The sequence below is a fragment of the Carassius carassius genome, chromosome 37 (genome assembly GCF_963082965.1).
Source record: "Carassius carassius chromosome 37, fCarCar2.1, whole genome shotgun sequence".
NCBI lineage: Eukaryota > Metazoa > Chordata > Actinopteri > Cypriniformes > Cyprinidae > Carassius > Carassius carassius.
In genome coordinates this window covers 6,695,061-6,901,203 of record NC_081791.1, presented here as the reverse complement: position 1 = coordinate 6,901,203, position 206,143 = coordinate 6,695,061, and the positions used below count along the sequence as shown (strand labels likewise).

Below are 206,143 nucleotides of genomic sequence, written 5' to 3'. Positions count from 1 at the left end.
AACGAATCACTCGATGTAACTGGATCTATTTGAACCAGTTCACCAAATCGAACTGAATCGTTTTAAACGGTTCACATCTCCAATACGCATTAATCCACAAATGACTTAAGCTGTTAACTTTTTTAATGTGGCTGACACTCCCTCTGAGTTCAAACAAACCAATATCCCGGAGTAATGCATGCACTCAAACAGTACACTGACTGAACTGGTGTGAAGAGAGAACTGAAGATGAACACCGAGTCGAGCCAGATAACGAACAATAGACTGACTCGTTCACGAGTTAAGAACCAGTTGCATTGGTTTTCGGATCACCAGTACTTCTCTCGGACAGTTCGATTCAATAAACCGGTTGAAGAAAACTGTTCACAGGTTCTTTTGCGCTCGACGCAATGGCGTCATTGGCGATGATTGCCCTTGATTTAAGCCTTTGGTTTACCTGCGCTCATAACATTAGCACAGAATCAGTTCAGAATCAATCACCAAAAGAATCAGTTCAGTTTAGGCGCTCTGTGTGTCGGTCTGCTTCACGCTGAATCACACATGCGCAGTATCATCAGCTCCTCGATTCTTCGTATCTGGCTCGGCTTGGTGTTCATCTTCAGTTCTCTCTTCACAGCAGTTCAGTCAGTGTACTGTTTGAGTAAATGAATTACTCCGGGATATTGGTTTGTTTTAACTCAGAGGGAGTGTCAGCCACATTAAAAAAGTTAACAGCTTAAGTAATTTGCGGATTAATGCGTATTAGAGATGCGAACTGTTTAAAACGATTCAGTTCGGTTTGGTGAACTGTTTCAAAAAGATCCAGTTGCAACGAATTATTCGTTCGCGAACCAGATAGGACAAACTGCAGTGTTTTAAAATCTCTCACAACAGACACGGAAGAGAAGACAATGCTGAATAAAATCGTAATTTTTTACGTTATGTTATTTGTGGAACAAAATGTATTTTCGATGCTTCAAAAATTCTAAATGACCCTCTGATGTCACATGGACTACTTTGAAGATGTTTTTCTTACCTTTTGGACATGGACAGTATACCGTACACACAGCTTCAATGGAGGGACTGAGAGCTTTCGGACTAAATCTAAAATATCTTAAACTCTGTTCAGAAGATGAATGGAGGTCTCACGGGTTTGGAACGACATGAGGGTGAGTCATTAATGACATAATTTTCATTTTTGGGTGAACTAACCCTTTAAGTATTATTTTGGGGGATTTTTACTTTACTCCACTACAATTTAAACTGACTACTTGTACTTTTACTTGATTACATTTCTGAAGAAAAAACTGTACTTTTTACTCCTTACAATTTTATTTCATCTTGAAAAGTACATAATATTTTTATTTTTTCTTATGCACATTAAATATGGTAAACAGAAGCTCAAACGTGTGGGCCTGACGTGAAAACTAATGATCATTGTTTTCATGCGTCAAACTACTTCGGTTATGACTTTCATCAGGTAAATGTCTGGCTTCAAAAGTTCACCATCAAATCTGAGGAGGCATATTGAGGTAGCAAAGTGGCGTTTTCCCGCCCAAAAAAGTTTATTCATTATTTGTTCTGTTTTGATAGAACCATTGGCTATGTAAAATATTATTGAGTGCAAATAAAATCAGTGATGACATCAAATGTTACAAATCACCAAAAAAGTGTTTAAATAAACATTATATGCTAAATTAATTGTAATTCATGTTTGGTGATGTTCTTACCAGGTGGTGGATAAGTTGTATTTACAATATGTCATTATATGAATCATTAAGTAGGAATTAGGACTGTCAGTGAATATTTTTTTTAATCTTAATAATTACATGCTTTTCTCATTAATTCATATAGTTAGTTACAAATAATTATTTTTCAATATTTGCTAAGAAAAGATGAATTGTGCTTTTAGACAGTGACGTTGAATAGACAACACAATTAAAGTGGCCTTAAAAAACGTTAACGTTGTATGTTTTAATTCTAGGACTCTCCTCATTAATTCAACACATTCTTGTATTCAGTCTGGAATATATTTCTAGCCTCTCCATCACATCTTGCTCTTTAAAGGGATGGTTTACCCAAAAATTTAAATTCTCTCACCATTTACTGAACCTCTGTCATCCCAGATGTTCATGACTTTCTTTCTTCACATGAACACACGCAAAGATTTTTAGTCCATATAATGCAAGGGGACAGGACCACTTCAGAAACCACACAAAGTGAACATGACGGTCAAGATTAATATATTGGTATTTGTATTTTTCATATGCCTCTCGTTTCACTTAAGAAGACATTCATTAACAGGGGTTGCATGAGTTACTGTCATATTCTCTTTTGTGTATAGTTTTTGAAGTGTCATTTTTGGATGTCCCATACACTTGCATTATATAAAGAGAAATTATAATTTTTTTTTCTAAAACTCTTAAATTGTGTTCATCTGATAAATGAAAGTCATATAGGATGGCATGAGGGTGGAAAGGATGGAGTTTCCTTTTAATCCCTTTCATTGTATTTTTTTTTTGTGTGTGTGTGTTCCACTATGTTTCATTTTAATTGTTGTTGTTGAACTAAATATACGTGTTTGACCTGTGCCATTGCATTTTTTTCGTTCTCTCCCTTTAACCATTCTTCTGTATTGTGTGTCAGAAAAAAAGTACTTCTACTTTTTTAATACTTGAGTGCAATTTAAAGTTGTACTTTTTTCTTTTTACTCAAGTATGATTTTGACCAGATACTTGTACTTTCACTTGAGTAACATTTTTGAGTACTTACACACCAGGGCCCGTATTCATAAAGATTCTATTTTCTAAGAATCCTCTCAGAAAGGAGTCTAGGAGTCTTAGCTTAAGAGCGATTCGGAACCGATCTGAGAGCAACTCTGAGTAAGGAAAAGACGAAAACTTTCATCTTAGTGAGGAGGCGGGGTTGACCCCGTTGCTATGTATGACACAATCTTTTGAAGACTGTGATTGGTTGGTTGTCCAAGCACTTTGAATTAACAAGCGTAATTTTTCCTATTTGACCGTTCTCTCTCTCTCTCTCTCTCTCTCTCTCTCTCTCTCTCTCTCTCTCTCACACACACACACACATACACACACACACACACACACACACACACACACACACACACACACATACACAAACACACACACACACACACACACACACACACATACACAAACACAAACACACACACACACACACACACACACAGGTATTTGATTGGCTTAGAATGATAAAAAATTGTTCCACTCTTTCCAATTACAGTGATTGCTGTCCTATTTAAGTGGCGGTTTGAATGTTGGTTTTAATGTAGCAAACATGGAATCAAAACCAAGAAGGGCAAGAAAGCCAAACTGGACAGAGGAACAGTGTTTACTGTTAGCCCAGTTAGTGGATGAACACAAGGCCATTCTTAAAGGAAAATTCGGGCCGGGTGTTACAGCAACCCTTATGAAAATTAACCATGGTTTTACTACAAATAAAACCAAAAAACCATGGTTACTATAGTTAAACCATGGTAACCACAAATTAACCATGGTTTTGCTATATTAACCATAGTTTATCCATGGTGTTTGAAGTAAATCTGTGGTTATACAAATGGTAGTCAACACGCCAAAAAACCATGGGTTACTACAGTTTTACTATAATAAAACCATGGTTATTTTTCGTAAAGCAGACATGGGAGCGTATAGCACAAACTATTAACGGTTCATTCCCCCTGCTTGTGCGCACCTATAAGCCTGCTATATTCATAAATGCAGTTTTTTTGAGCCTGCGAGGTGGGAACTGCGACACAATAAGATGTTCTGAAAGTGCTGTAATTGTTTGTGTGATCACTCTGCTTACAGAAGGTTGTGACAGACCCAAATCATCACTATTATTGCATTGTTGCATTTTCTCAGTTGCCAAATATCGTAATGTAGTGATTACTTTAATTTCTGGCGCTATGGCATTTCTGCGCTGTGTCGGAGATGTTAGCACTTCTCTAATAAGATCAGTCACAAACATGATCCCTGCACGATCTAATCTATAGCGTCTTATTAACTCACTGTCATCCATTGTCTGCAACACATTTCTTCTGCCTCTTCGTCTCTCTGCCATTTTTCGCCTCTGCTAAAGAAACTCTTAAGCCTCTTAAAAGTCCTCGTCTGTGCTCCTAACAAGTTTGACCTTAAGACCTCTTTTAAGGGTTGAGATGCTTTCTGAATTACTTTTTTCTTTACTAGGATTTTTTCTTTAATTTTAAGAGTAAACGCCCACATTTCTAAGAATTTTCTTAGAATTTTGTCACTAGGAGCTACTTTTTGCATTAAGATTCTTTATGAATACGGGCCCTGCACTTCAGTAGGACAAAGCTTTGCAAACTGCCTGACTTTTGTCTCTCTTTTTTGTCAATTTGAATGTAATTCAGTAGCATTAAAACCAAAGAAGCGTCACTGAAATGATGCAGCAACAAAAGCCCTGATGAAATCCATTTCACAAAGCTGCAGCCACGCTGGAAACTCTCCAGAGACTCTTTGCACATGGATGGGGTTTAATAATTTATACAGCACAGGTTATTCTACAGCCATATCTTCTTTCTCATGCTCAGGTCAGTCATTATAGTTTTCAGTGCTCTTTATACCCTGCAGATTCATCTTGTCCTGGCATAGTTTCAGACCTAACAGCCGAACTGTTGGTTGACTCTGGCTGAAGTGTTTAGCTCACTTGTTCTTTACAGGGTCGTATCAGGAGGCAGGACTGCTGGAATCGCTCAAGGTATGATGGGATCACTCCACGTCTTGCTTTAGCATGTCCGTTTGCTGTAATATTTGTTCTCATGTCCGTCTATGATTGTGTTTTGCATGCAGAATGAGTGGAGCTGTGGTTAGCGGGGTGAGGAGGTTGAGCACCATCTCGGAGCAGGACGGGGACGGGGATGGGGACGCTGAAGCAGAGCCCGTGTCCCTCGTGTCCTCAGAGGACAGTGGATCCAGTGCTTCGCTCTGCTCTCGTGGAAAACCCAGCGTCCAGAGCAGCACCTTCACCTCCTCTGAGTCCTGTCAACCTGATGCTGCAGGTACTGTCAGGAGGTTAAGAGAAGGTGTCCTTAAACCTGTTTCACTTTTAACTGCACTCTGCCTAATGCTGATTTATGTGTGTGTAAACAACTCTGCTTATGTTCTTACCACTTAATGATCATTTGATAAACTCATAAAGAAAAGAAATTGCTTAATCAATTAAAATCTGAAGATGAATAGATAAAACAATTCATGTAACCATATTCATATTAGTTATTAGTAACATTATGTAGTAATTTCATAAACACTGATATATAATAAAAATGTATAATATAGAAATAATTATGAAATAAAAAAATAAATACAAAAAATGTACAGGTGGACTCCACATATAATAGTTTTAAACTGTAATTCAATTATTATTTTATTATTATTTCAATTATTAGCACAAATAGACCAGGTACATGTACTATATGTAATGTATAAAATTGTTTTATCTATATCTATTTTCATTCATTCATTCATTAAGAAGAAATAGTCATTGCATTCAGCAAGGATCCAAAGAGACAATAAAGGCAACTGCATTTTTATAAAAGATTATGAGAAAGTAATAATAACGACTGCCGAAAAGTCTGATCTGCACTGCAGAAATAATTAGTTTTAAAAATGAATGAAATAGTAAACGGTTATTTTAAATTGCAGTAATATTGTACTGTATTTACAGCATGTTGATCGAATAAATGCAGAATATTAAATTGTATATTGTTGAAGTAAATCTCAAGTTAAAATGGTCCTCTGACATTTTAGTGTTTAAAAAGAAGAGTGGCATTATATATTCACTGAAAAAAACAAATAAATACGATCAGTAACTCATGATATGGTTAACTTGTTTTTACATTACTGATACTCATCTAAAGTCACATCTTATATGAGATTCAACTTAATTTTTCTGAAGTCAGTTTAGGAAATTACTTGCAAGGTCAATTTGATGAAAATTAAGGCAGCAACGTAGGTTTTTAGGTTGAAATAGTTGGATTGAATTTTACAGTGTTATTATACGTACATTGTTCTGTTTTCAGTTTTTGTTCATCTTGCAGAAACTACACAGCTGGAATGGCTTTTGTTGCTGTTCAAAAGTCCTTTCCTGTTAAAAACTGTTGTTTTAACACCCACTGAAGTATCGGTCACTCGCTCTTGTCCCGGACACACTTGTAAACACACTGACTTGATGTGCTTGCAGCTCTCACACAGAGAGAAGTGCACTTTAATGAGCACTAACACCAACAGATGCTAAAAGACTCCCGGAGTGACTGAGCTCAGAAAAGCCTTATGCAGCACAGATGCCCATAAACCTGTACTTTGAGATATATATGATATTCTATAATTCTCTCACTATTGTGTGCTCATCCTATGTAGCAGAACTCTATTTGGCTCGCTCTGTTTCTCTCTCTGTTAGGTTAGTTCACCAGGGGGATGGCTTTAGGTGAACACTTTATGTGCATTATGTGCTCCATTTCTGCTCCAGCAGCCCTTAATAAAATCACACACCTATAGAGAGTTCCTGTCTGTGAGGCCACACATGTGCCAAAATCACATGTGCCGATAAAAGGATGCATGGAGGTTCAATCATCTCTCATCCTGTCTGGAACGACTGATTGCTGCCAACTTCAGTGTAATTAGAGCAGCCTGCACTTAACTCGGTGCACGGATGTCTGCAAAAATAAATAACATAGTGTTGAGATAAAGATGACCAGCACTTCTGAAAGTACATGTGCAATGCTTGGTGCAATGCTTGGTGCAATGCTTGGTCCATATGGTGCACGTTTCTAAAAGACTCTGAGTAACAGTGTTTCATTGTCACTAAAGACATTTGTGATTTCATGCAGGAGAAACCAAAGTAAATGTCACTTCTGGTTTTAGGCAGCAAAATAAAGTTTATTAAAATGTTTATTAAAACTAATTGAATATGATCTTTTATAAGTATTCATGCAGCTATCAATGACAAAAAGTACTGTACTATGGTATCACCGTGCATTTTGGACATTTTTTTTTGTGCCTTGCTATAGCCACTGTACTTCTTTTTTTAAAGGCTCATTTCCATCAAATAAATTAGTAGTGTTTGCTAAAGCATTGTTTCATTATAATTGTCACTAAGGGACTGTTCTAGACCTTTCAGCGGGCTTCAGACCAGGCCCACAAAACAAATATAGGAAGCTACTAGATTTATTTAGACTTTGAAGATTTGGATTTTGACTTTCTCAGCCACGCAAGAAGCACCTAGCAAGCATTCCCTGGAAACACTCAAGCTTTGTGATTTGAGGTACTGCACAGTCAAGCAAGGCTCTGAAACATGTTTGCTTTGTTGATTTCTGTCTCTCCAGATGACTGCGCCTCCATCCTGCTGGCTTGCCTCTACTGCCGCTTCTGTGACGTCATGGCCATGCTTCCTGACACTTGTGAGCGAGCGTTTGGCCGCTGCTTTCCCTCTTACAAGTATTACAACACCTCGGATGAGCCGGCCGAAGGAAAAGACTGCTGCAGCTGTAAGGTGGATTTTGACTGTGATTTCATGAACTCCTGTCATGAGGCCAGTGAGCTGATAGAGCTGGCGATGGAGATATCTGAGGTCTGCTATCGCTGAGAGCCTCTCCACTGTCTGGAGATCAGAGGAGATCATCCAGGACTGAGATCGGTGCTTGAGTCCTGACTCCATATGGTGCACGTTTCTAAAAGACTCTGAGTTACAGTGTTTCATTGTCACTAAAGACATTTGTGATTTCATGCAGGAGAAACCAAAGTAAATGTCACTTCTGGTTTTAGGCAGCAAAATAAAGCATGTAACTGTGCATGTATCTTTTTTTCTTTTTTTTTTACTGAAACTTTTTATAAATAACAATATACACGTAGCATTTACTTAAAATATTAACATTAAAAATAATACTAATAATAAGAATAGGATAGGATAGGATAAGTAACCATACAAAATGAAACATAATAATTACATTTTAAAAAAGAAACTGTTAATAACTTACAAACTCGATTCCAAAAAAGTTGGGACACTGTACAAATTGTGAATAAAAACAGAATGCAATGATGTGGAAGGTCTTTGTCGTATCTTCCTCTTTATGATGCACCAAATGTTTTCTATGGGTGTAAGATCTGGATTGCAGGCTGGCCATTTCAGTACCCGGATCCTTCTTCTACGCAGCCATGATGTTGTAACTGATGCAGTATGTGGTCTGGCATTGTCATGTTGGAAAGGTCTTCCCTGAAAGAGACGATGTCTGCATGGGAGCATATGTTGTTCTAGAACTTGGATATACCTTTCTGCATTGATGGTGCCTTTCCAGATGTGTAAGCTGCCCATGTCACACGCACTCATGCAACCCCATACCATCAGAGATGCAGACTTCTGAACTGAGTGCTGATAACAACTTGGGTTGTCCTTGTCCTCTTTAGTCCGGATGACATGGCGTCCCAGTTTTCCAAAAAGAACTTCAAGTTTTGATTCGTCTGACCACAGAACAGTTTTCCACTTTGCCACAGTCCATGTTAAATGAGCGTTGGCCCAGAGAAAACCCCTGCGCTTCTGGATCATGTTTAGATATGGCTTCTTTTTTGACCTATAGAGTTTTAGCCAGCAACAGCAAATGGCACGGTGGATTGTGTTCACCGATAATGTTTTCTGGAAGTTTTCCTGAGCCCATGTTGTGATTTCCATTACAGTATCATTCCTGTATATGATGCAGTGCCGTCTAAGAGCCCGAAGATCACAGGCATCCAGTATGGTTTTTCGGCCTTGACCCTTACACACAGAGATTGTTCCAGATTCTCTGAATCTTTGGATGATATTATGCACTGAAGATGATGATAACTTCAAACTCTTTGCTATTTTTCTCTGAGAAACTCCTTTCTGATATTGCTCCACTATTTTTCGCCGCAGCATTGGGGGAATTAGTGATCCTCTGCCCATCTTGACTTCTGAGAGGCTCTTTTTATACCCAATCATGTTGCCAATTAACCTAATAAGTTACAAATTGGTCCTCCAGCTGTTCCTCATATGTACATTTACCTTTACCGGCTTCTTATTGCTACCTGTCCCAACTTTTTTGGACTGTGTAGCTCTCATGAAATCCAAAATGAGCCAATATTTGGCATGACATTTCAAAATGTCTCACTTTCAACATTTGATATGTTATCTTTATTCTATTGTGAATAAAATATAAGTTTATGAGATTTGTAAATTATTCCATTCCTTTTTTACTCACAATTTGTACAGTGTCCCAACTTTTTTGGAATCGGGTTTGTAAAATAAATTCCAATACAGTAATTACAAAAAGCCCCTGAAAACATTTCAAAGACCAAGAAAATATGTTTCGATTAGTGTTCAGGTCTGTTGGAAAATATCCAATTTCAGCAGTCATTTTCTCATATATATATATATATACTGTATATCCAATTCAGTCTCTGTGTCCATTCTGTCAAAGTAGGTTGGAGTTCACAGTTATCTTCCTAGCTGCTATTAATAATAAATGCAGTGAGCTATACTGAACTGATCGGGGGGAAACCATCAAGCAGAAAAAAATAATTGGTGCATTGGTAAATCATATCCTAAAACTGTACAAATCTCCCCTTTAACCCCCTGCCAATACACTTGTATTTTGGGGCACTCCTAATATATATATATATATTATATAGTCCCCCACCTGAGATCTTCATTTAATTTAAGGAAAGAACATGGTGAATATATGTGCAATAGAATTTATTTTGCATCCAAAGTAGAATTTTCTTACAAATTATGGCTTAGTTGATGCTCTCTTATTCTCTGATGTGACAGCTGAACTAAAATGTGAATGTCTGACTTATCTGTTGTGTAAAGCATGAAAAATGGCCAGTGTGGGTAAATTGAGCCAATGGCCACCTGTATGATACATAAGTGAATGTAACATAGTAAAAACCTTTAAATGTCTTTCTGCCTTATAAGATGTCTTGTGATGTGCACTTCATAAACCTCAAGTGTTACTGATCCAGTAGTCAGTGACATCTGGTCAAACAGATCGATTGATCCTGCATGAATAAAATAATCTGAAAATACACATATTTGTGTCCTTATTGTGCACGTCAATAACCCTGGTCGAACACTATCTGTTAGCATTCATATTCACTGACCAGTGAAAGTACAGTATGTGATTTGAGATTGCACTTTGAGGTAATAAATAAAGTCCATATTCTTAAGGTCTTTCATAAGAATGATGTTCAGTTATTTTCATTGTTTAATTACATTGTTTATATACAAATCCATCTATTCTCCAAACCACTTGTCCCATGTACTGTAGGGCCATGGGGATGATGTCCAGTCCAGTGCATAGTCCACACATCCATTCATTGTCCCAACCTGCAGAGGAAACCAGACACCACACCAACTCCTGGAGAACATGGGAACATTGAGTCGAAAGGCCTCCTGGCTGCCCATTGAGCAGTCACCATACAGATCATTTACTGTAACTCTATTTATAGTTTCCCTACAGTTCCACCCTCCACCGTCACCTCAGCAGTGGCTTCAGTTACGGTTATACGCTTGACACGAGTTGGCAACTTTTGCATTTCAACTTCAATATGTCTGATGCTTCAGAAATCAATGACGGAGCCAGTGATCATGTGACTGAATTCAGATTGGTGCATGCAGACTGTACGTGGAGCAGACAGACTGCAGACTGTCAGCGTGGCGAGGGACGACTGTCAGATGCCAGGATGTGAGTATATGATCAAGATTTACCACTCTGATGTCACTGTTTCAGGCTGGACATACTGGGATAAAACTTTTGCATTACAAAATGCAGTCAATAAAATACAATAAAAACAAATATTTTATTACTTTTATCATTCTGTAATCAGTTAACCTTGAAATCAAGAGTGAGTTGTTTACTTCATGTTGCAGTGCTTTTCTAATTTAAGAACTGATCTTACAGTTGGAAAGCATGAGGTCAAGTTCACAGTGTGTGTATTTTGGGTAAGTGGGGGAAAGTGTCTGTAGTCTTTAATAGACACTATTCTCTGATCTTAAAAAATGGTACTGGCATGGCACATTAATGTAGGCTATACACCACAATGTTACAAGGCATTTCAAGGTGTTACAAAAAAAAAAATGGCATGGCACCACTATGGTACTATTTGATAGAACAGGTATTACTATGGTACGTACATGTACAGTACCATTGTTTTGCCAGTCATTTTGGACATAAAAGAAATGGTACATTTAAAAAAAAAAAGAACAGAAGTAAAAATTCAAGAAACTGGCAAAACAGGAATATATGTCCAAACAAAAGGTATTACCCAAAATAAATCTGAATTTACCTTAGTACATTCCCCCCAAATCTGGCAAAGCAGCAAAAAAAAAGAAAAGAAAAAAAAAACGTCCCTTGTAAAAAAGACGTGCTTTATGTGCACTTGTAGTGTATTTCCAATCTTAAAAGTATATAAAAAAAACTGCACATGCAGATAATTTAATATTAATGAAATAAAAGGCCACTAAAATGTACATAAAGAGAGTTTCTTAACACACTTAAGTACACTTTTAAAAAGTGTATTTTTTATTTAAAATAATTTTGATAATGTAATAATACTTTTAAATGTGTTATGTAATATTAAATTTAAAGTTCATATACAAATGTTTAATTACAAATATATGTAAATGCCTGACATATACTGTATAATAAAGAGCAGCTGCTGAGCATTTACAGTGTACATACAGGCTAAGGTAACTACACAAGAATAAAAACAGGTTTAGGGTTAGTACCAAGTTATTACCCAGTTATTGTATTACTATAATAATTACAAAGTAGCTACATGTGAAAAAGGGCTTTAATTATTATTTCCATATGACTATTTTTTTTTTATAAATTAAGCTGAAATCTACTTCTTAGTGCTTTTGTTGGACATTCAGCTTCTCCTGAAATACTGAATAAAGTATGGTTAATTTGTCCCCACAGTTATGAATCTTCATCAGAAGATGGAGTCACATGGACAGTGGTCAGTCCTGTCGTCTTCTCCTATCGAGTCGTTCAGTGTGAGAGGCTTCTGGATGCAAGCAATGACACCTTACTGTTTGGCCATATCTCCACAGAGCTCCTGGCCCTTAAGAACAACAGTAAAGTAATGAAGCGATTCATTGTGATTGACGAGACTGTTAATGATCTGTACGGCTTCCAGGTGGCAGCATATTTCGAAGCGAGAGGCGTGATGTACAAGATCCTTCCCTTACCCACAACTGAGGAGAACAAATCCATGGCCCTGGTGACCAGAATCTTGGAGGAGGTCCATAAGTTTGGGATTGACCGCCGTACAGAGCCAATTATCGCTATCGGTGGCGGTGTGTGTCTGGATATCACAGGTCTCGCTGCATCCCTGTATCGCAGACGTACTCCGTACATCCGTGTCCCTACTACTCTGCTGGCTTACATTGATGCCAGTGTGGGGGCAAAGACTGGGGTCAATTTTGCCAACTGTAAAAATAAGCTAGGGTCATACATCCCACCCGTGGCAGCCTTCCTGGACAGGAGCTTCCTCTGCACTCTGCCACGCCGCCATATTTCTAATGGAATGGCCGAGATGCTGAAGGTACGTGTACTGCATGGATGGCAATACAATACTGGACACTTTCTCAAAAGATGTTCGCATTTTACACACCTGCATTGCATTTTTTGGTTCATGCACTGACTTGTAAAAAAATAAGTGCACTTAATTGAATTTAATGTGCACTAGTAGTGTACTTAAAATCTTAAAAGTATATTTTTTTTAAAAACTGTTCTTGCACATGATATTAATTTTCAAATTTAAAGTGTTTTTATATTCTCTAAATGTAGTCTTTTTGTTATATTCAGTAATTTTGGCCCAAATGTAATGCCATATCAATAATGCCAGAAATAAATAAAAAGATAAACAAACAAACAAATAAATAGGATTTTTAAAAAAGACTTTTAGGATTTTAAAAAGATTTTGAATAAATAATAATTATATTCAGCAAGAATGCATTCAGCTGATTAATGGTGACCGTTAAGACATTTATAGTGAAAGATACATTTGTAAAAGTGAGAGATTGAAACGAGAGCCAGAACTTTCTATTCATCAAACAGTCCTAAAAAAAAAAAAACACACAGTTTACACAAGCAGGACATAAACCGGAAAAACTATTTTCTTTTTAATAAACCAATTTATGAAGGATCATGTGACACTGAAGACAGCAGTAATGATGCAGAAAATTCAGCTTTGCATCACAGGAATAAACTACATTTTTGAGTATATTTTCATAAAAAGCTACTTTCACAATTTCACAATATTAGTTATTTCACTGCATTTGACTTATTTGAAAAACACTTAAAATTCTTGGCAAGCCCTGACTTTTGAGCATTATTGTGAAATCTAATTGAGGTCTTGTGTCACCAATGCTAGTGATCCCCTACAGATGGCGCTGATGAAACACAGAGGACTCTTTGAACTTTTGGAGAAGGATGGCAGACATTTGTTGGACTCCAGTTTCCAATCATCAGGGAGAATGGCAGAAAATATGCATGCAGACGCAGCGAGTGTGGCCACGAGATTGGCCATTGAAACCATGCTGGAGGAACTTGCCCCAAACCTGTGGGAGGACCATCTGGACCGGCTGGTGGACTTTGGCCACATCATCAGTCCAGAGCTTGAAATGGTTCTGCATACTCAAACCAAAACTGTGTGTCAGTCTTGAATTATTCTAATAACTCGAGTCACTCTTTTCTTTGATACAGAAAATACTTCCTGCGCTTCTGCATGGAGAGGCGGTGAACATTGACATGGCTTTCATGGTCTATGTGGCTCACGAAAGGGGCTTTCTGACAGAAGAGGAAAGAAGACGTATCATTGTGTGTATGCGGAGCCTAGATCTTCCTGTGTGGCATTCAGACTGCACTCTGAATTTAGTGCTGAAGTCCCTTGCTGAACGACTCAAGCACTCCGGAGGATTTCTGAGAATGCCTCTACCCACAGCACTGGGAAAAGCAAGTATGTGAACTATAAAAAGAAGAACTATACTTTTGCCCTCAAACATTAAAGGTAAAGTTTGGTGCAAATACACTGTTTTACACATTAGGAAATAGTGTTTTTGTAAAGAGTCATCTGAATGGTGTGTAATTAAATTAAGAATTGACTAATAATAGTTTTCTATAAAAAGTGTTTACCATCATACACCAATCCTTACACACATTGACTAACGCTCGAGTCTGTACGCTAGTAGTACAGTGTAGTTTAGTGATGCGAAGCACAGACTTTAGACAACAAAACACTTATTATCAGCTGAGACAACAGGAGACTAAAGTAAATAAAATAAATAAATAAATTAAAAATAAGCGTAAACATTGGTATGTTATACGCTGAAAAGATTTAAAGGGGTCATGAACCGAGAAATCTAAATTCCCTTGATCTTTTGACATATTAGAGGTCATTGTGCTGTAAAAACATGTAAGTTTCAGAAATCAAAACTTTCTCATTAGTCTAAAAAGATCTTATATTGAAGGCAGTCTGCCAAAACAACAGTGTTTGGAATGTTTTACTTTATGATGTAATATTATTAAAATGTTTCTAGATTCTCATTTTAATGGTTTATTCAAAAAGTATGTCTATTAAATGTTTTACTTCAATTCATTAATTTATTCACGTTAATAATAGTGGCCTAGTGTTTAATGCTTTTCAGAATATTTTCTGGGTTTTGTGTTTTATAATTCAATACAAATTTATTATCAAAAATTGTGGTAATCAAATTTGTGTAAAACTAATAATTGAACAATTTAATGTAATGATGTGACATTACAACAGCACCATGCTGAAACACCACAGCACTCATCTGCACAGAACACGCAGGCTTCCTATTAAATTAGCAGGTTTTTTTATTTATTATTTACAGATACTAGACCATATCACAATATGATTAAGTGTACTGACCTACCTTTGATTTATTTAATCCAAAATTTGCCAAGATTCAAAGTAGTAAGACGTAACGATCCCACATTTGCCTCAGCGAGTTTGAAGGGAGCTCTTGCATGATGAAGACGGACACAGCGAGTGTGCCGCCTGCCTCTGCAGTTCCCACTGCACTGCTGCGCTCGCTAATGGCTCTTTCTGCGAGAGCATGCGTCTCTCTCGTCTACACCCATGGGTCACCTGGTTTCTACAAGATGCAGACCGCCCCGCTTCAGAGGCATTGTTCAAACCTCTGTCCCGGACAACGAAGCTATTGTTATCCGGCAGGAGGTGCAAGCACTGCTTGCAAAAGGCACTGTGGAAATAGTGCCCCAGTGAACAGTGAGTCATGTTTTTTCAGTCGCTATTTCCTCATCCCAAAGAAAGACGGCGGGCTCAGACCAATTCTAGATCTCAGACATCTGAACAGCTCGCTTATGCACCGGTCGTTCAAGATGAAAGTGAAAGTCGTGACATTTGCCAAGTTTGGTATCCCATACTCGGAACTGGTGCTCTGCATTTAACCCATCCAAGTGCACACACACAGCAGTGAGAAGTGAACACACCGTGAACACACACCCGGAGCAGTGGGCAGCTAAATATCCAGCGCCCGGGGAGCAACTAGGGGTCAGTGCCTTGCTCAAGGGCACTTCAGCCATGAGTATTGAGGGTGGAAGAGAGCACTGTTCATTCACCCCCCCACCCACCACCTACAACTCCTGCCAGCACCGAGACTTGAACCAGTGACCTTCGGGTAACTAGTCCAAGTCTCTACAGCTGTCCCGGCAGATGATGACGTTCAAAAAGATTCTCGTGCATATTTCCCCCGAGGATTGGTTTTTACCATGGATTTGAAAGATTTCTTTCACATCCACATAGCCCCCCGTCACAGACCGTTCTTGAGATTTGCATTTAAGGGAGTGGCCTATCAGTATGCAGTCCCTCCATTTGGACTGTCCCTGGCCCCACGCACTTTTATGAAGTGCATAGACGCAGCTCTGTCCCCTCTCAGGCAGATGGGAATCCGCGCATTGAACTACTTCGATAATTGGCTTGTTCTAGCCAGATCAGAATGGGAACAGAACGCTCACAAAGAGCTGCTGCTCAGTCACTTAGAGTGCCTCAGGTTGGTCATCAACCCACACAAGAGCCAAGAAGGTTTATTTTTAAGAGTTTAGTCCTTCTTTAAGTGCTCAAGGGCACATTTTAGCAAACAACATAAGACTGTGACATACTGTATTTTGTTACATTTCCTTCAGTCTGTCTTTTTCATACCCCACAGGAATCTTCAATGACACAGAAGAGAGCATTGTGTGCAAAGCATTCAAGAAATGGTGTGATGAACAGTGTGAAACCACCGTGAAACCAGAATAACACCACAGGAAGTGTTGAGTCTGATTATATTCCTGAACCAAGAAAAACATCTGTGCTGCAAAATGAAGCACATCAAATCATGAATGAAAACCTCCAGAAATTGTGAAAACCACTCAGTTTTATTTCAATGTCTGTAACATTTTCATTCCCAATACATGACAAGCATTTAAAACCCAACAATGAAATGCTACTTTCCTCATAAAGCTCACGTAAAGAGTGAATGGTGACTTTCCCAATATGTTTAAAGTGGGCTGGCTTTCAGAACTGAATTCATAGGAAAATAATGCTTTATAAAGAAAATTAAACCAAAAAAAAAGAAAAATCAACTTTACAGGCTATCTTAAGTCCTTTCTTAAATAATGTTTGGTTAAGCTTCAAAAATATAATACAAAAGGATATTAACAAAACGAAAGCCATTTCTAGCCAAGACACTTCTATAAAATACAGACTGTGTTTGTTATTAAAAGATGTTTGGTTGAAGTTCCACAGAAGCCTGTTTTGAAGGCACCTTTCATTGATGTCACTGATACATATGCATTCATGTAGAAGCCTTGTGCTTTACCTGTTACCTGATTGTCTGAATTAATGCCAGTTTTGCTATAAATCCACAATATACATAACAGTTTTACTGCACATTTTGACTCCACTTGGAATTTGGCAACATTTTATAGTCAACAATGTGTAACAATACATTCTGAGGACAACTTTCAGTAGTTTCTGTCTATAGGAGAAAGAGTTTATGTAATACACTATTCTTGGAAGTTTTGTAGTGTTTTAAAACACTTCAGCTTTAAGCCAGAATACAATACAATCTTGATCAACCCCTAGGTTCAGAGGTCCTACTGAGAAATCATCCCCTCTACTTCACCCGAGGACCCAACCCGTTAGGTTCCACAGTCTAAGACTAAGTCTAAAATCACAGATATAGAATAGAACATTTCATTTAAAGAGATAGTTCACACAAAATTGAACATTAGGAACATCGTCTTCTCTCATGTAGCTCCAAACCCATGTACTGTACATTTTTACAAATTTAAGGTTTATTTTTTTTAGCAGTCCCTGTGGAAGCATGGGATAAAAAAATAAATAGATAATTGTGACTGTCTCACAATTCAGACCCCCCCAGAATTACAAAAAAAATAAAAAGTTTAAAAAGTTAAAGAAATATTTTTGACTTTGCGGCAGAAACAAACTGAAATACAAGTTGTAAACTCAGAATTGCATGATATAAACTCACAAAACTGAAAACGTCCAAATTGTAAGAATTAAAAGTTGAAATTATCGCATTGCGAAAAAAAAATGCAATTAACGTTTAGATTTTGAGACTTGCAATTACCTTTTTTATTTTTTAGTCTGAAAAAAATAAACATTATTGCGAGATGTACATTTGAAATGACAAGAAAAGTTATAGTTTGCATTTCTAACCATTTTTCAAAAAATTATGAGTTTATGTCTAACAGTTATGTTTCCTTTCTGATCTCAATAATTGCAAGAAAACTAGTTAAAATTGTGGGAAGTTAACTTGCAATTACGTTTTTAATAATAATTTTTTATTTTGTGGTGGAAACAGACATCCTAAGGTCCCAGTCCCCATTCACTTTCATTGTATGGAAAAAAGCAGCATGAATTTTCTGCTAAATATCTCTTTCTGTGTTCCACCATAGAAACAAAGTAATTTATGTTTGGAACAACATAAGGATGAGTGACTGATGACAAAAAAGTTTTGGGTGAACTATAGCTTTAAGTGACAGATTTGTAATGTAAGGCACTTTACAGTGGTCTGTCTTTGTAAGCTACGCTAAACTTTTACAACATCTTTCCATTACACACAGGTTGATTTTTGCATAGTTCTATGAAACAACACATAATAGTTGCATCTACATGATCAAAATAGTGGCACAAATTGGATGCTACTCAAGGCAAACATCAGTACATCTGAATTGAGCACAGTAGAAATATACAGTAACAGTACAGCTTATTATTATTACATAGTCAGTCATTTTCCACCATGTAAGAATTAAAAAACCCAAACAAGTGTTAGAATAAAATATAAAAAAAATTTTTTCCTGTCTTTTTTTTTCACCATATTATCATTCTTCCAGTGTTTTTACCATCAATATATAACATTTTTATAAATGTATATAAATATAAAAAAAAAAAATGAAAACCTGGGACAGTGTAATTAAAATGTATGGCATATTAAAACAGAAATTAATCAAATTTTTAGATTAAAAATGTTTTAAAGGTAATAAATTGGAATTTGAAGTTTGAATTATTATATGACTATTCCTTTAGTCATCAAATATGTGTCAAGAAATGATTTCACTTATGGATTATTTCAAGATATGCACTGTGAAATGTACTGTGTTAAAATGCATCCTCAGGGTATCTTAAGAAATGCATGAGGTGAAATACATTTGCATAACTATATAGGGACTGCATATAACAAGAAGAATTTAAAACTGAATATTGCTTATTGCTTGGCACATTCCACATGACATCTGGAAATCTGATGGATTTTCCAAATGATGTGTGCAAACTGTCCTTCCATATGTGCATTTCTTCAGCCTCTGGGTCTAAAGATTATTCCACAAATCCACTGCACTACCTGAAATTTTCCTGGACCAGAAACATTAATACTGAGAGAATATTGCCAATGATTAATAATTTAATGAAATAATTTAGGGTCAGCTGTTTCAGATCAGCCTCGTAGCAAACATTCTTTGTCCATCTATTAGTTGTGTGCGTTTCCATCTGAAAGATACGATTTGAAGAGCATTTTCTCAAAAGTTTCCTTAACATTCAACAGATATTTTCACAACATTTATGAATTATTTACGATTAATGTAGCTACGCTAAGGGAGCATTTCACCCAAAAATTAAACCTTCACCTTTTTCAATAAGAAAGCATATAAACTTTCATTTGCTTCCTTCATTCAAGTGCTTGTTTCACACATGCTCATATCAGCAGCTCATCAGTCCTCAATTGAACTGTTTCCTCAGTTCAGTGACTGCTGGAGGAACTGGAGCACTGAATCAGTTCATTCATCACAGGAGAAGATACCTGTACGCGCTGCTATTTCTTAATGTCGGAGTGACTGTTGGACATTTGAAAGTGAGTTTTGATTTAGTAACTTGTAAATCTGTGCTGCTTGAACCATGAACTGTTTTAGATGGTTCAGTCTGATTTGGTAAATAAATTCAACTAGTTCACTAAAAAGAATCAGTTCAATAGAATGATTCATTCACGAACCGACTTCACAGACCGATCGTTTAGCTTCATAAGACCTCAATATATCGTCAGGAGCCATGGGTATTAATTTTGTGCTGCCTGATATGCTTTTCCAACTTTCAAAGTGACGGTAGCCCTTGACTTGCATTTTATGAATCAGCAAGGACCACAATTTCCGCTAAAAATCGTCTTTACTGTTCTACTGAAGAACAAAGTCACCTACATCTTGTATGATCTGAGCAGACTTTCATTTTTGGGTGAACTATCTATTTAAACATCAACTGTCTGTCACTTAATATCTACACGTTAAATGGGAAGCATTATGCTTAAGTCATTCCTTTACAAGAGGTATATATCAAAAGAGAAATATTCTTCTAAACTGTGTGCAAACACACTACTGTACAACCAAAGAAATCACCTTTCAAGTGCACTTTTATATCATCCCTAATTTGATTAAGTTGTACTCTAATACACCTATGTGAAGTTACACAAATCAATCTTTTTATGACACTGACCTTGACTATTTTGATATTATTACAACCCAATGACATTTGGGAAGACGAAACTGGAATAAGTTTAAAATACAATAAAATAAAATGAGTGTAAACATAAAAATAATATTATTTTGCACTTGACAAAACAGGCTGTGCTTCTTCCTTAGCAGTCAATGGTTTTAGCGGAAAAACAGGACAATGACCAGCGGCCCTGAACAGCCAAACAAAGGTTTCCTTGCACTAGCAAACATGCTCGTTCTCCTCCATGTTCACACTGTCCTTACAGCTGCTTTCGTTCGAGGCTCCAGATGAGACGGAGGTGAGGAGTGGGTCGCTCGTTGCTACATATGGCAATGTGTCGTCCATCAGGATGTCGTCGAGTTTGGCGCCATGTGCCTTTGGGACAAAACCATAAGCATCGGTGGAATTGCTAGAGTCGTTAAAGGTGATTGTGCCGTCATTTAGGTCTAGGGTGCTGGAGCGGCCCATGTCAGGGCAAGACGGGTGTGCATGAGTGAACATCTCCTGGGTGCAGTCGCCCAGGACCGGCTCCTGTTTGATAGGCCGGGCTGCTAGTGTAGTCACGGCCAGTCCGTGAGCACGAGCCTGGATTTCCAGCTCCTGGATTAGATACAACAAAGCAATAACTGAAACATATACTGTAACTAAATTAATGAACCTACGAATGACCACTTTTCTAGATGTATCTATATTCAAACATACAATTTAAATCTAGAAAAATATAAAAAAATATAAATTAATAAAATGAGTAAACATTTGAAATATAAAAATATGGGCCAGTTTAACTATCAGCTTGCACCGGTGCAAACATTCTTTTAGCGTTACAAAAATACTGTCAGGATTTACTAAAGACGCACAGTGACTAATTAGTGCTGAAAAGGTGTGGACACAGTTATTGTAGGAGTTTCCCTTTAAGACGCAAAAGTTATGGTGGGACAGTATAAAATTAATCTCGCAACGCATTGTACTAACGTTTGCGTTCATCAAATTACTGGAATTTGCGCCATTATTTAATGCACAATACAAGCATGTCTTAAACTATTTTGCGCTTGAAACGGCTGCCATTATTGTTGCTATGAGGAGGCAACGCAGAGAGAGCGCATGGTAGAAGAGAGAGGATTTTTCCACACATATTCATTTATTTGGAAAGAACACATTATCCAAACATATCGTTCTCCAAGCCATGTTATTTTTTATTTGCTTCAGGCAATAAAAGACGACTTTTCCCTTGACTAGGAGTCACGCAATACCAGATCTATCAAAACTTTTGGCCTCCGGTTCTTTTCCACAAACTGTGGCTTCCATATTTCTTTATTGTTTATTCGCGACTACGTTCGTTTGAGCTGCACTTGGTATACTGCGCTGGTCGATATGTAAATGAGATGTTGAGTCTTTGTTAGTAAATCCCCCGCAGAAATTTCCACACCCATCAGCGTTGTTTTGGAATTAGCCCTGTTTAGTAAAACTGGCCCTTATTTAAATATTACCATTAAAATACAAACTATTACCTAAAGTGACCCTCAGTCCTAAATATGGTTAGAGAAAAAATTATTTGTTGTTACTAACCAAAAGCACTACATTATTTCAAGTTCAACCCCATAACAGAAAGTTTGGAATTCATATACTTATCTATTAAAGTAAAAAATAAAAATACCTGTATACCTGTAACATTTGAGAACATTTGTGCAGTTTTAATAAGCTAGTGTGCCTTTGGTGTCAGACATAACTGAAAGAATATGTTTTGGGTTGAGGGTCGTTGCAAAAAATGTCTTATATTGATGGCTAATAAAAATAGGCTAATAATCCTTGTACCTTTTTTTAAAATAATGATAAATAATTTATAATAAACAATGCAACATTTCATAATGAATTGAGACTTCAAATTCAAGGTGACTTAAGTGTTTTTAAAATCCTATATTATATATATATATAAAATTCTTAGAAGAAAACACTTTTTGAATATTTCTTTTCTAAAATATTTTGTTAGTTAGTCATTGAAATTTACCCTTGTGAAAAAGAAACACACTTAACTCTATTTAATATGCACTTAAGGTATAATTGACGGGGTCATATGACGTTGCTAAAAAGAAATTATGGTGTGTATTTGGTGTAATGCAATGTGTTTATGTGGTTTAAGGTTAAAAAAAACACATTATTTTCCACATACTGTACATTATTGTTTCTCCTCTATGCCCTGCCTTTCTGAAATGTGATTAAAAAAAAAAAAAAAAGTGTTATGCAAATCTTCCCACACAGTGATGTAGACATGTGGGGGTGTGTTTGAACGAGACATTTTAGGAGGGTGTGGACAAGTCTTAACTTTGATAAAGAATATCTCTTTGGATTTGAGACTTTAGTCTTTGCAACTTTACAGGTCTTCTTTATGCACCAAGAGCTTGTAATACTACAAAGAGAAAGGAAAAATTGAAATCGCATCATATGACCCCTTTAAAAAAATTCTGGTAGATAATTTAATATAAATGAAATAAATCACCACTTAAGTGTTTCTTAATAAACTTAAGTACACTGAATTTCTTATGTTAAACATAAAAGAAGATATTTTGACTTCAATAGTATGGGGGAAAATTATGAAAGTCAATGGCTTAACTGTTTGGTTACAAACGTTCTTCAAAATATCTTCTTATATTTTTTGTTTGCCCTCAAGTCTATTTTATAAATCTGGCCCTGTTCTGTCACTTTTGACTGAAAAACACTGACATTTTAAAATTAAAAAAATTGTAGCTTAATTGGAATGAGATTACTGTTGTTGCATTAGCTATGTGAACGCACAATAATGATCATGGACATGATTTCATTCTTAAAAGGCTGAAAACGAAAAAAAATGGCCATGCAATACAAATAAATTGTATAAATATTGCACAGTATCATAAAATCCCCTCAAAATTAAAAAAAAAAAAACCTGTAAAAGTGTTATTTTTTTAAAGACTTAAAGCTTATTTTTATCCATAATGCATGTGCTAAAGTTCACTCCTTTTTCATAAGGGTAATTTTGAAAAGCATACTATTTCTGTATGCCATTCCATTGTATGCTACAGCTGTATTTTATAGTTCCCTTTCAAGGGAACTTCGAAACTGCATCCTCTAGGGGACACTATGGGGAACACCTCGTCGTGATCCGTGTCTGAAGCATACATTGAAAAAACACCAACTTGTTGACCGGCTACAGCTTCTGACGTCACTACCGGCGTGACTATAAACAGGCACCGGGAGAACACGTAATTCACTTCTTCGTCTTCACTGACTGTTCTGTTTGAAGCAAGCATCTGAAAGAACTGGTAAGAGCGATCTTTCTCTGTATATCATGGCGACTACTAGCAACCGTTTAGACAATGTGTGCATCCGTTTCGGCGTTATTTGACACCCGATGACACACGCAATCTTTGCGTCATTTGTTTTGGGTGAAGAGCAAACAAGGAAAAAAAGCTCCGCTCTCGTTCATCTCTCTTTCAAAAAAAAGGAAAAAAGGCAGTCATCTGCTTCCCGCGGTTCAGGACCTGTCTCTGCTGAGGCACAGAGGAGAATGAGCTTATGAGAATACAGGTGGATCTGTTTGAATGTTTTAAAGAGGGATTTTCCCTTTCGCGCTCGTAATGGCGCCGAACGAGAGAGAGCCTCAGGAGGATGATATTATATCTTTAACACTATCTGATACTGAGGTTAGTGCTCTGCTGGGTTTTTACCCAGGAAAAGCAGGAGATATTTGAGGATGGTGAAGAAGCTGAGGCGGAGCCTTCTCAATTCTCCTGCCCTGCGTATGTAGAGCTGTTAGAGGTTATGGATCGCACCACGGCAAAGTTGGACTTGCCATGAAAATGCGCTAACAAGATGACGATGTAAGGCCATTAAAAAATTAATTAAAAAAAATAATAAAAAACCCTCGATGAGCGTTTTCTTTTGGACCATAGCCCTCCAGCTCAGGTGAGCCTTCCATTTCTGCATGATCTCCATACAGATATCAAAAATAAATGAAAGAGGCCGTTTTCTTCTGGCATCCCTCGGTTTCGGCATTGGAGTAAATCTGCCGACATCGAGGTGATGCGAGAAAGCGGCTATGAGGGGATGCCCCCTGTACAAAGAGCTAAAAAAAAATCCTTTCTGCGGGGGAGACATCCTCTCTTAAGCTCCCTCCTTGCCATCTTAGCCCCTTCGGAAATTCATCTGGCTTAGATGGCAAGGCATAAGCAGCAGCAGGTCAGGCTGTGGCTTTGTTACACGCGATGTTGGTGCTTCAAGCATATCAGGCTGATCTGCTAAGAGACCTGGATGGAGGCAAGGGCCTTTCTCCTGTTCAGGTAGCCACGCCACACCACGGACCTCTCCCCATGCTACCAAGTAGGCCGCCTCCGCCATGGGCGGGACTAGGGCGACCATGGTTACCACACTGTGGTAAGTTCACATGCTAGTATTCTGCGTTCTTTCTAAAATCCTATATGGTGAGGGCTTCACGCGGTTGCTTCTTGCCCTTTCTTAAGTTGGTAAAAGCCCCATTCATCTTGGGCGCCACTCCACCTATGTATCCTCGGATACCCATCTAAACAGGGTGTTGCTACTAGAGAACTGTTGAGACAGCTCTTTCAGCAAGCTTATGGGTGAGCTAGCGGTAGCCCCTGTTTGACAGGCAAGACGTCTAAACGTCCCAGGGGCAACTCCCGTGGAAATGGTAGAGTTGGTACTTAGTGCTCGCCATGATTCTGGCCTGCACTCCCCTCAGCATGGCGGCGTGGGTATACTGTTTCCCATAGCGCCCCCTAGAGGACGCAGTTCAAAGTTCCCTTGAAAGGGAACGTCTCAGGTTACGAATGTAACCATGGTTCCCTAAGTAGGGAACGAGACACTGCGTCCTCTAGCTCCCTGCCATGCTTCGGACGCAAGCTTCAGACGAAGTGAATGACGTGTTCTCCCGGTGCCTGTTTATAGTCGCGTCGGTAGTGACATCAGAGGCTGTAGCCGGCCAACAAGTTGGTGTTTTTTCAATGTATGCTTCAGACACGGATCACGACGAAGTGTTCCCCATAGCGGCCCCTAGAGGACGCAGTGTCTCGTTCCCTACTCAGGGAACCAAGGTTACATTCGTAACCTGAGACGTTATGTATTGATGTGTGAACTGACCTGTATCCTGAGCATCAGGTGGCGGTTGGCGTGTTCCAGCTTCTTCTGACGGTTCTCCAGCTCTTTGGCGCGCTGCTGCTCTCTCTGAAGTTTCCTGATGTAATCCACAGAGGCCTTCAGGATAGTGCCCTTGTTCCAGCGCATGTCCCTGAGCAACACACACAAGATGCTGACACCAGCACATCTGACAGACCCTCTATCAACAGCACTAGCCTCTGCCGTGATAACAGCACGTACTCATCTGCTTCATGTGTAAGTGTGTATTTACTGAACACTGGGGTGCTTACGGATCATTTGATTTAGGAATCAGAGTCCCCAGTTCTTTGATTCGATCGTTAATGTTGAATCTCCGTCGCCTCTCAACTGAAACAGATGGAAAATGCATCTTAATATTACACAGTTGTATTTATAAATTCACTCAAAAAAATCACATTTACAGTAATTTACTTACACTCAAAGTATGGGACAAAGACTGTAACTTAATTATGTCATTGTTACAAACTGAGGGACGAATGAAAATGGTTTTCTTTTGTAAAACAGAACAGTGAACAGTGTTTCAGGCTGCTACCCTACATACAAAAGCAAACTCACTTAAGTTATGGTTGTCCTTTTTTTGCCTTTCCTTTGCGAAAGCGCGAACTTCTGCCTCTGAAAAAGATAAAGGAGTGTGAGAAGAGAAACTGAAAGCAGGATGTTTATCTGCCATATGTTTTGGCACCCTTTAAATATCACTGCAGTTGTCTTTTATAGCACATTTTATCTCACCAAAATCCCTTTTCCACAAAATCTAGATCATTTTCTGTATAGATTATTACCTACAGTTTTTTTATGCGTAAATTACCGAGACACTATTAATTTCCAAGATGATGGCTGCCACTTACATACAACTTTACGAGGTCCCATGAAAAAAAAAAAAATGAAATGTTTATTCTGTAATAAAACCTACTATTTTATATACTACTTTTTAAAAATAGTAGGCAGCAAGTAGTGTACACTACATAGTATTATACAATGTGTTTTTTGCAGTAAGCTAGTATCTAATTATGAACATGACTGAACTTGAATGTAAAACAATTTTATATAACAATTTAACAATTCTATATAACATTCAAAAGTTTGATTTTACTAAGTTTTATATATATATATATATATATATATATATATATATATATATATATATATATATATTATTCAGCAAGTATGAAAGCTTGTTTCTCCCACTGAATAAAAAAAAAAAAATGTTGTTACAACTTATCTCACAATTTTATCTGTTTTTTTTCTAAGGAATTTAGAACTGCGTTATACAAAGTTGCAATTGTGAGTTATAAAATCAGAATTGTGAGCTTATTTTTCTCCCTTAGAATTTACAACTCTCAACGAGTTTATATCTCACATTTCTCAGAAAAAAGGTCAAGATATAAACTAAGAACTCAAATTAACATCTTACAATTCTGAATTTGTTTCTTGAAGTTCGAAAGAATTGCGAAAAAAAGTACAAATTGTGATACATAAACTCAAGAAGAAAAATCAACATTGATAATACTCAGAAACAATAATAATAATAATCAGAAATGTTTATTGAGCAGCAAATCAGCATATTAGAATGATTTCTGAAGGTTCATGTGACACTGAAGCATGTAAAATTTTTATATATAAACTAATGTGCCAGTATGGGTAAATCTAATCCATAAAACAATTGTAATCCATAGAATGATTATGTTTCTGTTTTTTTTAACAGACATGCAGACGAGGAGAGAAATCTTCGAACGTACCCACAGGAAACCCTTCAGGGCTTTGATAGCTCTCAAACTTGCTACAGGAGCTGGGCTTGTCCATGATGTGCATCATGGCTGGAGATGGAGTAACTATGTAGCATACGAGCATATGTTTTCAATCTCTCACTCATATCATCATTCACATGACATTTCTACTGACTTTAAAAGGTGAAACACATTTCAGTACATCGTCAAAAGGCCTGGAGGGTCTTAGACGCTAAAGACCGACATTAACTAATTCATATGACTCTTACCAGAGAATTCCCTTTTAATGTTGGGCAGGTTGGCAGGGCACGAGTTACTGATAGAGATTCCCGGAGGCGGCATGCCTGGGTTACTATACATGTCCAAGATGTTCGCTGACACAGGGATCTAGAAACACAAGATCATGTATATTACTGTCTCTTTTTTCGTTTTTTTTGGAGCTCACTGTGTGGAAAAGAGCAGCATGTGTGTTCTGCCTATGACATGAGAGTCAGTAAATGAAGACTATTCACTGTTCCTCTGCAGACAGCAGTCAGGCAGATATCAGATCAAGTGTTGACAGCTGAATCGCACGGGCTTCTACTACACTGACACCAGCCACAGCTCTGATTGTGTGAGATGACAGAAAGAGACAAAGTCTCACCAAGCTCACTGCTAATATAAAAATACACTCGAGTCACTGTAGTTCTTCAAACTTGTTGACAATGTTGGGGAAAGTTGCTTTTTAATGTAATGCACTGCAACATTGTGCTACTCCATAAAAAAGTAACTAATTGCATCATTATGGAAAGTAATGCATTATGTTAGTTTTGCTTTACTTTAGTCACCTGAGCTGCGCTTGCTTGTTTGTTTTTTAAAAAACAAATCCCTCAAAAGTTGTATTTTTGGCAACTGTAAAGGCCCTTTCATATCAAAAGTGAAATGAATAAGCCTCAAGCTGAAGGAAGTGTGTCTGCCTCTGCACTTATGCCCACTTTCTCTCAACATGGGGACAGGAGAGCTGTCAGTGAATAAATGGGAAAACAAAGTAACTTGTGTTACTTATACTTTATTGCCAAAAGTATTGGGATACCCCCTTCTAATGAACAGGTTTGACTACTTTAGTAATTTCCAAGAGTACAAATCTTAATGTTTAAGCATACAATGATATTCTAGGGAAGCAACAGTTTGGACAGGACCCTTTTCTAATCTAACATGACAATGCCTCTGTGTATAAGGCAAGATTCACAGACAAGTTATTGATTCAGTCAGTGTGGAAGAACTTAATTGGTCCCAGTCCTAATCCCAGTTGAACACCTCTGATGTGACTTAACATCCAGACTATATTATAACTGTTGCTATACAGTTAGAAACACAATTCCCTAGAATATCATTATATGCTTAAACATTAAGACTTGTACTCATGAAAATTACTAAAGTAGCGAAACCTGCTCATTAGAACTGGCTGTTCAAATACTTTTGGCAATATAGTGCATTTGAAAAAGTGACTCAGATATTTTCTTGCAAATTTAAAATGAATGCATTACATTACTATTTTTTTTTAAAAAGGTAATCTGATTATGTAACTTTGCTTGTAAAGCACTACACCCAACACTGCTTGTAGTTCTTAAAGGTCTTGATCAGGGTTTACTTAACTAAACAAAAATATGGTATTATAGTAACGTTTTTTTTTTTTGACTAACGATTTGCTTTTTTTGCAAGCAAAATAAAACAAATAACATAAAATAATAAATATTTCATTTCGGTAACCATTTTTTATAAACAAGTTTAACTGAATACATATTTTGTATTACATTACTTACAGTTGCAACCAAAATAAAATAAAATAAAACAATATATCTGTCACACCATCACTCTGTTTTGACTTTGGTTGCCTGTCTTGTTCATGATTTCCCCTTGATTGCCTTCGGTAGTTCACCTGTGTCTAGTTAATTTAGTCATTAGTTCCTCTTCCATTTGTATAAATTCCCTTCCTTTAGTTCTCTGAGCTGCCAGTTATTGTGTTGAATGTTACCCTGAGTGTGTGTGTGTGCGTGTGTGTGTGTGTGTGTGTGTGTGTGTGTGTGTGTGTGTGTGTGTGCGTGCGTGTACGTGTACATGTGTGTGAGTGAGAATACTTTCTTGTTCTTGTGGATTTAATATTTATCTGTTTGGATTATCTTCGTTGTGCACTTCTCATCTTGGCTCCATGCAGACTCTATTATATTAATTGTCTTTTTGCCAGAAAAATTTAATGAATACATAATTTCTTTATATTAGCACAGTTTTTTTAAGTAAGTTATATAAAATCTAATAAAATAATTAACATTTATTTTTATTACTTTTTTTTGCAAGTAAAATTAAATAATCACACATTATATTACCACAGTTTTTTCTTTTTTAGTTTTTGCAAGCAAAAAAAAAACAAAAAAAATAAAACAATATAAGACAAATAATATTATTAAGAATTCAAGTAACTAACTATCTAAAACTAAAAAACTACATTTTGCTGTGCTATTATGTAAACTCGTACTCTTTTTCTGTGGTCATTATATTATATTTGTGAAATAAACAAACACACTGAACCACACAAGAATAAATAAATACATAAATGTTAAATGCAAATATTTTATGAAATAAAATGGTTATATTTTAATATTTCATTATATGAACTGTTTTTATATAATTGTTTTTTTGTGAACTAATAATAAAAGATAAAAATAGAATATTATATAAAACATTTTTTTTATATAAAATTATATAAAATATTTCATTATATGAAATGTTATGCAAGAAAAATTAATTTTACTGTTAAACTGTCTTGTTTTTGTCTTTTTGAAAACAAATAAATTAAAAGTAATACTAATAAATAATGTAATTATATTACTATATAGGGCTCATAAAAGCATGAAATAGCGTGATTTATTTTTCTATGGTAGTCATTAGTCAATGGTTTGGAACTGTTCATGTGCTTCTGGTGACTTCAGCCAAGCAGCACTATCACACAACAAATATATAATTACAGTAGGAAGATATGCCTCCTTCCACATAACTCATATTAGTATTTACAAGAGCTGAAGGTGCAACAGAAGAGAATATAAGAGTGTATATACCGTGTTGGCCATCTGAAGTCCGGGGTCCAACGACAGTCCCATGATATCATCATTGTAGCTGGATTCCAAACTAATGATGTCGTCAATGACATCGTCCATCTGAGAAAAACCAAAAGCAAAAGATATCATCAGCTGTGAGAGCTCATCCCCTCAGCAACAGCATAACGCACTGTGAAGTTAATTAACCCTGGAAAAATGCAAGAGTTCAAATCAACCAATAGCTATGCTGAAACTCATCGGTTAATCTGACGCACATCCTAAAGAGCTGCATATTTCCTCTTAGACTCGGTCTAATCTATTAACACTTGTTTTAGCACATCTCTCTCTCACACACAGTGAGCAGTGACGCAATCCACACCAGCTGCTTCAGCGAGACGTTCACAGAGACACAAACACTTTTACTGATTAGCAGGTACTGAGCTCTAAAAGGACATCTTCAGAATGTCTCTACCTAGTTATACATCATTTACCGATGCGGCTGGATTTGTGGGAAATATGTCTGGCGTGCTCTTGGTGAATCTGTCAGGATCCTGTCGCCTCTGTCTAGTCTTGTTTATGGTGTTTATGTTTTGTTCTCTTCTTTGTGTTGGGCACATGCTTTCTGTTTTGATCATTTGCCATGTGCTCAGTATTACATCTTGGCTCATTTTTAGCCTCATGTCCTCCGCTTTATATTCTCCTTGTGTGTTTTGTCCTGGCCTGGTTTGTCTTCTCAGTCTAGTTCTAGCTCTAGTCTAGCTGGTATAAACCCTACCAGAGGGCCTTTTGGTTTGGCTGTTATATATTATATGTTTATGCCCAGGTTTGTGGCATATTTAGTTATTTTTATTTTCCATAAACATCACAAAATCAAGCACTTTCAACACTTCCAGTGCTCCTCCAGCACTTGGGTTCTGTCTTATACCCTGACAGAACCTTATATAGAGCATGTCTGGGTCATTTTTTAATTTTAAAGAAAATATTTAGAAACATCTTGGAATTGTGAATTGTGATCTTCAATGATTCATTACTTTTTACGGTCCAGTATATGTCAGTAATTTTTTTGTAATGAAAAATAAATAAATAAATACATTAGCATTCCATAAAAATAGGTCTTACTTATCTTAAATATTTAGCAAAATATATATTTCATTTATTTATTTTTTTTTTTTTTGGTTCACTTACTATTAAATGCTTTGATATTTCACTTTAATGGTTTCTAAAAAATAATGGCTCTATTAGTATAATTGCTGCAGATTTTCTAAAATTTGTACAAAGTTATTTGATATTTATATATGATATTTATAAATTGTATTTATTAGTGCTTAATCGTGATTAATTGCATTCAAAATAAACGTCTTTGTTTATATAATGTATGTGTATACTGTGTATATTTATTTTATTTATATATAAATACACACATGCATGTATATATTTAAGAAAGATATTTTTATATTTTAAATATATTTATATATAATATAAATTATATGAATATAAATATATACATGTAAATATTTTTTATGTATGCTGTATGTGTGTATTTATACATGCATAATAAATATACACAGTACATATACATTATGTAAACAAAAAAGTTTATTTTGGATGCGATTAATTGTATATCATATAATCATATAGTGGATTTATTTTTATAATATGTTTTAAACCTGTTGTACAATATGTTTTTACAATATGTTTTTTGTTGTTGTTTCTTTGTTTGTTTGTTTTAGAAAAAAAAACAGATTTTGGATAAATGTCCTCTTCATTGTTTCTATATTTGATCCCCAATGACCTGCTGTCAATGATTATATTAGCTGTTCACCAACTATGGTGAGTGCATTGTTATGGTTTGTGATATTTTTATGAATTCAATTTAAATAAACATTTAAATTTTAGGTTAACCTGATCAAGAAAAACAACATTTGGTCAGCCCAGACATGGCCTGCCACTGACATTTGGAGTCAAAATGAAGAAACTGTCAAACTATGTTCTGATAAAATACATAAACTGAAACCAACTGTAGTTTTTTGTGTACCCTCAATAGAATGACTCTAACATAGTAACAACATTAAAATAATGTATAACCCTCTGTATACATCTGGAAAATCATGAATCAATATAAATGCAATTTATAAATATAAGATATAAATAAATCTGATTAATACATATCAGTTATAAATATCAAATAACTTGTACAAAGGTATACAACAATTATACTGATGTAGCCATTGTTTATAGAAAGTGGAATCTGACAGTGTTTTGTCATTACCTCTTTCTCGCAGGTGGAGTTGAGGGTCAGTAAGGCCATGGGACTGTTGGGGGCGCTGTTGCCCGGCCCCGGAGGCATTCCCCCGTGGTCAGGGGCCTGGCTGGGACACGGCAAGCTCACGGCCTGCGAGCCGAGCTTTCCTCCCAGCGTGGTGCACAGATACGCCTTCACCTGCTGCCTCTGAGCCTGCTGGATGTGATACTTCGTGGGGTTTTCAAGATGCGTTTGAACCTTCAGACAGAGAGAGAGAGAGACGGACAGGAAATAATCACACATCACACATGATGAGGAAGTACCATGTAACACATTTAAGAATTCAAGTAACTAACTATTCTAATTCATTTTGCTGTGCTATTATGTAAACTCGTACTCTTTTCCTGTGGTCATTACATTATATTTGTGAAATAAAACAAACACACTGAACCACACAAGAATAAATAAATACATAAATCTAAGATCAGTACATTTTTGCACTTAAAAACGCATTAAAACTTTGTAAAAATAGACTTTATTTCCGTTAGGTAAAATATTTTATGAAATAAAATGGTTATATTTTAAATAGTAAATGGTCAAATATTGTATGAAATAATTTTTGGTTAATTCATCTATTGGTGCTGTTGTATAAATAGTTTTTTGTTCCGCTGTGAAATAAAACGGAACCACACCAAATTAATTAATTAATTTCATCTAAAAATTACAGACAACCAGAAAAGGGTAAATTGTCTAAAAATGTTGCAACTATTCACCCTTCACACCATGTAAACATAATAATTCACTATTTGTAATGAAATATTTATTTTTTAATAATCTATTTTATGATATTACTTAACAACAACAACAATAATAATTATAATTATTATTTATAGTAAAAAAGCCAATAACCTGAACCATTTTATCCCACTTCCAAGAATTCTGTAATCACTGTTCCTTCGTCAAATCAGTAATAATTACTGTAATTCCCCAAAATAGCCTCCCATTCTATTCATAGCTCAGTTATTCATCTCTTAAGTTCCTCCTCCACATGAGCCATGCAAACATAATGACCTTTACACTCAGAGGTCACGACTCAAACCACACATGACACACTTAACAAGTGTGTAGGACAAACAGGACAAGCCCTAGAGTACAGACTGCAGCTTTGGTATAGGTATTATACGACTTATAAAATATTATAATTATGTTTGATCACTTTACTGCTGTGAATGAAACCTCAACTATTAGATCAACTGAAGCGAGTATCTATTAAATTGATTTGAGCATTGAAGAATGCAGCTGGTTGTGCCTAAAAAGGGCTGAATAACGGATTAGCTTTGCCTGTTGGACAATTAACACAAGACACAACAAACACTACTGAACTTGTGCTGTTTAATGTCAAAATATGCCTTCATGGAGCAACTGTGACGTCAATGTGAGGTTGAAACAATGGAGTCTTTCTGTGGCTCATAGTGACTCCAGCAGCAAACATCTCCCACCTCTGTCTTGTCTCTGCCTGCCTCATTCAGATCTCAGCGCTGCAAACGTGAGAAAGACTGACGAAACACACGCGTGACCTCTCACAGCTCAACCGTCACTTTTCCAGCTGTTCTCTGAGGAACGATAAAGTATGCATGACTAAACCGAATGTGAACCTCATAACAACACTGCTCTGAAAACAGCCTCCAGTGTCTGTGCTAATATGAAGGAATTTCTGTCCGGATTTTTCACAGGTGTTTTACCTGCATTATCACTATTATCACCGACTATTACTGTACACTGTAATATAGCATGCTGTTGAGCTCGTCATTGTTTAACTAGTTGCTTAAAGGTGCAGTAGGAGATCTTGGAAACTGCTAACATTAGCCAGATAGCACTGAAAGCAAACGACACACCCTCCCTGCAATCATCGTCCAAAGCCACACCCCCTGAATGCATTTATGCTCACAGACCATATCATCATATCATATCGATCTCAACACAGTTCATTCACGAATCTCTCTTTTAACGAGTTGGTTATCTGAATCAGGTGTGTTAATAAGCGAGACATGCAAAATATGTGCACGAGCACTGGAATTGGAAACCGCTGGGCTACATCATGTGTCATAAACCCACAAGAAAACTTTAAAAGTACTACAATACCAGGAAGGAAGACTGGGTTGTTTATGTTTGTCTGCCATTCTAGCTCTGTCTGCAGAGCATGCGTGAACGCGCTAATGATGTACTCTGTCTGCAGAGCGTGCGTGAACGCGCTAATGATGTGCTCTGTCTGCAGAGCATGCGTGAACGCGCTAATGATGTGCTCTGTCTGCAGAGCGTGCGTGAACGCACTATTGATGTGCTCTGTCTGCAGAGCGTGCGTGAACGTGCTAATGATGTGCTCTGTCTGCAGAGCATGCGTGAACGCGCTATTGATGAGCTCTGTCTGCAGAGCGTGCGTGAACGCGCTAATGATGTGCTCTGTCTGCAGAGCATGCGTGAACGCGTTAATGATGTGCTCTGTCTGCAGAGCATGCGTGAACATGCTAATGATGTGCTCTGTCTGCAGAGCATGCGTGAACATGTTAATGATGTGCTCTGTCTGCAGAGCATGCGTGAACGCGCTAATGATGAGCTCTGTCTGCAGAGCGTGCGTGAACGCGCTAATGATGTGCTCTGTCCGCAGAGCATTTGGAACGCGCTAATGATGTGCTCTGTCTGCAGAGCGTGTGTGAACGCGCTAATGATGTACTCTGTCTGCAGAGCGTGCGTGAACGCGCTAATGATGTACTCTGTCTGCAGAGCGTGCGTGAACATGCTAATGATGTGCTCTGTCTGCAGAGCGTGCGTGAACGCGCTAATGATGTACTCTGTCTTCAGAGCGTGCGTGAACGCGCTAATGATGTACTCTGTCTGCAGAGCGTGCGTGAACGGGCTAATGATGTGCTCTGTCTGCAGAGCGTGTGTGAACGCACTAATGATGTGCTCTGTCTGCAGAGCGTGCGTGAACATGCTAATGATGTGCTCTGTCTGCAGAGCGTGCGTGAACGCGCTAATGATGTGCTCTGTCTGCAGAGCGTGTGTGAACGCGCTAATGATGTACTCTGTCTGCAGAGCGTGCGTGAACGCGCTAATGATGTACTCTGTCTGCAGAGCGTGCGTGAACGCGCTAATGATGTACTCTGTCTGCAGAGCGTGCGTGAACGCACTAATGATGTGCTCTGTCTGCAGAGCGTGCGTGAATGCACTAATGATGTGCTCTGTCTGCAGAGCGTGCGTGAACGCGCTAATGATGTACTCTGTCTGCAGAGCGTGCGTGAACGCGCTAATGATGTGCTCTGTCTGCAGAGCATGCGTGAACGCGCTAATGATGTACTCTGTCTGCAGAGCGTGCGTGAACGCGCTAATGATGTACTCTGTCTGCAGAGCGTGCGTGAACATGCTAATGATGTACTCTGTCTGCAGAGCGTGCGTGAACATGCTAATGATGTGCTCTGTCTGCAGAGCGTGCGTGAACGCGCTGATGATGTACTCTGTCTGCAGAGCGTGCGTGAACGGGCTAATGATGTGCTCTGTCTGCAGAGTGTGCGTGAACGCGCTGATGATGTGCTCTGTCTGCAGAGCGTGCGTGAACGTGCTAATGATGTACTCTGTCTGCAGAGCGTGCGTGAACGTGCTAATGATGTACTCTGTCTGCAGAGCGTGCGTGAACGCGCTAATGATGTGCTCTGTCTGCAGAGCATGCGTGAACGCGCTAATGATGAGCTCTGTCTGCAGAGCGTGCGTGAACGCGCTAATGATGTGCTCTGTCTGCAGAGCATGCGTGAACGCGCTAATGATGTGCTCTGTCTGCAGAGCGTGTGTGAACGCGCTAATGATGTACTCTGTGTGCAGAGCGTGCGTGAACGCACTAATGATGTGCTCTGTGTGCAGAGCGTGCGTGAACGCACTAATGATGTGCTCTGTCTGCAGAGCGTGTGTGAACGCGCTAATGATGTACTCTGTGTGCAGAGCGTGCGTGAACGCACTAATGATGTGCTCTGTCTGCAGAGCGTGCGTGAACGCGCTAATGATGTGCTCTGTCTGCAGAGCGTGCGTGAACGCGCTAATGATGTGCTCTGTCTGCAGAGCGTGCGTGAACGCGCTAATGATGTACTCTGTCTGCAGAGCATGCGTGAACGCGCAAGCAAAATTCACAGTACCGGCCTATGCAGTTAGTGAAGGCAAACCAGGCAAAACAAGGAAGACAGTAACAGTACAAGAAAAGGCAATGAGCAAAAAGTCTTTGGATAAACAAAGAAATAAAACGCGAGTTAATATCAGCGTGGCTTTCCAGAGATGGCGAGAACTGAGGGAACTCAAGGGGCTGAAAAGTGACTCCTTGATGGCTTTATTTCTGCTGGACAGTTAAATCTTTCTTTTTGTATTTTGATCATACATATTTTTTGTTTATTTTTTCATGAAGCATGTGTCATTAGCACACGTAGCTGCGTAATATAGCTAACATAACATTACTTAGCGAGCCGTAGTAGAGACGATAAATAATCTATAGGAGCCCAGAAGGGAGGGGGTGGAGTGAATGGAAATAATGAGCTGTCTTTAAAACAGTCGTGAGAGGTCTACAGACACTCGATTTTTATACTTTCTTTTTCAGAGTACTTACATTTTAATTATGTATTGATATATAAATAAAGTTTAAACAAATTTGGAAAAAAAGTTTTTCAGGAGGAGCTACGGAATTTAATCTCTTTCCTATATAATAACTTATATGCACCTCAGAACGAGCAGACGAAACACAATTAATGCGGTTATTGCTTTCGGAGGTGGATGTTGCTGTTTGGGAACGCAGTCGTTTAAAGGTCCTATGACATGAAAATTTTACTTTCTGAGGTTTTTAAACATTATAATGAGTTCCCCTAGCCTGTATATGGTCCCCAAGTTTCTAGAAATTTGAATCGGTGTAAATCGAGATATTGCTATCTTTCTCTGCCTTTGAGAAAACGGAAGCTCAAACGGGCTGATCTGGAATCTCCTCTTTGTGACGTTGTAAAGAGAATTGTTACCTCCCCCTTCTCTGCTTTGCCCGCCCAAATATTTACATATAATTAAGTCGCAATGTCAGCACAGGCGTTACAAACAGACTTTTATGATATGGATTCGACAGCACCGCCACAAACAGTGCGTAACAGTGTACATTAATGCCTGATCTGTGATCAGTGATTTCTGATGTGTAGTTAATCATTAAAGTTCACACAGACTTTCTTTTCTAAATCGTTTAATACTGTTTATGCATCACTGAATCAAGCCAGTGACTAAACGATCAACTTCACGTTGTTTCTCTTAGTAGCATGAAACAAATCTGTTATTTAAATTGTGATTTAACTACAGAGAGCGATCAAAGAACGCTCCCTTTTTTTTCGGAGCTGTCACACATCGCGAGTATATCTGCACTCATATCTGATCACTGCATTCACGCGATAAACAGACTCTGTCTACTCAATGCTCATCACTGCAGCCTTTTATGTGATGGGAAAAGATCGAAAAAATAATTTTTATCAACACTTCCACGATTCGTTAATCTCGACAGCTGTAGTATATATATATATATATATATATATATATATATATATATATATATATATATATATATATATATATATATATGAGAGGGTTCCACATGTAATACGCATTTCGAATGCAAAGATGTCAGCCAATCACAACAGTTGTCGTTTACTCGGAGTCTCACAGCAGACACTCCCCTTCAAACAGAGCATTCAAGCCAGAGGGCTAATATCAGGACATAAAAATGCTTTTTATTTCTAAATTTTAAATGTAAAAATCATACTAAGAATATAAGTACACCTAAGGAAACATTAAAAAGCATTTAAAGAAAAGGAAATAATCCATGACCTTTAACAGTTCTGGGAGGCAATTATACAGAAATACTTTGGTATAGCTTACTGAATACTTTTGATAACAACATTTCAGATGTTGTGACAAGATCGGTCGGCTGGTTTTTTTTTTTTTTTGACGAATTTGCCGTCACATAAAAGTCACATGACTTTTTTGATGTGCTTAGAAGAAAAATCCATTTCCATCTCCCATTATTACCATTAACCCTTTATTGCACAAGTCAAAAACCACCGCAAGTGAGCATAAAAAATGTTTTTGCAAATTAAGGCATTTTTATTTGAAATTCTGCATTTCCATTACTCCATTCTGATGCGATACTTCGAAATGTGCATAAAAGCAGGGTGATGGAAGTCCAGTTTATGACTTTTGCCTCAGTAAACTCCTAATTTGCTGCGTATTAATAGTTATTAATGTAGTTGTTAAAGGAATAGTTCACCCAAAAATTGTCAAGCAGAATAAGGCATTAATATGTGTTTTATAAGTACTAATAAACAGCTAATATGCTAGTAATATGCATGCTAGTTAATAGAGCTTTGGGTTTACCAAAAAGTGTTACTACAGTTTAAATATAGTAATTTATCAAGCAACAATTTAATGAAACTGTGAACTACAATGTAATAAATTATATTTTATAACATTTATTTATTTAATTTTATTTATTTATTTATTTTAAATTAATGTAGCACTTCTTGGGGCAGACCTTCCATCATCCTCTTGAAATAAGAGGGGTTTATTCTCAGCATGGCCTGAAGGGATAGACTTGAGTCAGAGGTTGAGGAAGTCAACTTTTAACCATAAAGCATAGAAACAATTCTACCCTAAGGCAAGAATTGAGCAGAGCAGATGTAAAATCAGTCCTTTAACAAAGGAAAAGTCAGTTATCCTTTACTTTCTATAAAAGTAGCAGATCTGACTTGTCTGCACATATTCAACTTTGCAAATACGCATTGAGAGGGGTCTCATCGGGTTTGGTGTCAATAGCTCTCACATGGTTTTCTTGTGTATTTGACGCCAAGCCTGGAGCGACACATCTTGATATGTAGTATTTTATTGTTTGCAATTTATTATTTTCTTTTCAGTTATAAACTTCTGCTAAGACTTCTGCTTGTCACGTAGCTATGCTCTGAGGAGGTGCATGACGCAGGAGTAATCCAATAACAGTCTTTTATTATAATCCACAAAGCAAACACAAGGAATCGAGGAGCTGGGGTAGGCCAAAATAATAACCGATCGGGACAGAACAGAAATGGGGAGATATACAAACATAAGAGAGAGACTAATGACAGAATAGAATGAACACAGGTGAACAGAATGAACTAATCAGGGCAACCAAGAAAAACTAGGTCACGAGGAGCAAAGCAAAACACAATGGAAACATAGAACAGGCAGACGTGTTACAGAAAAAGACAAAACCCAGTGTCATAACCCTGACACTGCTGAAATAGTGGTTAAGTTATGTACGACTTGAAGCTAAATAAATGATGTGTTTCCTGTTTGCACAAACTATATTCAAGTCAGTCGCATTGGATTATTTGCATACTGAAGTGCCAAATCTGAAGCTCAATAACAAACCGTTTCCTGCAGCTGAAAGTTTCTCAGACATGTTTTTGTTAAAGGACACGCTCATGCAGTCGAGAGGGCAAAAGGCATCTAACAAAGCTTGGCCTTCTTTGCCTCGTCTTTGCTTGTCTTGTGTGCTGGTCTTTGCCGCTGGCTAGATACTGTCACAAGAACATCCTCCTCAATCCTGAGACTGCATTGAGACACACTGTCTGGGGTTTAGATGATGCACTAGTGCAGCATTGAACTATCATGTCGCATGCGTATAAAAATGTTTTTGTTTAACATGGACAAGACTCTCATTGATTCGTATGTGTGCTCTAGGGGTTCTTACTAGTGCTGATAGATGATAAAACACAAAATCACACTTTATATAGTAGCAGTCAAAAGTTTGGATAATGAAGTTCTTTAAATGTTTTTAAAAGTCGTCTTTTAAGCTGACCGAGGCTGTATTTAATTTGATAAAAAATATTCTTAGAATTAAGAAAACTTATAATGTAACTTTAAAATGTAATTTATTCCTGTGATGCATCATAATTGATGAGCCTCATTCCTCCAGTCTTCAGTGTCACACGATCCTTCAGAAACCATTCTTATATGATGTTTTGCTGCTCAAGAAACCTTTCTGATTAATATCAGCATTGAAAACAGTTGTGTTGAGTCATATTTTTGTGGAAACTGTATGATACACTGATTGGTTCAAAAGTTAGATTTAAAAAAATGATTAATATTACTACACTTTTATTTTAAAAAGGACTGATCAAAAGTTAAAGTCAAGACGTGTATAATGTCAAATAAACTTTATATTCATCAAAGAGTATTGAAAAAAAAAAAATCACCATTTTCCACAAAAATATTAAGCACCAAAACACTGATAATAAGAATAATCCTATAACTGTGCAATGATTTCTGAAGGATTGTGTGAAATGTAAATAAATAAATCAATCCAGCTAGCAAGCAAGCCAGCCTTGGTGTGCATCGAAGATTTGTTTCAAAAACCTTTTAAAAAATCTTACTGCAAACATATGAAAAAGAGCATATCCACGGAGAAAAGTCCCAGAGTCCGTTTTCTGAAATGTTTTAAATGAGTTTCAAAAATAGTTAAATTTCAACTGTGTTTTTACTCTGTGTCTGCAAAAAAAAAAAAAAAAAAAATACCTTGGACATACTCAACACTATTTTCCTATTTAATACTGTAAGGCTGCTTTGACACAATCTGCATTGTTAAAAGTGCTTTATAAATAAAGGTGACTTTACCTTTATTTTCTTTTTTTGCAGCCTGCTCTTATTCATACAATACAAATAAATAGAGACTGAAGCTGTTGGGCTTTAAACATTGTAATAATTATCAAAGTACCATTAAAGTATCCACACTGACTTCTGTGCTGTAATATTCTCTAAGTTTTCTGAAAACATACTAAAGTGTTTAGTGAAGAGATAAAGAGATAAAAAATAAAGTCACTATTCACTGAAAATCTTCCTCTCCTCGTTACACTTTTCCTCAAGAGAAAGCACTACTGACGATGATGATATTATTAGAAGCAGATTTGGATTACAGCACAATGGCAACAGTTTCACAGACTAGTACAAACCAGATGTTTACGACCTCCTTTTCACTGAAGCTGTATAAGGCGGCGCCAAAAGTCAAATCCATAAGCTGTGTTGCTAAACATGTTTCTTGAGTTTTGATTTTATTTATTTGAAATTGTGAATAGGCAATGGTGAAATTGATCGGCTATGATCCTATATCCCACTTTTCCAACTTATTTTCCCCCTTCCCAGAGTTAAATATCCGCTGGAATGAAACAAGCGCTTCTCATTACAGGCATTCTTTGCTGAATTAGCGTTAGGTGTGTGCTAAGACTGTTCTTGCCTTTGTCTCGCTCCCAAACCTGATCCTGTACTTATTTCTGAAAAGATCAAAGGTCACTTGGCTATTTAGGGGCCAATCAGTCTTTAGACAAACTCATCTGAGCTTAATGTTTTCACTTTTCAAGTCCAGCGGCTCTGCCTGGTACACCTAAGCTAATTTCACATCGCTTTGTGAAGGGGGCGACTAAGCTAGTTAGAGACAGACAGTCTCAAAGCTTTCTTTTTTCTGCTTTCTTTTGATCGTTTGCTGTTTTATTCTCATAAAAAAGAGAGGAAAAGCTTTCATCTCCTCTTATATAACAGGAACTTGTAAAACTTCAAATCTGTCATTTAAAGATTTCAGTGGGATACCATTTAAAACAGAAATGTATCAAAGATCTTACATCAAATGTATCATCTTAGTTTACCCCGAACAGTCAAAGATTCGATGCTTTGATAGGAAGAGCCTGATTCGACTATCCATCCTTCAGTCGAATATTCTGGATTACAATCCGTCATCAAAGTGATACATTTAATTATTCTGACTGCTGTGAGAAAAGGCTATGGATCCTCACCAGTGTTGGGGAAAGTTACTTTTAAAAGTAATGCCTTACAATATTGCGTTACTCCCTAAAAAAGTAACTAAATACGTTACTTAGTTACTTTTTATGGAAAGTAATGTGTTACATTACTTTTGCGTTACTTTCACGTTACTTTTTAAATATGAGCAGGAGTTGATTGTTTTTAATATAAGAAGTTCTATTTATAGCAAATGTAAAAGCCCTTCCACACCAAAAAGTGTAATGAATAAACCTCAGGCTGAAGGAAAAGTAAATTCACGTCTGTTCAGTAGAACACAGGAGAAGAAGGTTCAACACTCTTCAGCAATAAAAAACAAAACAATGAAGCACAATTGTTTGTTTATCTAAAGTCATTTTTTGATTATTAGTATGGTTGAACTGGATCATTAAAGGTCAGCAGCAAAGACACTGTTAATAAAATGGGAATAGATACATTTGTGTTATTTAATATATTTATTTATTGCAGGTTTGCGTCATATTCTGAGTTTGCATTTCACTGTTTTGATTAATTTTGATGAATACTAAATCTGTTTTGTTTTTTGTTTTTTTGTGAGTGGGATGAATTAATGCACATTCAAAAACCTACCGTAAAATAGAAAACAATGTTATAAGCTAACCATTGTGAATCGGGCTAAAGTAAGGTGATAGTTTTGAACACTGGCTGGTTATGTACTTGCTCAAATATTGATTTTGGATCATTTTTAACCAAAAAAAGTTACGGACTACAGCTTTAAGTATTTAGTAGGGGTGGCACGGTTCAACTTTTTCACGGTTCAGTTTGTTTCATGGTTTTAGAGTCACGGTTTTTGGTACAGTTCGGTATGTGCTATGTTTATGGATACGCGTTATGAGTCATTTTCTCCTGATAACCCCGAAAAGAACTTAAATTACACTTTCAGTTTTATTCGTACAGATAAGAGCAATACATCAATCGAATCTGTAAAGGGTCTACTTTTTTTTGGATATAGACATGATAACAACAAAACGTGCACTTATAAAATAAAGATAACAAACAAGGTGCGCTGTCTGCCGCCTTTGTCTGGGCTGATCTTTATTTACAAACATGTCATTTAAATGAACTGTAACTCCGTGAATACTCAACGAAAATACATGAGAGAGATATCTATAGAAAGCTTGACATGTCTATTTTTAAACTAAACAAGTGCCGCCGAGAACAGATATTCTGTGATAAAGTAATCCATATGAAAACAACGCGATGTCTGTTTTTCATGTCTCCCTTCATTATATCTAATGTGACCACGCCCCCGCGCCGAACGCGCTATTCAGATTCAAACTGAAGCGCGCGGCTTGAATACGCCCATAACAGAAGAAAAAGCAGCGAGACTGTTCTTCAAGATTTTATTTTACTGTTTGCTTCGCGATGAGAGGAATATGACATAATTGACCCCAAAAAGATGTGATGTGGTTGAGGATTTGAGAAATGGATTTCCTCAGAAAAAAAAGAATGCAGCACTTTATTCAGCAGAGATCATAAACATGAGTAAGTCTCTTTTTATTTATTTATATACTTGTACTAGTTTTCACATAACGTGTAAACATTTTACTAGTTAGACTTTTTCCAAATACTTTTTCCAAACTATAATTCCTGACTAAATATATAGTCAAGTGAAACATTATGAAGTTTCAATAACAATATACAATACTACACCATTCAAAAGATTGATGTAAATAATATAAATGTAACAAATAAATGTAACTGTAACATTTAGAGTTACATTAACAATTTAACCCCCCCCCCCCCAAAAAAAAACCCCTGAAAAAATATTCTCAGCTCTTTTTTTGTAGAAAATAAGATTGTTAAAAGGATTTCTAGAGTAATGATGCAAAACAATTAGTTTGAAAGTCAGCTTTGATTGTTCCTGATAGACTGTTTAACTGCTCCCCCAAGTGGATATTAAAGTATGTTGTGGGATAATTAAATATATTCTAAATAAACTACAAACATAAAATTATATAGATTTATTTTGTCCTTACATTCTTTCTTGTAACTCTTCCCTCTCAGTGGCACAGATGACTGAATGGCTCATTATGCAGCTCATTATGCAGGCCTTTGTCTTCTCAGGTGTAAATCACAATGATATTCATGATAGTTGACACCTACTCGCGTATGACTTTTACCAACAAAAAGTGTCTTAGAAAATGTAAATCAATATATTGTTTTCTGTGAGTGAGTAAACAAGATGATTTTCACATAATTTAGAAAGAAAAATTCTAGGCTACAAGCTCCAGTTCTCAAAAATCCCGGGAACCATTGTTCTTTATGTGTTTTTTGCCTTATTCAAGTGTTTTAACATTTTTAGTTTTTCACTAACCACGCAATACCATTTTTTTTCTCAAAAACACAATCATGTACATACATGCTGCTCACATATTATTACAGCCCAGTTTGTGCTGATTACAGTGAGATTAGACTTTACCCATTTAGATATTTATAAGAAACTGAAAAAAGCACAAATGTCAGGGCATGACAAAACTTCTCCAGGCCCCAAAAATACCCTTAGACCTCATAGGGTTAATCTCTTAAACTGTCTCCTCTACTCATTTATGAATGAACATAAATCAAAAGGGAACACTTTTTTCAGAGACTTTAGGTTACAAAGTTACAAACTATGATATTATGCTTTCACAAACTTTAATAGGTACGATGAATACGCATTTCTTTCTTGTCTGTATTATATATATTGTTGCTAAAACCAAAACGCGGTGGTAAGATGAAGCAGGTGTTTGGATTGAAGACAGTGCGTTTTAATCGTTGACAGCCGTTCGATGACTTGAATGACCAGCACATCATCCATCAGCTTAGCATAAGTAACGAATGACTGAACATAAATACTACGTTAAGGTTACGGAGTACATGCCGTGCCTTTTTTATCCTTTGATATATCCCACACAAAATCAGACGCTAATGTATGTGTTGTTTTCAAACACAACTAAGGTGATTCGGCGAGGTTTCAACAGCAACAGCTGTGAGCCATTTATTTAAAACATTTCCCCTTTTATTAAACATTCATATTCCAACTTGATGCTCAGTTAATGTATACTGGAATTTAAAAATGTGTGTTTATAAAAAATCATGAATTACGCTATATCTATGTATAGTACATTTCACATGTCGAACAAAAACTGTTGTGTGAGAATGAAAAAAATGGGAGCATTAATTGCTTCATACATATCCCTAAGGTGTTTCAACATAATATGAACAAAATAGAAACTGCACAGAACAAGTTAATTAACATCAAGTCTGAGTATAGAGCCATGTTTCCCTAGAAGAAAATGTATGACTTTTCATTTCTACTCATAAAAAAGTGTCTAATTTAATAATTAAATTAAAATTTGGTTAATTTATAAAATACACCTAAGAAAAAATGAATAGTTAGAAAAGGAAGCTTTGAAGTGGCAATATATATGTAATATATAGACTAATAATTTAATTAAAATGATAATATTAGAAAGGAATCTAAAATTAGGCTTCACTTATAAAACACACCTAAGAAAAAAAACTTAATAGTTAAAAGCTTTAAAGTGGCAAAATACATAACAATTGAACTAAAATTAATTTAAAATTAGTATTAGCTTATAAAATACACCTAAGGAAAAAATTTGAATATAGAATATATAATTAAATGGAAAATACTACAGCAAATAGAAAAATCATAAAAGAAACGATAACAATGACTTGGAGGAAGGGGACTGTAAGGAAGAATAATGTTGTCCATGAACTTGGTGTCTGAACTTAAAATATAACCAGAGCATGTTAGTTATCTGGGACCTCAACATAGGTAAAAAGACCAGACACAAACTAGACAAATACTAAAAATATCTTAGTCTTAGTCATGCAATATCACTATTATCGAAAAATCTATACAGCTGAATATTCTAGCACCAAAATAAAACAACAATCAACTGTTTCAGACACAGCTGATAGCAAGGCACTTACTTGTCCTCGATAAATGACCAAATTTAACATAACGGCTCTTACCGAGTGACATTAGCAGCCAAAGTCCTTTGGGATGCGGCAGATTTAGCTGTAATTATCGCAGTCTGTGCACAATAGCACAGAAATCAGTAACAGTCTATAGTTCTGCAGACTAACAAGGAATCAAAGCTATGAAAACATTTTTGAATGTAGCTGAGCAAATAGGATTAAAGATGGCTAATTCCAAGAGGCTGGAGCACAGCATGCATTAAAGAGGAATTCTCTGGGGAAAGATAATCCCCATATGCGTTTTAACACACTTCACTGTCCCCTGCCCACCCCGCTCCCTCCCTCCCTCACAGACAGTATCATAATCAGACACGCTTCAGCTGATAAAGACTTAAGTACAAGTTGAATTGAGCAGTCAGCACCGAAGAACAAATGCATTATATGCTAATGTCGGCACAGCCAAAGCATGGAAAGCAGTGGAGAATGTCAGTGTAGAAAACATGGTCAACTGAGGCTTTGCTGTGAAATCTGCAGTTTTTCGATTTTACACGCTGTTACAAACCAATGCTTGTCAGAATTAATAATAAAATGCAAGTATGTTTTGTATTCACGGTGTCTCCACATGTGGCACTATAGCAAGCATTAACATAAACTGTCTTTCAGCTGAGAAGCCACTTCTATTGGTCTTCTAACGGTCACATGTCTTCAATGATACGAATTCACAAAGCAAGTTCACCAAACGTGAACTTCGGTATATATGCATCCTTTTCTTGTCTTCTGCATTCGATCATGTATTTGAATGGAAGTCAATGGAACTAATAAGTGTAGTATGAGCGGATCTTTAAACAGGACAGCACACCTAACCAACCTTTCACCAGTTTTCGTCCTTTTAGTACCATAATATTTGTCCATTCATTCAACTGTAACAGTAGTATTATTTTACAATTTGTTTTGAGCAGTAACCATGCAGTTATTATTTTGTGATGCTGGATAAGATTCCGTTCAACTTTATTTCAATTTATAAGATCTTGATTTTATTCACATTTAATTCCATTTCCCCAATTTTGTCAAGATTCAGTCAAGATCTTGGTTCACATTTAATTTGATTATAAAACATTTGGGAATATTTCAATTATAATTGTTCTATACATGCTGTATTTCTTTGATTCACACACACACACACACACACACATACACACACAAAAAAATAACCTTTCAGTTATAAAATAAAAAAAAACATTTCAGTTATAAAGTTTGGGCAATTTTGCTTAAATATGAAAAACAATATGTTCTGTAATGATGCACAACATAGGGCAGTGTTCGCAGTCACGCTGTATGTTTGTTTTTGCATGCGGCCTGTGAGGAAAACTCAAAAGAAAGGCATTTTTACTGTATAAAATGATTGTCGTTTTAATGGTAAGCCAATATAATTATCTGATAAAAACCTTCTATAGGTTAGTACTCCCATTAGCCTGTGGAAAAGACAAATGTGATTAATATTTCAGTATGTTGGTGCTTAAATTCTTTCAGTTAACAACATGTTCAAATTCTGTGTTACCTTCAGCACTTCCATGGGCACCTGGGTGGCACCGGGCTGGCCGGCGGGGATGCTGACGTTGATGGCGGGGCTCTGGGTGACGGAGGGCTGTGTGTACGCTGTGCTCTGTCGTCTCTGCTGCTCTCTCCGCTCCTGCTCTTGGAGCTGCTCGCGCATCAGCTGCTGGCGTAGCAAGATACGAGAGGTCACGGCCGACGAACCCAGCGGGGGCTTGGAGGAGCCATGCTGCTGCTCAGATGGATTACTGTAGTCAGACAGAGACACAGAGAAAGAGAGAGCGTTTACTCAGGGAAGAAAGTGGGGCTCTGTAGAGGGACAGTGTTTGGTACACTAGGTGCTGGATAATTGAATTATTCTGAGATCCTGGTAGTGGTTCATTAGGAAGCATAATGAGTTTGAACACAGGGATAGAGTTAGATTGGAAACATGGAAGCTACTTGGACAAACTGACAGCAATGCTAAGCTAAGACAAGCATCACTACTATACGGTGAGGAGTTTGAATAATTGAATAATTGGAACCACAGTTAATACATTATAACACTTATCAATTCATTGTAACACTGGGCATTTAAAACTTGGTTGCAATTGTTTACGACAAGATATAATGTTTTAAAAAGCACATTATGAATAGTTATAATGCATTATACCCTTCAATTACCCTTTGTATTGCATTATACATAAAGGTTTTAAGTAAAGCGTTACCAAATATATTAACTGTACGTGTAATATTGAATAACACTACGATTAAACTTACAATCCTATACTTTACATGTGTATGTTAGTCAACAGATCATAATAGGTGTACTTCTTTAAAACATGACAAAAGATTGTTAAAACATAATGGTTTAAAATAATGGTTTGTATTTATTACAAAGTTGACTATTTAAAAGTGTACTTAAGTGTGTTACGAAAAGGTCATAAAATTGAACTTTCTTTAAGTACACTTAAGTGGCCTTATAATTAATCATTTACAAGAACAATATTTTCAGAAATGTATTTCTAAGATTTGAAGTTCACAACTAGTGCACACACTCAATACATTTCTTGCTAATATTTTAGCAAGGTTCGTAATCACCCATGGCATCCTATAGAATCATGTCAGCATATTTTCATAGGCAAACACGGCCGATGTTTTCTTAAAAAAAAATATATATATATATATATATATTCTATCCATGGTAGACAATACAAGAATCGATGGAGAAAAGATTAGTAGATGGAATTAGGAAATTAAATAAATTTGTACCACAGCTCCAAAACCTTTTTTTTATATTATTTTTTATTTTACAGATGTTTTGCCTGTCCTTGTTAATGTGCGGTGTGTAGCTGATGTGTGTAGAGTAATTACAGAACTGGGACGGACCTTTCTGACGCTAATTCAATGTGACAAATCGTAACAACGATTCAAGCAAATCTTAGCCTTATATGACTAAAAAAGCTACATCTAAAGATGAAAACCCAAATAATGCAACAAAACCGGGCTTCCTCAACATCAGCTGATGTTTTGAGTTTTGCGGCTGTTTATGTTTTCCTTCTACCCCAGTTTTCCTCCCACTATTTCGCCATCCTTTTCTTCTACAGCAACGCAAAGATCCCAGTTCCAGTTGACAAACGCAGAGAAACTTACACAACGTTTCCTCATGCACTTTCAGTTCTCTTCATCATTCAATAGAGGAACTGCTCGCTCCAAACGCTGTGCGTTTTTCCGACCAGAAACCCAGACGATGTGCCGGTGCAGAAGCTGTCGAAATGAGGCCCTCTCTAGCCGCTGATCCTTTTGATGCGCCCTCCGTCGAGCAGCAAGCCAATCCAGCTGTGCAGTAATCGCTCTAATTAGCCTGTCTGGCTCTGTCAAACACTAGTCCACAGCACTTGCTTAGCATTGTGGTCTAAACACATGTAATCTTATTGCCTACCACTTTACATTTCGGTTTCTGACAGACTTATTAAGAGGTACACCTCAAGTAGCACCAACCATTTGAACTGCATCTAAATATAGCACAATTTGGGCAAAATGTTGTGATTATTAATATGGCTTAAATAAATTAATTAATAAGAATAATAATTATGGCAAGTATGGCAAGATGGACTGAAGCATGCTAAAGCATCCCAAACTCAAAATGCAAACACTGGTGGATAAAGATGTGCTCACATGTAAATGAACACAGTGTCGTGCTGCACGCTTAAAAACACAACGTATGCAATTATTTAATTAAATCACAGCTGATAATAGCACTAAGCCCTCTTAATAGTTTAGCCTTATGTTTTATAGCAAACAAATGGTTCTCAATGTTGCTCAATGTTCTGTCCCTCACAGCTTCTGGTTCATTCGAGTCAAATTACATACGGCGTGCACCCTGACAAAAGCCCATCAAATCTTTACACAATCAAACTTACTAAACAGTTGCAAAAATTGGGGAAGAAAAATGAGAAAGGAGAGAAAGAAGAAATGCAGGAAGATTGATTCTGGGTCAGCGGTGTGTAACACACATGTTTTTGATGCATCATAGTTCCTCAGTTTAAAAACTGATCGTGGCTCGTCTGGCACAACTGAATCATGACTACTGAATCAAAGCAGTCAATGAGTGACTCGCACAGGACTCAAACCACTTCAGAGCACTTTTAACACCCTTTACTGATGGGGCTTTGATATTCTCTAACTGTATTTGTTTCTTTGATTATTATAAAAGTGCTAAAGCAAAATTCATGAAACAGTACATTGACCAATGAATTATCATGTTACTAGTTTAAAAATATGAAACCTAGTTATGCAATCTCTTCAACAAATGCTTTGCATTGTGGTTTATCTCTTACAGTTAGTATAACAAATAACATGGACATTATTTGTCTGTTGATTTGTCACCAAATTTAGCTTTTTTGCTCATAATTGGTCAGTGTAACAGATCAATATTCCCAATATAGTATCAATAGTTTCTCAATGAATATGTGGTAGAAAAACTGAATGATAATAATTCATTTTATAATTATTTTAGTTTTACAAGAAAATGCAAAGTTTGTCAGGGAAGATAAAGCTTGAGAAAGAGAACACAAAAGTGCTTCAAGGAAAAGCAAAGATTCTACGGATAAGACTAAAGTTTTGTGAGCAACTTGAGGAAATTTTTTTATTTTTTTTTTCAGTAGAATGCAAATGTTTTTTTCTGGGAAACAAAATGATTGTGAAAGAGCACAAATGTTTTACGAGTAAATGCAAAAAGCTGCTTGGGGAAATGGAAAAGTTTTGTGAGTGAAATCAAAGTTGGTTGAGTGAACAAAACATTTGCGAGACAGGCAGATATTTTGTGATTAAATGCAAAGTTTCTTAGAAACACAATTTTTGCAAGAGCACACAATTTTGCAAGCAAATGCAATATTTCTAGGGGAAATGTAATAGTTTTATGAGAAGATGTAAAGTTTGTCAGGAAAACAAAACATTTGCAAGACGGCGCAAAATTTTCTCAGGGAACACAGAACTTTTAGGAAAGAATAATTTTACAAATTGCAAATGCAACATCGTAAAAACGTTGAATTCCTCATAAAACTTCTTCCTATAATCTTTCATTTTCTTCGCAACACATTTGTGTTCTCTTGCAAGTTTTTTGTTCTCCTCAAAGACGTTGCGTTTACTAGTCAAATTGTGCATTGTCTTGCAAATGGTTTGTGTTCTTCTACTTTGCATTTGCTCATAAAATGCTTAAATTTCCTCAGAAGAACAGAAATCATTCGGGAAAGGTCCATGAACCAGGACTCAAACTCGGGATGCCTGAAGCGCAACAGCGCTATATGTCGGCCTGCTGGCCACGAGGCTATCCGCACTGACAATTCAAGAGTTTTACAAGCACTATATAGACAACTATATTTTGCGAGCAAATTCTAAATTGTAAGAGACCACACTAAAGTTTTGTTAGTAAATACAGTTTCATTAGGTTATTCAAAGTTTTAAGAGTGAATGCAAAGTTTCCGAGGGAAACAACACACATTTGAGAGACAACGTTTTGTGAGTAAACGCAAAGCTTCTCAGGGAATCCAAACCTTTTGCAAGAGAACAAAATTTAGTGAGCAAATGCAATGTTTCTAGGGGAATTCAAGAGTTTTACAAGCTAATGCAAAAATTTTCAAGGGAACACAAAATATTTCTGAGAGAGAGCAAACATTTTGTGAGTGAAGGCAAAGTTTCTTGGGAGGACGCAACAGTTTTGCGAGCAAAAAATACAATTCTTCCTTCCATCTCGTAATTTATTAACCCCTTTACAATGAGATAAAATTACTTATACCATGATTTACTATTTCAGTCATACAGGCTTTAGTTTTTAATATGGAGATAATATTAAGTATATGTTTTCAACCAGCTTACAAAACTGAATGCCAGCTCTACGTCTACACAACAGCCCTTATCATGACAAGCAAATCTCTGCCGCTCAACTGGCCACATTTTCTGCTGTCATTATGAAAAGAATGTGTGTGTGTGTGTGTGTGTGTGTGTGTGTGTGTGTGTGTGTGTGTGTGTGTGTGTGTGTGTGTTTGCAATGCTTGGGTAATTTTCCATTTTGGTGTGCATGCGGCATGAGTAGATGTGTGTATGTGTGTGTCAGGAAAAACAATGAGTACACAGTCCTTTGTGGCCACACCCCCAGACCGGACACTGCAGTAGCCAATCAGAGAGCTGCGTCAGAAGGAGGCTGACCTCCTCCACTCACCTCAGAGCACTGCCATGTACTGTTAGAGCACTACTACATTTGAGACCAGTCCCATGATAGCATGTGAAAACATGTCAAAAAGGAGATTTATGTAGTGCAGCAACAACACTGTATTCAGGGAAAATCGAGAAATCATACTCCCAACTGCTAAATACTCAAAGACAAAAGCTATTGTATATTAAATCACCATCAAGGGAACCTCACACTGATTCTGTCCTTAGGTTATAAGTCCCGGAAGGGCTTTAGTATCTATAGCCCACCCAAACAAACACGCTGTCCCTCCCGGACACACTCAAACTGAACACACACGAGCCAGCGTGGCTCCTCCACAGGTACTCACAAGCGGCTGCAGGGGAAAGCGCAGGGTCTTTGCACTTGGACGCCCAGAGCCTCCATCTTTATCTGGTGTGCTGAAGGTGCACTGCGCGCCCTTGGACAGCTCTGAGAGTCACGCTGCTCCGGCTGTGCTGCATGGAAGCGTGTCAAAAGGGGAGGCACCAGCAGCCAATCCGTACACAGAGGAGACGCAGGGAGAAACGCAGCGCTCGTCCCACACGAGCCCACAGCGCTGCACATGTGAAGAGTGAATCTCCTCTACTCTCTATGGCCTGAACAGTAGGAGTGTTGCACTGACATAGCATTTTCATCAACTTTTTCCTCCAAATGATCATTATTAAAATACAAAAATATATTTATCATTACTTCATATTTATTATATTTTGGTAATTGAATGTAATTCAAATTATATCATTTGTATATGTAAAATTAAATTAAATTAATTTAATTAAAATACATTTAATTAGTTTGTCATTGTAGTAATTGTTTTATTTAATTTTGTATAAAAATCTTTGTTTTATGTTGATTTTAATTGTAATAAAATCATTGTATTACAATAAATTCTAGTGTAATTGTTTAATATTACTGTAAATATACAGTACAATTTAAATAATAAAATGTTTATGGTAGTATTTGTTTAATTTGTTATGTTTTTTAATAAAATGTAAATTGAAATCAATAATTCATAGTAAATAATTATAAATATTATATGTATAAATCATTTTTACTGTAATACATTAATATTTCAGTAATAGTAATTTTTACTCTCTCTCTCTCTCTCTCTCTATATATATATATATATTTTTTTTTAATATATATATATATTCTCTTTTGATTTTTTTATTAAATTATTTAATACAATTTCAATAATTTATAGTAAATAATTATAATAAATAAGTATATATTTACAATAAATTATTTCAACAGCAATATATTTTAATAGTAATTTTTCTTAATTTAATTTTCTTTTTATGATTAATATTATTGAAAAATTGCATTAATTGTTATTTTAAATGTTTTACAATATTTCATGAGTATATTAAATGTTTTGATGTGTAATGCATTTAAAAATATTACTTTTGAAAACAACGTGAAACACTATTGTTAAGTATATAACAGAACAGACCTTATTTACTTTAGGCAGAGCATACATTTTTGCAATATGTTCGTGTATATTGTGGTTTTGGAGTCAGACAGGGACAAAAATTGACATGTTTTCATGAGATTCATTGTTAAATATGAAATGATAACATGATTTTAACAACTTAGTCTTTATATCAACTAATAACATTACGATTTCATGAGACGTCTAACAAAGCAATGTCAGATGTGGGTGATATTCATTGACATGAGAGCGTAGTGGTAATGCAGTCCTGTCATGTTTCTGAGGATAGCTTTGAGAACAGGTACACTAGAGGGTGCTTTCTCAGTCACGCTTCACCTTCACAGTCACCTTCTGTGAGAGACGCCGGTCATCACAGGTGAAGGAGGAGCAGGAGGACTCTCTGCCAACTCACACACGCTCTCGCCTGGCAAACAGTGTAGTGTTTATTATAACAAAGCATGTTAGAGAACACACTTTCCTTTCACAGCTCGACAGGCCTCCACCACACACACACACACACACACACACACACACACACACACACACACATTTGTTCTACATTTCTGTATTTTCGTATCATGTCAATATTTATTTATCATGTCTTTATTTATTCCTATTTTTCCAATCCTTGTTGAGCTGCTAAATAGTCTTTTGCCATTTTTAAATAACAATAAAATTCTATTCTATTCTGTTCTATTCTATTGTATTCTATTGTATTCTATTCTATTCTGTTCATAATACTTTTCCTACACATATTTTAACAAACACATTTTAGTACGTAAAAAATGCAAAAACATTTTGTGTGATTATCAGGCATGTTATATAAAATAAATTAAATGTATATAGTTATTTCCCAAAAAGAACCATTTTAGATTTTTGTCTAATTTAAGTTGAGGTATTAAAATGACTAAAACTAAACATTTTAAATTTAAAGGGGTCATATGATGTGATTTCAGTTTCTCCTTTCTCTTTGTAGTATGACAAGCTCTTGGTTTAGAGCAGTGTTTAGCAGAGTTTGTTGTTTCACTGATCACAGATGCAGACAAGATTTCATGTTTACATTGCGTGATACGCAGTGCGATACGCAACGCGTAAAAACACAATATAAGTCATTATAATCTGTAATTATGTCTCAACTGGATGCAACAAATGCCTCGTTTGTAATGGGTTTTATTGGTTTTGTCTCGTCTGATGTCCGGATTGTGAACGAATCTTTCTATTTAACCGGATCTTCTTAGAGAACCGGTCGAACCAGTTCACCAAATCTTTCTGAATCATTTGAAAAAGTCCACATCTCCAGTATGCACTAATCCACAAATTACTTGTTATTCGGTTTATAAATGTGCCTGACACTCCCTCTGATGTGAAAAAAACCAATATCCCGAGTTATTTAGTTACTCCTTACAGTTAAAGTACATTGATTGAACGGCTAAAAGAGAACCGATGATGGGATGTGCTCGAGCAGAGCAGCTGGAAGCTGCTGGGACACACATCACAGTGAGGTGAGGGGTATAACATTTCCGTCCCATGCTTGAGGTATTCAGCCAATCACACAGCACTGGATAGCTGGCCAATCAGAGCACACCTCACTTTTCAGACCGATGAGCTTTGTAAAAATCAACATGTTTCAGAAAGGTGGGGAATAGAGAGAAGAAACGTACTCGGTTACTAACGTAACCTCGGTTCCCTGAGATGAGGGAACGAGTACTGCGTAAACTAGCTTACGCTATGGGAAAAGGTCCCCTTTTCTCGAGAATATGAAGCCAAAAATTATCCTTAATTTTTAAATAATGTAAAACGCAGTGCTGCAGCACAGCAGACCTAAGCGAAGCGGCTCGCGCGCTTATTGGCTGTGCTGTGGCAACTGCAGCAACCTATGGTGAGGCGGCGGAAACGAACGAAAGGAACGTCAGAGCGCGCCAAAATAGGCGTGGCTGGAACTATATAAGCCACCGCTTCGCCATAGGGATCAGGTTTTAAATCGACTGAAGCGATCACCCGGTCCGAGCACATAGCACGGCAGGTTACGCAGTACTCGTTCCCTCATCTCAGGGAACCGAGGTTACGTTATTAACCGAGTACGTTCCCCTTCGAGAGTACTCTCGTACTGCGTAAGCTAGCTTACGCTATGGGAACACAATGTAAAACGCCGTGCGTGCTCGGGAACTTCGACCTGTCACAGCCCGAGGCGAGAGCCCGGGGCTTTATAGCAGGAGAAATCCCAGTCCCAACAGCCAACCTTAGTGAGCTTTATATAGGGAACGAAAAAAGGGGGACGTGATAAGGCTTAGCACGTCTATTTATTTATTTATTTATTTATTTATTTAGTTTGACAGGGACATTGTACATTAATAAAAACATTCCTGTAAATGTACCAGAATTAGCCAAGGGCTATTTTTCATCCGTAGTCCCTATATAGAAAGTACCCTGGCCTGCAGGGCAGGGACTTGCAGATTATAGAATCTAATAAATGTGGACGGAGAGGCCCAGCCTGCCGCCGCACAGATATCATCCAGTGGTATCCCGCAGGACCACGCCCATGACGAGGCCATACCTCGGGTGGAATGGGCTCTGATGCCGAAAGGGCAGTGAAGGCCTTTAGATTTGTAAGCCAGCGAGATAGTGTCTACTATCCATCGCGATAGGCTCTGCTTCGTGGTGGCGAGACCTCGGGTGCGCCCACCAAAGCATATGAAGAGCTGGTCCGACCTCCTGAATGAGGCGGAGCGCGCAATATAGGTTTCGAGAGCCCTGACGGGGCAGATGAAGCTCGCGTTGCTTTCGTCGCTTTGCGAGGAAAGGGCTGACAGCGAGATGACCTGTGCTCTGAACGGTGTTGAGAGCACCTTGGGGACATAGCCGTGTCTTGGTCTGAGAATGACTCTGGGGTCATTAGGCCCAAACTCGAGACAGTCAGCGCTTACAGATAGTGCATGTAGATCCCCCACTCGCTTGACTGAGGCCAGAGCCAGTAGAAAAGCGGTTTTGAACGAAAGAAGCTTCATATCGACAGACTGAAGCGGTTCAAAAGGGGGGCCCTTTAAGGCCTCTAGGACCGTAGACAGGTCCCAGGAAGGGATTGAAGGGGGTCAGGGAGGGTTCATCCGACGAGCTCCCTTAAGGAAACGAATGACCAGTTCGTTTTTTCCCAGTGATAGGCCGGCCACCGGAGCATGAGAAGCTGCAATGGCTGCCACATACACTTTGAGCGTAGACGGGGATCTGCCCGCATCTAAACGCTCCTGTAGGAAGGAGAGTATCTCCGTCACGTCACATAAGTGAGGGTCTAGGTTCCGTGTCCCGCACCAGGTGGAGAACACTGACCATTTCTGCGCGAAAAGGCGCCTGGTTGAGGGCGCTCTGGCTTCCGTAATGGTCTTTAACACTCCCTCAGGGAGGTTCCCGGGTACCCGTTGAGGGGCCATACATGAAGGGCCCAAAGTTCGGGGTGGGGATGCCAGAGCGCGCCCTTCAGCTGCGTGAGGAGATCTTTCCGCAGCGGTATTGGCCATGGGGCTGTACTGGACAGCTGCATCAGCTCGGAGAACCAAGGTTGGGTCGTCCAGAGTGGGGCTACTAGCAGCATAGCACATCTGCTCTTCCTGACCCGATCGATGACCTGCGGTAGCATCGCGACCGGTGGGAAGGCATAAAGCGGGCGTCTGGGCCAATCGAGGGCCAGCGCGTCCCTGCTCTTTGAAAAATATATTGGGCAATGAGCGTTGTCTTCTGAGGCGAAGAGGTCGACCTCTGCCCTGCCGAAGATGCTCCACATCAACTGAACCGTTTGTGGGTGAAGAGACCACTCCCCAGGGGGAACATTCGCCCTGGAAAGCATGTCCGGGCCCCGGTTCAGGATGCCAGGTACATGCGCTGCCTTTAGCGAGCGCAGATTGTAATGTGCCCATGTCAGAAGACGTTCGGTCAGGGTGTGCAAGGTTTTTGACCTGACACCACCCTGGCGATTTATGTAGGCCACCACTGACATGCTGTCTCATCTGACCAGAACGTGGTGGCCCTTTAAAAATGGGAGGAAAGCTTTCAGGGATAGTTCGACCGCTATCATCTCCAGACAGTTTATGTGTAACAGTCGCTCCGGGCTCGACCAGAGGCCGGAGGCAGACCTGCCCTCGTACAGGGCGCCCCAACCGAGGTTGGATGCATCTGTCGAGACTACTTTCCATTTCGAGACAGCGCCCGTGCTTACGCCTAACTGATACCAGTTGGCTATTTTCCAAGGGGCCAGAGCTGTGATGCAACCGTGGGTCACCTTGATGCGCGCGCGGCCGGAAATCCAGGCGCGCACTGGAACACGGTCTCTCAGCCAGCGTTGTAGTGGGCGCATGCGCAGCAGGCCCAGTTTGAGAACCGCAGAGGCTGATGCCATCAGACCTAGCATTTCTTGAAATCGTTTGAGCGGGTAAAGCGACCCGGCTTTGAACGACACGGCTAGATGCTGAATAGTGAGAGCGCGCTGTGACGTCAGACGCGCTGTACACGTCACAGAGTCTATGTCTATCCCCAAAAAGGAAATCCTCTGGCTGGGAGACAGAGCGCTCTTGACAGTGTTGATCGTGAGACCCAGGCATTCTAAATGGCTGAGGATCCAGGATCTGTGTGTCGTCAGTAGTTCCTCGGAATGGGCTAAAACTAGCCAGTCGTCGAGGTAGTTCAATACTCGCACTCCCCGCATTCTCAGGGGTGCGAGAGCGGCATCCATGCACCGTGTAAACGTACGGGGCGCTACGGAGAGGCCGAATGAAAGAACCATGTACTGATAAGTCTGCCCCTCGAAGGCGAATCTCAAGAATGGCCTGTGATGAGGTGCTATTTGAATGTGAAAGTAAGCGTCTTTCAGATCCACTGAGAAAAACCAATCCCTCGGGCGAATTTGCGCGAGTATTTGTTTGGTAGTTAACATTTTGAACGATCGCGCCATAAGCGCTTTGTTCAAACGTCTGAGATCTAGGATGGGTCTGAGACCACCATCCTTTTTTGGTACGAGGAAGTAGCGGCTGTAAATGCCTGACTCGCGCTGCGCAGGGGGGACAGTTTCTATCGCCCCTTTTGCAAGAAGGTTTATCAGTTCGGCGCGAAGGACGTGTGTCATTCCGCTTTTCACTTTCGTTTCGACCACGGCGCGAAAGCGCGGCGGTCTGCGAGCAAACTGGAGCGAGTAACCTCGTTTTATTATATTCAAAACCCAATTTGATATGCCGGGGATGGCCTGCCATGCAGCGGCTCGTGCGGCTATGGGTTGAATGTGCTTCGGGCACTGGCCGCCTGTTATGAGGGGACCAGTAGCTCGAGTATGCTGTGCTTGGGACACTGTGGTGACAGCGCTTATTTGTAGGGTTGCGCACTGAGAAGTGGGCACGCGCGCTACATTTAGAGCACCTCCGGCGCGAGCGGGAAGGTGGGCATGAAAGGGGACCCGAGTGTGTTCTTGTGACACTTGGGGGAGTGTGTATACATGTAGGGGTGCGTACTGTGTAGTGGGCACACTGCCTACATAGAAAAAGCTCTTTTTGTGCTTTATTGAGGTCGCCGTGAAAACAGCGTTTGTGTGCAGGCGTGCGTGCATTGTAACAGGCTCGTTTACTGCAGTATAGACATCTCCAACCGCCTTTAGTGAGGGGATTGGAGGAAGTATGTGAGGTTTCTTGTGTGGTGGTCCGGCCGCAGCGGGACTTAACCACGGTCTTTTCAGCACGAAGGTCAGGAGGGCTTCGGAGGCTTGGGGTTCAGCACAATCCTGGGCCGAGGTCCCCGTCTCTCTGGCGGTTTGCGGCTCGTAGAGCGAGAGCGGTGCTGGGTTTTGGTCGCTGGGCGAGACTGTAAGTCTGGCTGCGATGGCTTCGAGGTCTGAGGGGGCGGCGCATTTCTACGGCGTCCCGCAGCAGAGCTAGAGCGTTTCGGCAGGAAGTGTCTCATTGCTTGTGACGTCTTCTGAGCCTCAGTGAAGCGTTCAGAGAAACCCTTAACCGACTGGCCAAAGAGGCCGGAAGGCGAGATAGGAGAGTCAAGAAAGGCGGATTTGTCGGCGTCTTTCATCTCCGTGAGCGTGAGCCAGAGGTGTCGCTCTAAAACAGCGAGGCTTGCCATGCTTCGGCCGATCGCTTGTGCTGTGGTCTTTGTCGCACGCAGGGCTAGATCAGTAGCGCTGCGGAGATCTTTAAAGTCATAGGTATCTGGGGCAGACTCGTCCAGGTTACGGAGAAGTCTGGCCTGAAAAACCTGCAGCACAGCCATGGTGTGTAGAGCTGAAGCAGCTTGACCAGCGGAGGTGTATGCTCGGCCAGCGAGAGCTGAGGTGGTGCGGCACGGTTTGGATGGATGCACAGGCTTCGACCGCCATCCTGCGGCTGAGGGCGGGCAGAGGTGTGCAGCAATTGCCTCCTCGAGAGGGGGGAGGCTCTCGTAACCATGGTCTCGGGCGCCGTCGACAGAGGAGAGCACTGACGAGACAGAAGTTTTCAAGCGTGCGGAGAATGGGGCTTTCCACGACTTTGTGAGTTCATCGTGAACTTCCGGGAAGAAGGGGGCGTTTCTTTGCGGAGGGGCCGAAGGGCGCCCCTGCAAGAACCATTCGTCCAGCCTGCTTTTAGCGGGCTCGTCTGGAGGAGACCAGTCGAGCTGAGGTCGCTGACAGCCCTTGTAAGCACGCGAGTAAGCTCCGCGTCGATATCAGCGCGTTGTCCGGTGCAGCTGGGGGCTGTAGAGGGGGGGGGGGTCCGCAATGGAGCCCGACCATTCCTCACTACTGGACGCGGCGAGAGAAAGGCTGTCGTGTCTGTCCTCTTCCGCCTCAGGCGCTCCGAAGGAGAAGGGGGCGCTGGTGAGCAGAGACTGGCGCTGCTCGTCCACGAAGAGGACAGGCGAAGGAGAGAGAGCGGGCGAGGCACGCGGGGAGTGTTCCGGCATGAGCTCGCGTGTAGCAGTGTGCTCAGGCATTCTCTGATCGCGGCGTTTCTTACGCGGCACTTGAGAGAGAAGAGGCGGAGCGGGTGGAGCGTCGTGGCTGGTTTGAGCTAATCGAGCCCGCAGGGTCGATATAGCCATGTTGTCGCACTCAGGGCAGCCGCCCTTGGAGAGTGCGTTCTCAGCATGCTCGCGGCCCAGGCAGGAGACACAGAGGATGTGGCGGTCCTCGCTGGGCAGAGGGCCTCGGCAGGAAGCGCAGGCCCGAGGCATTTGAAACAACGCCTCGAATTTTGGAGAAAAAAGTGTGATGCAGCGGCAAACACACTAGCTTTATAAAGGATATAGTCACGCCGGATGGCGCAGCAGGAAGCGAGTGCTGAAGGCGGCGTCGAGATGAAGCATGAGCCGACGTCCTCAGATCTGCGTTGCAGTGCTATCCCGCTGAGAGGCTTTTCGACGGCGTGTAGAGGCTTCTCCGGAGAAGACAGCGAAGTGCAGGTGAGATCGCTGAAGGAGATGAAATCTGATCCCTATGGCGAAGCGGTGGCTTATATAGTTCCAGCCACGCCTATTTTGGCGCGCTCTGACGTCCAATGGGCGCGAAGCGCCCCCATTGGTTCGTTCCTCTCCACCGCCTCACCATAGGTTGCTGCAGTTGCCACAGCACAGACAATAAGCGCGCGAGCCGCTTCGCTTAGGTCTGCTGTGCTGCAGCACTGCGTTTTACATTATTTAAAAATTAAGGATAATTTTTGGCTTCATATTCTCGAGAAAAGGGGACCTTTTCCCATAGCGTAAGCTAGTTTACGCAGTACGAGAGTACTCTCGAAAGGGAACAATAATGTACATTAAAATAATGTTGTTGTTTTAAACCTTAAACCGCATAAACACATTTAATAATTTAATTACCAAATACAAAAAATTATGGTTTTTTTAGCAACATCATATGACTCACTTAATATAAATGACAAAAACACGACGAAATAGAAACAGAACTGAACCAAAATTGAACAGAAATAAGTGAAAGCTAATTCAAAATAGTAACTGATCAGTGATTGTTTCTGCATGTTAGCAGTATGCTAGAATGCTAATCCAGACATCGCTTTGCTTTAGAAGGATCTTTTTCAAACAAATCTAGTTCCTGTGAAAAGGTAAAATGGCTTTACTGTATGTTAAGTGAAGAAACATTAAAGAGGAAGGAGCTCTTTTCAGTCATGTTTACAGTCTGTTGTCAGCCATCACAGCTGACATATAGTGGGGCTCTTTGTTGTAATAGTTACAGGATGGGAGGGAAGCACATCATTCAATTTGTTGCCTCCCATTTCCATAATTAAGTTTTATTCATTCTCTCCTCACTTGTTTTCAGTTCAGGCTGTACTGAGGCCAAGACCACACACACGCTGAGAAAACATGCAAAAAACGAAAACAAAAAAACACACAACTATGATACTGCACAGTAGGTACTGAAACACACTTAAGATCTCATATTCTTCCTTGTGCAAGTGTGCTATGTTAAATCTTAAACATAGTAGGCCAGTCTATAGAGCAAATACTGCTTGACCCACAGTCTATGATGGAGAGCAGAGCTCATTAGCATTTAAAGGAACATGCACTGAAACAGCTTGCTCTGAACAGAGCTGTTTTTGACAGGGTAAAAAGGGTGTTGTATTACACTACCATTGTGAGATTTTAACCGAAGTATGTTACAGACTTTTCATTAAGACCCCAAAGAATCATATCAACTTGTGGAAATGACCCCTTTAATGATATTGAATCAGAAAATTGTAAGTACAAACCTCAGAGCCCGAGCAAATCAAAGAGTTACATCAAACTGTTTAGCTTTAAGCATCTCTAATGGAAATGGGCACAGTGTTTGTTCAGAAGCCAATACAAACATTTCTTTGTTACACTAATCTGTAAATCTCAGCTCTGAAGTCTATGAATGAACAGATTGAAGTCTTACCTCTGGGCTTGTGTCATTTACCATTGCTCTTCTTTACTCCGCTCTCCTGTTCACACTGCATTCATACTGCCCTGACTCAATCCACTCTTCTCTGTATTTGTCTTCACTCACTCAACACTCGACTTTATCAGCCCTGCTGGAAACACTAACACACTCACACTTCACAGAATGAGGTGACGAGGAGGAAACATTTTGGGTGAACGCAGCTTTCCAGAGATTTTATCTGATTTACAGCAGCTCTCTGCGATGATTCATTGATTTGTCATCAATTATTTTAAGCATCTACCAGTGTTTTAAAACATCATGATATTCAATTATTCCTACTCTAATTCAATTCTGAGTCCAAGGATGTGAACAGCTCCACACAGATAAATCTGGGTTATAATTATAGTAATTACAACATAGCATGAATGCAGCACCACAACCTTATCTTGTAATACCTTTTTTAATCTAACTTAACAACTTGATTTTAAAGTTAAGTTGATTTTTTAAGTTAAACGAATGAATAACACATACCAAAAGTCCAGCATGCACAGATATCTGTTGTTTGACCATAATAATACTCTAGTAATAGTACTCTACATAAATCTATGTTGTTTACATCACACTAGAGGATCTAGTTTAGGTTTCCTTACACTGTCAAAGGGTTTCTGATCTTCCCAGTGTCCCATAACCCAGATGACACAACACTGACTTCACAATAGGGATATGCCGGTATCAAATTTTCCAGTTGCGATTAATTGCTCATGTTTTTTTTCACGGTATACGGTAATATCACAGTATTGGAATTTAGTTTAAAAAAGGGGTCATAATACAGTATAACAGGTTAAATAACCTTATTTATAACAAAAATAACTGAACATTTAAAGACAATAAAGCAATCCAAAAAATATATAAAGATCTCATTAGTTAACCATTAACATTCACGATGAGCTATAGCTACATTTGCTACAGAAGTTATTAATCTTTGTTAAAAAAAAATACAACTCTTAGTTCATGTTAGCTCATTAAATAACACAGCTGCAACTTTAGATTTTAACAACGTGTTATTAAATATTGGAATACCTGAGATTAATGAATGTTCTTCATTGGCAGTTTATGTTAACTAATGAATTAACTAATGTTAACTAATGAAGCCCTATTGGATAGTGTGAATTAACAATAAAAAATCTAAACTCTAGGGCATGTTTTAGTCCAGATTAAAATGAAAAAAAAAAGTTTGAAAATAAATAGCCTATTAAGTCTAAATATTTAAGTATTGGGCGCTGTGATGAACACCATTGCAAATCCACAAATTTGAATGGCTATTTAAATATGTTTTAGAAAGTAGCTCAGCTGCTTTATTTATGGGGTTTCCGGAGTAAAGGCTGCTTTTTTCTGCAGTTTAGCGCCATCTGCTGTCAGAGAGTGAATGTGCTTTCATTCAGTGCATCTCTCACGTGCTCTCCATGTGCTTCTCATGCGTGCTTGTTTACATCAGAGCGCACAGAGTCTTTCAAGCAGCATACAGCAGTGTTGCGCAATTTGAATTTGTAATGTATAATTCAGAAGTTCCCATGATAACAATACCGTGCATATTAATTACCGTGATATATCGCATTACCGAATTCCAGCACATGTCTACTTCACAATAGCATGCTGCCTCTTATGCAGGGCTTGAAAACGAAAAACATTCAATCGGTTCACTTCGAGCAGAATCAATATTTTAACGTTTCTGTTCTGTGCTCCTCTGATACTATTATCATTTCCGAAACCAGTTTGGGTGGAAGAAATACTGGTTAATAACATTATTTTTTAAAAACAATATTCTTTGCCTATAATTTGCCTAATAATAATAATAATAATATAATAATAAAGTACAGCGTTTTCTTTACTCAAAAAGAAAAGGAAAAAATAGAGATCTAACGCTAGCCATTAACCCGCTGCGCTCACAGCCAATACAGCATCATCTTTTCTATATTTTGGTCAAATGTAAGCTACTAAAAAAATCTTTCAACTCATCAAAGTATTTTTAAGATATTTAAAAATGTTTGCTGCATTGTAGTAAAAAAAAAAAAAAAAAAACTTGCATAAGATTGCGTTTTGAGAGTGAAAAAAAAATCTATGTGTCTATCTTTGATTAATAGAACATTCAAAAGAACAGAATTCATTTGAAATCATTCACTGTCACGTTTGATCAAATTAATTTCTGCTGAATTTCTCAGGGAGAACAAAGAAAGAAAAAAGTGCACACCAGAGGGAGGTTCATATAAATGCACGTTTGAAGGTTCACGCCTGAATCTTTTTTGGGAATAATGGGAAGTCTTGAAATCTGACTAAGGAGTTGCACTGATGACCACCTAAAAATACACACCACCGTTCTGGTGTCTTGCGTCAAACTCCCAACCGCTGTGGCCTTGTAATCGACAAAGCTCTGAAAACTTTTAACCAGGTTGCAAGTCCTTATCTGTTATTATGCAACTAATCAACTATTCTGAGAACAATCATCTTCCATCTCTGCCCTTTTAAGAGGAGTATCTGTATCTGTTGACCGCCTCATTGTAATCAAAAACATTTCCACGAATTAAAATAGGAGTTTTAAGAAAAGGGAGGATTGTGAGGAGTGCTGGACTTCATCCAGTGAGCAAGTCGAAGATGTGAGGATGTTCTTGCTGATGGCCAGCATGGTACTTGACTGCAAACACCTGCTCCTGCCACTCGGCCTCCGGCTCTGCTGCCAGATCAATATCAGATGCACAGAACTACCTCTGACATCCAGACACCAGCCGCTACAGGCTGCCATTCATGCCAGCCTCTTAAAGCTCAAGGCCATGTGGCACTGTATCTAAATAAATGATCTCAAAATCACAGAAAATCATGTTTTTGTTTAAAGATGCTCCATAATGGTGCAATAAGAATGACTGAAATTCAAGTTAAACATATCTGCTTACAACTAAACAGAGTAACCAAACAGTGCAAAATGTTAATCACTGAAACAAAATAAGAGGGATTATGGAAATTGCATGTTATTTTTAATTTAGCACTGTCCCGAATCAGCTATTTCACATAACAGATGATTACAGATACTCAACAAAACAAAATAATAAATGGATTCATAAAAATGATCCGGTTCAAAAGTTTTCATACCCTTGAATTGTAATACTGTGTCTCGTTTCCTGGATGATCCACCACTGTTTTTCTGTGTTGTGATTAGGGCTGAAACGATTCCTCGAGTAACTCAAGTAACTGGATTACAAAAAATGATCGAGGCAAATTCCTCTGCCTCGAAGCCTCTTTTAATTTATTTAAAATCTCACGTCAGGTTCTTTCACAATGATTTTTTTTAATGTGACACAACGCGTTTACGTCACCCACAAAGCGGAAGGAGACACAAGGAGTCAGCAGTGTTTTGATTTGAGGGCGCGGGCAAACGTAAAGAGAACGTCGTGGCGTGTGTCCATTGCAAGATAAAGCTGGCATACCACAACTAGGGCCCTATGATTTCAGCAATGCAGAAAATGCGGAGGGAATCGCGGAACCCAATCATAAAAACGGAATTTACAGTTTAACGCGGAATGGCATGGAATTTGCCAAATTTTGAATGAATTAATCAAAAATAGGACATTGCACTTACATCAAATCACGATATGGACTAATATCGGTAAATATTAAGCCGGAACAGTCTATTTAAATATGAATCCTGCATGTTCTACGTGTCTCTGTTAATGAATGGCGCAGAAGCGCTTCTTCGTTTATTTACACACACTGAAGGGCGCATGACGCTCCGGTGATTTCACTGCTGTGATCTCACTGCTGTCTCACTAAATAAGACATGAACACATGAACAACATCTCTAGAACTGCTCTGACAGTCACTTCATGAGCATTTGACCGTTTGATTTGAGTAAAACTAACGTCATATCACATACACAGAACTGTAAAGGTACGTCAACCCGTTAAAATAAAAGTTTTATTTTATGCATTGCATTCTATGCATTTAAAAAATACAAATATTTTTTTCTAAAAAAGGAAACTTAGTTGTTCATTTTAAGAGACCCAGGAGTCTTATTTTCTCTTGCATAATTAATAGTGCACTTTAATTAAGGAAAAACACATTTTATCCGATTACTCGATTAATCGATGGAATTTTTGGCAGAATACTCGATTACTAAAATATTCGATAGCTACAGCCCTAGTTGTGATAGTTGTTCATGAGTCCTGCGTTGGTCCTGAACAGTTCAACTGCCTGCTGTTCTTCAGAAAAATCCCCAGCTTCTGCACATTCGTTGGTTTTCCAGCATCTTCGGCATATCTGAACCTAGGGCTGTGCAAAAAATCGAATGCGATTTTCATGCACATCTCATCAGTAAAGACGCTCCTGTAATTAGCTGTATATCTCCAGCACATGCGTTCAGATCAGGGTTGCCAGGTTTTCACAACAAATCCTGCCCAGTTGCTTCTCAAAACTAGCCCAATCGCGCTTCCAGAAGGTTCCCCGATAAAAAAGTTTTAAAAAAGTTTTAAAAGATAAAAAAAGTTTTTTAGCAGGGTTGCCTTGGTAAGATTCGCATTTTAGGGGCTAAATATCACGTTATTATTATTGGGGTCGCTTTGACCCGCGGACATGAAAAACAACCACAGACTTGGCAACACCGGTTGGCATTTACTACACCGAGCCGTAATTCACTGACAGTCTACACAAAATCGATGTTAAAATCGCAGGCGATTCTTTGACGATTTTGAAAGCGATTTTGTGTTAGTTGTCGGTAGACTACGGCTCTGTGTAGTAACTGCCGCTCCACCTGAACCAGTGTTGCCAAATCTGCGGTTGTTTTTCATGTCCGCGGTTTGAAGCAACCCCAATACCAATAACGTGATATTTATCCCCTGAAATGCTAATTTTACCAGGGCAACCCTGCCAAAAAACGTATATTTTAACCCCGGGAAGCAATTTTTATCGGGGAACCTCCCGAAAACGTGATTTGGGCTAGTTTTGGACTAGTTTTAAGAAGCATCTGGGCAGGATTTGTAGTGAAAAACTGGCAACCCTGATCTGAACGCACGTGCTGGAGATATACTTCTAATTACAGGAGCATCTTTACTGATGAGATGCGCATGAAAATCGCATTCGATTTTTTGCACAGCCCTATCTGAACCCTTTCTAAAAGTGACTGCATGATTTTGAGATCCATGTTTTAACACTGAGGACAACTGAGGGACTCGTGCATAACTATTACAAAAGGTGAAAACATTTATTGATGCTCAAGAAGGCCACACAATGCATTAAGAGATGGGGGATGTAAACTTTTTAAATTAGACGATCAGGGTAAATAAATAATTATTTTGTTTTAACATGTAAATATTTATATAACTTCTGAAGTCCAGTACTAAATGAAAAAAAATGAGCGTTAAACAAAATGAGAAGAATGTACACATCATCATCCTGTTCATAAGTTTACACCCCCTGGCTCTTACTTCATTGTGTGGCCTTCTTGAGCATCAGTAAATGTTTTCACCTTCTGTAATAGTTGTGTATGAATCCCTCAGTTGTCCTAAGTGTTAAAATATGGATCTCAAAATCATACAGTCACTTTTGGAAAAGGTTCAAATAAACACTGTATTAAGATTCAAGGGTATGTAAACTTTTGAACGGGGTCATTTTTATAAATTCAGTTATAATGTTGTTTAGTGTAGTATATGCAAACATCTGCCATGTGAAATAGCTCATTCAGGACAGTACTATATATAAAAAAAGATAATTATTCATATTATAACTGTAAATTTATAATACTAATATTCAAGGCTCTCTTAATTTTCAAATGTTAAACCATAAAATGACTTATTTTAAAAATAAATATTTTAAATCCTATCGTTTGCTGATAAGTGTTTTTCATTACAAGAATGCTAAGACAGTTGACAGAGGGCTAACTAAACATGTTGACTAAACAGTTTCACTTTATAGCTGAAGTCAAAACACATTTTCTTAACACAAGATATTGTTCATTTATTACTACATGCATGCCATTCATAGGATTGTCTCCCCTAAAAGTGCAAACATTGAGCCTTCCTGGCACCAATGAATTATTAAGAGTGGTCTGCCCATATCTGTCAATCATTCCAGCTCAACCAATAGCGAGAGTTTGGGGGCGTGGCAACTGTAGCAAGCTGAGCCAAATTGTGTTGAAGAGGAGTGAGACCATGGGATCATGACGGGTTAAATTGGGAAAATATTATTTACAGAATTGGAAGCCAAAGTACATGTGGGGTAAATCAAGGGTAGCCCTTGGCTGTATTTTTCTGTACAAGAGAGTAACTTGATTGGATCTTTGGGTTACTATCAAGATGCTTGAGGAGTTTCTTCTTGACAGGTAAGATAAAGTTAACATAGTTGACAACTATTTACTGTTAAGACCCAGATAAAGTATTACAACTTTGTAAGGATAAGAATAATCGTAAGGATGTGATGCATGTAAGGGGCCTTTGTGAATGCTTTTTCAAAATATGATTTATTTTTGTACTTGTAAGTGACACTAGTTGCTCAGAAGCTGCACACTTTATCTTTAAGTAGTTGACCTTTGATTTGGCTCACCATGTCACATTTTTTGTTTTTAACATTTTTGTTGTATTTTTGCATTGAAAGACAATACTGAACAAACAAAACTGAATTTGATTTTTAAAAATGTAATTTTGAAGCAATTAATTTCAATGCAATATTTTGCATCCAGTTGTGATCTAACACACCCGTTATTACCCTCAATATTTTTAGCAACACGCCAAAATAGCCCCCAAAATTCACCCACAGCACCTGAGGCATTAGCCTGCGCTTCTATATTTATGTTGTTAATTTTCACCTCATGGCAGCCAGAGCTGTCTGCCTCATCTAAATTAAGATTGCACCGGCTGCCAATGAAGCTGCATGGATGACTGTTGTGGTGAAACAGTCTGGGAAAATGCATTAAGTACTGATGGACCAAAAAAAGGACTTACCATTTGTATGTCTCAATGAGTCTTTGCATTAGTTTGATAGAAATATAACGTTGTTGGAGAATAACTCGTGCATTAACGTTCAGATAGCAAAGCTTCAGAAACTGTCAAGAGTGTGATTGCATATGCACATAATCAGAAAGACGTCAGAAATCACATCAACTTAGAGCTAAAACACTTTACACTGCACTCACACAAGCATATGAACATCAACAATGCTTGAGAAAATAAATGCAATATCTTTTGGTAACAAAAGATAACTATGATAATTAGGGCTGGGTTCCGAACTTGGATGCCTTTATTGTATCGAACGGAAAACTTCGATACTATGAGTATCAAAAAATTATTTATCTTTCGGTGCCAAATTTCGGTTCCAAAAGCCAAGCTGCGTTTTTTTTGTTTTATTTTGACAAGCGGCTGTTTCTGTGTAAGCTTGTAGCATACGTGCATGTAAGGACCTAAATTCGCCGTGATTGGCTGTCCACCACCACGTGACGGGGAGGATTTCTGAAGATACTCGCAGTCACACAACACATGTGTAGTTGTTTTTTCTCAAAACGTTTCCGTTTTACAATGCCAAAGAGGTCTAAAGAGTATTGCAACCAAAGCCGGTGTTACGGTTTAACTGGTTACCGTGTTATCTGGTGATCAACTTCCTGGTTTAGGTCTCCGCTGCAGATGTGCTGGAATGACGGCAGCAGATTCGGCGATTCTGAAAGCACAAACTGACGTGATATTAAGTGTCTAATAAACGCAGACTTGCTCATTGCATGACTCTGATATTCTTTTTAAGATTACAAGTTATTAGTATGATCGCCCGTTTCGCGGCTGAAGTTAGTAGGATAAACAGAAAATAAAAAATAAAGTCTGTGTTGGCGCGGGTTTCGAACACACGCTAAAAGACGGCGCATCTCGAGACAACAGTCACGAACCACGAGCTATCGATCTACACCGAATCAGCTCCAGGTCTCTGGATTCAAGACAGGACTCTCGGCGTCACATCGTGCAGCTGCTGAATCAAGGAAATGTGACCGTGTTAACTTGTGACCTGTGTTTACCTATTATCAAAATAAACCATAGCAGAACGATGACTTCATTTTATGGTTCATGATTTTAAAGAACATTTCATGACTTCTCAGACAATTGTACATTTGTGGCTACTGTGGTAAATATGAGTTAACGATAGCATTTATAATTAACCCACAGTAGCCACAAATGTACAGTTGTCTGAGACGTCATGAAATGTTCTTTAACCCACAAATGCAGTTTGATTTTGCACTAAAAAGTTATTTTTACATTTCTTTGCATTTTAGTTGGTTCAATATTAGCCTGTACACGATATCATTTGTTTATTTATTTATAATATGTTCATATTGTGGCAATAAGGTTTCTCTTTTTTTGTTAATTTTGGCCAAGTTAGGATTGATACCAATCCTGAGTGTCTGCTGGCACACCCCTATCCAAAAAACACAACCAGTTGTATTAATAATGTTATCCTGAGTGTGAAGTGTTACAAGAATTTGTTTTAATTAAGGTAAAAATAAAAGTTTTGTGTTTAATGTATTTGTGTTGATGTTGAAATGGATTTTAAAACATATGGTATCGAAAAAAGTATCGTTAGGAACCGGTATCGAAACTGAGGTATCGAAATTGGCACCGGATCGAAAGATTTTGAACAATACCCAGCCCTAATGATAATGCATTATAGATTTGATCAAGAGATTCAACTTTGTTCTCAGTGCAGTGTCAAGTGGGGAATGTTGTCACATGTTTTAATGTTAACATTTATTATAATTAATAAATAAACGTATACAATTTATTACATTATTTGTTGGACAAAACATTTTTTAACATATTGTCTTTTGGGTTTTTGTTTTGGGTTTCAAATGAACTATTTCAGTGCAAAACTTACACTGCTTTCATCACAAAAGTTCAGTTTGTGTTTAGTAGGCTTTATATTTTATCCAGGATAGGATATGTAAAATATATATCAATATGTCTAGTCTGTTTGTATTCATACAAAAATTGCCTTCCAACACTAATCTAATATTAAACGGTATAAATAGGGCGACATGTTATCTTACGAAGGACTTGACCTAGAGATCTGCTTTACATAATGTTTATGAAAGTGACTAGAAAGTGTCGCCAAAGTTTTGAAAGAGTTTCGTGAGTGAAGTCTCCATACAGACACAGGCTGCATGAGTAAATATTTGCTGATGATGTTGTATCCTAAGGCGTTGTCTACTGTAACACACACAACGCGACGCGTCTCGAGCGCTTCGATTATAATGAGCGCGTCTGTCAACAGCGCGAGCGGCAACGCGTGGACGGAGAGAGCGCAGCTGACTCATATTAGAAAGAGTAAACTATCAGAACAACTTATAAAACATGCAAACAAATTGCACTCTTTTAAAGCATGCAGCTGAGAACATGCATCATTTGAGATCTGTCAGACGCTGCATTCACTGACCTGTTTTTCAGCGGCTGGCTCTTCAACTCGTAATACGTTTTAGGCTCCTCGTGAAATTCCTCTCCGACTTCAAAGTCGGCCACGATCCCCGATTCCGACTGCATTCTCAAAGTTGTCAACTTTCGTCAGCTCCCAGTTGGATAATAATGCGTCAGTTCAGAGCCGTGCTTCCAGACGCACGAAGTGCCAGCCACCGTGATGTCAAGCTGTCAGTGCGCTCCAGTAGTCCGCTAGATTCGGTTTGTAGTCCGTCAGGAGGGCTGTGTGACTGCGGCGAATGCGGCCCAATGAAGAGTAGAACTACAAATCCCAGGAATGACGAGCCGCATGTCAGCGTCATTTGTTTGGCTTGCACCAAAAAGAGGGCGTTAGCCTTAACAGCAACGTTTTTGACTTTGGCTACACATAAAAGGACATTGTTGTCTAAATGCTATGAACAAGAACATATTACTTGTTCAGTTATCATAAAACCTTTTATTTCATTTTATTTTTTATATAGTTGCGCGATTTAATCTCCATGCAATTTTATAAACAGTACAATCAATGTACGCGCGATGGCAGTATAATCAAATATATGAAATATCATCATCATTTCAACGCTATGAATTAATTATTATTATTATTATTTATTAAAACTAACTTAGATTGATTACTTAATTTGTACCTACTATTTGAACTAGTCTCTAACATCACAGTTATTTATCTGTCAACAGAAGAAGATTCAAAATTGCATTGCAGTTTGGTAAAGTCAATTTCAGACAAACCGCTGAAAGAGAAAGTGCATGATTATTGCACACCTTTTATATTTCTTATATCAGTCTTATTATTATAATACCTGACTGATTAATTGATTGAATTATTTAATATTCAATATATTTAACATGCAAATAATTTGTAACAGATAAAAGTAAAGGTGTTCTTCAAGTGTTAAATTATCATTTATTTTCATAAAAGGTTTACAGTAAGAATATGTAATAGTAATAGAATATAGAATATAGTATAGGTTGGTTTCACTCTCAGATTGGAAATGTAGGAATCAAGAGGTTAGTCTCAGCATTACAATGTGACATTAGGCATTCAGCATTGTGATGTGATGCCAGTAGTTACCAACAACTGCAATGAGTTTAACTGAGAAACACTCTGTGTCAGCCTTATATAGGCTAAGCGGCCTTCAAGACCTTCATGAAGAGCTTAATTAATAAAATCTAGCTCTGCATCGACTCAAATGTCTAATTCAAATAAAGAATTTGTATATAATTGATATATATATTTAACTTTTAGAATATTTTTGCTGTTTACCTACATGGCATGTGACCATAAACCAACTTTAGATAACTGTGAACATAACATAATGTGTTGTTAAATTACTGAAATGTTTAAATCTCAGCTTTAAATAACAGCTTTGCTTTTAGTTTTTTGCCACACAACTATTATAACTTTATTTATATTAACTATAATATAAATATTCGCTCATTCATGGGAACAGTTTACACTCCTCTGACAATTATATTTAGGGGTAGACCTTCATGCTTGCACCAAAAAAAAAAAAAATTATTATATGTTTTTGTATGACACACATCATTATGACGCTTAACTTCAATTCTACAGTATGCACGTGTGATTTAAGCTTCCGGTTGGGATGAACAGTGATCTGCCCGCTCGCTGCAGATGGTGTTTGTGTGTGTTGTGGGTGGAGGGTGATGGGCAAGGGGGGTCCCATGGGCATGCACACAGTGGGCACTGAGAAGACACAAATAAACCAGGCCCTTTGTTCAGATGTTTGGGATACTGCTGTCAAACCCCAAAAGCTGCGCCTCTATACGATCCAGTATGGCTGTTCATGAATTATCCTTTATAAAAGCTTTCAGCAGTTGTGTATGCTGCATTATCTATACGTGAAGAGTAACGACAGAGAAATTACAGTCGCTCAAAGAAGAGCCGAGACATCAGATTTGTAGAGGAGGCGCCTCGACTGTCTTCACCTGTGCAGCCTGAGTTTTATTTAATAATCGTGAAAAAGATTTTTCTAATTTACCAATTATGATCACAACTTTTGTTTGGTTGCTAATATGCAAAGTGATTTGAGAGATTTTATAATTGCTACAATGTATTAGGAATTTTATGTATAATTGATTACTAGCCTAATCATGTGTAAATACATATGGGCCCGGTTTCATAGACGGGGCTTAGTCTAAACCAGGATTAGGCCATAGTTCAATTAGGACATTTAAGTAATTTTTATAAACATTCCTTCGAAAAAAGTATTACTGGTGTGCATCTTAAGACAAAATAAAAGCACTGACATGTTTTAAGATCAGTCGGTGCAAGTTTCTTTTCGATAAAACAGCTCAGATTTACATTTTAGTCTAGGACTAGGCTTAAGCCTTGTCTGTGAAACCGGGGGACAGTATACTACCACAGAACAGATTATGCTTAGTCTATTATTATCATTATTCAGTGCTTGCTTTTGTAATGTTGACATGTAACAGTGTTTGAACGATTATGCTAATTAATCAGCACGTATTCTAGCCTATTTCAAAGAATGATTAATTAAATTATTAATTGAACTTGAACGAATTGAATTATTTAACACATATACTAACCCATTAATCACAGGTAACAAAAAAAATGTTTTAAGAATGTTTTGCCAATGTTCTCATTAAGTTATGAAAATTTTATTTTTTTTAAATGTTATCTGAATAATATTTTTGCTATGCAAATATTATAAGGGAACGTTCCATTTGATAATTTTGCAAACATTAGAGTTATCTTACTTATTACACCTTTGAACGTTGTCCGAACGTTCTGAAACCACAACCAACTAAAGTGTTTCAGAAAAAAAAAAAGTTCCTTGAACAATGTTTAAATAACGTTGAGGCAACATTTTGAGAACATTACGCCTATACCTGACCAGATAACTTTGTATAAAAAATATAGTTACGTTACTGGAAGAATGTTTGTTGATAACTTGTTGATAAAGAACCAGAATATTAGCCAAAGTTCTGAGAATGTTCTCTGTTCGCTACAATTCGAATGACTCAGTTTTCTTTGTATTTCGTTAAGGCGTGGCCACATTAGCAATATTTCTGCAAAATGTTGTTTTCAAAATGTTCCATTGTATATTGCCACTTTAAAACCTAGCACATTTCCAATTGTTAGCAAGGAAATTTTAACTTTAACATGAGCGAAATTTCAGTGAGGATATTTTTTTTACCCGATTCTTGGATTTCGCCTAGTAACGATCAATGTGACCGCACCTTTAAAGCACTAATCGAACGAATCAGTGAATCGAGTCATTTAATATAAACGATTCATTGAATTGATTATCACGTGTTAATCAAATATGGTGTGTTTAATATTTCCCAGCAGCATCAATGAGATTGGTAATAGCGAGCTGTGTAAGTGAGCGGAGGGCGTGTGTAGGGGATCCACACACAAACACACACACACACACACTTGTGTGTGTGTGTGATAGCGGCATGGCCCCGGTCTGTGTCTTTGTAGCCGGTAAAGGGAAGGCGTGGTGAGTGTCTGCTCGCAGATGAACTGATGAGGGAATGAGGCAGATGTGCGGCGAAACACCCGACCGCGAGCGTGTGAACTGAACAGGAACGCCCTGATAAACAGAGGTAAGATTTATTCGCTCGTGCGTTTGTCCAGTGATTCGCTTTTGTATTATTTGTCGTTTTACGTCTGTTTTGCGGCTTTGACAACAGGCTGCACCGGAGCACGTGAAACACGATGGATTAACGGGACGATGTTACTGGTTTTTATTTTTAAATGAAGTGGGATTGTGTAAACTCTTATGCAGTTATTCGCATTTATTTGGCAAAAAGACTATGGGCTATATGTTTTTATTATTATTATCATCACTATTTTTTTTTTGGTGCAATAGAAAGGATCTGTGTTTGATCATTCATAGGATGCATTTATTAATTGCATGGTCACTATGTCCTGTTGAAGCATCTTTGTGAACTGTGAGGTACACAGATTCATTATAATCTAGGCTTTTCACTAGGGTTTACTATCTTACAGTCAGTGTGGCTAGCTCTTCTCTGGATATCTGTTTCTGAACATAGACAGTATTGTGTCACATCACAGACATAGTGGTTTGTGAAATGAACATTTCCTCTTTGATGAGGACACCGGAAATTACATGAGATGATGTCATGACATTTTTTCCCCAAATGTCATTAAGTAATTGCATACATGAGTAGATTTGTATTGGTTATCAGGCTACTTGTGCTAGGCTACAGTATTCTGTTATATAAAATTGCAAACTGATTTAAACTTGTAATTGTTAAGTCTGTGTGTGTTTATGATTCTGTCTGTGAACACGATAACGCTAGATGCAAGTTTAGTAATTTATGGTAGAATTTTTATTTTTGCAATTCAAATTAGAAATGTATACCTGTGCAAAATGATATTATGGTGCTTCTTGCACGTTTCACGACACTTTCAAAGCAAAATCTCCAGTAAGTGTCATTAGAAGCGTGTTGTTTTAACCTGACAAATTTCATGTTAGTTGTGTATTGCAGAATGCTAAAAGGTTAATGCTCTTTATCCATTTAGAATAACATACCTCCTAAAGTAAACCCTACTCTAAACTTAAAGGGATGGGTCACACAAAAATTTAATTCTGTCATTAATTACTCGCTCTGAAGTCTTTCCAAACCCGTAAGACCTTTGTTCAACTTCAGAACACAAAGTTAGATTTTTTTTAATGAAATCCGAGAGCTCTCTGACCCTCCCATACACAGTAAGGGTCCTGCCACGATCAAGGCACAAAAACCTATAAGGACATTAGTAAAATAGTCCATGTGACATCAGGAGTTCAACTGTAATTTATGAAGCTACAATAATATGTTTTGTGCGCAAAAGAAAACTAAAATAATGACTTTATTCAGCTATTCTTCTGGTGCCATTTTGGAAAGAATCAGGATGCATACTCATGCTTTTATCTGAATGTAAACGATACATGCGTACTGTTGCTTTTGTCAGCAAAAATTATGACTAAATATCGTCATCAACGAACCTTTATCACGTGACGAAAACGAGACGAGATGCAACGTAAATGCTAGTCATGTGATGATAATTAAATGTACAATGCAATGTTGTTGATTAATTAAAACTAGACTAAATGTGGATTACAAAATAAAAACTATGCTAAAATGTCTCTTTATTTTCATTGACCAAAACGAGACAAAATGAGTTATTTCATCTCATTTAGTTGCGTTATTATTATTATTTGAAGGCGACGTCACTTCCTCCAGCCCCACTCGCAATGGGGAATGATTTGTGTACTTCTAACTTGTTGAATCAGATTCAAATCAGAGAGTCTTCCGTGTCTGGAATGGATGTATTCTTGAGTCTAATACATTACATTGTATACGAATTACAGTACTGATTACTTTTTAAAGCTTGTGTTTTGTAATCTGTAGTGAAACACGTTTTAAAAGCAACCTTCCCAGTCCTGACAATGCTATATCAGGTGAGCTTGAGAGCAAGTTTTCTATGTGTCAGGAAAACCATATACTGTATATGCAAATGGCTGAACTGATGCAAACATCAAAACATATTAATTTACAAACTATGCACTATGGTAAAGTGTTTTGAGGTCATATTATGCACAAGGAACCGCCAAAAATATGTGTCTCTTAATCAATAATTTCCTCCGTAATCATAATTTGTGTGGACAAAAAAAAATTAAAATAGGTGTGTCTCTGGAGTTCAGGTAGAGGCCCATTTTTTTCAAGTGAACCAATGTTGGTAATTTTTGGGTGAACTGTTCCTTTTGTAGAAACGAATACAATAACGTTTGCTGTTATTTCTAAGGTCAGAGAACAGTGAACTGTGTACAGTCCATGTAGTTTTTTTTTACCTTTCTATGTTTAACTATAATTTTTTCTTATTAGCTTCAGGTTTTAAAGGGTAATTTGGAGAGCAGACAGGGCACTCATGTTTGCAGGACACTAGCTCATTTATAGTCAAAGTCTTGCTTGAAAGTAAAATAAGGTTATGCGGCTGGAGGAATATTTGCATCACTTTATTTGCATGCCATACTTCTGGAGCTGCACAAAGGGATGATCATTTCTAAAGCATTTGAAATCTTGCTGTTACGAATTTTTAAAATATGCTACAGATACCCAAAAGCAATATGCACAAACCTGAGACGTTACATTTACATTGATACATTTGGCAGACGCTTTTATCCAAATCAATTTACATTGTGTTCAAGGTGCACATTTTTATCAGTGATTTGCTTCCTTGGGAATCAAACCCATGACCTTGCACCATGCATTGTTTGAACTACAAGACTTCCTGAAACAGAAAGTTTGGACTCATCCCTTCTTCTTTTTTTTTTAAAGAGGCAAAACCTTTAGTTTATATCATTGCCATGGCATGAAGTTTCTAATGCAAGTCAGATGCAGCACGAGGAGCCCTGAACGACTGTGAGTGCAACCTGATGTCACAAATATTTGATGTCTTCTTTCATGTAACAAAAAAAATAAATTTAAAGCATTTAAAAAATAGGTAACTTTAAGGAGTACACTAGCCTTTTTTACACCTCAAAACTGGATGTAAACAATAATGGGAATTCTATCTTTATACCTGCTTTTACTGCTTTTTTTGTTTTCCTAATATCTCTCAGGAAAAGACACTTTGACGTATAACTGCTTGTCATCCTTGTAAACAGGAACTGGTAGTTAAAGAAGAGTCTTTGGATGTGGAAATAAGCTGCAAGTGTCTTTTCTGGGAGAAACAACTGCAGGAATTCATGTTCAGGAAGCCTAGTCACAAACAGACAGCAACTCATTTTAAACACTAAATTAAGATACACTCATTGTTTCTGTGCTGGGTTGTCCTCCAGTGTTTTTCCGTGACAGTATATTATCACATCCTTTTCACTAGTAGCACATCTTCCTGTGAAGTGTTTACTTGTGAAGAGTTCAAGGTGCGTTTTTTAAGTACAAATTTAGTTCGTTCAGTGTCGTTTCTCCTTTCCATCTTATGAAAGCTTCTTGAAAGCTCAACTGACCGCTTGAAGCCTCTGAGTTTGATCACTGCAGGTATTTCACTCTAAAATCAAAAGAAAATGTTAGATTTTGCATAATGTATAATGCATAAGGACCAAGGAATCATTGACCTATAAATTAGACTGCTATTACTTATGCTTTTAAATATTTGAACATTGAGTCAGTACTGTACAATCAGGCTGTTGATCCAGTTCACACATTGGATTTGTTTTATTTATTATTTTTTTATAATTATATTGATTCAAGTTTGTATGACAACTCCAAAGTTTTTTTTTTAAGTCTTTTAGCAAACATATTGTTAAATATATTTATATTGTTAAATATTATTGCAATTTAAAAATAAATGTTTTCTATTTATTTTCAACCCCAGTCTTCAGTGTCACATGATCTTCAGAAATCCCTCTAATTTGTTGATTTGCTGCTCAACAAACATTTGTTGTGCTGCTCAATATTTATTATTTGATAAATAGAAAGATCACTTAAACAGTGTTTATTTGAAATAGAAATCTTTTGTAACATTATAAATTATGTCACTTTTAATCAATTTAATGCGTCCTTGCTGAATAATAATAAGAAGAAGAATTAATAAACACAATTATTGGTAATCATAAGTAATGAAATAAAATTATTATCTCTTATATTTTCTTTAAAAAAAATGCTGACCCAAATGTTTTAACAGATAACACCGTAACACTGTTTGCTTGACACAACATTTAAGTATGTTTTTTTTTTTGTTTGTTGATTTTAATAAATTGTAAAATGTTAGAATAATAGCATAACATTTCTTTATTTCAATAATGACAATGATTTTATTTAGTTTTTTTACATTACACTAATTATAATTTTGGAGTCAAATATTCTTAATTGTAATACAAATCATTCAAAACGAAAACAAACAAACAAAAAACAAATTGTAAAGGTCCTAAAACAGGCTCAATTTTCTTTATGCAAAATTGTATTTATTCATTTATTTTTATGTTTATATCATGTGAATATTAAACTGAACAAGTTCTCCCTTCTGTGGGAGATCTCATAAGAAAAGAGTGGTGTTTGGGAGAAACATTTGATAATCCGGTCAGGTTTGGGTTGTAATTATTTTTGTAGTACCACTAACCTTCAGAATCCAGAATAAACTGTGTTTCTAGCATCTCATGTTTAGACTGGACTGCAGGTGGAGTTACTGATGTCCCTGAAGGGGTTCAAACACACCTAATCTCTCGCCCAAGCAGCTGGCAGACAACCAGCTCTAATCACCCATAGGATATGAGCTGCTGGCGGGACCGTGTGTGTGTGTGTGTGTGTGATCAGTCTACAGCTGGATCCTATGACAGGATATCGACCTCTATTGTTGTGAGAAACAGTGGTGTAACCTGCCGGATCTGTATGAAGATCAGTACGGTGGATTTCACACCAGATGAAGACTTTAACTGTATGTTACCACAAGTCTGATTGAGTCTCAATACAAAAACTGTGTCACAAATGACGCACTTATAAACTATGTACTCAACCATGTATTCAATTAATTGTATAAGGTTATTTTGTCCTTAATAATTAGAGTTTGATAGCCCCTCCCCCTTCGTGACCTAATTAGAGCTGCTACAGTTGAGTCCATGAAGCCTTCAGCAATCCTCACTTCATTTTCTCGGTTATTTAAAGGGATACTCCACCCCGAAATAAAAATGTTGTCACTTACCCCCATGTCGTTCCAAACCCATAAAAGCTTTGTTTGTCTTCGGAACACATTTAAGATATTTTGAAGTAAGTGATTAATGACAACATTTTCATTTTGGGATGGAGTAACCCTTTAAATCTGATCATCCGGGTTTTTAAAGGGTTACTTCACCCGAGAATGAAAACTGTAAAGTGATAAATCAATCTTTTACTTGCCCTCGAAGCATCCTAGATGTGACTTTCTTCTTTCAGAATAATCTAATCAAAGTTATGTAAAAAATTCCAAGCCTTTCAGTGGGGGTAAGCAGGTGATTGTTGTCAACTGTTCAGAAGACGAGAAATAAAGTGTGCTCATCTGTAATAAACCGTTCCTCACACGGCTCCGGGGGATGAATAAAGGCCCCCTGTAGCAGATCAATGCATTTTTGTAAGATAAATATCCAGATTTCAAACGTAATAAACACTTTTCTCAATTCTGCTGACTGCAGACGTGCAGATGTATGCGGCCTCTGGGAAATGTAGGAGCAAAGGAAACAAAGTTTCCTTACTTAAGCAAAGGAAAACCAGTCTCCTCTTGGCTTATTTCGAAATCCTCCAATGTTTTTCTTTACAAATCCTCGTTTTGTGCTTCTAATTTGTGACCAGCGTTTTGTTTTGTTCTCTCTCCGCACTCGTCACTAACCACGCAGCGCTGATGAACTACAACATCCGTCTGCGCGTCTTCCGGTTCCCAACAGTCAGCAGAAGTGAGAAAAAAAAGTGTTTATTATGTTTGATATCTGGATATCTATCTTACAAAAACGCATGGATTTGCTATACGGGCCTTTATTCACCCCCAGAGCCGTGTGAGGGACGGTTTATTACAGGTGAGCACACTTTATTTCACGTCTTCTTAACAGTTGACAACAAACACCTGCTTACCCCCACTGAAAGGCTTGGAAGAGCAAGGACAATTTTTTATATAACTTTGATTAGATTATTCTGAAAGAAGAAAGTCACATACATCTAGGATGCTTCGAGGGCGAGTAAAAGATGGACGGATTTTCATTCTCAGGTGAAGTAACCCTTTAAAGTGCACGTTTTCTTTTTGTATTTTTCACTGTGAACACACAACTTGCACTATTTATACTATAAAACATTATAGAATAGTGCATAAGTACACGATTTGGGATGCTTAATGTCCTTATTAAAATATATCAATGTATGTATGTTTTTATATATATATATATATATATATATATATATAGGGAAAATATATAATGTTTATATATTACATATATTTATTCATAATATAAATATGAATATAAATATACATGTAACTATTTTCAAAATATATACTGTATTTGTGTTTTATATTGATATATACATATTAAATATACACATTACACACACATACTGTATATTACATAAACATAAACAATCGGCTATTTAAAAAAAAAAAAAACTGTCCCTTCCTTCAGAATATGCCGTCCAAACCTCCTGTTTCAAAAGGAAATGCTGTTCGCCTCCCATTCACACCCATGCACAAATACTGAAGAATAAACAGTAATTGTTTTCATAAGAGTCTGCAGTTATCATGTTGCAAAGCTAACAGTGTGATCTCTAATGGCTCCATTTTTAATAGATACTTTGCAGCACTTCATGTAATACACAAAATAAAAAATAAAAAAACGTTTTTTCAATTGAATGACTTAATTAATTGATTGCTTAATCTGTGAACACTACAGTACTGCCTTAGAATGTGGATAAATTGTGCTATAGGTTTTAGAAAACCTGATGCCATGACCTGATTTCATATAAATCTGAATATGAAGCGAAACATTTGTAGGTGAAGGCATCAGCTTAAAGGCACTAGAGATTATACAAAAACATACAAATACGAAGTTTGTACATTCATCGTAAAACACATAGAAATTGTCATCAAACTGTGTTGGGTTTGATACAGAGCGATTGTAAATGCAACCAGCATGTATGTGACCCTGGACCACAAATCCACACTCAGGTGTCAGTTTTTCAAAATTGAGATTTATATATCATCTGAAAGATGAATAAATAATCTTTTCACTGGTGTATGGTTTGTTAGGAGGACAATATTTGGTCGAGAGACAACTATATGAAAATCAGGAATCTGAGAGTGCAAAAAAAATCCAAATATTGAGAAAATCGTGTTTAAAGTTGCCCAAATTAAGTTCTTAGCAATGCATATTACTAATCAACAATTAAGCTTTGATATTTATGGTAGGAATGTTACAAAATATCTTTGCAGACGATGATCTTTACTTAATATCCTAATGAGTTTTGGCATAAAAGAAAAATCTATCATTTTGACCCCCCAAAATGTATTTTTGGCTATTGCTACAAATATAACCCAGCGACTTAAGATTGGCTTTGTGGTCCAGGGTCACATATGAAGGCTATAACAAAAAATATATATATAATAACCAATCACAGGTTTCACAGATGAAGCAGCAGTGCAGCAAGTGCTTTTGGCACATTTCCAGCGGTGTTTCCCAAACAATGGCACCATGGCCCATTGGAGTAATGAAATATTAACTATATGAGTTCAAAGAGTCCTGCTAAAAAGTACATCTGTTGTGCCCTTGATTGAGCCACTTAACCCCTAAACAGCCTCTCAGGAGACGTTATAACTCAGCGCCTGTGGCCACACCACAACACCAGCAGTGTCCAATGTGCCAGAAAGACACCAGCTCAAAGCAGGGCTCCCTCTCAATATATCATGAACTAGTCTTAGCCTCAGACGTCTCGCCCACGGACCGGTGCCTGAACGTCTGATGCATATGAGACAACAAAGTGGAAACCCTTCATCGGATTGGTTGAATTATACTTTATTTCTGGGAGACGTGTGTCGCGTTCTTCCACCTGGAAACAAAAATGACGAAAAAAGAAGGAAACCGTAGAGGATCAACTAAACACTGGATTCTGTTTTTAGAGGAAAAAAAAACATAAGTCGTGTTTTATTTCATTCAGAAATAGGCCTAATGCCGACGCAATTTACGCAAAATTATAATAAACACTGTAAACATAGCTTGGCTATTTTAGTTCTCCTCACTCCACAACAATCTTTTCAATTAAAAGTATTTAGAAAAGAACAAGAATTAAGAATATAAGAAGCTATAGCAATATAAATGAAAAGGTAAAACGAATAAATTTAGGCTAAAACTAAACTGAAACCAACGTTGGGTCTCTAATTCGACACATAATCAAATGAGAACGTCTGTTTTCTTTTCGAGCAACACAAAAATGAACCGAAACTCTGCATAGCCTACTACTTGTTGCACAGTTTTTCGTTCATTTTCTTAATTTATTATGCAAGTAAAAATATATTTCTTGTATAGGCCTATTTATTCGTTTTCTATATGTATTATGTTTTTCTCCGCTCGCAGAAGCGCTGCAGGTGCGTGATGTGAAATGAAGACCGAATTAATCCTCATGTTCTGTTGTTTGCTGCTTTTTGCACATTTAATTCAATTCTAATTTGAAATAATCTTGTCTGTTAACGGTTTATAATCAGATAATGAGCATCGATTAGGAAAAATAACCGAAATGAACATCCCTATTTAAAATACATCCAACAGTTATTGTGTCGACATTTCCACGCCCCGAAACGTGACGCTGAGCAAAACGAACTGTGATTGGTTGTTTGACATGTCAGTCAATCGGCCTCATGGGCGGGCCTTGGCCAGAGAAAGCTGCCATGAACTCTAGACCTTCAGTCGTCAGTCTGGACACTTGACGTCTACCGCCTGCATAGACAGACGTCTATGTCTTCGCAGCCTATATGCAGGATGTATTATTTCCTGAAAAGATCTTGGTACCTTTGATAACACGCATGACCTGAGGGTGCTTGCACAGTTTTGGCACAGCGCCACCTACTGGTCAAGCATTACATTGATATCTTTAGTTTCGAAGCACCATACCTAATTGAACGAAACCCATGCCATTTTGTTGTAAAATGCTCTATTTTACGAACACAGAGGCGTATCATTATGATACTTGATAGGTGTCTTCAGGACCAGTTCCTGAAGCAACCCATGACGTTTTTGGTCAACACCACCAAGTGGACATAAGATATAACAACATTTACAAATAAAGACAGTACGGATACACTGACATATAGTGCAATAATCGGTGTCTGCTGATAAAAGTCATTTTCTGCACTATCAGACATCGGCTGTTTGAAAAAAATAATAAAAAAACAAAAATAACCGGCTGATGATCAGGGCTGATTATTTCCTGTCATATGAAAGGCAACAGAAAATCATGTCAGACAGCGACTTGAGAAAAGAAAATGCTTGTTGCTTTGAATTTAGGCCTGCTCAGGTTAAAGCATTAATAATGCAGCTACATTAACACAGGTTTCGTTTGACCATATAAATCTTCCATACTTCAAAGACAGGGTTGTCAGGTCCAGGGATTTTACACAATGATCACAAAGAGCTTTGTGCTTTGCTACTCCAGATAAGAAACAAAGGCTACGTTCACACTGCAAGGCTTAATGCTCAATTCCGATTTTTTGAAAAAATTGATTTTTTTGCAAGGCCGTTCACATTTCCAATTAAATGCGACCTTTTGTGATCTCCTGTGTGAACGTGAAATGACCCAGAAGTGATCTGCATGCGCATGCGAGTCAACAGCGGAGCTCGTTTAGCAATATTAAAGTTATTTAAGCAGCATCGTGCGCCATGGATGTTGTTTATCTTCTCATTCCCGCCTACTTCAATGCAGAATTATGACGTTTGTAGCATATCAATGACGTACGGGTCGGATACATGTGACCTGGCGGTTCAGATGGAGGTCGCATTTCAAAAGATCGGATACGTATCGGATTTAGGACCACATACCCAAGTGGCCTGGGTCGCATTTGAAAAGATTGGATCTGTGTCGTTCAGACTGTCATAAAAAAATCAGATACAGGTTGCATAGGGGCAAAAAAATTGGAATTGGGTCGTTTCAGCCTGCAGTGTGAACGTAGCCAAAGTCAGCTTTCACAATAAAAAACATCCTACTAAATTTAAACAATAAACACAGTTTTGATGCACTTCAGTGCTGCATGCTAGTCTCTTCCACTTTAATACAAGTTATAGCACAAAATGAACATGAATGAAATCTATATTTAAAGATATGTACATATGTACAGATTACCAAAACATATCACGTCTCATGTGAGTGTGCAATTGAGTTTACAAAACTTTTTATTGGAGTATGATTATTATATATGAAAATAAAGAACCCTGAATATAATAATGTGTTTGTTCATTTTAACCTCTAATGTATCAAAAGAGAGGGCTTCCGGTGTAGTTTTCAGCATTAGTTGGTAGAGATGTTTCTATTTCTGAGTTACGGCGTTCGTGGATTTTGTCACATGGCCATGAGTCCACCTGTCCCAGTGGTATGTTTTTTGACTGATATGTTTGTCAAGCAATGTTGATTTATATCAAAAACCTACCTTTTCTAACTCGTCTCAGACTGTTTGTCAGATCTTTACCAAACTTTACACAAATCATCATCCGATCACTCTGGCAAGCAGAGCTCATTAGCATTTAAAGGGACACAGGTTGCTCTGAACAGAGCTGTTTTTGACAGGGTAAAAAGAGTGTTGATTTACACTACCATTGAGACATTTTAACCAAAGTATGTTACAGACTTTTCATTAAGACCCTAGAGAATCATATCAACTTGTAGAAAAAAGGGCATCCCTTTAAAGGCTTACTAGGGCTCAGTATCTTTCCAGATTTCAGCTCAAAATAACAAAAGGCCTGTAAAGCTTGCGCTATACAGGACAGAGCACAGAGCAAATGAGTCTTGACGGGCAACACGTCTAGGTTTTGTAAAAGGCTGCACATGTGCACAGATAGACTGTCAGCACAGGTTACAGATGCTCTGCTGGTGAATCGGTGACAAGCGTGTCGTGGGTTCATTAACCGCTCGAGTGGTTTGGGTCTCCTCCCGCGGGCGCTGCAGAACCAGTGCAGTTCCTCTATCTGCATGATGGAGCAGTTCCCCTCCGATACGAGATCACACCTGAAAATAACTACACCTACTACACAGCTTACTAACACTAAAGCCTTAGCATACTAATTTAAGTTTAACCAAATTCCCATAGTAAATTCCACCAAAGAGTCTCCGTTTCTGTGGGTATAAATAAAATAAAATAAAATAAAATAAATGAGTGAGTGAGTGAATATATGAAATAGACTCTGAAAGCTTCATATACTGTAATCAGTTTGGTATTATGATAGAAACTGTTATAAAGTTTTAAGTTTAAGTCATGTTTACACTTTGTTCACACTGTTATTGTTTATTATTAGATATTTAATTGTACATACTAATTTAAAAGCTCAGTTGCTCTTTCATAAAGTTTATTTACATTACCTGTGCTGTCATCTAATGCTCACTTAAAACTTAAAAATGCTCTTTAAAAACATTGATAATTTAATAACACTGTTAAATGTAATATTTAGCAGATCTCTAAAGGAATATCCATTTTTCATTCTTATAATGTTGTGATGTTTCGTGTAAGGTTTTCTTGTAGTATTTAAAGTGACTGTTTTCAGAACTGTGTTTCTTTTTTCTTTAAGAATTTTAATATCAATACATTCAAGTTTTGTTATTGCTAAAAATACAAAAAATACAGTAGCTTTCATAAGTTGAAATAAAGCTTAAATAAAATTATATGATTTATATATATATATATATATATATATATATATATAGTTTTTTATTATAAATTTACTTTAAATAAATTGATAAAATAAAACTGAAATAAAAATAGAACCATATAGAAATATAAAAATACCAAAAAGTAAAAAAAATAAAAATAAATCACAACTAGGGCTGCACGATTCTGAATAAATTAAGAATCACGATTTTTTTGGTCTCATATAGAGATCACGATTCTCCTACGATTCTTTTAAAAAAATTATTATTAATGTATATACTTGTGATAATGATAATAAGTAAAACTTTTATTTTGCAAGGATTCTTTAAATTGATAATGTTTGACAAAGACATTTATAACAAAATATTTCTATTTCACAAATTTTGTTCTTCTGAACTCTCCATCAAAGAAACCTGAAAAAATCTACTCATCTGTTTCAATAATAATAATAATAATAAATGTTTTTTTGAACAGCAAATCAGAATATTAAAATAATTTCTGAAGGATCATGTGACACTGAAGACTGGAGGAATGATGCTGAAAATACAGGAATAAATTACAGTTTAAAATACATTCAAGTAGAAAGCAGCTGTTTTAAATTGTAAAAATATTTCAAAACTTGACTGTTTTGCTGTACTTTGGATCAAATAAATGCAGGTTTGGTGAGCTGATGAGACTTTTTAAAACATTACACATCTTATGGTTCAAAAACTTTTGACTGGTAGTGTATAAATAATACATTTAAAACCCCAGTTTTTATATTAGAATGATGAAAAAGTCGTTTAAATCACTGATTCAACGACTCACTCATAAACCTACTACACTTGTTTCATTACTGGATGAATCAGCGTTTTTGAACGATTCTCTTGAATAAAAAATAAATTCATTGACAAATACATTAAGACACTTGTCGCCACCTAGTGGTGAAACAGTGCAATCGACACGAACGTTATTTGAAGCGCAGTACTTTCAAAAGGGGATTTTGATCGCTATAATATACACATAAATGTTTATATCTGAACTATAAACTTTGTCCCAGTATTTCTGTGATAATATAAATGACAGAAATAATACTGTGTAGTTGAAAAGATAGTTTGTGAAGATGTTTTTTTTAACCAAACATGCTAAGAGCTCTCTCTGTGTCAGCGGCAGTGCTAGCACGGATCTGAATGATCCGGTAAGACTTTGTCAAAGGTTTAACAGACTCGGGGAATCGTTGTCATTTAGAAATGAGATCGAGAGGGTGTCGGAATCGAGATTGCGATCTTTTAACGATTAATCGATTGAAGTTTCATGATGTTTGAAGTCCTATCACACATTTAATGAGTAGGACTGTGTGTGTTTACGCAGTGGCTTTTGGTGAAGCTTGTCGTGTGGTTCGCAGCATACACACTTCAACACTCAATTAGACTTGAGACTGAATTAAGATCCAGAGCAACCCTTCACACCACAGTAGAGCATACATTCTGCGATCACAGGTGTCCGACTCTGAGTCCTGAAGCGTATCCAGCACTGAATGGAGGGTCAGAGGTCAGCTGATTCAGAAGTGAAGAGAAGGATTGTCACGCACAAACTCACACTATGAACCATACGAATTCAACACAACAGCAGCTCTGTTAGAGAGATTCTCTCCAGAATTGGTTTTGCGGTAACATGAGGTGCAGTAATTGTGTGACAAGGACTTGTTTGTTTGAGAGAGAGTGTCCTGAGTGAGTGAGAATGTTTACAGGGATGTAGACCGACAGGAACACATTGTTTTGGACAGAAGGAAAGTGCTCCTTTGTTTTAAAGCAGAGACTTGATAACCCTTGCAACTTGCTGTTATCACGTGCATCTGCACTTTGAGTTCATGACCTAGAAAAGATGGACTGAGGGTTACTAATCTTTCAAATCAAGGAACCAAATGGTTTTTATTATTATTATGAAATGTGTTACTTTCATCATTGATTCAGTCAAAACCAGTGTTATTTTAGTATAACCATGAGAATACTGGTATAGGTTTTGTTAATATTTTGGATTAGTTTTTATTTGTATATTTTCCTGTTTTATTTAACATTTTAGTGATTTTGTTGTGTGTTTGTTATTTTTTTGATATTTCTTTATATTTCAGTATTTTTGTAATTTCTTCAATTTTAGTTTTAGTGATTTTAATAAATCAATTTAAACTAAATAGAGGAAATGTCGCATTTAAAGCATATTTTATTATCTCATTTAAAGTTGATTTATTTCAGGTTATGTCCATGACAATTGTTTAACAAATACACAAAGATTTGCTTTGCAGAAGGATTTTGTTTAATGAAATGATACTTTAAATAATAAATAAAATAAAAAGGTAATAAAAATGAAATAATAAATATTAAAATCCAAAACAAAATTATTTTTAACCATAAAAAAACCCCATGTAATTTAACAAAAGTATTTTAGCTTCGTATATGTTTTCCTCAAAAGTACTATAAGTATCATTAATGGGTTAATTAATGAGCTGTAATTGTTGATAAAAATCTGAATATTGTTTTTTCAATTTAAATAAATTATCTATTTATTTATTTTGTGCTTCACATCTGTATACATTGATCATGTAATATATAGCAATTGTTTTGTATTTTAATAAATTATAGCAGCTACATAATTTACATAATTTAGAAATTATCTATATGAAATAATGTGAAAATTCCTTTTTTTTTAAGATTTATTTTCATGCCCGTAGCCCAACAGCGCTGCATGTCCACGCATTGTCATAATAAAGGTACATGATGCAAAAAAGCATATTATCTTTGGACTATGGAACCGATCATTTTATATACAGCGTTGTGCATTTAGCCTTGATCTTCAGACTGATTTGGACTAAAGAAGAGTACGTTCTGAGCATCAGAAGAGCATGTTCAGAGTGTGACTGGACGCTGTGTCTCTGGACACTAGTGCTGTTCAATTATTCATCACATGGAGTAAACCGAGATAAGCTGCTGAACACAGACTGGGACGGGGTTTGATAACGGCTCCCGCTTGACTTCACTCAGACATGATACCACACGAGGTCTGCAGAGAGGCAGATTCTGAATGAATGGCAAACAGAAAGACTTGTTGTGTTGAGATTAATCTTCTGGTGCACTATCATTATGAATGTGGCTTCTCATGCAAACATGGGTGTGCCATAATCATTTCATATTGTTTGCCAAGCGTTCATCATCTGGCCATATAGACTGGCAATATCTTAGAGATTTATGTTAATGTGGCCATAATAGTAACGAAGTCCTGGCATTTTGTTGTGAGATTCTGTTTTGCAGAGACGTTATGGTGAGATGTTTAGTAGTTTCATTTGCTCTGTTAATATCACTGAAAGATTTATACAAGTATGCATAATTACATGCAAGTAACCCGAAGCCATGCCCTAATCCTAAACCTAACCATAGAGTATGTACGTATAGTAAGTTAATTATATTACTCCATAGTTAAATGTATAATTACACTTTAACAGAGACACCTTGAAATAAAGTGTAATGCACTTTCTTAACACACTTATGTAATATTATTTATAAAAAGAGTACTTATTACAGAAATAATACATTTTAAAAGAAATGTCGTTATGTGTGAACTTAATGTTTTCGGACACTTGTTAATTGCAGGTTTATTTTATTTATTAAATGCATATAGCTGGACTTTTGAGTATTTTTTTGACGCACTTAAGTGCGTTCATATGTCATTATTTCTATTGTCCTAAATATTGATATTGAAAAATGCATGGTTAAAGTTACAGCTTAATGTTAAAGCTACAAGCATTCATGATAAACTAAAATATTCTTTAATGTCATTTCTGTTCAGTATGTTAGTTTAGTATGTTAGTCAACAACATATCAAAATAAGTGTATGACAAACGATTATTACAGAATAATGATTTAAAATGTACTTTAAAGTAAAACTTTTATTTTGACATTATTACAAAGTGCACTTACATGTGTTAAGAAACATTGTAATCTACGTGAACTCTCTTTAAGTGCACTTGCATAGCTTTTATTTTATTAATCATCTCATTAATAGTTTTAAATATACTTTTAAGAATTCAAGTACACTACAAGTGCACATTCAAAATAGTAAAGCACTTTTTAGCAAGAGAAACCAAGCATTTTTTCTCTCGATTAGGGACTTAAACACACACCTTACAACTTCCAAAATTATAACTTAAAAAAAAAAGCAGTTAAAAGAGTAGCCTGTAAGGGGGCATTTACACAACGATGTTTTCAGGCAAAAACGGGAATATTTAATGCAATTTGCCTGTTCATTTACACGACATGTTACTAAATGGGACTAAAAACACATTTTTTAAAACAGGTTTTAAAGTGCAAGTTTTTGAACATGCCTCCATTATCATTTGTGTAAACACCCAAAATGTGAATCTTTGAAAACAGTGGCATCATGTGCGTGCGTAGTACATAAGGCATGTAGACATGCACAGAACGTGTGGATTTTAAAGTCAAGCGCGAACAAACATACTCCACAATGGCACAGTACATGGTACTGTTGTTGCTGCTCAAGAGTTTACTAACGCTTCTTCAGCAAAGTGTGGATTTACTTCACCAATATTACAACCAACAGCGGAGACATGGACATACGTAATACAGTGTTTTTGGCCTATTTCGAGGATATGTATAAATGCAAATTGTTTGAAAATGTCGTCGTGTGTACGTGATATGTGATATTACGCAGCGCCTGAAAATAGTCCCCAGCAACTCTGCTATTGCTGCAACTACACAAACTAGCTGGGACTATTTTCAGGCGCTGTGTAATATCAGTGCGCCTGCTGCACCCGTGTTACGGCAGCAAAATTAGTTGATTATTACGCTAGAATGAGAGCATAGTTCCTAGCCATATCAGCCTAGAAAATCTAAACTTTTCATTTTCCAATGTCTTAGTACACAATGTAACTACAGAAGAGACAAGTTTTAAATAGGATAAACAACGGAACTTTTTGGTTATCTTTGAACATGATGCTAACAGTCTAATCAGAATCAATGATCTATGCTAAGCTACGCTAAAAGTGCTACCATCAGACCTGGAGATCGTCTGAATGGATTCAGAAACAGTAAAACTCAACTGTTTAACTCTTAGCTTTTTTTCTTTTTTCAGTGAAGTGTTCCTATAAGGCAGAGTCTCAAACAATTGACAGTTTTTTCTTTTGATTGTGTATGTGACAAAGACCAAACACCAAGAAAAGAAAAGATGTGCTTTCAGGATCTTCATCGGTCAGGACAGTCGCCTCACTAAAGTCCCCTTCATGACTTGTCTACTCAGTCTATTAATGGTTTTAGATGTCTCTCCACTGGGAAACCTGTACGTTAACTTGACTAAAGTAGGTTTCTTTTGTTAATAACCAGGAGAGCTCTGCTCAGAGAGGCAGGTTACGGGGCAAAAGGGTTTTGTTAGAGGCTTTACATGGATTTACTGGAGTCTGGGGGTCGTCTGCCATACTCGGGACAGACAGTTTAAATGTGGCCTTTTGAGTTTACTGAGCCTGAGGGTCTCATCTTCTGTGTCCTCCCCTGTGGAACACACACACACACACACACACACACACACATACACAGAGACACACACACAGAAACACACACACACACAGAGAGAGAGACACACACAGAGACACACACACACACACACACACACAGAGACACACACACACACAGACACACACACACACACACACACACACACACACTGTGTGACAGTGGATTGTGGGCACATGGGCATCTTGTAGACTGTCTGAATTAACCGTTTTCATTTGTGCACGACTCCTTCATCATTATTTTTTATGATATTTCTTATGCATTTTTACAAAAATATATAATAGGATAGAAGCCGCCAGTGTAACAAGACCAAATCCACAAAATACTCTAGATCATATGGCATGCATTATTAAACGTGTTAATGTTGTGATTCATTTTGGTGCATGTTGATTTGGTTAACGATTCAGAACTCTTTATATTTTTTTGAGATGCTTAAGAAAATGAAAAATAAAGCTGCTGAAAATCTGGGCGTTACTGTTGTGCTTTATTGAGTTAAAGGATACTCTCTTTATTTTTCTGATTTTCTGGTTCTCAGATTTATTTACTTTTTTAATCCCCAAAATCATTAGGATATTAAGTAAAGATCATGTTCCTTGAAGATATTTTGTACATTTCCCACTATAAATATTTCAAAACTTCATTTCTGATTAGTATGAATTGCTAAAGACTAAATTTGGACAATTTTAAACGTGATTTTCTCAATATTTAGATGTTTTTGCTCCCTCAGATTCCAGATTTTCTAATAGTTGTATCTCGGCCACATATTGTCCTCCTAACAAACCATACATCAGTGGAAAGCTCATTTATTCAGCTTTCAGATAATGTATAAATCTTAATAAAAAAAACAACAACTTACTCTTAGTCAGTGATGTGTGGTCCAGGGTCAGCTATAAGGAAATATCACAGTTTATCTTGATTGCTAACAAACTAACTGATTTGTTTGGCTCAAAAAGATTAGCTTGTTGTCTTTGGACAAATGGTGCATAAATGTTTGTGTAAAAACCCATAAAAGGATTGAAAGGATACAATTGCTTTTTCCCCCCAGATATTGTATGAACTATTATAAAAACATTTGGGAGTTGTGTGTACAGTCAGTGTTTTGAGAAAATCCTCTGCATGATTTGTAATTTGTATGTGTTTACTCTTTTGAGAACAGTGACCTGAGTTTGGATTCAGCTGTAATGTTGTGTAAAGTGAATGTGAAATGCTCTGCCATCTGCTGGCAGCACATGTAATCACATCTTGCACAGAGGCCTGAAGGGATATGAGCTCTGAGCCACTTATAAATAGCAGATTGCAATGCCATAGATAAACATCTAATATCTGTGATGGCTAATATCATCTGCGCTTTCGCAACCCTCGCAGGTTTATCTTCAGAGCCAGTGGTTTTTATTTGAACACGCTCACTGCGTCGAGTGCTTTCAAGCTGTCCTGAAAACCAATAAAGATGCACTAGCTAAAGTGAATAGATGAAAGTTATTACCAAAATAGAATTTCTGCTTGCCACTTGGTTGCTTCAAAGAATATATAATTGACCAGGACCATTTTCTCTCAAACGAGCCCAAACAATGAAGATTGCTTTAGCGTGTTGGGGACCGTCAGCACAGCTCTTGATTATAAGGCTGCTGAATGGCTGTTGATTGGGTGTTAATTGTTGCGGGGGTGTAATGTTGGTCACACGGTTATGATGGGGGGGGGGGTTGAGGAGGACAGCTGATCTCTTACTCATCATCATCTCTCATACACAACTTTTGGATCGGAAGGCACCCATCATCAAACATAATATTCACTGGCTCCCTGATATTGGCAGTTTATGTTATTTCTGCTAGAATGAAGAGAAATGAACTAGTTCTCTCTTTACTGTGGTCTACTGAGGGAGGAAGTCACAGAACACAACAACAAGCTAAAGATGCATTTCTTTTAATAATCACAGGTAATCTCATTTTTAAATTGAATACATTTAATTCATTTATTTGATATATATATATATATATATATATATATATATATATATATATATATATATATATATATATATATATATATATATATATATATTAACATTTACATTTAATCATTTAGCAGACGCTTTTATCCAAAGCGACTTACAAATGAGAACAATAGAAGCAGTCAGGTCAACAAGAGAACAACAACAGTTCACAAGTGCCATGACAAGTCTCAGTTAGTCTAGTATAGAACGCATAGGTAAGGTTTTTTTTATTATTTTTTTATTTTATTTTTTTTTAAAGACAAGAAAAGGAAAAGTGCTAGTGTTAGTTGGTTAAGTGCAGGCGAAAAAGATGAGTCTTTAGCTGTTTCTTGAAAATGAGTAAAGACTCAGCTGTACGAATTGAATTATATTAGGGGTGTAACAGTACGTATATTCGTACCGGACCGTTTCGGTACAGGGCTTTCGGTACGGTGCACGTGTGTACCAAATGCAATATTTTGTGTACGGAACATATACATTTTTGTGTTTCCAAACGAACATATTAAGTGGCGGAAGTCTCCGTGTTCAGTGCAAATCCTGCCCTGCAGCTGATTCTGAGGCCGGTGACACACTGGCTGCGTGGCGTGAGCGTGGCGTTTCTGCTGCGTGTCAGTTGCGTGACGGCTGCTTCGCGTTTTCTGTGTCTTTACACACCAGAATCGTGCGTGACGCGGCGCTGGTGCGCTGCTGCTGCTATAGGTGACATAGAGGGAGACCGCAGACAGACCAGGATCTTGTCTTCACTACAACAATATCTATACTTCATGTTGAGCATAAATATAAAGCCTACTGATAAAGGACACCGTCAACAGTATTGACGGCAAAATAGACTATGTTTGACAGGTGCAATATGCCAGTGTGTCACCGGCCTAAGGTTTTCAAAAGGCATCACGCGAGTGTGTACATCACTACAACTAGGAAAAAAACGATTGTAATTCAAATGCAGCTCTTACACTTTGGAAAAGTTATATTTTTTAAATATGAGCAGGCCTACAAGCTGGGATTGGTAATGCTGCACTGTAATCATAGTTATTTATTTATATTTTTCACTATATTTTATTATATGATATTGGTCTGAGACTGAGAGTATTTTATTTAGTGGAGAACTTTGCAGCAGTATTTTATTTCTTATTCTTTTTTCATTTTATATATATTTTATTTAGAAAGTATAAAAAAAAAACTGTAAACTTTATAGTAATAAACAACCTGCAGTTTAATGTTTGCATTTCTTTCCCTTACTGTACCGAAAATGAACCGAACCGTGACCTTAAAACCGAGGTACGTACCGAAACCCTGATTTTTGCGTACCGTTACACCCCTAATATATATATATATATATATGTATACACACACACACACACACACACACACACGCACGCACGCACACACACACAATGTTGTTTTTTTAACACTTTAATATTATGACAGAGAAATTAATCAATAACAACATTTATTGAGAGGGAAAACATATTTATATTATTTATTTAGTTTAATTTTATTATTTCTGTTGTATATCACTGTTATATAATAAATAATTATCAGTTTACCTGTCATAAGTTTTTTTTTTTTAATTTAAAGTTTTTTTTGTTTCTTCTGTGGGACACAAGAGGAGATTTTTCAAAGAAATATTGGTAATGAAACAACACTGGAGTCTGTGTGGACAAAACAAATCTCAAAATCATCTTCTTCTTATGCACAGATGAAAGAAACAATATTAGTAATAACCTAAACAACCACCTTGCAAACACCTGGAACAAGATCAGTTATTATAAAATGATGATTTTTTTTTTTTTTAGAAGGGTAAAAGTCCATAATAATTCTTCTGAAAGCCTTCATCATAATTCACTGCCTGTGAAATCCCACAATCCTGTGACAAGTGCTTTTTATGATTCAATTTCTATTAAGAAACTTGCATCGTCAGTTCTCACTTGTCTAAAGGTTATCAGATGGGACATTTAGTGCTTTAAAAATTCACTCAAAAAGCCTTAATTACCAAAAGCACATTGCACACAGATTTCTAACTCCAACACTCGCTTGTTTGGAAACGATTGTTTTTATGAGTAATTATCGTGTCATTAGATTTGAAGACATGAACAGTGTTGTAGTGTTTCCAGATGAGAGTCAAGATGACGGCCTGTAATTTTAACATGCTGCACTTATCCACACACTCCCATCAGAAATATAAATACAATAAGTCCCTGCCTTTCCAAAAACCCTGCTAATAAAGTGCAGAGGAATGGGTGTAGTTGGTCAATGCGTGGCCTAATTCATCAGCAAGCCGTCAGTGGTTATGTATTCTCCACGGCTGATGAAGTAATGCTGAGGCATGAGGCTGGGTTCAGCTCTCCGCTCCTGTTTTCACACAGACGTCGAGTCAGTCAAGAAGAGCTAGCATCGGTCTTCCCTCACTTTATGCCCCAAAATATCCAAATTCATGGAAAAACATGCCAATCATACAGTATAAGAGGTGTATTCAAGTCATTATATGAATCGCGTTTAAATAAATGTAATAGTGACACCCTGAAATTGGAAATAAAGCGGTCTCCTGAAGATATTGATCATATAATGAGTCCAGCCTCAAGCTTTATAATAAGAGTAGTCCAATGCGTCCATCTGGAGATTTATTGAAGGCAAAAGTTATTTTACTTTGCCTTTAATCCCACTACTGTTTCAGAGAAAGATGTAAAGAGCTATAACATCTGATGTTTGTTTCCAGCGGCCGATTAAACCTAATCAACATTGAATCCCACAGACATTTATAGGATTGTTACATATTTCACTTGGTGTCTAGCGGTAAAGGAGGGACGGCAGCAGCGTTTGGGACACGTGGACAGGCCGCAGAAAGCCATGCGGCAGAGGCCAGTTTACTTTAGGAAGCTAAGTGGAAGGACTGGGTGTGTGTGCGAACAAATCTGTCCTTTAAGTTTCAGAAAAAGTGCAGCAAAATGGTGAGCTGAAATCGTGGCTGGCAGTGCATCCGAAGGCTGAGTGCCACAAACCTCAGCTCTTTCCTTCACTGCCTGGCTGTCCTCCCAGAGTCTCCGGCTCCAGAGGAGTCTCCACACACATGGGGAACGTAGTCTACTTGTCGATCTTGCATGAGGGAGCAAAGATCAGGAGCTGGTGAAAGACTGCTCTGTGTAGAGTTTGACCCAGACTAGGTTTGGTTGTGTAAGACCGAGCGAGCCATGGCTTGGGCTTTAGTGTGTGGGCTGGAAGCTCTGCTCACTTTCATATGGCAGATGGTGGTGTGGATGATCCAGAGGTGTTACCTGCAGAGGATGAGGTCGTGTCAGCACACCTGCTTCTACCTGAGCCACGTCTATCAGGTACTGGCTCTATTGTATCCGCTCGAGGTTGAAGTTGCAGTTATTTTTGTCTGTGTTCGAGAGCTCTGCGTGTTGTTTGCCTCAGTCTGTTTTTGATTCTATATCGAGTATTGTTTGGTCTGCGTTTTATTTCAGTTGTGTCAAAGACTGCTATTTAAAGTCTGATTTGAATATGAACACGTAATGAACTCAATATGACATTTCCATCAAGTTTTTCAAGGATGAAACATCTCATCCATTCACAATTACAGCTCTTACACTCATACTTTGGCAAAAAAACAAAAAATCTAATTTTGCCTTTAAGACAACCCTGGTGAAAAATAAATGTACTGAAATGGATTTAAAATACATTTATTTTTCTGTTAACATTCTACAAATACATTTACATATTTAAGTGCTTAATAAAAAACATTTAGTGTACTAAACTGGTATAGTTAAAGTCTGCTACATCAGAACAACTAATGTTGTGCTTAATGCACTTTATTTGTGAGGAATTAGTGCCGAGGTCCAACTAAAGATACACTGAAGTATATTTGATTGTGCTTAAATGTTGCAGTATACTTTAAATATCTTGCTTTTGAAGACTGATATTATTCAAAGATCATATAATCCTCATCAATAATGACATTAAAACACACATTTTAGGCTTAATATTGAGAAATGTGCTTTGTGCACTAAGCAAATGTGTTACGTGATATATAATTGACAGTATAATGTGTGATGGGGAAAACAGATGATTTAATTAAATGTCACGTCAAATAAATGTTTTTCTTGGTGGTCTATAATCTTTGTATCCTATTGTTCATTGTGATGCCACTGAATGGTTGTACAGTGAAAAGTTAATTTTCTCCAAAAACCAACAACAGCTCATGCAAACAGAAATTACAGACTTGGAAAAGGGCTTTTGAAACTTTGCCATAGTATGAGTCTCATAATGCAATAATCGTGTACGTAGGTTTATCCCTCTGGATTGTCGTGCAGATGAAAGATCTGTGCGAGTAAACACACACAATCTGCCATGAAAATGAGTCTGCTAATAAAACATTATAATAAAACAAAGTATTATGCTCTATATTTATCTTGACCAAAGATTGTATCATATTTTGAATTCATTTGGACTGGACTTTTACAAGAACACCTCAACAGTTACATGAAACTATACATCTTCTCCACCGCAGCATATTGTAAACAGACATTTTTGGTGTTGGTTGGTTTAAAGCACAGAGTCTTCGAGTCCAGCTGAAAAACAAAGCAATTTTGTGCTGTTTTTTGTGGTTACTTAAGATTCTACTGGTTTGTTAACAGATGTTTTATCTATTTAAAAATGCACCAACTTCGTTTCTTCATCCAACATCCTGTTGTTATTTTCAGTGACAGAAAAATAGCTAGTTTATGGTTTGTTCTGCACACCAAATGTGAGCTTTTCCACAATAATCCATGTGCATGGCTTGTGGTGCACGAATGAATGCTTTTGACTTCTGGTACAGTACAGTCCTGTTGAAAAAAGAAAAATACAAATCTATTCAAAATTAACCCTTTAATGCACAAGCTATGAAAACCCTTTCTAATAGACAAGATTGGTCTAAAATGACCCGTATTCATGTCCTGTTATTTCTTACTTTGCTGGGCTTTTTTTTACTTTTGAAAATCAGTTTATTTCAGCATTAATATTCCCTGATCTATAATTAATATATATTTTTTCCCTGGGTTTTTTGTTACTAAATCAAGTTTAGACACATGGCTCAAAAATGACCCATCTATGCAACATGATAAAACAAAAAAAAGAACATTTTGTTAAAATAATTATTTTAACAGTTATTTAGACCAACACATTTAACACCTGGAATGTGTTTATTTGCCACTTTGTCACACATAACGTACACACATATCACTGATAACTGATCATACTGAAATTGAACTGTCTGTAGTGCAACTGTAGTGAATTGAATGTGACTGAATGGAGAAAATTAAACTAACAAAATAAAATCACAAAAGTGCAGCGCCATCTCACATTGCCATCACATTTGTTTGGTTGTTTATTTGGTTGTTTGGTTGGCTAGTTGGTTGATTGTTTATATGGTTGTTTGTTTGGTTGGCTGGTTGATTGGGTTGTTTAGTTGTTTATTTGGTTGGTTGGTTGTTTGTTTGTTTGTTTGTTTACATGGTTGATTGGATCATTGTTTGGTTTGTTTATTGGTTGGATGCTTGTATGGTTGATTGACTGGTTGTTTGGCTTGTCAGGCTGGTTGTTTATATGGCTGATCGATTGATTTGGTTGTTGATTGGTTGGCTGTTTTTTTGTTTGTTTGGCTGGTTGGTTGATTGGCCGTTTATATGGTTGTTTGGCTTATTGTATGTTTGTTTGGTTGGATGGTTGTTTATATAGTTGATTTGGTTGGTTGACTGGATGTTTAATTGGTTGATTGAATGGTTGTTTGGTTGGTTTGCTGTCTGGCTGGTTGATTGGTTGTCTAGGTGTTTGTTTTGTCTATTTGGTTGCTTCTTTCACATGTGAGATGTTGCACATAACTTATTCATTTAACTTATGAATACCAAACTAACAAATAAATTTATTTAAAAAGAATATTTGAATTTGAAAAATTTAAAATAAAAATAACAGTGTCTAATGCTAACACTGTACTGCAATTTATTTTCAGGCATCTGAGAATGAATCTGCCATTTGCAGAAACATTTCATCTGCAGAACCTTGTCAATATGCTGTCATAACAGATCATTCTGGATTCTTTTGACTGTTGCTGAGAGATGCCTTGTGACTCATAGCTCTGCACTAGATAACAGTTATTATATACTGTCGTAGTGAAATATTTCAGTCTGTTTACTTTCCTGTGCATACCAACTGAAAGAAGACAATGTACAACTTGAATTTTGAAACTAATACGTTAAGTTGGTGTTCAGTTGTCCACTTTAGTGGGTGAGGAGGTGGAGCTAGTGCAATGTCAATTATCTGATGTCATCCCTGTGTCCACAGATGACCGAGGGACGGCTCTGCCAGGTGCAGCTCCTGGACGACAGGAAGCTGGAGCTCTTGGTTCAGGTATAATGCTTCACAGTTCTAGTCTATTATACCTCCCACTCAAGGGTAATAGACCTCAATAAACCTCGCTGTCTCACGTTATATTGATCAATGGAATTTCTCTCGCAGCCAAAGCTGTTGTCTCATGAACTGATGGATTTGGTCTCGTCCCATTTTAACCTGAAAGAGAAGGAATACTTTGGGTTCACCTATCTGGATGACACGTGAGTACCTTTTGTAATAATGTTGTCTGTAGAGGTTCCTCATTAACAGGGAACTTTTGTAAAAATCTAGCTTCTGAAAACATAAAGGATGAAAAACATGGCAAACCTGATTTTAAAGGGATAGGTCATGCAAAAACACCAAATTCTGTCATTAATTACTCACTGCTCAAATTATATGGATTACTTTTATGATACATGTACTTGTTGAAGCATTTCCAGGTTTTGGTAGAATAGTTCTTCAGTGGAGGGACAGAAACCTCTTTCGATTTCATTAAAATTATCTTCATTTGTTTTTTTCGAAGGTGAATGAAAGGTTTGGAATGACACGAGGGTGAGCAAATGATGACACAATTTTCATTTTTGCGTATACTATCCCTTTGAGATCATCAGAATCAGATTGGTTTATCTGAATGAACCAGTTCTGAAAATGTATACACTGAAGCCATTCATTGATTCGTTGATTCACTGAATCCAAAATGTTTTTCAAAGTCCCTGAACAACACTTAAAATTATGGAATTGGTCAGACTTTATATTAGGTGTCCTTTAACTACTACGTTTGTACTTGCATTAAAAAAAATAAACAAAGTACTATGTACTTATTGTGGTCATATTGTATTGCAAAACCTGTTTGCTGCTCTTGAAGTGGGATATGGGTAAGGTTAGCAACCAGTTTGGGTAGGTTTAAGAGATGGGTGAGCAGTGTAATTATAAATGTAATTACTGAAATTAATTTGTAGCAAATTAAACTCCATAATTATCGGGAAGAAGGAGGCGGGAACCGGCGGACAATCAAATAAGATTTAATAATGACAAAATAAAGACAAAACAGCGCGTCAGCCCCTCACGGACGACTGACGCGCACAAATAAAAATCAAACACAACTAAAGCCCAGGCCTGGTCCTCTCTCGTCCTTCACTGTCGTCGTTCCAGTTTTATATCCTTCCATCTCCTCCGTGGGACTCGTGACCAGTGGGTCGACCAGGTGTAGCTCATCTCCAATCACTCCACCGGCCTCGCTCTGTTCCCACGTCTCTCGGCCCCGCCCCACTCGTCACATAATTACAGATCTAACTTCATATAGGATTTTTAAACTATAAGTACAGATGTAAAAATATATGTGTATTGTGTCAAATTATTAATTTTAATGTAAGTACATAGTAGTTAAGGCCACTTAATATAAAGTGGGACCATGAAAGGTTGTTCCTGCACTGAATAAAAAAATCGCAACATTTATCTCACAAATCTGACATTTTTTCTCACAATTGTGAGTTCATATCACGTAATTCTGACTTTTCTTCTCGCAGTTTTGACTTCTTTTCTGAGGATTGTTAGATATAAACTTGCAACTGCAAGTTATTAAGTCCAATTCCAAGAAAAAAAAAATATTTTTCTTACAATTGCTAATTTTTTATTTGATTGAAATTATCTTTTTATTCAGTGGCGGCAACAAGTGTCCATACATAATACATAAACATTTCCTGTTAAAATACATTTGTTAAATTCCGCTGTTCATCACTCTGGTTTTAAATGACTTATATGGACTTCATATGTATCATTTTCCTTACAAAAAAAAAGCATTTACATTTATATGGTACTACCATTGTACCTATGTAAAAACATGGTACTGTCAAGCTGCTATTTAAAAAATAAAAAAGCATATAATACTACGCCACATTTTGTTACTGTTAATATTACTGTGCATCTCTCTGTTTTACTCCCAAACTTAGTTTTACTCTTTTATAGTCAAATGTTTTCTTTACAAATATAATGCAAAACTCCCCTTAGTTCTGCTCAGCCCTGCTGAAGTCATTTTCGTGCAGATTATTTTCTTCTATTAGTGTTAAATTGCAGAGCGTTTACTGGGTTGAATAAGAATGTGTGCTTGCACATTTCAGTCAGATGACCTTTTCTCTTCTAGTGGTCAGTGCAAATGGCTGCAGCTGGACCGCAGAGTGCTGGAACACGACTTCTCCAAGAAATCCGGGCCAATTGCGCTTCATTTCCTGGTGAGGTATGTGATCTCTGCCTCATGATGATGTCTGAAGTCACATGACCACAGCCACCACAGAATGCAGCACATTCCTGGACTCAATCACTATGCTGCTGCTGCTGGTGCTTTAAACACCATGTTTTAGATCTGAAGTGAAGTTTTTTTTTTTTTTACTTGCCTTGTTTAACGCTACAAAATTGTGATTTGTCATTGGCAGGTTCTATATTGAGACCATTTCACTTCTGAAGGAGCACACAACTGTGGAGTTATTCTTTCTTAATGCCAAGTCAGCCATCTATAATGTGAGTACCTTTGTGTCTGTTTACCCACCGAAGTGATTCACGGTCTCATTTCTCACCCCTATAAACGATTAGAGAGCCACAGACCTCAGAGGGTTAATATGAGTTATTGCATCCCAGGGCCACAGGAAGGGAATGTGTCTCTGATTGGCTTGTGAATCATGAACTGAGAAATTCCTGCACGATTCTTCATAACCATCAAGACCAACATGAGCATTATTTTGGGCATAATTTTTTCACTGTTCGTTGTGGCCTGAGTTTTGCCAATCACTTTATAAGCTTTCGGCAGAACTGTATCTAATACAGAGGCAAAATTGAATTTGTGTTTGCTCTGAACTCTTGTATTTTTAATTTGTCGCCGCAGGTTGTTATGATTTATGTACTTGAGCTATATATAAAATTTCCATTAATTTGGATTAAACCGTTTTAAGACACAAACTAATAAACTTGAAATACTTATTAGGCAGTCATACATAAATAAAACGTGTAATATCTCAGTAATATTACTAATAAACTGAAAGTGTTTTAATACACAGACTTATATATTTATATATATAAATAAATCCAGTTTGTTTCATTTTAGCTAACTGAATATTGCTTTTTAACCATTTTCAGACTACTTTAGTGAACAGTTTTTTTTTTGCAATTAACAGATTGTTATTTTGAATTAAGACATTTTGAAAATATGATTGTTTGAATAGGATCAAATATTTGAATTGCATATAAAAAATATCTATTTGGATTAAATTGCATTAATATAAACTAATGTGATTTATATTTGTCAGTAATACATAAATTATTTCTGTAAAAGTGCTTATAATCGTAATGTGTTTTAAATACACCATAAACAAAGTTTATATATTTATCATCAATAAATCCAATTTATTTCAGTCTCATGCATTTTAACCCAATATTGTTTGTCCCACTGCTATTTATAACTGTTCATACTTTTTACATGAATAAATGTAATTGATTTCATAAGTAACATATTAATGCTGATTCGAAAAATATGCGTTACACTAAGATTATTAGTTTGATATTATGTATGTATGTAATTCAAATACATAAGTCATAAATTTGTGCGTAAATATAGAGTGCACACACATCTATCAGACACTGTTTTTCACCATTTTTCAATCTGTTACAATTAAATCACATACACTTTATAAATATACGTCTCCAATGTACAGTGGCAATTTTCCTTTATTATAATGAAAGGTTGTATTAGGACAGCTAGTTGACTGAATATTACATGACAGACTATTTATTGATGAAAACAGTGAAAGATAAATGTAAATTATTTGTCTATAACCTAATTATTGTTCACGAGCCAAGCCATTTCTCTAAAACAAATTGACACCCATGGCAGGAATATCTGCGGCACATTTTCTCATGACGTTAATGAGTAGACACGATGAGTATGATTTCAAAGCGTCGTTGAATGTGACTCAGTTCTTGAAGTGAAGGTTTGCTTGTTTGTGCACAGGGTGACATTGAGGTGGAGAGTGAGCTGGTTTTTAAATTAGCTGCTCATGCACTGCAGGTGAGACTATACAGCTTTAAGACTTGAGATGCTTTGGTTTTTTTTAGTCAGTGTTATGTATTAAATGCACAAACTGAACCTGTTTTGTTTTTCAGGAATCTAAAGGAGATTATACAAGGTGTGTTTTACCACATTTGTTTACCACAAAGTTTGTGAACTTGGAAAACACCTATTTTAAGACTTTGATGTCACTTTGTGCTGTCAAGTGTTGAGATAAAACCCAGAGGTATGTCAAGGTAGTGTAGGAAGTCTGTGTACTGATAGAGAAAACACACACAAGATATGGTTAAAGACATTAAGGGTTGTTAATTGAGAAGCGAGGTCAGCATGAGATTAGAGTCATGTAATAACATATTTATCATATCTTTCCAAACTTTTGTTTTTTCTCCGTCGAACACAGAAGGAGTAATTTAGTGGCATGCTCAAGCTGCTGTTTTACCAACGGAGAAAAAGCAGGTTGATTCTGACTTTCAGTCGATCTAAAGGACTAGAAAGCACCATACAAGATTGTGTGCTCTTCTGAAGTCACATGATACAGTAGCTTTTCATCTAAGCTGTTCGCTATAGCGAGCTTTAGCTCTGCTCACATTTTATGGTCAACGAAATATATCCATATGCAAATGTGTTTGTTTATTGTCCAATTAATCATTTTGTGAAAAATAATGAAAGTCATTACACCCTATTACATGTCCAATTCTGATTCAGTATACATTATAATGTGATAATGTGGTTAACATGATAATTCGGTTATATAACATGAATCATTTTGCTACTGTAAAAATGTTGGCTGCATGCTGAAGTGTATTTGTGTTGACTTTAGTGATGAAAACACCAGAGCAGATCTGAAGAAGCTTCCAGCACTGCCCACTAAAGTCCTGAAGGAGCATCCGTCTCTAGCATACTGGTAAAACATGCTTTCATATAACTATTCGCTTAGAAAACACATGTGAAAGATAATAAGATTCTGATAGACATCTGCTAATGTAGTTGGCTTTACATAAAATCCCAATATTTGTTTTGTCAGTGAAAGTCAATGAGATTTATTAATTGACATCTTTAATGCAAACTAAATTATTATACTTAATATATGCATTTTCATTCAGCAAGGATGCATTAAATTGATGAAAGATGACAGTAAAGAAACATTTTTTTTTCTTTTTCTAGAAGGCTGATAGATAAAATGCATCACAGTTTCTATAAAAGTATGAAGCAGCACAACTGTTTTCAACGTTGGTAATAATCAGAAATATTTCTTGATCATCGCATCAGCATATTCGAATGATTTCTGAAGGATCATGTGACCATATTTTTAAACCGATTACAATAGGAAGCAGCTATTTTAAATAGTAATAATATTTCACAATATCACAATTCACTGTATTTTGGATCAAATAAACGCGGCCTTGGTGAGCTGAAGATTTTTTATTTTTTTATCTTATTCCACATTTTTGAACAGTAGTGTACTGTATATTTTCTGAATCCGAGTCCTAATATCTTACACATTTGCACATTTTGTTTCTCACGAAAACGTGTCTTGTTTTAAGTTGTTTAAATAAGTTAACTGAACGAAAAGACAAAATACTGATTAAAATGGGATTACTATAATATTGTATATGTATATTACAGCTTACTCGTCTGGTATGTTGTTCTCACTGTTTAATTACTGCCAGTGCTGATGTGTCACTCACAGACAGCGGTACAGACAGCCATGAGATTCACACTGAGAGCTGATGAGTCAGTGATGCTGAAGCTGCATTTCTAGCCCTTCATGAGAGCTTTATGGCTGATGATCCGTGCTCTGCCGTCTTTATGCTGACGCGCTGAGATTCGGGGGAGGCTGGGGAAATATATCCTCTGTGGAGTGGGTTTCATCATCCTTCTCTTTTGCAGCGAGGAGCGTGTGATTGAACACTACAAGCTGTTGAAAGGGCTCTCCAGAGGACAGGCCATTGTGCAGTGAGTATCGGAAAAACATTGATTAGCCTCAGCGGGGCGGGCTACCGGGGGAGACCTGATTTATGATTGGCTGCTCAAATCCTTCACACCCATGCCTCAGGACTGATGTGTGCTGATGGATACTTAAGATGCTGTTAAACATCGATCTTAAGCAAATGTGTTACTGATCATTACATCCGTTTCAGGTATTTGACCCTGGTGGAGTCACTGCCCACATATGGAGTGCATTATTATGAAGTGAAGGTAAATACTGTCCATTGGACCATATTGCCATGTACCTTTTATGTGTCACAATTAAACTAATATAAATGTATATAATATAATATAATATTAAAATTAGCATGTTAACGTATGCACTAAATTTTTCCAGTTAAACATGGTTAAAATATTTAACACAGTTAATGCAGGTGTGAAACTAGGGTTGGCAACCCCTCTCACAGCTGCTGCTTCTGTCTCTATGCAATTGTGCAATTATATATAAAAGGTTGTGAGAAAATACAATGCGTGTTAGATCCGCGTTATGTTCAGCAGTAGCAGCTCTTAAAATAATAGCAGCCCAAAAACGTAAAAACCCAGCTGCTGAAATCAGTAACTTTTTTTTTTAGCTTTAAATATTCATCTATATTTAATTTATAATTTAGTATTTGATAACTTTATTCAGTTTCTGCGAATTTCCAACTTGCTGAAGGGCACAGGTAGCTAAATATGACATTTATTATAATGAGTTTATGTAAAGATTGTTTCAAGTTAAATTAAATGTTGTAATATTTTTGAAGTATAATAAATGTTCACATTGATAGCTCTCATTTGTACTGTAATGTTAAATGGCTATAGTCAATGGATAAACATAAGTGGGAAAAAAATCTATTTGATGGAGACATCAGTAGTATTGCCATCAGTGATACTCGCCTTCAGTCAAAAAAAAAGATGGCACTAAACAAATATAAAAAATATACTGTATTTGTTGTTTGTACATTAACTCGAAGACTGCATGTTAAAGTATTGCAATATAAAAGTATATTTAAGAAATTTAATGTTACGTGAGATTAATCGTGATTAATTTCAGAAAAATGTGATTAATTTAAAAAAATTTAATCGATCGGCAGAATTAAATATTATATAAATATTATATACTGTATTATATTTGTTATATTTATTATAATATATGATATATAAAGTAATATAATATAATAAACACTTGTATATATTTATTTTTTTCAGTATGTTACCACAGCAAAAATGCACCATTAATGAAGCCATTCTTTATAACCATTTTTGTCATTTCACTTTTGGTGTCACTTTGCCCCCAAATCCTAGTTCATTTCCGGGTCACACTTCTTCTTTTTTTGTGCTGTGACTAAATCCATATTTCAGGTTACATTTTATCTCAAGGTGATGTTGTTAGACTGTAATTACATAGAGAAGTATTGAGTAATATTAATGAACGCATTTATGTGGAATTTGGTTTAGGGTTTGTTGCTTGTAATTATGCATACTTTCCTGTTATTACTGTAGTAAGTACACATTACACGGTACTAGGTGTAACTATGTCACCATAAAATACATTGTATTGAGTTGATAGATTTAAATATTTACTAATAAAAGATAGTTTCAGTCTTTAAAGCTGTTGATGTGTAACTAATGGAAAGGTCTTGTCTGGCAGGATAAACAAGGACTTCCATGGTGGCTGGGCATCAGCTATAAAGGCATAGGACAGTATGACCACCAAGATAAAGTAAAACCTCGAAAGGTATGTTGTGTTTCCCTGTCTCTAGGCATTGGATGAATATTTGTTATATAAACAGAATCATGAGTTATTGTACAGAGTTCAGTATGTCCTGTGAAATGATGCTTTGATTTCCCCAGATGAGGCTCACAGCTTGTCAGCACTTGCTTTCATAGTTTATCTGCACTTTAGGCTATGATGATTTACAAATGAGGTCTGTATGTGTTGCGTAAAGAGTGTGCTGAGGAAATAAAAGGGAAGTAAAAACAACTGCTGTACCAGTTTGTTTTAAATAGTTTATATATTAAATATAAATTTAACAACAATTGAATAATGGTTCATCATGTGCTAAATTGGTTTTAGCACCCTATAAATTTATTTTTTATTTTTTTTATCTTACATTTTTCTGGATTCCATTTTAATGTTTTTATTTAATCTTATAATCTAAAAGCATATATAATCAATAGAATTAATAAAAACATCCTAATAATTATATATTTTCACAATAGAGTGGGGGACTATGACGTCAGAACCAGGAAGAGTAATTCGCCACTGGTTCCTTCGAGATTTTCCTATTAGGTTTTCTAATGGCGATTTTAAATTCATGAGTAAAATAAAATCTGTGGTAAACATAACTTGATGATACGTTTATGATTTGTTCTATAATGTAAATGGCACACACTCAAAGTGCACAAATACATTTTCAAAAATGAACATAACTGCTTCATAATTTTTGTTTTGTGAATGGATGCGTGTCATTTACGTTTTAGAACAAAATGTAAACGTATCATCAAGTTATGTTTACCATTGACTTTATTTTACTCGTAAATTGAAAACCCCCATTATTACCAGCGGCGAATTACTCTGACATCCTAGTTCCCCCACTCTATTGGGTCCTATTTCTTCAGATATTCTGTGTTGTGTATTTATTTTTTTCTGCTAATCAAATTAAGTCATCAAATTTTAACAATTTAACTGATCTTTTAATCAAAAAAAAAAAAAAACTTTCTTTTTTGACAATCAAAGCTGTAAAACAGGTTTACTGTTAAAATAAGATAATAATAAAAATAATAATTTATTAGTGTTAGTAGGTATATCATTGAGAAGTACACTTTACTGTACAATAGCAATATATTACTGTCATAATTTCTTCAAGTTAAACCAAACTTTAATTTTGACTGGATGCTGTGAAGCAGCGTTGCCATAATTGTGTGACTTGTACACTGTTGCCATGGGTTGTGTTATAGTCTGCAGGATAGAGCATTATTTTGAAGAAGGGGACAGCCAAAAACAAACAAAGAAACAAACAAACATGATTCGTTTATTATTGATTGACAGTTGGGCTTGTTTAGATTAGTAGACCTGCGGTTCTTTGTGCGTTTTGTGCATCATGAAACTCATAGAGCTCTACAATCATCGTAAACAGATTACAGCACTGATAATACACAGAATTATAATTATATTATATAACACATCAGACACTTGGGATTGTGAGCTGAACAACTGGTTTAGTTAAGTCTGGCTAGGTTAGAACGGGTGGAGCAGTGACCCAGCCTGAGTGAGAGTGATCCACCCTGGGCTTTAGCTGAGTTTCACAGCCTGCGATGCACGAGTCCTGTGAGGAGCTGCTCTGGTATCTGACTGATGTCATGAGCAGCAAGGCTGGGCCAACACTGCGTGCCTGAGCTCCTGTAGGAAACCTGATGAGACAAGTCAGGAACCGCGAGTAAAGACGGCTTCAGCAGAGTAGACGCTAACATAATGAAGAAGCTCAGGATTTGATTAACATCATTTAACCTTCTGAACCACCGGTAAGAGGCTCTAAAAGCTGGATAATTCACTTTCACATGGGAAGTCTTGAGAGAGTTTGTTCTCGTTGGTAACCTGCAGACGCCTCTGCTGAAATGTTGTGATGGTGTAAAAAATGTGATCGAGAAAGTGTTTATACTGTATTTTAAATGGGTTATATTTTTTTTTTTCTTCAGCAACTTTATACGTACTACTTTTAATGGTAGAATGACCATAGCAATGTTGGGTTACTTGTTTTTTTTTTTGTTTTTTTTTTTTAAATGTATACTTTTTTATTCAGCAAGGATGCATTTAATCAAAAGTGACAGTAAAGACTTTTACTCTGTAATGGTTTCTGTTTTAAAAAAAATGCTAATAATACTTAATATTCATCAATTAATCCTGAAAAACCGTTCCCAAAGGAATATTAAACTGAAGACTGGAGTAATGATGAAAAAATTCTGCTTTGATCATAGGAATGTATTACATTTTAAAATATATCCATAAATCATTTACAGTTTTTACTCCATTTTTAATCAAATAAATGCAGCCTTGTTGAGCAGAAAAAGACTTCTTTCAAAAACCATAAAAATCATACAAACCCCAAACTTTTGTATGACAGTGAATGCATACTCAATATGAATGAATCAGCTTGAATATGAATGTATTCTTAATAATCATAAGGCGATCTGATTTGAGGATTGTTGTGGTTGCCAGGTTGATGTGTACTGAGTCATTGAGCAGCGAGGTGTAGTCACTCAATGTGAGCTCTAGAGATCGGCCCGTGAAACTCTCTCTCACATGTTGTTTTTCCTGATTTAGCTCTTCCAGTGGAAGCAGTTGGAGAACTTATACTTCAGAGAGAAGAAGTTTGCTGTGGAGGTCAATGACCCTCACAGGTGAGGAGGTCTGGAAGTGTTTGAATAAGAGATCATGAGCTGGATTATACCACATATAATATACTATTTTGGGGGCCAGTAAGATTTTTTATATTTTTTGTAAGAAGTCTCTTACAGTAATATTCTGAAATAGTATTACAGTTTAAAATACCAATTTTCTATTTGAATATGTTCTAAAATGCTATTTATTGCTGTGATCAAAGCTGAATTTTCTTCGGTGTCAAGCGATCTTCAAGAAATTATTCTAATATACTGATTTACTGCTCAAGATGATGAATAGTAAAAGTCCCAAAAATCAAAATTTGTGTGTGTGTGTGTGCGTGCAGGCGAACAGTGACTAAACGCACATTTGGCCAGACGGGGCTGGTGATCCACACTTGGTATGCCAGTCACTCATTGATCAAAACCATCTGGGTCATGGCCATCAGCCAACATCAGTTCTACCTGAACAGGAAACAGAGCAAGGTAAGTCAGCATACACACGACCAATGAGGTCTGATCAATCAGGCTGCTCATATATACTTATATCTGTAAGAGAACAGTAGGTTCATATGAATAGACAAGATTCAAATCCAAAAAGTTACATCAGACATTACACCATTCCAGAATTATGAAACATCTCCTGTTCTTAATAATAGTCGCTCGACACCCACGGTCTTCTGTCTTGTGTTTCATTAATATTCACGCTTTCAGGTTTGATCAGGAATTGTAAAAAAAACAAACGCTTGTGTAACCCATAGGAAAGAAAGATAAAAAAATCATTTTTTAACCCTTCGAAATAATAGCCAAAAAAAAAACATTAAACTGAACATTATACTGACCTTTTAGACTAAACCTTTGTTTAAAAAAAAAAATATATATATATAAAAAGTTTTTATGGCTCATATAGTGAGAATATGTACTTGATTCTCAAGGAGGACGTCAGCAATCATGGAGAGGCCTTACATAGCAGACTTTATAGGGTTAATATAAAATCCTATACCCTATTTATATCAATTAACAGGCTAAAATCACCACAGCCAGGAGTTTAGGAGACATCGCGGCTGACCTGACAGAGAACGGAGCATCAAAGATGAACAAACTGAGCGCCGGAGTCAAAAATCAGCTCATCATGGCCAGTAACGGGAGTTTGGTTTCAACAGGTACATGAGCTCTGATCTGATCCTCACGATAGGATTTGATGGTTGAGTCGGCCTCTGTTTATCCATGAGTCAATGTATTTCCACAGATGTCCGTTCACATATTTGTGAAAATATGAATTGCTCCAATAGAGCATTGCTCTGATGGATTCTTGTCCTATTATTTGTGTTGCTCCCTCTCAAACCTTTTCTTTCATTATAGACTCTGCGAAATGTCACTGAAGTTCATTGTACTTTAAATAGTCTTGACGTCATATTTTTTCCTTTTATTGCCTGCCATAATGAATGCATGCACTATTTTATGCATTAATTTCACAGGTTCGGCTGACTCTGAAATGAACGACGACCAGAAAAAAGAGAAACTTGCGGAGCTGAGAAAGAGAGAGAGCGAGATCCAGGATATACTTAGCCAAAAACTGACAGAGCTGAAGGAAATATGCCTGCGGGAGGCTGTAAGAGCAAACAAGTCAAATATTTTGTCTTTTTTTTAAATGTGGTGATCACATTATTACATAACAAATCTAATAAATAACAGAATTACCATATATATTACCGGTATATATTAAAATAGTTATATTGAGACAAATTTTGATTGTACATATTTTTAAAGAAATTGATATTTTTATTGCATACAGTTGGTCAAAAGTGACAATAAAGACATGTATAGTTACAAAACATTTCTATTTCAATGCATTAAAGAATAGAAAATTGCTTTCTATTTCCTAGATCAAAAAAAGATTTGTATTTTGATTCATCAAAGAATCCTTAAAAATATATCATTGTTTCTATCACAGGAAATAAATGACATTTCAAAATATATTACAATAGAAAACAATATTTTAAATTGTAATTTAACGTTTTAAAAAAAAAAATCTTGAATACCCCAAACATTTACGATATGATTTTTCATCTCACATTCTCATTATGCGCGCAGTACTGAGAATGACCCCCCCCCCCCCCCCCCCGCTGCATTAATGAAAAAAAGAAATCATATTGGCCCTAATTGGTTTCATTTTCTTTATGCAAATTATTTATTATTTTATGAAATATGACCCATGCTTGTTCTTTGTGACTTTCATCCATTTACAGGATGTTTTATCTGCTTTCAGAAACTCACTGGCAAACTCCCAAAAGAGTATCCCCTCATCAAAGGTGAAACCCCTCCTCATGTTCGGAGGAGAGTCGGGACGGCCTTCAAATTGGATGACCTTTTCCCATATAATGAGGTTAGTGTGAAACACTGGCACACAACAATGTGGCCAAGTTGAGGACTGAATAATATATCAGACACTGGGGGGTTGGCTCTATTGCTATGAGGCTTTCCTGAGCTGGTCAAATGCCAACATGCCATGTTTAGCTCACGTGTGTCTGTATGTGGGATGACTAATCTTCCTCAAGTGTTCGTCCATTATCATCTGTAACATTTTAGCTGTCAAATAATTCCACGATGTGGCCTTGTATTGGATATCAAGCTTGGAAAAAAGGATTCTGTTTATTGATTCGTGGTTTCAAACCACAAATGTTGATTGAGAACAAACCTAGGATATATTTGTTTAATGTTGCTGCCTTAAAGACCCCATGAGATCATGATGGGTTGTTTTTTTATGGGATATAATTCATCTGTATTAGCTTTGAGGCAATCTACGCGTTACTAAAAAAGCGTAAAAAAGTATACTGCAATAAAAAGCATCTTTTTGCATTTCGGAAAACGAACCACAAATATTGATGACTCTTCTCACTCGTACCGACAGACAGATGATAGAATACAAAATAATCAACATTGTTATGAATGGCAATCTTTATTCCTAGGACCCGTACCTCAGAAATTTGGAGAGCCGCTTTGCATTGCAGCAGAAAATCGTGGAGGCGGCCAAGAAACTCGCTGCTGAGCCTGACATCTCTAAACTAGTGAGGAAAAAAAGGAGGAGGAACTGTCTGGACGCCATGCAAAAGCTGCAGGAGATCGAAGATGAAATGAACCGATACAGACTGAAGAAAGGGCAGAAACCCACACAGAGAGCTTCTGTGATCATAGCCGGTATGTCAGACAGATGTTTGCTGAAGTGGCTCATCCCAGGTCAAGGACACCCTGTCAATCGTAAAAACAAGAAACGTTTTTAGTCATATCATCATCATCATCATAAATCTTTAGTCATATCATCATCATTAATTTAGAATAGGTTTAATACTTTATCCCTTGTCAAAATAATTGTGCGTAATTGTATTGAATGTGCACTTTAGGTGCTTCAAGTGTAGTATATTAACATTTTAAAAGTATATTTTTAAGAAACTGTATGTGCAGATAATATAATATCAATGAAATAAAAGGCCATTTAAAGTGACTTAAAGAGAGATATACAGTAGTGCATTAAAAAGTGCATTTTATAATACTGTCATTGTTTTACTAAAAAGTACATTTATTTAAATGTAGTAATATTTTGTAGTGTTTTACAGAAGCAAACTTATTTTGATGTGTTGTTGACTAACATACAAAAGCACGTAAAGTACTTCGTTTTCATTTTTATTATAATAATTTTAATTATAGCTTGTTATTTGGTATTACATGAGAAAATATATGTTAAATGTACGAATTTGCAACTTTATTATTACGAACGTTACGAATTAATTACATGACATAAGATTTGATAAGTACATTAAAGTATATTGTAGTCTATCATAAATGCTTGTCAGTACAGACAATGTTCAGCACATGTCCATCTGAAGGAAGAATTAAAGCAAGAAATACATGAACAGAAAAAACCCCCACACAAAACAAATTATCACTGCAATTTTACTGTGACTGATTGTGACTACATATAGTACATAAACATTTATCAGGCTGTGAATTTTTTAGATTTAATGTAATTCATTATAAAAAAAAATAGGGCTTAATTAATTAAATTACAATATATGTGATTGATTAATTTGATTAATCCTGTCATGTAGTTTAATCAATGAAATGTTTGATTTAATTTATGTAGTGTTTCATTAACATAACATCATTTCTCTTTCTTCCATAGATGAACTGGCTCAGTCTGAGTGCAGCTCCCTGTGTGAAAGTCTTCCTCTAGATGACGGTAATGACAGCAATTATGAAACCACTATCAGCTCTCTGCTTATGTAATTAAGATTTATTACAACTCACTACCTCACTTCCAGTGTTTCTCCATCAGCATTGCTCCCTAATGTAGGCACTGAGTCATGCACATTAACACACTCATAATAGATCATTTATCATGTACAACCGATGATGAATTTATAAAGTGTTATTTGAAACAGATGCAATCAAATATGGCACAGCAGAAAACATAGCAGTCAAAAACTCTATTTGTGTTTTCTGAAGATGATGGCCAGAGGCCGCGTTCCCGCTCGGTCCAGTGCTCCCCGTGTCTCAGTCCTCCTCTGTCATCATCCGGCCTGGAATACAACACAGAGAGACGATCCTCATCCAGCGACACACACCACGACAGAGATCTTAACAGGTGTGAATACTCATAGTACAACAGGCTGAGCTCGAATCTCATGAAAAAATTGTCTGGGTCACTCTCGAAAATTGTGTTTAAATTATAACTATTAAAATAACTATTTTTATATCATAGAAATGTAAAAAATATATATATTTCAGTTGTTAAGTATTTATCAGTCATGGTAAAAGTTGTTATACACTGTTTTTAATTTTTAGAAAATGTGTCGGAAAAGAATAATGTTCATTATTGCATTTCTGTGATAAGATTTTATATAGATTTGATGATTTAATAAATATTAATTATTTAACATTTCATAATAATAAATAGTAGTAGTAGTTGTAGTACAAAAAAGACAGAAAAGCACCATAAAAGTAAATGTAATTCCCATACTATATTCCTAGCCTTCTGGCCTCTACAGTATGTGACATCAAATCATCACTGGATATTTCTCTTTCATCAAAGGTATTCTTCTCTCTGTTTGAATTCAGATTAGATCATCAGGTCCAAGGCCCAGAACATTATTACATCCCCCGAGAGGTGTTCTCTGCCCAAAGCAGTCCATGTAAAACATTACCCAGAATGCCAAAGGATCCCCGCAGCTTACCACAAACCCCCGTCATGCCCCGTAGCGCTTACAGCAACAGCCAACTCAGGTGAGTTGACTTGGTCTAGTATAAAACACTTTAAAAAAAATCTCTCACAACCACATACAACAACCTAGAATTGTGGTGGCGACAAGTAGTTTATACTTGTTTGAATTTTGGTCATGCAAGTAGTTTATGTATTCAGTGCATTCTCTTTTACCAAAATAAATGATATTTATTGTGCCCTGTAGGTCAGAAGGTCACATACATGGTTTCCGGCACCGCAGTGGCAGTTTGGAGTCCCAGTCACAACTTCTCCACTCTAAATGTGCAAACAAGTCGGCCTTCCCGCTGTCTCCATCCCGCCGTAGCAACAGCACTGAGGTACTGGATGACTGCTCGTCCTATACCAGCATGTCCAGCATGGACTACAGTCTCCCCTGCTCGGCCACTCCTCCCCGCCGCATGCTGGACTCTCAGTCCCATGACTACCGGCTCCACCGCAAAGTGGAGATCTACGGCAATACAGGCAGCATGCCCAACTTAGTCCCTCAAAGTTCCAGCTGTTATGGCTACCAGCAGAATCATTATGGCCCCACTGCGTACTATGTGACTGGGTATCCCGGCTTCGAATATGAGCCTTGTTCCAATGGAGCGTACGTCTATGAGAGCGAACTAGAGGGTCACTATAACATCAACCCCACTTACCCAGCACATGGGTACCAGAGTCGTAGTCGGAATAGGCATTATGGAATAGAGGGCTCGGATAATTTGTCACAAAACCCATACGCCACTGTGAGGCCCCCTAGGGGAAGACAGGGACCCTTGAATGAAGTGACCAAGAACATGTACAAAGCTTTGGTGGCGGAGCATTTAAAGGGATGGTATAATCGCAGTGCTGGGCACAGGGACCCAGGTACATATCAGCTGGTGTACACCTACAAATATGACCGAGGTTCCCAGCACAGCTTGGGTTACCAGACACTGCCCGCACCCTTCAGCCACTCCAGCCGAACCAACTCTTTCTCCTCAGGTAAGTACAGTTCCTCAAACACACACTGCAGACTATGAATAAAATCAAGCATATGGGCAACAAAATGGCAGGTTCTGGTGCAGGGCTGCAGTAAGCACCTGTTTGGACCAGTAGAAATCATTAATCATGGGCCCCTTGGCTGAAATTGTGTTCCCAAGTGACCTGGATCCTTCTCAATCCAGTCAGGGCCACCCCCGAGTCAAAAGCTGCATTGTTACACCTTTTTGGTTGCCCTGTTTTAGTATGACCTTAACTACTACTTCCAATCTCAACATCTCGACAGAAAAAAATACCAGGTTTCTGGCTGAAATAATGTTCTCGTTTGATCTAGATCAGTGTTCTCAAACTCAGTTCCCGGAGGGCTACAGCTCTGAGCAGTTTTTTTTCCAACCCTAATCGAACATACCTGGGCTACGTTTCCCAAAAGCTTCGTAAGCATAAGAAGTTCGTAAAAACTATCGTACGACTGATCTTAATATTACAGTCTGTTTCCCAAAAGCATCTTAACTTAAGTAGCACTTGAAAATCATTGTAGATCTACGAGTGCTCTGGAGTAATCGTAAAGCCCTACGTGCATCGTAAGAAGACAGATTTATGCTTCACCTGCAGGACAATCGGAAGATTGCACTTTTAACTTATAATATAAGGATTTGATTGTGCTTTATTATACACTTTATGACTTGTTTTCTTTTTATTTTTTATTAATTTCGCTCCTAACCGTTAAGATCAATCGTTATCGGGAAACCTGGCCCTGATCCAGCTAATCAAGGTCTTCATGATTACTAGGAACATACAAGCAGGTGTGAGTTGGAGCTGGTTGGAGCTAAACTCTGCAGAGCTGTGGCCCTCCAAAATTCAGTTTGAGAACCACTGATCTAGATCCTTCCCAATCCAGCCCTGGCCACCCTCAAGCCAAAATGTGACATTGTTGTCTTTTAGTGTGACCAAAACTATTACTTCCAATCTCAGCGACAGAAATTGTTTGGCCAGGTACAAACCTTTCATCATTGGCTCATTGGCTGAAATAATGCTCCAATCGATCTATCCCAGGGGTGTCAAATTCAGTTCCTGGAGGGCCGAAGCCCTGCAGAGTTTACTTCCAGCCCTGCTTCAACACTCATACCATATAGTTTTCAAATAAGTCTGAAGGACTTAATTAGTTGGATCAGATGTGTTAAATTGGAGTTAAATCTAAACTCTGCTGGGCTCCAGCCCTCCAGGAATTGAGTTTGACACCGGTCCACCATCAAGCAATAAGGTGCCATTATTCCACCTTTTTCATGGCCCTGTTTTAGTATGACTGAAACGATTACTTCCAAACTCAACACAACTGACGAAATACAAGGTTCTGGTGCAGGGCTATAGTAAGCAATTGTTGGGCCCTGTACAAACCATTTATTATGGGCCCCTTAGCTGAATTATCACTCCTGAGTGGTCCAGACCACCCTCTAGCCGAAAGGTCCAGTTGTCCCCCATTTTTGGCATTTTTGCTCTGGTATGACCAAAACGATTACTTTCAAACTCAGTAGTCAACAACTTTAAAAGGACTATAGGAATTGATTTATATTAAATTGCACAGTGAAAATGGACCAGCGGGAAGTTAGATATTGATTTATTGTCTACTGCCAGAGCGATTTGAAATTCTAGTAAACTTTGGCACGTAACTTGTCCTGCACCCCTTGTGCTATGGGAATAAGTGATAACTTATCATGCAGCCAGGGCCATCCTTAGCTGATGGGGGCCCGGGATCAAAGCGCGGAGTACTATGATTGCTAGTACTATTATTGAACTTTCATCAAGTAGTCAATAAAATGGCCAGAAAATCCTGTAGATGTGCACTTAAGGAAGGAATCGAGTCACATCTGGAGACCAGAATACTGTTGGAACTAGGTCTTATACACTTTTCCTGGAGACCCAATGTCCCAAAGTTTATTTCCAACCTTCTTCAGCTCACATAGACTATGATTTTTTTTAAGTGATCTTGAAGACCTTGATTAGCTGGTTTAAGTTTGTTTGATTATAGTTGTAGCTAAACTCTTCGGGACATTGGCCTTCAAGGAGCAGGGTTGAAGACTTGTATAGCAGGGGGGCCCAATCCTTTTCCTGGAGATCTACCTTCCTGCAAAGTTCAGCTCCAATCCTGATCAAACACAACTTAACCAACTAACAAAGTTATCAAATTAAAGGATAAACTTCTCTTATGAGGAAATTTAAGTTAATGTTACTTTACCATATCACACCTCTCTTCCTCACTAGTGTCGTCTACTGCCAGTGGAGGGGGAAACTGGCAGAATCATTTAGCCATGGGTCTGACTGATGGTGAACTGCCAGACGGTCCCTTGAGCGCTGGGGCTTACAGTCCTTCATACAGTCGCAGTCCTACACACAACAGGTGAGACAGAAAACTACTTTGGACAAGACCCACAGACCAGCCATTTAGGTGTATTCATAATGGGTATATTCCTCAGTCCATCTAGGTTTGATATGCATATATGTTTATGGCAAGCCTGCAAGCTGAAAAAAAAGTAATGGCTAATGCTAACCCTTCCAAACTGGTGGAACAAAGGAAAGGAGACCAGAGGCAGGTTTTTTAATGGATGTCAATGGAGGAGAGGCTTCACTATGCTGAATAAACAGCTTTTTGAGGAAACAGCTTATCGTTCAATGAATCCACAGCCTATTGGCTAACCTTCAACATGTTTTACACTGAAAAATAATGTTTTATAAGAGAAGTCACGAAATGTTTGCGAAAGATGGGATTCAACTTATAACACTTCTCATTCATTCCTATGATATCCATAAATGGGGATTGAGAGTCACACAATTCTGACTGAAATTCAATAATGTCAAGGCTATAATGTGATTGTTTATCAAGGCATATGTCATCCAAATTTACGGTTACATTTCTCCAATAGTAAGACAATCTCTGGTTTAGCTTTAACCTGTTAAATAGCACCAATTGATTTTATTTGATATTTAATGTTGGTATTTTCTTATGGCAGGTTCCCATCAGAAAGTGCCGCCTCTCACACATCAGAGCCAATAGAGGTGTTCGGTGCCATGGCCAGCTGTTCTGACGCAGACCACTGAAGAGCACACAAGGACAGGGCGTCTTTCACTGATATGATTTGATTCTGTACACGTCAGAGACTTGCACTGACAGTACTGATTTAAAAGCTCTTGTTATGCTCTCTCAAATCCTCGAGCTTTACTTCTAAACCAGTGAAAGAAACAATGAAAGAAATGTTCGATTTTTACAAGATGACCTCAACGTCTAGGAAGGGAACGATCCACAAACGAAGTGTCTTTTTGGAATAGCTGATTCCACAGGTCAGTCCCGTCACAGAGCACATGCTGATACCACAGAAACACAACTGCTGTATTGAGGACCAAACCAGATACCGGCACAACAGAAAGTAGAAGAAAACAGAAGCACCTTACGGACAGATGTGGATAACATGGACCTGATTCTCTTGTGCCTCAGAATGGGATGTGTTCCTGAGAAAAGCTGTGGCCATGTCTAGCTGAATAAATGACACGTTAAATCCCCAGAACTGTCAGAGCATCAGTGTTCATTAGAAAATAAATCAACCAAACGAGATGTGCATACTTAAAGTGAATGTCATTTCACACAGTAGTTTCTGAGAGAGTGAAGAAACTAGCCATATCACATGACCTTTTGGACCTTTTTTTTTTTTTTTTACATTGTCAGTGATAGATTTGAACATTAATATTGAAATCTAAAAACACTGCAAGAACAAAAATAATGTAAATATTATTATGACTGAGTGGCTGTTTTTTCCCCCACCATTTAATTTTTTTATTTATTGAGCTGTCCGTGCTTGTAGAAGTGCATATATGCACTCTGATTGTGTACCATTACATGACCAGTGAGTGATTTGCTTGGTTGATACTGTAGATATTTTGTCCTGCACAAATCCTGTTAGAACAGCACTTGATTGAAGTTAAGCTTCGCAAGACTGCCGATACAAGACCCTGGAAAAACCAGGCGTCAGTTGTTCTGCTCTTTAAAAAAAAAAAGAATACTGTAAGAATGTCAATGTTCTTAAAGGAATGTTTCGGTTCAGCACAGGTTGAGCTGTGGAACGGCATCTGAAGAATGCTGTCGATTAGTACATCATTTGCTCTTTCCTCAGTGTGTGTCAGTGCTCTGCGTGTCCAAACACACACACATGTACAGAACTGCACTTACAAAGGACGTCTAGGTAAGATGTTACAGAGAATGTGTAAAGTTGCACTTATTTAATTTTTGTTCTTACAAATTTGTGCTATTTGAGCTGTAAAACTGTAATAAAATATAAATATTACATTTTAAACTTTAAGTGAAAATGTTAAATGTCTTGACAATTACCTAAAATAAGTTTAAAGCACTAAAATTTGACAAAACACACACACACACACACACAAAACTAAATTATACATAAATACAATTTAAATATAAATAAAAAAAACTTAGAAAAATTACCTAGCAGATGACAAAATTTATAAAAATAAATAAATAATAATAATAATAAAGAAAATTAATTCAAAACCATACTAGTATAGTAATATTTAATTAACACTGCTAATATTAACTAATGGAACTACTGTAGCATTCAACAATAACCTAACATTAACAAATATTAATAAATACAGTAACAAATGTATTGCGCATTATGCATTACCTAAAAATGAACTAATTATTGTAAAGTGTTATTGCAATGTTTAACCTAGTCTTGCATTACTGTTTTTTTTTAAGCTGTCGCAGATCACACTGGAGCTGTTTTGAGTCTGAAACATTCCTTTAAGCCTCATGAACGAAATGCCCATGTGCCATGTAGGATCACCCAGATCTCCTGCTCTGAATGTGTCCATCTGATGTACGGATTGTATTTCCTGTATTTGTGGCTTAGAAGCATGTGATGTAAAAGCACACGTTTTAGAAAGTTGTTTGGTGTTTTTTTAAAGTGTACAATTTGAATGTGAAAACTGACTCCGCACACCTTTCATTGGAAACCATCAACTAGTCATTCCTTGAAAACACAAGTCTCTAATTTTCCAGCAGGATGTGAATAAAAAATGAGGAGTGTATTGAGTCAAGTCTTTTTACATCACGACATCATTCTCAAACTGCCCTTCTGTAGTTACAGATGGAAAACTGACTCAGACCTGGTCGGTTCATAAAGGAAAATGCTGCTGACAGGAAGTGTTAAGACATGTCTTGACAGGTATTTCCTACCTGCATTTGCTTATATTGGACATTATCTAAGATGTTTTTCCAAGGACGCTTAATCCAACAAACCTTTTTATGATTCATTCTAGTTTGACAACCAACAAGACTTCACTTGCTAATAGTTCATGCTGCTATGTCAATGGTATGTTTGTTGCAGGTTAATTTGCTGCACAACTGGTAATATAATTAACTCGACAGTCTCTTTGCCATATATATATATATGCATATGTGAATGGAGACCTTAAATTAGAGTATATTGTGACAGACTGCAATGGTTTGTGTTAAATATCTCCGTGTGTGTTGTACTGAAGAAACAAAGTCACCTACATCTTGGATGCCCTGGGGGTAAGCAGATAAACATCACATTTTCATTTTTGGGTGAACTATCCCTTTAAATTTCATAGGGTGGCTAACTCTTTAACAGTATTTTTCACATTTGTTTTCCACATAAAATGCTTAACTAGAATGAAAATAATGTAACGATACAATATGAACAATCGTATCCACTCATAAGCTCCATTTTCTTCTTAATTAAATAAAATTGAGTATCAGTATACCAGATTTTCTTATTTTGCTTTTGAGAAATAAAACCCAGAGACGTTCTTGACAGGTTTGGTGAGATTTTATTACTTCATTTAGACATAAATGTAAAAAAAATCCTCTGAAAATCAAAATGTCACATTCTCAATATTCATACAATGTGTTCTATGTTCATTTAAAACAATAAAGGGAGTTGCTAATCATTTTCATTAGGAACCATTTTTTAAACAAAATGGGCTTTCAGTCTTTTATGATGACATTAAAGCTAAATTAGAATCTGAAAATCGTTTACGTGATTTTTATCAATGCATTAAACAACAACCAAAAATTATAAAAACAAAAATAAATCAAACATAATGGCACTTAGTGCTCATAAGGACATACTCATAAATTGACTCTGTCCACCTTAAATACACATGCACTTTTTTACACCATAGCCTTTTACATTTTATATAGTCTAAATCATAAAATATGGCACTAATACACTGCAAATCAAGTTAATACAAATTCATACAAGTAAACAATAATCATCTGCTGTGTCTTTTCCTCAAGATAATCACTAAAGTCTAGTCTACTGTGCAAGTTAACACAGACGGCTGTGTCTGTCAGTTCTGCATAGACTGTCATGTCTTACAAGACATGCAAATGCATAGCACACTTTCTAGCAAAGCGTCTCCTCAGGGCCCATGATGGCCGTTATTCAAATCACACTTAAAAGGGACAAAAAAGATGTATTAAGATGAAGAAACTACATGAAATTGTTTCCGAATGATCCCAGTTTTCCACCCTGACGTCATTTTCACAGCTTCCCAGAAAGGCAAAATGTTTCACAAATTCATGCCATCAATAAATATTCACAAATGGCTTTCCGGGAAGCCAACAATGGGCTAAAGTCCACAAATGTCACATAGTTGGACTGTATTTACAGTAACAGTGTGCTATCATTAGAAGCTTTTTTTGTATTTCTCAGGGTCCTGAGGTTTTTGTTTGTTTTGTTTTTTATTATTAACCTGAATCCCATAAAGTAAGATATATTTGATATTCATCATTGTCATCTTTGTGACAAATCCTGACGATGGTCTCTTAGCTGCACGTGTTCTGCAGCATATGATTAAAAACTGCTCACAAGGCATTTTGTTTAGCACTGAAGGAAACCCAAAGACCAGTATTATTCCACTGGCAGGTTTCGAGCGAAAAAGCCTTTTTCCATCCTTCCAGGAAACATCTGAGATCCCACGCCACTGCTGACCACGAGCAAGAGCAAAAATAAGACATTAGCCACACCCCCAAATATCTGTCTGTGACAGCGGTGTGTTTGACAGACAGTAAACTGCACTGGTTTAACTTACACAGGGCTGAATTTCCTCGTTTTTGCATCTGGTGCTTGTGGGATTGCCCCTTTCTCTCTTCTTTCTGCTGCCCGGTCCCTGTATTTCAGCTAAAATGGAGAGCGCCACCCAGAGGTCAATACTTCAAGAGTGTCAAAGCAATGAATTACAGAGAAAGAAATAGCAGTTAAAGTGGAAGTAGTTTTATTTTATTTTTTATGGTAGTTAGGTATCAGAAGAACTGAGCGCAGTATGTACCTCAGTTTCTGATTGCTCTTGTGTGTCTGACTGAGTCTCTCTGGCTCTCCTCTGCTCCAGGTTTTGCTGAACATTGATGAACAAATATCAACAATACAAACATACTGTTTTATTCTATTTATTTGACATTCAGAGTACTGTGTTTAGTTATTGCAGCCCCAATTATGATTTATACCTCCAAAAATAGAACCAAAATGAGACAAACATTTGAAATCAGACATTTGAACAATTTATCGCAAATGTTATTTTGCATTTGGGCTGAGGAATCCCGTGCTGTGTGCAAAGCTAATGAAGTTGTTCAAGATATTGTCAATGTTATTTTAGTATTTTTATATATATTGTTATCATAAATATAAATTACCTTAATTTTTATATATTGCACTTTTAATGTTAGTTATGTATTTGTAACATTGTAACGTGCTTTTGAAATTTGTATTCCTCTGTTTAAATAAATAAATAAATTAATTAATTTAAAAAAAAATATATATATATATATATATATATATTTTTTTTTTCAGGCTTAATTTAAAAACTTTAAAATTTAAATTCCAATTTTCTTATGAAATGATTTTTTTCATCTAATATTTATATTTTAATCTAATAATTTATATACAAGGTTTTTAATAGATTTGGCTTTAGTTAATAGTAAAACCATTTATTTATCTTTTATTTTTTACATAAACTAAATCCATAAAATCTCATGAAGAACAATAGACTAGAATGAAAGCCAGGCTGAGGATAGATATACATCTATTCAGTGGGTTGTGATGTTATCTCATGCGATTTTGATAAAATTGTAACTGACCAAGGAGCTTTACAGAAGGTGTATAAGAGCAGTCAGAAGTGACATGGCTGATGTTGGCAGATGTCAAGGCATCGTGTGCCGTGCAGGACTCACCCGGTGTAGCTCAGAGAGCTGCTGATGTCTGATCAGAGCCTCTTTACTGGGGAACTGTCTCCTGCACAGCAGACAGGCCAGCTTGGACCAGTATGTCAGTCTCTCCTCTCTCTCTCCGGCCTCCTCCTCGCTGTCTGTCTCTCCACTGTATCCTGCCACCAGACCCTGAGGAGGACTCTGCCGACTCTGAGACCAGACCCGCAGACAGAAACATTTATTTTTTGAACACTGCCGTGCCAATAACAGAAAAGGACCGAGTACAACATAGAAGATGCAAGTAGTGAGTCGCATGGTGAAATGCACAAAATGGAAACAAGACAAACACAAACACATGAAAATAAAAAAGTAATACAAGTAAAACAAAGCCATGTCTCAGCTTTGTTTGTGTTAAACTCTTTGGTCTTTGTTTTGTTGATTCTTTTTTTATTTTGCTATTATTGTTGCTGTTCATATTTACTGCTTTGTATATAATGTTAAATTCGTAAAATATAAAAACAAAAGGCCATAATGTAACAAAACTTATAAAGTAAATTCAACAAATAAAACCATAATGTAATTTAAGATAAAACAAAATCCATTATTAAATTAAATGAAAACCAAAAATCATAACATTAGGTAATCAAACCAAACCAAAAAACTAAACAAAATAGAAAATAAAATGAAATAAAACAAAACAAGAAACGAAACAAAACAAAAATGAAACGAAAGAAAACCTTGTCTTTCTTCTGGATGTTTGATGTGTTCCATCAGAATTTGAGGTTCCTCTTCCTTGCTTTGTATGTTCAAAAAGTAAAATATAAATATTTCAAATATAAAAAAAAAAACAAAGCCAATGATATTAAAGCAAAATTTGAATCTGAAAATATTTTTATTTATTTATTTTAGATTTAGATTTTTCATTGATTTTTATCAATGCATTAAGCAACAACAACACAACAAAGCAATACTTTAACAAAACAAAAATACTTGAACAAAAAATATAACGTAACATAAGATGAGAAATAATCCAAAATAAATTTGCAGATCCTGAGCACCACTGATAGTGGATTGCAGGAGGAATCCCAATACCAGCTCAACATCGTGATATCTATCAGCCATCAACGATGGCATCGAATGGCCCAACACGAATGAAAATCAAACATCATAACATAAGGTAACAATAAAAAACTAAAATCACACTTCTCTCTCTTCTGGATGTTTGCTCTGTTCTTGCTTTGTATGTTAAAAACGTAAAATAATGAACAACACGAAACAAAAACTATAATGAAGCATATCAAAACAACAAAAATATGAAACAAAATCAAACACCACACTATAACAATGAAAATAAAGCAAAACCAAAGAAAAGTGAAAAAGCAAGACAGAACGGACTTCTCTTTCTTCGGGATGTTTGATCTGTTCCAGCAGAATCTGCGGTCTCTCCAGAAGGGCCCCCTGTGGACAGGAACAAAACACCATCAGTTATTACTCTCGCTTTGGATCATATTAGTAATTGAGCCACGCATCAGATTGTTCTTAGGATTAGCAATGAAATTACAAAAAAAATTGAATATATTCAATGCAACAAAAATACTTTGATTCCGCAGGAACAATTCTTAGCCAATAATTCAAACATTATTGAAGAGACAAGTGAACAGCCAGTAAATGTACAAGCATAGATACATGCAACAGAACAATGTGACAAATAAGGTCAGCAGTATTCGGATCAACCACTATCAGTTATACAAATGAAAGAGGTGGGATTTTAAGAGCCTTTGCATTAATCAGACGTGTAAAAACCTTCATCTCCAGGACAGCGTAGCCTGCATCAGCGCTGGCAGATTCCCGTCGGTCATCAGATCTCCCCTGGGCCATCAGTCGAGAGTTAGTGCTCAGTGCTCGCCCATTCTCCTTCTGCCTGTTCAGAGTTTTGGCCCAGCGCTCCATGTCTTTGGCGATCTGAAGAGAAGTAGAAACACAACAGAGATACTCAATTTACATCACATCCCTTCAAAACCTCACTCTATAAACCTGAACGAGCACAGATGATTGGCACGCAGTGAGGCTGTACCTGCTGTGCCGTCTTACTCTTGGGCTTGTCCTTCTTGTCCTTGCTGCTGTTGGGAGCACCTGTAGGGTCAGAGGTCGCTCCTGTGGGGTCATCGGACGTCTGTGACGGGGCAGGAACATACGTGTGTCTTTCCCCATCCCAGTACATGTACTGCTGCGTATGGGGATTATAGTAGTACTAGAAGAACACCACAAAAACAAACAGCAACACTTTCAGTATCAATGTGCTTGAATAAGAAGCTGATTCCTGCCAAGATTCCTCAAAACTAGAAGTGTCCTGCTCCTGCTCCCTATGAAATACATCTGATTTCCCCCCCTAATTGAATTTATTTATTTATTTATTTTTACATTTGAATTTTTCAAGATTCCGTTTTTTTTTTTCTAGGCTCTATTTTAATGGTTACATTTAATTTAATTGATCAAAAAGCATGTATAATTAATTAAAATCATGAAACTTACAATATTACACAGCAATACGTTTAACAAAAACTAAATTTGTACAATTTTTTTTCGGTTTTCCATAAATTATCTGGATTCCATTTCAACAGTTTCATTAAATACTAATAATCAAAAGCATCTCTAATTAATTGATTTTTGTGGAAAATACAACCCCCCCCCCCCAGAAATACTATGTTGTGTATTTACATTATTTTGCTAAAACTTCTGGTTAATATTCATTTAAAAATAATGTTTTAATAATCATTGCATTAGTAGTAGTACTCATGGCTCTGAACCGGTTCAAGGAACCAAACAAAATTTTGACAGGAACAGAACAAGAACCAGAAACTAAATCAAATTTTATAGTTTCAAACAGAACCAAAAATTTGAAATGGCCATTAAGCGGTTAATAACATTATTTTACACTTCCATGTAATAATTGAAATGTGCTGTCAACGACCTCTGATAGAACGGCCTGCAAACGTAACGCTGATGCCAATGAATGAAATTCCTGCTCGGCTGTGAAATCAGAGTTGCCAAGTCTGTGTAGTATACCTGACTTTGGGCTTCTTTTTTTGTCAAGTTGCGTGAAATGTTTTTTTTTTTAAATCACGGGTCAAGGTTTTTTGGGCTTATTTTAAAAATGATGGTTGCTTGTTAGGGAAATCTGACAAGCAACTTTGTGTCTTTATTTAGGTTCGCCGTATTCTCCGATTGACACTCCGTCTGCTCAGTTAATAATATGTGCTGCAGCGTAATTTGCCAAACGTTACATCCCCCTTCTCCCCCTTACTGGAGAAAAATCTTTTTTTCACAAAGTGTGTTGACCTACTTTTGATTTATTCATCCTAAACTTGGCAAACTCTGTGACATTCCACATTATGCAATACATTCAGTTTTTATGACTGGATTCTGGGATTCCATCCACGTTTTCTACATTGCGAAAATTATAGTGCCCTATAGGGTGTCTCTTTCTGAGTTCTGAGTTCAAGCTAACGTGTAAGGCTGCACAGATGGCTTCATTACCTGTGAATTTGGGTCATAGTAGAGGCCTGTAAGAGGGTCGTAGTAATAGCCAGAGCTCTCATCGTACTGGTACGTGGATACGTCAGGATCAGCTGCAGGAAAAAGGAAATACAGCTGATGCACCTCATTCATATGAAACTGAATATGCACCGGAATTCATGAGGTTAGATTAAAAACAACTCTAAATCCAATGGGTCGGTTGCTTTTCTGCATTAACCAGTCATGAAATGTCATCTGATCTTCATCGCAAACACAGACTAACACATTGTGCTCAATGATCTCAGTGAACTAAGTTGTAGTTTATGTTTGTAAGTTTGTGTTCCTGTAGTTCAAGTGGTAGAGCATTATGTTAACAAGCGCAATGTTGGGGGTTCGAATCCCTAGGGAACATATGTTAGGAGAAAATTGTTAGCCTGAATGCAATGTAAAAGTGTCTGCTAAATGCATAAATTTAATTTAATTTAGTTTAACCATCTCCACTGAGATATTGGGCTCAAATGAAAGTGTAATGCAGCCAATGTGTGTTTCTTCACATGGCAGTATTTGTACGCCGTTTGCTGTCACTAAATCTGCCATCAACCCTTCTCAATGACAAATTAATAAATTCTAACATGCATCCTGAGCTTGCTGAAAACATGCACCTACACCACGTTTTTGTCATTTTAACCTGTTAGTCAGCACCCCCCATTATGGGACTCACAGCTGAAAGTGCTCTAACTAACTTATAATTGTAATAGTTTACTACTTGAGTGTGTTACAAACATAATTGTGGTGTCTTTAGAAAGAAGACCCTTTGGGCTTCACGTTTTATCAACCAGATTTGATAATGCTCAAAAATATTAAAAGTTATAGACACTGAAGTGCCTTGAATTTTTTTTACCACTCTTAAATATTTTTTTATTTGATATAAAAATACATGAAATAAGTCCTGGAGCAATCTAGAAAAGTAATGGGTTGAAAGCCACATGTCTCATGAGTTTCTATTTCAAATCTGAATAAAATATCATGAAAAATGAGACTCCTGCAAATATTTTTCTGAGACCATGTCTACACCCCCCACCCCCCCAAATATAAGAAAATATATTTCCCAATAGTATTGAAGGCTTCTACAAACTATTTAGTCAGTAAACATCCCACTACATAGTTTTTTTTCAATTATAAAACACTAGACATAAACTTAGACATCATATAAATGATTTATTTGAGCAGTAGAAAAATACAATAAGAATAATTTGAGTAAGAAAAATAAGAATAATAAGAAAAATAAAAAAAGATTTAACATTGTTTGCCAATATAGAACATCCTGAGATTGCTAGAGATGCATATTTTACAATGAATTACGATGCAAATAAGTGCTGATGTAATAACACAAATGTGCCGAAGTAAATAATCCACTCTCCCTATTCATATAGACCATAGACTGTAAAAAAAGATGGACGACTCGCCTTCGCTCTCTTCCATTGGTCAAAACTGAAGCTGCCAGTGTCCCGATATGGCGCTGACATCTTGGACTTGCGCCTGCGCAGATAGCGATCTAGGGACCAGTTCTGCGCAGTAGCTATGCGCAGTAGCAAGCAGGAAGTAAAGCCTTAAAGCCGCGAAATCAACGGCCCCGCCCCTGTGCCCCGCCCTCACTCTCCCTCGCAGAATGCACATACCGTAATCTGCACTGTTTTGGAAGTGGAGTCCTGCTCCTGGGAACTCTTTCTGCTCCGTTCCACTCCAATCTCATTAAAATAAGGTAAATACAATCTCCTCAGTCCTCCGAAGATCATGAAAAAAGCCTGTTGACGCTTCAGTGCCTCCTCGGCTCAGAGAGCTGTCAATCACGACGTCACACCACCGTTTTTAGAGCATTAAATAACTATCTAATAATCTAAAAAACAACTTATTTTAAAAACGAACACTTGAATTTACATTAGCGTGATACAAACTACAGTAAATGACAAAAAACAGCTTCAGAAAAAAGATATTTGAAGGGTAATTTAATTGATTAGTTGGTCTCGCGTCCCATTGAATAACATGGGGAGGCGGGGTTTATGACCTATACTAGGACCACTCACCAGGGGGCGATCGAGACGTTTTGGCTTCACTTTTCAGGGCTTGTGCGGCACGCTTGATATAGACGCGTTCACTTTGATAGCCGTGACCATTCAGTAATAGCGAGCTGATTTGGGCTGATTTGCACTCAAACAGATGGTAATCATGCACATACATTCACATTCAACATAAAACACACTCTCACATATATAAAAACTCTCTAAAATAAAAAGAAAGACAGGAATTTGCGATCGCTGTAAGTTCCGCCTCCATCAGCTGACAGGTGCGTCAGAGCGCGTCACCAGCTCTCAGGAGAGAGCGCCAAATTCAAATAAACTATTTTCCGCCTATTTTTCATTCATTCTTTTTTCCGGTGGATCGTCTCATTCTGTTTGTGACACAGTACGCTGCAAAACCACGCCGTGTTTTTACTACCAAGACGCAGTTTCCGACCGTGAGTTATTCCATAACGGACACAAACAATTCTGTCCCTGAAGAAATGAAATGTAAACAAAGGAATTATGATCCATATTACAACGTTATTGCTTCGTTGGACTAAATGTGCTTCATGAGATGATGTTCAGTGGACCCTTACCCTTCTAACTAAACCGGGATTTACAGCTGTGGATGTGTTTATGACTCGTTATTACGACGGATCTGGTATGTACAGCGTTTTCAATGTTTATTTTTTTATGTGTACTGCTTACACAAATGTAGCAAATACAGTCTTTATAAGCTTTCCATTGAAAAACAGCGATCTGTCTTGATGCTTGATGCTTGAGGCTTAGATCTTTACATTGATACATAGTTTGTCAAGATTAAATTTGTCCTGTTTCATTTAATCTATTCATAATCACTTGCATGTGCGTGTGGGAGAGGCTTTGAGGACGAGGACGTTCTGGTGCAGGTTAACAGGTTTTAACAGGAAGACATACATGTAATTACAATTAATATTAGGAATGTCACTGTTTAGCTTTTGAGAGAAGTTTTTGATTTTAACCAATTTTTATAATATAAAGTGTGTTTATATTTATGATAATACAATAAATGAGGAAATTAGGTCAAATAAACCTTATGCATGGTTGTAGGTGAAACTACAATCATTCTGATATAGTTTCTCAAATGACAACAATCATAATCAGTAATCTTCATAATAATTATGATTATCAGTTTAACCATTAGGCAGCATAAAAACGTGAAGTTTTATTTGACAAAAGAAAAAAAGACTAAACCTTGACTAACAAAAAGAGGCTATATTGAAAATGATAAAGACAAAAAAAAGACATTTGACAGAGGACTAACATAAAATAAAAGACAGCTGACATAATTAACACTAGTTGACATTCTTGTTCTAGTTTACTGCACATTTTTGGTCAAATAAAAGTTAAAGGTACAGTTCACCCAAAAATGAAAACTCTGTCATGAATGACTCACCCTCATGTCATTCCAAACCCGTAAGACCTCCGTTCATCTTCAGAACTAGGATTAGTTTGAATATTATCAATTTTGATTCTGCTTATTCAGAGGTGGGTAGTAACGAGTTACATTTACTTCGTTACATTTACTTGAGTAATTTTTTGGGGTAACTAATACTTTTCGGAGTATATTTAAAGATGGGTACTTTATACTCTTACTTGAGTAAATTTTTGGGGAAAAATCTGTACTTTTACTTCGTTACTGTGGGCGACGCTCCTCTCGTTACTTTATCTTAATGCAATAAATGTTATAAATGCTTCAGTTTATTCCAAACGCGCCGTCTACTTTTCTCTGGACAATGAGCGATGCCCATTCGCAAATGATTCATTTCTTTTGAGTCAACTCTGTTCAAAGGCTTGATCAAACCAATTGGCAAACGAGTGAATTGGTTCATGAATCAGTTTGAATGAGTCGTTCAATTCGCTGCCGCACACGCGCTGAGCGTCTGAAGCGGTTCACTCAGAGTTGTAACGTTTAACATCAGCAGCGTTGAAAACGTGGCTATGGAACTGCACTGAATTGAAATCTGCAAAGGCTATTATTTGCTAGCGCTGGAGATCCTTATTAGATGAACACCGCGTGTGCTGTCTACTGTTTAACAGGTAATAACTTGGGCTACATTCGATTACAGTACACGATACCACTGTGACATTAGTTTGTTGTACGTGTGTGGCTTATAACAGAGGGGAGTCAAGTTGAATGCAGCTTCCAAAAGACAAAAAATAGCCGATTAAGATTTTATTAATTTTAATACAATCACACCGGCGTGAGTACGTTCAGCAAGTCATGTCATCAGCTGCTAAATTCAGATCTGTGATCGATTGCTGGCGCTGAGCCAGAGATAGATGTGTTTTTACAGCGCTGTGCATTATAACCAATCACACATGATTCCTTTGAGCTTATTAAAGCATTGGCCAATCAGAGGTGTTCCGATGAGTCATCGCTGAAATGCCGGTGCTTCCTTCACTCGCTCACTGACTGAATACCTCTTTCTGGCGAATTCTCTCGCAGGAACAACAAAGTGCAGATGTGTGTACGAATCTTTAATTAAGATATTGATTTCACAGTGTTAACAGTTTCAGTGATTTTAATGGGAGTTTCTGAGAGTGATTGAAATCTAGACTGTCAGTGAAAATGATCTTTAATAATGTAAATGTTATTTGCTCTCTTTCTGAACAATGAAAGATTAGTAGAAATATTTATATCACATTAACTTTCAATGTTAAATTCACATTTAATATAAAGTCAGTCGTATTAAAAATATGTTATGGCATGACACCTATATCTGTTACTTAAGTAAACAGACAGGGTTTTATAATAAATTACATAAATTGGAGTAAAGGCTGATGAAATATATACATTTATACACGCACACATACATTACATACATTTTATCTATATATCTAAATAAAAATAGGCTCAGTATATATGACCCAAAGTAACTAGTAACTAACTACTTGAGTAGATTTTTTATCCGATACTCTTTTACTCTTACTCAAGTAACTATTCAAGACTAGTACTTTTACTTTTACTTGAGTAAATATTTCTAGAAGTACTTTTACTTTTACTTGAGTACAGTTTTTGGGTACTCTACCCACCTCTGTGCTTATCGCTTCAAATTACTCTCAAAATGTGATTTACTCTGTTTTGAATGCTACCGTACACATCAGAGTTTATATCCAAACTACAAACTTTAATCCCAGTACTTCTGTGATTATTTGAATGTTTGTAACGCAGAAATGATGATACTGTGTGGGTGAAAAGACTGTGAAGCTGCTCTCTTTAGGTCAGCGGCAGCGCAAACACAGATTTAATGTTCACTGCTGCAATCGTACATTGCAAGAACGAACCACAACATTGTATCAAACATCAAATAAAGATGAATCACTGTTAGGAATAGAACATTGTTTGAATCATGTTTGTGATCTTTAAAGCTGTAGTCATTAACTTTTTTTGGTTTAAAAATGATCCGAAAACAATATTTGAGCAAGTGCATAACCAGCCAGTGTTCAAAAAGTATCCGATTTCTGACCTTAAGTATCTCATTCTGGAATTGGAATCGATTTCCGATTCCCAACCCTGTTTGCAACACAAATCAAATAAAGATATGTTTGTTTCTTTGCATAAAAAAATATTCTTTTAGTTTCATAAAGTTACGGTTGATCCATTGGTGTCACATGGACTATTTTAAAGATGTCCTTACTGCCTTTCTGGGCCTGGAACGTGTCAGTTGTGTTGCTGTCTATGGAGGGTCAGAAAGCTCTCGGATTTCATCAAGAATATCTTGATTTGTGTTCTGAAGATGAACGAAGGTCTTACAGGTTTGAACAGGTGGGTGGTGTGCTTACGGTACTGCTGGCACTCCAGAGCGGTTCCAGGTGTGGCAGGCTGGTTTGGGGTAGCAGGCTGAGGTTTCCCAATGATTTCCACCAGGGCCTTAAAAAAAAAACACACACACACACACACAGTAAAAGAATGACAATTAATGCTTCAGAAAAGCAAAAGCTTGAAACTTAATTGTAACAAAGTAAATCAACTTCTGAATGAACAGGAATAACAGAAAACTACCTGATGGGCTTGTGTGGAGGCTGTAGTGGTCTGGGATGCTGCAAGCGCCAATATGGAGGTAGCACCTCTTTCTCCTGTGAACAGATACAGATTCACACTTACTGCAATACAAGACTCGTGTGCTTACAGCAGATGTACGTGAGCTGTGGTTATACCTGTACAGGCTGTTCCTCCATCAGTAGCACCTAATGTTGTGTGGCTGGTCAGTAGCGCAGGCACTGGCCCTTTAAAGGCTTGCGCCTCTGCACTGAAGACCTGCACGGGCTCCTGCCCAAACACAGCTGCTGCCGCCCCCTGCTGGTGCACACTGACATCACCGCTCTGAGCTGCTGCAGAGAGCTGGCTCGTCTGGAACAATAACCAGTGGTCACCATCTCAACACTGATTTATTTTATTTACTAATAAACTAAAGACTTTTTGACGAATATGTAATTTTCCATTATGAAAACATTGAAAATAATGATGCACCAAAATGCATAGGGGAAATTTTGTATGTATTTTATTGGTTTCACATGAACTGTTTGGGAGGGTCAAAATCATTGACAAAAATTGTGACTTTTAAAACAATAGTTTACCCAAAAATGAAATGAATGTCAATAATTACTCATCCTCATGTCGTTCATTTTTGGGTGGACTATCTCTTTAATTTGTGCTTTTGCAATGGCACATTTTGAATGTGTCTGTCTATGCACACAACATGGTTAAACTACTAACTACCATTTTATTTTCACTTTCAGATTTTGGCAAATTGTAACTTACATTTTAGTTTCAGTGTTTTCTTTTTAAAAAATCAGTGCATCACTACTTGAAATGGCTAGTACAGTTTTATGGCAATATTCAACAACAGTTTAATCTAAACATTCTTGATTCTGATTGGTTAAGATGAAATAGAACCAAGTTTGAATATAACAGTTACATATCACAGAATTGTTCCCCACTTCTGTTTTGTGCATTTTTAACTAATAACAGTCACAGCCCAAAAACATCTTCAGCTAGACAAATGTACCTGTGGTAACTATGGCATAAGCAGAATAAACTAACATTGATGTACTCTGCTGCCACTGTGTGCACTTTCATTTTAAACCATTCGACATCTAAAGTTCATTTTTTCATCCATATTAGTATTTATGTAGTTAATCAAGTATAGTTTGCCTGCGTTGTGTGTACCTGAGTGACGGCCCACTGAGCTGCAGCTATAGCTGTACTCGCTACTGACCCCACACTCACCCGATTCCCATCCGTCAGAAAAACATCACTGAGAGACAGAGAGTGAACTCATTAAACTCTACCCCATACATTATTACAGTAATGAGGTGTACTGTACACATTCTCTCATGTGTGGCTTCACTGCATTTTCCTATCACACAACTATGACGTCAGCGTAACGCTGCAGGATCAGTATCAGAACAGCATGAACTCGTACCGTTTGGAGCCCTTAGCAAACTCCACAGAAATGAGCTTTCCATCGATAGAGAGAGAAGGCCGCAGGGACTGGAGGATCTGAAGAAGCTGAGAAGCCTCCTAAAACACACAATATAATACCTGCTCGTGATAGTCTTACACATATGGTTTGTAGCCAGATGTACTGTCATTGTCTTACCACAATAGTAGTGAGTTGCAGAAAAGCAAACCCTCGGTTGAGCTGCGTCTGTTTGTCTTTGATGAGCCGTACATTTGAAGGTGAGAGAGTAGCAAACGGGGCCAGAGCAGACAAAATGGCCTCCAGTGTTGTATGCGGTCCCAGATTCCTCAAAATCAAGGCTGAAGAGGATAGATGTGAATACAGTGTCTTACCCAGATGAAAGTGTTAAAGGCATAGTTCACCCGAAAACGAAAATTTGCTGTTCAAATACTCACCCACAAACAATTATTATTTTTTCTTCAGAATTTCATCTGGTGATTCATAAAATGCAAGTCAATGGCTACCGTCACTTTGAGAGTCAAACGCAAAATGAATACCTATGGATCCTGATGATATTTTGAGGTCTTATGAAGCAAAATGATCTGTGCAGTAACAGGCAATGTGGAAATTGGACTCTTTTCCATGAACTGCTTCTCTTGGACCGTTTATTTTAATCAACTAGTTCAAATCATTGATTAATTTATGTAATCACACAATGACGTCACGAATGCCCAAAGCAGCGGCGGAGCGGGGGGGTGGATAATGGGGCTTAAGCCCCAAATGTTTTGTCAAAAGTCCCGAATCTTTTAGTTTTTTTTTAAATAACTTAAACTTTGTTTCATTTCCTCTCAGTCTTTCAGAGGAGTATGCTCCTCGGACCCCCTAGGTTTGGGCTAAGCCCCGAATGTTTACATCGTCTGGCTCCGCCCCTGGCCCAAAGCACCCAATAATCATGTAAAAAGCAGGTGTTTTACTTGCCTAAAGCATATAAAGTGAATAAACTTGTCTTCATTAGCTCACCTTTTTACATAAACCATGAAAAACCATCAAAAGGCTCTGAGCCTCTGGATTACAGTAATAATGTTGTAAATAACATTACATTTCTTGCACAGACTGGTCGTTTCATTTCATAAGACCTCAATATATGATTAGGAGCCATGGGTATTAATTTTGTGTGGCGTGATATGCTTTTTTGCCTCTCTAAGTGACGGTAGCCATTTACTTTTATGAAAAAACGTATTTACTGTTTTACTGTAGAAAAGAGTCATATACATCTTGGATGGCCTGAGGACGAGTAAATTAGCAGCGAATTTAAATCTTTGGGTGAACCATCCCTATAAATGTGTGTCTAACTTACTGTCATTGGCCACCTCTGCAGCCGAGGACGAGGAACTGAAGTTGATTAGTGGAGCTGCTGTCTGGTATATGGCTGGAAGGGGCAGTAAACCCTGAGCTGAGTCCTTTAACTGCCCCAGAGGTAAACTATATTTCAACTCAGCCTCTGAAAACAAAGGGCAATATGCACAAGGCTTTACATTCATAGCCATGTTTTTACCATGCTGTCACAAATAACTGCAACAAATTAATTTGAATTCACACCTGATTTTGGAACTCCGCATTTGAAACACTTTTCTCTTCGTTTGAAGTTCTGCGCTCCACACTGTGAATCGAAACAGATGTTTGGGTAAACACAAGAACGTTTTGTTTAATTAAAGGACAAAACAAACTAAATATCTGCCATAATTTATTTTCCCCTTATGTCATTCCAAATCCATAACAAAAAGTTTAAACAAAAAGTTTATAAACACATCGTAAATGTATTCCATGTGAATAGAGCAGTTTAATCCAAGTCTTTTGAATCCCTTTGTTTCTGACATAAATGTTAATCAATATACAAAAAATGCACTATTACTTGTATGTTTTTCCACTTGATCAATTATTGTGACATAATCGATATAATTGTAATATTTAAATATATAAATATAGTAAACAGCTGTGCTCTATGAATATTTATTGATCGTTTATATGTAAATAAAAGCCCAAATCTAATGGCGTTCAATCATACAATGCTATCTGAAAGTGTCTCTTCAGAAATCTTGGATTAAACCGCTCAATCATATGGATTAATTTTATTATAAGTCTTTTTGAAAGCCAATGGACAAATATCTCTCATGTTTCAATAAAGATATCTCCATATGGGTTTGGAACAATATGATGGTAAATGATGACAGAATTTTAATTTTTAAAGGCATACTTATTCAACAACTAATTAAACTGAAATAAAGTGACCTTATTGCAGAGCCAGTCTTCATTAGCACGAGGCTTTGGGTCACTGTAGTGCATAGAGACTCGCTGTCCCAATATAGAGAGCACTCTCTGAAAGTGAGACACAGGAAGAGAGGGGGCAAAAAAGAGGGTAAATTTCATTTTCAGGGTGGAATTGGCAGACTTGAGACCTCATCTCACACAAGAGGGGAGGAGAAGACTGGATAAAAGAGAGAGAGGAAGACAGATATCACCATCAGCTTGAGAGGACTCAGAAAGACGTGTGTGAGAGAGTGTGTGCAGACACCCTCTCTGGCCAGAAGCCTCAACCTCCCCCATTCAGGGGAACAAAAACAGGTCCCGCTCACTCTTGCCCACCCTGGATACCCACATTAAGCCACAAATAAAACACCAAGACAGAAGTTTCACAAAAGCAAATTCATACAGCGATGAAAGGACATGTAAAATAAAGAACCTGAGACAAAAATAAGTCTTCTCTAAATAAATTTAAAAACTTTCCTCTTCAAGCTGTACTTCATACTAGCATTAAAGAGATAAACAACCCAAAAATTTAAATAAATAGCTGTCTTCACTCACCCTTGGGTCATCTAAGACGTAAATCCAAAAAGATACAGTTCAGAAGAATGATTTGTTTGTGAACAAATCACTCCGGACCATCTGTCTGAGGTTCTGGATTACTGATAATAATGTTGTAAATGATTCAGTTTCTTGCACAGACTGATTGTTTCACTTCATAAGACCTCAATATATTGGCAGGAGACACATGGGTATTCATTTTGTGTTGCCTGTATATGTTTTCTTGACTCTTTAAATGACATTAGCCATTGACTTCATCACAAAAGGACCATGGTTTCAGCTAAACATCTTATTTTCTCTTCTAACGAAGAAAAAAGTCACTTGCATCTTGGATGGCCTGAGGGTGAATACATTAACAGCAAATTGTCATTCTGGAGGAAGTATCCCTTTACAACCCGAATTCCAGAAAAGTTGGGACGTTTTTTAAATTTTAATAAAATGAAAACTAAAAGAATTTAAAATCACATGAGCCAATATTTTATTCACAATAGAACATAGATAACGTAGCAAATGTTTAAACTGAGAAAGTTTACAATTTTATGCACTTAATTAGCTCATTTAAAATTTAATGCCTGCTACAGGTCTCAAAATAGTTGGCACGGGGGCAACAAATGGCTAAAAAAGCAAGCAGTTTTGAAAAGATTCAGCTGGGAGAACATCTAGTGATTAATTAAGTTAATTGATATCAGGTCTGTAACATGATTAGCTATAAAAGCTTTGTCTTAGAGAAGCAGAGTCTCTCAGAAGTAAAGATGGGCAGAGGCTCTCCAATCTGTGAAAGACTGCGTAAAAAAATTGTGGAAAACTTTAAAAACAATGTTCCTCAACGTCAAATTGCAAAGGCTTTGCAAATCTCATCATCTACAGTGCATAACATCATCAAAAGATTCAGAGAAACTGGAGAAATCTCTGTGCGTAAGGGACAAGGCCGGAGACCTTTATTGGATGCCCGTGGTCTTCGGGCTCTCAGACGACACTGCATCACTCATCGGCATGATTGTGTCAATGACATTACTAAATGGGCCCAGGAATACTTTCAGAAACCACTGTCGGTAAACACAATCCGCCGTGCCATCAGCAGATGCCAACTAAAGCTCTATCATGCAAAAAGGAAGCCATATGTGAACATGGTCCAGAAGCGCCGTCGTGTCCTGTGGGCCAAGGCTCATTTAAAATGGACTATTTCAAAGTGGAATAGTGTTTTATGGTCAGACGAGTCCAAATTTGACATTCTTGTTGGAAATCACGGACGCCGTGTCCTCCGGGCTAAAGAGGAGGGAGACCTTCCAGCATGTTATCAGCGTTCAGTTCAAAAGCCAGCATCTCTGATGGTATGGGGGTGCATAAGTGCATACGGTATGGGCAGCTTGCATGTTTTGGAAGGCTCTGTGAATGCTGAAAGGTATATAAAGGTTTTAGAGCAACATATGCTTCCCTCCAAACAATGTCTATTTCAGGGAAGGCCTTGTTTATTTCAGCAGGACAATGCAAAACCACATACTGCAGCTATAACAACAGCATGGCTTCGTCGTAGAAGAGTCCGGGTGCTAACCTGGCCTGCCTGCAGTCCAGATCTTTCACCTATAGAGAACATTTGGTGCATCATTAAACGAAAAATACGTCAAAGACGACCACAAACTCTTCAGCAGCTGGAAATCTATATAAGGCAAGAATGGGACCAAATTCCAACAGCAAAACTCCAGCAACTCATAGCCTCAATGCCCAGACGTCTTCAAACTGTTTTGAAAAGAAAAGGAGATGCTACACCATGGTAAACATGCCCCGTCCCAACTATTTTGAGACCTGTAGCAGAAATCAAAATTGAAAGAGCTCATTTTGTGCATAAAATTGTAAACTTTCTCAGTTTAAACATTTGCTATGTTATCTATGTTCTATTGTGAATAAAATATTGGCTCATGTGATTTGAAAGTCTTTTCTCTAGTTTTCATTTTATTAAAATTTAAAAAACGTCCCAACTTTTCCGGAATTCAGGTTGTAATAAAACATCCTTAACATAACTGAAGACTTGTAGAAAACCAACAACTGACCAATTACCTGATTTTGAGCACTTCATAGGCCTGGTATAAAGACAAACAACATGACCCTGTACTTGTGTAGATAAAACATTATGCCTAGATATTGTTCCATGTTCAACTATTTGCTGTGTAGCACCTCATTATTCTCAACCAATACAAAAACAACATTTTCTCAGCATTTTTAACATCAGTTTTTGGGCTAGTAACTTAAAGTTTGTCATTTCAAATCCCATTTAGACTACAGACCAACCACAGTCCATTCACAAACCATCTTCATCATGCTACACGCAAGCACTGGCTAAAATAGTCAATTCAAAATCTGGCTGCTATACCAGAAATACCAGAAATCAGTGTGCACAGCATGAAACAAACTGAGGTTTAGGTTTAAGTATTCGTTGCCTACTTTACTTAAAAGAATAGTTCATCCAAAAATGAAAATTCAGTTATCATTTTCTCTCTCCATTAGCAGCAAGAACATTCGATATCCATGCTAATTTCTAACGGTTTTTATATGTGAAGTAACAAGTACTTGTTACTTCTGTGAAGACTTCTGGTCAAAGTCTAGTTTTCTTCAGTCTTCTCCAGAGTTTTCTGTGCAATTGTAAGGGGAAACAAAGGCATCATTATTTGGATCAGATTATATTCCAGATGGTCTATTATTGTGGCATCATTAGCACAAATTGTAACTGTCAAACAAACTCTTCCTGTCCAATTGGCCAGTTCTTAGTCAGAATAAGCTGCAATCTTCGCCAAGTAGGTTTACTTCAGATATTTTGAGGGGAACGTCCCTATAATGAGTGCACCATAAGTAAACTTAAAAATAATGAATACATTTACAAACCTAATTTCAGCATCTTTACTTCTTGTATACTGTGGTCTATGTAACACTTCAGCCTGTGATGCCTTGGTCTATGTAACACTTCACTGTGATGCCTTAACATTAAACTAGGGCTATATGATTGACAAAAATCATAATTGTCGATTATTCCCTTAAAATTGTAATTGCGATTAGTAATTACGATTATCACAATTTACTACATTGAATAACGTTTATACCATTATTTGGTGCAACTGCATTCAATATTTATATATGAAAATAAACAAGCTGAAAACACGAACTGAAAAACCTTTAGGGCTTTTCTATAGCATTAAGCCTCAAATGTCAACTATACTTCGGATTGGTTTCTTCTTTAAATTATAAAAAAGTAAAAATATGAATGGTATTATAATTTTATAATTTCTATACTAGAATTAAAATAATGGGAAAAACCCTTAAAATAACATGTAGAAAGAAGAAAAAAACGCATCTTAAGCATGCAGAATAACAGAAGTGGACTTACATAAGTGGACGATTAATTGCCAATTTGAATGATTACATAATTGTGACACCTATAATTGTAATCGGGATTAGAAATTTGATTAATTGTGCAGCCCTACATTAAACCTAATTGTAAAATATTCACTTTTGATTTACTTTTGCTTTACTCATCACTTCAAAGGATCTCCTCTAATAAAAAAAGCCTTAAAAACATCCAATATTACAACACACAAACTGAGCTTTCAGGGGAAACGCTGCTGAATTTATACTGAACTTGGACATTTCCAGAAAATACCAAACTAGTAGCAGTGTCCAATACTTGTGCTAGACAGACAACAGACAGACCTCATTCTTAAGAGATGGCGAAATCTGTGAAATCATAAGGAATCCAGACGTAAAGGGTATATTATATCCATACACTTGTGGACTTGTAGTGTGTATGCGTGTGTGCAGTGTGAAGTGACCTGGTTGGTCTCCATCCAGCGGCTGGCCTCCTGCAAGTGATTAAACTCGACGAAGGCGAATCCTCTGCTCTGACCTGGAGACACAGCCGTCGCCGGGCCACAATGACAGAACAACAACAACGCAGTGAGGGGTTAGTGTTTTCATATCGAGAGAGAGGGAGAAAGAAAGAGACAGAGATTGTAGAAAGAGATATATAGCTAGTATTCTAACCAATCATCACACTGCTGCCTTTAAACTTCTACAACTGATGGACGTTTTCGTCCCTCTGCTATTTACACCAGCCAATTTAACATTAATTGAACAAGACAATTATTAGAAAATGTGGGTAAGATAAAACTATGAGATGTCTGAATCTAACATCTGAGAACCATATATACTAGGGCTGTCAAAATGGGTGAAAAACTAAATTCAAATTATGTGTTTAAATAATCAAAATTCGAAAATTCTCCCGATCCCACAAGAGGGTTCATCGAGCATAATCGGTGCAAAAAGTGCATAATGTTTAAAATAATGTCTTGTTGTGCGAGACGCGAGAGCAGCGGTGATATAAGACCCTCTAGAAAATGCGCGAAATGTGCGTTCTGTGTGAACCGCTTGGTTTGAGCTTTGACGTAAACAAGATCTTCTCCAAAGTTTTCTTTTCCTGCAATATTTGTAATCAATAATGCATAATTTTTTTTGTAATCATGCAGCATCTAGTGCAGGGATAGGCAACTCCGATCCTGGAGGGCCGTTCAAAAGTTTGGTCGCGAGAAAGAAGTCTTTCATTAATTAAATTATTACAATTTAAAATAATTTAAACATTTACAAATATTAAAATGCAAAGCTGTATTTTCAGCATCATTACTCCAGTCTTCAGTGTCACACGATCCTTCAGAAATCATTCTAATATGTTGATTTGCTGCTCAAGAAACATTTATTATAATCAATGTTGTGGAAATCATGGTACATTTTGCCAGGATTTTTTGATGAATAGAAAGAGCAAAAGAACAGTATATATCTCTATCTATCTATCTATCTATCGGTCTGTCTATATATAAAATCATCGGACATTATACTGACACTTAAGCAACTTTTTGGATTGTTGTTTTTAAAACATTTGGACACTGCCTTATCCACATAATTTGCATAAATGTCTAACTTACAATACCTATAATCTCATTTTGTTTATAGGTTTAAACTTGTCTGATATCACAACAGTCTGTACACTACAGGTTACTCCTATAACTATTCAGTAATGGTATTACTAATCGCTCTACTATTATATATATTATACAGATCTTTTCTTATTTAACACAATAATGACTTTAAATGATCTTTTGGGGGTAATTTAACAGCCCAAATTAAAGTGTGATTAATAGGCGACAAAATTATGTTTCATATTTTTCATTGATTGACGGTAATAAATTTTGTATTACAGTCATCAGACGTAATGATTTCCATGATTTAGCTATTCCTTTATAGATTAGGAACAATATTTAAGAGTTTCCTAAAACATTGATTTAATTGTCCTTCTTTGGATTCTTCAAATGTTAATCCATTAGAACACAGACCAAAGATGAATCCTTAAAGCATCTCTTACTCTTAAAACTAATTAACCTACACTGACTCAGCTTTGTAGCTGTGCAATTAAATGATCTGAAAGAAACTAAAAAATGGTGTTTACATTATTTTGTCCACCCTTTTAATTGAGGACACAAAATATCAAAACCCATCAACAAAAAAAACAAAAAAAAGCCAGAAATCGCTCACATAATGGTCAGCCACACTTGTCTTCTCAACACAGCTATTGCAACATACTTACACAATGTAAAGATCTTCCCCAGACATCAGGACAAGAGCAATCAAAGTGAGATGAGGGATAAGGCTGGCAGGACACGTGAAACAAGCTTGGCACTTAGAGTAGTTGTGTTTGTGTGCCAGTGTACATGTTTCTGTTATTCCCATGCTTGTGGATGTATCAGGAGTGTTTATGTGAATGTTGTCCGGTTAAGAATAGTCTGACAAAGGTTACGGTAAGAAAACAGTAACACATAATAGAGAACAGGAAATAATCAGTGATGACTTAAACATAAATATGTGCAGGGAGTTAAAGAAACAATCACCAGAAGGTTTCAAAGCACCAATACTGAACAGCATCTTCACTCAACTCAACTACACCAGGAGGAAAGTGAGAAAGAAGAGAGAGGCTGTACTGAAATAACACACTGAACTAGGCAGACGCAAGAGTGAGTTCAGGCTTGCTATGAAAGGCAGAGGAAGAGAGATTTGGAGGTGAGTCTGGGGTACAAAGAAGCCCCCATAGTAGAGCTTTCTTACCTGAAGACTTGTTCCTCATGAGGCGAACCTCTCTGGGCTGGATCCCTTGCTCCTGCAGTCGAGCCCGAATCTAAACATCAAACACCAGCACTTAATAAGACCAAACTTCACAGCAGGAACTCAAATATAATATTTGGGCAAAATGAGTATGCTAATGCTAAAATGTCTTGATGTATTTGTTTCTAATATGATGAAGCTTTTCACTTCACAAGATGTTAATTGATGGACTGTAGTGGTGTGGGTTATTTATGGATTAATGTGATGTTTTTATCAGCTGTTTGGAATCTCTTTCTGACGGCACCCATTCACTGCAGAAGATCCATAGCAAAAGCAAATGATGTAATATTACATTTCTACAAAACTGTTCCAATCAAGAAACAAACTCATCAACATCAACATTGCCTGAGGCCGACTACATTTTTAGCAATTTAAAATTGTCATTTTTTGACAGAACGCTTCCTTTGAACTCTGTAATTTGTAGCATGATATGTATTGCACCAGAAGTCAACCTTTTCCACAGTTTTTAAATACTATTGATTATGTAAAATGTAAGTCTATGGTGCAAACGAACACCAACTGTTACACAGATTTTTTTTGCAAAGTAAATGCAGTTCTATTTTTGTTTTGTTTTCTGCTGTAACAGTATGCCAAAGATGTTTACCGATATGGTTACTGTATTCATATCAAGAAAATAAAAGTAAGACAAACCTCGTTAACAGTTGCATTTGGTGGGAGCATTCTCAGCATGACAATGTTGCTGGGTTTTTGGACCGGTTCTGTATCAGACCTGTAGTCCTGGTCACAGGGTTCTGGCTCCTCCTGGCTTATTTCCAGAGCATGATGAAAGCTTCCATCTCTCATTTTGTTCCTAGCTAGTTGGGATTGGCCAGGAAACCCCTAAATCAGGAAGACAGTCATCCTATCGATGTATACGACTTTTCTCAAGTTCTAAGAAATGTTTAGATATAATAAAATGTTTATACAGTAAATATAAGTCAAGTAAAAGAAATTAAAGGGTTAGTTCACCACCCTCCCCCTAAAAAAAGAATTAACCCACAAATTACTCAACCCCAAGGCATCGTAGATATAACTTTCTTCTTTCAGACGAATCCAATCGGAGTTGTATAAAAAATTGTCTTTGATCTTCCAAGCTGTTTAAATGGCAGTCAGCGGGTTCTACAGTTCATCAGTACAAAAGGAGTGAAAAAAAGGGCATCCATCCATAACAAAACATAAAAGACGTAGGACATCGGCGTTGCACATGCACTGCTCGGAAAGGACAAACGCGGAAGTGCAGGGGAGAGATCAAAACAAAACAAGGGTCACTAATTAGAAGTAAAAATCGTGGATCTGTAAAGAAGAATGTCGGAGGATTCCGATTAGGTGTGTGACGAGACACTTATCCCATGAGACGAGACACTATACAGGGTTCATGTGAATGAGACATGGCAAGATTTTTTAACTTTTTTTAAAATAAATCCTCAATTATAAAATATATAGGGAAAATATTATTTTATTCAACTGAAAAACACAAGATGCAACAAATGTATGTGTGTTTTGAAATCAAATTTTACTTCATGAATTTAAACTATTTTAATACATTTTAAGCAGGTATAAACCACATAAAAACACTGCAAATGGTTTTGCCACAAACTCAATTGACAGTCAAGTAATTGCACAAAATTATAAATAGTATAAATAAAAATAAATAATAAACAGAAATTCTGAGTTGTGCATTTAATTTTTTTTCTGGTTCTCAAATGAGGGCATTCAACATTAATTTTATCATTTATCTTTCATTAACGAAAGTTTACTTAATTTTTTTGGCAAACAAAGGGGATTTACTATTCAAATTAAAACATGGAAGAAATGTTGTGTGATTATTCCTTAAAAATAATGTTGGTTTCATTTTAGTAGTAATATTAGTAGTAATACAGTAGGCTATGTACATTCTACTGAAAATAGTAATAGGCACATTGTCGTCAATTTAAACTGTAAATGTATTCATGGTTCTGTGTATTTGATATGACGCTAGTTTTACTCAAATCAAACGGTCAAATGCTCAAGAAGAGCAGTTCTAGAGATGTTGTTCATGTGTTAGCGTCCTCATTTAGTGAGATGGCAGATGCTGAAATCACCGCGTGCGTCACGCGTGCTTCAGTGTTTGTGTAGTAAATGAAACCAGCGTCTGCATCCTTCATTAACAGACTTTAACAGACTTAAACAGTTTAAATCGACTTTTGCCGCTTTATATTTACAGATACTAGTCCATATCGTAATTTGACTGTGTAATGACTTACTTTTGATTAATTAATTCAAAATGACAAATTCCGTGACATTCCGTAATTAAACTGTGAATTCTGTTTTTATGACTTGATAAAGACTTCACTGCATAATTTTCCCGCCTATCACGCGGCCACTTGCCTAATGTGAACATAATATCTTACATACCTTATGTTACATATACACAACAACTCTAATTTTGATGTAAGCCAAGAGGAGACCGGTTTCCCTAAAGTAAGGAAACTTTGCTATTGAAGGAACCTTTGATCCTGTAAACCAGTGGTTCCCAACCTTTTTCAACTCGCGGCCCACACAACCAAACCCATATGTTTGCGCGGCCCACTGCAACAAAATTAACTGACCCCACTATTGTTGGGTTAATAACTTAGTATTCAGAATCTAGATTGTTAAATGTATTTATTGAATGAACTGGCAATGAACAGTAAATAACTCAGGCTGGAACCTCTTGGCACAACTGCTGTTGTTCTGTATATGCAGCAAAAATATCTAAGATAAATTGGCGGTTTATTCTTAAACCAATCAGCGAGCTGGAATAGTGGAAGCATAGTTACAGTTTAATATTTATTTTTTGTTATTTAATTATATGAAATGATGTTATTATGTTATGACTCAATAATATTGTTCATATATGTAAAAATGTCTTTCTTTTAATAGTAATTGGCGGCCCACCTGCAATACCATCGCGACCCACTAGGGGGCCGCGACCCACAGGTTGAAAACCACTGCTGTAAACAAAAGAGACTCATATGACCACGTATGTCATCAGCCTGGAGCTGCTTCTGTGTACAACTGTTGGCGCAAGCTAAATTAAAGTGATTATTACGTTTTGAATATAGATAGTTTTCTTGCAAAAACTCATCGATTCGCTACAGGAGCCCTTTGTTCACCCCCCGAAGCCGTGTGAGACACTTTTTATTATGGATGGATGTGCTTCATTTCATTTATTTTCTTTTGGACTGATGCACTGTAACACCCACTGACTGCCATTAAAGTCGATTTTTAATACAACTCCAGTTAAATGAATCTGAAAGATAGAAGTCAATACATCAAATATGGCTTGTGGGTGAGTAAATAATGGCATAATTTTTGGGTGAATTATCCCTTTAAGGTTTCATGATTGTAAGCTCCTGATTTATGATTCATAAAAAACAAAAACAGTTTTGTTGATAAGTGTACTAACTTGTTTGTGTGCAGTATGTCTGATATGTTTGTCTTCCTCAGTTTTCCATTCTGCACTGTATTCGCCTGGAGAGTTGTGCCTCCCTCTAACTCTGCCCCAGGTGCTGTCCTCATTTTCTTCACCCTCATCTGGGGTTTGTTCATCCTGATAGACCTTCTGTCCTGATATAAATATCTGCATATCTCTCCTGTGTGCATCAGTCTCTGGGTCAAACTCATAATCCTTATCATCTTGCTGGAGTCTCGAGTGGATATTCTCATTTGGGGGACTTTGGAGGGGACTTTTTCCAAGTTGGCTGTTTTTGGATCCATGGTTTTCCTTTTGTCTGAATATTGGTCGATTATTTGAGAAATTACCCGAGGCAAAATCTCTCAAACCTTCAAAACTACTATCAGGCTCGTGCTGTCTTACATTTGTTAAGTTACTATTCAGTCTATTTTCTTGCCCATAGCCACGATAGTCCATGTCCCTGTAGTCGTGATCATCGGACTCTTTCCCATAGCGACCCATGCGGTCACCACGACCACCCCTATGACACCATAAAAGAGAAAGATTTAGGCAATCTGTAGCTTAAAATATTGTTCACTCAATTCACTGAACATTTAATCATCCTCAGACTATCCAAGATGTAAGATGACTATTTTTCTTCAATGGTACAGATTTGGAGAAATTACATCACATCAGCATTACATCACTTGCCAGCTTGCTGATATGAGAGGATAACACAGGATGGACTTTCTCACTGGATGAAGTGTTATTATAAATTTTTTGGACAGAAGCAAAGGTATAAGAGTTAAAATGTCTTGATTTAGTCAAACAAACACACAGGTATTTACTTCACAAGAAATTAACTGATAGACTGGAGTGGTGTGGATTATTGGGATGTTTTTATCGGCTGTTTAGACTCTCATTCTGATGGCATCCATTCACGGCAGAGGATCCTTTGGTGAACAAGTGATGTAATGATAAATTACTCTAATCTGATCCCATGAAGAAACAAACTCTCAACATCTTGAATTATCTGAGGTTGAGTACAATCATCAATCTTGCTCCAGTCAAGAACCATGCATATGCAAAATGTACTGTCAGAGTGGTAGACAAAATATGTTTAAACTAAGCAGTGACAACAGCATCCTCCATTCTATATAAAACTAATTCAATCAACATCCGTCTACTTCGCTATTATAGATGCAACTTTAAGGCCTCTTATTAACTAAAAAACATGGAATACTTGTGCTTCCCTATATTTGTAAATCCATCTATTACACAGAAGGACTGTTTAGGTAAACTTCAAAAAGTTGATGTTGAAAGGGTACAAAAATGTGATCAGCTGCAGGAACTTACAGGGGTCATGACATGACAAATCAAATTTTTTTTTATCTTTTGGCATATAAGAGGTCTTTACACCATTTACCATCCTGCAATTTTCATAGCTTAAAATGTCCTCCTTATTTAAACATTTAATTTAATCCAGCTCCAAAAATTGCTCATTTGGATCAGATGTGCAAGATGACATCACCCGGGCACAAACATTTGCATAAACACAGCCTCCAGACCAAGACATCGACAAATAGTATTCTTCTCACCATACACCCCTCCCACTGGCATTCAGTCACTTAAAGTCACAATATGTAAGATTTTTTTTTTTTATGAAAATATCTAAAAACCACTAGAACAGTGTTATATATTTTTGTTGATTTTTAAATAATTTGAAATCACGAGTCTAAAGTTTTAAGCATTCCATTCACACGCAGAGAACATGCGAGAGAACACGCAATCATGCTTCACAAGATCTCACAGCTGGATTGAGTTTGAAAGATTTGTGAACTTCAATGTTCATTAGTCATTCAAAGATTTGTTTAAATGATATAAATGTGTATTTGTTTAATGCTGACAGCAAACGAGAAAGTATTATAATGTTTGCCTTTCTATTACTAATGATATAAAAGCAAGTGTTATAATTCCTTTTGTATACATTAATTCCTTTGTTTACCTGTTCTTCTGATTATTAGACAGACTTCTATCCATATTAGACAGGACTGTTAATGATGACAACGAACAAGAGGCAGAATGTGAGCACTGTGTACTAGAGCTGCAACTAACGATTATTTTTTATGTTGACAAATCGAACGATTATTTTTTTTCGATTAGTCGACTACTCTAACGATTATTTTTATGAAAATAAATTATTAATCTAGTGTTCTTTTTTGATTAGCTAATGAATCTAGGGCTGCAACTAACGATTATTTTGATAATCGATTAATCTGTCGATTATTTTTACGATTAATCGATTAATCGGTTTATGCACTTATATTTTAGTTTTTTTCATTTTTTCCCCAAGTAAATTATTAATAAATGGTCTTTATCCTTCAGCATAGATTTTTAAGAGATTTTAACCATTTTGCACTGTCATATCCTAATCAAAAATATACCTGGAGTTGTTTTATTGTGTTAGTAATCCTTTGTCGAACTCTTCTGCAATCAGAACACTGACCCATACTCTAGCAAATTTCACAAGGAGATTTAAAATAATGTTTTCACCATGGCAGTCCTTAGAGCTCCTAAAGTAGTTTAACATCCCGAACAAAGCTTATTAAGGAATCTTTCAGACCATATTTTCACGAATAATAAGGATAAAACAGAATAAAATTGCAGTGTATTGTATTTTATTATTTACTGGGAAACACCTTTATAGCTTATGCTGTGAAATTGTAAACAATCCTTCGAATAAAGTGCCAGTGGCATGAAACCTGAATGGAACTCACAATTTAAAGTAAAATCCATCAGAAGGTTGTCCAGAAAAAAAAATTGGACAGTCACACACAAAAAAACCTGCTGTGTGAAAAAGAGGAGTGAATACTTAGAAAAAAAAGTGCATTTCAAATATCTTTAAACATTTACCTCTCTCATTCAGTCATAATTAGGCTGCACGACTGAATTTTGAACTGGTAAACGACAAACTGATCACAGAACATGTTTGTAAAGCTTTAAATGTTAACTGTTAAAAAGCAATGTTATCAGCTTTTACGACTAAACATTTGCAAACAATATTGTACTGGAGAATCTGCACAAATGAAAGTCTTAGGGGCCGTTCACAAATCGCGTCTAAAAACGCGTGGAAAACGCTAGGCGCGCCGCTTTCTCCTTCTTTCCAAAGCGCTCGTGCAGTTGCGCCCCTGAGGCGTCTGCCTTTGATAAGCAACCATGACGTGCTCTCTCCTTGAAGACGCGGAAATTTCAGCAAAGGATAAATGGATTTGCAGCTCAAAAATCGCTTGCAGTAGCTCTGCTACTAAATTTATTTCAAAATGGAAATCCATATACAACTATGATCAGCTGTTCCTTTCATCTTGACTGAGCTTTTAACGTTGTTACGGGAAAGGATGAAGCTGATTGGTTAGTTCTTGTCACATGACCCGCGATGCGCTTGCAGCATTCTGAAAAGTTGAGATGTTTTTAACTCGATGCGGTGCGGTGTTGGAAATAACGAACTTGAGCGCGCAAAAGACGCGATATGTGAACGTCCCCTTAAACAGTTCAGTAGTGCAGAGTTTACAGGTTACTCTTCTGTTTTGAAGGCTCAAAGTAAAGTACTCCCAGTCTCCCACATCCCGCTAAATGCTGCAGAGACGCTGTTCGGGAAGCACGTGACATAAAACGAGGCCAGCTATTGGCTATTCGCTACTTCTCCTGCTGTACTGGCTGAGTAAAACCTCCGGTGGCTCATTACTGCCACACTTTGGTCACCGCAGATTTGAAATATGCACGAAATGAGCCGCTTACGGCAAATAAAAGTTATTTAGCAACGAATCGATGACTAAATTAGTTGACAACTATTTTAATAATCGATTTTTATCGATTAAATCGATTCGTTGTTTCAGCTCTAAATGAATCCTTGGTTAACTTTACAAAAAAATATAAGCACAACTTCTAATATAATATTTCAACCTTTATTCATTTTTTCCCCAAAAATACTTAAATGTGGTTGAAGTGTTTACAGTATACAAAAATAAAGAAGCAAAGAAATTTATTTTACAATGGTAAATAGGAGTTAACGATAGAGTTTATAATTAAACCACAGTAGCCACAAATTTAGTTGTCTGAGACATCATGAAATGTTCTTTAGCATCACAAACCATAAAATGTAGTCAGGGTTCTGCTATGGTTTATTTTGATAATAGGTAAACACAGGTCACAAGTTAACACGGTCACATTTCCTTGATTCAGCAGCTGCACGATGTGACGCCGAGAGTCCTGTCTTGAATCCAGAGATCTGGAGCTGATTCGGTGTAGATCGATAGCTCGTGGTTCGTGACTGTTGTCTCGCGGTGCGCCGTCTTTTAACGCTTGATCATACCAATAACTTGTAATCCTTACAAGAATATCACATAATCAATGATGTCGACGCGTCGTTGCAGCACTACTGTGTACTAAATAAAACTCCCACCTCGAACACATCTGCCAAACAGAAAAACTTATCGGGCGATGCCGATATCTGAAAAATGCCAAATTTTGGCCGATATATCGGTCGCACACTAATCCTCGTTTTCAGCCCCACCCTGCTTCATTCTACTATGTTAATAAATAATTAGCTCATCCATGAACATGATTTCTGTATGAGTCCTGTCAGATTGCATCGACTCTGGGGATAAAGATGACAACTCCCATGATTCAACACATTAAACTTCTTTGTTTTGAATACGTCCTCTAGCAGTGAAAATTTACATATTGTGCCTTTAATGGCTGACACCGGATTTATCTTAAAGCATCAGAAAGCTTCTTTTTTCTCGTGTTGTCAAAAACACTCGCAGGCAAATGCAGGGGGACATTGATACTATGCAATGAAGTTAGCCAATCATAACAGTGTCTGTGTTTTTTTTATATATATATATATATATAATTAAAAAAAAATCCATGTCATGACCCCTTTAAATACTTTTTTGCACGAAGTTACACACCTAAAATCTATTATACATTTAAAAGAGTGAATGTTGGTTATTTGTAATTTACCCATTCAGGTCTAACAGCATGAAGTTATGTATAAGGTCAAAACATTTATGAACAAATCCATCCAGTGGTTAAATGCAAATTCATTTTAAAGACGTAACACTTGTAGGCTGATGGACTCTTGACCTACCTCCTCTCATAATCCATGCTTCAGTGCAAATCGACAGAAACGCCCACTTTTTTCTCTGACTGCTTCATTTACAACTGTTGACGAAATATTTATTGATCAACCTTCACATTAACAATAAAAAAAATGCATAAGAACAAACATTATTTTTTAACTTGACTTCAACTGACGTTTAAAGCAACAGGATGGAAAGTAGTGTGAGCTGTATTCAATGCAATGGATTTGTCCAAGCCAAAAACTAATTTGCATATCATTACTTAAACGACGTAGTTTGGGAAAAAAAATAAATAAATAAATGCGCCGTCAGATATGCAATCCAGTATAGTTTCTGCAGAGTTGTTCAGTCCTGCAGAGGCTAAACTGAGCCTGACATTAATCTGCGGGAAAATATATATCTAAATACGTACACAACAACCGTCAATGAAAGATCTATCCCTGTGTGCACCAAATAAATAGCATTTGCAGAAAACTCGTTTAATAAAGCTGTGTGCATGACAGTTTACAATCAGTTCAGAGGACACAGTCTCCAACCGAGCGCGCGCAACACCCCGAGACAAACATCCAGATAAGCGAAACTTAAAAAAAAAGCGTATTTTTAACCGCATAATAATGACAGCATTGAAGTGTCAGAAAAGACTAACCTTTTTAACAGCAGCAGCGTCACGGGCGTTGAATCTGACACAGTGTATCTGTATGACGCCCCACAGCAGGAGCTTGATTATATTGCACAGCAGAGCTCAGGAAGATGGCCTCAGTCCGGGAGGCGGGGACACAACTCTGCTGCTGATTGGCTAAAAACACACTGGCATGCAAACGAATAGAAATGTGTAAGGTAATCATTACTAGTAGTAAATATAGTTTAAACACGGCAGACATCTGATGCACATTTTCATTTTGTTGAATTGCATACAATAAAATGCAAAAAGAATTTAAAAAAAGAAAGAAAAATAAGGTGAACTCCTGGGAAATAGGCTTATTGGGATTTATTTATTATTTGCTTCCAAGAATACTTTCCTAGAATGAATTCATACAGCATTTTAGTGTCCATTTTAATGCCATCTATCAAAACATCTGCCACTTGTTTATAGATGTTTAAGGACAGAAACTGCTTCTCACTCATTTCTTCAAAACTGTCCACAGTGGTTTGATAATATTCAAGTGATTTGTCTGGCATAGACAGATGTTGAAGATCATCTGTCCAGGTTTTTCTTTTTTCACATTTTAGCACTGGTGTATCTGATTACTTTTTTAGCATGTGCAGCTCCTTCATTGAGCTTGGCTTTAAGTTCTCTCTGGTCAGTTTTTGTGGAAACAGTCTTCGAGGTGAATACTAAGGTTTGCTGCTTGTCTCTTTCCTTTTCTTTTTTTCTGTGTAGTTTGCACACACTTCTTTAGTGTTTATTCAGATTTGGGTTTTGCCCACTATTCTTCTTCACAGATCAAGTATTTTGATGCTTTTTTTGTACATGGTCATAATCGTAAAGATAGGCTCTTTAAACACTCTCTCTCTCACACACACACACACACAAATCGGTCTGTTAAGGTTACATAATCTCCTGCTAAACCAGATCGCATGATTTGCTTTATGGAAATCTGAAAAAGTCACTCAATTCACGAGCACTAACAACTGCTGAACACAACAAACTTCACAATGAAAAGATCAATAAAGGATCAAACAACAACCCCTTTTTTTCACAACCCCTGTTAATAGACAAGTGCACAAGTCTGTCTTTAGTGCACACTAAATCACACTCTCTTCACTTCAGAGTGGTAAGATATCCCTTCATACATCATCTGGAAACAATTTGTTAAACTTTTTTTTATGAGATCTTGAGATTTTCAGTGTAAATTAAATATATGAATTACAGTAGTTATTACAAACTGCTATAAGTACACATTTTATTGGTCCAGACAGTAGATATGTTTGCAACTGATTATGTCACATAATTAGAAGAACCACAAATAAATTGTGCTATATAGGGACTACTGAATATAAATGGATATGCTTATAACACCAAAATCATTTGTGATACTGGACCACAACACCTTAAGTTGCACTTATTTGTAGCCATAGCCAAAAGAACATGGGATTTTTTTGCACCCTCAGATTCCAGATTTTCAAATAGTTGTATCTCAGCCAAATATTGTCTGATCCTAACAACACACAACCACACACCAACATGAAGCTTATTTATTCAGCTTTCAGATGATGTATAAATCTCAATTTCGAAAAATTGACTGGTTTTGTGGTCCAGGCTCACATTTGGCATATACTCTTGATTATTATGCAATATTTTAGTATGCATTTCCCAAAATGTGAAGAATACGACAATGCACATGGAACAGAATGAACAGTGAACATCGCATATTTAGTATTTCTTTTGAATAAGTGATTACTTAGTGTGCAAAACTGTATTGTCATTGTTTTTTAGCCTCGGTGAAGCACTTTGAGTTGCAGTTGTATGAAAAGTGCTGTACATATATTTGTTATTATTATTACTTTGTAATCATGCTCTATATAGCATGAAAATAATCCAGGCATACTGCGTTCATCATGTTGTCATTGGCATGTGACGTACCAACAGTTCCACTGCCATCCAACTCCTCTCCCGTGGCCTCATGGGACAGGTGTCCATCAGATGTGCACTTCAGAGTCTTACTGGAAATAGTAGGTCATCAAGGTATTTTTTGCTTACATTTACAAATTCATACCTACTACTCTTTTTGCAAATATAAGCATAATATGCATCCATAATGACATTACATGACAACAGTATAGCATACTACTGTTTCTCTCACTATATAGTGTACACTACACGGTGCAGGTTAATTAAGTGTTACCCCTTTTGGTAACAAGGAATTTGAGTGAATGAAAAAAAGACTTTTCAAATCAGATTTTCTTTACATTTTATTTCTAAATGCGAATGATTAATAATAAAAATAAAAAAAACTGTATGCTTTAAATAAATCAGTATCACTAAATGGTTTAGATCCCTAATATACAGCCCAGAATCCTTTGAGACATCAGCTATAAAAAAGGAAAAAGCCTGAAGTGGGAGATTAAACACAATACCGCCCACTTCAATGTTCAGGGTGTGCTTTAAGCCGGGCAGATACACGCGTATACAAAGAAGAGATGGCGACCTGGAGACGGACGTGCGCTCATTTGACATAAACATTCATATTCTTACACATACAAACATACATACAATCTGTCCAATGCAGGAAACTGGCGCCGAAGGCAGGATGCTTATTAAAGACCTTTTTAGTTTGGGACTAAAGAGTGGGAGGAGAAGAATAACATCAAATATCCTAGGTATATAGTCAGTTTTGAAATTTTATCTCATTTATTATTTTTTTTTGCTTGATGTGACCAGAAAACTCTTAAGTCCAACGTTGTGATGACAGGAAATGAGGTCATCTTGTTCCCATCTTGTTCCTGAAGTCTTTCCGTTGGTCTCTTGTGGTTTGTCTGACATGATGTCCCAGTATCAGTGCGGTACGCTGACTGTACTAGGACATGAATGCTAGGCTCGTCCCATCATCCCTCCCTCCCTCCCTCCCTCCCTGCTCTGAAGTCTCCTGGGCTGTTAACTGACATCCTCTCTTCTACAGGTTTCTATAACAGCAGGCAGCCCGTCTTTTTGCCCCGTTTCCTGGCCTGCAGCGCCGCCCTGGTGGCCATCTCAAACACCTCTCTCACGCCGTCTTTGGTCTTGGCTGAGCATTCTAAATACCCAAAGGCATTGATTCGGTTGGCCATGTCTCGCCCCTCCTCTGGCTTCACAGGCTCCTGAGTGAAGAAGTATTTCAAAGATATCACAATTGCATGTCTAATGACTATCCAATGTCAAAGGGATACTTGACCTAAAACAAGAACATTTTCATTTATATAGGACTATTCAAATTGATTCATCACATTTTTTCGATCTTCCATTAAAAAGACAAAACATTTACCCAAGTTTACAATGAAAATGGATGTTATTTATACTGTTCAGAACTAAAAACACCAAATATCATAAAATAACTTTCTTTGTTATAAACAACATAGGTTAAAGGCTGGTCAACTGACTGGAGTTTGACAGTATAAATTACCATCCACTTAAATGGAAACGAGCAGCTTGGGCATTTTGCAGCATTTAAAGGAACAATTCACCTAAAAATGTAAATTTGCTACAGTTTATTCATCCTCAGGCCATCCAAGATGCATTTGGCTGTTTGTTTATCAGAACAGATTTAGAGAAATTTAGCATCACATCACTTGCTCACCAATGGGTCCTCTGCAGTGAATGGGTGCCGTCAGAATAAAAAACTAAAGAGCGGCACCCGTTCACTGCAGAGCAAGTGATGTAACGTTAAATAACTCCAAATCTGTTCTGATGAAGAAACAAACTCATCCCATCTTTGATGGCCTGAAGGGTGAGGACATTTTCAGCTAATGTTCATTGTTGGTTGGCCTTTTCCTTTAAGAATCATAAATCTGAATAAGTAAAAAGGCCCTGCCTGTTTCATTTTGGCAAGTTCCCTTCGTGTGTGCTCATCATTTCGGAGATCCTTTTTGTTACCAACGAGGATGATGGGAACATTTGGACAGAAATGCTTCACCTCTGGTGTCCACTTTTCTGGAATGTTCTCTGTGATGGATTAAAGGAGAGAGTGGTAATTGTATTAACCATATTTCAAATCATTTTTAAACGATGACAAGTATTTAATGGCTTAACAGTTAATTATCTAATATAGTTTAAACTGAGTTAATTGGTACACACACACACACGCACACACCTACATATATATATATATATATATATATTAGAGTGTTAATAAAAACTGAAACTGAGCATCTGTAACCTCAGCTTTGTACAAATTCAGTGTGCATGTCTGTTTAGTCTTTGATGTAAAGACCAGATGAAAACCAGATCATTCTTGAAAACACATTTCTGCTTTGTAGCTAAATTGCTGCATCTTTAACGTTGATGTGAAATCATTGTATTTAGACCACAAGTGAAGGTTTTGTGAATCAGTTCATTCAAAAATTGTATTTCTTCTTAGCTGACTGGTTTTACCTCTATGAGAAACACACTCAAGATGGTGATAAAACAAAATGATTATAAAATAGTAACGTATAAGAAAACAGACTGAGTGAATTTTTATTTCACGTTGACTTGAAAATTGAGATGAAACTTAAATATTGACAGATCTTTTCTAACTGTGACGTGCATCCAGTTGTTATGAATTATCATAGAAGAAGAGTAAAAATAAAGAGGGGATTGGATGAATCCATCAGTGGTTGACTGGATTTTGGGAAGTGGGCTCATGAAAGAAATCTTGCATTAGCGGAGTTAAGTAGACTAAATTATTATTATTATTTCACCAAAAAATTGAGTTATGGTATTTTGATTATAAATTATGAGGTAAAACATAAAAAACAAACAAGAAAATGTGCATGGGTGAATCTTTCACTAAAAGATCAATAGCATGCATTCAGAAAACAGATCTGATTGTTTACGAGGATGTCTCACCCAAGCTATCAGGACTGTCAACAGAAAAGCACATAAGAATGACATCTGTGTCGGGGTACGAGAGCGGTCTTAACCGATCATAGTCCTCCTGTCCAGCCGTGTCCCACAAGGCAAGCTCCACCTGGAAGAAGAGATACTGATCAATGTGCTAAAACATCTCAAATAACACAACAACTGTGCTCTCACTTAGAAAAGAGGAACGTACATGTATAACTTCCACCAGTGTAAACGCATCTATTCAACAGGGAAGGACAGAATACTGAATATTCTTCTGGTGACGTATTTTGGGACACACATTCCCAATAGTAAATTTAAACTTTAGCAGCAGAAATAGCATTTAGGTTGGGAAGTTTAATCAATTTACGTCAATCAGTAGAAAATGTGTGTTAAAGATTTGTTTATCGTCACCCAAAGCACAGTTCCACTTCTCACATATGAAAATATTTTTGTAAAAGTAAATACTGCACTTTATTACAATGCACGCATTGTTTTCTTGGTGCATATCCGTGAAATTTTTTTTTACTGTGCTTTCATACCTGTTTTCCATCGACCTCTATGTCTGCAACATAGTTCTCAAAGACTGTAGGCACGTAGACTTCAGGAAACTGATCTTTACTGAAAACAATGAGCAAACAGGTCTTTCCACAGGCTCCATCACCCACTATGACCAGCTTCTTACGAATGGCAGCCATCTGAGAGGAGAGAGAAGAGAACTAACTATAAGCAAAAACAGATTTACTGATCTGAAGCATTTTCACAGAGACCAGGAGAGAAACAGCAGCTTTACAAGTGGAGAAATGAAGAGGAGCTACTAGATAGATAGATAGATAGATAGATAGATAGATAGATAGATAGATAGATAGATAGATGTTGAAGTCAGATGTGTTTGTTCTGTGAATCCTTTCAACATGTCAACATGAACCGGAAACACAGCTGCGGAAGTATCATTTGACCGGAAGTTACACTGTATCTGTATCGCTATGTTAAAAAAGAAAGAAAGAAAAAAAAACTTTCCACAAATATTGACCAAACGATAACTGCAATAACCGTAAACACAACATTAAAGATTATCTCCGTGTATTATCGCGTGTAAAGATCGATATATTGAAGATAAGAAGCCGTCATGTCGCGATCGAGGCCTGTGTCACCGCACCCCACCATCAAAACATTCACAACATTCACACAATAATACAACATTAAACACTAACATACACTTTATTATGTATATTAGCATGATAAACAACATTTATTTTCTTTAAAAAACAGACTCGCCTTGCACGATATTAGCGTGAAGTGGAAGTGCTAGCCGATAGCAGGAATTACTCAGAAAGAAACTATTTTAAATAAACTTAAAACAGAAAACACCCAATTACACAATACTACAAAAAGCGTTCAGAAACAAAGTGTACACAATTATTCTATGACCATTTATCTTACTCCTTCAGAAAAACGGTGTAAGAGAAATTACAATCTTTGCTATATAGAAAAGGTGAAAGTGAAACAAGAATAATATTTGTTTTAATCTACTGAAACATTCATCTTAACATATGTCTGAAGGGTTTAAACTGTGGTTTTCCTTAATCGTTTAATATTTTCGCGTTAATTCAGCTTATGTAAAAAAAACAAATGGCTGAAAGATCGAGCACATAGAAAGCAACTCGGATTCATTTTAAGTTTAATCGTGATCATCAGAACAATTTTAACTCGTTTGTTTAAACTAGCTGTCATGAATCATCAGCAGAAATGATGCAACTAGTGTGAAAATATCTAAATATGTATGTTTACAGTGAGTTTCAGGCCGTTTAACAGAAATCCACAAAGCAGTGAAAATGCACTCGTTCTCCTCACCAAACGCGATCTTCCACTCTTTAACTTTATGTATTTACACAAAACATTTAAAAACATTTACCGTGTTCTTTTAGTTGTGCTCCGGGGAAGTATCGACTGTCCTGTCTTTTCCTGGCTGCTCTTAAAGTCCGCCCATCTTCAGTGCTGCCACGAAACAACACCCACTGTACACCCGACAGACAGTATACACCCGACAGACAGTAGGAGCTTGACCCAGGCGCTGGGTCTGATTAAAACTAGCAGGCTTTAACTTGTTTCTGTTTGTTACATTAAATTCCCTTTAAAAACTTGGAACTAGAGGCCTCCTTTCAATATTTATTTTGTGTAGGACTATAGCTTTGACCTAGACTTCTATTCTTAAATTATGACCACCCCAAAAAACATGATAATCTGAACAAACAGATAAATTAACATTTTAGTGTACCAATTCCATTCCATTCCATTTCCATAAAAAGCAACAATTTTGCCCTTAATAAAACTAAAATTGATAAATGAATGAAAATCAAGGTAAGTATCACTTGTGATCCTGAATCTTTTGTATTGTCAATTGTGCACATTTGTTGAATTACGTTGTATTAAAATAACATTTATGTGTCTTTACCATAGGCCTAAATAAAATTCTAACTTTGAAATGAGTCCAGACAAGACAAATATCTTTATTTATTCAACAAATGTTGATTATGACAGAATAAATGGTGATTTCAGAAGTGTAGTAGGAGTATTCAAGTCGGTTCAGAAAAAAAATTACATAAATGATATGAATTTAAAATAGTCTTGTGTAAAATAAGCAGCAGACCTGTTGAGAAATGTTGCTTCTTCATATACACACAAACTTAAATGACAATAAAAGCTTAAATTGGATTGTTTGCATTTTGCTAAAAATTCCACAGGGCAGTTGAAGAAGCAACTAATTGTGAATAATGTTTTTTATATTATTTAGTAGTATTTATATTACACTAGTTTAACAACTCTGCTAAAAGGCATCTCAAACAGTACAGACATGCATGCATTGCTAATAAACTTACAGCAGTCATGTGTCTTACACATTCCACACAATTACTCTAGTACACTAGTGTTTTCTTGTGGCATATTTTCTTCCTGCTGTCAGAATCTGAACGGTAAAGAAAAAACAGGTTTCTGTCTAGTTTGCCAAATCATATCTCTCAGAAGAAATGTGAATGTGCCCTATGGGCGATGGTCTTCTGGTGATATGGTTCGCATCATGAATGTGTGCACTTGTACTGTCAAATTTTAAAAGACCAAGACAGTAATTTTTCTTTCTTTTGGGCAGTGTACCATCAGGTGGAAGTCAGTGAAACATCCACTTCCACCAGTTTCTAATTAAAACAGATAAGCAACGGTTTCTTTTTATTTCGTTTTATTTGACCACAATAAATAAATTACAATGAATAATATATATATAAAAAAAAAAACAATCATCACAAAACATGAACAATCTCTCACTTACTGTATAAAAAGCTATTCCTTCATATAAAGACTATAAACATATCAGTGTAAGAATAAGTATAAACAGTACCACCGAGACAGTCTTGAATGATTGAATTAATGATTTCACATTTGCGTGAGCTGATATAATTATATGACACTTACATATTCATTTACAACATGCGCATAAAGCAGAATTACATTTAAAGCAACCAAAGCAGCCCTTCCTTTTAATCCACAGTGTAAAAGCAAGCAGTCTGTCATATAGTGCGTTCATCAGCATCCGTTTCTGATGTCCCTCATATATTCACCGCACATTCAGTGTCATGACTGAAGTCTGGCAGCGTTTGTGTTCCAGCTTTGGCTCCAGGAGTTCATCCAGTAAAGCTGAAGTAAAGCATGGATAACAGAGACATTAGTCTGAGCCTCTGGGTCTAAGAAGGTGCATCATTCGCAGCAGAAACTGTGACTGGATCTAGATCGGAAATGAAACATCATATTGTCAAATCAAGGATATTTAAATAACAAATACTGGGTAACATAGCTGAACACTGGCACTAGATGATACTAATGAATAAAACTGCAAAATAATGCTTACCAAGCAATCAAGTTCAACAAGTTTCAATGCTGTGTGTGTCCGGACTAAGAAATAGCTTTGAATCCTCCACTGAATTCATCTGGTGCTTTCCACATTTCTTTGCTCTGATCTGACAATACACCATCCAAAGGATACCTTTTGTTTTAAATCACACACACAAACACACACATACAATTATTAGATACACAACTTCAGACACTTACACTGTCATTCATAAGTTTGATGTCCATAAGATGTCTCTTAAGCTCACCAAGGCTGCATTTATTTGATACATTACAGTAAAATATATTATTACAGTAAAAACAGTAATTTTGTGAAATATTATTATGATATATAATAACAGTTGTCTATATGAATATATGTAAATAAGTCATTTATTTCTGTGATCATGTATTTCCAGCATCATTACTCCAGTCTTCAGTGTCGCATGATCTTCAGAAATCATGAAAATATACTGATCTGCTGCTCAATAAACATTTCTGATTTCTGTTTCTGATTGTGCTTGACATGAAAGCCTGCTCTTACCCAGCAGCACGGGGATGCTGAGGATTATGATAGCAACGGCAAAGACGTTCATCTGTTTTGCTGGGTCTTTGCAGTCTGCAGAAAGCTGACAGTCGCACACACGCAGCGAGAGGGTCTGGACTGACTGCTGGCCCTGACTGTCAGAGATCTTCAGGGTCACTTCATGATCTCCTGCACGTACAGAGCTCTCTTTGATCAGTCTCACAGATGGACCTGGGAGAAAAAGCAAAAACAAAACAGAAAATGGGATTACAGTGGAAACAGGTACATTTGTAAGTACATTGTACTTAAGTTGCAATGCATCAAAAGATGAATTATTTCTAATACCATAGTTAGACTGAAGCCTCCACTTCCCCTGGACGTCTCCAGTCAGCTGGAAGTGTAAGGGGGGGCTGTACAGGACCGGGCTGAGAGCTGTAATGTCAGCCGTCTCCTCAGACAGACACATGGTCAGTTTATTGGCCTCCAGCATCGGTCCAGACTGCAGTCTCTCCATGACCCCCACTTGTTTCATCATCTTCAAATCTAACGAGTCACTAGCATCTTTCTGAATAAACAGTGATTGGAAAGAACATTAATGTGTTATCTGGAGTTTCCCCTCAACATCAGTCTCTACTCATGTAACCCTCATCAAAACAATTCAAGCAGAATAAGTGGGTTGACTTTATTTTGATGGTCCCTGTAACACACTGTTGACTGTAAGTAACGTTATTAGTAATATAAGAGTACTAGTATAGGGTTCGGGTTAGAATAAGGTGACATGTACTAAGAGTTACTTAGAGTCAGTGTCTGTTGGGAGACTATCACAATACATATTTAGCAGATATTAATCAGACAGTCTACTATTGCTCTAATGAGAGATATTTGACATGTATGCATAAAGTTATGAACAGAATGGTCAAAAGGGACCATCAAAATAAAGTGTTACCAAGTAACTTGACTGAAATAGCAACATCTGAAAGCTCTGAAGATGGAAACAAGTTTACACTTTCATTACTTACTGCTTTCCCAGTGAGTTCTGATGGATGGTCGTGTTTGTCGATGAGATTCAGTATCACTGTGCTTGTGCTGGAGAGCTGCATCTTTTCCCCATGATCCTTTGCTTCAACCAGAATCGTGTATTTTTGAGCCTCCTGCATTGAAATAGAAACAGCAAAGTTCAAAACCATATCTGAGCGATATCTGTGTCAGATGATCTTTGACCTTTTGATCGAAAAAGCTAAAAACTCCTAATATGAACTAATACTAAATGAGTCAGGGGCTTATGCTCAAATTTGGTAAGTAGTTTAATAGCACAAACGTGTAACTGGGTAATTTATAGATTGATAATTCATTGTTAAAAACTAGTTTCTGAAACAAGAAAGACAAAATGTCAAATAAGATTCTGCATGAAAAAAGAAAAGGCAAAAAACAAGTCTGTCAAGTTCTTGGGAAAGTACTCTCTGCTTTCAGTTTCAGGAAACATTACATTTAAAAGCTCTAATAATATTTTTTGGTATAACCACAAAATACTGTAAAAAAAAAAAAAAAAATAGATCTACCTTGAATAAGTGTACATATCATAATAATGTTTTTGAAGTTAAAGTTTAAAAGTTTATTGACCTTAACACATAGTCACAATGGTCTTTAGAGGCTTTTATTTTTTATGATGTTTTTCAAATAATGATTACCAATGACAGTTTTGTTAAAAAAAAAATTTATATACCAAAAAGAAGCTACCTAATTATAATTAATTAATTGTAAAACTTTGACATTTTTGACTTTGACAAAAAATCTGAATGATCTTTAAAATCGTACAATTGAATTGAAATAAAAACATGCTCATCATACAAGATATATATTCAAATGTATGTGTAAACGTGCGTTTTAAATGAATTAATTATAATGTCGTTGTCACATATAACACTATTTATTTGTCAATGGATGGATGTTAATGGACGTCGAAAAAGTTCAAGAATTGATCAATTATATCTGCAGTATAAAATTGACAAAGGACTTCAGGATGGAGAAACTGTGCATGTTACCTCATAATCAAGGTATCCCTTGAAAGATATGGTCCCTGCCTGCTCTCCTTTTCTCTGCTGAATGAAGAAGTGCGCACTGGAGGGAGAGGGAGACACCGAGACGATTCTCAGAGTAAACTGAGCGTTCGCTGTGCCAGGATGGTCATTGTCTGTGGCCAGCACTGTGACCAGAGGCTTACCTTTGGGTAAAACAATACAAAGAGGATCAGGTGTTGCTCTTTCACCTGGAAACCAGCCGGTTTAAACCAGTTCTGTATATTTGTGTCATACCTTGTTGAGTTGCTTCATCTACTGCAATTTCATACACATCCCGATTAAAAACAGGAGCGTGGTCATTAAGATCCAGAATATCGATAACCACAGCAACTATTGTGTGTTTTTTAGAAAGAGTGATCTGCAAGTCAACCACACAACAGTCAGTATTAACTATTAAAAATACTCTTTTAACTGAGTCACTGCTTATTGTAGGACTTACTCTCAGTCTCTTGTACTCCTCATAGTCAACTTTTCCATGAGCGTAAACTGATCCGTTTCTGTCCACAGAGAGAATCCCTTTGGGGTCTTTGTCGATGCCCTGTCCATGAATGGAGTACTCTTCGATAACTTTCTTCTCAATATTTAACTGAGAGAGGATGGAAACATTCTAAATGATTCATTTGGTTGAGAACACACTCAGAATTCTATCCTCATTCAAAAACTTAGGTTGCTTTTAATTAAATCAGTTGATATTCTGCTGTAGAAAAGGTTTCAGTATGACCTACATCTCCCAGTTTATATGGGAAAGGACCAGGGTGCTCTTCTTCCATGGTCAGGGAATCCACAATCCAGGCTCGCTTTTTGCGTACGTTTAGTTTGGATGAGGTTGCACTCTGAATACAGACACTCTGAAAAAGAAAATATTATACAAAACATGGCACTTTATTCATTAGGAACTCAATTTTATTCTGTTCATTTCAAGTTCTTACCTTTTAGCTATCATGATCTGGAGGATATAAGGCAATGGTAATACTTTATTTTAAGGACCAGCTCTCATGGTTAACTAGCGTGCATATTACTAGTACTTATAAAGTGCATATTAGTGGATTATTCAACTACCTTCTTAACAACTACCTTACTAACTATTAAAAAGCAGCAATGAGTTTATAGAAGCAATAGTTATAGTTAATAGCTGATAGTGAGAATTGGTCCCCAAACTAAAGTGTAACCAATGCAACTTGTAACCAATAATAAGGTTGTTTTTACAGTATTTTAATGTGAATTATTGTCTGCCACTATTTATTATTTCCAGTTTATAACAAAAAGTGGAAAAAGTGAAACTTAAAGAAAAATAAAACTTTACTTATAATAAAACTAGTCCGAAGTGGTGATTTTTACAGTGTCACTATTACATGTTATATCTAATTAATTAGAAGTAAGTACTAACCCTAAACCAAACCCAAATCCTAAGAAAGCACATGGTATTGATTAATATCACTCAATACTTTCAACTGTATAAATACAGTGAAAGAAGGACACCTTAAAATAACGTGCAACACAAAATTGTATGAAATTGAAAACTCTATTATTAATTTTATAAAAATAAATAAATAAAATCCATTCGGTTACTTACTGCAACAAGGAAAACCATCACCACAGTCTTCATTTTAAGCAGTGAGAGGGATCGTTCGCTCAGATTCAGGATCTTTGCTTTTCTCTTGCTTTAGCTGTGCTCTAAACTGATGTGACTGTGTCGATCCTTTAAATAGAGCCAAAGGAGGATGATTTGAAAACATTTCTCTGGAAACCCACTGAATCAGATTAATTTTTAACAACTATAGCAGCCTATTGTCTAATGGGCTTTCTAAGGAACAATGCGTGAAGGAGTCTGGCAAGAGTCCAGACATTCTTAAACAGGACACAAAACAAGAAGAATGAGAGGCTATTAAAACAGGTTCTGGTGTCAATTAAATCGAAAATAAGCACATTTCAAATGTTAAAATGAATGATTTATGCATGACCTTGTACATAGATTCCTAATAGAAAGGCCTTCTGTTCAAAGAGTGTTTACCTGTTGGCAGTGTGTTTATTGCTGTATTCTTTGGAATGATTTTAGCTTCTGTTTTCCTACAGCATAGCGTTCATAGGTCAGATTTTTTTATGAATCTATTAATATCCTTCTAAGCAAACAAACCCCACTTCCCATTCCTGACTAAACACAACATACTGCATGAAGGTGGCACTCTCAGTAAATAATCTTTGTAAAACAGATGTTCTGTGAATAAGCCATATGAACATATAAAGTATAAGCCTCTCCATAATAGGTTTAATGTAGCGCCGTTGACCACTGGTTTTCATGTTTTCAGGTAAGCAGTTATCAGTATTTCCAGAGTAATATCCTGTCATCTGCATGGAGGATTTCATTTGAATTGTGCCATGATTGTGACATGTCATTGTTTTTTAATCTGTTAAATCGAGCAACAACATGCAACTAAGATAACGCCAGCATTTGGCCATTTGTGATAAGATATTGTTTTCCAAATATAGTGTCAGATCAGAGGTCTTCTGTGAAAAGAAAAGGGCATTTACTGTAGTCAAAGGAGATGATCAAATGATCAGATGTCTTTGACTTTTCACCTAAAGTGCACTTTCATTGTTTCATTGAAGAGTTTTAATTTACAGTCAAATGAGGACAACAGAAGCAATCAAAAGATGCAAATTATATGAAAATAAGTGGAATGACAAGTATGAGTTAGTCGAATACAGTACATGGAGCAAGTTTTCTTTTAATTATATAATAAATAAAAAGAAACAGATAGAATAGAAAAAGAATAGATAAGCTAGTGTAAGTTATTGGCGTATGGAATAAAAATACAGTGAAAACACATGCCTAAATCAAAAAATGCGTAATTCTAAAAATACTGAGCGTAATTCTGTTTTTTATTTGATTTAATTTTTTTGTTTGATGGTCTGATTACGAAACCTACAGTTACAAAGGATACAGATGTTACACAGGTTCGCTTTATATTTATCCCTCTTTGAGAATTGTCCATCATTAATCATATTCATTTTAGGATTTAATAACAGATGTGGCAGTATAATTCTGTACATTTTGGCTCTCTAGCAAAAATCTGATGGCTCAAGGCACTCAACAAGAACAAGAATAATAATAATAATAATAATAAATCATCAAAGAAAGAAAGAAATAGTGAATGAAGGGAGACACGTGTCTCACGATCAGGTAAGTAGCTTACATTCCGCGGTTGTATTGACTTGTTGAAAACCGTTCTCTTAAAATAACATTACAAAAGTTTGCCAGTGCTGACATGTAACGATTGCTATTAATATCGTGCAGACAAACAAAGCAAAGTAGTATTTAGTAAACAGATATACACAATAACATAAAAATGTTTTGTGAATCTAGTCAATGCACAACACTATATGGAAGCTTGATTTTGCCACTGGAAAAATAAAATAAATAAATAAGGTAACACATTTAAGGTAAAATTTTAAGAACTAATTCTCACAATTAACTAGCATGCATATTACTAGCACATGGGCTTTTAATGAATTATAAAGCTTACTAATGCCTTATTCTGCATGGTGATATTTTAGATCCCTTAATCCCACCACACACCCAAACTACCTTACTAACTATTAATAAGCAGTAAATTAGGAGTTATTGAGAAAAAAGTCATAGTTAATAGTTAGATAAGAGTGTGTATTGGAGTCCTTAGATGTGTCTCTTATCTTATTCAGTTCTTATCTTATTCAGTTCTAATAAGAGTCTTTCTGTTCCACAAAGAAACATTCACACATCCCCAATTTTTAATCAGAGTTTTTTTAAGAGCCAGGTGAAGCTACTGAAGAAACGTGGTCAGATTTATGACAGGTCAGAAACAGCCAATAACTCCAAGTGAGTGAGTGATTACAGCTTTACTATGAAGTTCTTTTATGACTGTGACACATGTCACGCTGTTTTTTTTTCAGTGATAAATGCGTGCACTTGCATGATGACATTTCCTGTAGCTCACGTGAAAACACTTGAAAGTGAAATGCCATTAACATGTGGAGTTTCTTTAGATAATGTTTAACTAGTTACCTAGAAAATAGTCCAGCATTTTTCACATGCCTTTGGTATAAAATGAGAAATAAAACTGTTTCCTTCTTGCTTATTTACCTATTTGTATTCAAATGCTATTTCGAGATAACTTGCATGCTGTAGTCAGTTTTAAGGTTAGTTGTATTAGTAATCTTTCTAGTATATCTTATATTTTATTTGTAAACTTTCTAGACTATTACTTTGGAAACTACATTTATCAGTGTGCTGTCTTAGTCGGCTTTCTAGTCTATTCTTTTGCTGACTCCTCATATGTTGCATGACAAGATGAATGAAGTTCCAGGCATAGTTTTCTTTTTCTCACCCTACATAACAGAGGCGCATATTCACAGCACACACTAAACTGTGCAGAAGTTCACTAACATCACAAACAGCTATTGTTCTGTTTCTAATCCTCGCTTGCACCTTTCTTCTGTTAGAGCCCTATACAGTTGCCTACTTGAGCTTTAAATCACATTTTAAAAATTAAACCCATCATGAATTTAGATCACATATCTATCAAAATGAAAATCAAATAGCTGCAGCTAAAGATTTCTCATCCAGTGAAGGATGCTCCCATTGCACCACATAGGAGAATAGTGAACCCACCAGCTCACTTGGCAGACAATGAGCTCAGTGGACCGATGTCTCATGGGTGCCCAACAAGCACACCAGAGCAGAAGAGGAGTCACATAGCGCCGTGGGTCATTACAGATCCACCTCACCCATCAGCCAAGCATCAGGAAATCCAGAGTGTCTTCTCATTGACCAGTGATACATCAGACAAACTCAGAGTGAAGAGTGCATTGTGATGTCAAGTAAAACAGCAGCCAGAGATCACATTCTTGTTGCAGCAGATGAAGCAAGAGAATGTAACACCTCATCAGGGGTCGGAGGAACTTAACTCAGAATAGAGAGTTCGACCCAAGCTAAACACTCCACCATGACCATCCCAATTCTCCTTCTCTTCAGCAGTCAGTCCTCAGGTTGTAACCGAGTCCAACTTTGATGGACGAGTTCCCTGACCTAAATGAACATTTGGGGCTTAATGAACATCACCTCCATTTGTGAGAGCATGAATTTTCAGCCCAGTTTGAAGACCAACCTAAACCCAATACTCCCTGCCACCTATCCAGTTTGAATACGCAACACTGGCTCAGGGACAGAGGAGACCTGCTCAGGCAGAGTACAGCTTTGGACCACCATGGTATCCATCCATGCAGGAGAAATCTTACAGAGGTCCGTCACCATTTATTCTATTATTGACATCCCTGACAGGGAAGTCTTTAGGCTTCATACAGATACATAGGTTCCTGTGATCAGTCAACACCATAAATGGTTCTTGGGCACACTTCAACCAATGCCTCCATTCACCCATGATTAGTTTGCATCCCTTGGTACTGTGACTTGCTGCCAGTGTGGATCCTACAAATCAATATAAATGAATATAATTACATTTACTAAGTTGACATTATTTATTTAGCTCTACTACATTGAATTAGTTGAGTTAACATAATTAGTTTTCAACTAATAACACTAGTAAAGCTGATAAAACATACCTCAACAATGAACCAAGAGAGGCTGTCAGCACTGGCACTAATTTGGATATGGAGCATTTGCTGTAGCTAAGAATCTTCAAAACTGTATCAGAGTAATAAATATGATTAAGCAATAAACTACACAACAAACTTTTTATTCCATATGGTTCAATCTACAGTAAATACCAATGTCAGTCCTTTAAGTTGGAATTGGAATTACGTTGTAAACGTTGTAAATCAGTTGTTTTGTGTTGGCTGTTAACATCTTTTTACTGATTTCCATTTCCTGTTAAACAGGTGGTGTCCTTCTTAAACACGAGACACTCAAATTTCTTATCTCCCAACTGGAAACAGAAGACGTCACATCCTGATTTCGTCACATACACAAGTGTCATGTCACCTGCTCAACACAAGAGGCCAGTGTAGTCTGATTTTCAACAGTCAATTACCACCTCATGTTATATCATATTATTTCCCCAGACTTTTCCATTCCATGACCCACCTAGTATAATCTATTTCAAAACCCACCAAAATATTTTTTGAAAATAAAGAAATAAAGTATTTAAGAAAAATAACCATTTTATTTTATAGTACAACTGTCAAATTTCACTACTAATATATACGTTTTAATTTCTTTGTTTACAGAGGTTAAAATATGAAACATGTCCATAAAAACAAATGAAACAGATGTCTCATTTTAAATAAACACTAAAAACCGAGATGACAAATTTACTTCAGTCAGAAATGTATTTTTGCAATGGTTAAATAAATGTTCAGCAATGTCTTCAAAAGATTTTTGAACTTTGGAACTTTTTTTATTTCTCTAGAGATGATATGGCAAGGAAATAATGCTAATTTTGTTTACATTTTGTTATGTTTAAATGTTATAGTGTTACAATTAGCCCTGCGTTTGTATGGAGTTTCTTTTATGTCTCTTTTATTTAATCAAACATCCTGTGTTTGACAGTAAAACTAATTATTTTGAAATTAAAAATTAAAAGATTGAAAAAAAAAAAAACGTCTTATTTTCTTTGTGCACTATAAACACTTTTCATTACGAAATGCTCAAATGTTGCTCTCTTTTCTGACAACTGTTTTGTGAATCTAAAACTGAAAATTGCTTGTGAGTGAGCGGTCAGTGGGCAGTCTTTACCCACCAGGATGAAAGGAATTTTTGTATTGGTCACTCTTGAATGAAGTCACAGGTTGACCACGCCCACTACGTTTCACCGCAATCGTTCTTCATGTCCGTGGGTTTAAGCGACCCCCAATAACGTACAGAAGTTCTAAGCGGCCATGCATTATTATTTTTTTCTTCTTGTTTTCTCGTTATAACAACTTAATTTTCTCATTATCTCGACAAAACAAACATTTTCTTGTTATAACTTAATTTTCTCGTTATCTCAACATAAAAAAGTTGTTTTCTCGTTATAAAAACTACATTTTCTCGTTATCTCGACATAACAAAAGTTGTTTTCTCATTATAACGACTTAATTTTCTCGTTATCTCAACATAACAAAAGTTGTTTTTTCGTTATAAGGCCTTAATTTTCTCGTTATCTCAACATACCAAAAGTTGTTTTCTCGTTATAAAAACTAAATTTTCTCGTTATCTCGACATACCAAAAGTTGTTTTCTCGTTATAAAAACTAAATTTTCTCGTTATCTCAACATACCAAAAGTTGTTTTCTCGTTATAACGACTTAATTTTCTCGTTATCTCAACATAACAAAAGTTGTTTTCTCGTTATAACGACTTAATTTTCTCGTTATATCGACATAACGGAAGTTTTTTTTTACTATGATTGTTTGTTCTACTGTTGCTATAGTAACAAACTCACATCTGAACTTTGACACACATCTGATGGACAAAGTGTGCTCTTACTGTAGCATATATTTCAGCAAATTTTGCTTCTCCTTGTAATACATCTACCATACATAAATAAAGGCTGATCAATCACTGTTGATATTTCCAGAGAGAGTACACCAAACTTTTTGTTTTTGTTTTGGTCAAAACAACACCACAAACACAGGCTGAGTTCCTTCAGAAGGATGCAGAACTATTCTAAGATCTTTTAGAGTTAGAGCTGCTTGGATTAAACTCAATTTTAATTTTCCCTTTATTTGAAATATAATTATTTATAATTTGTCATTTTTAGTAGTCATTATATGCTGTGACAGATATCATGTGCGTTACAAGCTGCTGTTTGAAAAGAGTGTTCATGTGTAGTGTGTGTGTGTGTGTATGTGTGCAGAAAGATTACAATACTAGAACATCACTGATTTAAATTAGCCTATACACTTTACAAATAAATCACATTTCTTATCAACATGTTTAACAATAAAGATTAATAATAAGGAAAAGAGGCACATAGCAAACAGCCTACGCTGTTAAATCCCGTCCTACTGTAGATAAACAGAACATCTCCGCTTATTAACTAACAATCATGTACCTCAAAGAGCAACACATAAAGATACAAGTCCAAACAGAATACAGTGACGTCAACCTTGGTTTTGATAAGCAGTTATTTTGACACAGAACATGTTGGTGAAACTCATGCATTTAGCAAGAACTTAATACACAAAATAATCGTATTGAATCAAGCATTTAACATTTATGAATGAATTAAATGTCAGTAATGAACAATAATGCACATATTATAGCGATCACAAGGCAGGTCCTATTCTATCCCAAACGCATACAATAAAGTGGATATACAGTATACAACACCCCATCAGTTATATTTAGGTCTATAGTGCCACCTGTTGGCACAGTTTTGTAACTTCATAGATAACAACTGTCATGATCATTAGCTGGAGTGCCCATAAATTCCAATAGAGGGCACTCCTGCCTCATTCCTGGGACTGATTGCACACACACACACACCTGCATCTAATTACACACACACACCTGCAGCTAATACACACACACACACACATTTAAGCAGCATAATCACTCTCAGTCTTGGCAAAGTCTTGTTTAGCCGTCTAGCATTTACGAGCGTTTTCCCTGTGTTTGTTCTTCCCGTGTCTGATTTTGGGTAGAATATACCACCTTTGATTCTCTGCTGCCTGCCCCGACCTCTGCTTGTGACTGTTATTGATTCTCAGTGGTGTCAAAAGTATTGACATTCATTTCTCAAGTAGAAGTATAGATACTAGGGTTTAAAAAGACTTTTGTAGAAGTTGAAGTATCAACTCAAGCTTTTTACTCAAGTAAAAGTGTAAAAGTACTGGTTTAAAAAACTACTTAAAGTATAAAAGTAAAAGTAATGTAAGGAAAAAAATGGCATTAAGAAAAAAAGCTCAGGCTGCGCCACAGGGGCCTATTGTGCACTACCCCACCCCCTTAAAAAAAAAAAAAACATTTCTAAAGGCCATAGGCCATAATGACTATAATGTTATATTAAAATGTTCATGTTGAAAAATTTGGGATGGACTAGGCTACCTCTTTCAGCCGCATATATGCCCATTGAAAATGAACGCACTTTAGTACAATGCAAATACATTAAAGAACTACAGATATGATGACTAGTTGCCTATAAGTATTGTAATGGTGCAAAAGTCAAACTTCAGAGACATGTCATCAATAACCTTTAATGGAATGTAAATGTACACCCAAACTTAGCTGCAGGAATCTGCGAGGGCCATGGACAAGAACATTGGTGTACCCAGGGCAGGCTTCATAACTGTCTATTTACAATAAAAAAAAAAAAAAAAATCAAAATAATCAAAAACTAAAAATGAAAAATAACTCATAATCCTGATACCTTCTTGATCGATAGCTTCCTGTATTCGGTAAATACGTCTGCTATGACCAGTGTGTGTGTGTGTGTGTGTGTGTGTGTGTTTGTGTCGGGGGTGGGGTAAAGAGTTACAAAGTTGGTATAGCCTACTTATCACAACATTGTCACTCGTGTCGTCAATCGCAAACGATAATTTATTAAAACGTCCCGCTACCAAATTACCTACAGTATCTTAATTTGTGGAGGATGAAGAGAAAGCATCCATTTGTTAAATGAGCCAGTAGTGAGAAGTAATAACTTTTAAGTAGGGTCCAGTGCCTTTTTGATACTTTTAAAACGTTACCAGTACCTAAACGGCGCCTGAACCGATACTTTAAAAAAAGAGCCACAAAAAAAAAGTAAACATTAAAGTTGTGCTTCCCTTAATCTAAGGCTAATAAATGTATTTCACAATCTGGGTCATTATTTAATACAAAACCACACATAATGTTTCTACTGTATCCCTGTCCATCACTCTGATATTTAGTTAAGATGAGTGCTGTCTGTCACAGTCTTTAATCAGTTCTGTGAATTACTGTATGGTCTTTCTTTATAAAGTAGCAACAATGTCATTTGTAAAGTACAGTACTGTGCAAAAGTCTTAGGCACATTAGTATTTTCACCCCAAAAAAGGGTTTTAAGCCAATTATTTATATCTTTTGCTGTAGTGTTTCCATTGGAAATATCGGTTTGCCATTAATTTTAATAATAATCTTGTGCGATTTTGAATGCACAGGCAGTCTGACAACGGCAAAATGAATGTTTGGAATTGGTATTTTAATTGGAATGGAAACTGGTATTTTATACTGACACACTAGCAAAATATATAAATAACTGGCCGAACACCATTCTTTTGGGTGAAAATACTAACGTGCCTAAGACTTTTGCACAGTAGCTAGTGTATGTATAAAGTACGTATGATTAAAGTAAGTATATTTAAATAAGTGCAGGTGCGATATTTATATATGTTTATACTTCTCTTCCAACCACAATCAAATTCACTCCATCTGAATGGCGCGATTTATCTGGATAGGTTTTTTTTTTTTTTTTGAATGATGACAAGCCGGAATGAAAACAAGCTGAAATGAAATAGCAGTAACGAAGTTTTTAAAGCATTACATGGCCTAGCGTGTATGTACCAAAGTATGTTCCTGACATTTGTGATCCTGGACCACAAAACCAGTCTTAAGTGTAAATTTTTTTAAATTTGAAATGGTACATTGTTGTTAAATGATGTATACATCGGACAATATTTGGCCGAGATACAACTATTTAAAAAAAAACTGGAATCTGAGGGTGCAAAATATCTAAATACTGAGAAGATCGTCTTTGAAGTTGTCCATATTAATTCTTAACAATGCATATTACTATGCACTGATACCACTTTATTCAGTACTCGCCCGATACGATACTTTTATTTTTGGTACTTGCCGATACCAAGTACAGATACCGATATTTTTATTGCATTCATACATTTTTTACATATTGGGTACAGAAATCAAAAGAGTATGTATAATGTTAACATAATTTGTTAAACAGATACAGTCAAACCAAAATGTATTCAGATACCTTCAACATTTCACATTGTCACAGTTTATTTACTAGTGTAGAAGATTGTAATAAAATATGACCAGAACTCAGAATTAAACTGACAGAACAAATTAATCTTGATAATGTTAGATGACTTTGACAGAAAGGTATTGTAAGGAATCCTTAACTGGACTGCTATTTTCCTCCTGGTCGGCAGGTGGCGACCCTCACCAGATTCCTGCTGAACACTACCACTCATTATGCCTGATGCATCACACCTGTGTCTTGCCCTATTTAAGTGTGTTTGTGCCATGCCTTATTGTTCAGTCTTGAGCCTATGTTACCTGTTGCAAGTTTAAGTTTAAGTCTTTGGACCCTTGTGTCTATTTTTCTCTGTACTGTTTTTTGGAAGCACGGCTTCTCTTGTTTTGTTGCACCTTTTATTAGAAAAGCTTTGTCTTGTTGAAGACCCACGACTCCTGGCCATTTGATCATCCCTGCTCTTAGATTCATTTAGTGGGGAGTTAGCTCAATCCATTAACTCAGTGACTTTGGACCCAACAGACCCGGGTTCAATTCCCACCTAGAACAGCCCGGTTACAGCAAGACTGAACCAGAAGACATGAATCCAGCGGAGGAGAGTCCACCCCCATCTAATGTGGATTGTATTCTGTCTGCCATATCGGAAAACCCAGTGATCTTGAGGATCCCATGCAGCTGGGTCGAACCAGATTAACCCAGACAGAAAGGGATAGACGGATGAGGGAGTGACGCTGTCTGTACTATGGAAAGTCTGGCCATTTCCGCTCCAACTGTCCTGAATTGTCGGGAAAAGCCAGTTCTCATCCAGGAAAGGGGGAACTGGAACGAGAGAAGATATCTTCCCTCATCCTACAACCTCTGGAGTTACTATCCAAGGCACCATCTTCCACAACAACCAGAATCACCAGCTTGGTGCTTTCATCGACTCTGGGGCTGCTGGGAACTTTTTGGACCTTGATGTAGCCAGACTTTTGGGCATTCCTTCCATGCTCCTTCAGAAGCCTCTAACCATCACAGCTCTCGACGGCAGACCGCTGGGGTCGGGACAGGTTAGTCACTGCACTTCGTTTATTCAATTTGAAGTCGAGGGTCACAAGGAACTAATACAGTTTTTTCTTATCCAGTTACCAGAACTCCCCTTAGTTCTTGGATTTCCATGGCTAACTTGTCACAACCCAAATATTGACTGGTCTAGAGGCGTAGTTAAAGGTTGGGGAACTAACTGTTGTGTTTCTGCTCTTTCTTTTTGCCGTTCTACTGAGAAACTGGAGGTATACCCAGAGCCAATGTCGACACTATCCAGGTGCCCTGCCAATCTCAATCCAGACAGGTCTGATACTCAAGAGCTACCTGTATCTCGGTTTAAATCTGCCACCGCGAAGTGCCCAGCATTTCACCCTGAGTCGCCTCAAGTTCCCCAGGCCACGGATGCACTGCAGCTTCCCATTTCGAAGACCCAGAGTATTATGCCTCCTGTGTGTCTCCCTGATCTGTCCAGAGTTCCTCCAGAGTATGCTGACCTCAAGGAAGTCTTCAGCAAGTCCCGAGCCACCTCCCTTCCCCCCCACAGACCATATGACTGTGCCATAGACTTGGTTCCTGGAGCATGCCCACCGCGGGGTAGGCTTTACTCTCTCTCTGCCCCTGAGAGGACCGCCATGGAGAAGTACCTCAAGGAAGCCTTGGATAATGGTTTTATTCGTACTTCAACCTCACCTGCTGGAGCGGGGTTTTTCTTTGTTGAGAAGAAGGATGGTGACCTCAGGCCTTGCATCGACTACAGGGGTCTCAACCGCATCACCATTAAGAATCGCTACCCCCTGCCCCTGATGACCTCTGCATTTGAGATCCTGCAAGGTGCCACTATATTCACTAAATTATATCTCTGAAATGCCTACCATCTGGTCAGGATTCGAGAAGGGGACGAGTGGAAGACTGCTTTCAACACCCCGACAGGCAACTATGAGTACAGGGTAATGCCCTTTGGCCTGGTCAATGCCCCAGCTGTCTTCCAGGCGCTGATTAATGATGTCTTGCGGGAGATGCTGAACAAGTTCGTTTTTGTCTACCTTGACGATATCCTTATTTTCTCACGCAACTATCAAGAACACATTAAATATGTTCGACAGGTCCTGTCCCAGTTACTTAAACACAGCCTCTTCGTCAAGTTGGAAAAGAGTGAATTTCATGTGTCTTCAACCCCATTTCTTGGCTTCATCATTTCCAAGGACAACATCCAGATGGATCCTGGCAAGGTGCGAGCAGTGCAGGAATGGCCTCAATCTAATTCCGTGAAGCAGGTACAACGTTTTCTTGGGTTTGCAAACTTTTATAGAAGATTTATTAGAAACTTAAGCTCTGTGGCAGAATCTCTCTCCGCACTCACCAAGAAGTCTGCCCGACCACTCATGTGGACTGAGAAGGCCAATCAAGCTTTTAACAAGCTGAAGAGACTCTTTACATCTGCCCCTATCTTAACCCTTCCAGACCCAGAGTTGCCCTTTGTGGTGGAGGTTGACGCTTCTGATGTAGGGGTAGGGGCAGTCTTGTCCCAGAGAGCCAGGATTGACAACAGGCTTCACCCATGCGCCTATCTGTCTCAACGACTAACCGCAGCAGAGAAGAATTATGATATTGGAAACCGAGAGCTGTTGGCAGTAAAGGTGGCATTGGAGGAGTGGAGGCATTGGTTGGAAGGGGCCAAGCACCCATTCCTCATCTGGACAGACCACAGAAACCTAACCTACATTCGGGAGGCCAAGAGACTGAATTCCCGCCAAGCACGCTGGGCACTGTTTTTTAACCGGTTTGACTTTGTTCTTTCTTACCGCCCAGGTTCCAAGAATTCAAAACCAGATGCACTTTCGAGGCAGTTTGACTCCCCAGAAGAGGAGGCCAGACCAGAACCCATCCTTCCCACCACCAAGATAATAGCAGCTATCCAGTGGGGCATTGAGGCTGCCATTAAGAAGGCCCAACGGCATCAGTCAGATCCAGGTAATGGTCCACCAGGACGTCTTTTTGTCCCTAACCGCCTACGTTCTGATGTGTTGCAGTGGGCACATGCATCCCTCCCCTCTGGTCATCCTGGGTCCTCTAGAACTTGCAAGCTCATCCAGAGGAGATTTTGGTGGCCAAAGTTGCAAAGGGACGTCCGTGATTTTGTCGCCGCTTGCACGGTGTGTGCCCAGAACAAGGAGCTCAGAACCCGCCCTCAAGGACTACTGCATCCTCTACCTATCCCTAAACATCCTTGGTCACACATATCTCTGGACTATGTCACAGGTCTGCCTGAATCCCAAGGTAATACTGTCATTCTTGTGGTGGTGGATAGATTTTCTAAAGCCTGTCACCTCCTGCCATTGCCCAAACTTCCCACAGCTAGCCAGACAGCAGAGCTCCTAATGCAGCATGTGTTCAGGATTCATGGCTTCCCCCAGGATATTGTCTCCGATAGAGGTTCCCAGTTCACCTCCCGGTTCTGGAAGGCTTTTGGCCGTCTCATTGGATCTGACATCAGTCTGTCATCTGGTTTTCACCCCCAGTCTAATGGGCAGACAGAGAGGGTGAATCAGGAGATAGAGAAGACTTTGAGATGTTTGGCAGCAGACAATCAGACCACTTGGAGCTCTTGATTAATCTGGGCAGAGTTTGCACATAATACTCTCTACAATTCTTCCTTAGGCATGTCCCCTTTTGAGTGCCAGTACGGTTTCCCTCCCATTTTGTTCCCTGGACAGGAGCCAGAGGTTTGTGTCCCTGCTGCTGCTCAACTAGTTCGCCGTTGTCAACAGGCTTGGAAGAAGGCCCGGGGAGCTTTACTGAAGGCCACTCAACAACAGCGGAGGCAGGCGAACAGGCATCGGAGGTTGGGACCAGTGCTTCGTCCAGGTCAGACGGTGTGGCTTGTAACCAGAGATCTGCCTCTGCGGGTGGAATCTCGCAAACTGGCGTCACGTTATATTGGTCCTTTTAAGATCTTCAGGAAGATAAATCCAGTAGCTTACCGCCTACAGCTGCCCAGGTCCATGAGGATTCACCCAACGTTTCATGTCTCTCGGCTAAAGCCTGTTGTTTGTTCTTCTCTGTCCCCAGCTCACAAGACTGCCCCAGCTGCCCGTATTGTCGATGGACAACCAGCTTACACTGTGCGTAGGTTGGTGGATTCTCGTCAGGTCCGAGGAAAAGTACAGTATTTGGTCGACTGGGAGGGTTACGGCTCAGAGGAGCGCTCATGGGTGCCTGCTCGAGACATTCTGGACCCTACGCTCATTGCGGATTTTCGTCGCACCCAAAGACTCCACCAAGTGAACGTCAGGAGCCGTTCTTAGAGGGGGGACTCCTGTAAGGAATCCTTAACTGGACTGCTATTTTCCTCCTGGTCGGCAGGTGGCGACCCTCACAAGATTCCTGCTGAACACTACCACTCATTATGCCTGATGCATCACACATGTGTCTTGCCCTATTTAAGTGTGTTTGTGCCATGCCTTATTGTTCAGTCTTGAGCCTATGTTACCTGTTGCAAGCTAAATCTGTTAAAGTTTAAGTTTAAGTCTTTGGACCCTTGTGTCTATTTTTCTTTGTACTGTTTTTTGGAAGCACGGCTTCTCTTGTTTTGTTGCACCTTTTATTAGTAAAGCTTTGTCTTGTTGAAGACCCACGACTCCTGGCCATTTGATCATCCCTGCTCTTGGATTCCTTTAGTGGGGAGTTAGCTCAATCCATTAACTCAGTGACTTCGGACCCAACAGACCCGGGCTCAATCCCCCCTAGAACAGCCTGGTTACAGGTATGTAATGGATTACGATTGACCAAAAAATATTCAGACAGTGACAGTATTTACACAACTATCAATACTTAGTTGGGCAACACTTGGCCTTAATGACTGCCTGTAGTCTCCTGGGCATGCTGTCATCGAAGTTCATACAAACCTGAACTTAAACTTTTTTCCCCAGACTTGGTCTGAATAATTTTTGTTCCCAAATTTGTATCAGTTTTACTGGCAGTCCACTATTTGAAGAATTGTTCAGGTATAATTTGTAACAGTTTACTTTATTTTGCTATCCTCACTTACATAAATGAACTAGTGTCCTCCACCCACTAGTAAAAAAAATATATAAAAAGTTATATCTGGTCTCTGAATAATTTTTGGTGTGACTGTATATCATTCAGTTATTTTCACACTTAATTATGCCCATTAAAATCTATTTTACAAGTTGAGTAAGTTAAGTAGAGTGAACATCAAAGATCAAACAACAGAAGTGTGCGAGCGTGCTCTCTCTCTCTCTCTCTCTCTCTCTCTGTAAGTAACTTGTGCATTGTTTTACTCAGGGCCGCTGCTGGCCAAATGGGTGCCTTAAGCACTACTAAAAACTACTATGGGGTAAAAATAGATCTTTAATTAAATATATATATATATATATATATATATATATATATATATTACAATTGCAGCTCTTGACAGTTATCTATGGCTATGACTTTATTAATACAGTTGTGTAATTGATTTTATAGTCACAAGCATAAAAAAACATACAAAAGAAAATTAAGCAGTTTTACTATAATAAAACTTTGGTTTATTTTTTTAAGGGTTGTGATGTCCACATGTTTTTGCTTGAAAATGATGCATGGGCTTCGTTTTTACCTTTAACCAATGATTTACAAATGCATTACAAATGTATAAGGTGTGCATTGTAGTTGACACCTAAATGAATACATTACAATTGTTTTTATGACTGTAAATTCTTTCTCCTCAAATTTACATATGATTTACAGATTTTATTAAATTTTTTTTTTATTTTATTTTAAGAAATATAAAAAATGTAAAAGGTGTTTTTATAGTTGACACCTAGATAAACATTTACAGTTAACTTTTATGAATATATAAAAGATTACAATATAATATGAAACATTACAATATACATTTCTGTAATCTATATAGCCTACCAGTCAACCGATTTTGAACAGTAAGATATTTCATGTTTTTAAAGAAGTCTCTTCTGCTCACCAAGCCTGCATTTTTTTTATCCAAAGTACAGCAAAAACAGTAATATTGTGAAATATTTTTGCTATTTATAATAATTGTTTTCTATTGGAATATATTTAACATTTTAATTTATTCCTGTGATCAAAGGTGAGTTTTCTGCATAATTACTCAAATCCAATCCAAAGATCAGCATTTATCTGAAATAAAATAAAAACTTTTGCAACATTAGACACTACCTGTATATCATTCAAAAGCTTAGAGTCAGAGTAATTTACATTTTTTGGAAAATAAATTATAGAAATGAATACTTTTATTTAGCAAGGATTCTTTAAAATGATCAAAAGGGATGGTAAAGACAAAAAAAAAAAAGATTTTACAAAAGATTTCTATTTCGGATATATTTTCTATTCATCAAAGAAACCTGAAAAATTCTACTCTGTTTCTAATTCTAGCTGTTTTCAACATTATCATAAGTGTTGTTTGATGATGGACCATCACCTTCAACTCAACCTTGCCAAGACAGAACTGCTTGTGATTCCAGCACACCCATCGTTTCATCACAATTTCACCATCAAGTTAGGCACATCAACCATAACTCCTTCAAAAACAGCCAGAAGCCTTGGAGTTATGATTGATGATCAGCTGATTTTCTCAGACCACATTGCTAAAACTGTCCGATCCTGCAGATTTGCTTTATTCAACATCAAGAAGATCAAGCCCTTTCTTTCGGAACATGCTGCACAACTCCTTGTTCAAGCTCTTGTCCTGTCCAGGCTGGACTATTGCAATGCCCTCTTGGCAGGTCTTCCAGCCAGTTCTATCAAACCTGTACAATTAATCCAGAACGCGGCAGCAAGATACATTTTTAATGAGCCAAAAAGAATACACGTCACACCTCTGTTTATCAATTTGCATTGGCTTCCAATAGCTGCTTGCATAAAATTCAAGGCCTTGATGTTTGCCTACAAAACTACCACTGGCTCTGCACCCATTTACCTAAATGTGTTACTTCAGACTTATGTGCCCTCTAGAAGCTTGCGTTCTGCAAATGAACGTCGCTTGATTGTGCCATCCCAAAGCAGCACAGTCACTTTTACGGACTTTTAAATTAAATGTTCCCTCCTGGTGGAATGACCTCCCTGAGTAGCTGAGTCCTTAGCCATCTTCAAGAATCGGCTTAAAACCCATCTCTTCCATCTTTATTTGACCCTCTAACTTTAACACTTACTATTCTAATTCTATTCTTAAAAAAAATCCAACTACCTTTCTAATCTTTTTGTATTTTATTTTATTTTATTTTCATTTATTATGCAATTGTATGTGTGTGTGTATGTGTAAAGATCTCTAACACTAGCTTGCTCTATTCTTTTTTTATTCTATCTGTTTTCTTTTTATTATATTATTTAAAAGCCCTTGCTATGCACTTCCTGTTTGTTGTTGGCGGCTGTACTGCGTTTGAGCTCCGTCACTATATTCTTTTCATTGACTATTTTTAACTCAAAAATCAATTTTATACATCATCGTTTCCGTTTATATAACGTGTGAATATATCCTCTATTGTATTCTACAACAAAAACAATCAGAGCGCCTCGCTATCACTAGTTTTATTTTGATCTCCCGGGTCCGCTATTAGATTTTAGCCCATTAGCATCAGCGGCGTGGTTGCAGCTAACTGCGCTTACATTGCTAATACTCTATTCACACACATTACCACTGCTGTACTCACTGTTACTTGCTTTAATGGCGGATGAATGTCTCCACTCTGTGCAGCTCGAGCTCGAGGCCGTGGGAAAGCAGATTCGCGACCTGGAGGTGAGGCAGGCCCAGCTGAGAGAGCGGAGAACCGCGCTGGAATCATCCCGGGCTGACGCTCACAAGTCCGGGGTAAGTATACAGCGATCTGCTAACAGTCCCACCACGTCTACTCCGTGTGTTTCTCTGCACAGGCCCGGTGCACCCAGGACGCGATCTTCCCAGATGTCCTTCACTGCGACGCCGGGACACCACGGACCCTGGGTGCATCCACAGCGGAGGACGCGAGCCGGGTCCCGGGCGACGACTTCTCCCCCTCCTGCCTTCGACATCTCCATCCGGAACCGCTTCGCTCCCCTCCGCGAGACAGGACGCGACGCTGTGATCATCGGAGACTCCATCGTCCGACACGTAAGTGCTACGTTAGCCAAAGGTAAAGTGCACACTCATTGTTTGCCTGGTGCTCGTGTTCTCGATGTTTCTGCACAGATACCCGCGATCCTGAAGGTCGACGAGAGCCCCAGAGCGGTCGTGCTTCACGCCGGGGTTAACGACACCACGCTGCGGCAGACGGAGACGCTGAAGAGGGACTTCAGCAGCCTGATCGAGACGGTTCACAGCATGACGCCCGCGGCGACGATCGTCGTGTCTGGACCACTACCCACGTATCGACGAGGACACGAAAGGTTCAGTAGACTTTTTGCTTTAAATGAATGGTTGTTGTCATGGTGTAAAGAACAGAAACTGCTATTTGTTAATAACTGGAATCTTTTCTGGGAGCGTCCTAGGCTGTTTCGCGCTGATGGATTACACCCCAGCAGAATCGGAGCGGAGCTGCTCTCTGACAACATCTCCAGGACACTTCGCTCCATGTGACTAGTAAGACAATTCTCTAATAACTATTATGATGACTTTTGTTCCACCCGCTTAAATGATAAAAGTACTTGTGCTGTAAAAACTATTAAGACTGTGCCTGTCCCCGAATAGTGAGGTCAAAATATAATGTAGGATCTAGAAAAAATCTTATCGTAATTAAACCAGAAAAATGTAAAGTAAATGAACAAAAACAATTTTTAAAGTTTGGGCTCATAAATATTAGATCACTCACACCCAAAGCAGTTATTGTAAATGAAATGATCACAGAAAATAGTTTTGATGTACTCTGCTTGACTGAAACCTGGCTAAAACCAAATGATTATTTTGGTCTAAATGAGTCTACTCCACCAAACTACTGTTATAAGCATGAGCCCCGTCAGACTGGTCGTGGCGGAGGTGTTGCAACAATATATAGTGATATTCTCAATGTTACCCAGAAAACAGGATACAGGTTTAACTCTTTTGAAATACTTCTGCTAAATGTTACACTGTCGGACATGCAAAAGAAGTCTAATGTATCTCTTGCTCTGGCTACTGTGTATAGACCACCAGGGCCGTATACAGAATTCCTAAAAGAATTTGCAGATTTCCTCTCAGACCTTCTAGTTACAGTTGATAAGGCGCTAATCATGGGAGATTTTAATATTCACGTTGATAATGCAAATGATACATTAGGACTTGCGTTTACTGACCTAATAAATTCCTTTGGAGTCAAGCAAAATGTCACCGGGCCCACTCATCGTTTTAATCATACACTAGATCTAATTATATCGCATGGAATCGATCTTACTGCTATAGATATTGTACCCCAAAGTGATGATATTACAGACCATTTCCTTGTATCGTGCATGCTGCGTATAACTGATATTAACTATATGTCTCAGCGTTACCGTCTGGGCAGAACTATTGTTCCAGCCACCAAAGACAGATTCGCAAATAACCTGCCTGATCTATCTCAACTGCTATTTGTACCCAAAAATACACATGAATTAGACGAAATTACTGACAACATGGGCACTATTTTCTCTAATACATTAGAAGCTGTTGCCCCCATCAAATTGAAAAAGGTTAGAGAAAAACGTACTGTGCCATGGTATAACAGTAATACTCACTCTCTCAAGAAAGTAACTCGTAGTCTTGAACGCAAATGGAGAAAAACTAACTTGGAAGTTTTTAAAATTGAATGGAAAAACAGTATGTCCAGGTATAGACAGGCTCTAAAAACTGCTAGGGCAGAGCATATCCACAAACTCATTGAAAATAACCAAAACAATCCAAGGTTTTTATTTAGCACAGTGGCTAAATTAACAAATTACCAGACGCCACCTGATTCAAATATTCCACCAACGTTAAATAGTAATGACTTTATGAATTTCTTCACTGATAAAATAGATAACATTAGAAATACAATAGCGAATGTAGATTCTACAGCGTCTAACACTTCAGTTTCATCCATCGCACCCAAAGATAAACAGCAGTGCTTTACAAATATAGGACAGGAAGAGCTAAATAAACTTATCACTGTATCTAAACCAACAACATGTTTATTAGATCCTGTACCCACTAAATTACTAAAAGAGCTGTTACCTGTAGCCGAAGAACCGCTTCTCAATATCATTAACCCGTCGTTATCTTTAGGTCACGTCCCAAAACCATTCAAGCTGGCGGTTTAAAATTTTAGAAAAAGTTGTGTCTGCTCAATTGAGCACCTTCCTGCATAAAAATGATCTGTATGAAGAATTTCAGTCAGGTTTTAGGCCCCACCATAGCACAGAAACTGCACTTGTTAAAATTACAAATGACCTGCTTCTTGCGTCAGATCAAGGCTGCATCTCATTTCTAGTCTTACTTGATCTTAGTGCTGCGTTCGACACCATAGATCATGACATACTCATAGATCGATTACAAAACTATACAGGCATTCAAGGGCAGGCTCTAAGATGGTTTAGATCCTACCTGTCGTCGCTACCATTTTGTTTACTTAAATGGGGTGTCATCTCATTTATCATCAGTAAAGTATGGAGTGCCACAAGGATCCGTCCTAGGTCCCCTTCTATTTTCAATATACATGTTGCCCCTTGGTTATATTATTAGAAAATACGGAATTAGCTTCCACTGTTATGCTGATGATACTCAGCTATATATCTCAACGAGACCAGATGAAACTTCCCAATTATCTAAGCTAACAGAGTGTGTTAAAAATGTAAAAGATTGGATGACAAATAATTTTCTCCAATTAAATTCGGATAAGACAGAGATATTAATTATTGGACCAAAAAACACCACACAGAATCTTGTAGATTACAATCTGCAACTAGACGGATGTACTGTTACTTCCTCTACAGTCAGAAATCTGGGTGTTATATTGGACAGCAATTTGTCTTTTGAAAATCATATTTCCAATGTTACAAAAACCGCATTCTTCCATCTTAGAAACATTGCCAAGCTACGAAACATGTTATCTGTTTCTGATGCAGAAAAGCTAGTTCATGCTTTCATGACCTCTAGACTGGACTATTGTAATGCACTTCTAGGTGGTTGTCCTTCTTCGTCAATAAACAAGCTACAGGTAGTCCAAAATGCAGCAGCTAGAGTCCTTACCAGGACAAGAAAATATGATCATATTACCCCAATTTTACAGTCTCTGCACTGGCTACCTATTAAGTTCCGTATCAGTTACAAATTATCATTACTTACCTATAAGGCCCTAAATGGTTTAGCTCCTGCGTACCTAACTAGCCTTCTACCACGCTACAACCCATCACGCACCCTAAGGTCACAAAACACTGGACTTTTGGTAGTTCCTAGGATAGCAAAGTCCACTAAAGGAGGTAGAGCTTTTTCACATTTGGCTCCCAAACTCTGGAATAGCCTTCCTGATAATGTTCGGGGTTCAGACACACTCTCTCTGTTTAAATCTAGATTAAAAACGCATCTCTTTCGCCAAGCATTCGAATAATGTATCTCTTAAATTGTGAGTGTAGTTGCATCTGCATTTTTATTCTTTAGCTTGGGTTAAACTAATTTTACTTTGTTGGATCAGCAGCTATGCTAATGATGTCTCTATTTTGTTTCTATGTTTTGCCACGGGATTTACATCCCGTGGTAACTAGGATTTACACAAGCTCCAGTCTGGATCCAGAACACCTGAGAAGAGATGATGCTGACCCTCAGAGGACCCCAGATGATCCTAACCTTGAATCATGTGTGACTGCATCGTATAATTACTATTAATTAATAATATTGTTAGTTCATCATCTAGCTGAGTACGTCTTGTATTATTATTATTATTTTTATTTTTCTAAAATCCTGTCAAACGTGCACAAACTACTAGCTACTACTAAATATTGTAGAAACATAATTTTCTGTAAAGTTGTTTTGTAACGATTTGTATTGTAAAAAGCGCTATACAAATAAACTTGAATTGAATTGAATTGAATATGCATACTGTGTTAAGCCAACTGAGACTTGTTATATTTTTTTTTTTAAGCAGCAAATCAGAATTATTTCGGAGACTTGTTATATTTTTTTTTTTAAGCAGCAAATCAGAATTATTTCGGAAGGATCATGTGACTGGAGTAATGATGCTAAAAATCTCAATAAATAAATTACTTTTTGAAATGTATTCAATTAGAAAACAGTTATTTTAAATAGGAAAATATTTCAAAATCTTACTGTTTTGCTGTTCTTTGGATCAAATAAATGCAGGCTTGGTGAACAGAAGAGACTTCTTTAAAAAAGCATTAACAAGCTTACTGTTCAAAAACTTCTGACTGGTAGTATAGGCAACTTTAATTTTTCTCTCATTTCTAGCTTTTAATTGGCTTAGAAATCTATAATTGCTGGACAATAACAAATAATAATGATTTGTTTAAATACTACAAACACTTTTTTATTACATAATAAGGCAGAATAGTTTCTATACTTTAATAAATGCTACGTCAATTAGCACTGCATTGTTCATATACTTTATTTATCACCTGCTGGAGATGACTTGAAAAACCATATATTGTCGCAATCGTATGTTTAATGTCTTCGTGTTTCCAAAAGTTTCTGTTTTTCTGTGAAAACAACTGTTTACATATAGCGATGGCTGGACGCTTCTGTCCATATTAGGAAATTCCTGATATGACTTTCTGTGTGAGAGCGCCTCCGGCTTCGAGGATGAATGAAACACACACTGCAGGAGAGTTTAGTGCTCCACGATGTTCATCTCGCATTCTGGGTCCGAATAAAATATCAGGTCATGCGCAGACATGTCTTATTGAGTTTAAATCTAGATTTATTCACACCAGCTCTTGAAAACCTCTATGCGAACACACTTGACTGAAAAAGTGCGGGGACAAATTTCCGTGATATTAAAAGTGTGTGTGTGTGGGGGGGGAGGGGGCATGTCCCCACGTCCCCTGTGTAATCTACGCCCCTGCTGTTAAAGGGTACATAACATAAACAGTTTCACCTAATCTCATGTTAATCTTGAGTACCTATAGAGTAGTACTGCATCCTTCATATCTCCAAAATGTCTTTAGTTTTATCATATTTATAAAAGAAAAATACAGCTTTCTGATTCTCTCCGAAAAATGCAGAGCTCCTGGAGGCGTGCCATCACTGAAATGATGAGAACACACAAACGCACTTGCTTCACTCTGTTGCTGCTCCGGAAAAACAAACTGCATCCACTGTTCATGTAAAGCTGGGTTCTTTGGGAAGCTGAACATGGTAAACTTTCCCTCACATCCAAAAACACACTTATTTGGAGACATTCTCAAACAAATCCAATGCAGCGCTGCCGAAGATACCAGTATCAGTGCATCCCTTAATATTACTAATCAAAAATTAAGTATGGATATATTTACAGTAGGAATTTTACAAAATATCTTCATGGAACATGATCTTTACTCAATATTCTAATGTTTTTTGGCATAAAAGAAAAATGTATAAGTTTGACCGAGACAATGTTTTTTTGGCTATTGCTAGAAATATATCCCAGGGACTTAAGACTGGTTTTGTTGTCCAGGGTCACATTTTACATGATCACAATCCTTATAGGTAACTTAGATCACAGGCTTGGATTGCTCTCTCTGTGTAGAGGTTAAAACATAGTGGAGACTGAGTTTTTGCGACAGTATGCCTCAAACGCTGGAATAGCCTACCGGTATTGATCTGAATGGGGTCATCACTTTCCTATTTCAAATCAAAACCTAAAACACATTTGCTTAGTGTAGGTTTCTAATTTAGTATTTTAGTGTTTTTGTTTGAAAAAATTATAATTTGTGTTTTAATTTGACTTCTATTATCTGTACAGCACTTTGGTCAACCCTGGGTTGTGTTTTCAAATGTGCTTTATAAATAAAGAATGAATGAATTAACTAAACCCCCGGAGCTAAAATTATATTTCATTATAAAATTAAGTTAATTATAAAATTATAATTAACTAAAAAAAGCCCCGGAGCGCTATTCAAGGCTCAGTGTATCCTATCATGCATCATGTTTTGGAATAAATCGTTAGACTTTTTGCCTAGATTTCACAAGAAGTCACAGAAATCTTTCCATTATAATTTAAATATTATTAATAATAATTAGATATCACAAATGATTTGTTAGTAAAAGTCTTGCACGTTTTATTGGCTCAAAGATAAGTATATTTATTTTGTACATCATTTGCAACTGCTTTTTAACACTTTTTGTCTTCATGCTTACTTGAACACTTGGGCCAAATACAGGATATACATCAAATAATGAAGTGCAAGTGTGGGTAATTGGATAGGGCAAAAGTTTAAGAAACAACAAATGCTTTGCAAATTATAACAGCAGGAATGTTGTTATAAAATGTCAACTACCGCTGCAAATGTCTGCCTCCACAGCTTTCTGTCTTCTCCGTTTCTGAAGTAAACCTCTCCACAAACACCACTGGACTGCTTCATTTATGTCTTTGCAGCTGATAATAATAATAATTCATAAAGGTGTTGTGGTTACCATGCATTTACTACAAATACAACTTACATCTTTGAACCTGATATTAATATAAAACTGATCCAAGGTCTATGGCATGTCATGTGACATAGCGAGTGTTTTATCACCTCAGTTAGCAGGTGTGTACATTTAGTTAAATGCAATGAAACTAAAAAACAGCCTCGGATGACTGGTATAATACAGCAAAAAACATACAGTGCTAATCTGATTAATAAAGACATTTTATAACAGACATTAAGACAGAATCTTTAAAACTACTCACCCAACCTGTGGCACACATAAACTGATGACAAATATCATGATGTGTTCTGAATTAGACTTCTTGAACATGATTTCATAGCAATCATCATTCTCGTACCCTTCGTGTCTGTGTACTGACCAAGCGGCAACCTCCCACTCTCTCTTGTGAAGCCAACACAGAAGTAGTCTCGTGTAACCAGACCTTCAGACTGACGGCTGAAGGTCTGGAACTCATGCCCATGAGGCCGTTTGACTGACATATCAAACAACTTATCACAGTTTGTTTCGTTTAGCGTCACGTTTTGAGGTGTGGAAATGTCACCACAATAACAGACCAGTGTGTAAAACTCTCGGATGTGATCGGAAGATACTATGGCGAGAATTTTTATTATTACATATACTTTTGAAACTCCAGTGTTTAGTTGACCCTGATAAGCGCTCTTCATCACAGTTGTAAACACTACGGCTTTCTTCTTTTGTGAGGGGAATCTCCAGCCAAAAAAAGAATATTGCAATTCCTAATTAATGTTGATAGGCTGTATCATGCAGCCCTAGACTGAACTGTGTGAGTGTGGGTCGCGACCCAGTTTGAAAACCCCTGTTAACGAGCACGAGCACATCCTGGTGATCGTTGATAATGCCACCAGGTACCCTGAGGCTATCCCCTGAGTAAGGCAACCACCAAGACCCACGGGTTTCACCCCTTTAAGTTCCAGTTCGGGCGGCAGCCCTGTGGGTTCTTGGATGATGCAAGAGAGGGGTGGGAGCAGCAGCCAGCTGGCCACCGGTCGTTGATCAAGCATGTCTGTCTGATTGGGAAAGGGTCAACAGAGTGATGCCTTTAGTCCGGGAACACCTCAGTCAGTAAAATAATTTGATCAGGAGCATCCCCTTCTGTGACCCATGACAAAGCCTTTCTTAATAATAAAAAAACCCTGCGTTAATGCATGATAAAATAATTATTGGCATTTATCAATTAATATGTTAACGTGATAATGTGTTAACTTGCCTAGCCCTAGTTAATAGATACTGTTTCATCATCTTGCCTAGCCCTAATTATTACATATCATCATCTTAACCCTATTTCTAAAAGAATATGATATGCGTTTTTAAAATAAATAAATTAATTAATACAAATACACATTCATAAAAAACTTTTATTTTATGAATACATTTTTGAAAACACTTTGATCCATGCATGTGTAATTTCTTTTTATTTTTGCTCAAATTTTCATCAGAAATGCAAAGAATCGTGATGTAGGAGACAGACCTTGTGGAACTTTCTGTGAAAATATGAGGGATCTGAAACTGAAAACTCCCACTGATGACATCTAGACACAATAATTAATTATTGTGTCTACACGCAACTCTTCTTCAACTGGGAATACAACACATGGTCGCCACCCCGGGCCCAAGCTGCAGAACTCTCCTGGCTCGCGCAGCATTGGCTGCTGGCTGGAGATCCCACTGCAAGCCAGGTGGCGGAGCATGTAATTATCGAACAGCTCCTACGTGCCCTACCCCGCCCCCACCGTCAAGCAGCAGGAATCCGGAATCCCACAACTCTCGGCGAGCTGGTGGAAACCATCGAGTTGGTGGATGCGGCCCAACGACGAGAGGTTGGGGAGCGAGCGCCGCCATTTTCCCAGAGGGTGGTCCAGGAGCAACGCATGCTGGAAGGCACTTCATGGCGTGTGAGCAGGCTGGCGGCTCCCACGCCGCAGGATGAGCCCATAACCACCAAACCACCCCGCCCTTCCATGCAGACATGGCTGGCAGGCTGCAGGCTGCAAGAGACAGACCTTGTGTAACCTTCTGTGAAAATATGAGGGATCTGAAACCCTGAAAACTCCCACTGATGGATGGATTAGCAAGATTACAATTATCAGGTCTCACACAGTGGACAATGAAGCTGAAACACAATGCAAGCAATTATTGTGTCTAGATGTCATGTCTTGTAAGTCTATACTTCGCTGCTACTCCACAAATATACCTAAATAGATGGTATAACTATCTTTGAGTGCGCGCAAGAAACATGCAGGGGAAACACAAACTCACAAGAATTTATTCTGTGAAAGAAAGTTTTATCAAAGCTATTTTTCTATTTATATAGTTGAAAACAACTCCTTTTTGGCAACTAACAAAAAATTAAAATAAAATTATGTAACAAAAGCTGTAAACCTGAGCTCACATAAAACAAACAAACAAACAAACAAAAAACATTACCACTATTCCTTTGTTGCTTTGCAAGTACTAGTAATTTTCATCAGGGAAAAAAATGCATATTTATCATTATTCATACTGCAAAACTGTAAAACATTTTGATGACCTTCATTCCATTTTGTCTCAAATTGGAACCTGCTCTCCAGATTTATAAGTATCCTCAGGAATGGATATTGCATCCAGTTCATCACTGACTGTTGGCTGTCCTTCATCTGTGTAACAGTGCGGTTCATTAATACCAAGCTCAATGTCATGGGTTTGGAGAGTAAGCTGTTTCTGAAGAGAAGAAGGAAAAACAAAAGCACCATGAATATTAATCAACATGCTCAATCAAACATTTGGACACAATTAACCAAAGGTATTTTGCATGATCTAAAAAAACAAACATGTTGATCTAAAGTTTTTAATGCTTATACTCAACTACCAAGGAATGTTCTCGGAATGGTATAAGTAATTTTGGAACTACATGCCAACTAGCAGTCATTAGAGTAGAAGTAAATTGTCTGCTTAATATCTACTAAATCTCATACCCCTCATTAAACATGGTCATCACCCCGATGTCCTCGTCCTACTGCTGGAGAGGGGGAGATGCCTCTCGAGGTCAACTTAGTGATTTGCACAGAGATCGCCAACCACTTCAGCGACCCGGACAGCAACCTCTGCACATTCTTCCCAACAAGCCTCAACTAGGAATGCAAAGCGCAGCTGTCAGGAGATGGACCTCGGGAATCATTCGTCACAATTGTGGAGTGGGTGCTGGTGAGCAACAAATCTCCACTGACCATCTGCCTCACCAAGGAGCATCTCACAAGTGGCACTCCAGAACCAAAGCCCATCCCACCATCTCCCCGTTGTGCGGACCCCATTCGTTGTCCACTGTGTTCGATGAGCCATTGCCGTGGATGTTGACAGAGCTGAGGAACGCCGCGGAGCCAGATGCCGCAATGTCAGACTAGGTACAAAAGCTGGTAACAGAGCTCGCCAAGGTGGAGAACGCTATAGACAGCGAGAGCGCGGAGGGAAACTCAGCCCATTGCACCATGGCTGAGGGTGAGCAGTGCTTTGTGGATTATAACATGGACACCATGGATTATAATGCAGACATGCCACCTCTTCTCCAGCCATCAGATGAACTCTCTAGGTGCCATGAATTATCTGTCTGCTTGGAACTTAATATCAGTCTGGATTTTCCACTCTCCCTCCCTTTCTTGTTGACACCACTGTCACCTCAGCCCATCTGCTAACCCTCAGCCCAACATCTAAGTGATGGATTGCTGTAGGGTCTGCGACTCTCCATCGGCATCATGGCTGGAGGATCCCCTGTCTCCGCCTCCAGCCTCTAAGCCCCGGGCTCCGACTTGGCCCTTCGACCCAGTAGATCCACAATGGCTCCTAGCTCCCTCCTCTACACCCTTGCCCATCAGTCCCATCCCTTGTCCCTCTTGCTCCGCCTTGGTCTGTCGTCGACCATCTGCCACCTTAGGACTCCAATCTTCTAGCTCCGCCTTGATGGCCGACGCCATCTTCTCCACCTTGGTCCTCCCGATCCTTGTGTCACAAGGCTCATCAGGTCTCTGTCTCCACCTCATGCTCCTCCTCTACCTGCTCTGCCACTGTCGGTTGTCACCCTGGAGTTGTCAGCCCCTTCTCCACCATTGCTCTTCCCTTTGTCGGCTCCACCAGCCGCATTCATGGCTGTGGCATGGGTCTCACCTGGCCCCTCCTCCTGCTCTGGTTCCCTTCTGTCATCTCCCTGGCTGCTCCCTACATTATCACCACCTTGGACTCTGGTTATCGTCCTCCTCCCAGTAATTTGGTCACCTCCTGAGCATTCTCCAATCTCCTTGTTCTATCCCACATCCACTCATTTGTCCTCCTCCATAGTCTTCCTATGTTTTTTTTTTCGACCCTTGATTTTGTCTTCCCTTGATTATGTCATTATGCCTACAGTAGGTGTGTCTAGTAATTATCCTCATCTCCTTTCCTTTTATAAGTGTATTCTGTTATGTGTTTGGTTGTCCGATATTGAGTTTAGGTTCATATATCTGTGCTTACTGCCTTCCTTTTATAGATATTGATTGTTCTTAGATATTGATTGTTAAAGACTGTATATTGTTATCTTCTTTGTCCTTGTGTGTTCACTCATGAACATGAGTTCTATGACATAGAGGGCGTATTTGCTTTTGCCAATTGTATAATAAATAAAAAGAAAACAAATAGATAGAATGCAAAAAGATTAGAGAAGTGTCAGTCCTGTGTTCCTGTTTTGTTGTGTTCCCTGTGACCCAGTTTCTCCCTTGTGTTTGATCATGCCCATATTTGGTTGTTCCTGTTCCTGTGCCCATTGAGTTCCATTTCATTCACCTGTGTTCCCCTAATTATCCTCATTTAGTTGCTGTTACTTTAGCCCAGCGTTTTCCCATGTCTAGCATATCGTGTTAAACGGCGATGTGCTGTGTGTGTTCCTGCCTGCCCTGTGTTCCCCTCTTTGTGAGTCATTAAAGATAATCAAGTTGAAACCCCTTCTTCTCTTTGCTCCTTCATTCCCACGTGGTAGCAGCTTGACCTAATACAAAGATGTTAGAAGCTATGGTGTCTCTGGCAGGGTGGGTGACCTTTGGAGATGTATGTGGAGGATTTCTCGAGCTGTATGACCGGGTGAGCTGGCAACATGCTGCTCACCATTTCAGTTGGGGCTGGATGAAGATAAAATCCACTGCGATCTACCTTTGTGTGATTTTTCCCTTGATTAAGCTGATTAATCTTGTCCTCTATTTAAATCGGTCAGATTTCAAAGTAAAAGATATAAAGGAGAATTTAAAGTCTCCTCATCCAGCCCCTTCTGGAACACACCATGTCTGAACAGCTCACCCCAAGCCAGGAACCCCCAAATAAGGGTAAATAAGGGTTCTGACCACCTGTCACCTCAGAAGATCCCCCGAGGCCATAGACTGAGGTCTGACCAGGCAGACCCCAAGTCCCAGTCGGGCAGGACCACACTACTTATTTTACAGTACTTCTATTTTCCTGACTATAGTCATGGACTAGTAGTTAGAGAGTTTGACTCCTAACCCTTGCCCTTGAGCAAGGCACCGATCCCCCAACTACTCCCCGGGTGCCGCAGCATAGATGGCTGCCCACTGCTCCGGGTGTGTGTTCACAGTTTGTGTGTGTACACTACTGTGTGTGTGCAGTTTGGATGGGTTAAACGCAGAGCACGAATTCGAAGTATGGGTCACCATACTTGGCTGTGTGTCACTTTCATTTCACTTTCACTTCAGTCCTGTCGCCACGTCAAGCCCAGAGAGGGTTGTTGGGCCCAGGGAGGGCCTCAGTTCCAGAGTCCGGTCCAGAGAGGGCTTTTGTGCCCATTAAGCATTTTTTGGGAGGGGGCTTTATGTCTCCGACCAGAGTGGCCAAGGAAGGTGCTGAGGCCACGGAGACTGAACTGCCTGATCCGTTTTGTTGTGTTATGCTCCCCATGACCCTGATACTCCCTCATGTTTGATTATGCCCATATTTGGTTGTTCCTGTTCCTGTGCCCATTGAGTTCCATTTAATTTACCTGTGTTCCCCTAATTATCCTTGTTTAGTTCCATCTACTTAAGGTACCGTTTACCTGCCTGTCGTGTGTTCCCCTGGTTGAGTCATTAAAGATTGTCAATTTTAAACTCCTTCGTCTCTGTGATCCCTCATTCCCATGCAGTAGCAGCGTGCTAGTGCTAGTTTTTTCCTTTTTTTTATCAAGCAAAAAACATTTAGTAAATAAAATGCGAGTCTAAAAGGGAAATTTTTTTTTCACATGACTGCAAATGAACATTAAGTTAACAAATGCTGTAAAATTACTGTGCATTGTTCCTTAAGGTTATTACATCACCTAATGTGGAGATAGGCTTTAATCTTGTTGTAATGTTACCAAAAACAAAAAAATGCACAAATTCAAACATGACTGAAAAACAGTTATTGTGGGTTGTGTGGTGAAATTACCATTTGATCTGTTCCTGGATTTTCTGTATTTGTTGTGATGAAATGTCCGTGTCTCTTATCCATTGCAATATTTTTTTTCTCTGCCTTGTAATAGATTCGAAGACTAAAGCACGTAGCTGAAATACAGAAAGAGAGTATTTCTTCTATTACTGTATACTTTTACACTTCGACATAGTAATCAGCTTCATTGAGCACATTTTGCAGTTTATGTTTATGAGAGACAAATTTGGAGAAATTTAACATTGCATCACTTTCTCGCTAATTCTCTGCAGGAAATAGGTGTAGCGTATCAGACCTGAACCAGACAAATTAAAGAGTCGATCAGGACTGTGGTTGAAACACAAGCCGAATTCCTCAGAAAGGCAACAGGAGGTCATAAATCATTCCTAGTGCCACAAGTCCAAAGCAAAATAACCAACCAATCAACTCTTTCACAGAACAGCTTTCAACATTAACACCACTAGAACAATTATGGACAATTTCAATTCGTAGAAGAGATTGTCAAATTCAGGGCAAGTAATCAAGATGCAACGCCGGCCAGCACATGTAAACCCATGAGAGTAGTACACAAGATCCTTGGATTGACTTCCCCCACCTAGCAGAACCAGACTGAAATTCCTAAGGGGGCCTTTTAACCTCTGGTCTCCACAGAAATCTTTATGTCAGAGAATGGCACAAGAACTGTCTTTTAATGAACTCAAAAGGACTTCTAAATGAATATCAGTATTGCTTAACTCCATATTCATTTATATGTAACCCACGCATTTGACTATCATGTTTATAATCACTTATTGTGTTTGCATTTTAATAACTTTTGGATAGCTTAAGGATACATATTCATGTTTAGTATGTATGTGTTTGAATCTGTTAGCTTGAAACAGACCTGACCATCAGTTATTTGTCAAATGTATCATATTCTTGTTATAGGAATCATGTCCAAAATTAGGAACTTAAACAACTGATAAATAAGAAGAAGGTAGCATATTATAATAATGATGTTTTAGCTAAAAGGGACATTCAAAGGGAAATTAAAAGACAAATTAAGGTAGATAAGGCCCTATATAAACAAAAAATTGAGGCTAAAATGTCACAAGGAAATTCAAAACAGGCATGGCAAGGTGTTAGGATGATGATCAGTGTACCACATAAAAGTCAAGGAAAACATAATGCAAATACGACGATCACAGATGGCAAAAGTGGGGAACTGGAGCTAGCAAATAGGTTAAATAATTTTTTTTCACGTTTTGAAGGAAATAGTGAGAACACTAACAGTGATGAGGAAACTTTATTTACATTTTCATCAACTAATAACTTTATCATCAAAGAGGCGGATGTAAAGAAAATGTTTAAGAGTTGTAATATACATAAGAGTCCCGGGCCTGACAGCATCTGTGGACGAGTATTAAAAAACTGTGCTGAGCAACTATCCACGGTTTTTACTTCACTTTTCCAAGGATCTTTAGATCGATGCATAGTACCAACTATCTGGAAAACTTCAACTATCATACCCTTTCCTAAAATCAATAAACCACTAGAGCTTAGTGATTATCGACCAATTGCACTGACCTCTTTGGTGTTTAAAAGCTTTGAAAGGCTTGTTAAAAGGTATGTAGTGTCAAAAACCCAGCATCTATTGGACCCTTTACAATTCGCCTATCAGTCTAACAAGGGAGTAGATGATGCAATTTTAACATTGTTGCATATTGTTAATTCGCATCTTGAAGATTCCAAAAACCATGTGAGAATCCTATTTGCTGATTTTTCATCGGCCTTTAACACTATATTGCCAATGGTGTTGGTCGAAAGATTAACCACAGAGTTTAACCTGGATGGGGGATTGGTTATGTGGTTGTGGGATTTTTTAATGAATAGAGTACAAAGAGTGAGAGTGGGTGGATCAATGTCAGAGAAACAAATTACTAATGTCGGATCCCCACAAGGCTGTGTCCTATCACCTATATTGTTTATATTGTACACAAATCACTGTATAAGTGCACACTCAGGCAGATTTTTTATCAAATTTGCAGATGATACTGCATTAGTCAGTCTCCTAAAGGGGGACGAGGACAGTCATGGACCTGTTTTAAATGAATTTATTTCTTGGTGTGACATGTCAAATCTTAAGTTAAACATTTTTAAAACAAAGGAGATGTGTATTGACTTTAGGAAGGAGTCTTCAGTGAGTGTAACCACTATCAAAGGAGAACCAATACAAAGTGTTGATGAGTACAAATATCTTGGGGTCATCTTTGATCATAAGCTGAGGTGGGATAAATGGACAGAGGCTGTGAACAAAAAAGGACAGCAAAGACTCTACTTCCTTAGGAAGATGTTGTCATTTAATGTAAACATCTCAATTCTTAGACTTTTTTATAATTCTTTTATTGAAAGTGTTTTTACATTCTGTATCACTTGCTGGTTTGGAAATGCCAGTGAAACAAAAGAGCTCAATTAGGAAAGTTTTAAGCACGGCGAGCAAACTAATTGGTATCCCTTTGAGAGGTCTAGAACAAATTTATCTTAACAGATGCCACAGTAAAGCAACAAAAATCACAGCAGACAGTAGGCACCCTCTGTTTGATGAATTTGAGAGATTACCTTCTGGGCGAAGGTACAGGATGCCAGCAATGTTTAAAAATAGGGGGAAAAACTCCTTTCTGCCACAGGCAGTTAAACTGTTGAACAAGGGTAATGCTGCGTACTGAGCGGGTCTCAGTGATGATTTGTATATTTTATTGGTTTTATTCTCTTCTTGTATCATGTGACGTGTATTGTCGGTGCTGTATGTGAGCATGTGAAACGCAAGCAACAAAAATTTCCCTAAGGGGATAATAAAGTACAATCGAATCGAATCGAATCGAATCGAATGTCCAAAATTAGACCCTGCAAGAGCGGGAAAATTCGGACCATGTGCTTGATAAGACAACATATGATTTATGATACACCGAGCAAAGACGATATCTGATTGGTCAAGACAACATTTGAGGTGTGGCCAACAGGCCAGTTTAAATACTCAGGACACCATAAAATCCTGCTTTTAATATTCTTTTTAGCCTGCTTTTAGTTTGCTTTTAGCTTGTAGCTTTGCTTCCTAGCTTTTGCTTTTAAGCCTGCTTTTAGTATGCTTTTAGCTTGTAGCTTTGCTTCCTAGCTTTTGCTTTTAGCCATGCTTTTAGTCATCACTGTAAGCGTTCTTTGAGCGTGGTTCCAGCGTGCTCCAGCCTGCATGCCTGCTGCTACTTAGGTACGATGAGAAGAAACACTACCTAGTCATGTCAAACTTTACTTCTGTTCTTTTACTTTAGTTTCTATTCTTTTCCGTTTGAGAGTTTCGTGTTCTAAGTTAAGTTTTGTAATGCCGTGTCTCCGAGTCTGACCTCGAGTGCCTGTTCAACTTCAACCAGCCCACACAACTCTGCAACGTCAGCCAACGCCCAACCAAAGGCTTCCCAAGACATCACTTCAACGACTACTGAACTTCCAGCCAATCAGCGACATCGGGAAACCCCTCAATGACAACAAAGGGATCCCCTTTACACAGGCAACGCAAGTAACTCCTCCAGACTCTGATCTATACTGGTGTATTTAATATAATTTTAACCTCATTAAGGAACTCAATTCGAGGGTTAATTAAGTGATTGATGGTTGTTCATGTCTATGCAATTTCACATATTGCTGTAAACTTGGGATTCCACATTTTCCTTCTCTTAAACTCATTCTTCCCTAACGTTCTATCTTCCTGCAACTTGTGTGAATGTGTAAGTGTGTGTGCTAATGTGTTAGATTAGTTTATATGTCTTAGATTTATCTAATAAAGCCTTATTCATATTGAAAAGAGAAGTATCTTGTGTTTTGTGCTTACAAGTTAATGTCTTAAACTGCCGATCTTGTTACTGTGCTAATTAATAGTGTTTTCACTATAGTTCAGATATTAATATAAGTGCAGATTTGATGTTAAACGGCTCATTAAGTGAATTGCAGGGCGTCTCAGTGATCAGCCGTGAAACAGTGATTCTGTTCATATTCCCTTTAAATCTTAAATGATTCACTTTGAGCTAAATTGACCCGTTTCCCTTAAATAGATGCCCTCAGAATGAGAGTCCAAATAGTTGATAAAAAAATCCCAATCCACACAACAGCAGTCCATCCATAATGGTCTTATAAAGTGAAAAGCTGCATGTTTATAAGAAATCCAAACTCAATACGGAGGAAACATTGTTAAGCAAGCGGTGTAATGAAAAAAACGTTCCTATTAACAAACAAACTATATCCAAATCTATACCTTGGATGACCTGAGGATGAGAAAATTTTCATTTTTGTAAAACTTTTCCATTAAATAAAGTGAATAAAGTATCCATATTTTTCCCCCCTAGGTGAAAAAAGTGCCTTGTGGCAAAACAAAACAACAACAACAAAAAAGTCATAGGATGATGCAACCACAGTATTAAAAAGTATTTAAGTAATTCTTAAAATCTTGTGTCGGCATATATTTTGTTGTTTTACCACACCTTTAAAGGGGTTGTTGATTGTGATTTCACTTTTTTAACTTTAGTTAGTCTGTAATGTTGCTATTTAATCATAAACCAGATCTGCAAAGTTACAACACTGAAAGATCAATGCAAACAGAGATATTGTCTTTTGAAATTATGGTAGTTTAATTCCCATAAAAACTGCTCATAAAAACTACAACAAGCTTCTTCCCAGGTTAGAGACATCACAAAACGTGAAATATACATAAACCCCACCCCCAGGAACATGCAATAAAGGGGGCGAGGCCATGTTGTGTCCTTTAGAGAAGAGGAATATTTGTTGCAATGCCATCAAAACTTAGGGGTGCACAAAAAATCTATTAATATATGAATTGTGATTCTGTCTTCTAATAATTCTAATGGATTCAGTTGTGAGCAAAATAAATGTTCTAAAGCAGCAGTTCTTTATCTTGTTCCTTGTATCCCCATGCTCTGCACATGCTCTGCTCTTCATCTCTCTTCATCACCTAATTCAGCTCCATCAATGAACTGTTTTCCAATTATGCACTTTATGTGTATAGAACGGGGATCGTCAACTCTAGCCCACAAGATCCACTTTCCTGCCGAGTTTAGCTCTAATCCTAATCAAACACAACTGAGCATGCTAATCAGTGTCTTAAGGATCATTAGATGATTCACAGGTAGTTGAGTAGCTGGTAGCTGGTAAACACGCCTTACTTTCCAAAATAAATAATTACTTTACAAAAATGCTATCACACAGTCATGTATTCTGATGTATTAAATCTTGAATCTGGTTAAAACCGTATATTAGAAGCTAACATAAGCAGTAGCATTTACAAATAACAGCGTATCTAAATGTATGAGACAACAACAAACAAAGAAATATACCATTCTGTAAACATGCTGTAAGAGCCGTGCTTGCACGGATTCTACCAGATCCTCTTCACTAATATTATCTGGGTCTCAATGGGGCTCAGACTGATAAGCAATATTGACAACGCCATTGTTTACAATACATCTGGGGCCTGCACCATGATGGTAGCTGAACAAATTCCGAGTTACAGGATTAGTTTTGAGTTGACAAAACCAAACCTCTCCAATCCGGCTTTGTTGGTACCATGATGCTGTTCATCAACTTTCTTTGTCAACTCAGGCTTTGATCCAGAGTTTGTGGAGCGCATGCACATAAATGTGTGACACCACTGGCGAACAGCCAATTACAAGCCTTGCAACACAAAGCAAGTTTGGTTTGCTTCTCGCGAGAGACCCAGCAAGATTCAAAACTAAAGGTTAAAGGTTTTGCTAAAAGTTAAGAGATTGAAGAATATGACAAATTTAAACATCATATGAAAATGAAGGAGGACAATTAAAATAAATAATTAATAATAAATAATATTTTTTTCTTTTTTAAATAGTGCAATATTTTGATACTACAGCTTATTTATTTTACACAATCTGTATACATTAATATTTATTTGAAATAAATGATTTATAATAACTGTTAAACTAAAATTGCTTATATTTTGGATATCGGAAATTCTAACTGACCCTCTGATGTCACATGGACTTCTTTGATGATGTTTTTATTACCTTTTTGGACATGGACAGTATACCGTACATACACTTTCAATGGTGGGACAGAAAGCCCTCGGACTAAATCTAAAATATTTTAAACTGTGTTCTGAAGATGAACGGAGGTCTTACAGGTATGGAACGACATGAGGGTGAGTCATTAATGACATTATTTTCATTTTTGGCTGAACTAACCCTTTAAGGAGACATATGTATAGCTGTGTTCTGAGCTATACTTAACAATTTTTTTCAGATTTTATAATCTGCAAATGCAACAAGTCTAGAGTTATGAGTAGAGATGTTCCGATACCCCTTTTCTCTTCCCGATACCGATTCCGATACCTGGGCTCAGGGTATCGGCCGATACCGAGTACTGATCCGATACCTGGGTGTGTATCTGTATACAGCTGTATATACTACTAGCCCTGTGTAAATTGCTAGAATTATTTTATGGTGTGCTTCAGACTTACCCCTTGATAAAACATGAACAAATACATGGTGAAGTACTGTATTTATTACAGTATTTTTATTATCTGACATGAATTTGACAATAATATTATTTATTTTCTTAAGCGAAAAAGAACTTCTAATGCAGCCAAAAATCTAACACCGCAAACTAAAAAAGGTATTTTAGTTTTACAATATAACTGTATAAAAAACTGCAACAAATAAGTCTAGGAATATAAAAAATTCTATATTAATCAGATAATCTCTTTACAACAAAACAAGTAAAAACAAGCAACCGTCTAGGCATAATTATTATTATTAATAGAGACGTATTATTACTACATAGAGACGTAGCTAAATCCACTGTAGGGTACAACAGTAGCTTAATATATTGTCAATTTACTCGCCATGATGATCTTTGAGTGTCTGTGTTTATGATATGACAGTTTTCTCAAATGAAACGGTAAATTCTCATGAAGTGACGGTTTATACGTTCGTGTCCTCATATTGTGACACACGGCAGAGACTACAAAACAGCGAGCTCCCGCACATCTGCACCCGTCTCCCACAGAGATGTAGAATTTGCAGGAGTAATATTTAAATAGTATTTTGCAGTTTAATATTCACAGACACAAGTATATATTCGGCTACAGTATGGAGCCCTGTGCTTAGACTAACACGGAAGCGACTGAACGCAGCCGCGGGGACAGAATA

The 206,143-nt window shown here is 37.3% G+C and overlaps 6 protein-coding genes across 10 annotated transcripts; 2 read left to right on the top strand and 4 right to left on the bottom strand.

The window, feature by feature from the left end:
• The first annotated feature begins 10,514 nt into the window (after positions 1-10,514).
• LOC132117900 (2-epi-5-epi-valiolone synthase) lies at positions 10,515-16,644 on the top strand. The gene is made up of 5 exons (XM_059527249.1): positions 10,515-10,735; positions 11,972-12,599; positions 13,444-13,683; positions 13,763-14,015; positions 16,252-16,644. The coding sequence occupies exons 1-5, from the start codon at positions 10,599-10,601 to the stop codon at positions 16,341-16,343; spliced, it is 1,350 nt and encodes a 449-aa protein (XP_059383232.1). The 5' UTR covers positions 10,515-10,598; the 3' UTR covers positions 16,344-16,644.
• Positions 16,645-19,552: 2,908 nt separating this feature from the next.
• LOC132117899 (microphthalmia-associated transcription factor-like) lies at positions 19,553-75,372 on the bottom strand. Of its 4 annotated transcripts, XM_059527247.1 has the most exons (11): positions 75,351-75,371; positions 72,137-72,535; positions 47,682-47,925; positions 32,321-32,551; positions 30,073-30,171; positions 27,250-27,367; positions 26,993-27,085; positions 25,812-25,868; positions 25,508-25,583; positions 25,221-25,368; positions 19,553-20,690 (listed from the first exon to the last, which is right to left on the bottom strand). In XM_059527247.1, exons 2-11 carry the CDS (start codon positions 72,238-72,240, stop codon positions 20,310-20,312), a joined length of 1,551 nt encoding a protein of 516 aa, XP_059383230.1. In that variant the 5' UTR covers positions 72,241-72,535; positions 75,351-75,371; the 3' UTR covers positions 19,553-20,309. The 4 variants fall into 4 exon arrangements, with proteins under 4 accessions (XP_059383230.1, XP_059383231.1, XP_059383228.1 ...); XM_059527248.1 differs by lacking the exon at positions 26,993-27,085 and having other exon boundaries at positions 75,351-75,372; XM_059527245.1 differs by lacking the exons at positions 72,137-72,535; positions 75,351-75,371 and adding an exon at positions 52,717-52,981.
• A 130-nt stretch (positions 75,373-75,502) lies between these two features.
• On the top strand, positions 75,503-122,417 carry LOC132117898 (FERM domain-containing protein 4B-like). Its single transcript, XM_059527244.1, has 23 exons — positions 75,503-75,765; positions 101,387-101,452; positions 101,561-101,655; positions 103,575-103,667; positions 103,864-103,948; positions 105,432-105,488; positions 105,584-105,606; positions 106,309-106,392; positions 107,379-107,444; positions 107,630-107,687; positions 109,108-109,194; positions 111,781-111,857; positions 112,184-112,322; positions 112,861-112,999; positions 113,315-113,448; positions 114,106-114,222; positions 114,806-115,034; positions 116,017-116,073; positions 116,340-116,478; positions 116,952-117,116; positions 117,299-118,080; positions 120,337-120,472; positions 121,083-122,417. Exons 2-23 carry the CDS (start codon positions 101,387-101,389, stop codon positions 121,168-121,170), a joined length of 2,916 nt encoding a protein of 971 aa, XP_059383227.1. The 5' UTR covers positions 75,503-75,765; the 3' UTR covers positions 121,171-122,417.
• A 2,140-nt stretch (positions 122,418-124,557) lies between these two features.
• Positions 124,558-155,664, bottom strand: LOC132117897 (RNA-binding protein 10-like). 2 transcript variants are annotated; one of them, XM_059527242.1, is made up of 23 exons: positions 155,596-155,664; positions 154,958-155,031; positions 149,821-150,349; positions 147,045-147,233; positions 146,337-146,406; positions 144,017-144,090; positions 139,626-139,712; positions 138,936-138,996; positions 138,694-138,837; positions 137,535-137,695; positions 137,358-137,455; positions 137,102-137,189; positions 136,090-136,282; positions 135,935-136,008; positions 135,715-135,802; positions 129,851-129,942; positions 128,388-128,564; positions 128,117-128,275; positions 127,709-127,771; positions 126,338-126,514; positions 125,440-125,505; positions 125,203-125,291; positions 124,558-125,097 (listed from the first exon to the last, which is right to left on the bottom strand). In XM_059527242.1, exons 2-23 carry the CDS (start codon positions 154,972-154,974, stop codon positions 125,022-125,024), a joined length of 2,772 nt encoding a protein of 923 aa, XP_059383225.1. In that variant the 5' UTR covers positions 154,975-155,031; positions 155,596-155,664; the 3' UTR covers positions 124,558-125,021. The 2 variants fall into 2 exon arrangements, with proteins under 2 accessions (XP_059383225.1, XP_059383226.1); XM_059527243.1 differs by having other exon boundaries at positions 124,558-125,094.
• A 2,183-nt stretch (positions 155,665-157,847) lies between these two features.
• On the bottom strand, positions 157,848-162,509 carry LOC132117896 (rho-related GTP-binding protein RhoA-C). The gene is made up of 5 exons (XM_059527240.1): positions 162,383-162,509; positions 161,010-161,165; positions 160,474-160,594; positions 159,458-159,588; positions 157,848-158,747 (listed from the first exon to the last, which is right to left on the bottom strand). Exons 2-5 carry the CDS (start codon positions 161,163-161,165, stop codon positions 158,574-158,576), a joined length of 582 nt encoding a protein of 193 aa, XP_059383223.1. The 5' UTR covers positions 162,383-162,509; the 3' UTR covers positions 157,848-158,573.
• Positions 162,510-163,883: 1,374 nt separating this feature from the next.
• LOC132117895 (cadherin-like protein 26) lies at positions 163,884-168,657 on the bottom strand. Its single transcript, XM_059527239.1, has 10 exons — positions 168,524-168,657; positions 167,676-167,798; positions 167,390-167,536; positions 167,185-167,308; positions 166,915-167,093; positions 165,892-166,023; positions 165,218-165,437; positions 164,891-165,103; positions 164,366-164,500; positions 163,884-164,242 (listed from the first exon to the last, which is right to left on the bottom strand). The coding sequence occupies exons 1-9, from the start codon at positions 168,554-168,556 to the stop codon at positions 164,379-164,381; spliced, it is 1,293 nt and encodes a 430-aa protein (XP_059383222.1). The 5' UTR covers positions 168,557-168,657; the 3' UTR covers positions 163,884-164,242; positions 164,366-164,378.
• Positions 168,658-206,143: the final 37,486 nt, after the last annotated feature.

What these genes read in the sequence shown, in the direction of transcription:
- LOC132117900 (XM_059527249.1), top strand. Translation starts at nt 10,599, where the DNA reads ATGTCTGATGCTTCAGAAATCAATGACGGAGCCAGTGATCATGTGACT. An exon ending in CGACTGTCAGATGCCAGGAT is followed by an intron (nt 10,736 to 11,971) that starts GTGAGTATATGA and finishes TTGTCCCCACAG; the next exon opens with TTATGAATCTTCATCAGAAG. An exon ending in GAATGGCCGAGATGCTGAAG is followed by an intron (nt 12,600 to 13,443) that starts GTACGTGTACTG and finishes GATCCCCTACAG; the next exon opens with ATGGCGCTGATGAAACACAG.
- LOC132117898 (XM_059527244.1), top strand. Translation starts at nt 101,387, where the DNA reads ATGACCGAGGGACGGCTCTGCCAGGTGCAGCTCCTGGACGACAGGAAG. An exon ending in AGCTGGAGCTCTTGGTTCAG is followed by an intron (nt 101,453 to 101,560) that starts GTATAATGCTTC and finishes TTTCTCTCGCAG; the next exon opens with CCAAAGCTGTTGTCTCATGA. An exon ending in AACCAACTCTTTCTCCTCAG is followed by an intron (nt 118,081 to 120,336) that starts GTAAGTACAGTT and finishes CTTCCTCACTAG; the next exon opens with TGTCGTCTACTGCCAGTGGA.
- LOC132117896 (XM_059527240.1), bottom strand. Translation starts at nt 161,165, where the DNA reads ATGGCTGCCATTCGTAAGAAGCTGGTCATAGTGGGTGATGGAGCCTGT. An exon ending in TAGAGGTCGATGGAAAACAG is followed by an intron (nt 160,595 to 161,009) that starts GTATGAAAGCAC and finishes CTCTTCTTCCAG; the next exon opens with GTGGAGCTTGCCTTGTGGGA. An exon ending in AACTTGCCAAAATGAAACAG is followed by an intron (nt 158,748 to 159,457) that starts GCAGGGCCTTTT and finishes TTCTTCACTCAG; the next exon opens with GAGCCTGTGAAGCCAGAGGA.
- LOC132117897 (XM_059527242.1), bottom strand. An exon ending in CAAATGCAACTGTTAACGAG is followed by an intron (nt 146,407 to 147,044) that starts GTTTGTCTTACT and finishes TTTGATGTTTAG; the next exon opens with ATTCGGGCTCGACTGCAGGA. An exon ending in CATGAGGAACAAGTCTTCAG is followed by an intron (nt 144,091 to 146,336) that starts GTAAGAAAGCTC and finishes CTGTGTCTCCAG; the next exon opens with GTCAGAGCAGAGGATTCGCC.
- LOC132117895 (XM_059527239.1), bottom strand. Translation starts at nt 168,556, where the DNA reads ATGAAGACTGTGGTGATGGTTTTCCTTGTTGCA. An exon ending in AGGAGTACAAGAGACTGAGA is followed by an intron (nt 167,309 to 167,389) that starts GTAAGTCCTACA and finishes GTTGACTTGCAG; the next exon opens with ATCACTCTTTCTAAAAAACA. An exon ending in AGGGATACCTTGATTATGAG is followed by an intron (nt 166,024 to 166,914) that starts GTAACATGCACA and finishes ATTTCAATGCAG; the next exon opens with GAGGCTCAAAAATACACGAT.
- LOC132117899 (XM_059527245.1), bottom strand. Translation starts at nt 52,952, where the DNA reads ATGTGCAGCGCTGTGGGCTCGTGTGGGACGAGCGCTGCGTTTCTCCCT. An exon ending in CCCTGAAGGGTTTCCTGTGG is followed by an intron (nt 25,869 to 26,992) that starts GTACGTTCGAAG and finishes TATCTTTTTCAG; the next exon opens with AGGCAGAAGTTCGCGCTTTC. An exon ending in ACCTGATGCTCAGGATACAG is followed by an intron (nt 20,691 to 25,220) that starts GTCAGTTCACAC and finishes TATCTAATCCAG; the next exon opens with GAGCTGGAAATCCAGGCTCG.